This window comes from Planococcus citri, chromosome 4 (assembly GCF_950023065.1).
Source record: "Planococcus citri chromosome 4, ihPlaCitr1.1, whole genome shotgun sequence".
NCBI classification, from domain to species: domain Eukaryota; kingdom Metazoa; phylum Arthropoda; class Insecta; order Hemiptera; family Pseudococcidae; genus Planococcus; species Planococcus citri.
In genome coordinates, this window is record NC_088680.1 from 39,300,301 (window position 1) to 39,562,622 (window position 262,322).

General features: G+C 33.7%; 16 protein-coding genes across 32 annotated transcripts in view; 9 read left to right on the forward strand and 7 right to left on the reverse strand.

Annotated features, from left to right (window-relative positions):
* The window catches only part of LOC135846027 (putative sodium-dependent multivitamin transporter), a 28,594-nt gene extending 17,886 nt beyond the window's left edge, over window positions 1-10,708 (reverse strand). The window contains exons 1-4 of the mRNA XM_065364977.1: window positions 10,131-10,708; window positions 1,580-1,867; window positions 414-573; window positions 246-311 (exon numbers count right to left, since the gene is read on the reverse strand). Coding sequence (XP_065221049.1) covers window positions 246-311; window positions 414-573; window positions 1,580-1,860 — 507 coding nt within the window. The 5' untranslated portion in view covers window positions 1,861-1,867; window positions 10,131-10,708. The remainder of the gene's footprint in view (window positions 1-245; window positions 312-413; window positions 574-1,579; window positions 1,868-10,130) is intronic.
* A 10,210-nt stretch (window positions 10,709-20,918) lies between these two features.
* LOC135845174 (uncharacterized) lies at window positions 20,919-23,165 on the forward strand. The gene has a single exon (XM_065363639.1). It carries the CDS (start codon window positions 20,919-20,921, stop codon window positions 23,163-23,165), a length of 2,247 nt encoding a protein of 748 aa, XP_065219711.1.
* A 2,546-nt stretch (window positions 23,166-25,711) lies between these two features.
* On the reverse strand, window positions 25,712-35,503 carry LOC135844968 (putative sodium-dependent multivitamin transporter). Of its 5 annotated transcripts, none has more exons than XM_065363377.1 (13): window positions 35,252-35,503; window positions 35,061-35,162; window positions 34,728-34,847; window positions 30,976-31,106; window positions 30,571-30,792; window positions 29,872-30,096; window positions 29,589-29,704; window positions 29,249-29,491; window positions 28,979-29,150; window positions 27,695-27,916; window positions 27,461-27,606; window positions 27,183-27,381; window positions 25,712-25,837 (listed from the first exon to the last, which is right to left on the reverse strand). In XM_065363377.1, exons 4-13 carry the CDS (start codon window positions 31,081-31,083, stop codon window positions 25,814-25,816), a joined length of 1,677 nt encoding a protein of 558 aa, XP_065219449.1. In that variant the 5' UTR covers window positions 31,084-31,106; window positions 34,728-34,847; window positions 35,061-35,162; window positions 35,252-35,503; the 3' UTR covers window positions 25,712-25,813. The 5 variants fall into 5 exon arrangements, with proteins under 5 accessions (XP_065219449.1, XP_065219451.1, XP_065219452.1 ...); XM_065363379.1 differs by having other exon boundaries at window positions 30,972-31,106; XM_065363380.1 differs by lacking the exons at window positions 34,728-34,847; window positions 35,061-35,162; window positions 35,252-35,503 and adding an exon at window positions 31,233-31,365 and having other exon boundaries at window positions 30,972-31,106.
* A 218-nt stretch (window positions 35,504-35,721) lies between these two features.
* Window positions 35,722-60,782, forward strand: LOC135844966 (putative sodium-dependent multivitamin transporter). The gene is made up of 11 exons (XM_065363376.1): window positions 35,722-35,942; window positions 55,584-55,727; window positions 55,953-56,174; window positions 56,274-56,498; window positions 56,595-56,710; window positions 56,793-57,035; window positions 57,122-57,296; window positions 57,409-57,630; window positions 57,719-57,903; window positions 60,204-60,408; window positions 60,510-60,782. Exons 2-11 carry the CDS (start codon window positions 55,620-55,622, stop codon window positions 60,546-60,548), a joined length of 1,740 nt encoding a protein of 579 aa, XP_065219448.1. The 5' UTR covers window positions 35,722-35,942; window positions 55,584-55,619; the 3' UTR covers window positions 60,549-60,782.
* LOC135845175 (uncharacterized) lies at window positions 39,923-44,764 on the forward strand. The gene is made up of 5 exons (XM_065363640.1): window positions 39,923-41,007; window positions 41,368-41,545; window positions 41,738-43,245; window positions 43,405-43,711; window positions 44,747-44,764. The coding sequence occupies exons 1-5, from the start codon at window positions 39,923-39,925 to the stop codon at window positions 44,762-44,764; spliced, it is 3,096 nt and encodes a 1,031-aa protein (XP_065219712.1).
* Window positions 60,783-63,140: 2,358 nt separating the features above from the next.
* On the forward strand, window positions 63,141-65,423 carry LOC135843838 (uncharacterized). 2 transcript variants are annotated; one of them, XM_065361866.1, is made up of 5 exons: window positions 63,141-63,328; window positions 63,447-63,542; window positions 63,626-63,676; window positions 63,766-63,846; window positions 63,916-65,423. In XM_065361866.1, exons 2-5 carry the CDS (start codon window positions 63,497-63,499, stop codon window positions 64,968-64,970), a joined length of 1,233 nt encoding a protein of 410 aa, XP_065217938.1. In that variant the 5' UTR covers window positions 63,141-63,328; window positions 63,447-63,496; the 3' UTR covers window positions 64,971-65,423. The 2 variants fall into 2 exon arrangements, with proteins under 2 accessions (XP_065217938.1, XP_065217939.1); XM_065361867.1 differs by having other exon boundaries at window positions 63,766-63,816.
* A 3,960-nt stretch (window positions 65,424-69,383) lies between these two features.
* On the forward strand, window positions 69,384-77,112 carry LOC135845833 (sorting nexin-13-like). Its single transcript, XM_065364678.1, has 18 exons — window positions 69,384-69,640; window positions 70,068-70,186; window positions 70,342-70,438; window positions 70,556-70,683; window positions 70,928-71,011; window positions 71,128-71,336; window positions 71,420-71,592; window positions 71,687-71,800; window positions 71,892-72,183; window positions 72,267-72,517; window positions 73,053-73,251; window positions 73,356-73,448; window positions 73,585-73,727; window positions 73,827-74,045; window positions 74,856-75,035; window positions 75,166-75,377; window positions 75,456-75,568; window positions 75,661-77,112. Exons 2-18 carry the CDS (start codon window positions 70,083-70,085, stop codon window positions 75,879-75,881), a joined length of 2,832 nt encoding a protein of 943 aa, XP_065220750.1. The 5' UTR covers window positions 69,384-69,640; window positions 70,068-70,082; the 3' UTR covers window positions 75,882-77,112.
* Window positions 77,113-78,675: 1,563 nt separating this feature from the next.
* LOC135845835 (arylsulfatase B-like) lies at window positions 78,676-86,690 on the forward strand. Its single transcript, XM_065364679.1, has 9 exons — window positions 78,676-79,436; window positions 83,825-83,984; window positions 84,119-84,345; window positions 84,431-84,686; window positions 84,774-84,931; window positions 85,033-85,168; window positions 85,246-85,413; window positions 85,495-85,707; window positions 85,784-86,690. Exons 1-9 carry the CDS (start codon window positions 79,308-79,310, stop codon window positions 86,200-86,202), a joined length of 1,866 nt encoding a protein of 621 aa, XP_065220751.1. The 5' UTR covers window positions 78,676-79,307; the 3' UTR covers window positions 86,203-86,690.
* Window positions 86,691-87,211: 521 nt separating this feature from the next.
* On the reverse strand, window positions 87,212-89,824 carry LOC135845836 (cytochrome b5-related protein-like). The gene is given in 7 exon segments (XM_065364680.1): window positions 87,212-87,643; window positions 87,740-87,940; window positions 88,243-88,434; window positions 88,522-88,876; window positions 88,879-88,918; window positions 89,024-89,255; window positions 89,330-89,824. Coding segments are annotated over 6 exon segments (1,278 nt in total). The 5' UTR covers window positions 89,234-89,255; window positions 89,330-89,824; the 3' UTR covers window positions 87,212-87,363.
* Window positions 89,825-91,014: 1,190 nt separating this feature from the next.
* Window positions 91,015-95,595, reverse strand: LOC135844155 (cytochrome b5-related protein-like). Of its 4 annotated transcripts, none has more exons than XM_065362279.1 (7): window positions 95,551-95,595; window positions 95,425-95,480; window positions 93,330-93,558; window positions 92,625-93,016; window positions 91,858-92,049; window positions 91,580-91,780; window positions 91,015-91,494 (listed from the first exon to the last, which is right to left on the reverse strand). In XM_065362279.1, the coding sequence occupies exons 1-7, from the start codon at window positions 95,578-95,580 to the stop codon at window positions 91,203-91,205; spliced, it is 1,392 nt and encodes a 463-aa protein (XP_065218351.1). In that variant the 5' UTR covers window positions 95,581-95,595; the 3' UTR covers window positions 91,015-91,202. The 4 variants fall into 4 exon arrangements, with proteins under 4 accessions (XP_065218351.1, XP_065218352.1, XP_065218355.1 ...); XM_065362280.1 differs by lacking the exon at window positions 95,551-95,595 and adding an exon at window positions 94,185-94,334 and having other exon boundaries at window positions 95,425-95,542; XM_065362283.1 differs by lacking the exons at window positions 95,425-95,480; window positions 95,551-95,595 and adding an exon at window positions 94,282-94,334.
* Window positions 95,596-95,740: 145 nt separating this feature from the next.
* LOC135844153 (uncharacterized) lies at window positions 95,741-99,418 on the reverse strand. Of its 2 annotated transcripts, none has more exons than XM_065362277.1 (2): window positions 99,161-99,418; window positions 95,741-98,313 (listed from the first exon to the last, which is right to left on the reverse strand). In XM_065362277.1, exon 2 carries the CDS (start codon window positions 98,280-98,282, stop codon window positions 95,970-95,972), a length of 2,313 nt encoding a protein of 770 aa, XP_065218349.1. In that variant the 5' UTR covers window positions 98,283-98,313; window positions 99,161-99,418; the 3' UTR covers window positions 95,741-95,969. The 2 variants fall into 2 exon arrangements, with proteins under 2 accessions (XP_065218349.1, XP_065218350.1); XM_065362278.1 differs by lacking the exon at window positions 99,161-99,418 and adding an exon at window positions 98,693-99,054.
* A 1,078-nt stretch (window positions 99,419-100,496) lies between these two features.
* On the reverse strand, window positions 100,497-102,546 carry LOC135844159 (uncharacterized). 2 transcript variants are annotated; one of them, XM_065362291.1, is made up of 7 exons: window positions 102,385-102,546; window positions 102,277-102,313; window positions 102,122-102,205; window positions 101,879-102,037; window positions 101,665-101,808; window positions 101,361-101,535; window positions 100,497-100,655 (listed from the first exon to the last, which is right to left on the reverse strand). In XM_065362291.1, exons 1-5 carry the CDS (start codon window positions 102,390-102,392, stop codon window positions 101,725-101,727), a joined length of 372 nt encoding a protein of 123 aa, XP_065218363.1. In that variant the 5' UTR covers window positions 102,393-102,546; the 3' UTR covers window positions 100,497-100,655; window positions 101,361-101,535; window positions 101,665-101,724. The 2 variants fall into 2 exon arrangements, with proteins under 2 accessions (XP_065218363.1, XP_065218362.1); XM_065362290.1 differs by lacking the exon at window positions 101,361-101,535 and having other exon boundaries at window positions 102,385-102,545.
* Window positions 102,547-102,693: 147 nt separating this feature from the next.
* On the forward strand, window positions 102,694-105,402 carry LOC135844157 (transmembrane protein 120 homolog). The gene is made up of 8 exons (XM_065362287.1): window positions 102,694-103,097; window positions 103,170-103,288; window positions 103,360-103,527; window positions 103,609-103,701; window positions 103,774-103,991; window positions 104,065-104,288; window positions 104,369-104,473; window positions 104,979-105,402. The coding sequence occupies exons 1-8, from the start codon at window positions 103,026-103,028 to the stop codon at window positions 105,024-105,026; spliced, it is 1,047 nt and encodes a 348-aa protein (XP_065218359.1). The 5' UTR covers window positions 102,694-103,025; the 3' UTR covers window positions 105,027-105,402.
* Window positions 104,776-121,180, reverse strand: LOC135844156 (obg-like ATPase 1). Of its 3 annotated transcripts, none has more exons than XM_065362285.1 (11): window positions 121,004-121,180; window positions 107,072-107,293; window positions 106,941-107,001; window positions 106,743-106,870; window positions 106,501-106,673; window positions 106,354-106,431; window positions 106,185-106,282; window positions 105,969-106,109; window positions 105,789-105,885; window positions 105,588-105,710; window positions 104,776-105,518 (listed from the first exon to the last, which is right to left on the reverse strand). In XM_065362285.1, exons 1-11 carry the CDS (start codon window positions 121,035-121,037, stop codon window positions 105,405-105,407), a joined length of 1,269 nt encoding a protein of 422 aa, XP_065218357.1. In that variant the 5' UTR covers window positions 121,038-121,180; the 3' UTR covers window positions 104,776-105,404. The 3 variants fall into 3 exon arrangements, with proteins under 3 accessions (XP_065218357.1, XP_065218356.1, XP_065218358.1); XM_065362284.1 differs by having other exon boundaries at window positions 106,941-106,997; window positions 107,068-107,293; window positions 121,004-121,024; XM_065362286.1 differs by lacking the exon at window positions 121,004-121,180 and adding an exon at window positions 107,387-107,554.
* LOC135844158 (uncharacterized) lies at window positions 107,689-119,679 on the forward strand. Of its 2 annotated transcripts, XM_065362289.1 has the most exons (13): window positions 107,689-108,673; window positions 108,776-108,827; window positions 108,899-108,965; window positions 109,048-109,184; window positions 109,279-109,456; window positions 109,763-110,059; window positions 110,256-110,351; window positions 111,009-111,893; window positions 112,010-112,126; window positions 114,575-114,682; window positions 115,221-115,344; window positions 116,924-117,022; window positions 117,101-119,679. In XM_065362289.1, exons 6-8 carry the CDS (start codon window positions 109,912-109,914, stop codon window positions 111,764-111,766), a joined length of 1,002 nt encoding a protein of 333 aa, XP_065218361.1. In that variant the 5' UTR covers window positions 107,689-108,673; window positions 108,776-108,827; window positions 108,899-108,965; window positions 109,048-109,184; window positions 109,279-109,456; window positions 109,763-109,911; the 3' UTR covers window positions 111,767-111,893; window positions 112,010-112,126; window positions 114,575-114,682; window positions 115,221-115,344; window positions 116,924-117,022; window positions 117,101-119,679. The 2 variants fall into 2 exon arrangements, with proteins under 2 accessions (XP_065218361.1, XP_065218360.1); XM_065362288.1 differs by having other exon boundaries at window positions 116,924-119,679.
* A 581-nt stretch (window positions 121,181-121,761) lies between the features above and the next one.
* On the forward strand, window positions 121,762-227,269 carry Sp1. 4 transcript variants are annotated; one of them, XM_065360890.1, is made up of 3 exons: window positions 121,762-122,025; window positions 209,182-209,253; window positions 225,153-227,269. In XM_065360890.1, exons 1-3 carry the CDS (start codon window positions 121,957-121,959, stop codon window positions 226,476-226,478), a joined length of 1,467 nt encoding a protein of 488 aa, XP_065216962.1. In that variant the 5' UTR covers window positions 121,762-121,956; the 3' UTR covers window positions 226,479-227,269. The 4 variants fall into 4 exon arrangements, with proteins under 4 accessions (XP_065216962.1, XP_065216963.1, XP_065216964.1 ...); XM_065360891.1 differs by lacking the exon at window positions 121,762-122,025 and adding an exon at window positions 122,036-122,202; XM_065360892.1 differs by lacking the exon at window positions 121,762-122,025 and adding an exon at window positions 167,211-167,427.
* The last annotated feature ends 35,053 nt before the right edge of the window (window positions 227,270-262,322 follow it).

The following is a 262,322-nucleotide window of genomic DNA, read 5'->3' on the forward strand; positions in this document are numbered from 1 at the left end:
TTTGACTTCCTCAGTCCGTAATGGTTGAAGAACTGAACCCGATTTACAAATTTCACGAAAGTCCATTCAGCAGTTTTTTTAAAAGAATTTTAGAAAAATGACGACAAAATAAAGCTAAATTGTAGCTTTGCGAATTTTCATCGTAGAAATTTCGTTTTGGTCCCAAATAAGGGCGTTTAAAAAATTGAGAAAATTATCTTCTTTGAAAATTTTTGATTTAACCAACGCTTTCATAAAATACTCACCATTTGGAGGGCATACATTAGGGCAGCGAATAAACGAACTTGTCTATTGAATCGCAATTCCAAGTACTGTAAAATAAAATATAAAGAAATGATTCACATAATATCTTAATTATTTTTAAAAAATAATTTCCAAGAAAAACAAAATTCTTAAAAACCTCGGGCTCTTACCTCGAACGAGGATGTCAGCCTGAGTTTCATATAAACCGGTAAATAGAATTTGGTGGTGATGGGAACGACGAATAGAAATGCAAAACAAATTGTCCAAAATTGAGTGCCAAATTTATACATTTCAGCCGGATTACCCAGTAATTCTATAGCTGTGATGAAACTGTCAACATTGAAATAAACCCGTAGGGTACAATAGGTTTCATAATCTGTTAAAGAGCTGCTTTGAAAAGAATTTTTTGGTATACTACGATATTTTTAATAATTTTTCTTTTCAGAGACGTCATCGTCGCTTATCAGATCGTAAATAATCTGCTAATTTTATACGTTCAACTTGACCTCCTATAAATACATAAATACTTAAGTTTCTTTTTTCATTCAGAAATCTATTTAACTTTAATACCGATGTGAGAAAATAAAAATAAGTACAATAACCTGGTGGCTGGTACATACCTACATTCAACAGCCAAATATTTGATTTTTAATAATAAAAAAACCCAGCCATATTTTTTTTTTTTTTTTTTTTGAAAGAAGGGCTAAAAGTAGTAAAATTTTACTCTTTTTCGCGCCATTTTCAGCGAATTTTTGGTAAAAATGCAGATGTTTTCTTTTCAAAATTCCACAAAAAAGGGAAATAAATAGAAAATTTGAAGTGTGATTGAAAGACAAGCAGGACTTGCAGGACAGTTCGACACCCCCGTTATATTGCTTTAACGAAGGCAGTGGTAGGTGAAGGGTTAAATTTCAGTTTAACGATTCTCCAGTTTACGCAGCATTTTTGCAAATGACATGAAATCTATAGGTAAATATTTGAAAAACATCAACTTATAATACGTATATCTAATAAATTTCTCCAGTCAAATGTTTAAACCTATCACTCACAGTAGAGTTTTTTCGTCTTAATTACGCAGTAAAATTAGAAAAGTATTAAAAACTTTGACACTCATTCAGTTACAAGTAAGTAATTAAAACTTGGCGTAGGTATGAAAAAAACAAAAACAAAAGAAAAACACGTCGTCGTCGTCTTGTCGTTACACAAAAACGAGAAAACGAAAAAAACAAAAGCGAGTACAATGATCCTATCTTAATACAAAATGTTGACCTAATTTTCGACCATCTTAGGTCTTTAGATATTTCGAGATTGTTTTACGTGAATATTACGTATTTACCTGGCAGCCAATGATAACGACATTGGTAAAGTGCCCATGTTACTGCCTCCAAGCAAAAAATCACTCGACGTTTCTTGTTTTTTGGCGAAAAAACCATAAAATGTTCCAATGGCGCATGATATTATCAACATTATGGCCAACACGACGTAATCCATGATTGAAAACGAGTGTTTTGGTAGTTCATCGTGACACACGTCGAATCTATCGGTGTAATTTTGTTTGGCTGATATCGGTAATGCTAATAACGTGCTTAGATAAAGTATGCTTAAAATTTTCAACATCTTTGCTCTGTAAATGTAAAAAAATAGGTGCATGAATAAATATTTAAAACAAATATCACATTGGTAGTAGGTAACTAGACTACTACATAGATACATAAGGGCAAATAATACATTTTTTACACGACTCTTAATTCCTGAATACCCAATTGGACGATATGCATTATGTTTCCATTGACAAATTTACCCAACGTAGACGTATTATTAGTTATTACGTACCTACCTAATTCTGCCTTTAAAAATTTTACTTGTCGATTTTTAATGAAAATTTCAGATTTTATGGCAGAAGCCTAGAAAGTACTCATAAGCTGAATTTCCAGACAAAAATTTATAAATTCGAAAACAGTGAAAATTTTTTTAAAGCTCTTGAGCCTCTCTTTCTGTCACGTATAATGTTGTAGTCTTCTAGAAATTTCGGATTTTAATTAAAGTCAAAACTAAGAAAAAAGTGAGAAGTCGTAGCCTTGTGGGTAAGGGTATTATATTTTTACGAGATGACATCCTATAAACCTCTTTTAACCGTTTTTAGTTTGAGATACGCGATATCTACGCTTCAAAGGACAGTTCATGTAATAATTTTATAACAACATTAATTTGAGCATTTTCTCATTATTTTCTTTTACGTAAATTTATTGTTCGATAAAACAACATCAAAAAAGCAACTCCAACGTGCACTTTTTGAAACGTAAACAGTTCGTAAACAGTTCAATTTGGTCAAAAATCATCAGAATTGGAATAGATTTGAAAAATTGGAAGTGAATACGAAATACGCACTTTGATTTTTTTCATTTCAAAATTTACGAACAATTCCCACGGAAGGAACCAAATTTAATCAAATTAAGTTAGAAAGCTGAAATTATTATTAGTTTTCCATTTCTGACTACTCGATGGAATAGCAGATTTTTTGAATTTTAGTTTTTAAAAAAATCAGGCAAAAATGATTCTGAAGATGATTGTTCATTTTACGAATTCGAAATAAAAGAGAAATTCAAAAATCAATTGGAGATCCCATAATGGCTTGAAACCACCATTAATTAATTTGAGAGGTCGAAAATGGAATGTCGATTTTTGTTTAGCGCTACCAGATGATAATTTTCGAGCGCATGGTGTTTTCCTCTACCTACACCTTTAGAAGTGCTACCTATCTTCCAAAACACCGGGTTTGGACTGTTTTCAACTGGTTGACTTGAAACTTGCTATAATGATAATGGAGATACTGAAGGGCAATACCCCAAATTTTTTTCAATTTTTTTCAACTTCAACAGTGACCTAGAAATCGATTTTAAACAGCCTAAATCATTATACAAAGGAGATAAAATTCTAAGAAAAAGCCAAAAAACCCAGATCAACAGTTTTTGTAGTGTTTCTTGATGAATTTTGTGAAAATTAGAGAGCCTACAATGGGGAAAAACCAGAGTTTCACCCAATTCACTTAGAAAGATGAGATTTGGCATGTAACACATTTTCGACCCCTCCCCACCCCTAAAATTTAGAACAGTTTGGAACCGTTTTGAGCAATTTGGAAGCCTCCAGCAGATTTTTAAATATTGGAATTCTTACAAAATTTTACCTGACGAAGTTTAAGAGATGAAAGGGTACCCCCGGATAAGATAGGCAAAATGCCCTTAATCTCAGATCTCGATGAAACTCACGGGGTATGTTTAGTACCCCCAAAAAATAATTTTGGGCCCATAGCCCGCTCCCCACCCCACCCCCTCAGCCAGGGGGGCCAAAAAACGCGTTTTTCAGGGGAAAAATTCTGCATCAGCGAATAATTGAGATAAATTTATTCTGTAAACGAATATAGTTAGAGGATACATGGGCGTACCTCCCTGAATTTTTTCAGAATTTTTCATCGCATGGGGGGAGAAGGGCGGACAAAAGAAAACTTTAAATCGACATTACTCCGGAACGAAAAAACATACCAAAACGATTTTTTCGTCAAATATGTATTTTTAGGTCTACTTTCTATAGAAGTCATCACCCGGCCATTTGGAGTGGTGGGTCAAGCTCAAAAGCTCAAAAAACTCTCAAAAAACCATGTTTTTTGCGTTTTTCTCCAAAAATATGGACAAATAGCGGAAATCGAAGAGAACCAAGTTGTTCAGCGTGAAATTTTACCTCAAAATTGTGTAATTGAAAATTCATTTATACCGCGTGATCGTAAAACTACACGCGCGGAAGTATTTGTGCTTACATCAAGATAGCTGAAAGGGTATTCTTGGGTAAAATAGGTGAAATGACCCTGTCCTCGGATTTCTGAAATTTTGATGAAACATTGTTGGGTACCATTAAAAAAAATGTTGGAGCCGAAAAATCCTTTCCCCACCCCACCTCCCTTGCTCACAATAGCGAAAAAACGCAGTTTTTGGGGAGAAAAAAGTCATGCTTCGACGAGTTTTGAAAAAAAAAAATCGGTATTCACTCAAAATACTCGAAGAAGAGATTATTCTAGCAACTTGAATTTTTTTCAAAAATTGTTGCATTCCCCCCCCCCCCCCCCCACAGAAAGAGATATTGACAAAAGAAAAGTTGAAATCGCCGTATCTCCGAACCTAATTCAAGCACATGCAATTTTTTTCAAAAATGTATCTGCATGAGTACATGTAATTGGTATTTTTTTTTCAAATTTTCCCTCCAGGTGGGCCATCTTCAAAAACTCAAAAAACACGCAAAATTGTGTTTTTTGTGTCACGGCACCACCAAAAAAAAGAGATTCGTAATTTTGCATGCTGGCCTCCAAAACAGGGTGTCTAACAAAATTTCTCCGAAGAAATGCAGTACTTTTACAGTACCTTTTGCATTACCTTTTTTTTTTTTTTTATCTAACTTACACTGACCCCCCCCCCCCCAAGAAAAAAATATTTTTGAACCGGTTGGAATTTGTCGATAAATTAACAAGTGTTGCCATCTTTTGAGGTAAAAAATGAACATTTTTTTTTTAAATTTTCACCAATTAATTCATTTTGAGGTTTTTAAAAAATTTTAAATCAATGATTCTGAGAAAAAATACAGTACTTTTCAGACAAAAAGCAGTACTTTGCAGTACTTGCAGTACCGAGGATTTCAATGCAGTACTTTTACAGTACTTGCAGTACTTGCAGTACCTGTTAGACACCCTGCAAAACCAATAGAAAACCAACTAACTTCTTTAAACTCCAATTTTTTGGCCATAGGCACCCCCTCTCAAAATTTTAGGGAGAAAATAGACTAACAATATGGGTATCGTAATCATATTAGATTTTTTTGTAAAAAATGCTACATTATAGCGCTATTTACGCCATGCAACTTCTTAATCAAGGTTTGCTTGAATTACAAGTAGCCTACTTTTCAAGTACATGGTATCTAACTCAAAACTATCAGAAAGGTTTATTTTTGGTGTCGATGATTAAATTTGTATGTGAATTACCAAGTACATTGAAAACGTAGGTATACCTCCTGGGTAGATCAGGAAAAAAAAGAAAAAAAAACTGTGGATTTTTACCAATTTTAGCAAAAACCGTTTATTTTGAATTGAATGTTGTACAGAAAAATTCTGGCTCCAGAGGTGCTACTAAAGGGAAAGCGAAAACATGTGCCCTCAAAGTTGGTGTATTTTTGAAAAAACCGTGTTTTTTTTCACTGTAGCCCCTGTACTCAATTTGTTTTGAGAAAATGACGACCCAGTACTATGAATAAGTATATTTGAGATTCTGCGTGCATTCTATGCTATTATTTTTAGTTGTTTTTGCCAATTTCGAAAAATCACCAAAAATTTGGGAATTTGTGCCAATCTTTCTCGATTTTTTGAAACCTAAAATATTGGCATCACTGCGTTCCAAAATATTTCATCAGTTTCAGAAATATATTATCTTTCAATATTTTTTCATCAAAACACCAACATACTAATACCCCCTCTCCAAAAAAAAGATATACTTTTTAATCGCTCAGAAGAACCCTAAAAGTGGACTTGGATTTTGATGGCAATAGCATAGATCGACGTAGAATCTCAAATACCTATGTACTTTCATTATACTGTCTCTTCCATATATTTTGAGTGAATACCGATTTTTTTTTTCAAAACTCGTCGAAGCATGGCTTTTTTCTCCCCAAAAACTGCGTTTTTTCGCTATTGTGAGCAAGGGAGGTGGGGTGGGGAAAGGATTTTTCGGCTCCAACATTTTTTTTAATGGTACCCAACAATGTTTCATCAAAATTTCAGAAATCCGAGGACAGGGTCATTTCACCTATTTTACCCAAGAATACCCTTTCAGCTATCTTGATGTAAGCACAAATACTTCCGCGCGTGTAGTTTTACGATCACGCGGTATAAATGAATTTTCAATTACACAATTTTGAGGTAAAATTTCACGCTGAACAACTTGGTTCTCTTCGATTTCCGCTATTTGTCCATATTTTTGGAGAAAAACGCAAAAAACATGGTTTTTTGAGCTTTTGAGCTTGACCCACCACTCCAAATGGCCGGGTGATGACTTCTATAGAAAGTAGACCTAAAAATACATATTTGACGAAAAAATCGTTTTGGTATGTTTTTTCGTTCCGGAGTAATGTCGATTTAAAGTTTTCTTTTGTCCGCCCTTCTCCCCCCATGCGATGAAAAATTCTGAAAAAATTCAGGGAGGTACGCCCATGTATCCTCTAACTATATTCGTTTACAGAATAAATTTATCTCAATTATTCGCTGATGCAGAATTTTTCCCCTGAAAAACGCGTTTTTTGGCCCCCCTGGCTGAGGGGGGTGGGGTGGGGAGCGGGCTATGGGCCCAAAATTATTTTTTGGGGGTACTAAACATACCCTGTGAGTTTCATCGAAATCTGAGGTTAAGGGCATTTTGCCTATCTTATCCGGGGGTACCCTTTATCTCAAACTCAAATTTTAACACACTGGAATCGATTGGACAAGCCACTCTGGAGCCTTCAGCCATATTCTGGAAATTCCAGATTTACAAAAAGTACCCTAAAAGCAGTGTAAAATGTAGATTTAATCAAAAAACATTTAAATCACGTTTCCACGATTTCATCGAAGTAAATTCTCACAATTTGGCCCAAAAAAGCTCAATTTTGAAAGTTACAGGTAAAATCGAATGAAAAATTATCTAGCTCTTGCTAATGTGTTTCAAACTCAAATTCTTCAATTTATTTGAAAAAATATGCATAAACGCCTTTTTTAGGGGTGACTAAAGTGGGGGCTTCAAACAAAGGGTTCAAAATTTCGAATATACAGGGAGCTTTATTAAACTTTTTCATATAGATAATTGATTATACACCTCAAACCGTTACGTTTGGCGTAAATCACAAGTTTCTAGTTTTCTAGGGGTTCCCAAAATTGTTGAGTACCAGCGCAAAATTTGGTAGGATGATGGTTTTTTAGATACTAATACATTGTAAAAAGATTGTTAGCGGGATTCAAAGGGGTAGGTTCAAAATTGTGGTTCCAAAATTTTCCAAAAATCACCCCCCCCCCATTTTTGCTCCCGAGGGTCGAAAATAGAATAATCACCTCGCATAACGTTTATTGGGTTCAAATAGATGTTTTACGCTAAAAAAGGTTTTTGAAAATAATACTCAGTGGTTCCCAACGTTCTTTTTTTATTCGCAACTTTGGGAACCCCTGGAGCCCAAAAAATGGTCATTTTGGGTTGAATAATCACGGATTCGTATTTGGGACATTTATTAAAACATTTTAAGGGTGGTTGAGTCGTTAACTGTCGGGGCCCAAAAAACGGCCCTATCGAGACTTCTCCTTTAAAATGCCTGAGTAAAGGTGAAATTTTGATTTCTCCTCCCATTTTTGGTCCAAATTTGATCTTCAAAAATTCGCCAAAAATCAAAAAATGCACTTCAACGCCTAAAATGTGATCGATGATGTATTTTTACATGGTTTCAAAATTTAGCATCCTTATTGCGAGTATTATGGTAAACGCATGCCTACTTATTTTTTGCGATAATTCAGCTAGAGCTTTTTTCAGATTAAAATATGGAATGTTTCATGAAAAATATAATCGAAAAATCAAATTATTTTTTAAAAATTCTGCTAATTATAAAAAGATGCAAATAGCTCGATGAATACGATTCTGAGCTTTAAAAAAATTCTTATACGACTTTCGGTTCAAAAACACCTCTTTTGCATCCTTTCACTAATCACTCGATGGTAAAAATACATATTTTCGTCCCTCGATCAAAAAAAATAACTTCAAGGACTCGGAAGAAATGGCATTCAGAACCCAACAAGAAATTCAAAATTCTATTTTTTGACTTGATTTTCACGAAAAATTTCAGGAAAAGAGCTGTTATTTAAAAGTATGTGGCTAATCACTAATTTTTAAATATACCTAGACCACGATTAAAATCAATCGTTCATTTACAATGAACGTGATAACAGAAATGATGGTGCGTATTTTATTGTTTCCACTTCCACAGATAGCCCGATGTTCTTCCGCATGAATGAAAGTTGAACTCTTCAAAAGAAAGTTCAACTTTGGAGTATACATTATACAATGTAATTGAATGTTTCTAAATCTAAATCGGCATACGTTTTTTAACGATGCGATAAGATGATTACCTAAATGTCTACAACCTGATTTCCGTAAATGAGGTTAATGTTAATAATTTGATAACGTCTATAAGATGTTATGTATCATTATAGCTTTTTTACCTACTTTTAATCAGTTTATAGAATTTCATAATTTTTGGAATGTATACATTTTTATCATACAAGTAGCCTAAGGAGATATTTAAAAATGATCGTCATTTTAAATTTTACTCTACACTTTCATTTTTCTATTTACTTTTTTTTCAAATTAGATTATAATATCACAATTTTTTGAAAATAAACAGAAAAGCACGTGAAATCAAGCACCCTACCCCCCCACCACGTTAAACATTTTTCGAAATGTAAAAATGTATTGTTCCCATCTACTCCTTATCAGCTCAAGTAGATATATTGGTCACAAATAAAATCAAACTTTGGAATTTTTTCCGAACAAACGAGCTCCCTTCATTTAGGAGCCATACAAACCCCCTCTCTCCTCCCCCATCGTGCATTTTAAATTTCTAATACTCAAAATAAACCAGTTCTGATTGCTTCAAGGGTCACGACGAGTTGAAAACACATAAGTATCTGAACGATTCGAACACACGCATTGAAATCAGCCTTCACCCGATGTACATAAATTTGTACGACAAATTCGTTAACCAGGCGGATTTTCTCGTTACTCGTTAAATTGCGTTCGGATTAGTAAGTACGTAAGAAGTACACTGATAACATTTCAAAGACCGAGGTAGAGAGAGAGCGAGATGAAAAGAAAAAGACGCACAAAGACATACAGTGAGAAAAAAAAAGAAATCCTGAAATATCATTAGCTTATTTAAATTAGTCTTATTGTCAATAGCATCTCGAAATCCTCCTAATACCGAAAATTATTACCTATATATTTATCTGATTGAATGACACGGCCACCTTATCGAGCTATCGACTATACAAACGATGTGATTTTTTCGAGGTTGAGAAAAGAAGATAAGAGGAAATTTAGTTACATCTTCCAACAAGGGTTTTCCCTCCCGTCGTATTTTTTTTCCTCTCGTGTAAGTCATAGGCATGGTATTTTTAGTATTTTCGATCACCACGTAAATAGGTAGGTAATTTTTTTTCCATCAAATAATCACGCGTGAACAAATATTTTTAATTTTATCCTATATTATTACGAGCAGCCTAATTTCGTGTGTAAAAACAATTCGTACGCATTCGCGACTGCATTGTTGTTGTATTATTATCAATTGTTAAATTGTTTTACTCTGCGTGTAAACGTAATCAGTGAACATGTCTATTCGTAAACAAACGATGAAAAAGAGCGGTATTTTTGTACGAGTTAATTACTGTACGACGCGTGATGATGATCTACTATCAATGTTCTTAGCCCTATAAAGAAATCCAAGCATATGGTAGACCTGAAAAATATTCACGTTTCAAGATTATCTCGCTTGCTACTCGCAAAAAGGTCCTTTGGGGGGGGGGGGAGTGGGAGTTTTCCTCACTTGGAAAAAATAATCCCAGCGATGAAAATTATTACAATTTTTTTCAACTCGAAAACCGTATAACCATCTACAAAGAAGTCGTGTCCTCTAGAGATACACATCCCCGAACTAATCAAATGAAAAATTCCAACGCAACTTTTGGAAATGAGGCTCACATTGTGCATGGTATGCTTTGGAAAACCCATCACGATAGATATAACGTTAAAAGAAGAAAAAAAAATACAGCAGAAATAACTCACTCGATATTGGAAGTTTCTTCAGATCAGTGCACAAAGGAGCAGGAATTTTAAAGCGAAAAAATTATCACAAATTTTAACGTTTAAAATCGATAAATTTCCATTATATTATACTCGTAAGTGTAAGATCACGATAAAAAACGAAAAACGAAAAAAAAAAAAAAACAATGGAAAAAATTCCCATAAATTACAACAAAAAGGAAAAATTATTGAAATGAATTTTTTTTAAAAAAAAAGAGAATTAAAAATAACACCGCACAAGATACAAATAACGAAACAATGGACCGATATATCGACTACATTACTCAATATGAATTGTCTTCTCCAGTAGTAGTTTAACCATAAAGACTACAAGAGACAAGAGACCATGATAGTCAATTGGATTGCGAATTAAGCGAAATTATAAATCGGCCAATCGTGAAACGATCATTACTTAATTGATAAAGATGAGAGACTCGCAAAATGAGAAAAAAAATAATTACTATATTACTCCTGGCTTACACACACCGCGTGCTTTTCGTCACCATGTTTAACAGTACGGTTTGAGGCGCGACATATCCAATCTAATAATTTTCGACGTTTAATCGCTCGTTTTTAAAAACGCTTAATTACTACTGATAAAAAATACCTAATAATCATTCACACGCCGTGTATGGTACTCTATTTCTCTCTCTCTATTCGTCGACACGTTCCTATACCAACATCTATCTGAGACTACAGCTACCTATCTCGATCATGAGTTAGAGTACAGGTATTAGATCCCTGGTTTCAGAATTGCAAGAGGAGGAGAAGGAGGCACTGCCCTCTCCGCAGTGATAAAAGCGATTCGATTCAAGAGTAAAATGATACGAATTCTTTTAATCGAATTATTCTGACCGACGTTTTCTTATTAACAATTACCTAAATGTACGATGGTGTTTCAGAGAAATGATTTTCCAGGATTTTTCCCTTCGAATTTTACTACCCTCAATAGCTGAATCGTACTCAAATTATATATTTGTACATGCATATATGTATGTATATGTAGTATGAGGATATTGAGAAAGAGAGAGGGAAGGGTTAAAATGTCTCAAAAGCTTTGAAAATTAGTAATTCAGCATTAAACTGACTTCTTTCATCTTTGACCAAAAAAGCAAAAAATTTATTTAAAAAAAAGAACCTCGCAGACTAATTTTGACTCAACAAAGGCCAATTTTAGGAGGTTAAGCGCATGAAAATTTTTGAAAACTGAAACTTCCCAACTCAGCAGCTTTTTTTGATGAGGGAATTGAAGTGCATCGTAATCTGAAAACAATGTAGAGACATTTGGGTTCCTTAGTAAATTATAAGGGAGAAGAGGGAATTAGAAAACGTTCCAGAACTAAAAAATCAGTAACTCGACGTCCATTTTTGAATCATTTTTCATCTCAAAAAGGACTGTGCGATGCACCTAAAATGTTGAAAAAACTGGGAGTATTCAAATTTCTTGCCCTAGCCTATTTAATGTGGCTCAAAACTCAAATCAAAGTACTTATCAATATTTCAATTCATAAATTAATTTTAAAATTTTTAATTTGACGGATAAATTTTGGGGGTCAAAGATTCACGTTTAGTTTTAGAGGTACAGGAAACAATGCTTACAAGGGAGGTATCTTGAACCGGACGAAGCTAAATCAAACGAGCGTACAAAAGTACATCAAAAGCTAAAATTTCAAATGGGTACTAAAGTGCATTTGAAAAATTTTTGAAAATTAAATTGGAACCAAAACTGGGGGAAAATAATCAATTTTACCCAGAAATCACGTATTTAGTGTACGCTAGATGGATCAGAAACGGTTTCGAAACGTTTCCAACAGTTCTGGAACCTCCAGCGGATTTTTGAAAGTTGAAATTTCGGCCCAATGTAAAAGGGAAATCTAAAATTCACTTCTACCCTAATTCTAACCTGCTGGGTTGATTAGATCTGCGGGGCTTGAACTCGATTTTCCTAACAAAAAAAAAGTAACTTTAATAGTAACCAAAACAAAAAAAAGACAAACACGAGCAAAATATTTTAATGTAGAAAAAAATCATGAAAAAAAATAATATTTATGTAGATACCTACGAGTAAATATTACAAATTGAATGTTCTGTTTTCAATTTTAAAATGTTGAACTACATACCTATTTTGAAACTGTTGATGGCAAAAAAGTAGGTTTTTTCATGTACATAATTTCTGGCAAAAAAAAAAAACAATTTATGCATTGCAAAAATAAAACAAAACTGGCGATTTTAACAGAAGGAATGATTTTCTGACAATTTTTGTCAAAATATCAAGATTTGAATTTTTTTGCAAAAAACTACGTATTTTTTTAGAAATTTTGATAAAAAGCGAGAATTTTTTACAATTTTGAGCAAAAAGCAGGACTTTTTGAGAATTATTGTCAAAAAAGTGATACTTTTTGGCAATGTCTAGCAAATACCCAATCAAATCATCGGGCTAATTTTTGAGAAGAAAAAATATTGAACAAAAATTTTACAATTTTAGCAAAAATCAGCAATCTTTGGTACCTAATTCTTGGCAAAGAAATTGAATTTTTTCACCATTTTTTTTTTTTTCGAAAAGTAGGACTTTTTTTGTATAAATGTTTGACAATTTTATATTGTAAAAAATAGATGTAAAGTTTCCTCGTCGAGGAAAGTTTCAAACCATGGATATGTTTTTCTGCTCAAGTTAGCATAATGTTCAAGATTCCAAATTTTGAAAAAATTTGATAAAATATTAGAAACTAATTTTTGAAAGTTTGATATATGTAGGTACCTACATATAATTTTAAAAATTCGTTAATTTTCCTCCCAAGTTCGACATCAATGAGGTTTTTCTTTCAAGTTTTTAAGTCTACCTTAATGTCAGAAAGCCGACACTTTTTTTCTTCAATATTTTCAGAAGTTAACCTCACTTTAATTGAACGATTTTTTTTCCACGTCAGAAAGTCAAAATATATTTTTCCCCCTCTTTATAAAAGTCAGCGTCTCTAAAATCTCATTTTTTATAAATCAGGCATAATGTCAAAAAGTCGATTAAATTTTTTCTTAAAGCTTTCAAAAATTAACGTGCGTAAGTCAGCGTTTTTTTTTGGTGGCAAGAATATTTGTACTTTTTTGCAACCTTTGTTGAAAATGCAAAACTTTTTATGGCCAATTTGTCGGTTAAAAAATGAGATTTTTGGCAAAAGATGAATACCTACTTCTAGTTTTTTTGCGAAAAAAATGACAACTTTTAGCAAGAAAGAAGACTACATGAAAATTTTGACCATTTCAAAAATAGAAAAACTTGAGGGGGCGCTGAGGATCAGGAGATTTTTTTAAACGAAAAATTCATTACTCACGAAGGAATAATCAACATAACAATTTTTTTGGTTTGTAGTTCATGTTTGATATCTTAAGTCAATAGATGGTATCTAGTTTTTAGTCATTTTTGAGCCAACTAGCGTTTTCGAGATTTATCAGTTTTGGAAAAATCGCCATAAGAAAAAGTAGAAATTGAATTCAGGGGTCATAAAATATAATTACCCATCTTTATGAATTATGACCTCTCGATCGATATAAAAACACAAAGTTTCATCGGTTGAAATTATGTACTAGATACACATTTCACATTATCCAGTGATTAGCTTCCAAAACTGGAAAATATCGATTTGGAAGATCGAAGATGGGATTGATCAAATTTCCAGAGTTTTGCCTCTAGTTAATGAAATTTTGATTTTTTTTAAAATGGAAAATGAGCTTTTGAAGTTTCTAAAATCCACTAAAACTTAAAAAATTAAAATCAGCTCCTGAAATTTAGCTATACGATGTACTTATGGATACTCTCGCGATTTTTTACGGCCCAATCCAAAAAAATTTCTGCTCGTGTGGACTGTAGATAAGTAGGTAAGTACCTCTTTTGTTAGCTATTTCCGGAGAAAAATGAAAAATTTGAAAAATTTTCCATGATTTGCCAAAAATTAATAAATTGATTCGGACATGTGAAAATTTGATTACGAGTACCTATATTTTGGAACATGCTCGTCAAAAATTCAACTTATCTTGAAATTGAAGTTGACTGAAAACTCGAAATGATACCCTTATTGTCAGCAAAATATATCAAAACATGAAATACATAGTTTCAACTTCCATGCGCATTTCAATTTGTATGTACGTTACACCGCACATGAGTTTCTTTATTTGTAAACTCAAGACCAGTAGAATAAGAAAGTATATTTTTAAAATACAAAAAAAGCTACTGGCCTGACTTCAAGGTCGAAACTAATTAAATCCGACGTGCAAAAAAAAAAAGAAGACAAGGGTGAATTTTCGCAACGCAACATCGTAGAATCGATTACAAACCACTAACTAGATAAATATTTGCCCTTCCTCGCATATAGTATAGATGTCAATCTGAGAATGAAATATCTTTTCTCTGTTGCTTTTACCTTTCGCAGTAAGACTGGTCAACAAAAGCAATCTCAACTGATACACCAAAAGAAAAACATTACCAGAAGTACACAATGCTGCTAAGATACCTTTCAAAAATACATATAAAGACAAGACAATTTACTCGTAGCAGCGTATGACTGTGTATGTCTCAATCAATAGTCAACCAACTTCAACTCGCGTATTTGTATCCATTACCGCGTACATGTTTCATTATTATACTATCACGACGACATTGGTAGATTAGAAGTATGTACAAGTGCATCAAACCGTCAACTTGACCAAAAAATTTAATTAAAACGCAGTTCATACGACATCAGCTGTAGAGACAAAACGAACATACATCTTACGTCAAATTCAATGAGGAAACGTCATCGCAATAAGCAGAAAAAAAATTCGAGAAATTTCATTCATTTCTCACACTTGCATCTCATCAATGAATCTAACGCAATATTGTATGTACTTACTATTCGGTTGACGGAAATGAGCATTTTTTACTACACAAAACCGTGCCATTGGCTCGAGGAAAAAATTCCAAACAATCTCGCAAACGCAAATTTACCGCCCGAAATACCAAAACAAAAACAAACATAATCAGCCAACCAGTTCGAACCGGTTCGTTGATGGGGTCAAATATTTTGCAAAAACCAGCCCATGATTATCCGGCGGTACTCGCGAACCGCCCTTTAATTTTTTCCGTTTGAAAATTACACCCGGCTTGGTTGATAATTAGGCGTTTATTGGCGTCTTCCAGAGAATCATTAACAAGCCTGTTTTCTTAATTGTAGTTTAATTGAAAAAAATTCAATTGTATTAACTCGGTTCGATGAGAAATTTACAATTTTTCCATTCTCGAAGCACTCCGCAGTTCGCATATAATGACACGATGAAAAACGTTTTTCTAATATCAATGATGAGGTTATACTCGTACCCACATTTCCGATTAAGGGCATTTATGCGATAGTATGTAGCATAATACTTCGGTAATGCTGTAATTTTTCAATTTGTCAAGATGGTAAAAAATGTCTTTGTTGGCGTTGTATTTTCTTTAATTAAATTTTACAAAAATCAGGTCAAAATGATGTGCCAAATGTAGGTAATCTCGAACAAGGTGGTTTTCACGTCGTGACATACGAGTAGATAAAAAGCCAATAAAATGTATCGATTTCTATGTACGTGTCTAATAAAACGTCGTGTCGAGAGATTTGGGAATTTTTGGAAAATTGAGCAAGTCGTCGACCACTTTGTAGAATAATCTTCAAAAAACATGTCGAATTTTTGTGATCAAAAATTGATTTACAATTCGTCCCAATTCGTTGCTTACAAGTTGGATTTGAATTTTTAACAGAGGGACTCTTTGGTCACTCAATCGTTGATTTTGATTTTTTTTACGACATAAAAGGCAGGTTCTTTTAAAAAAAATCCAACCGAATGAAAAATTGAAGGTCCTGCGGAGACTTTAATTTTCTAAAATTGTTCAAATTCCAAAACGTGAACAAATTGATGAAAAAATTGAAATAGCAGTCATCGTATCCCGAAAAAATGCATTTTCGATCATAATTACCTAGAGCCTAATTATATTTTACGAGTCAATTTTGATCATAGGTAATGTGTGGATGCTGAAAGGTATTTGTTGGAACCCTCATAATCACATTCGATGAAACGATTAGAAAAAAAAATAAAACGATTTTTAATTTTTCTAATATTGCGATAAGTAGGTCCTAATATACCCTGTATTCTGAGTTTATACTTAGGTATCAGTGTAGACATGAGTTTTAGCTCAGCAGGTTCGATTCATATGGAAACGACACCAAAATTATGAAATATCTGAACTTTCAATATAGTGAAAATTGAAGTGGGGGCAGAGGCATTGGGGGATGTGGATAGAGGTAGTATAAAATTGGACTTCATATTCGTGTTCGGGGTGTTCGAGTCATACGAAAATAACACCAACATTATGAAAATAGCTCAACTTTTAATATAGTGAAAATTGAAGTGGGGGCAGAGGCATTGGAGGGGATAAGGACAAGGGTAGCATAAAACTGGACTTCATATTCGTGTTCGGGGTGTTCGAGTCGTATGAAAATGACACCAACATTATGAAGATAGCTCAACTTTTAATAAGTAGGTATAGTAAAAATTGAGGCGGGGGCAGAGGCTTTGAAGGGGTGCGGATGAAAGTAATATAAAATTGGACGTCATATTCGTATTCGGGGGGTTCGATTCACATGGAAACAACACCTCGTTTACGAAAAACAATAATTTACACCAGAATCCATTTTTACCCCCTCTGTATAAGTTTTTTCAATTTTTGACCACGACCCACCACAAATTTTTTTTTGAAAAAAATATGTTTTTTAGGGTATAAAAACACACTTAAAAATGCTATTTCGATTTTTGTGCCGAATCATACCTAGTCATCGCTAAAACAGGTAAACAAAGCTAAAAAAACTCCATTTTAAGGCGAAAATATGGGGAGGAGGGTGAAAATTTTTGTGGGGGTATCTCTTATGAATGTTAACAACATGCTAAAAAATTTGAAAAATCGGTTAACATGGGGTTGATAAAAACATTATTGTAATTTCAGAAAAAAAGGGGGGGTTCTCAAAAACGGGGGGGGGGTCTGAAAATTTCCTTACGGAAGGTGCTCGGGTACCCACCTTCCATGCAAATATCAACCCTGAAGCTCTCGGTGGCAAATACACCATACTTATCCACTATAACCTTTAGACGAATTACATAATAATATTATGTAAAAAATTACATTTTTGAAATATATAGACGCAGTCATCACTGGAGAAAGTTATCAAAAGTGCTACTGAAAAACTAAAAATGCATATTTCCACATAACTAGATTAAAAACTGCTTCTGGCTGTTGGAGAGACCTAAATTGTTTAAATAAAATAAATAAATAAATAAAATTTTACCTCTCTCGGAGGGGTTTGGAGTGATAAAAATCTGAAAATTTTGTCGTAGAGGTTTTGAACCATAACGACCAAGTTTCGCTAGTTTCGCTGGTTAATTTCGAAATCCCAGCCGGAGCCCAATTCGCTCTCTTTTTTCGAGTCATTGAAACTGATAATAATGACCGATAAATTTGGCACCACTGTAGTACAAAATATTCTCTCAGTTTCAAAAATTCTATCCTCCAGTCTTTTGGCACAGGTAGTAATTAATACCTAATAATCTACATAGAAGAAAGAAAATTTTTAAATCACGAATTTACTCAAAAGCAGGTAAGGCGATTTGCAAATTTTTAACCGCTCAATTAAACCCCAATAGAGGTCTTGAACTTTGCCTGCAATGGCCCAGGTCGATGAAGAATCTAGAATAAGTACTACATATCTTTTGAAACTGGACCATTTTTTTCTAAATCAATTTGGGTGGGGCTAGAGAAAAAAAACCACGATTTTTTTGAAAATGTCCCCTTTTTGAGAACCCGTATCTACCTTTCAAAGGCACCTACACAGCCGAAAAATCAAAATGAAGGTCTCCGCTGCAATTGGTCAGAATCCTCCGACATTTCATTTTTCGTGATTCTCCAAAAGAAAGAAAAAGAATCCTTCGAACTAACGTCCATCATCAGTTCAAAAATCGTCAACAAAAAATGTTCTTCATATTTTGGGAGTACTCTACAAACCACAAGGGAATTTATAGAATTTCTGCACCTAAAATGAATTCGTCAAATTTTCAAGGCTACCTACCTACCTATGTTACATACGATTTGTTTAAAAATTTCAAGGTGCCCAACAAAACACCTAGACAAAAAAATCATTACTTTTTATGACCTATTTTTCACATTTTTACCGCATGAAAATACCCCCCACCCCACCCAAAAAAATGAATAAATGAATAATACTCAACTTGAAACATATGAGGACATTTTTTTTAATTTGTGGGCAAGTAGGTATGTAGGTATGTATTACAGTTTTTTCATGTTTTGAGCAAAATTCTTTTTCATGATCTTTCATGACTTTCACGACCACCTACCAAAATTATGACTTTCATGACCGTTAGACAACCTGAATTTGAATCAGTATTTTTCCCTTTATTAAAAAAATAAACATTTTGACCTCCACCTCAGTAGGAAGGTACGGTAAGTATATCACTTAAATGAAATCACAGGTTAAAGCGACGGAAAATTTTTCCATTCTAAAACTCTGAGTTGAAAAAATTTTCAAGTTGAAGCTCTTGTTTTATGAGTAAATATCTCGAGTATAAGCTGAGCACTAACATAAGGATCTTATCGATTTTAATGCATTTGTAGGGAGAGGTACCTACCTACTTGAATTTATCGCAATTTTTGTTAAATATCTGCGCTTTATCTTCATCTAACATAACATATCAATTAAAAGACTGCAATCAATCTGTGTGTATGTGTGTTTTTTTTTCATTCAATAATTTCACAAATATTTGGTCCGCAGAAAGCATGATATTTCACTCACTTTCAAAGCATAGAAGTACCATCGATTTTAAAATTTTAATCAAGTCATTTTTCTCAACGCTACTAATCAACTTCAATATTCTCTATTTACAATGCAAACTAAAAAAAAAGGAAAAGAAAAAAAACTCTCATTTTAAGTGATGCAAAGATGCAATTCAACTTCTAAACATTTTTGATCTTATTTGTTTGAAACATGTTTGGAGAATTTCTTTTTGTCCAGCAAAATTATTCATCTGAATCACAGAGTGTGACCCTATTCACAGATTTCTAAACTAACTAGCGGAACTTGCTCTTTTATGTAGTTTACTCCCCCCCCCCCCATGATACAACTTTTTGTACCTTAAATTACATGAAATTGTAATTTTAAGTTGGAATTTCATAAATCTTTGGCAGTTCCTTATTTAATTTTTCAAACTTGCTGGAAGGAATTTTCCAAATGCGAGGTGGGAGGATTGGAGTATTTCCATTGTCAGTTACATCGTACATAATCAGTTTGTTCAATGACTTCCCGGACACTTTGTATACATATTTTTACTACTACTACCTACCCACTTATGTATATTATGTACAAGTAGTACATATGTATATTAACGTAGGTAACGCTCTAGTGAACATTGTAGAATCAGCGCCTGCAAAAATAGTACCTACGTACAGGTATACGCGATACAAACTAATTCAGCTGCGTTTGACAAGTTGGATACTTGTTTTTCTGAAGGCAGGAAAAACACTAGAAATATAGTTTCTATTATATTATCAAAGACGCTGATGTAATAGGTAGAAACAAACAAAATTCCAAATCGGTGAGCGTGATTAGACATATGCGTCAATATTCTCAGAAAAATGGCAAGTTTTTGAGGAATAGACACATACACGGCACGGCATACACGGTACATCATTTTACAGATGTGTGATTTCTACGCCTCGAAAGAACCATCTGAAGATGTCAAAATTTCAATATTTTGAAAACTTCGTCTCAAGTGGAGAGCATAAAAAAGGTTATTGGGAAAGTTTTTTAATTTGAAAATTTCCAGAACCAAAGATGAAAAAAAAATTGTACGAGAAAATTTCAATCAATACATGTTAATTGCCTTTAATACCAGTGTATGGATTTATGTTCCGCCAAATAAGCTCCTTTTTGGTAAATTTCTCTCTTTAATCTTTTATAAATGGCATTTTTCAGAAAGTTCTGAAGAAATGAATACAATACGAGAGAAAACTCTCACTGAAAATGAATTTATGAGGATGTAAATAAGCTTTCGTTACCTGTACCCGTATAATTTCGTTTTTTGATAATACCTACTGTCTTCAGTTTGTTAGCTGAGATAGGTAGGTTTCGTAGAAGCTGAAGCGACAATTTTTATAGATAAGCCAAAAGGCTCGACCATAGACCCCGACCCGTACCCAAACAATCGAACATCCTTATCACCAAACTTCCCAATCTGTACTTCGAATTTTTAATGAAATTAACTCGATTTATGAAAAGAAATGTGAAAAATGCCGCTTTTATGTGCGACCTGTGGAGTTGAATTTAATCAAAAATCAAGTCTGAATCGCCATACGCGAAAATTTCACGATTCGGCCCCAGCAATTGTTAAGAAAAATGTTACTATTTGGTCATGTTGTATGTGCCAATACGAAGACTCGCCTAAAAATCTTCGAAATCATTATGTAACTCAACACAATGTACAATTGGAAGAGGAAACTTTATATTTTGAAGGGGAAAATTCGTTCAATGTAAGTGTTTATTCATGGTGTTGCGATTTCCAACTTTTCAAGTTCATTTGTTGTAGATACACGTCTTGCTGTTGAGCAAAATAATAAACAAAAAAAAGTATCTACCCAATAAATTAATTCATATTTTGTGTTTTTGTTGCCTTGCTTCAATATACTTATTACAGGATTGGAAATGTAAGATGGAAAAAGCGACTGTTTGCAAGTTTCTACTGATGTGCGGAGAAAAAAATGGGATAAAACGTTATCACTGTCACAGATCCGGAAATTTCAAAAGCGAAGGCCACAATAAACGACACTTGAAAACTCAGGGCTCAAAAAAAATTGGCAGTTATTGCCCAGCACAGATTGTAAAGTATAAACATGAAGAAAATCCCAACTTACCCATAAAAGTTGAATTTCTGAGCACACACATCGGACACGAAAATGATCTTTGCCACGTTACCTTATCTCCAAATACTAAGCAAATGGTCGCAGCAAAACTACTTCAAAAAGTTCCAGCAGAGGCAATAATTGATGATGTGAGAGATTCTGTCGTTTCTGATAATTTTGAAAGAGTTCATTTACTGACAAATACGGACATCTATAATATCGCTAAAGAATTCGGTATCACTTCTGAGTACCAAAAAGATAGCAACGACGGTGTTAGCGTCGCTAAATTTGTTACCGAAATGGAAAAATCAAATGGTCGTTCCTCTATACTATATTATAAAGCCCAAGATACGATTGATGATGCATATCCGGCGTTGAAAAAAGAAGATTTTGTATTAATATTAATGAATCAGCCACAACGAGAAATGCTGTTACATTACGGAAACGATGTCGTATCAGTCGATGGAACTCACGGCATGTCGTACGATTTTCAATTGTATACCTTACTTGTGCTTGATGAATTACGAGAGGGGTTTCCATGCGCATTCATGATTAGTAATAGAGAAGATACCGCTGTGATGACTATTTACTTCTCTATAATTCAACAAAATTGTGGACAAATTACTCCAAAAGTGTTTATGTCAGATATGGCCGAACAATTTGCCAATGCCTGGAACGCTGTAATGGGAAGACCTAAATATGAACTTTATTGCACCTGGCACGTCGATAATGCTTGGCAAAAAAATTTGAGTAAGATTAAGATCGTCAACGATGAAGATGATACAAGAGACTTTGCTTATAAGTTATTACGAACATTGTTGGAAGAATTAGATCAAAATAAATTTCACTCTTTATTGGGAGAAGCAGTAAACACGTTAATCAACGATGAAAAAACAGCAGACTTCGGCCAGTATTTCAAATCAAATTATGCTGATAATTTTGAAAAATGGGCTTACTGTTATAGACGCTATGCCGGGGTAAACACCAATAATCATTTGGAACGGATGCATGGTACTGTGAAGTACATCTTTCTGAAGGGAAGAAAAGCTGGACGACTGGATAAAGCCTTATTTTATCTGATGAAATTCATCAAAACCAAGTTATTCAACCAAGTTATCGTCGAAAACAAAGGCAAAGTTTCATATAAATTACGTTGCTTACGGAAACGACATAAAACTTCTACAGAAATGCAGCAGAATCTTGTAACTGAAACGACATCCCAGGATGGAGAGAAAATCTACGTTGTTGCATCATCTTCAGGAACATCAAATTACGAAGTCACAAAGATTCCTAACCCTGTTCATAAGTCCTGTAAACTTCTTTGCAATTACTGTTTCAACACTTGCATTCATCAATACGTGTGTACGTGCATAGACAACGTTATTAAACACAATATGTGTAAACATATTCATCATGTAATTCAAAATCAGCAGCTAGACAAAAATTGCTCGGATTTGTGTGTCACCAATGATGTAAATTCTATGGAAGTTGATGATTCGCGATCTACTAATGAGCCAGCTGTCGTTGAAAGTATCCAGAACCGTATGAATGAAGCTATTCTTTCAGAAGTGAAAGTAACTGAAGATTTGTCAGCAGCTGACGAGTACTATGCCAAAGGACGGTCATTTTGTAAAGATTACAGTTCCTGTAAGTTTTTTGTTGGAGAAATGAAAAAAATTGCTTTGAAAATGGAGTGTAATTTTAAAGCGTTTTCACCTACGAAGTGCGCAAAAAGAAAGGAGGAACTGAGAGCGGCGCGTAAAGATTTGAAGCCAAGTAGAGGTTTGAAACTGACACCTCAGAAACGCCTATACTCAACTAAGAAAAAATCAAAACGTTCATCGAAAAATAAACACCAAGCACCATCCTCCGATGCAAAAGACATCATCTGTAATTCTTTAATACTACCTCCCGAACCTAAGGTGACCAATGTAGCGAACAGCAGTGAAAGCATTCCAAAGAATGTGAAATTGAAGCCAAAAAAACCGAGAAAATCGGTAAAAAATTGTGATTTTGAAACTATAACGGTGCTCTTTAGTGATAAAAATGTTCCGTAAACTTATCAAACTTATCGTTATATTGTTTTACCTTTTACATTTTGTAACTTACTTCGTCATATTTACATGTTGAATAGTCTTGTTTTATTAGTATTAGGTACCTTTTCGATTTTTCTTCGTTTTTTCTATTTTTTTAAAAGATATATTGATTGAATTTAATAAAATTACTCAAATTCATCTCATTTATTGCTAGCGATTTAATCAACTACGTAAATTTTACAAGTCCAGAAATGTGATAAGAACGGCTGATTTGTTTGGGTACGGGTCGGGGTCTATGGTCGAGCAGCCAAAAGTGCTAGAAATTTAGCGAGAGCGACGTGGAAGAATAATAATTCTAGACGTAACGTAACATGAATTTCAAAATATTGTTTTGGAATAATGTACCTACCTACTTGGAAATCTCTTGATAATAAAAGATTCGTTAAGAAAACTAAGTTTATATGTACGTAGAATGAGTCATCATCTGAAATGGGTTCTGCAAGTATTTTTTATCATCATGTTTTACTGATTTTGGTTGGTATTATACATATAATACGTATTTTTGATAGAGTTTGAATTAGGGAGAGGCTTCTTACACTTTTTCACAGAGCCGCCATCCGGTGATGTAATAATCAAGATTGGATTGGTGGTGGTGGCTATCAGCTAATCAGCTATCCAACTCTTTTATGTTTAAAAAAAAAAAAAATCGTTATTAATTTCAGTCTAAAATATACCATGGTACTTGCATCTTTTTCTTTTCGATATTTCATGACAGGTTATAGATGCCCGATGAACCGAAAATCGTATTCGACGATCTCTTTTTTCTCGAAGTATGGGATTTTGCTCTCATTTCAAAGGATGATTTCGATTCGTTCAGCCCTACTCCAAGTATGTATGTAATTTGTACCTAATTTTCATGCTACATCCCCATAAACACAAATGAACAACTTCTCAAAAACGTCTAAGAATATCACCCAAATCGTCATTAATAATAATACCTAATTAGTTCGCGTCCTATAATACGTATAAGACGCACGTACCATAATTAAACAAAATGGAATCGCGCCGTCTGTCATCGTCCATTCCTAATAACACTCATCTGGTTTCTAATACGTATGTCTTTTAAAAATAATAATATTGTTACACTACTATCGTCTTCATAGTAACCGGATACAAGCAGTTATATTCGGTTTTCTGACAATTTTGCATCGCTAGACGACCATCGTGTTTGGAAAAAGCAACTCATTCAAACGCCGAACCTATCAATGCATTGTAAATGAAGATCGATCACCGAAGAATGAAGGTATACGTCATTATGTGCCCCAGCTATCGTCATCGATTTCCAAATAAGTACCTAGGCGTACGTATACCTCTACGTTACTTAATTGCTGCTCAATTTTAGGCAATTGATTAATCAACCTCTCTCCTCTTTGTAGTATACCAACGCCGCCGACAAAAAAGTAACGAGGCTGTCAGTGAACTTGAACTTGCCCTTAGAACGTACGAGTATATTTTCCTAGATGGCCGAATTAATTTATAAAATAATGCCGTAAATAGACCCAGCCTGTTTTAAAAAACTCTTCAAACGTACCTTCGATACGTAAAACAAAACAAAACAATACAAACGTGGAAAAAATTATCCGATCAAATAACGTATGTACATGTATATCGTGACTTACGAAGAACACCTTAATTTCTTCAGAAAACAATGTGTCTAATAAATAAGACACCATAATTATGCTAAAACAGGACAGGACATAAGCAGCTGTCTTTTTGCAGAAGATTTTTTTCAAATGTTTCAATTTGGAGGGAGATGAGGGTTCAAATTTATTCAAGCTACAAATTATTTGGGGTAAAAATGTTTTCATTTTCAAACGGAACAAGAAAACATCAAAAAACAAAAGCAAAATTCTGAAAGAAAATAATATCTAGTTATTTAAGTGAAAAATTGCAAAATTTGACTGAAGAAATGAAAAAAAAGCAAAACTGGCAATTTTGGTAAAAACAAGACTTTTTAGTCAGTTAAGAAAAAGTTGATACATTACCTACTTTTGAATTTTTAATTTTGGCAAAAAATTAAAGACTCTAAAAATGTTATCAAGAAATTGGAGTTCTGACAATTTTAATAAGAAATCTGGACTTCCTTTCGCAATTTCAGCAAAACATGAACTTTTTGACAATTCTGGCGAAAAAACAAAACATTTAAAGCAATTTTGGCAAAAATCAGATTCTTCCAAAAAATATGATAAATTTCAAAATTTTTGGATCATCAAATTTTCCAAAATAAAATTAAAATGTTGACCACTTTAGACTCAGGTACATATTTAAAAAATCGTCAAACTGGCAGAAAAAATATGAAAATCAGGCCCATTGTACAAAATACCTATCTAACGATGGTTTAAAATGCGAGAAAAAAAATCTGAAAACCATACACTGGCTTCAAAAAAAATTTCTTGGGCGAGCTCACAGTTGCCCCTGTGGCTGAAAGATTATGCATGCAAGTCCAATTGCCTACACAGATTCAGTATGAGTTGCATAGTTACCCACTGGAAAAAATTGCTCTCTCATTTAAAAAATCAAAAAAATATTTATTTGAACAAAAAATGACAAGAAAATACGAAAAATACAAGATACGAGTACATATGGAATTTTTCTTTCATCTTCTTAATTTATTCTACGTCGTCAGTATTGTCCTGTAAACAAAACCCATCGCAGATATTATAGTATTGTGTCACCGTAAATATGATACAAATTCTTACGTCATAATAACAGAAAAAAAACTCGAATGTTTAAAACTGTGTGGAACAAATCACGCGGATACTTAACTTTGAGAGAGTAGAAAGTACATACTTGATGTACAACGACGTAGGTACGTAGACAGATTTTATGTTTATTTACTAAATAATGCTGTACGCGTCATTCATACTGAATCGCAAATTAATTTTTTTCTGTTTAGTCGATTTAATTAATTATATAAATAAGCAACCAGCGGCATTTCCTCGTCGCGTAGAATTGCTATTAATTAAGAAGCCAGAAAAAAATATGCCTAGTCGTAATTAATACGAAACGATAATAATGAAACCTTCACGAAGAAAAAATGTTTCTTCTGAGGTGAAATTTTACGCACTTCACTTTTCAATTTCATATCCGTCACAATTTTAAGTCCCTAGTTGTGGTTTTAAGAAGTAAAAAATTTGTCAAGTTCTTTTTGCTTGGAATTTTCTTTTTTAGGTAGGTACATAAGTATTTCTTCTTTCTGAATTGACATAAATACATATTATGGATTTTTTTTTAGAAAAAAAAAAGTAAGTATTATGATAATGAGAAATATATCGAATGATACAAAATAGGGGTTGAAATAGACAAAATTAAATTTAGAAAATTTAAATAAAGAAATGTAAAAACTGTACTTGTATACATATCTATACTATTTTCTAGCAAACCATGTGTCTCGATGAATAAAAAACGAACGTTTTTTCAAAGGTCATACACGGTTCATTCATAGCATAATATGGTTCAAAATTTTCTCAAGAACAAAACTTCAACCTCAAAAACAATTAAGTAGATTAGATACTTGAATATAATATCCTAAATTTTTCAATAGCAAATAACACGATATCTGAAAACAGTCGAACTATGATTCGTTCTCAGTCATCGATTTGAAACGAACGAATAAAAGAACCCCTTTCCTCATCTTCCAAAAAATCATCAACCACAAAATTTCAACCATTTTATCGACAAACTAAATTAAATAAAAAACCAATTCGCCATGCAGGCTTTAAAAGGAGACTGAATAATTGACACATGCCAACGTTTCCAAAATGTCAAACAGCAGTATTTCAAGCACAGCTGCTTTTCACAATTTCAATCAAATTATACAAGTACAATATAACATTTTCTCCATTAAGAGCGTATTTTAATAAAATAACGTAAGACAAAAACAGCCCTTCACCTTCCTGACATGTAATGTCAGCATATAAGACTACAATGCATATAAATAGCGCCTATAATATCCAACTAATCTGCGCAATAACTTACAGTAGTAATCAGTTCGGTTTTCTTGTTGGCCATAGAACCGGCCACGAGCTCGTGCAATAACTCTGGTTCGATTTTTTTCTCATTTTTTGATCGAAAAATCAGACTAAATAAGATGCCTAAAAAAAAGGTAACTGAGAATCCAATCACTCCATAAAACAGGTAACTAATTCGGAATAAATAAGGGTAATTTTCTCGTCCTCTGAAATCACAAAGAAAAAAATCTGACCGTAGGAAAACTCAAAATTGAAAATGAATGAATAAGTAAAATAAATCTTTACAATATTGGCGTAGTTTGATTAAGTAAAACAGTCCCTGCTGGACATCCATCTACACGAGTTGGTAATGGAACTGGTGGTGGCCGAGGCTGCCCTATTGAGATCCAAGATGTGACTATTAAGCCGCTTATAAATCCCACCAAAGTACCCTGGAAGAATAATGAAAACATTTACACAATGATAATGAAGTATTAGCTACAATGATTTTAAAAATGTTCACTGATCAGCCACACTTACCCATTGGTTAGCCAAAGGAACAAAAATGCCCAACGAAAACATGCCCAAGATAGGCCCACCGACCACGTTGAAAACAACAATCGCCGCAGTCAGCATTGATTTCATATTCAATGTTAGCAGAGCGATTATAATGCAGAGGGAACCATACGTCAGTGAAAGTATTTGAGAAATTATGCTGGTCTTCTGCTTGAATTGTTTTCCTTTCACTTTGAAGTAGATAGGCTACGAATAGAATAAAGTCAAACAATTAAAAAAATTCCAACATACAAATCTATCAGAACTAATGGAAAAAATTTTGAACCAGAAAAATCAAAATCAAAACAGCGTTCAGGCATACACCATCAGCCAAAATTGAACGTCTGAATTTAATTTTTCAATTTTGGGCTGATTTTCAAAAATACAAAGTAGGTAAGTATGCTACCATTTTCTATTTTCAGAAAAAAATCAACATTATACATCAAATTGAGGTAGAAAGTTGAAATTATCGATTGGACGCCTTTTTAAGTTACCTATTCTAGCGTCTACAGCAAATTTTTCAATTCTTCAATTTGAAAAAAAAAGACAGAATAAAATACGGATTTAATTTGAGAAAAACGAATTTATACCAAAAACAATCAAAGGGATCACAAAAATGGTAACGACAGGTTCATCATAGGTGTTGAATTTCATTTTGGCGCAGTTTAGGCTGTATTTCAAAAAACACTGAAAAATTCAAAAATTTTCTGTTGGCTACAGAATGGATTGAAACCGCCACCAGTTGATCAAGGAGGTCGAAAATAAGTTACAAATCACATTTCAGATTCATACGTAGGTACTAGGTAGGTACGTCAACATTTTATTCTACTTTTTTTTTCAAAAACAGCTCATGGAGAAAATTTTAATTTTGAATTGGTGGAATCTGAATGCAAAAATTTATGATTAAATCAATTGAAAGGATCTCACAGACTGTGATATATCCGAGTTTACTGACGCTAAATTTCATTTTATTCTCTGGAGGACCCTGACGAGGTTTAAAAATGTGGTATAATTCAAAGTTTAGAATTTTACCTCAATTTGACCACATTTTGATTTTTTTTAGAGTGAGACCATTTGGGGTCAAATTTGATTTGATTCGACCAAAACTCTGATTTGAATAGATCTGGTAAAAACCTGGATCTAGGGAGCATCTGGATCTGATCAGGTCTTATTAGAACAAATCCGATCAAATTGGATCCACGAAACGAAATGTATGGATCTGATCAGATCCAGGCATTTTTCCACGAGGTGGTCATTTTAAATGCTCACTTTGAAATAATCTTCTACGGTAACAGCTGCCAACGAATTCAACAAAGGAGAAATGGTACTTAAAGCTGCTGAAAATATGCCAGCAACAAACAATCCGCTCAGTCCAGGCAGTTCAAAGTTATCAATTACATATAATGGAAGAACTTGATCAGTCTTAAGGATTTTGCCAGATCTGAGAACAAATAAATTCGCATGTAAATATTTACCCACAATCATAATTCATTGTCATAATATGTTTTAATTTACATTCTACCCCAACGCATATTTTACCTTTGAGGATCGCAATCGTGATATCTCGCAAATACGATAAGTCCGGTCATCATTGTACACAAGGACAATGCGATCATGATGGGACCAAAATACAGAATCGATCTATTCACCGCTTTACGATTCTTCAATGTTCGATATCTTTGGATCTGCGTTTGATTGATACCATTTAACGTAATACCTTGGATGGCACCTCCAACCAAAGTTGAAAACCAGGAATGTCTCACCGTGGGATCAAAACTAAAGCTACATAAACAAAAAAAAACACATTTTCGATTATTGACTTTCCAGTAAATACTTTTCAACAGCTCAGAGATCAATTTGAAAGCCCTGGCAAACTCACTTGCCAAAATCTAGTCTACCGTGATCGCGTGCGATTTCAAAAACTTTCGAAAATCCGCCGAAGTGAAGATAAGCCGTGATAAATACGCAAAATAACGAAATAAACATGAGTGATCCCTATTCGCACCAAATAAAAAGAAAAGTACAAATCAAACAACAATAATAGAGAAAATAGGCAAAAAAACATGCAAAGGGCTACTTGGAAAGGCATGCAATACAAGCGGATACATAAATTTTGATAGCAAAAAATATCAGCGATTTTGATTTCATGTAGATATACCTACTTGAAATAAATCCGTTAAAATGACCGCTTTGATCCCTCCGATCGTCGAATAAAAAGTACACACAAATCCGACGATTAAGATACACGTCACGTAAGGCATTTGCGTAATAATCTGCAGAGCGATACTTGGAGCTACCAGCACGATGCTCATGTACAAGATCATTTGCACGATAAATGCCGAACTAGACACGATTCTCAAGGTTTTACCGAATCTCAACTCCAAATACTAAAAAAAATTACAAAAAAGGTTTAAATTATTAATCAGTCAAACAAATTTTTCATATTCTGACCGTACTTAAGGAGACCAGAGAGGAGAGTTTGAAACGAATTCTTCAAATTAGTGGATTGGATAACAAAAATTGATTACCACTTGACTTCATTTTGATCAAAATTAGGAATTTGAGCTCTGGAAATTGTTTAAAAAATGGTAAAAATGGCCTTCATCAGTCACAATGTTTCAATTTATATATTTTCGATTGGTTGCCTTAAAAAATGGTTGCATTTCTTTGTCGATTCTGAATTCTCAAAAAATCGTTCAAGTTGGCTATTCCAATTTTTAACTTTTTCTAATTTTTTAAAATTTGCGAAGACAGACCATTTGCTTCCCCACCCCTCCACTTGATTCAACTCTAACCTCAAAAATCGTCCCACACCTACATAACAAAACTTCTCCAGCAAAATTCACACAGTCAACACTCACCTGATACATAGAAACAGATTCCAATTTCAAGAACACCGGCACATAGCAAACCATAGCGATTAAAATACCGATCTGGCATCCGATATTGATAGTGTAAAAATGGGTTCCATAATTGAATACTTCAGCATCTCCTCCTAGAATCGATATAGACGACATGAAGCTAGCCATCAGCGACACAGCGACCAAAATTGGATTCTGGTTTCTGTCTCCGAGTAAGTATTCCTATAAAATTGTAAGGATGGTACCTAATTAGATGAAAAAAATTATAAAGCAAGAGAATCAAATCACTGAAAAACTTTGGCAGTAGATGTAGATGATATCTATATCCAAAGCTAAATTCATCTGAAAAGATGCAGGTACCCAATTGAAAAATAATCGAAAAGTGTATGCTTATTGCTTACTAACGTCGTCAGTCTTTTGCTTCCCTCCAGTGAATCGATAAAACGTCCCAATAGCCGCAGAAATAAACAGCATCGAGCCAAACACCACATAATCGATCAATCCAAACGCCATATTGGGTCACCTTTCAAAAAATCCTGTAAAAGGGAAATGCACAATTTAATTAAATTGCACGGTGCCAAACAAAAACAATTGAATTACAAAAAAGTCTTTTCAAACATCACCGCCGCCTCTGTTAAATTTGTCCTAACTGTCCTAATTACCTTAATTTCAATTGTAGGTGCCAATTAACATGCTCATTTCTCATTCACCATGGTTCTTGTCGGGTAATTGTAAACAAAGCCAGTCTAATAATGTAAACTCAGAACTACTTTATGTGAAATAATTTCTGAACAGGTAGAATGATAGCTTAAATTCTCGTATTTTTAGATGACATAAACACATTTGACGAAAAAGGACCATGCAAAGTCTAAAAAATGCTTAAAAGATACCTATACTAAAAACAAGAAATTTTAAAATCTGTTTACAATATACCTACCCACATCGACCTTATAAATAATTCTATAAGAATAAATTTTCGCCCACTGAAGAAAAAAAACACCACCAATTACATCGTAAAACATAAAAATACACTGAAAAATTATACCTATTTCAAAGTTTAATTGTTTTTCCAATTGAACTTAAAATTAGATGGTAATAGCTTAAATTGTTGTCGTTCATTCTTTTCCACCCACGATTTCGCATCACGAAAACTCTGCAGACATACAAAGCGCAGATGTCAATATAACTTCAAACGTTTGCAGTTAAATTGAAATCGAAAACCGAAAATTTTAATTTTCTTTTTTGAGTTCAGTGCGTAGGAAGACAGAATTGAGGGTGTAGTTCTAATGGCATATGAATAAGGAAAATGGCACTCCGTTTTATTAGACAAAAGCTTCGATAAATGACCCTCTAAAAAGGTTCAGGTATTTTTGTCATCACTAAAAAATTATTTCTTCCAGTTTTGCTCTCTGAAATTAGATTTTGATTTCGAATTTTGGCCACGAATAAAAAATAAAATTTTTACCTTGAAAAATCACGATCGATTCTAGGTAGGTGTAATTTATTTTAAAAACTGATGGCGTTGGTAGTTTAAAATTATTATTATTTTTTAAATGACGAATATAGAGTAAAGGCTAAAGGGGAAACAAGATTAGATAGCGATTTTTCAATCGAGATGAATTAAGAGTTCAGAATTGTTCTATATAAAAGTTGAATAATCCTATACGTATATTTAGTCTATACCAGTGGAAAATGTTCTATAAATTACTCAATTACACCATTTTATTCCACGATTACTCCATCAACAAACAATTTTGCAGTAGCTTGTAAAATAACATTGGAAAATAATTCTACATACCTCGTGAATTTCGAAGTAAGCAAAATTCTTAACTATAGGTAAGGTTAGGTACCTAATGATAATAATAAACTATATCGACAATAAAATTGTAACAATACGATCGCTGATCATTTTAGTCACTAACATTACCTACCCACCTAAGTAGTCTCTTACATAATTCTCGAAAAATTCCATTCCTGAGCACCAAGAAATACTCATCTGTTCGAATAGAAATTTTTTTAATTTTCGTAAATGACTGAACCCATCTCAACTAAAACCAACCCTATCTGAATTTCACAATTTCGGGTCATTCTGTATCTTCCAGCTGAATTTTCGATTCCTCCAGAATTTTTAAATTTCTCTGGAAGTCGTGAAAATTAACGAGGACAACTAAAAATCCATTTATACTGCTTATTTTCAATCTGTTTCATATCCTACAATTGGACTGATTTAACTGAGGTACACATAGAGTGTTTTTTGACTACTAAAAAAACGCACTCGGGGCGTTTGCCTGGAAATCGTCTCAAAATGTAGAAAAACTTATTACTTAAACAGGCTAAAAATGATCCATATCTCGTTTTTTAGCTGCCTGAATAAATTTCAATGCCCCCTAGAGAGATTAAAAAATTCTGGAAATATTAAAAAATGCTCTAGCTGGCTTCAGAAAGATCAGAAATGAATTTTGGTTCAGAAAGAGTTTCAATCATTTTCAGGACTAATTTTCATCATTTTTACAGCAAATAAAAAACCTAAATTTTTTCCAAAATTTGGTCAATTTTGGATTTTTAAAAGTTTGTCAAAAATTGAAAAACCAATTTATAAACAGCTGAAATTTTTGTGATGGCGGACAACACGGGTGGTTTTCTCATAAGTGTGAGAAAATTCTGTACACAATTAATGAAACTGACAATTAAAAATCAGAAAATGACTTTGGACGTAACTTGAAGAAGAAAAAACAGGAAGCTAAAACTTTCATTAGTCAGTTTCTAGATCGTAGGAGCCAACTTCGACCACTTTTTTACAAATTCGTAGTCACAGACCGACTCACTTATCTTTGCCACCAATCCTCACACTGTTGGAACATGCGATATAAAATTGAAAATTTAGCCCAAATTTGAACTTTATTTTGAAACTCACTCGACCAAATTCGAACTTTTTTTCAACTTGTCAACACCTCGCGATTCGAATCATTTTTTAAATCGATTCTTATAGGATTCAATGATTCGAATCGCTAAAAAATTATCAACGATTCGTGTTCGTGATTCGAATCATTTCATATAGCGTTTTTTCAGTTTTTGAATTTAGATTAAATAAATTCATAATTTGATAAATTTGTCCACTAACTCGAAAACAGTGACAGAAAAAAACAATTATGATTCGTAATTCTCTGTATTGGTGATTCGAATCGCCTAATCGAATGTGATTCGTGATTCGAATCAATTTTTACGCGATTTCGCTCACTCCTATGCCAAGAAAGCAGTGTCTAAATTTTACGAGTATTCTAACAAAAATCACAATTTATAGTCCTTTTAAATGTTCCTTCTTTCATCTTTCTATTATAATTAATAACTTAGGTAATAAAGATAATTACAGTGGGCCCCGCTTATGTAATTTGAAGCTACAAAGTTGAGAGTATAATACGGCTCAACTATAAAATTGATGAATCGAATAAAAATGGAGATAAGTTGGTTGATTTAAAACTCATACTCGTACTTATACGTAACTATCCACCTAATCCGTCATCGAAAAAAAAATGAGTAGATAGGTAGGTATATGGTAACACTGTCTATTTATAGGTAAATATTGTCCAATCACAAATATTAAATGTAGGTACAGGGTGCCCAGAAATATCGAGCACCCCAAAGAAAGTTTTTCATTAAAAATATAGGTTGGCAACGTGAAATAGATGCATATGATTGGTGGAATGTTATCTCTCCAGTCCAACAACCAATCATGCGCCATCATTATTATCATTCACTGTGACCAACCAAAGTATTTTAGTGGAAAACTTTTTTAGGGGTGCTCGATATTTCTGGGCACCCTGTACTTGATTGATATAGGTAACTTCGCCATGCTAGCAACAGATCATTATATAACTTGAAAGTAATAAACGTTTATTTTTAAGAATACGCGGATTAGCTTTTTAAGGTCTGTCTTTCGTAACGACTTTAAAGTAAGTGAAACACCTCAAAAGTAGGACGTGAAATTGCCTCGATTCTCCAGAGTATGCAATTTGCATGCGACAACGTTAATTTAATGAAATAATAAGTAAAAGACTTCTACTTCGTCGGCACAAACACAGCTAATTAATTCTCAATAGGTACGTATATGGATTAGCGGCGGAGTTTTACAGTTACTCTTTATCAAGTCATCAACTCACCCAGACCTTGAAGATGACCTTGATGGATTTCTAAACTATATCAGATACCGCAAGCACGTTAAATGCTTCATTTTTTTGATGAAAAGGAACTGTGCAATAACTTTTGTTTTCAATTCAATTCTGAAAAAAAAATAAAAAATAAAAAGCACCTAATCATTTAAAAACTTTAGTAACCGATTCTTTCAACGAAGACTTCCAAGCAATGTTGAATTAAATCATGGAAGTGCCTAATTAAAAATACATGTTAATTATTTCAAATTATCATCTACATCGTGCACATCATTATCAAAAGTATCTAGTCATTAATTAGCGCACTATTTAACAAAAACCTACTTAGCTTCGTATCATTGATCGTGATAGTGAATTCTTCATCTTCGACTCATCATTACAATTGTTTGGAATTGAAAATATCTCGAAATAGATACTCTTCATTTCCTTGTTTTTGAAAAAAAAACACACACATGATTATGAATAAAATAACGGTTTATTCGACACGTAATTAAAATATAAAAAATTTCACTCACTTCTTCGATCAACACCGGCCTGCTTTACGTAGGTTACTGGCTCAAGTACGAACACCACACGTTTCGGTATCGATATTCGTTCTCAACGAGGTAGCCCACAACGTGATTATAATTTTCCCTACTTTCGACTCATTTATGTACGAGTATACTCATTGACCCATATTTCACGAGTTCGTTGACCTCTGTGCAACCTCTCGAGTAAATACATTTCGGCGAATTTCATTACGCTAGTACATACGTCTGGGGAAAAACAAACGACGATGGTAGCTTTTATTCAATGTTTCGGTTTGCCATGCAGTCCAAGGGCTTTCCAATTTCGACTTTCGACCGCGTCATCTTACAACACTGTCGCGAGACGCGCGTAGTGACGCATTCGTCAGCCGGCGTCGCGTCGGTTTTGAACGATATTGGGCGAAGGCGTTTCGTTTCGGTCTCACAAAGTCGTTCGAGTACTTACCTGTGTAATTACGAGCTCACATGTGCGAGCGCGATCGTCGATATCGGAAGTGCAGGTTGAAAAAATACACTACCAATGCTGTTCTAAAAAAAAAAATAACACCATATCGAAGTAAATTCTTGACGCATGTTTGTGTACCTACAATGTAATCAAATATTCACTGTTTCGCGACGTTCAATTTTTTTTCGCGGATACTGCAAAAAACCGCCGAAAATTCGAATAAATCGACGTCAGGTAATACACGATGAGTTATTATTTTGCGCGTAATATTTTTCATCATTTTGGGTGACGACGCCTGCGTCGATCTCGTCGCCTAGATACGAGTATACGGACGCGTCTGAAGCTGTACTGGTATTTGTCTATGTACCAGTCTACTGGTGCAATTTATGCGCATAGCATTCCTATACAATGGTGTGACTGGGTATATTTGATAAAGAATCGCCTTTCTTATCAATTTTTATTTAAAAAATTACTCATTTTTTCCACATGGACGCGATAAATTGACGCAGAATGTGGTTTCGGGGAGGTAAAATTTTACAGCCTGTCATTTTATTTAGGAACGTATGCAGAGTAGAGTCGTACTGATGTAGACGTACAATAGAACGACGCTCGTTGCTACGAGTATAACCATTGATAAGAATAAGACAAGAATTTTCGACCTATTTTCGAAATTTACCGCGAGCAGGTGTCTATATGTATGGTGTCACTATAAACTAAATCATTCTCTAGGTCAGTCACGTGAACGCACTACTATCTTTTCTAGTACATACGTTAGATTAGATGCTACTGAGAAACCCCCGATTTCTTCTCGTGTTCATTGATAGTTTTCATTAGACTTTTATCTGATTGGGAATGTGATTCTGAATTTATCAATGAGTTTTCTTTTCAACTCCCTTCACCACCACCCTATCTTTGGTAGTAATTCTGTTGGCACGTGAGATAGGTATCGTAAAGAACGACGATGTGACATCAATTATGCGAAGTGAATAAGAGGGCAACTTTGATTAAATTGTTTCCAGGGACATGCTCTCAGTATCTCACCATGTTTAAACTTTTCCTAATCTGAGCATGGAAGAGTGAGGGAGCAGCTGTCCGTCTTTTCGATGTCAAGAAAACTCATTTTCAAGATAGGGTTCTGACGTATTTTTTTAATAGTTATTTTTTAGTCTCCTCGTTTCTCTACTTTTCATACTCGTAATTTTGAAGTGTCACTATAGAGGGTTTAGATTCAGTGAAAATAATGAAGACTAACTTCGAAAATTTTCATAATTTATGATTTAGACGTGATATGAGATGTTTTTTTTCCTGAAAAAAAAAGTTTCAATTCTTCCTGTAATTGTCAGACGCTTATTCCGCGGAAAAAAATTGAAAAATTGAAAAACTTACTATAATGCAAAAACACATTACCATCCTAAATTTCAGATGCTCGAGTGCATTTTTCAATTTTTGGCGAATTTTTAAAAATCAACATTCCACCAAAAATGAAAAAAACCTAAATGTTACCAAATTGGGTTTAGAGAGCTGAAATTTTATATGCACCCTATATGGGTCGCTATAACAAGCACTAATCGCTCTCATATGAGTTAAAGTTGATTTGAACTGTTTTTACAAATGCTCCAGAACGATTTCAAATCGATTCAGCATGCTGAAAGCATACATAGAAAGTAAGTTTCACCTTCTCAACTTTGTTGCACATAATATTATGGAAATTTCAACTTTTAAGACTGATAGGAGCTCCAAAACTACTCAAGACAACTTGAACCTGTGTCCAATCGATTTGGGGGTTCTGAAATGGGGCACGTACCAAATTTCAGCTTACCAAGTCAATTTGGTAAAATTTTGATTTTTCCCTAGTTTTTGGGCCAGATTCGATTAAATTTTAAAAAATTGACCAAAAATCGAAAAATACTTTTTAGCGTCTGAAATGGTGATGTATTTTTGTATTGTTTTTCGATTTAACCTTCTCCAGATTAACTATGTGTATAGATAGATGGAGACTAGAAAGAAAGTCACCGAAAGAAAATTACTTTCTAGGTCACACAAAATTTGAATAAAGGTGAGACAGGAGGAACAACAAATTCTGAGTTGTGACTAGAAAAAAAAACCTTTTCTCAAAATAAAATGTTTAGTCATTTTTCAAAACTTGTAATTTAATTCTCCTGAATTCTGTGAGGAGATTTTCTGTCAGAATTTTCAAGTTGAATAGGAAGCTTTGAATGATCTGAAGTCTTGACCCAAAACTACACTTACATATGTATAACATATCCAATTTTAAGAAACAAAAATTTTCTCACTCACTCGCAGTGCATGAAATTTTGATTTGTCATTTCTGAAAATCTAGCATCCTTCCCAAGATAGATGGGTCTAACATGAGCGATAATTGATATCTACGCTTGAAATTTTTTTTCGAAAAAAATTCGTTCTCTAAGTTACATTTTGAAAAAATATGCTAAAAATTATCAACCTTCTAACAATTTATTGCAAGTACGACTGCACAGATAATAAATCATGGGTTAAAATGAGTGACAACCAAATCAAAAAAATTCGTCATAAACATGAATAACCTTTCAAAATCTAAAAATACCTGGCTTGTTGACATCATTTTCATACGTAGGTAAACGAAAGGGAAAAAAACATAGAATGGAAATCAGGTAAATCACACAAAACCAGTTTCACTAGACCATTATTCGTGCTTAAACCGAATACACCGTAGTTATAGGCTTACTACACAGACTAGGTATATCTGGGCTTTTTAAAGCACCATGCACCATTTGGGAAGCTTTTCAAAATCTATATTTTTAGCTCTTATACGTTTTAGACAAATAGAAAAACTACATTACATGTACATACTAACGATCACAGTGTGAAAATTAATTTACTGTAGCTATCAGTCGCTTTTCGTTGATTAAAATTAATCCTATGAGTATTAAACGATGAGTACAACGTAGGTAAACGTATCTAAACATAAATTTTTAAGCTGCCGGTCTCGGTACTTAACTGTTAGTGTGTACTCATATGCACCGCTTTAATACGTACATATGAGTACATTGTCTAAAAAAATTGCTCGATTCTATTACAATAAATTCACACAAATATGATATTCGTCAATTTTTTCGTCATTCGATTCAATTATCGAGGTACCTAATACCTTTACTATTGACTTTTTAAGTACCTATCCATGCTCACGTCATGGCATGGCACCTATAAACTTTTCACACATCGTCTCAAGATATCCAAAGTGATAAAAGATAATGATGAATATTGACTGCACTCGAAATAAATTCAGTAATAACAACAGGGAATTACGCCAATAATTTTCAAATTAATTAATTACCCGTAATTTCATAATATCACGCGTTAGATAATCCATACAGAAATTTTGAGCTACCTACACAATAAATACCACGAGTCTGGCAAACAAACTCAACTACTCATATCATGTTTTCTGACTTCAAGCTTAAAACTGAACGTATTTTACAAAATTTTAGAAACTATCATATCCAAGTTCGACATCAATTATACTCAAATACCGTAGTCAATGTACTCAGCGTAGGTACCTACTTACAAGTAGATATAAAATGTATTTCCTGGCACTGGAGTAAGAATTCTTACAATACTTTTTAAATTCAAAAGTATGTGGAAACTTATGTGAAAAATTTCACATAAACCTTCACATAGTTTTTCATTCAATCAAATGCAAAAATTTCATCAAAACTTGAACATTTCAAACAAATGCAAAAATTCTTTCAAAACTTAAACATTTCAAACAAATGCAAAAATTTCATCAAAACCTAAACATTTCAAACAAATGCAAAAATTCATTCAAAACTTAAACATTTCAATGAAATGCAAAAATTTCATCAAAACTTGAACATTTCAAACAAATGCAAAAATTCTTTCAAAACTTAAACATTTCAAACAAATGCAAAAATTCATTCAAAACTTAAACATTTCAATGAAATGCAAAAATTCATTCAAAACTTAAACATTTCAAACAAATGCAAAAATTTCATCACAACATTACCATTATACCACTAGTTAAAGAAAACATTATCTCTAATAAAGCGGTAACACAAACACCAACACCTTTATCATAGAAACTGATTCTTTTAACTAATGAATTTTTTCCACTGTGAACGAATTTTTTTGCATTTGAAGTACACCATCTTTTAGAAATTGATCCATTAGTTAAAGAAATCAATTTCAATAATAAAATGAATAACTATAATAAAATGGATAACCAAGCACCTTTAAGAACATGTGAGAAGTGTATGTGTAAAATTACATACAAGAACTATGCCAGACATTTAAAAACAAAGAAACACAATGAAGTCAAGATTAATGTGAAAGAATTAAAGACGGAATTGAAGTGGTATGGAATGAAAAATGTTGATAAAATGAAAAAATCAGATTTGTTAGTGAACAAAGATAAAATCAAGGCTATTAATATTGATAGAGAAAAATTGTTGAAATTATCAAAAAAGAAATTGATTGAGTTTATTCAGGATAACAATTTCAATATTAATAAACAGTTGAGAAAAGATCAAATAGTAGAAAGGTTACTCGATTTTCACTCAAATAAAACATTACCTCTGCCCAAATGGGAATTTGTGGATGAAAATTTTAAATCAAGACATGCTCAATTTGATATGAAAAATAACTGGGATATTAAAGATATGTCAAAGTTTTTACATTTTATGAAAAAACATGTTAGTTCTTTACTTCAAGAATGGATGAAAAAGCATAGTGGTATTAAAGTGAATTTTTGTGTTTCTGCAACTTATGTAGACACTCGAGATGAAACAAAAATTGCATACAAACATTTGCAAACTAAGAATGATAGAATTACTAATAGAAGTGAATTAACAAATGGAATTTCAACTTTAATGAAGAGTGTACTTGATAGACATGAAAATATCATTGATGAATTAACAGGTAGTCCATGGCGAATAATATCAATCAATAGTTTTAGAGTAAATATAAACAAATATGACCCGCTTAGAGCAAGTTCCTATATTGATCTTCCAAAAATTTTAAAAGATAAGAAAGCAATTATAAATGTTAAAAATACTGATAATAAATGCTTTTTATGGTCACTTTTAGCATGTTTATATCCTGCAAAAGATAATCCACAAGAAATAATAAAGTACAAAGCATATGAGAAAACTTTTGATAAAGCTTTGAAAGATATTGAATTTCCGATGAAAATTAAAGACATAGAGAAATTTGAAAATAAAGTGAATGAATTGAAATTGGTAGAAGGTGGATTATCTATTAATGTTTATCATCATGATGATCGGTATAAAATTTATCCCTTACATATTACTAAAGAAGAGAAAACAAAACATGTTGATTTATTGTATTTATGTGAAGAGAGTAATGATAGAAATACTCACTACTGTTGGATTAAGGATCTAACAAAATTGATTAAAAGTCAATTAACCAAAAACACTCAAAAAATACATTTTTTGTGCAAAAGGTGCCTTTGTCATTTTTACAGTAAAGTTAAATATTTAGAACATAGAGAAAGCTGTAAAGTACATGATCCAGTTGCAGTAAAACTTCCTCTTAAAAGTGATAACATTTGTGAATTTACAAACTATAATCGATCAATGAAAATTCCTTTCACAATAATAGCTGATTTTGAGTGTATACTTAGAAAACTTGAAAAAACTAAAGTAGAGGAAGATGCTAAAACACAAAAAATTCAAGAGCACGTACCAATTAGTTGTGTTTATTACATTTTATATGAGAATGGAGAAATATCAGAGAACATGTTTGAATATTTTGGAAGTAATACCCCTCAAGTATTGTGTGAAAAATTATCAGAAGATGCAGTACGTATTGCTAATGAATACATATATAATTGTAAAAAAATGAAGAAACTGACCAATATACAAAAATGTGAATATAAAGAAGCAACAATATGTCATATTTGTGAAAGAAAATTGAGTGATTTCCCACCTATGATGGAAAAAAATATTAATAAATTGAGAAAAGAAATAGAAATTACTTCAAATATTTTAAAGTATCATGATGATCAAACACTGACTGATAGACTAGAGAAATTAGAATTAGATTTGAAAGAGAAATTAGATGATGAAGAAAAAAATAAAAAGAAAGTTCAGGATCATGACCATATAACAGGTGAATATAGAGGTGCAGCTCATAGTCTTTGCAACTTGAATTACAATGTACCTAGTTTCATACCCGTCTTGTTTCACAACTTTTCTGGTTATGATTCCCACTTATTAGTCAAAGAATTTGCTGGAACTACAGATAATTTAAAACTAATTCCAAATAATGAGGAATCTTACATCAGCTTCTCAAAAGTTGTAAAGTTTCAACACTATTCAGGAAAAGAGGGTAAAATAGAACTTAGATTTTTAGATTCATACAAATTTCTATCTGAACCACTTTCTAAATTGGCTAAAAACTTGGAAATGTGTCATTTCAAAAATTTAAAGAAATGGTTTGATAATACAGTACCACCTGGAAATGATTCATTGTTCAATTTGTTGACTGAAAAATTGGCTTACCCTTACGATTATATGGACTCATTAGAAAAATATGATGAGGAAGAGTTACCATCTAGGGGAAATTTCTACAACTCCTTGAATGATGAACATGTAGATGAACAGGAATTTTTACGTGCTCAAAAAATTTGGGAACATTTCAACATTAAAAATCTAAAAGAGTTTACAATGTTGTACAATAAAATTGATGTACTCTTGCTAGCAGATGTGATTGAAAATTTCAGAAAAACTGCACTTGAAATTTACAAGTTAGATCCACTTTGGTATTATACTACCCCCGGATTTGCTTGGGATTGCATGTTGAAAACAACAAAACAAAAATTGGAATTGATAACTGATGTAGACATGTTGTACATGTTTGAAAATGCCAAGCGTGGTGGAATTTCCCAATGTTCAAATAGATATGAAAAAGCCAATCATAAGTACATGGGTGAAAAATTTGATAAAAATAAAGAATCAACATTCATTCAGTATTTGGATGCAAATAATTTATATGGATGGGCTATGAGTAAACATTTACCATATGGAGGGTTTTGGTGGGCAAATCCAAACGATTTTACTTACAGTAGAATTTTGAAAATGAGAGATAACCAAAGCAAAGGATATCTGTTTGAAGTTGATTTAAGCTATCCAGAAACATTACATGATTATCATTCTGATCTACCTTATTGTGCAGAAAATATTATTGATGAAAATAGACTTCCTAAATTATTCACAACATTATATGATAAGAAGAAATATGTTTTACATTATTTGAATCTTAGACAGGCTCTTGAAGCAGGTTTGAAATTGGAAAAAATTCACAGAGTTATTCAATTCAACCAATCAGATTGGATGAAAGTATATATTGATAAAAATACAAAGCATAGACAAAATGCAAAAAATGAATTTGAAAAAGACTTTTTTAAATTGATGAATAACTCGGTGTTTGGTAGAACAATGATGAATGTGCGAAATCATGTGGATATAAAATTGATTAGTGAAGGTAAAAAATATACAAAGTATGTTTCAAAACCAAATTTTGTAAAATCAACATTTTTTGCAGAAGATCTTGCAGCTGTTCACATGAAAAAAACTCGCATCAATTTCAATCAACCAATTTATGTGGGTGTTTCTATTTTAGATATTTCAAAAACATTGATGTATGATTTCTATTATAGGTTGAAGAGAGAATATAAAAATGATGTTAAACTTTTGTATACTGATACAGACTCATTAATTTTGTCAATAAAAACGCCAGACTTTTACAGTGATATGAAAGGAATGATTGATGAATTTGACACATCAGACTATCCTGAGAATAATATATATGGTATTCCTCAAGTTAATAAAAAAGTTATTGGTAAATTCAAAGATGAAATGAAAGGAAAAAGTATTGAAGAATTCATAGGGTTAGCTTCTAAATTGTACTCCATCAAAGTATTTGAAGAAGATGAAAAGAAAAGAGCAAAAGGAGTGAAGAAACATGTAATCAAAAATCAAATCACCCATAATGATTATAAAGAATGCTTAGAGAAGAAAATAACAAAGAGTTTCAAGCAGAAAATTATACAAAGTAAAAATCATAATATTTACACATTTGAACAAGATAAAAGAGGTTTATCTCCATTTGATGACAAGAGATGTATATTTGACAATGAAACTTTACCTTGGGGACATTATAAACTAGAAGTAGAAAGACAGAATTTTATCACACATTTGAAAACTCTCTCTTCACTAATATAAATAACTTTGGTTAAAATTTTTTTTTCCTTATTATAAAATAATAATATGATCAATAATGAAAAGGGGCATCTTAAATTATTACTCTCTCATGTAAATTGGTATGATGTTTCAAGTAATCAGGAACTATCAGAAAATTTAATCAGAGAATTCAAAGACAAAGTATATTGGTTTGCAATTTCAGTTCATCAAAAACTGTCAGAAGATTTCATTAGGGAATTCAAAGACAAAGTATATTGGTTTGCAATTTCAGTTCATCAAAAACTGTCAGAAGATTTCATTAGGGAATTCAAAGACAAAGTAAATTGGGAAGAAATTTCACGTTATCAAAAACTATCAGAAAATTTCATAAGGGAATTCAAAGGCAAAGTAAATTGGGAAGAAATTTCACGTTATCAAAAACTATCAGAAGATTTCATCATGGAATTTAAAGATTGTGTAAATTGGCATTGGATTTCAGGTCATCAAAAACTGTCTGAACATTTCATTAGAGAATTCAAAGATCAAGTAAATTGGCATTGGATTTCATGCCATCAAAAACTGGCTGAAGATTTCATTAAAGAATTTAAAGACCAAGTATGCTGGGAATGTATTTCATGGAGTCAAAAACTGTCTGAACATTTCATTAGAGAATTCAAAGACAAAGTAGATTGGAAAGAAATCTTAGAAAATCAAGAACTATCAGAAGATTTCATATGTGAATTGAAAGATTGGGTATCTAGGAAAAAAATGCATTAGTTAAAAGAATTGTTTTCTATAATAAAATGAGTTCTATTATAGAATTGGATGAATTTATAACAAATACTTTAAGGAACAATATTCAATTATTTCAAGAATCTAAGCAAAGAGTGAAAACATACAACATTGAGGATGGAAATCTTTCTCCAGAAGTTGTGAATGATTTTAAAAACATGGACAAGTTTCAATTTTCAGAAAGCATATTGATGTTATATTTGAGAATGAGAGAAAACTTGATGAAAACAAATGTGAATACATATTTGAATGAAATGAAAAAAATCATTCCTTATGAGATTATGAAGGAAGCTTCACAGAGATTTGGTCTCATATGCAATGTATCAAAAAAAGAGTATTATCCATCCAAAAGGTGTCAAAACTGTGGAAGTACTCGAGAATTTTTCAAAGATCGAGATAATATTTTAATATGCAAAAAATGTTTTGCCGAGGTAATTCACTACAAACATAATTCTAAACCTCATTGCTTCAAGAAACAAAATTCAAACTACAATAGGTTAAGTAATTTCAAAAAGTGTTTGGAGAAATATCAAGGAAAACAAACTGATTTTATAAGTCCAGAGGTTTATATACATTTACAAGAAGCTTTATCTACATTTGGACAAGTGAAAAAATCAACTGTTTTTTATTTCTTGAAAGAACTAGGTTATCATAAACACTATGACGATTATATTCTAATTCATTCTAATTTAACAGGGCAGAAACCAAGTGATATTTCCCATTTAGAACAACAACTTCTAAATGATTTTGAAAAATTTTCCAATCAATTTGATTTGATAAATAACCATAGAAAAAACTTTATAAATATGAAATTTCTTTTACATAAATTAATGTTGAAAGATGGTCACAATTTTGATCCAGAAGATTTCATTTCACTTGGCAACAAGAGGGAATGTGATGAAATATGCAGAAAAATATTCCTTTCTTTAGGATGGAAATATTCATCTAATTAACTGCTTTGTTCTTTTAGAACAGTGTTCTAAAAGATATTACCACTTTTTATAATTTTTTGTAACCACTAAAGCTGTATAAAACTCATTGTTTGGACTCACACATCTGTACGCATTTTGATCTGTAAAAGTTAGATTTTTGATTTCAATAAACAAGTCTGTGGTACGAATTCGCTCATTAGAAATGATGGATTCATTGTTATAATTGAACCACTTATTATTTGACTGAAATTTCTCAAAATTATAAACACATTCAATTTTTGTATTGACTCCCTCTGTTTCCATAAGCAATTTTACCCAAGTTTTTGTCACCAAATGCTGTTGACTCTTTAAATTTTGCTGCGACACTACCAAATAATCATAGTAATAGTTACTTGAAGATTCACCAAATTTTTTTGTTCTAATTCGACACATGTATTGTCCTTCATTTATAACTTTCAAAAATGATACAACCTCAACCTTTTTCTTCGATGTTGAATTCAAATATTCAAATTTATTGATACTTAAACGTTCTGGAATGTCAAAAGGAACATCTTTAAGCCATTCCAGCTGATACACAAATTCTTGTTCTGAAAATGTAACGTTACAAAATAGTGTAACTCCCTCATTGTTGACTATTTTTTGAGATCTAAAGAATAAATCATGTTCTTGTAAAGTTGATACAAAAAGGGTAAACAGAATAATACCAGCACACTTCATTTTATAATAGGAAAAAAAATTTTTCTACTATAAATGAGCAATAATTACAATTTAGTAAATGAAAATGTTAATATAAGAAAGGAATTGAAGGCAATGTATCAGGCAAGTAAAGCAGGTAAAATTTATAAGCAAGAAGTATTAGAAGAACAGTTTAAACCAATCATTACACCACTAGAAAAAATTAGAAACCAAATAACTCAAAATGTTCCAGAAACCTTCCAAATACCTTCCCAAAATCTTCCAGAAACCTTCCCACAACCTACCCAAAATATGCTTGAGTGGAATAGTTCTCATGAAAATGTTCTTGGCGAAATAGCAAAACAATATTTACAATTTTATGCTGCTGATGATAAAAAAGAAATTTGTGATACTACTTTTGGGATTCGATATGATCCAGACATTAATAAATGGATGATTGGCAATGAAGAAATTAATTTTAATGGTAATAACATCAAGTTTAAAGGTGGTATTGAATTTAAAGGAACTCATGGTTTATGGCAGTTGTTGACATTAAAAAATCCAGATCCAAATGAGTATGATTCTGAAGATTTAAAGGATTTTTGGAAAATTATTGATAAAACCAGTAGTTATAAACAAAATAATAATCCATCTTCCAGAGTGAAATCAAGTTGTGGAATCAAATACATTTCTGTAATAAAACCTTTACTGGATAAATATCTGAAAAAGGGGGGAGGGTTGTATCAAAGTGATAGCATAGATAGTTATCTAGAAAAATTAATCACAATTTACTCAGAGATTCAAAAAGGATCTTTAGATGGTAAGGCAATAGTACCAATTTTAAATCATCTCAAAAAAATGAATTTGTATGCCAACACATCTGGGGATAAATATATTTATTGGGATAACTTGCCTGAATTGTTTGATAAATTAGTTGTTTTGTATGGTGAAAAGAAAGCTGGAAATTCCAACCCTCATTTAAGAAATGAAATTGTTAGGATTTTGCAAGAACTTAAAGAACTTTGAAAAAAAAAATTTCCTATTATAAAATGAATAGTGACTCTCCATGTAGTAGTGAAGGAAATAATTCTAATACACAAAGTGGGAGAACAAGCTCCCAGCATCAAAATATGAAAACATGTATTTTCTTGATGACGATTCTCTTGAAAAGTATTTGGAAATTTAGAAAAAAAGTGATTAGACGCAAAAAGAAGAAATGATATTTTTTTTTCTGTAATAAACATGAATAGTAACAACTTTAAAACTATATTGAATGACAAAATTCGACAAAGAATTCCCAAGGTGATGTTTGATGGTGAAGTGAAAGAAGGTAGTGGTATGTTGGGTACAGTTGCAAATTGGGCAATAAAGAAGCTTCCATTACCTCCCATGCATTTAGAAGATCATAATTTTACTGGACCCTGGACAAATCCAACTTTACAAATATTGAAAGGAGTTGAACCAAGAAATAAACTGGATTATGCATCTAGGAGACATGATGTTGCTTATGAATTGATGGAAGATCCTGCTGAACTTCATGAAGCTGATTATATATTACAGAGAGAAGCTTCAAATATTGCACGTGATAAAGATACAAGTAAAAAATTGGAAAAACAAGCTCAGCTTGTGGATGCTGTCATGGGTGCAAAAAGGTACTTTGGTACCGGTATGAAAAAGGAAAATTATGAAAAAATTCCTGTCAATTTAGATGAAAAAGAGCAACTGTTAATTCTAGAGGGAATAAAGTTAGGGAAACCAATTACTTTAAACTTGGGTCACAAACAATTGATTCGAACAAAAAACAGTGTGATGAAAGAGACTTATTTACCAGTGACAACATATCAAAAGAAGGAAATCAGTAAAGCGCGTACTAAAAAGAAATCAGTCAAGATAAAGTTGTCTGCAAAACAATTGGAATTTATCAACACAAATAATAAAACTGGAGGTTTCTTACCTGCTCTAGTTGCTGCATTACCAGCTATAGCTGCAGCATCATCCATAATTAAAAATGGTTTTGATGCCTATAGCAATCATAGAGCAAACAATCAGTTAGTTGAAGAAGTTAAAAAAAGATATAAAGAAGAAAAACCTCTTCACAAACAACTAACTGATATACTAGAGGAACCAGTAAAGTCTGGTACAGGTTTGGAAAACAACGAAAAGGTTTTGCAATTTATAAATAATTCTAAAGATATCAAATTAGCTATGAAGAAAGTAGGAAAAGGATTATATTTGAATCCAGCTTCTCATCGAAAACCTGTTGAAGGTGAGGGGTTATATTTAAATCCAGCTTCTCATCGAAAACCTGTTGAAGGTGCTGGGGTTAATGTGAAAGCAAAAAAAAAAAAGAGGAAGGGAGGTTAATAAAAATTCCTATTAAACCCTTATCCAATATGGAACTAGAATTATATGCAAAGGAATTGTGTATACCTTATTTTAGGGGAGTGTTTATGAAAGATCAACTACCAAAACAAATTGGAAGAAATGAAAGCATGATTATCAATTTAGATGATTCTATTGGACCGGGATCTCATTGGGTTTGTTTTTTCAAGAAAGATGATTATATAATTTATTTTGATTCTTTCGGTGAAAGACCTCCTAGTGAAGTACTAAACTATTTTCAAAAGAATGTATATTATAATGTTGACCAAAAGCAAAATTTCAATCAAGTTATTTGTGGACATCTTTGTTTGAAATTTTTAGCTGAGTTCTAAGTATTTTAAGAGAAATTCTCTTAAAATTACATTTCTCTAATATCCAATGCTACATAAATTTTTTCATCACCAAAATCCAACAGATTACCATCTTGATCTACAATCTGAACTACAATTTCCCTGAAAGAATGTGTATTTATTTCATAGTATAAGTAGTGATACGGGATTATCCAATATTTTTCACCTGTTGGAGCTGACCAGGGGTGGGAGTATATTACACCACCTCCTCCTTCTCCATTTTCATAATTTGTATTCACTAAATTACATTTTACTTGAATAGCAGTAAGAGGAAAAATGTCAATCATTCTATCTGAATGATGTGTTACATCTTTTTCTAAAACCCTTTCACTATAACCCAAAACTCTACAAATAGAGTTGGGTACACTAAAGTCAACTTTTTTACCTTCAGATATTATCTTTACTTTATGAGTATATGGTGTCAAATTCATTTTCAATTTATCTGCTGCACACCTTCTCTCTTTAATTGCTTGTAAGATATCTTCTACTTTGTACTTATCTCCAGGAATGTGAATGTAATGACGACACTCTTTATCTAATAACTTATCTAGATGTAAATCTTCCCTTTTTTGTATTATTGTACTTAGTTTATCAAATTCCTTTGCTTTGATTGTACTCTCTAGATTATCCACATCATAAATTCCTTCTGGAACTGTAATCATCTTCTTTTCATCTTCTGAAAGATCAAATCGTATATTTTTTCTCTCAACATTATATAAAGAGTTGAATTTTTTATCTCTTATAGCGTTGATAATATCCGTAACTTCGTAGGCACCTTCTGGAATATAAATTTCCTCGTGATTTCCTTGATCATCTACAAGATCAAACCTGTTGTTATGTTTTCTTACATTCATTAAAGAATTAAAGAGACTAAGAATGAGTAAACAAACTCCATAGAGTTTATTAGAACACAGATTAACTCTATTTTTAAATATTGTGTGAATGTAAGAAGATAAAGTTTCTCCTTTACGTTCGCCTATTAAATCAAATCTCATATTTATAATACAAAAAAAAATTCCTAATATAAATGAAGAAAAAACGTATTATAAAAGTAGTTAAAAGTGATATACCTATTGAAATTGAAAATTATGATTACAAGGAGGTGGGTCCACGATATAATAGAAATTTTCCAAATGTAATTCGAGCTGGTATATTTGGTCCATCAGGTTGTGGTAAAACCAATCTTTTAATTCAAATCCTAATGGAAATAAATACATATACCCATATTTATCTTTGCTCAAAAACATCTCATCAAGAAAAATATATTCGATTGAAAAACATAATAGATATTATCAACAGAACATCACCAGAACAGAACATTGGTTTTAGTACTATATTACCTCAAGATTTGAAAGAACCTGAAGAAATGAAACCAAATTCAGTTATAATTTTTGATGATGTTTTGACAGACCCTCAAGATAAAATAGCAAATTTCTATCTGAGAGGAAGACATTACAATATTTCTTGCTTTTATCTAGCTCAATCCTATTCAAAATGTCCAAAACAATGTATAAGAGATAATTTTAATTTACTGGCAATTTTTATGCAAGATCTTAGAAATTCGAGACACATCTACGATAATCATGTCTCACATTTAGTAACATTTGATGAATATTTGGAAATGTGCAATATTTGTTGGAAAACTAAGTATGGCTTTCTAGTAATTGATAAAGATTGTGATAATGTGAATGAAATTTTTAAACAAAGTTTTAAAGGATTTTTTTATATACAATAAATAAATGGAAGAAGCTAAAGAATTACATGCACCTATTAGGAAAAAATTTTGTAAAAGAAGTATTGTAACCAAAGGTATTGACGATTTATGGGCAGCTGATTTATTAATTATGGACAAATATTCCAAAGAAAATGATGGTTTTAAATATATGCTCAATGTTGAAGATACATTTTCTAAATTTGTATGGATTGAACCTTTGAAGAATAAGTCAGGCAAAGCAGCTACAGATGCTTTTGAAAATATTTTGAAAATCTCGAAAAGAAAACCCAATTTACTTCATGTGGACAAAGGTGGGGAATTTGTAAATCAAACTTTCAAGACAATGTTGAAAAAACACAACATTAAAATGTATCATACCAATAATGAGGAAAAGTCTGCAATAATTGAACGTTTCAACAGAACATTAAATCAAAAGTTGAAAATTTATTTTGAGATGAGGAAGAATTTCAGATGGATTGATATTTTACCTAAAATACTAGAAGAATATAACACAAAAGATGTTCATAGAACTATTGGTATGCCACCTATTAAAGTTGATAAGGATAATGCAGAAGAAATTTTGATGAAATTTAACAAAAATAAACCCAAATGTAAATCGAATCAGAAATTTAAGCAGGGAGATAGAGTTAGAATTTTTGCATATAAAAAAGTTTTTGATAACAAGTACAAGAATAACTGGACTAAAGAAATTTTTGTAGTTGATGAAATATTTCACACAACTCCTGTAACTTATTCTATTAAAGATACTGATGGTGAAGAAATTGAAGGGAAATTCTATAATGAAGAACTTTTAAAATCCAAGTTTTAATAAAAAAAATTTTTCCTATTATAAATATGATACAAAATTACATTGAAAGTGAAGACTTTGTAGTCTACAGACCCTCTCCACAAGATGACATAAATAAAGGAAATAGTAAAATTCGTATAAGAACATACAATGAAGATGTCATTACCCATCCACATAGAAGTGGATTACTTGTGAAAGGAATTGTTACAGTGACTAAAAATTCTGACAAGAGTGCTGTAGCAGAACTTGATTTGAAAAAAATATCATTTGTTACTAATCCACTACCACATTTATTTTCAAAAATTGAATATTTGGAATGTGATAAAATAATAGATTCAGTTGAAGAGCCAGGTGTGGTTACTACTATGAAAGGAATTGTTTCATTTGGTTCTGATTCGATTTACAATGATGGAGGCTGGAATATCTCCTCTCCAAACTCAAATGTTCTGAACAAATCTGGGTATTTTACTTTGTATGATCCTTTAGAAACACTATTTGGTTATCATGAGGATCACAAGGATTATGTATTTCACGTCCCACATGAATTAAGGTTAACAAAAACCCATCTCAATAATTATAATAATATGTTTCAAGTTGATAGTACTTTTGCAAATGAACATACTATTACTATAAAATTTACAGATGTTGCACTAATAATGTCACAGGTAAAATTGAGAAGAGAAATGGAAAACAAATGTCTAAAACAAATACTGGCTTCAAAAGATTTACCACAAATTTTTAGACATTGGGGATATGAGTTTAAAACTGGTATAACAACAAAAAAGTATACATGTGAATATACTTGTGATGGGAATCCAATATTTATTCTTATTGGGATGCAAAAAAATAGAAATGATAACATCAAAGTGGATAATAGTCAATTTGATTTATGTGGCCTTGAAAACGTTCAAGCTATTCTCAACAATAATGAACATTATCCTAAAACTGAACTAAATATAAATAGTTCAGAAAATGATTATAATAAAATTTATCAAATGTTTAAAAATTTCAAACTAGCTTATTATGGTAATGAAGGGAAACCAATTTGTTCTTTAAATGATTATGTCAACAAATATCCCATAATAGCTATTGATTGTACCTGCCAACCTGAAAGCATAAAGGAGAGTACCACAAACGTAAAATTAAAATTTAGATTCAAGGAAGCTCTTTCTGCTGATACAGTAATACACATTGTAACTATTTATAATGTTGTTTCTACTTATAACCCTTTCACAAATAGAGCTGTTGTAAATTAATCTTACATCTTTTATGAAAAAATTTTTCATAAAAAAGTTTTTTATTCACATCATTAAAGTCTGACAATATGAATATTACTTGAGTCTAAGTTACATAAAATATGTTCAATTAAGCCTTTTGAAATATTGCGATTTACTATGTCTTTAAGTTCTTTTGGTAGTTTTTCATTTTCTGAAATTGCGCACTAATTTACTTTGTCTTTGAACTCTATTATGAAATTTCCTGATAAATATTGATACCTTGAAATTCTATACCAATCTACTTTGTCTTTGAATTCTCTCATGAAATCTTCAGATAGCATCTCATGCCATGAAATTCCTCTCCAATCTACTTTGTCTTTGAATTCCCTTATGAAATCTTCTGATAGTGTTTGATGTTTTGAAATCATTCCCCAATCAACTTGATCTTTGAATTCTCTTATAAAGTTTTCTGATAGTGTTTGATGTTTTGAAATCCAATGCCAATCTACTTGATCTTTGAACTCTCTTATAAAGTTTTCTGATAGTGCTTGATTTCCTGAAATTTCACTCCAATCTACTTCATCTTTGAATTCTCTTATAAAGTTTTCTGATAGTTTTTGACGCCATGAAATCCTTTCCCAATTTACTTGATCTTTGAATTCTCTTATGAAATACTCAGATAGATCTTGATATCTTGAAATTTCTTCCCAATCTACTTTGTCTTTGAATTCCCTTATGAAATCTTCTGATAGTTTTTGATATTCTGAAATTCCCTCCCAATCAACTTTGTCTTTGAATTCCCTTATGAAATCTTCTGATAGTTTTTGATATTCTGAAATTCCCTCCCAATCAACATAATCTTTTATTAATTCAAGGTGGCTCTTTTCAATAGTGTTCATTATTTATTTTATAATAGAAAGAAAAAAAAATGTCAATTTGTTTTAATCAAATGCAAAAATTTCTCTTCAATAACAACCTCCACATCTGGTGGGTGCATTAGTTAAAAGAATCAGTTTCTATGATAAAGGTGCTGATGTTTGTGTTGTCACTTTATTAAGTGATAATGTTTTCTTTAACTAGTGGTATAATGGTAATGTTGTGATGAAATTTTTGCATTTCATTGAAATGTTCAAGTTTTGATGAAATTTTTGCATTTCATTGAAATGTTTAAGTATTGCAAAAAATTTTGCATTTCATTTCAATATCTAAGTTTTGTAAATATTTTTGCATTTGATTGAATGAAAAACTATGTGAAGGTTTATGTGAAATTTTTCACATAAGTTTCCACATACTTTTGAATTTAAAAAGTATTGTAAGAATTCTTACTCCAGTGCCAGGAAATACATTTTATATCTACTCTTACATATGTAAAAATATGACTGTAACATCAAGATAATAACTCATCCTTGACAACTGTTGAGACTTATCAAGTATCTTTGTACAAAAAAAGCATAATTAATACTTCTATACTAATTTTCATCAATTTAAAAAACATAAATTTTCAAATTATACACGATATTTGTATTCTGCGCTCCTAAAAATCTAATAAATCATAAAAATCACACGATTTTTTCCCAATTTTCGATGAATTTGGAGAACCAATTCAGTTAGTTAGAGAAGGGGGGGGGGGTCAAATGAAAAAATAAGCGTATGACACAAAATGTCACACAACATTCAATATTTTTTACATTTTGAAGTTTCGTAAACCTCATGCTTTTGCAAATCCCATCACGAAAAGTTCATGGTTGTAAATATCATGAAAATGCATGCTTCCTGGATATAGATATGTTTTAAATCTTAAAACAATCGTAACTTCGAAATTGGCAAGCTTTTGACCATTAAGTTTTCAACAAAAAAAATTCAAGTTTGAACGTTTGAAATTATTAGCAAATATTTTCGAATCTACTTTCAACCATCTTTAAAACGCCGCAAACCAATTTTCTACAAGTTGCAGCAGCTTGAAAAAATTACACTCCAAATTTGGGTAATGTGACGAGAAATTTCAAATTGCAAAAAAAAAACGCTGTGCCTGCCCTAAAGGAGGTTGAGGAATCAATGATGGCGATTTTTCATCTTTCCTCAGACCTATAAAAAAACTTACAAAAAAATTTTAATTTTTGGCCAATTCCACCAAAAATTTTAAAAAATGAAAAAACGAGCCTAAAACAGCTAAATAATGATTTCCATTTTTTTTGGTTTAGGCCCAAAAAATGTCTTTTTGAATGCTTAGTTGCTTACACACAAAATCGCACCCAAACTCTAAGAAACTTAGCCAATTCCATAATTTTTGTTATAAAATTTGAATTACCTGCTTCCACCTGAACGATGGATTTTTGAAAAAAAAAATTGGTAGTTCTGAACGATTATCAAAAAATTTGAAATCTCATTTGAAAGTTCCAATTGACAATTTAAATCGTTAAAAGAATAGGAAGTGAGAATCGGTTTTGGGAAATCAATGTAAAATCGGGGCAAATTTTAAAAACTTTCAGGAATATTATAATTTTTAAATTCTAAGAAAGTAGTAAAAGTAGGTACTTGAAAATCGAATAATACATTCAGAGAGCCCTCCAAAGTGATTTTCTGGCACATGTTTTCATCTACTCCGTTGGTATGGCACAAAAAAAAATGTAAATGATGAATTATCATCGATCAGAGAGAATTTCAAAGCAATTTCGATTTTTGACGATTAGTGAAGGGAGACGTAAAGGAACTCCTCAATCACTATCTACCATCTCTCCAGCGATCCTTCGATCTCCACGACTAATACGTAATAATTTCTGTTTCAGATGTCCAAGTAACGCACACACTCCATATCCGTCACCATGTATCTGGGCACAGCTGATTTCGTGGTATTTGGATTAACTCTACTCATATCCATCCTGATCGGCGTCTACTTCAGGTGTTCCGGTGGAAAACAACAAACAAACCAGGTAACAACATGCTTCAATTCATTCAAAAAGTTTGGTAAACATTAGCTCGTATAATCGTATATTTGTTTAATATTCACTCTAATCAACACCCACCAATAAGCTTTCGCCAGTCGCGATTCATCATTGCATAATAATGTAGCTATAGCTAAACCTAGCATACCTATACCTACTTTCGTAAATTTAAAACATAGGTACTAAATTCCCTTTTCTTCTGTCTCTGTGTAGGAATATTTATTGGGCAATAAGAATCAAGGTGTGATTCCGATAGCTTTTTCGTTAGTAGCCAGTTTCGCGTCCTCTATTTCAATTCTAGGCTATACCAGCGAAGTATACAACTATGGTACACATTTCTTCGTCATAAATGTCGCTTATCTGGTATCCACACCGACAGCAGCCATATTCTATTTACCAGTACTTTTCAAAAACAACACGATATCCGTTTACGAGGTAATCAACTCGATTTCGCGACAGAATCACACATGAGAGAATCATAAACTATATAGGTGATAAAATCGAATTGTATTTTCTGTTTGCAATTTTACACAGTACTTAGAAAAACGATTCGGACACACGACGAGACTTCTGGCATCTATGGCCTTCACCTTGCAAATGATTTTATATATGGGAGTGGTACATTATGCGCCTGCCATAGCTGTCGAGGCTGTTACAGGATTTCCTCAAACATGGTCTATTATTTGTATCGGAATCATTTGCATATTTTATGGCACAATTGGTGGTGTTCGAGCGGTCATCATTACAGATTTATTTCAAGTATCGTATACCTACCTATACTATGTGACATCTAGTGTACGCTCTTAAGAGCCTAAGACAACATAGGTAATTCGAGAACCCTTTTTGTAATGACAGACTTTACTAATGTTCGCTGCGGTATTCGCTATTATTATTGTAACTGCAATTGACGCTAATGGATTTGAACAAATATACGATGTAGCCAACGCTGGAGGTAGAATACAATTCTCAAAGTAAGCGGGGTACCTATATTATGTATCTAGTGTTTCTGCAACATGATCTGCAACGTTTTCATTGTAAACTCTTATATTTCAGTTTCAATATAGATCCAACAGAGAGGCATTCCTGGTTCACTGTACTGATCGGAGGGTTCTTCACCCATATTACATTGTATGCCATAAACCAAGCACAAGTTCAACGATACGTCTCGATGAAATCGTACAAATCAGCGGCGACAGCTTTGATGTTATCTTGCCCTATTCTTATTGCCTTCATGTCTTCCTTATGCTTAGTTGGGCTATGTTTATTTTATTACTATCGTGATTGCGACCCTATCAAGTAAGCATTTGCAGAGTTTAAGGAATTCGACAGTCCATGATGGAATCCAAATCCACTCTAATCCAATCCTCCACTTTTTGTTATAGAGAAGGTCGTATAAAATCCGCGGATCAATTAGTTCCTCGATACGTTCTGGACAGACTGAACGGAATCCCAGGTCTGACCGGACTCTTCGTAGCCGGAATATTTTCGGCATCTCTGAGCACGGTTTCGGCAGCGGTTAACTCGTTGGCAGCTGTAACGCTGGAAGACTATGTCAAGGTGAAAATTTGCACAATACAGCTGTTTAAACCAAGGCTGCTGAAACAACATTGCAAATTTTTTTCATTCGATATTGCCGAAATTAACCGCACATTTACCTCTGTTTGCGTAGCCAGCTTACAAATATTTTTACAAAACCGAAATGCAAACATTGGACGCCGGTTTGACCAAATTTCTCGCTTTAACTTATGGTTTCGTTTGTCTGGCGGTAGCATTGCTGATACGTAACTACGAATCTTTACTGACTGCTTGTTTCACTGTATTTGGAGTATGCGGAGGACCACTATTCGCATTGTTTACTGCTGGGATGATGATACCAGCTGTGAATGAATTGGTGAGTGAAAGTTTCGGTTCTATGAGAGTTCGATTATTGGCTATATTTTTGAGTTGATGATTTGATTCGCGGAGGTTTGTTTTTTCAGGGAGCCATTGTAGGATTTCTCACTGGTCTGGTGTTCTGCTTTGTGATGGGATTCGGAGGTCCGAAACCTAAATCTGTTCCGTTACCTACCTCTATTCAAGGATGTGTTAATTCAAACTTTACGGCTGTGATTTATGGGACTGTTGATGCGATTAATAATACAGCAACGGCGTCCGCTCAAACTGGGTAAATCTTCAAGTTCCACTTATACCTACTTACTATGCCTCTTAAATCCAATGGAAAAATCCGATTTCTTCATTTGACTTCGTGCATAACCCTTATTAGTTGCTAGAAAAACTTTTCTTTCGATTGGTATTGACAAAACTGGATAAAGGAGGTTTGAAAATCAATTTACCTAACAATTTTTATCATCTCCAGATGGTTTTTTATTATGGGGAGGGGGGGGGGTAAAAAATACTGATTTAGTTGAACAAAACGGAAAGTTTTAAAAGTGAAATAAAAGATAAAGTGATAATTTTTCACTTTTACGGGTAGAAATCTCAATTTTTTTTTAAAAAGTAAACCTGCCCATGTGAAACGAGGACTAATGGTTTTCGAAAATTTGTATTTTGAGAGGTTAAAAAAAATATGTTTTCTATGCGAGGATTTTTTTTAGCTTTAAAATTTTATCATTTGATTACTTAATGATTTTTCCACAAGAATAGACCGATTTTCCTCCTTTGAAATTTTCAAAAGTTCGACCAGATAGCTTCGTTCTTGATGCAAAAATTCAGAAATAGAAGTATGAAGCGAGGGTAAAAGGTTTCAAAAATGCATAGGTAATTTAAGCTAAGAAAAAAGTGGAAAGTAAGTCTGGTCTGAGACGAAATTTTCCACTCAAGGTTGAAATTTTCCTACTAATTATTTGTAGTTTACCAGCCGAGTTTGAAAATTTAAACATACCTATATTCGTATTTTTTATTCAAAAGTTTATCAAGTGAAAAGTTCCTAGTTCCGTAAATCACAATTTTTCCAATTTATTAATCAAATTTCCAGCATTGAGGAGGCGAGGCTGCCCATCCTTATACCCCTACCTATCAAAGGTACTGATTACCTCAAGTGCGATTTGAAAAAATTTTCTTTCGAAAACAGGGAACTAAGAAGAGTAGGAACCTGCATACAATCAATTTCCAAAAATTTTAATCTTTCAAAACTTTTCAAATCCAGTAAATGAAGAAGTTGGCTGTTTGAGAAATTGAAGGAGCAAACTAGGTACAGTTCAAAAAATCGAACAATTAGTAGGATCTCAAAATCAAAACTGAACAAAACTTTGAGATGATAAATTTTTGCCCAAAAAGGCTAAAACTATGTAGAAAAAATAAGGCACAAAGATCAAAAGCTATCTTTGCCCCTGATGATAAATCGGTAGGATTTTTTTTAAACAGTCATTTTTTGCCATTTCAATTTAAGGTATAAAATAGAAAACAAGCCTACCTAAGGTTTTATGGGTACCATTTGTTTCGCCGCGGACGTTTCGCCGCGGACGTTTCGCCGCGGACATTTCGCCGCGGACGTTTCGCCGCCGCCGAAAAAAGGTCATTTTTGAAAAAGCGTTCATTTCGCCGCCACGGTGATGTATTACAAAATACACAGCTGTTCATACATGAAATGAACTGAATGAGAAGTAAATAAGTACGTGCTGAATGAGAGATGTTCTGTGATGAAGGCAGTAGTCCAGGTCTTTTAGGGTCCAGGGCTTGAATGAAGTGTTCATGAGCTTTCCGGGGCTTTTCAGGGCTTGAAATTAAGGGGTTCCATGGAAAAGGGGCCTTGGTCACTTTTTTATTTTTTTCACTGATTTTCATAAGTTCAAATGGACTTGCAAAATTTTATTACAAGCTAACATTTTCCAATTCGTTTTACGTTTTTTTCTCATGGAAGAAAGTTCAATATATGTATCACTGAATATGGTGAAATTAATATAAAAAATAATTTTTCATACATTCAAAATTGTAAATAATAATAAAAAAAAAAAAGACTAAGGCCCATTTTCCAAGAAACCCCTCAATTTCTAGCCCTGAAAACCCCCGGAATAGCCCTGAACACTTCATTCAAGCCCTGGACACTGAGCCCTGAAATCCAAACCCAAAGTTTCCTGGGCCCCAATCCAAGCCCAAGACCTAATAAATTTTTGATTGAAAGCCCAAGCTCCGAAACCCAGAACCTGAAAAAAAAATCGTTTGGGGGCTCAACCCCGAATGTCATAAATGTGAATAATTTTCTAATTACATACTTATAATTTTATCTAACATGATTTCATTTTTTATCATTACGTAATGTTCCTCTGTGGCGGCGAAACGATCGCTTCTTCAAAAATGACCTTTTTTCGGCGGCGGCGAAACGTCCGCGGCGAAATGTCCGCGGCGAAACGTCCGCGGCGAAACGTCCGCGGCGAAACAAACAGTTCCCAGGTTTTATCCATAGCTGTATCCGATTTTATTCAAATCTCCTAATGGAAATCACACAATTTTTTTTTCAATTTATAGAAACTCTACCGACTATAATTACTTATTCAAGATAAGCTACATGTATTACATCGTTCTCGGTTTTGGCGTCACCTTACTTCTAAGCATATTAGTCAGCTTAGTGGCTGGTCAACCAGAAGATTCTACTCCTGATCCAGACTTATTCACTCCTCTAGTGGCGCGTCACATAAGAAACAGACTTAGACAAGAAGAAACCGTATACATGGTAAAATAATTCAAATTCCTTTCCAAAAAAAAGAGCGAATCATTCATTATTTTTAACAATTCAAGCTTGTTGTACCTAATACCTACTTCATTATTTTGTAGTACGATATGAAAAAACTTGAAGAATTGGAGAAGAGTTAACCACAAAGTCTGAATTTAATAATGGGCTGTCAATTTTCTTTTTTTTTCTATTTTCCTATTACCTACATTGTTAGATTGACAACGATTACATCCGAATGAAAAAAATTTATCTTGAGATTTTTGTTTATAGTTGGTAGGTACTTGTTATTTGGTACTTTTGGTACCTAGACTTACATGAGCTTTCATAATTAGTATTATGTATTTTTGTAATTGAATAAATTTGTTGCATTACTACTTATTTGTATATTTACTTAAATTCCATTTTTTTTTTTTTTTGATACTTCGTTTCTCACACACTGCTTCTTTTAAGTTTTACTTACATCGGAATATGTGAAATAATGAATTATTCATGACAAAAATATCAACGTGATGTAGGTACTAAGTACCAACTGTGAAACTAAAGTAAACTTATTCATGGTTGATGCAAAAATTTTTTAAATGACTATTTCACATAGGCATCAAAATCCAGTTGATATCGATACCGTACCTAATACTTAGTACCTATATATCTACAGTAGCGTGCAAATTAGTTTGGGACAGCAGCAAAATCACAACATTACACCATTTTTCAACAGCTCGCTACAACAATACCGCTAACAATTTTGAAAAAAAAATTACAGGGGGTGAAAGCCCTATCCTTTACGAAAATTTTGATGTGTTAGAACCAAAAAAAATAAGTTTCTATAAGCTCATAAAAGCTCACTGAAATAAAAATCAGAAAATTTTCAGTCTTTTAGTTTTCCGCATTTACCGGACGAATCGTACGTCCTAGCAAAAATCTGATGACATTATGCTGAAAGAGAATTAAATTCTCTACAATTTCGTTTCTGAGAAAGTTTCGTAGGACGCTCGGTTTCCAAACTGCACGCCTTCAAAGTTTGAGTAAAAAACGTTGCTGCAACTTTTTTTCAGTAAAAAAACCAACTTTTTTAAACTAAAACTTCAAAGACGTGCAGTTTTGAAACAGAGCGTCCTACAAGAATTTCAAGTAAACGAAATTGTAGAGAATTTAATTCTCTTTCAGCATACCTAATCCCATCAGATTTTTGCTAGGATGTACGGTTTGTTCGGTAAATGCGAAAAACTACAGTAGCGTCCAAACGTTGGTTTTTCTAGTAAAAAAAAGTTGCAGCAACGGTTTTTTACTCAAACTTTGAAGGCGTGCAGTTTGGAAACCGAGCGTCCTACGAAACTTTCTCAGAAACGAAATTGTAGAGAATTTAATTCTCTTTCAGCATAATGTCATCAGATTTTTGCTAGGACGTACGATTCGTCCGGTAAATGCGGAAAACTAAAAGACTGAAAATTTTCTGATTTTTATTTCAGTGAGCTTTTATGAGCTTATAGAAACTTATTTTTTTTGGTTCTAACACATCAAAATTTTCGTAAAGGATAGGGCTTTCACCCCCTGTAATTTTTTTTTTCAAAATTGTTAGCGGTATTGTTGTAGCGAGCTGTTGAAAAATGGTGTAATGTTGTGATTTTGCTGCTGTCCCAAACTAATTTGCACGCTACTGTACTTACGTAGTATTTTCTGCAGTAAAACAAAAAAATAATAATTTTTGATTTGAGATTTCATCATTTCAATATTCAATTTGACTGATTTCTGATGTTTTTTATTGCCATCTCTTGAATGTGCTCATAATTTTCAAGTTGAGAAAAACGTCTATGCAAATAACACGTAGGTAGGTAGGTGTAAGGTACATACGTCGTACACCTCAAGTTTCTAACTCGAAACTGAAATCAACTAAATCTGAAGCCAGAAACCAAACTAAACCCAATCAATAATTGAAGCACTTTCATTTTCTGTTGATCTCAAACTCCGGCAGTAGATTTTGATCCGGAAGAAGCTCCTAGTATTTTCAGCGTGAGTATCGAAAACCACCACCAACTTAACATAGCACTTACCTTACCTTTGATGCTTCTTTTGGGTGATGCCTTTATTCGAGCCATACCTGTAATAAAAAAAAAAAACACTAAATTAGAAACAGCCAATACATACCAATCTGGAAAACCTGCTTTTAGTCGCGATATGCTATTTATTATAACAAAACGGTAGCAATATTTCAATAACTAATAAAAATTTTCAATCTTGAGTGAGCCTGATCAAAAAGAGTCAACTAATTACATGTTTTAAAAAATATAACGTAAGTAAGTACAATAAAATTATAGAAAAAAATACGTTTCAGTTTTTTTCTTTTCAAATTGATTTTGTTGTAAGTATGAGTTATTTTTACTTTGTTTATAAACATGTGAAGAATTTTAAATCAAAGTGTATTCAATGACAGGCTGATATCATATCAATTTTCAAATTTTTGGATTGTATTTTTTTTTCATCATTTTTTTAAATAAAGAATCTTCCCTTCATTTTTCTCATCCACACACCTGCATGTGCCCTTTCTTTCACAATTTTTCCAACAATTTGGTTCTTAAATTTTTTTTTGCTTCGCAATGTTGTAAGTAATTTGGGCATTAAGATTTCGTGAAAAACATACCCACGAAATTTGAAAAACGAATGATGATCTGTTCAAGGTGACCTCGATCTACACCCGACGTCGGTTTATGTTTCATGAAAACAAATACCTGACGCAAAGCTATTATTGCTGTAAAATTTCATACACACGTCGCTACACCTTACATTGTGATCGTCTGTTCATTAGTCAACTGTTTCGTGAAAACTGTGATAGATATGCAGTAAAAATCCAGTTCCCACCATTCATTTAAATACAGATTTTTTATTGTGGTATTTTCTTCGTAAAATTTTTTACACATTGATAAAAGTACGTCACATTTTTATTACAATAATCTCAAATATTTAGCTATCTGTCTACTTAACAAATACTCCTGCTTACAGCTACCTATAATTATAAGCTTCTGATTTATGCATTTTCTCAATAGGCATTCATATAGCTATTCTGGGTTTATGAACCATTAGAGGCTGCTAAGAGATGAAACTGGTTATATTTTTGACTCTGTTGATGAGCACAATTTTTGGTAAAGTTGCTCTTGAAAAAATTTCAACCATAAAATGATTGTCGATTGATACAGATGTAATTACATATTTTCTTGTTTCACAGTTGCTCGAACAGCATCAGTTTCAAGTTCAGATGAAGAAAGCAACACCATTGGTATTCCTATGATTACTTGATTTTCAGTTTTGAAAAAATATAAATGGAAATAACGAATAAATATTTTCAAAATACATATTAAATTCTAGGAGGCTTACAAAATGAAGAAAGTAACGTTGAAAATAAAATCGAAAGCAGTGGTAATGAACAATTATTCACTACAAGTCTAAGTACCTACCTATCTAATACTTGAATTTCCTCTTTTATCCTTGACTAATTTTCAATTTCACTAATTTCAGATGCTCACTCAGAAATTGAAAACACTGCAGAATTTAAATTCACTGAAACTGTCTCCTTGGATGATCTATGGAGTGAAAATTTTGAGACGGAGTATATCTCATTGGAGATCAGACATGCACAGCAGCAGATTCCTAGACAAGTTTTGGAAATTTTAAGACGTCCTTCCAAGATAGCCGAAGGTATCAGAAGTGAATCACAATCTGCTTCAACTACTGACCAGTATGAAAAATTTCGTATCAAAGTTCAACCATCTGAAAAAATTACTCTTCTGGACAGCAATGACCTCGAAAACAGTAATGATACCTCACTGCAATCTGCAGCATCCACTTCAAACCAGTCACCTACAGAATTTTCCAACGATATTGGTCAAAAGGAAGGATTAACCGAATGGTCGATATACAGAGAATATAGAACAACTATGCAACCCTCAAAACATGAAATTCACAGCAGAAAAGACCCTTATTTGGTAGCAGTCTTTGATGAAATTACCCAACAAATCGATTTTGAGTCTAACGAATTAACCGATGTAATTGAGAATAATGAATTCAAACCTCAAGCAGAAATCATCACTTCACCACATCTACATCATCAAAGCACACCACTTCAAACAATTGACTATACACTTCCAAGTGTTATTAATAAAGATCTCATCGATGATCTTCAAGCCCCTGTCGACCAAACTTGGAAAGGGGCTGATTATCAAGTACGTTTCAAACGCAATTCTCCAGATGGCGATGTTGAATTGTGGTGGAAAAAGGGCGAAGATGATATTTATTTACATGCATTTCCCAATGGAGCTATTGACCAGAACTGGGGGTTTGGAACAGTACACTTGGGGTTGTTTCGGGATGAAGATGGCAATCTGTTACAAGTCTGGGATTTTGGTAATACTAAATTGGAGTATATCAAGGATATAAAATCACCCCCGCCTCGTAGAGTTTGGGAATTCGGCAATAGAGACGAGGCTTCATATTGGAAATATCGCCATTTGATCAAATTATGGTGCAATGCTAATGATTTTTTCGTTGGCGAAAAATCTTGCATCATTTATTAATTTTATATAGACTCTGGGAGAGGAGCCCCCTACCATCATTGAAAATTATAAATCTTCATTTTCAAGATTTTTGGAATGTATGGGGAAGCTAAAAATTAAAGAGTGGGTGAGAGGAAGTGAAAAATGGAATGGAATAGGTACCTTAAAGATTACTTGTTTTCATTTTTTTTCATCATTGTATTTATTAGCTATATAATTTTGTGTAGTTTGGGTGTGCCTATGCTGCACTACTATTTTAAGACTCAGCACAAAAAATGAAAACTTAAACAAAAATATGTTTTCCAATTATTCTTTATATTAATTTACGTAAGTACCAATTTTGATAAGATTATATATGTAGGTAAATGGGCAAGTACCTAATTTACATTTTCTATGATCTTTATTTCTGTTCCTATAATCTTACATTTTGAAAAGTAAATTAGAAATAGGTTAAGTAAACGCTTTGAAACATTTTCCACGTTTTTTCATTATTCGTAATTTTATTTCGATGCTACTTAATTATTTGATCTTGAAAAATTTATGTAACAGTATTGAGCTATCGAAGTCTTCCCAAAATACGTTACAGACAGTTTTATTTTTCTTAATATCAGTTTCCAACATTTTTGTTTTTTCTTTTCAAGAACCACTTGAACACTTTAAGAAGCCATACAAAAGTGGGAAAAATAAATTGAAAAAACACATCGTTTGGACGTTCAAGGAAAACAATGAATGTACAAATGAATTTTACTCTTATCTACGAGTTAGTATATGTTTATGTAGGAACTCGTAAAATAAAACCAAATGGTTCGGAAAAAAGAAGTGAAAAAACACGTAGGCTGACGACAGACGTAGATTTTATTGATTATAAATATTATACGTCGAAATCATGCTTGAGAAAGAAAAGATAATCTTGTAGGGAATGCTAAAGCTGAGAATTCAAAAATATTTTCGTCCAATTTTTACTCAAAAAACGCTGACTTGGATCATTTTTAAAGGGTTGCTTTTAGGAAGCTTTTAAAAATTTGAAAACTCAATCCAAGAAATCAATGTTTGCAGTTACTTCAGAAATAGCTTGCATACAGAAATTACATGAAAACTGGGATGATTTGGTTCACCTCAAAAATTGAATTTTGCGTAATAAATATTTGAAATTTGGTCTTTTCTTGATACCTACTTATAACCCTATTGGTCAAAAATGAATACCATGGAAGTGTCTTCACAGTGACCAACATTTCAAATTTCAGTATAGGTATCCCAATGTTGTGGGGTAGGTATTCCAATATTTTCACCGGAAGGGGGGAGTGGGCGAAAGTTCATGATATCTTTACCATCTCAATCGTTTGTTTTTCAAATTTTTCATACATACATAATACGTATTACGTATGTAATAACTATAGGTACCTACTTTTTCAACACATTTGTTCTGGAAAAAAATGCAAATCCAAGGTAGGTACCTACTAAATCGAGACCCCTTTTTAAAATCACGTAGATTTGAAATTCAACTTTGATGTGAGATTTTTTACAGAATTTTATATTACGTCAACATTTTTCACCATGTTAGAGGTGATGAAACTATCATCAGCGAAATTCTATAAATTTTTGGTAATTTTCAACTGATTTCTATGATACCTAATTATGCGGTTTTTATCATGTTTAAATGTGATTTTTTTCAAAATTTCATTTCATTTCGATATTTGATCGATTTTTATTAGTTTTTTACAATTTATTTCAATAACTAAGCACTTTTGCGACATTTTCCTCAATTTTTACAATTTTTCATCAATTTTTAAACAATTTTCTAGAAGCGAAACTCTTTCTTCTTTCAATTGAAATTGATAACTTATGACTTTGAAGCCATAATGTAGTGTAGGTAATTAAAGGTTCGCTAGGTTGCATTTATCAGAAGAAAAAAAACCGTCGGTGCTCACATCTGAACACTTCACTTATCTCATTTTTCAAGTGTATGAAAAGTGCTGAGCTTCTGAGCCAAATACAGAATTTTTTCAACATTTGATTGATTTTTAGCGACGTTTTGTCAAAATAAGAATTTTTTCATTGTTTGTAACACGAATAAAATAAAACATCCTGGGAAAAAAAAATCTCATCCTCAATGACACCAGGTGAGGACAGAACTTTCTTGAAAAATGAAGTTCGAAATGAAAAAAATTGAATAAAAACCTCAACTTTTCTATCAAGAAATTGTAATTCTGACTCTTTATTTATTTTCTCATATGCATGAATAAAATGGTTTTTTTTCGAATTTTTGAGCTTTCAAGTTTCAGCTTTTAAGAACTCAAATGTCCAGGGTTAGGATTTTTATGATACTTGATGCTTTTTTTTTTTTTTTTTTTTTTTTTTTTGTAGCAACACCCTATACGGCATAAAACATTTTCTTTGCGTTTCATTACATTAATCTGAGGCGAATGGTGAAAGTTGATAGTGCTTTTCTTTGCTTTTTTTGGGTGTAAATGCTTTAAAATGCTAATTTTGGGCCAAAAAAGCGGGAATTTCGCTTCTTAGGGGATTTTTTAAATCATTGGCGCTTTTTAGGGTAAAAAATTGGTAAAATTGAAGCAAATGAAGCAGTGTTTCCAAAACGCGCTAAGTCCATTTTCAAAGATTCTAAGGTTGCAAGGCCATCTAGCATAAAATTGCGGCCCAAAATGGCTGACTTTTTTATATGTTGTGCCCAAGGGTCTTGGCTACAACATATCAAAAAATCAGCCAATTTGGGCCATTTCTACGTTTCCAAATTGTTCTAAGTACCATGAATTTCTTATCAATATTTTTTTGGACTTAGTGAGTTTTGGAAACACATGCTTCAAATAGTTCCAAAAATACAAAAAATTATCAACTTTTTGCACATTTTTGAAAAAAAAAATTTTTAAAAAAAGATCAGTTCAAAACAAGCGAGGTCCGCGGGACCTGGCAAGAGGGTTCCCCAGATTTGGATAAAAAGATACAGTGATTACTTTTTTTCACATTCGGGCACCAAGTTTTTTTAGTTTTCTTTTCTTTAACATCGTGGAAAAGAAAAGAAAAGAAAAATAAGAAAAAAAAGGTCATTTGTTATCGTAAATATTTGAATTTATTTTTCAAATCTTTAACGTCCACAATTTGGCAGCTTTTTCATAAAATGTTTAGGCATAAAAATATTGAAACAAATATTCGCAAACCACAGTGAGTTTTTGAATTATTTGACCTCAAACAAACGTTCAAAACAATAATAAAAAAAATAAAAAAATACCATAAAAATACTCATTCTCTTAGATTTTAATTGGGGGAACCCTATAAATTGTTGGCTGATAAAACCGAAGTTGAAAATGCTTAGCAAAGAGTTTTGTTGAAGAATGCGAAAGTGACTTGGCAAGTATAAAGGTGTCTTATGTGTAGCGTAATACGCCACACTTAAGACACCTTTCTAAATAACATGGCGGGTCAAAGAATACTTCATAGCGATTTTAATAGGGTTCCCCTTGGTGGGGGAACCCTAAAAACAAAGAAGGAAAAACTGAAAAATAACAGCTTCAGTTTTCATTTTTTAATTTGAATTTAATTTCATTTCATTTCATTTTTTAAATTTTTAGTTTCAGTTTCTTATTCCTTTTTTTGATTTTCTTCTTTCAAGTTTCAATTCGTTTTGGTTCAAGTTGTACATATATTTAAGGGAGGTATCTTGCTGGGTTTAAAAAAACCTTCATTTTAATACATAACATGGTAGAATTTGATAGACCTTTTTTTTTGCTTTTTTATAGCGCTTAAAAATCCTATAGCTACCTAGCCCTATTCATCACCTCTTTTTGAAGTCGTTTCACAACAATTTCTTTTGTGGGCTTCACTAAATTTTTTCACTTTTACATACGTACATTGCTTCCCTTCGCATGGGTAAAAAATCTTCTATTTAGAATAAAAAATAGAATACCATCTAAGTAACCTACACCAAAAAAGGTATTCGAAAATCTCACGATAGATAGGTACTAGGTAGGTTAGGTATTTCTTTACACACTGCATTAAACATAGACCTATCAAGATCAAAAAGTGTTATTTTATTTCCCACAGTATATTGGCAAAATTATATACTTTGGGTACACATGCAAGCTAATGTGAATGAAAAACTCATTGAACTTGATGCACTTAAAGTTAGGTCACCAATACCTACACCAGAATAACACTACTCTCGTTCTCGTACAACTTCAACCCTGGAATTAATTTCACACTACACTTCTGCAGAATCAATACGCATTATAAATATTAAAAAACAAGAGCATGGATAGCCCAGGCTGCTGAAAAAATTATCAATTTGTAAATTTGACCAGCCAAAATTACACAGCACCATAACATCGTTTCTTGAATAAACGATAACGCTGGCTGTTAGAAACCATCTGATTGGTCCGTTTTGAAGGCCGAAGCAGTCGTCGAAAAACACACGCACTCGCATTACTTCACTTGAATCCGATTCTCTTATCATTTTCGACGGTGGAGTGTTGTCAACAGTTGATATTTTTCGAAATACGAGAACAAAAAGGGCAAATCTATTCGTGGTGTGTTCGATTTTTTGGCTACCGAATCTCTTTCGCCCAATGAACAAAAACATAACATTCAATTCGTACCATATGTTGGATTAATTAATCGTCGGAATTACTTTTATGGATCGTTCGAGTACAACTACCAACTTCGAATTATGTTGTTGAGTAAGATTTTTATTTAACTAATTTACATTTCATATATTCTTCAAAGCTAAATTTGCATATCGTACCATTCTATCTTCTATCCGTTCATTCGGTGCAATTTCAGTTTCCTTATCATATCATCGATATATCAAAACACATCTGCGAAACTCTCGCCCATCTAATCCTTCCTTATGTTGTCATTCGATAATATTTTCATCTGCATGTGTATTGCAAAATCTCGTAACTACGACGTAATAAAATCTACGTACTGAATATTTTTTCTCAAGCCTGCGAACCACTTCAATCTTCACTGATGTCATTATTCTCTCTTATCAAACTCCAAACAATTCACGTTTATATCAAACTGCACCGCACAATAAATCCTACCGATAACATACTGTATTACTCGATGCTGAACTAATTTATAAACTTTGTTTATTATTCGCAGCAGACACAAAAAACCATGAAAATTCTCTGGTTTATGTTGGTAGTCGTCCTAAGTGTGGCCACATTCGGATATACAACTTGTTTAGTCGTAGTTTCATCCTTCCTGGTGTTTATTTCCGGGTAAGTAGTCGAATATGTGTATTGATTTAGTGCTCACAACGTTAATTAACACGAACATCTGTACAAATACATTCGTAAATTAACGATATTAATGTAAAATTGTCGAACGATTAATTATTTATTTGTATTTACAATCCATATTCGTTTAATTACAGAGCCATAACGTACGTGTATATCCAGCAAAGGCACACCATCGACGAAAGTCTAAATGAAATATCAAACTTATCATACGACAGTACCGGTTTACCTCAGGTTAATAGAAATTTCCGTTAATTTGAATTATAGTCGTCTGACTTTCGCTAAGTTGACAGAATTTGGAATACATATTGAAAGAACGTTTTACTAATTCATTTCATGACCAAATTTTAGGTAATAGAGTTGATGAAAAAGAACCAGAAAAAGTATAATTTCGATAATCGATTCACCGGATCTCACGTTATAGACGAAGAATTGCAGACTATTTTATATTACGTTTTTCGAGACTTCATACATCCTTGGTAAATATAAATAAACTCGGTTATTATCGAATTGTTCGTATCAGCTATTTTAGTTTCATTGATTGTAATTGCGATGTGTTTTTTTCTCTTTCTAATGAGTGATTCATAATTTATGTATTACGATAATAACTAGGTTGTACCGTAATATGTAATGTACATTATTACATATCGAAGCTAACATTATCCTCATTTATACATTTTTTAAATTCAATTTAACGTATTATACACGTGTTCGTTGTTACAGGTACGATAAGATTAGCGATGATCAAGAATTTCCTTACCAGTTAAAAGATACTGCTCATAAGATAATTTTCACATTAGCCAATAGGTTAGTAAGTAACTTCGATGATTTCGTATTAAAACGATCGTAGTTACTCGTGTTATTACATGGAAAATCTTAACAGTATTCCTCTACATAATTGTCTCGTTTCTCTGATTTTCTAGGATAAAAGAAGTCGACTGGATTCCATATTTTACCACACAGCTAGTTGACGATCTCGCTACCCACCTGCGTCTTTTCAAGCAGGCTAGATCAAAACTCAAGTCTGCTAATCATGGTAACCTAGAAACGTATTTTTTCGATCTAGAATTCACTTTGGAGCACGGTGCTATGTGCAGGGATCATATATGTATGAATGCCAAAGAAGAAAAAGGTAGTTCGATTATTTCTACACTCTTCTCATTTCTTCCTGCTCAAGAAAAATATATTAATCTGTATTATTCGTTTCATTTTCAGTATATTTGCAAAATATAGCCGATGCTTTCCTATACCAAGTGATTCCAGAATCGGATTTTTTATGCAGACCGTTGAGGTCGTTGACCAGAGAGATTCTGGCCGAGGTTATACTTTATCCAGTTATTTCGATGGTCTCAGATCCGGATTACGTTAACCAAAGTATTATATGGATGGTGAGTTGATTCAATCCTCTATTTATATTCTTCGTTGAAATTATCTATTTTGATTATTTAAACTGATCATCCCAATTCAAAAATTTGATTACAGTGTAGCGATTTTCCAGTCTCTAGTGATATATTTTTAAACATTCTCAAGACTACGAACAACGTAGACGAATTATATTCCATAAGATCGTACGTTCAAAAAGAGATTTCATCTTTGGTAAGAAGTTGCGATATCAGTATAAGTACTAATTCATCTTGTCTATTTCAATATATCGCCTTTTTTACTAATTATTTTTCATTCCCCTCAGAGATGCAATCCCAACGCTGAATCGGATAACTCTATCAAAAACCAATTAAGCAGTTTGCTTTACGTATCAAAAATCATCGACGTACGATTAAGCAGACTGCAAGAAGGTTCAGATCGAGACTCAACCGGTGTTCCGTCGACTGTCGATTATACCAAATTACTATCTCAAGAGAAGCTTATACAATTACCATTAGATTTAATATTACGTAATAATATCGCCTTATCTTATTTCATTGATTATATGTCTTCAATCGGATACCAAATATATATCTTCGCGTATTTAAACATAGAAGGTAAAGTAACACCGTCACTATTAGCTTCGTATAGTTACCATTGAGACAAATGTATTCAATTTTGTATTCATTTTTTTTCGCAGGATGGAAAATTTCTGCCAAACAAGAACTCTCTAGGTCGTCTAGTAAACCTAAAACTGAAGAACTAAAGACCTTCGAGCAGCTCAAAAGCGCTGCTCATTTACTCTACGAACAATACCTCTCGGAGAAATCCAATCTTAAATTAATTTCGGATAGTTTAATTGTCAGATCACTGTACGTTCGAATGAATACCGAAGCTCCGAAAGAGAATTGGTTCGATGATGTTATTCAACATTTATATAGCACTTTACAAGTGAGTCTAGCTGGTCAGTTTTTTAAACGTGTATAATTGTTTTGGAACGAGGGGGATCCATTTTACCAATTTCAACATTTTTTTGAAACGGTTCTTTGAATTGAACGTGTAGATACGTCATCAAGAAAAAAATCTGATTTTAAATTGCTATTCTTTTCGCTAATTTTCAGTAGATTTTCAAATATCTCATGTTTAAATTGAATTCAAAAAAATGTTAATCCCACTTTCTCCTCCTTCAAAATACCTTTAAAATGCAAGTAGAAAACATTTCAGATTGAAAATAAAAATTAAGTATTTTTTCTCCCTAAAATGATGAGTTTTTGTGAATCTTTCAATAATAAAACGTACGTAATTTTGAATTTTATATTTTCTAAATTTTTCTACGAAGTATTTTTATTCAAATTTTGACTCAACTCTTGTCTTGCAGAAATTACGGCTTGGAACTTCAGAAGTTTCCTTCGAAAGAAAACTTGAATTATTTATTTTTTTCCGCGGTATTATCTTCTTCCAACTTCATTTTTTTTTTTTTTTACAGAACGACGACAAATTTCTGCCAGGATTTCAAAATCATGCTTCCTACATAACATTACTAGCTGAACTCGAACTAATAAAAGAACCATTGATAAAAGATAACGACGACGACGAAGTAACCTCTGCAGACGAACTACTTGCTTCGTCTACTGATTCATCTGTTGGAAACTCGCCTACTAGAATTATAAACAAAGAATCAACAGGTACCATATTGTTAACGTACACTTTGAGTAACACTTTGACCCTTTTTTTCTTTCACCCTTCATCTCGTTAATATACTTATTCTAATCACGTACACATTCGACAGGTAACATCGATAATAACGCGACCACGGTCGAAGAAATGCTACAATCGAGTCAGACGGCATGTTTTACGTTGAATGCCAAAATCATCGAGACAGGTAAATTATTAACATTTTTTATTGATAGTATTTCTCGTAGTAATACATTATCAAAAAAAATGAGATATCCAAAACAAAATGAATATTTTTGCTAGCAAGTTCCCTATTTGTTATGGTTGTGTTGTTGCTGTTGCAGGTTTGGTACAAGAGAGTGGTAAAACTTTTGGCGTTTATGCGATCGCTGCTACAAAATTCTACAACGATGGACGTTCTGATAGCTGGCACGTGTATAGAAGGTATTCAGATTTTTATGATCTACATCAAAAGCTTAGAGAAAAAGTAAGTTATACTCAATTTTGAATCATATATTGTGGCTTTTTGCCGAAGTAAATACATATCAACTGAACGTAAATTCACAAAAGTACACTTTTTTCACAGTATCCAGATTTAGCCCAAGTCCCATTTCCTGGTAAGAAGACCTTCAACAACATGGAACGTAATGTTTTGGAGAAACGTATGAAGATGCTGAACAACTACATGAAGATTCTGATGCAGCTTAACGTCATCAAGTCACATCCTTCGTTGCAAGATATGCTGCTATCGTTTCTAGATCCTGAATTCGGTAAAGCTGTCCCAGGTGGACCATTATCCAAGACGGTACGTTGATATGAAACTTCTCAAGGCGTGCCTCTGATTTGAACGGGACCGTGATGTTTCGAAAAAACTTGGTCTAAAACCACTATGACGAATACTTCAGCCGCCCAAATCGATTTCTCAATTTTTGGCGAATTTTTGAAAATGCATTGATTATTTTTGGAAAATGCTTTTTGGAGAAATCATTATGTATTTAAAAATTACGGAAGATCAATCAACTCCCTCGAACCGAATCTCGTCATTCTCGGTCATTCTGGAGCCTCAAGTGCGATTTTTGATTTCTTCAAAAGACATGGAAAAAATCAAAAAATTTCTGTTTTTGGAAATATTTTTTTAAAATTTGCACGAATGGCGTTGTCTTGTCCAAAACTAACCTCCCAAATTTTCCATCATTTGTACTAAAAAATATATCATAGGTAAGTAAATTAATAATTCAAAAAAAAAAAAAAACATAAATTATTATGCTTATCCAACAGTGAGAAAAAATTTAAAATGTTTCAAAGTTGGTATAAGTAGAATTTTTCTGCGAAGATGATTATTATATCGATTGATCAAAATGACCGTACAAAACATCAGACAAAAAAATCAAAATTTTGTTTTGAAATCTGAAAACAGCCCCCTCTCTCTGCTCGTATGATCATTATTGATTAGCTTGAAAAGGAAAAAATTCATATTTTCCAACATGCAAATTTTTTAACTCAATAAAACGATTTGAATATTCTAAAAAATTCAAAAAAATGGTTCAAATTTCACACCCATGAAAAATCACTCGAATGAATCTTATATTCGTTATTTTCGTTCATTTCTCTATAGCTCGACAACTTGCTCATAAATCCTTTGAAAATGGTCGGAAATGCAGTCAAAACCATGCCTGATAATCTCCTCAATACCGTTGATGGTGTTATGGAAGGATTTAGTCGAGTGTTTCAAAAGCCATCGCGTAACGAGGAGGAAGAAGAGACAATGAAAGTCAGTTCAGAGATTGATTTTGAGGTAAGAAACAAACCAAACTAGGTATCAAATCATTCTAAATTTATAAATTAAAACAAATATTATTTTGTCAATTTAATAAGACCAATATTAATCATAATTTGTTAACTTTTTGTCTCGGAACATTTTACAGAGCGATAATATTCCACTTCGTATTATGTTACTGCTGATGACTGAAGTATTTGATTTAAAGACCAGAAACCAATGGTTACGTAAACGAATCATTGCTCTTTTGCGTCAAGTTATGCATGCCATGTTCGGCGATATTGTTAATAAACGGATCTTAGACTATGTAGCTGTGATTACAAGCCCACCAAAGGTTGCCCTTTGTTTGGCTAATATCAAGTAAGTTATTCCCAAGTTTGAAGGACTCTTCACAAACATCCCTTATTCAATTTCTTAATCAATCATTTTCATTTACAGAAACTCGATTTGGCCAAATAGCCAACGAGCTGTACCATCACCGCCTCGAGATAATGATATACGAATGCAAACCAGAGTAGCTGCGAAATGCGCCTTATTAGCCAGTCTCTCAGGTATACATCCCCTCAGTCTTCACTCTTCTTCGTCCATCTCCCTGCTTTACAATGAATTTTATAAAAATTAATTTTTCTTCATTATTTTACAGATGAATTGAAACACATTTTAGGAAGTGAGACATCTCGAACTGGTTTAATGCTGGTGTTTTCGATGTTCCAACATCAAGTACTTAACAAACGTCTGGTTTACGTGTTCTTCGAAGGAATTCTAGTCACACTTTTCCCTAATTTAAACGGTTTGCTGCAAAAACTGCACTCTCAGTCTCCCCGTGTATTGTACAACAAACAGAAAATTAAAACTAAAAAATAATTTTTTCTGGTTCGAATTTCTCTTCGCCTATTTACCCACGCCACTGTCGCGTCGTTGCTTCCAAGGAGAGAAAAAAATTGCACAAATATTACTGTCAATTTTTTTCCTATCATTTTCTAACGCATTTATAAAACGTTTTTTTCGTTATCATTTAGTTTTCTTCTTTTTCTATTTCGTTTTTCAAACTGTGATTTTAAAGAAATGATGGAAAAAAACACAGAACTAATACGTGAAAACGAAGTCAATTCGACGGTTCTCATTTTTGCTTCCATATATCTTTCTATTCTGACTTATAATAATATGTAATATCATTATATCATCGTACGTAAGATCTACAAGACGTACGTACGCGTATTCCTTCCAGTACCAATTTTATAGTATTTTTCATTCAGCCAGTTCATTAGACATGTACACGGTTACTTCCTTCTCTTTATTTATTTATTTTCCTGTCGTAAAAATATATACCTAGGAATAATAGAAATTTTATGTTAAGCTCATAAGTCTCATTCTCCCTCTCTCTGACCACTCATATTCTGGAATCTCTAGCGTAGTTACCAAAATATTGCGAGCAAAAAAATCATAATTTCATTCCATTTTTCAGTTTTTAATATTTTATTATCGTTATGTGTAATATATTTATGAACCTATTACCTACCTTTTTTTTTTCAAAAGAAAATGTATATTTTTTATTTATTTTAAGGAGAACGTATTTCATTTCGAGAGAAGTTTTTTTGTGTGCCTGTGTTTTTATATTACCCCATCGTATTACGGAATTTTTTTGTGTTTTATTTTTTTATTTTATAATATTATTATTTTTTATAAATAGTTATACAATTTTATCCTATTTTTGTCTCATTGTCAGTCAGCATATTTCTTCTTGTACCAACAAACGATCAAGTTTTTGATTATATCGATTTTATGTTCATTTTAAATATACCTATCTAGTACCTTTACCTACCTAGTTATGAGTATGTAGTCGAATTATTTAATACCTACCTATTGATTTAAATGTGAACAATTTTTTTTTTTTATTTGCGTGGTATTTATATTGCATCGTAATACATATGTATGTACATGGTAACATTTATTATTCAAAACAGTGATTTACGATAACATAATGTAAGCAAATATTATACGTACTATGTGGATTGAGTAAATTGAAAAATGATGTGCGCCTAATGCATAAATCAACCATTTTGTTCAAAAATATACGCATTCCGTTAACGTTTTACATTCGTTTTTCGTTAATTCTTCCATTCAATTTTTTTTTTTCAGTGCCATAAAATGGGTAGATAATGATTAGAAATAACACATTTCCGAACCAGTTGGAGAAATTATTTCACAACGATTTGCGCTTTTTTAGTTCAATTTTGAACATCCTTTGCATGGTAAAATGGAATCTTCTTTTCAGTTTTCTGGACCCTCAAACTGTATTCTGAAATCTTGAAAATGACTCCTTGGCCCTCAGTTCGCCCAACTATGCGTCAACAAAAACTTAATTTTTTTGCAAATATTTCTAAACGCATTCTCCACTTCTGTACCAATATTGGTAGGGGGGAGGGGGATGAAGCAAAATTTGAATTGTACGAAAAAACTCAGATCAATGTAACATGAAAAACTAAAAAATTTCCAAAAATGCGATAAAAACTGCTCGAAGTCAAGTTCGCTATTTTTTACTTACAAAGGAATCTTTACATCTTTACAACCCATAAACTCTGGGTATGCGCTGAAATTTGGCTCACTGGAAGTGCATGTCATTGTCACCTCGGAACCAAATTTTTAGCTACTGAATTTGATTTTTCGATTTTAGGTGAATTTTTGAAAATGGCAAAAATAGACCGTTCGTAAAATTAATTTTCTACACAGTAGAATAGAGATGAAAATCGGTTTCTGTATTAAAAACCATGTTCCTGGTACCGCTTCCTTTCATTCCTATCCCCTGTTTCTCCAGGCATAATTCCAGTTTAAATTAATATGTTGTTAAGATAAAAAAAGTGACTGCGTTTTCCAATTCAATTCGAATTAATTTTGGCAATGTATCAAAAATTTAACACAGTAAATGTTGTTGTTTGCGCTGTAGCTCATTAAAATGGAAAAAAATTGCAAATAAAAATATTTTTAAGATTATTTACTATGCTAAAAAGACCACAGAAAGCTGAATTGTAATAAAAGATGCATAATATGTAGTTGGTGATCCATTCTCAGATGTTGACAATGAAAAATTTGACGAATTTTTCTGAACACTTTTTCGTTTCATTTTCAATATGAAAAATTCCTCGTATTAGGTCTGCGATGAGGTAATTTTTACATTTTTTCGCTAAAGATTATTTTCATGTAGGCTAGGCCAGCCTAAACTCTTCGTTAAAAACACAGCGATTAAATTTTCTACGTTTCTTTGTCGATTGGTTGAATTCAAATCGAATTACCATACCAATCATTTACCTAGCCAGTCTATTCAAATTAAAATATTTACAACTTGACACATGGGTATAAATTTCCATCATTTTTTCTTGCTTTCGAAAAATCCTCGCAGCTCGCACCAACTTATCTTTAACTTTTCAAGTACGTTTCAATCACGATTACAATGATTTCGAATAAATTTATAAATTTATTCATGCTGCAGTTCGAACGATGGTAGAAAAAAAAGCTATCAAAGTTGAAAAGGAAATGAAAGAGAAAAAAAAACTTCACGACGAATTGCCCATTGCTTACGTATTTTTAAAATCTAAACGCAGAAAAACCAGTTTATATGCGACTACCTGACGATTTCCATCAATTATTCGCATATTATACCATAAGCATGCTACAAAATCTCGACCATCTTATCTCTTACAATGTTACCTACCTAACTAAGTTCGATGTAATCATATCATGTGTTTTTCGTATGTACGTTGCTCACGCGTTAGAAAACCCGTGACTAACACACGGGATTCTGCAGGTAAAAAGCATGAATTGGTAAATTAAACCACTAATGATGGGGTACCCGGTGAGATAACAAAATCATCGCAATTTTAATTCAAATTTGTTCACATAACTATAAAGCTTTAACACATTCGACCGAATACCGCGGTTCATTAGCAAATTCATCGTTTGACGTAGACTCATTTTCAAATCCGATCATCGGCGAGGATACACGCGGATTTTATGTGAATTTTAATTTTTTTTTTTCATAAAACTACCTAACTATAAATCTATTCGACGTCAAAAAAACAAATCACCGTGTTAGCAACCATAATAATTCACCAGTTGGAAACAATAGTATAGTGTAATTATTTGTACGAAACACCTAGCATTCCTATTTACACGGGCATTAAGGTGAAAAAAATTGATAAAAATTACCCACACTACTTTTTTAACTAACGCATGGTTTAATATCAACTGCAAAATTTTCCAACCGTGTCCGCGTCTTTTGAAAAAATCGCGCAAATGTCTTTTCGAGTTTTAGTGTATCGGTTATTCGTATTTTTTGTCGTATATTTGTCGTCTCCGAGATGGATAGCTTCCTCCGATGTATCGAAAAAGCCACATATTATTCTTATCACCGCAGATGATATGGTAAGTCAATGTTTTTAACTACCTATACCTACGTATATTCCGAAATACTTAAGAATGTTCATAAACGTCTTCGTTTCGTGCAACATTAATTTTCGTTTGTGTTACGAAATCAACTTAGACAGAATGCGCGAAGCTTATAAGCAGTTTACGTAAATAAACGATTATAATAATCTCTGTAGTAGAATGTAGGTAGTAGGTATCTATTTTTAATTTCTCGAGTACCTACCTTAAATGAAAAGAAATAACAATTGAGCGCGTTAAAATTCAGAAAAGCGATTATTTTTTTTATCGAAAAAGGTTGGCACCGTAAACACTTTGACAACTGCAATAAAAAAATTCGACATTTATTTCAATAATATAAAAATATGTTATCATCAAAATTGAAGTTTTTGCCACCATCAGAGTTGTTGAAGACAAAAAAAATTTTTAAATCGTTTGCTTCAACACTACTTATAAAATTATCTTTATTTTAATGTAGATAATATTTGAATTTAGCCTGGTTTCGTAACTTGGAAATTACTAATGGTCGGTCGTAGGGATCAGAAAAGTCAAAATTCTCAATTAAAATTCAAAAATCTAAACACAAATTTTGGAAGTTTAAACATTAACTGACGATTTTCTTCGGCCACTTTTGAATCGTGACTGAAATGTGATCAATCAAATTACATCTATCTGTAAAACACTGCTTCATTTCCAGAAAAGTTGAATTTCTAGTGCTTTCAAAATTTAAGATTGATAGAAATTTGAGTTTCGGAGATAAGGACAGAAAGCTCAGGAAGTCATAATACATTTCTCGCAACATGCAAGGCAACTGGAATTAAAATGAGGGAGGGGGTTCAAACGAACACTGCCAGGATGAGGAAGGTACCTATTTCAACCACAGATACGTATTACCTACTGAAGTACATAGAAGAACAAAACACATCATCACGATAAGTTGCCTAGCTTGTGAACTGAAGGAGTAATATTTTTTGCAAAACTGAAAAATTCAATTTTGAAAATTCATCAAAAATAAAAAACAAAGTTCGGATTATTCAAAATGAAGCCCCAACACTACACCATAGTACTGTAATGGGCGAAAGAAAAATGCTATCATGACAAATTCAGGGTGTCCACTCATTTCTGGAAATGATTTTCCCTGACTTTTCCAGGTTTTCCAGACCAATTTTTCCATTTTTCCAGACCATTTTTCTCAATTTTCTATGCTCACCCCATACTTCAATTTAAAAAAAATTGGGGGGGGGGGTAATTTTTTTTCATAAGCTTCTCTTCGAACTGGATACTTCTTCGGATATAAAAAAACAGCTTAACTTTGATTATTAACTTTTCTAATTAAAAATAAATAAAACATGCATCAAGTTTGGCCAATTGATAAATACCTACGTATTCATATAACTTATGAAAATTTTTCTTTTCTTTTTTTGATTTTTGAAGGCCTCAAAATGTGAAATTTGTTCATTTTAAAATGAGAGACAAATTGGCCCGAGCGAAACGAGGGCGAGAACTTTCAAAAATTTTTATTTCAAGATGCCTGAAAACGAGTTTTGTTTTGAATGGATGTTTTTTTGAAGGAAGTTTACTCTTGAAAAAGAAAACAGACCAGGCTCGAGCGAAGCGAGGGCGGAAGGTTCTGAGGTTCTGAGAATTTGAGTTTCGAGAGTCATAAAAACGAGGTTTTTTTTATGTGGAACGAGTAGCTTTATTTTGGCTTTTAAAATTTTAGAATATTTGAATTATGTTTGGTTTTCTTAGTGAGGACGAGTAGCTTTTTTTTGGGCTTTTAAAATTTTAAGTTGATTTTGAAAAATAAAATAGAACAGGCCCAAGCGAGGGCGAAAGCTCTTGTAATTTGTATGTATTTCGAGATGCTTAAGAACGGTGTTTTTTTCGTGAGGAGTTCATTTTTTGGCATAAAAACGTGATTTTTATAATCTAGAAATTTTCATGGAGCCCTTAAAAAAGAAAAGAAGCCCAAGCGAAGCGAGGGCAAAAGCTTTTGAAAATTTGCGTTTCGAGAAGTGAAAAACAGTGTTTTTCTTTCATCACAGGTCCTTATTCAGAATTTTCAATTGATCGTTTTTTCAAAATTCCAGGGATTTTGCGTGAAAATTACGAAATTCCCTGACTTTTCCCTGACTTTTCCAGACCGACACAATTCCCTGACTTTTCCAGGTTTTCCAGGTTTTCCAGACCTGTGGACACCCTGCAAATTGTTTATTTTTAAAATCAAATCGAGTTTTGGTCTAACAATAAATTTATTTCGAAAATACCAGAGGCCTTCAAAAGAATAATAGGTACGTTTATCATATTCTACAGTTGAGAAACTTTACAATGTACATACCTACATTTTTTTCAAACTCTTTATTTTTTTCGCAAATGTATTTTTTGTGATTAAAACAAAAAAACAGGGAAAAAATAACAAATTTTCCATCTCAAACAATTGCCAAGTGTATAACAAAATTTCAAAATGAAAAAGTAGGACTCGAGCAGTATTTTGACAGTTTATTTTTCAAACACTTCACAACTCCTGTATGGTGGAGAAGGGAGAGAGGTTCCACATCCAACATGGGTCATTCCACGTCAATTGAACCAAGAAGTGGTAAGGGGGCCCAAAAGTTTCGAAACGTATTTTCATATCGTTCCGACTCTCAAAAATTCTGTAAAGTATGCGAAAAAATTGCGATTTTTTAATTTAAAACAAGAAAACAAGTTTTGATAGATGAAGTTGACCCATTTGACCCCTATTTTTACGTATCTGTTGAAAAAGTTGAAAAAACCCTTTCACTCGATGAAATGAACTCCTCACAAAAAAATCAAAATTCGAAAAGATTCAAAAAATGAACGAATTTCAATTTTTTTGTTGTGAGTGTAATTTTTATCAACTTTTTCATAAAATACGTCAGAAAGAGGTCAAAATAAGACAACTGAATAAATTTAAACTTTTTTTGATGTTTGAAATTGAAAATTGAATTTTTTCGAATTTGGATTTTTTGTGAGGAGTTCATTATTCATCGAGTGAAAGGGTTTTTTCAACTTTTTCAATAGATACGTAAAAATAGGGGTTAAATGGGTCAACTTCACCTATCAAAACTTGTTTTCTTGTTTTAAATCAAAAAATCGCATTTTTTCGCAAAATTTAAATTTTTTAAAATCAACTGTGCAACATGTTACCGTCCCAATTTTTTAATATGTTGTTCAGCATGAAAAGTTGTCCATAATATATTTTTTTCCGAATTTTTGAGAGTCGGAACGATATGAAAACTACGTTTCGAAACTTTTTGAGCTAATTTTTTGTACGAAAAAAAGCGGCAACACTGATTTTTATGAGATATCACCAAAAAGCCTTTCAAAACCCCTAACTAGGGGAAAATGTTCCATTTCGGTAAGTATCGCGGATATCGAGTAATCCACTGCTGAAATGGATGATATTTTAGGTTCACTGAAAACTTTGACACCCCCTGCCTGCCTTTAAAAATGGGCTAGAGGGCTGCGATTTGCGTCATTGGTCATCCCTTCAAAAGGTCTTTCCAGAGGAAAAATTTCAAAAAAATCGCCGAACCCCCCTACCACTTCTTGGTCCAATTGACGTGGAATGACCCACATGTTGATTTTTCGCTTTTTCGGTATCGTTAGTCATTTTTTTAAATTTTTTGGAGGAAGGCAGCGGGAGGTGTCAAAAATACCTTTACCATTTCAATTCCTCATGGGCGATTCTGCAAACATTTCACGACTACTTTTGGAGGAGGAAAAGAGAGATCAAAATTTCACACCTAAATTTTTCACTTTTTCAGTAGGGGAGGGGGGTCTTGATATTTTTCGAGGGGGGTGGACGAGAGTTAACGATATTTTTACTGTCTGAATTTTTTGTTTTTCAAATTTTTCAATTAGTTTTGAACGTTTTTAATAAAATTATCATCATACTTTTTCAACCTAGTTCAGAAAAAAAAAAAAAAATTTGAAAGGCTAGCGAGGCATAATATTTTTGAAAAAATTTTAGTTTGGAATATCAAAAAAGTGCTTTTATACTTGAAAAAAAAAGAAAGTATCACCTACCTACTTACTGTTCTTCAAAAATGACTTGCAACAATGGAAAAAAAGTAAATGAATTTTTTTTATGGAGGTACAAGGCGAAATAAAATTTTGAAAATATCGAAAATTTACCATAAAAAATGAAAATAATAAAGATTTTTTTGTAACTATGTACTCAACAACCAATGATTTTCAAAAATCACCCACTGGAGTCTTTCGTTTTTCTTTTAAAAAAAATATTTACCTACTTTTAACGTGAAAGTCTCATAAAGTTCATTGAACATATCAGCCACATAGTCAGATTACTTTAATTGGGTATTCTGAATTTGAATCCTAAATTTTCAATTAAACGATTATAGGGATGGAACGATGTCAGTTTCCACGGATCAAACGTAATTAAAACGCCCAACATAGATGCATTAGCCTACCATGGTGTCATCTTAAACGACTTTCACACCTCATCGCTATGTACACCTTCCAGATCAGCTCTTATGACCGGAGAATACCCAATACACACAGGTAACGCATTCCTCTCACAGGTAGAGATATGTAGTTAGGTATAGGTACCTAGGTACTTCCTCTCTTTATCGTTTGCATGAATCATAACATTTTGATACTCATTCAGAATTTCCATCTACCTATAATTCATTCAGGTACTCAACATTCAGTCATACTAGAAGCTGAACCTACTGGTTTACCATTAGATAGGAAAATACTTCCAGAATTTATGAAAGATGCCGGCTACAGCACACATTTGATTGGAAAATGGCATTTAGGATTTTATAAAGAAGTATACACGCCAACTAAAAGGGGATTCGATTCATTTTACGGTTATTGGCAAGGTCATCAAGACTATTTTTCTCATTATGCTGAAGAAACTGTACGTAAATCAATTCGGACATACTACAGCTATAAGGACTTCTAGAAACAGAAAAATAATCCTTCGATTCAATTTAAAATTACAGTTCGGTCCTTTCATTGGGTACGATATGAGAAATGATTTAAAAACAGATTGGAAAACCGAGGGTCAATACTCGACTGATGTTTTCACTGGCAAAGCAGTCGATTTGATTGAAAAACACAACGCAGAAAAACCTCTTTTCTTATATTTATCTCAAATTGCTCCCCATGCTGGAGCTAAGAATGATCCTTTACAGGCTCCAGAAGAAGAAATCAAAAAATTCAGTCATATACCAAATCTTGAAAAAAGAAAATATGCTGGTGAGGAAGTTAAAAATAATGATTTGAAAAGAAATTCTTGAGAGTTTTGATTATGTTAAATTCAATATTGTTTTCTATCAATTGAAGCGATGGTGTCCAAACTTGACGAATCAGTGGGAAAAGTTGTAAAAGCGTTGAAAAATAAAAACATGCTGGAAAATTCTGTAATACTTTTCATGTCTGATAACGGAGCTCCAACTGTTGGAATTTACGCAACAACTGGTTCAAATTATCCTTTCAGAGGGGTAAGAGTTGATTTAAAATTCCTTACTCAACTGAATCTTCGACAAATAATAACAATCAAAAGGACACAATCGTAATTGTAATATTTGATTATATTCTCCAGATCAAATCTACTGAATGGGAAGGTGGTACCAGAGTTCCAGCCATCGTTTGGAGTCCTCTTTTTACCAGACAACAGAGAGTATCCAACATGATGATGCATATGGTTGATATTTTACCTACTTTATGCAAAGCAGCAGGTAGGTAATTTATAATGAAAAATGTAGTCGTTTTTTCTGACACTCTGGTTCAATAACCATTGAAATTTGTTCATCAGGATTGAATTTAGAAGACGTTGGCGAAATCGACGGTAAAAATATGTGGGAAAATCTTGTGAACGGAAGCGAGGAGTCTCCTAGGACTGAATTTGTCTACAATATTGATCCAGCACATGAAAGTAACGCTTACGGTGCCATTCGTCTGGGTGATTGGAAATATATCCAAGGTATTCTAAAGTGATTTCTATGTAACTTAAAGTAAAATAAAATCAGTCACATTCAATTTTTCACTTACCCAATTATTTCAGGAACCAAAAATACCACCGGACCGGAAAACGACTGGTATAACATATTCAATTTAGAAGCTGTGTTCGATGATACATTCTACGATACCGCTGACATAATAAATTCATCGGTGGCTAAAGCTATATCAACACTGACACTACCACTACACAACACCGATTACGATCACAAACACATAGATATACGTCGTATAGACTTGAGTAACGAAGTAGACAAAGGTACGAAAAAACACTAGCTACACAATTAAAATTCCGAGTTTCATTTCAATAACGATGTATAATCTTTCATTCGTAGAATTAGAATCCAATATTGATGAAATTCTCACACCGGAGAAGATCCTCAGCTTACGAGAAGAAGCACGAATCGACTGCTCCAGAGCACTGCATCGACCACCTTGTATGCTAAATGAGGCACCGTGTTTGATAAATTTACTAGAAGATCCCTGCGAGAGGTACAATTTGGCCGATGAGAATCCACTACAGATGGAAATAATGCGCGAATTATTCGAGAAATATCGTCAAGAGGTGATACCTCCGATGAATAAACCCAGAGATGAAGATGCTGATCCGACAAATTATAACGGTGTCTGGGTGAATTGGGGTGATCGTCAAAGTAGTACATTCCCATTCTACAGACGTATCACTCGTCGAGCAAAACAACTCAGAAAACGGCTTTCCTCTACGATGCAATGTATGAGATCTTGTGTATCATAAAATACCAACTTCAGGGCGAAATGATGACTTAAAATAATGCATTTTGAATCAATCCGACACTTATTGGTACAGGTACACACTGCGAATCGGAGAAAGAAAAATGCACAATGCTAGAATAACTTTCAATCACCATCGCGATTCATTAATTAGCAACACACGCGAACGCAAGCGAATAGATAATTAATTAATTAATTAAATTAATCAAAAAATGTCGAATTGTCCAAGAAAAAGCGCGACACTTCAAGTTCAAAAATTTCAAATTTCTTCCATCGATTATCAAAAACAAAAACTCGAACGACATCGATCATCCAGATCGATGAATGATTCGATTAAGATTCGATGTTCAATTCACTAATTTACTTTTCTACCGCAAGGAGCGTTTTAGTGATTGAATCTTTTTTCAGAATTTTTGAAAAATTTCAAAAATTTGTAATGAATTAATTTTAAATTACCTACCTATTTGAATAAAAATTTCATCACAGACTGTACTGCGCTTTTGAATTATTGATTTATTGAATTTATGAATTTCTCATAGGTAGTTTTTCAATAATATTCCCGAAATTCGATAAATGTTGGGAAAGTATAAAAAAAATCACTATGCTTGCAACAATCAATAATGCCGAATGTATTAAATTCAATAATAAGTAGTTCTAGTTACGTACTCCATATTAAAAAATAATTAAAAGCATTAGTTATAGTAATATTAATGCATTCAATTCAATGTTTTTATAATTTTTTACTCGAAAATTTGCAATTTGAGCGAAAGTGAGTGATAATCCATCTCCATCATAAATTCATAATTCAAGTACACCTATTGCTTTCTTGAATTTCCATTTCCAAAAAAGAAGAGTAAATTCTTCCAAAAACATAGAAATTTTTGAATGCCTGCCTACTTGATTTACAGCGCCAAGAACAATTTTTGCAACATGCTCAATCAAAATTGATGGATGTACGAAAAGAATCCAAGTACCTACATTCTTTATTATTTGCCTTAATGAAAATGTACAAATCTGATTTAAAATTTAATTACATGGTCGAATAAAATTGCAACAGTAATCACGACCATTTTATTTGAAGTACCTATAGCCGTTAACATTGAATCCATAGTAAAAATCAGAGAACTGATGACGAAATCTACAAAATTAGTATTTTTCTGCTTCCTCAATTCCTCGCAGCTAAATTCGGTTTGTTTCTAGCCAATTGTAAAAATGTTCCTGCGATTACCTTTGGATACGACTTTTCATTCAACTCTACACCGAATTCTTTCAAAGTTTCTTCGTAAATTGGAATTAGTTCCGTCAAGTACACGTGATCGATAGTTGGAAATAAATGATGTAGCGTATGTTCGCCAAACACCACCAATCCCAAAAAAATATTCCCAGTTACTTCCTTCCGTTCGTAAGTTGTGTCAACTTGATGTAAGCCCCAGTCTCTGTCATTTCTGGAAATTTATACATACAAGAGTTACATGAATGTGGACGACCTTTAATAAGCACAGCAACAATTTCACAAATATCAGGGTGTAGGTAGTAGGTACCTTGCTTTATCGCCTTCGTGAAATGCTTTATGATCATGATGAGCTGCTGTGAATCCAATAAATGAACTGATCGAACCGAAAAATAATAAGAATACGATCCATAAAAATAAAGAATGAATTTGAAATTTTCCTATAATCAGCATTAACGAAGGTACTACGAATAATAAGTAGTCTGGCCAGAAGAACTTATTTGAACGGATTCTAAAAAGTAAAAAGATAAAATAGTATATTACACAACGAGGGCCGAAAAAATCACTTTTTCTCCGAGTTTAGTGAAGTAATTTTTCCTGAACGAGGGTGGAAAATACTTATTTTTACATCCGAGCGATTCTCGCGAGGTCGGAAAAGTAGTACTTTTCACCCCTAGATAGGAAAATAATATTTCGAATACATTTTTAGTAAATGCTACCTACATTCATGAATTGGCTACCTTTATATGTATTATTTATCAGTAGGTATTATTGTACCTGATTGAATACACAGGCTACTTAGGCTACACTTACCTGTTGAAAATTTGAAAAAAAGGAGACAGAGCCCAGAAAAGAGGAAAATACACCAAAGGCCCGTACCTTATCCACACGGACTTATTTCTCCGCGGCAAAAATTGAAACAATGGTTCCATAAATGTTATTTCAATATCTTTCAAAGTATTGGGATACAAATGATGACTCAAGCAATGAGAAATTCGCCATTCTCTGAAAGCAATGAAGAGTTCTTGGCATTGAGTAAGGACATCTGTTTATTTATACCTACATATTTGACCAATGACCATACCTACCAACCTAAGACTAAATCCGACAAAATAATAATAATAACTTCTCCACATATTATCCTTCATGTGAATAAAATTATGTGCACAGTTGAGTACAAACGTGAACATGATTCCTGCTAAGGCTGCAAACCCAACACTTTCATATTTGGCTGAGCAAACTGCAAAAGTCAGTGCAGAAATGAACAGCAAATCTAAAAATGTGGTCGAAATTCGAGAAATTTTCGGAGCTTTGTAATTAAAATGTTTTAAAGCTTTGCGTTTAATTGTTCTATAGAACCCATTCGGTTTAAAGGTGAAAGGAGAGTTGCGAGGGGAAATGGCATCTCGAACGTAAAATTTAGGTAGTAGTTTATCTCGGCAACTGGAGTCAAATGGTGGGATTCGAATGCTTCCGTTATATCTGTACCCTGCATAGACGAAGACATACGGATTAAAAATAGGGGGCACGATACCTACCTAAACTACCTTATATGTACTAAATATTTGATAGGTAATTATAAATTCGTGCTTACTTTGGTCACTGTAAGCCAAAAAGCTCCACCAGGATGCTGCATAATGAATGAATTCAAATCGTATAATTTATCGTGCACCCTCCACAGACCATCGGCGCCATCATCCAGTTGTTTACCTTCTAGCCACGCATCTACACTTGGAATTCCATCGTCTCTCTTACTTGGATACGTAATCTCAGGCCAGCTTTTCTCTGCAGCTTGAGGAGGCATCGTGAACAGCACTATCCACTAACTGTATTCAAAAAGGAGCAATCGAAGTAACTCAAAAAAGGAAATAAATACTATAGTACAAATTTTCAACATCACCTATCAAAGAAACACTTTTTTTACCATCAAAGTGAATGTCCTATAGTTTAAAAAAAACAGATGTGAGAAATTCGTATCTTGAGAATGTCTTTATCGATACGAAGGTCATATCAAGAAGACAGGTAAGTATGTACCTACTTCACTTTTGTACGATAATACCCACTTGTGGCCAAAAATAAACGGACACTTAAAGGTGTCATTTAGGAAATCGAGAATTTTCAGATAAACGCCTAAGATAATACTAAAGGAGAGATTGGATTTATATGAAATTGCATTTTTTTATCCTGCAAAGATGATTGCGCATATCACTTTGATCTTTGCGATTCATACGATTTGGAGTTGATTAAGCCGCATTTGTTTGTTGCATATCTTGGTCATAAATGCATAAAACGTCATATTTTCATCATTTTCAGCGCATATTTCCGCACTTTAAAACAATTTCCCTCGTTTCCAGCATTTTTTAAAATTTTGTTAATATTTTAAAATTTTGTTATCTTTTCCATCAAAAAAGCGTCACTATACCTACTTCAAAAAAAAAAAATTCTCAAAAAATGAATAAGTATTGTTTAAAAATTAAACATTATTCAGAGATAATTACAGAATACTATTTTGATATTTTCAAAATTTAGGAATGAAATGAATCACCGAGAAAAACAGGCTGTCATGTTATTCTGTTAGAAAAATGTTTTCTTCAGACATGCATGTTGATTTTGCATATTTTTGCATTTTTTAAAAATAAATGCATATACTCGTATTAATTACATCATATTTCGACCATAATAAATGCATGTTTTATGTGCATATTTTCAAGTTTTTCGAGCACAAAAATCCGTTCTCTAATGATAAGAATTCAAGAATTATATTCAGTTTATAAAAATCCAGATAAAATTGAAAGTGCACGTATATAGGTACTCGTACTCTATCTTTTAAAGTTTCAATATCCGTTTGAGAGAAAAAACTAAATTATTCAAGGAAAGCAAGAAAATAACATAGGTACAATCCACAAATAGTTCATCTATTAAATACCTAGGTGGTTAATATTTTATTACATCACTAATTATAGGTTCATTCATTTTTTTTTTCGTTTACTTTTCAAGGTAAGTACCTCTAATTTATTTTCGCCAAAAATTGCCTCGAACTCATTCACTTGGAAAATTAATATTATTGAGTTTTCATCTAGGTAATCATAAAAAGCAAAAATAGGCAGCCTTCTTCCATTAGAAAAAATATTGAAAGCTCAAAAATATACCAATAATTTTGTTTGAGGCAGTTCGACAATATCTTAAAATAGTCGCTCGCTGTTCAGCTCACGAATGAAAACATGGTGAAAAACATTAAAATTGATTTTAAAATAATTTTATAAGTTCGTTTACTTGATTCCAATCAAAAAATTGCTCAATTTATATTTTAGCACATCTGAATAAAATACCAACAAAGCAATTTAATTTGCACGTGTAGAACAATTACAACGGGTCATAAATGAATATGAAAAATTCAATTCAAAATTTCAACTTCGTAGAACTTTTTTAACGATTCTCAATTACCAACAAGAATTATTTATCTAATTATTTGAATATAGAATAATTTAAAAAACGAATGAAAACTCACACACAAGTAACACAGCAAGCAAAAATCAACGCAATTAAAACTACCAACAAAAGATAACCTATCTATCAAGAAGTAGGTATCAAACGAATTAAGTATGTATTTGAAACATTAAGAAAGTATATCGAAGACACATAAGTAGGTATATCAAATCTAAACGAAGCGTAACAATTAACTTTTCTGTCTAAGTAGGTATGTACATAATATAAAATTATCACAGAGTCGAAAATTTCGTTTAGATTTTATAAGAAGACTAGAACAATGATTTTTAAGCTTTTTTCTGTTTCCTAACAATCATATTTGGCCTATTTCTGGCCAATTGTACAAAAGTATTAGCGATGATTTCGGGATACGACTTTTCATTCATAGGTACTCCAAACTCTTCCAACGTCTCTTTGAAAATCGGGATAAGTTCCTTCAAGTGCACGTGATCGATGGTAGGAAACAGGTGGTGTAAAGTGTGCTCGCCGAATACCACCAAACCTACGTAAGTATTACCGATCAACTCTTTGCGTTCGTGAATAGCATCAACTTGATGTAATCCCCAGTCGGTATCATCTCTGTAAAATTAATAAACCTTATCGATAACTCGGCCGAGCCACTTTGGCGACTTATTATCTTTACAGATGAATTCAATATAGGTACCGTGGTTTATCGCCTTCGTGGAACGATTCGTAATCGTGATGAGCAGCTGTTAGACCGATAGACGTAAACGTTAGACCGATAAATAGCAGGATATCTATCCATAAGAGAATGGTATAGAATTGGAAATTTCCTAGGATCAGCATCAATACCGGAGGAACGAATACCAAGTAATTTGGCAAGAAAAACGTTCCCAAACGGACTCTAAAAAAAAACGAAAATGAAACAAATTTTAAAAACAGCGGAATTACGTCAATTAATTGCTGTTGTACTGAACCAACTTGTTAAAAATCTGAAAAGCAGGCGCCAAAGCCCAAACAATCGGCGAATACAATAGAGGTCCGAATCTCGCCCACGTTGGTTTATTCTTATTTGGTAAAAATTGCAACGTTGGCTCGAATAAAGATATTTCTAAATCTTGCAACGTATTCGGATACAAATGATGACTAAGGCAGTGAGAAATTCGCCAATCTCTGAAAAAATTATCAAAAAATACCGGATAGTTATTAACGTCATTGTCTGTCGAATTTCAATTATGGATCGAATGGGGGAAGAGGAGGAGGGAGGTGCTGATAGGTCGAAACCTTGAAAAGCACGTTCAGTTACCTATACCTATAAGTATGAAAAAAATTTCATATTCTGACATTCCCAATTTAATTTGAATTTAAGTATAGGGAATTCCGGAGGTAATAAAAAAACGTTACAGTGCGAAAAAAATTCATACTTTGGAAGTTTAAAATAAAGAAACAACCCGTTCGCCCTTTTCTTTCAATAAAAATCCAAAAATTACGCTCCAACTTTCTGGTTGAAATGGTGGACTTTTCGGTTGAAGTATCTCTTGTATTAGCCCTCAAAATTAATTTCTACGTCTTCGATCGTGAAATACTTGTGTTTAAATAATATAAATTGAAGGTTTCAATAGAGTGTTTTAACACCAGACCCTCTCTCCTCCTTCCAACTACATACAATTAACATCTACTCGTCAAACTCCCCCAAAAAAATCGACCAAGAATTCATTATATGTACTTATTTTTTTTTTTGGACTAACCTTACGCTGAATCCGGTAAAATAATAATAATAATTCCTCCACATGTCCTTCATATGAACGAAATTATGCCCGCAGTTTATCACAAAACCAAACATAACTCCGGCCAAGGCTGCAAATCCGATACTTTCATGTTTAGCGGCTAGAACCGAAAACGTCAGAGCCGAAAAAAAGAATAGATCCAGGAAGGTGGTCGAAATTCGAGAAATTTGCGGCGTCTTGTAATCAAAATGCTTCAAAACTTTGCGTTTAATCGTCCTAAAGAATCCGTTCGGCTTGAAGGTAAAAGGCGAGCTGCGGGGGGAGGTCGCGTCTTTGACATAGAACTTCGGTAGCAGTTTTTCCGCAGCCGGCGTCAAGTGGTGACATTCAAACGCTTCAGTTATATCAGTTCCCTAGGCAGACGACAAACACGTGTGTAAATTATATGCGGATGAGGTTGGCACAGGCAGAGGTCCGGTGCGTCGAACCGGTTTCCGATGCAATTTAAAACATGCGCAATGCGCATAGAGATATTACCTTCTCGATGAACTTAGGTATCGATTTATAAAATTTACCAAGGTTTTTATTTCAATATATCTATGTATGTAATTTATTTAAAGAGGTACATTTTTAGGTAAAAAAATATGATCTATTTTAATGACCTTTCTCTCAACGAAATTAAAAAATTCAGGAGGTTATTACACTACAGAACCTAGTTCAACTTACTTTGGTCAAACTGAGCCACATAGCTCCTCCGGGATGCTGCTCGACGAACGAATTCAGATCGTATAATTTATCGTGCACTCTCCACAAATTTTCTGCTCCATCATCGATTTTTCTACCTTCCAGCCAAGATTCAACATTGGGAATTCCCTCATCTCTTTTACTCGGATAGGGAATTTCCGGCCAGCTTTTCTCAGCGAACGGAGGCATCTTCAAAAACTTCACTACTGAGCTACGAACAACAAAGTGAGTTCAAAGAATGTAACACGGCTACAATGCAATTACACGGTAACCGAATAAACGAACTATTAAACGAATAAACACCAGTAAGTACCGTAAATATAAAGCTGTATAAATTTATATTGCCCGAAATAATACACGAGTTGTATTTTTCTTTATCGTAAAAGATTACATATCGTAAGTAATCAAAATTTGTTCAACTGGCTCAACCACTTCCACCATCATTACATTTGCACTCGAATTTTTTTTTTTCGACAGTTGATGATTCCGAATTGGTTCTCTGAACGATTCACACGTCTCTACCAACTGGAATACATAATTAGCCGTGACTCGAGTTCGGTTAATATGGTGTTTACAATGTAGGTACGAAGGTCTGAAGGTCATCTCGAGAATTAATTTTTTAATATAGTACGTAATACATACGAAAACGTAAACATTGTAATATTTTACCATCACTAGCAGTCGATTAGCTTGAACTCTCCCGATCAGAATGTAAAATAGAACAGAAGAATACAAAATTTGCCTAATAAGCGGCGGCTACGACTGTTCCGAAGCGTGAAAAATGCAACCTAGCTAACACGTGATTATTTTTTTTTTTACACGAAATTACATAATTACCTGCATATTGAAGTCAGCAGAGCCGAAGGGAACGATTTGATACAATGTAGCAGCATTGAACGAATATTTATATTTCGGTAATTAAACAGCTAGGTACCTAGACTGTAAAACGAAGGATTTCCTTTGGGTGGCACGTATGATACCGAGATTCTGTAATTAAAAATTTAGCGATCAGATACATAGGTAATCAAGTTCAAGAAGGTAATAGAATGTAAGTAGGTGCTAGGTGAATGTATGTAGGTGTAGGTTAGGGTCACGATACTTCGTTTTCGTTTTCAATTTTTGCTTTAAAAATTATTTAAAAAAAATATGCATCAGCAAACTATTACATAAGCTTATGAGAGTAACGAACGGAAAAAAAATCTAATGGAAACCGAACTAAATCATGTCATTAGGGGATGACAAGGGTTAAGAAGATTGGATTTTTCAATTCTAGCTGATAACATTTTGGCATGGAAGGGGGGGGGGGTAAGCAATGTATCGAAAAAACAGAACGTTTTAAAAATTTTCACAACCGCATTCAATTGAAAAAAAAGTGCAATCAACTCTGAATACGTATTTTCAATTTTCACATAAAACTGGAAAATGCTTCCGAAATTATTGAATACATTGTTTTGGTCATACATTCAGAAATTTCGAAAACTATGTCTGCTTGATAATATATGTACTTACAATATGTAAAAAATTGATCAAGGTTACTATTCAAATTCTAAGCCCTGGGCTTTCGAAAAAATTTCTAGTCATCGAAATATTTATTCACTTCAAGAGAGGGAAAAATTGGAGAAAGGGAATCACTTCTCACACACATCATTCACAGGTTTTTTTTTTGAAACATATCCAGAAAAATTTGATAGAGAACAATTTGAAAAATGTGTATCAAAAATGATAGGCAAAATAAAATATTTACCCAGCTCGACTCGACACTACAAATAGAAAACGTAAACGTTCGAAAAAATTCTCAACAGAGGTATAAATAATTGAAAAAAAAAATATTCTTAATTAATTTTGTAACTTGCACATGACTATTTTGAAAACTGCATCGAAAAATTCTATGAATCAACATAAAAATTGAAAAACAATGCGTACTTCTAAAAAAAAAAAAAAAAAAAAAAAAGACAAGACAGACAGACAGATTTATTACTTTACACTTGAAAAAAAAATCAATTTCAAACTTGAAAGAAACAAGTCCAATTAATAAATTAATATAATTGAAAAAGAAAAAAAACCATTGTCAACTTACGTCATAAGAATCCACAAGCAGATTGCAGAATCAAACCAAAATTCAAAAACCGATCCCTGAAAAAATGAATCGTATCAGATAACAAAACAAACACCGCATAAAATGGGAGTAATTCATCAAACTCACCGGTTGAAGTGGCCATTCCTCCTGAATCATTACCAGTTACCCCTTCTTTCCCTTAAAAACCATACTACCTTCATCGAAACATTCAACTTACATTACCAGTTCCAGTACCTATTCAGTTGTTCACTGCTTGATCTTGAAAATTTCCGTTAACCTCCGTCTTTCCTCCCACTACTACATACTATATAAAAACTTATCATCACAAAAACATTTTTTACTCTTGTTTTGGAAAAATACATACAAATAGAAAAAATTACTTAACTTTATAAATAGTTTAAACAACACAAAGTCAGACTCGAAGTAGGTAGGTACTGGGTACCGATTAAATTAGTCAACAAGATTTCAGAATAAAAATTAATTAAAACGAAACCTCAGAGGTGCACAAAACTAAAACACTTATCATTAAAAAAATGTAACACGTTTCATAGGTTTAAAATTACCGTATTCATACCTATATTTACGTTATTTTCTTCCAAGAAGGTACGAATCAAAGTACAATACTTATTGTACCTAAATTCATCTCTGAACGACATATTTCGAAATTTTTGATACGTTTCCGTCGTAGGATTGAACCAACGAATTAATCGATGACATCTCTGAATTCTGTCAGCTTCAGTAAATTCGCATTGTTCTCCTTCTCCGAGTTCCAGGATAAATCTTACTTCGGTGGTCACATAATCGAGGTTCAAATGTATCATAAGCTCGTTCTTGTAAGTTCGAATCTCCGCATCGGTTTTCAAACCACACCACTTCATAAGTCGCTCAGCTAAATCGTATTCTTCGCGCGTCAACAACGATCCCCATAATTTCTCAGCTTCTTTGTAGCTCGACAAAACCGTTCGTTTGAATACGTTGATTTTATCTTCATTCGAATTGAAACACCAACGTAAAAATTCGTCGAGCGATTTGAAGTCGTCTTTTTTCCACAATAATTCAAAGACCAAATCGGCTATCTTAACTTTCTGATCTTCGCCGTACAGATTGGCTTTATATTCGCTTACGTCTTCGGTTCTGGGCAAACACCAACAGAATAATTGCTCGATTAAACTATACTGTTCTTTTTTCACCAGCTCGTGAACGGAATTTCGGAAGCATTCGGATACAGCGAGAGAATTCTCTTTGAAATCGTTGATTTCTTCCGAGTTGGTCAAAAACCAGTAAATTTTTTCATCCAGTTCATCGAAGTTGACATCTTCGCGAATTATTTTTTTGGCCGAATCTTCGAATATGGCTCGATCCAACGTAGACTTGAATACATTCAAGTAATGGGAAGACGCGATGAAATTTTTCTTGTATTTGGCCGCTTCGATATCCGAATTGAAGAACCATCTGATCGTCGAGTCGAATTTCGTTCTATCTCCGGCACTGACTAAGGAACAAATGGCCGCCTTGCATCTTTCGTCGTTTAATAAAATTTGCTTGAAGTTGAGTTTCTCCGTATCTTCGGAGTAGGTTTTTCTGATAATCGTTTCCAAGACGTTCACGTTGTTATTCTTGATCAATTCCATACAAGCGTTCAAACAAGAATTAGAAAGTATGAAATTTTGCTTAAATCCAACACTAGCATCCGAGAATAATGTAAGCATGTACTCGGCGTTGATTTCGTTTCGGAACCAATAAAAAATATGCGCGTTTTCGTTTCTGAAAATATAGTCTTTGATACGTTTAGTAGCGTAGCGCCAAAGCTGTCTGAATATGATTTCGTTGCGACATTGATTTTTGTCGAACTGCATACAGAACGTGATTCGTTTCATGAATTCGTAATATTGTCGACTGGGTATAACGTTGCGAGCGTGGTAAGCGGTGGTTAATAGGTAGCTGCCCCAAATAAAATCCTCGAAAATGTTATTCAATATGGTACCGCCGCAATTCTTGAAAACCAATTGTTGATCGTCGCCGTTGATTTGCGATAAAAGATAACACTGGAAATCGGCTCCGCTTCTCCGCATCAATTTGATCAAAACGTTAGCTCGTTCTTCGCCGTTCGTCTTATTCCATAAGAATTTCAAAGCTTCGGTGTTGGTGGTTCCGGCCGCGTTGTAAATATCGTCGTTAACCTTGTACGCGGCGCTTCTGATGAAATCTCCGCTGCTGATGCATTGTTTCCAAAATTCGATCATTTTCAAAGTACCGGCGTAAACTTTTTTAGGATCTAATTGTACGTGAATAGTGCTGACGATTGCGAATACGTAACGTTCCAAACAATGAACGCAGATAATTTTCAACTTGTCGATAGCGTCGAATTTCGGATCAGTTAATAGATTTTCGGCTGATTTGGCGTAATTTACGGTACCTCTGCTGGTGATAACGATATGGCGAACGAAATCCAAAGCTTCGGATTGTCTGGCACAGCGAATGTTGAATACGGTACGGTCGATATGTCTGATCCAGTTGTATACATTTTTAACCACCTGAGTTACCATTGTGCTGAGTTTTACTCGAGTTCCGGAAAAATACGGGAATACGGTGTACAAATGTTTCAGCAGAATATCGTTGAAATATATTTCTCCTTCGCAATTTCGATAACACGATTTCGCTATCTCTTCGCCCATAAACTCGATACATTTCGAATACAACAAGTTGACAGCGGCGATGTGTCGCAGAGAAAAATCAAAATGGTACTCGATCGCGTCCGTTTCTTTTTCATCTCCTTCGATTGCGGGGATCTTGTGGATGAAATCTATTTCAAATTCGTCGTCTGTGACGAAGTCATTCGGTAATTTGCGTTTCGTCATTGGTAAATTTTCTGCACACACGAAATAAGATCTGCGAACAAGAAAACGTATCTGATTGTATTAATAATGTTATTGTAGATTGGTTTTCGGCGTAGTTTAGGCAACTTATATAACACATAGGTAGATTAATTTCACGTTTTTCTTCGAGTTGGGTTGATTTTTGATTTACTATATTTTGGCGGGAACAGGATAAAGATTTGCATAGAACCTTTTCGATCTCTAAATCACACATTTAGTTGTTAAAAACACTTCAGAATTGGGTGCAAAGGGTCGAACATGCTCGATGAATTCCTACAAGGATGCATCAAGCCAAAACATCGCTGACGAAATGAAATGTACTCTCGAATATGATTGTGCAGAATAATATTTCCACCTAATTATTTTCAAAATCTATGATTAAGAACACTTACAGATCACAATATTATTGAGTCATTCACTACAAAGTACGAACTCGTGAAAACTTCTATCAACAATGCATTTCGATAAATATCACGAATAAACACATTTGATGAAATACTCGATTCAAATAGTTAACTCGAGTTAAGTCAAGTTCTTCTTTTAGACTGATTATATCCAAATTTTGTACGAAAAAAGGATTATGAACCACATGGTTCAAAGATAAACAACACCGGTAACTTTCCCTCCAAAATCACCCACACTGTGAGACCATTTTCAAAATTTGAAAAATAAACATAGAAACGCTGGGATTTTTTGAAACACTTGTGAATTATTCAAAAAAAGTAACCATAATGAACTCGAACTAGACACAAATAGAGAATTTCACACAAAATCGAACTACGTAGTGTCAAAATTTTCGTCGACGAAAATTACAAAGATTCCCTCAGATTTCTGAAGTAAAAGAAGAATGAAATACTCACCAAATCACTAGATGACTCAAACTTTTCAATGACAGGACAGGATAAAGATGAATGCGAATTTATCTAACTTAATTAATCAAACTTTCTTCAATTCCGTAAGAAAAACATCAAACTTTCACTCGAAAAGTCGAAAATGTTAAATGACGTCACATAGTCAGCTGAATACCGGCAAAAAAAAACAACAAAAGAAAAGGACAGGTCATCTGTCATCGGCGGGCTGAAAAAATGATAGAAGATAGATAGACGATCAAAAATTCGCGAAATCGAATTCAAGTCGAATCACGTGCGAGGTGCGGGTGAATTTTGTGGTGTCGTTCGCAATGTTGCCAAGTACAGCTTTTTCAAAGGAAGCAAAACACCTCATTTTAGTCATTTTTTGTCATTTTTGAAACGTAAATTCAATAAATGAGCTTGAAAATTATTATTTAAACAATTTAATTCAGCAAATAAATTTGTTAAATTAAATTTAGGTCATACTGTTATTTTATTTTGAACCGAATGATGAGCATTTTATGCCTAGCAACACTGCATACCCAACGTGCTTATATTTCATTCTTCTTTCTTCAAAACGTTTTGAAATTATGATTTCTGAATAATTCGGAATAATTATTAGATTTTTAACTTTTTTTGACTGATGCTAGATGTTATTAAAAATTTGAATTTGAATTATTCTTTTCTCTATCTAAAAAACCCAATTTTCAACGAAGGGGAACAAAAATTCGAACGAAAAACGCTGGAAGTCCAGGCGATCTCGAAAGACGAAAATAAACATGATTTTTCAGTGATTTCGAACTTCGAAGATAAATAAACCGCAATATTACATTACAATTTGAATTAAATACATAATTAAAAGTACCCGTTTTGCAAAAAAGTCCCTGTTTGACATTGTATTCCAGTACCAAGTGATTATCAGCTATTTTATGCCGTCTAGTTCGATCATCTGCAGTATAACCAACGTCCGTCATCTACGCACCTCATAATTATTTTACTCTTCAAAAGTTCAAAGATGATTCTAATTAGTACTCCATTGTCCAGCAATAAATCCTTTCATTTTCTGCTTCGTCAAACTGACGTCGCCTACGCAAGATTAAAAGCTGATGAACAATTTACCAGCTTAATAAGACCTTCTTGTCCTTCGCTGACTAATTTTATTTATGTGACATTCCCACAATTGTTTTTCTCATCGATTTACAATAATATAGGCGAAACTCTGTGTCATAAGTCCTTTAATTCACGCTGGAGTATTTCTCAACCTGCACGTATTTTATTCGACTCACTTCATGCTTTTCTTTCGGTTCTTTCAGTCAATTTCTTCACAAAAATTAAACTTCCGGGATAAAACACGTCACAAAAATATTATATTACAGTAAAAAATATTTACACAAAAAGAACGATGTTATTTTACTCTTAATCCTTTGATTCATCTTTTAGAGCGACGAAACTTGGAATTAGAACATTCGGGAAACATCTGAGAATTCTTCGACTCATTCCGTACCTGAAATTATAACGTCATTATCATACTGTTATGCCATATAGTATCAACATCAGTAGTTTAGTTCTTATTCATAATTTAACACCATCTGGACAGGGCTAATTAATTATAGGAATTGATTTTTCACGAACAATTTTCTATTCGTTGTCTTCATATACCTAATAATAATTTAAGAATTGGTAATCAGTCCTCAATGTTTAGGCGACGACGTTTTATGTTCGTTAGCCGACACTAGCATATACTTAGTTTAAAATTCTTATACATCAACCGATGTGAAATTAATTTCAGCTGAATCCGGTTGACGGCCAAATCTAGGAAAACGCACCGAAAAAAATTCAAACTTACGAGTACATTTTTACAAGTCGAATCTAACAAAGATAACAGCATTTTATGGCAAAAAATGTGCTCCTGTATAGGTAATATACAATAACTTATACGTCGCTTAAGATTTGGGTGAAAGTGAAACACTTCATCGAGTTCGGTCAAAATAGCAGTTTTTCGTAATTTCAGTATCACACTACATCATTAAAATTTAAAAAAAAAAAAAAAAAAAAAACAGGTTCAAGCTAAATTATTTAACGAAATAATCGACACAAATTTGATATTCTTTGATAAAAATTGATCCAACTTGCAAACTTTAGTGAATGGTTTTTCTTTACAATTTTTTTTCTTCCAAACGTAAGAATTTTTTGCATATTTTATACCTACCCAATTTATACACTGTTAGAGAACGAATATCAACGGCAACAATTTTCGATGGCTCACGTGAGATGTCTAAAATATTCTTACGTTTGCCGTAACGTTGTTATGATGTTATAATACGCAACGACTGATCTAAGAATCTAGTCCGGAGTGAGAGAGATTACCAATGAATTAAATAAACCTGTCAATCATGCGAAAAAACAGAAGAAGAAGTGTACAGAATATTCGGAGTCGAATACGAAAATGGAAAATGTTAACGGAGAAAGAATTCAAATCAAATCAATCAACGTAGAGTTACACTTATGATTACCATTTTGCTAGTTTTAGTATTGTTTCCGTGTGAATAAACCTTTTCGGTATTAGTTTCATGTCACGATTTCATGATATTGTCTATTTTCTGCAGCCACGCTTCGATTTCCGGTTCGTCCAATTTTTCTTCGAGATCTTTGACGATCTAAAAAACACATTCAAAGATTAACCAACTACAATCATACTGACGTACCCTGAATTGAATATATATTCACCAGCGAAAATTGTAAAACGCTTTCTGGAGGGTTATTGCAAATCATTAATTTTTCTAGTTTCGTCAACGGTGGCTTGAAATCTTTCAAAAGGTTCATCATCTCGTTGATTTTAGATTCGTCTTGTTCATTGCACGGTAACTCTTGTAGATAGTGGGAAGTCTACAGATGAATTAACATACCCTTAATACTTCGAAATATTATTCACAATTTCGCGAATACAGCGATTCAATTATTATATCTTACTTCGTATAAAACTGTAGCTAACTGGGTGGATTCTTGATTACTGGGGACGTTGACTGATTTTACATCGTTGATCAGAAAAAGTACCTGAATGAAAGGAGAATATTAGGAGTTCGAAATGTAAGCGTTTGCTCAAAAAATATCTGTTTTCAACTTACTTCGTAATTGGAGAGGATTGCAGCTTGAGGATTTTTTCTGCAAATGATAACACGCAATAAAGTATACACAAACAAGCATGAAATCAGCGTCAAAATAAAGATACTCACACTTCCATGTTGTCGTTGGTCTGTCTATATCGATTATAATACTAAAATATCTTAATTAGAGCTTAATTAATAACAAATTTCATCGAATTTCATCACATTCGTGTGAATGAATGAATGTGAAAAATTATCATCAGTTCGCGCACATTCTCCCCCCCCCCACTCTAGCGAGTTATCATTTTATCAACCTTCAATATTAAACTAAATAGCGAAATTACTCGGTAATTACGGTAATTCGTCGAATGATGTCATTACTGCTGCGTAGCTGCGTAAAAAGCTTTGAAAAATAGCGGTAGCTTTCACGTTTACATCATTTCAATTTTCATTACGTTTTGAGATAAAGTTCTCGAAAGTTGATCTTTAGTTTTAGTTTAGAATTAATGGAGATGTGAATTTGATCAGGTGATAATCGTTTAAAATCCTTGAACTTTTAGAAGTTTCTTACTTCAGGTCGAATGAAAACAAAAATGATAGAGGTTGTGATAAGAATAGGGCAAATGTTACCGGAGAGGTTATTGCTGAATTTGTATTGATTCGTCGATGGACATTAACTTTTTATCAGAAAAAGTGATTAAACTTCACGTCGATCGTTTCATATGTGTTGAATATTTTACCTTTAGTCTACTTTAAGTGCGACTTGCAACATGGAATACGATAAAATTGAAGATTGTGCGAAAAATTTAGAAGATTTGGATCAAGAATTCAAACAACTAGACGTAAGTGTTTTGCTTCGTTAATGCTACTGTGTTAATTTTATCCAGTTGAAAAACACGTCAACAATTTTCCAGGAGTTACACAAAGAATACGTTACAAAGTTAGAAGCAGTTGGTGAATTACAAGAAAAATGCGTCAAACAATTAAACCATCATCGGTATCGACTTGGAATCATATCAAAATCTTTGAAAAAGTAAGTCATATTGGACATTGATTGATTTTATCATTTTCTAGAAGTGACATTAAATGACCGATATTTTACAGGATTAGAAAAAAGAACGAACCGAATGAAGTGAATAAATTATTCAGTGAGATTTCTAAACGCAAGAGACAACTTGGCGATATCGAACAAGTGCTACCGAAACCAAATGGATTGTATTTGAAAATTATCCTTGGTAGATTAAACGTATCTATTTTGAATAAAAGTGACAGGTGAAGAATTAATACTTGATACACATTTCGAAGCATATTCTTTCAATATTCTGTCATTGAAATATTTTTTCATTTCTACAGGTTTCGGTATAAAGATGAGTATGAAAAATTCAAGCTAGTTCTTAGTGTGATTGGTTTCGTATTAGCTGTAATCAACTTGTTCACCAATGTTAGGTAAATATCGCGCAGGTATCTTGATCACGAAACTTTTTCATTTTCAAAAAATTAATCTGTTCTGATTTTCAGGGTACTTGAAATTATATTGTTATTTTTACTCGTATGGTATTACTGCACATTAACAATCCGTGAAAGTATATTAAAAGTAAATGGCTCTCGTATCAAAGGCTGGTGGAGATTCCATCATTTTATGTCGACCGTTATATCAGGAGTATTATTAATTTGGCCAAACACAGCCCCATGGTATTTATTCAGACAGCAATTCATGTATTTTAATGTGTTCATTAGTAAGTTTGATCCAGTAACCTATATCCAACCATTCATCCTCTTCGTTAACTAACCATCCTATTACTTTTTCAGGTATAATTCAATACTTGCAGTTTGTTTACCAACAAGGTGTTTTGTATCGATTAAAAGCCCTAGGAGAAAGGCATAATATGGACATTACCATTGAAGGATTTCACTCGTGGATGTGGCGAGGACTTAGCTTTTTGTTACCATTTTTATACGCTGGATATGCATTCCAATTCTATAATGCTTACTCTTTATATAAACTATCATATCATCCAGAAGCCACATGGCAGGTATGGCTCTTCATCTTCAATGTCAAACTTGTACCAGTCTTGTGATGTCTATATTTATACTTATAAACCGATTGTTTCAGGTACCCGTACTCGCAGTTTTATTCTTCGTACTATTTCTCGGTAACACCATTACTACTTCTATGGTTATACCACAAAAGCTTCAAGAACGTATGTGCAATAACAAAGTACGTATAAGTAATTATTCTTCACGAGATGATAAACAAATTACGCGACTACCTAGCGCTCATAAAAAAAAACGTCAAGATATGTCCTTATAACGTAATGTTTTTTTTTTTTATTACGAGATTGTCTATTGCACATTGATCTCGAATAATGTTCGGTCGTGATATTTTTTTAGTGTCGTTGAAGAGATAAGTGTACGGTCAGATTGGTTTTATTTGCGTTTCGTAATTTTGTTTTGTCATCATTCGTTTTTGAATGTCATCTAAATCATTGAATTTGTTCATCATACAAAATGAATAGAATATTTCGATTTTAAAATAAATTTAATATTATTTTTAAAAAAAATCGTACACAAGAAAAATTATTGAAATTATTACGGATTTGTACATTTTGGATGTTCAATTAAAACGAAAACTGGCCCTTCGATCGATCATTTAAAATATTCTCTGCTCGCTCAAAGTTCATAGGTCTTCGGCTTTTTACATAATCTTTGAATATTTTTTACAGGACGATCAACGAAAGAAAGCCAGCGACAGCGATTCTAAGGAAGATTGAAGGAGGAGCTAATCCACAAAAAATTATATCAAATCTGTTCAGGTAACTGCGATAAGAATCAAGCCGTACCTTTGTGATGTGTTGAATTTTTTCTCTTAATTCGTAATGGGGATCATCGTTAATAGATATTCGTTATTTATTTGTAGTTTATTTTGTAGATTTGTTATCGGAATATGTTTTTGTGTCATTTTTTTTCATCTAACGTAGAATTATTTATTATTTTGGCGGCGTATGTTGCTGTGTAAAAAACGCGTTAATTTTATACGTTTTGGCTAATGGTCAAGATCTCTTTTCTTTTTCTAAATTGGTGAATTAAAAAAGTAGTTTGCTATTTTATAAAACGTCAATAAAATATTTTTATTAATTCAACATCAGATATTAGGGTTTTTTCTTAGCATCTTTCAGTCCAGCTCCAGCGTTAAATTTGAAAAATATTATATCTCCGTCGTCAACAACGTAACCTCGCCCTTGTTGTCTGTATTTTCCGGCAGCCTGTGAAAGTAACGTTTAATAAGAAGTCACACACCAGAAGTTGCTCATAATACCCTTTAAAATACTCACTTTGACAGCATTTTCTGAGCCTTCGGCTTTAAAATCGTCAAATTTCATTACTTCGGCCATAATGAAACCTTTCTCGAAATCTGTATGAATTCTTCCAGCAGCTTGGGGTGCTTTGGTACTTTTCTACAAGTAAATTTTAGGATTTTAAGTACGAACTGACCGGATCAGTGGAGCACAGATGAAAAATATTAATCAACGTACTTGAATCGTCCATGCTTTGACTTCATCTGGACCAGCAGTAAAGAAATATTGCAATTGGAGAGCTTTGTATCCTTGTACGATAATTTTATCTAATGCACTTGATTGGAAGAAAACAAATAGAATCAGTACAAGATCCAATCCATTAATTTTACATAGATTCGTTATAAATCGTGCAATTACCTGGTAGCGTTCACTTCTTTTAAATATGCTTGCCTTTCATCATCTGGCATATCAAAGATTTTATTTTCAAATATCGCACTGAACGGTATGATAAGAGCACCAGGATCATTAGCATCGACCCATTCTTTAATTTTAGGTAGCCTAAAATACAACGAATATTGAAAGTAATATTCACTTTTCAGGTGTTTTGAAAGTCAAGATATGCACAGTACCTACCATTTATTTTTCTTTTTAATGTAATCTTTTTCGGAGAGATTTACCAGATATATCGCTGGTTTAGCCGTTAGGAACAAAAATTTGTTAAGAACTTCGATCTGAAAACAAAAATAAAAAAATGAAAAATACCATTTTTCTGAAGTCGGAAAATTGAGAGAGAATTCCTTACATCAGCAGCACTCCAGTCGTGAAATCTAATATGTTTTTGTTCGTCTATCAAGTGTGCTTTGATTTTCATGTAAGTATCCTAAAATTACGAACAGATTGTAATAAATTCAGTGAGAAAATTGTAGCACAAGAAGAATTATAATCTTACATATTCAGCTTTCAATTTCTTATCACCACGTAAGACATTTTTTTCTATTTTTTCTATAGCGGCTTTCAAAGTTTCTTCGTCTTTTAATAAAAGTTCAAGTTGTAAAATTTCCAAATCTCGAACAGGGTTTACGTCACCTTCGACGTGGATAATCTCATCGTCGTCAAAAGCACCTGAAATCGGTGAATTATTAATGAATCGAATAATGATAACGTTCAAGATGTTATCTATGATGTACTCACGGCTGAGGTAGAAAATGGCATCACAAGCCTTAATGTGCGATAAAAAAGCGTTACCGAGCCCTTGTCCTTCTGCAGCTCCTTTTACCAATCCAGCAATATCTACCACGTTCAAATACGCTGGTACTTTACTGTAATTAGAAAATAACTAAGTGATTATCGAACTTAATCAATCAACTCGTTAATGATTAGGCGACATACCTGGCTGGTTTGTAGTGTTCTACTAAATAATCAAATCGTGGGTCGGGAACTGGTACCCTACTTGCTGAAAATAATTCGCTGTTAGATTTTCCAAACGGTATAAATTAGAAGAGACATTTTGAGGTACTTATTTTCATTCGGATCGATGGTACAAAATGGAAAGTTTTCAGCTGCAGCTTGACTTTTCGTGAGTACGTTGAAAAACGTCGATTTTCCAGCATTTGGTAATCCGACGATACCGATTTTTAAATTAGTACCGATTCTTCCAATAAGTGGTTTCTTCTCAGGTTCTTCTTGTTTTTTCGGAGCCATGGTTGCTAAGACTAATATCTGAGTGTTACAGATGAGTAAAACTGTAAAGCAGAAGCGAAACACTCGATTAGACATGTTTTTATGCCGGGGTTTGAATATTAAAATCTGTGTGAGAAAATACGATTAGACCTTACCTTCAGCTAATTATAATTATACGAAACGGTGGTAACCGAAATGAATTTCGAATTTATTTTAAAATATTATTAGAATATACAAAAATCTACTCTAACATTCAGAATTCCGGAAAAAGTTTGAACTTTGAAAAAATTCCATGTTGACAAAAAATTTCTTGATTTTTTTGGCGTTGTGATATCACGTAGGAGTCATTTACACGAATGAACATGAACAAAAATGAAAATAATTAATTTGAAAAAGATTTTTTACACAATGTTATTTTTGATAGAAAATTTTTTATTATTTTTTTTCTCTCTGTCTTGAAGTAGGAGGTAGACCTACGACATAAGAGTACCTCTAGTACGGTTATTGACCGGATGCGGACGTTAATAACCACGAGGAGGATACACTGATTTGTTCAACGGATAATACTTTTATAACAAATTAAAACCCATGTACAGAATAATACGTTTATTATAATTAATATCTGTACAATTACATAAACATACATGTATTATTCTCTTCAGCGTTACTCAATAAGACCGACACCAATTATTCTCATTACCGTTCTCGGCTCGAAGCACTGGACGGGTTTAGGAATAGTAGCATCAGATCACAAGAGCCAACACTGGGCAACTTTTGGTAGCCCAGCTTCTTCTATATATATTGATCGGATACGTAACTCATCTGCGAGAAGCGTTCCGGCGCAGTACGTAGCGGTTCCCTGCACGCCCCCTACCCACTACATTGCCCCCCGAGCCGTCCAAGGGGTCACCTTGAATCGGCGCGGAAACCACGCAGCGGGGGAAGGGGGGTGCCACCGATCCTACTTTTCAATCAGAGGCCGGATAGCCAAAGATTTACAAGTAGGGCGTACTTTCCCTAGACCAATTTTTACAACAAATATCGAAAGATGGAGAGACTCGGTTCAAAGAACCCCCTACTTTAATTCTAATTTCATTAAAACAATAAAAAATTCTTAATACTAAGTATAAAATAACAAAAAATTGGCAAAAACGCCGGTCAAAAAAATAAAAAACATTACAACATAGTTAAAAATATCGACCGTACACAGCGCTATAGTAGCGTCACGATTACAAAAAAATAGAAGTTGGCAGCAGTGGCCGAAAATCAACAACAACAGCGTCGTGTTTGTAAACACGACGATAAAAAATGGTTGACAATTCCAAAATTTACAATTTTTTATCAAATTTTGAGTTTTTTACCCTACAAATTCTCGCTTAAATGCGGTAACTGCAAAGGACGATGTTGTCGACGATGTTTTTCGACGCTGGATACGATGACCGGTAAGTCTTCTCTTCGTAGCAACTGCTACTTTATACACACTTTTTTAGATGGATTTTCAAGATCTCATCTTTCTTACTCTGGTTTGTTTTTCAATTTTTTAGGCCACTCAACCGCATATTTCAGGATGACTCATCTCACTACTCATTGCTGCTGGTAAGTACTACATCTCACACTTACTATTGTTTTACTATTTTTTACTAAGATTATTTCATTTTACTTTACAGGTATTTTATCAATGGTGATAATTTCCATAGTTCAATTTGGAACCGAAGACTTTTCTCAATTTGTTTGGTAAGTTCACTCTTTCCCTCTCATGCTACTTCTATTTCTTTCGATACCAGAGTTTTTTGAGTGTTTTTATTTTTTGTTACAGAATTGAATTTTGATTTTTGCTCGGTATCTACGGTTGCTTTGGTCGAACGTTACGATGAAATGATTTTGGATTTTGCCTTTTTCTTCTTCGAGCGTTTTTGCGAGGTGTTTTTTTTTTTTTTTACGCATAAATAACAGGTACAATACTATTTATCGTTTTTTGTCGTTTTATTTGGTACGAGTTCTTATAATTAATATCACAGTTGTTTCTTGTTTTTTAATCATCTTCCAGGAGTTTTTCTAGCACGAAATCCGCCGGAAATACTTCGACCTTGTGCCTTGCTGGAATTGTTCGCTGCGATAATACCGTGAAAGAACGGTTAATTATTGTCACCACATTCACCGTCACCGGAGGTGTAATGACGTGCACCCGTACCATTTCTTGGTCTGAAACAGAAAACACATTCATCGTGAGTTGATTTTACTTTTTAATTATTTTGCACAATTTAAAATGAACTTTGTGTATAATTTTTCTAATCAAATTAGCATTAGGCGAGATGAGTTTATTTTCTTTTTTAGTGTGTAGTGTAATTATTGGTTAATTATGAATAAATGAGATGTGATTATTACTATTGATTCGTGCATTAATTATTTGTTTGTAATATGGTAATGAGATGAGTATTTTGCAAGCAAATGAGTAGGTTACTTTTTTCGATGTTTTTCGTGCTTATTACTTTTTTCTTTCTTTTACCTATTTACTTCTTTTTGTTTAATAGGTTCTGCGAGGTCTTCTTGACCTGCGTGATACACGATTTGGGTAGCTCGACCCCCGAAGGTACTCGGCATAGTTTTGTGGCGGTTGATTGTACGATTCGCAATATTGGTCAGGTGGATACCGATTGCCTGCATTTTGCTGATAGGTTTGATGGTTGGTTTGTTGGCGATTGGGCTGTCTGAACCTGTTGCCCATGTTCGGCTTGAACTTTCGCTTCAGTGGTCGTTGACCTTGCCCCCTGGGCATTTGGTGCCTTTGTTTTGGCTTTGGGTGATCGTATTTCGGTGGCTGTCGCTAGGTAAATATAAGATTTTTAATTAGAACATTTTTCGTCGTATTTTTCGCATGTTAGTAGGTACCTATTTGTTAGATTTTTTTCTTAATTAATTTTTTACCAATTTACCCGAGATGTTAGGTTTAGGTAGGTACCTATCTTGTTTTAATGGTTACTTTTTTGATACTAATTTTGAATTTTATTTTTACCGTTTTTTCAGCCGAGTTATTTTCCGAAGATTCTGACGATGGAGCCAACTTTTTTCCGGTAGCCAATTCGAGCTCTCGAAATAAATATTCGACTAAGTCGTTGGAAGGTACGTAATAGCCACTTTTTGTACGGTGCCATCTTCCTCCTCTAAAATCCTCGGTCGCAATTTTAATTCTTTCGCAACATTCTACCCTTTCGGCGGATTTTCCCCAATCGATTAGAATTGAATTGTATTTTTTGATCTTAGCATCAATTTCAAAATCACCCACGTAGGGTACCAAAGAAATACGCGTAAGTTCGACGTTCGGTTTTAATCCGTCGACAAATTTTTTCACTTCTTCGGCTACTTCTTCGGGTAACCGGTTTCGATTTTGGAAATCTTCAAAACCACACTCAATATAATAATGTTTCTCGGTCGTAGGTGGGCAGTTATCAAGGAAACTTTCCAACGTTGCTTTTGGCGCCACATATCCGACCATATCGTGCTTCACGTAATTTGCTACTGCACCTAACACTCCGTTGCCCAGTACTAGCCTGTGTCTCCAATACAATTTGTTTTCTTCGAAATTGTAGGTCCAGTTTCGAGTTGGCAAACGAATTTTCTTATCCGTTGGAACTAGAGTTTTTTTCAGTTCCTCATTTCGGTCTTTGAGGTCGTTGTTTTTCCTCATTAGTGATTCAAATTTCTCTTTTAATGAATCATACTTCGTTTTAAATTCGAGTGCTTTTAATCTTAATGACCGTTCGTTTCTTTCTGTTTCAGATGAAGTGAAACTTGGTGGCGAATACCCTGACGACGATTTCACCGGTCGCTGTTGTATTTTATCATCGTCGGAGTCGAACAATGATTCGACATGTTTGTTCTGGTTTGCAGTTAACGACGGCGAGACATTTTTGGCAGATACCTTCGGCAGTGGTGCTGGTGACTTCGGAGGTTTAGCAGTTTTGGCGGTTGCTTTTGTCGTTGGTTCGGATTTTTTCTCGGTGGCTTTCGATTGTTTCTCGTTGCGCTTCGCTTTTTTGGTGCGCTTAGACTTCTTTTTAGTTGATTTGGGTGAGTTTGGTTTTGTTTTCTTTGAAGATTTTTTCACTTTCTTAGATATTTTACGTTTTTTCACCGGTGACGCTAATTTAGATTTGTTTTTACGTTTTTTCAGAGGAGAGGTACCGATGATTTTAGGTATTTTAAACTCAGAAATCTTACCTTCGTTCTCGACGACGGGTATCTCTTCGAAAGAAGTACCAGCGATTTGCGTCGAATGGCGGCGGATCGGCGGCGAATTTTGGGGCGAATCGTCGGTCTCGGATTTCAAAAGCTTGTCTTCGAGTTGCTTGGCTGCTATCTCGTCGGTTTCATCTGGCTCGGATAATGATGTCGAGCTTGGAGATTTCGACGGTGACGACGACGATCGGTTCGACGAAGAGGACGACGACGATGATGACGACGACGACGAACTCGACGAAGAAGAAGAAGAAGAAGAAGAAGACGACGATTCCGAGTCAGCTTTTTTAGACTCTTGATACGGTGACGGTGATTTTTCCCGTTCATTTACCGGCGATACATTTAACGATTGGTTATTGTTCGATTCGTCGTCCATACTAGCAACAGAAAATTACAAGCCACCTTTTATCGATCACGTTTTATTTGGTAAGTTTTTTATTTTTAATTGAATTATTTTTAAAATTAAATAGTTATTAGCTTTACCTTGTAGATTTATTCGACGAATTGATCAGCTTATAGAACTAATTGAGTTCTTTTTCCAGAATTAACACGTAGGATTGGAACCCAATTTGGCGAGCACGTTTTCACGATGCAGATTTCGGTGGTGAGCAATTTTTCACGCTTTTTCCGCGAGGAAGAATCACTTTTATTACTCAGAGGTAATTTTCAACAGTTTTAATCACGATGTGAACAATAATTGCGCTTTTTAACACTTTATTTGCAATAATTAATTAGTAAAAAAAAACTTTTCACTTTTCAACTTGCACGAAACGTATATGTGAGCTACTAGGTAGGTACCTATTTCACTGACACAAGGCAACTGCAACGTTGTTGCGTTCTGCGTTCGGTTCGTGGTGGTTTACGTTATCATTGGGACTTGGGAGGTGGTTTTTTCCCATTGTTTGAGTTTTTCATAGTTTATTCCCAATAACAAAAGATAGATTTAGCTTGTTCCATACTGAGTACCTTTTGGATGAGGTGGGATTTTACTGCATTGGTAGCGTCTGTAGTTTTACACGTTGATAGGCACAGAACACTAAGTTCGTGTAACCTATCTTGTGTAATCTGATCGCTTACTTTTTGCAACCAGACTAAATCTTTTTCATCTTGACTTCTCAGTATGGTATGAATTTCTTTGACTTTTTTAGCAATTTTTATTTTTTGATCTTGTTCTCTTTTTTCTCTAATTTGTTTTTGGCGTTCTTGAACCAAAAGTTTTCGAGCTTTTTTCAAATTTTTCAAATGCTCGTGCAGTACAGGGTCAAGCTCCCTATTTGGTAATTTAAATAACCATTTACCAGTTGCTTTGTAATGGTTATGCGCTATTTCTTCTTCTTTTAATTTTTGTTCAGCTCTTTCTTGTAATTCTTTCATTCTTCTTTCTTCTTTCAAAAGCATATCAAAAAATGCATGCTCATCATCAATTTTTTCCTCAATTTTTTTCTGTTCTTTTCTTTCGGTTAATCTGGTCCTGTCATAAATTCTTTCTTGGAAGGGACGTTCGTCAAAAATGGATTTATAACGAACTTCATCCTCCAACATTCTTAATTGTTTTTTATTTACAAATGGGGTCATTTGGCGTACGTTGGCGATAGGCCTATCTTCTTGTTGAGTTGATTTATAATTTTGGACTCTATAACAGTTGGTATGTATTTTATATAGGATAACGTAGGGTCCCTTTCTTTTAGGATATAGTTTACCAGACACCATTTTATTGCTATCGCTTTGGCAATGGGTGTCTAGCATCACGAGGTCACCGACCTCTACTCTTTTTGCTACGTCATCGTTTTTGTTAAATTCTTGTTCATCTTTAATAATTTTTTCGTGATTTTTGAGTCTGATGTAGGTACCTATCTTTTCCATTTTGGTATTCGGATTTTCGCGTAGAATTACTTCTAGCTCATCCTCATACACAGCAGCCTTAGCCAAACGGTCTGCAATGGCATTTCCATAGTCGTACTTATGCCCCTCTACATACTTGATCTCGATGTGCTCAAATTGTTTTTTCAATTTGTCAATTTTTTCTAAAATTTCTCTGTTTAAAATTTCTTTTCCATTGCTTTTCCAATTTTTTGCAATGTACTGCTCGGTTCTTTTTATAGTATCGATTGCATATCGAGAATCAGTATTAATTTGCAATTTTTTATGATCAGTTTTTCTCAAAATTAATTCCATGGCCAATTCAATCGCCGTCAATTCAGCTACATTGTTGGTATTTTTTTCTACATTTAATTTATGGCTTACATTCTTTTTACCATAAGGTTTGAAACAAATTCCAATGCCAGCAACCGCATCATCGTTACCATTTCGAGTACATGCCCCATCAGTATATATATGAACGACCCCTTTTTCGATTAGAAGGTCATCGTCCTCTATATATCGATCATTTTGAATGTTGTCGAACGGTATGTAATCCAGCATCTTGGTCAATTTTTCTCTTAATTTGGAATATTCGCCATCTAAATCATATTCTTGCATTTCAAATACTTGGGGGTCGGGTTGTTCATTAAATGCCCCAATAATCTCATTTGGGGTCAGACCAAACTCAGTTGGCCGAAGGTTCATGACCTTCTCTGCATCACGGATATATTTATCCCAATTTTCATGGGTGTAGTGGTGTTCCTCTTCAAATTGCTCATTTATTGCAATTCTGAGCAATGTCCCCAATTCTCTCATCGTACGCTCACAGGAATTAGCTGGAGCATTGTACGGTGCAATGTGTGTACATTTTATTTTATTCTTTTCACAGGTGTCTTTCCATTCTTGGGAGATAAATTGGGGTCCATTGTCAGTAGTAATAGTTTGCAATTTATGCCCCAATGCTGCCAATTCGTCGCGAATTCTGAGTAATAAATCAGTGCAGCGTTCAGTTGTCATGTCGGGGGCATCATAGAACCAAGTGTAATGGCTAAATATATCCTTGCCAACAATGACTGCTTTAGAGCCACCTTCTTTATTTGGCAATGGACCAAAAATGTCCATTGTTACGAGTTCGCCGACCTCTTTGGCTACAATTTTAGAATATTGAGGATATTTTTTAAATCCATAAACTTTATTTGTTTTGCAAGTTCTGCATACATTTAATAATATTTGTATGTGTTTTTTAGCATTGGGGAAATAATATGTTCGTTCGAAGATGGTGGCTAGCCTGGCACTGCCAAGATGACCATACCAGTGATGCAGATAGTTCACCACTTCAGCAAACAAATTTTCAGGTAAGACCACCATGTCCTGCCTTTTTACTTTTCGATATAAAACACCATTTTTAATTATGTATTTATCTTTCAAATTTTTAATTTTGCTGTTTACTGCCTTTTGTCCGCGTACCTCTACTTTTAACTCCACTTTCCCGCTCCTCAGGACTTCTTTAATTTTACTCAGGTTATCGTCTAGGTCCTGACGGACTTCAATCATTTCTAGAGCATTTCTAAGGTTAGGGGGAAGTTTTTGTCGCGTAAAAGAATACTGGATCAAATTGCATTTTAAGGTCACTTCAGGGGGCATAGGGTCAAAATACCTTTTATGGTCTTTTTTGATCGAAAAATCGATATTAAAACTATTCAAAATTGTTATCCAGTATGCTGCTTTGATATGCATTTGCCCCACTGAACGTATTTTGTTTACCATTGTTTGCATACTGTGAGGTACATTGACCTTTCGGCCTATTAGCCAAATTTGACATTTTTTTAATACAGTAATTAGGGCCAAAATTCTTTTTTCAATTAGAGAGTAATTTTTTTGGTGTTTTTTCAGGCATGAACTGACAAACATGACGATGTTGTCTCGGTTTTCATCGTCCTTTTGGTAGATGACCGCATTCACCGTGTCATTGTCGTGGGCCACTTCAATGAAGAATTCGCGATCTGGATCTGGAGCAGTAAGTTCAAACTGTTGGCAAAATGCCTCGTACAATTGGTCAAACGCCCGCATATGTTTTTCTCCCCATTCCCACTTGGTATCTTTTTCAAGTAGGTCAGTCATTGGTCTTAAGATTGTTTGGTAATTTTTTATAAATTTGGAGTATAGCATAGTTAAGCCAGTTAGCTGTTGGATATGTTTTTTCTCTTTTAAAACTACTCCATTTTTCCTTTTTGAAAAAAATTTATTTCTAAATTTTTCTAATTTTTCCAATTTAATCTGCTGCTTTCCAATTTTATTTTTATCAAGTACATAGCCCAAATGATCGATTTTTTCTTTAAATAATTTTGTTTTATCGGCATTGAGTGTTAAGCCAGCCGCTTGTAGACGTTTTAAAAATTCAACAATTGCTGCAATATGTTCTTCAAAATTCTTCGATTTGATTCTGGCATCGTCTACGTATAGGTCTAGGTCTTTTAAACCATACAAAATTTTTCTGAGCATTTTAATAAAATAGGCAGCAGCAATTTTAACTCCAAAAGGCATTCTCATATATTCATAGGTCTGGCCATCGACCTTAAATGCCAAAAATTTCCAAAAAGCTGGGTGTACTCTCATTTGCCAGTACCCATAGTTGAAATCAAAGGTGGACTGGTATTTTACTCCGTGTCCACTATGTACAATTTTGTCCAAATTTGATGCCTCGTTAGGGTCATCTTCGAGCAACATATTCAAAATTGGGGGGTCTATACATATGCGAACTCTACCATCAGATTTTTCTCTGACTAATGTACTGCTAACATATTTTGAATCAGAAGGTCGAGCAATTTCATTTATTAACATTCGATTTAATTCTTCATAAACTTTATGCTCGTTGTGTTTACTAGGTATAAAATTGCGGTGTTTCCAATTGACAGAATCTGGATCGAATTTCCAATTTAATTTGTACTCTTCGGTTTTATCATACCCCACCTCATCTCGCCAAACTCCAGCGTAAGGAGAAATTTGCTCGATGGCATACATTTTTCGGTCGTACGTGAGGTTTGAATTTCGAATTTGTCGAATAATTTGGTCGAATCTGTTTTTTGGAGTTTCCACCGTTTCTTCGTACCTCTCTTCAACTTCGCATACATGGACTTTTACTTTTTTAACTCCATGTATTGCGTGTAAACTGTCTGCTACGAATTTTTTGTACCTTTTTTCTGGTAATTTTTTACATTTTGCACGACCTTTTTCCGTCGACGCTCCAATTTTTTCTAATTTCATGGTATCTCTACCAATTAGGAATCCACAAGGAAGGGTTTTTACGATGTAAAATGGAATTACACATTCGATATCTTTAAAATACATTTTAATATTTACAGAAAATGGGAATGTATTTTCTTTTTCCCCATTTGCCACAGTAATTACTACCCTATGCTTTGGAATTGCATATTCGATCGATTCTTTTTGTCTTTTCTCAATAACTTGCATCATTCTTTCGCTAATTAAATTTACTTCTGCCCCTGTATCTAACAAACCGCAGAATTTTTCACTTCCAATTTTCCATTTGATTACACACGTATTAGGTGGTTCATTTTCTTCTTTATTTTTTTCAGATTCCGCAGAATTTGCTGATTTTTGGTCAGCTGGAAGATCGCTGCTGGTATTGCTGTCAACTTGGGTTTTTTCAACTTCAGCTACTAGTACTTGTTGAGGTGACTCGGATATATTATCGGTTTGTACTGCCTTATTCGATGTTTTGTTATTGGTTTGCTTCTTTTTTTCTTTTTCAGCTGCTTCGAACTCTTCCATGCATTTTGTGAATGAAAATGGTTCGTTTGTTTGCTGCCGGGTGGAATTTGCCACTCCTGAATTGGCCACTGGAATTGAAGACGTCGGCTGTTCAACTGAATCGATCGGTGGTGTTATTACTATTTTAGGTGTATTTGATACGCTCGTTTGAGTTGCAATATTATTTTGTGCATTTTTATCGACGTGTTTTTCGCTTGATTTTGCATTTTGTTGTTGTTGTCTTTCCATGTATTCCCCTCCTTGGTCCTTGTATTTTGAATTTTCGAAAATTTGCGTCTTGGAGTTTAGGGTCGTAGCATTTTTTGGAACTACTTTTTTCGAATTTTTAAATTTTTTATTTTTATTCTTTTTTCTTCGATTTTGGGAGTCTAACTTCGCGAGTAAAATTTCATAATCGATTTGTTCGATCTCTCGACCCTCGATAATTTGTTCTACTTCGCGAACCATTGCTACGTGGCATGGTTTTAACATGTATTTTTTCATAGGTGGTTTATTTGATCGATGATTTTTCTCAAATAGGTGCCTATTAATTTTTACGTTTCCAAATTCGGTTTTTTCGATCGCGTTAGCTTGATTTTTACGAAGGAAAATGTCAGCTTGAGATGTTAGGAGGTGGGTTTTTGTAATTTGAGTGATTTTTTGAAACAATCTGCGCAAAGCAAGATATCTTTTCAACGTTTTCGCGTTTTTTCTCTCTTTTACATAGGGTAACAGTATAGGAAAATTAACATAGATGTTTTCACCGCCATTTTCGCGTATATGGTCGATAATATCGACCATATATTCTTCAATGTAGGCGAAGGGGGCGAAGAGATCGTTGACTTCGTCCTCCCCAATCGATAAAATTACATTTTTGTTGAAATTTTTCATTTTCTTAATATGCAGCCAATGCTGCTCAATTGTTCGGTTGTTTGAAATTCGATTTGCCACTGCGCCTTCTCCTATTCGGTCGTATATTTCATTTTTTATTTTATACGTCCTACCCCCACCTCTCGTTGCAGTCTTTTTGACCACATACATCGTCAATTTCCGTTTTTTGAGCCCCCAGGCTTAGAATTTTGATAAAACAGTTGCTCTGGGGTTGGTTGGGGAATTGATTGGGAGTTTGGTGCTTGAGGTGGTTGATTTTGGGGGGTACCATTTTGTATATTTTGAATGCTTAAATCGCCTCTAACACCTTGACCGGTTGAATTGAATTTTGGAGGGGGTTTTCTCCATTGTGTATCCGGTACATACGATCCATAATTTCCTCTTCCTCGATAGTTAAAATTTCTAACTCGTACCTCGTGGAAATTGGGTATAAAATTTTTACCTTTGTAATTTGAAACTCTTGGTTTCTCTTGTTGAATTTCTCTGGCTTCTTCTGTTACTTGGGGGTCAGTTTTTTGATGGAAATTTGTATGTACGTACTTCGTAGAATGAACGTACATAGCTAGATATTCATCAGTCACTGATTTCTTTGCCACAGTAAGTTTCTTCACGAGGTCTTCCTTAGTATTCAACTCTTCGAGGTTCATTTTATTTTGGATTGCATGGGGGATTTTTTCGAGAATTTTATCAATGATTTGCTCGGCTGTTAGTTTGGTAGCCGCTAACGTATCATACCACATAGAAAAATATTCGATATAGTCGGCCATTGTTTTTATTTTTTCGACATTATCGGTTCTAAAGTACTCAATGGCGGATTGTTTCGCCGTTTGGTCCCAATATAGATTTAAAAATTGCGGTATTAATTTTTCTAATTCTTCCCCTTCTTGAATTTTGGTTTCCCAAGCTTGTGTTTTATACTCTACACAAGAAATAAATAACATGCGACGATTTACAGGGCTTAGGTTTTGCTCAATCTCTTTTGTTTGAAATTGTTTAACAAATCTGACCGGATGGTGTATCATTTTCTGAGTGAACATCGTAGCACTTTTTCTGAAAAGTTCAATAAAGACCAATTCAGATGAAGATTTCTCTCCTCCTGCCTGTGCCACTCTCGCTTCAGCACCTTTCAACAAGATATCTACGGTCTTTTTCATTTCTTGTTCATTGTTTTGCCACATAGTAGTACTTTCAGTTTTTAATTCGTCGATGATAGAATTTTTAAAAGATACTATTGCTTCGCCTACGTCTTTATTCGTTTCAGTACACCATTTTCCCATTAATTCGTTGACAGATTTATCAACCGAAGATTCCAACTCTTTCACTTTTTCATTGTGTTTTGCTAGATAGGTAGCTTCGATTTCTTTTACCTTCTCATCTAATTTGGTCTTATAATTAGTCTCTAGCTCAGTTGCTTTATCTTCGAATTGCTTCTTAATCTGGTCTTCGATTAATGTTTTAAAATCACTAAACTCCTGTTGAGAAACCATTTTGATTTTATTTTTTCTGGTTTTTCTATGTATAGGTAGCGATTTATCAATCAAAAGATTACTACGGTGCCTACGAATTTGTGGTGGAGTGATTCTAGCAGGACTTGAATCTTCCACTAAAAAACGACGCGGGGTATTATTTTTATCCGTTTTTGATTAATTTTTTAATTGTTCAATTTCAAGAATAAATTCTTGTTCGGATATTCTTGCGTTTTTATTGCAAAGAAATAATACTTTATCAAATATACTTTGATTTTTTAAGCCTCACGTTGTTGGATTAATTTTTTATTAATCGTGGGCGATTTTCTCAACAAATTCATTAATTTGTAAAAAATAAATCCGTGCCTTTGTCGAGCGCCAATGAAGTAGGAGGTAGACCTACGACATAGGAGTACCTCTAGTACGGTTATTGACCGGATGCGGACGTTAATAACCACGAGGAGGATACACTGATTTGTTCAACGGATAATACTTTTATAACAAATTAAAACCCATGTACAGAATAATACGTTTATTATAATTAATATCTGTACAATTACATAAACATACATGTATTATTCTCTTCAGCGTTACTCAATAAGACCGACACCAATTATTCTCATTACCGTTCTCGGCTCGAAGCACTGGACGGGTTTAGGAATAGTAGCATCAGATCACAAGAGCCAACACTGGGCAACTTTTGGTAGCCCAGCTTCTTCTATATATATTGATCGGATACGTAACTCATCTGCGAGAAGCGTTCCGGCGCAGTACGTAGCGGTTCCCTGCACGCCCCCTACCCACTACAGTCTCTTTGTCTTTGGTGCCTTTGGTGGCCTATTTTAATTATAATTTGATGGATGAAAAATAAATAATTATGATTTTTAAAAAAGAGCAAGAAGGAGAAGCAAAGCAAACGATCGATATCGAAGCTCGGAATTGAAACTGAAAAGTAAAATGAATGAAAAGTGAACATTTTTGATTTAAAAATTTTTAATTTTTAATTTTATTATGTAATTTTGAGATTACGGATTTGGAGGATTTTCGATTTGATTTTGCCCAATCAATTTACTCATCGCATCGGCCATCGCTCATCACTTTAGTCTTGGTCAGTCATCACTCATCAACTTATTCGCATGTACCATCGTGAGAGCGTGAAAAAGAAAATATGAAAATAAAAATATCATAATAATATAGGTATCTAAAAGGATGTGATCAGTGATCATCAATCAGAGCTGTGTCTTGCTTTGTATAGCTATAGATTATGATAAGTTATGCAAGAGCAGGAGCAATGAGAATGAATTGCCCAAATTATTTCATATTTTTCTGTCATTCATCACGATGGTCAAAAGAATAAGTTTATGAAAGTTTGAATTCCCAACAACATCAGCAAAATTAGGCACCTTCACGTCTAGTTTAGTGATCGAAGAACGGAAGAAGAACCTCTATTCTTGAGAATGAAACTAAGTAGCCTATGCCTATACCAAATAAAATATATTTAAATTCACTAAACAAACTGAGAAATATTTTGTGAAATGATGATCTTACTGGAGAAAATTTCTATCACATGATCGCTGTACATTGAAATAAAAATAAAATTCAATACCACTCGGCACTCGTTAAATTACTACATTAATGGTAACATGATAGCACTTTAAAATGAGATATCTAGAACTTCAAAATATTCAATAAAGTTCTACCTCTGAGCCATCTGCAATTTAAATGAAATGTACGTAGATAGTAGGTACGTAGAAGAATAAAAATTTCACGTCAATAATCATACTCCATCTCACTGAAGTAGAATTAATTTTCAGCTACCTACTTTGATTAATGATTATGCGATTAAAGAACTGTCAGAGGATAAGCTATGCCGAGTAGGTACCTATCTTGTAGATTTTTAACGATGCGAATCAACGTTCTACCAACATCCGCATTTTGGTAATCAATAAAAATGTTACCCATCGAATTTGAATCGACGTGATTTGCAAACTTATTAATAAGTAATATCTTGATTGCGGTTAAATCGACGACAGTTTTTTTTATCGGTATCAATGACCAATTTGTAAAAATAATATCGAAATTCCAGCAGCAGCTCTCTTTAATAAACTACCCGTTGATACTTATTTAAAAATTACACAAAAGATGGCGCCGTTAATCGGCCATCGAATTACAATCGCAAGCTGTCATTAAATGGGTGGTCTTATCGGTAATTTTCTCGTATTCTCCTTAATAAATAAAATATAGAGGAAAATAGAAAGAAGCGTAGGGGAAGATAATTATCATGTACACTGTGTACACGTTCGAGAGTGGAGCTGGCCCGTGCGAAGTGTAACCAAACGTGTTAACCGCCAACGAGAAATTTTAGTTGACGGATTACAAAGGATAAAAAATATAATTTATATGCACATTTTTTTTCGGTCTCTTTGCATAGTGTATGTGTGCGAATGTTAATGCGTTTTTCGAATGACGGTTTGGTTTCGATTTCGTTACTATAATAATTTATGGAAGAATCGGTCAATCGGAGCGATCACGTTCGGATCAAGCATCAGAGACACACTGACGAACTGAACGTGAGTTTTGAATTTTACGTTTCCACTATTTAAAATTCAAAATTTGTAAAAAAAAAACTGATCGACGATCGCAATTTTCTATTGGGGTTCGCCTTTCTTTCTCAATTTTCTACGTTTTTTACGTTTAAAGCGATGAGTGTGCATTCTCAATATACTTCTGGAAATGTTTTAATCCAGGTACGATTTTTTTTTGTGCTATACTTTCAGTATTTTTGTTTTGAATTAGTAATTATGTTTTAATTGATTTGTTTCAATTGTGTGGCATTTATATGATTAGGATGAAAAGAGCTTCGTCTCGATAAAATTTGATTTTAGTTTCTTACAATATATTATTCTTTATAGGCCAAGTTTACATACTTTCATCACAGCTCCTGAAAATTATGTATATAGGCAACCTTTTAAACCTAAAAAAGGGAAAATATTTTATTGTTTTCTCCTCACATTTTTTGAACTGTCAGTTGCACTTTTTAGTTTTTCCAAATCATTTTCCTAACATTTTTTTCATCACATTCTCGAATAATTTTTTAGTAAAATTTTCCACAATCCGTTGAAATTTTTACCTCTTTTGTCGCCTCAACTTGTACCTACATCGGCTTGTTTTTATCATCGTTGAAAATTACCAAAAAAAAAAAAAAAAAAAACTAGCAGATGTTTTCTCAGCGATAAGAACCTTATTCAAGGCCAGTTTTTTGAAAAAAGCCCGGATAGTCTATCGAGGAATAATTTTCGTTCCATTTCCCATCTGTTATTCGAATACACATTTGAATATTCAATCCTGATAAAGAAACAATCACACTGGAAACTTCATTCACACCAACCGCATTATTACAGGTACCTATCTACTTAGGTGCTTAAGAACACCTTATCTCATAATATTCCTCACCTGCTCGACAGAACGGCATGGCACATCATATCTATCCCTTCATTGGTAAAGTTGATACTTACGAAATTCTATCAAATTTAACTCGTAGTATTTAATGACAAAAAGCTCGAATAATTAAACCGTTCATCGGTCGTTATAATTATTCAAACCAACGAATAAATTCGTACATTCGAGTGCTTTGTACAATATGCAAGTGTTGATCGAAATGGTAGTACCCATCGTCATGCCCATGCCCATGCCCATACCCATTTCTAATTGTGAATTTAAAAACGCGTGAAAAACCTGCAGCACAAGGCAACCCGCCGAGTTTTTCGGTCGTGTGTGCGGCTCCCTTGATGATTTCGATACGCGCGAAATTAAGTTACCGATGAGTTACGACGATATTCGACCACCCAGCGACGTTCCAGATCCCCATTTACAACTGTCAATTTTTCTAAATTACTGTTTATTTTTAAACTCCGCTGTGCTTGTGCGATTTGCACGCTTGTTTTTTCTCCTTATATGCTCTAGCTCTGTATATGCCTGGCTCATTGAACAGGTATTGGGAATAGTTGAGAAGAGAGGGAGAGAAAGGGTATTTGCATTAAAGGTGTCTTCGGTAAAGGGTTATTGAAGGGTTGAAATATTATTTTTGATGATTATTATACCGCAGTTCCATCCACTTCCAGACGTGAGGTGTGTTTTATCGTTCGTACTCGTACATAGTTCAAACGCACCTTCTTGTAGGTAAATTGTTTTTTTTTTTTTTTTTTTTTTGAAATCTATGTTTATTGATTGGACGATGAATGAATCTGAAAACAAAAAACAAAAGATTAAGGGCCTGCGTTCGATTATTTATGTTGAAGTTGAAATGCAGAAAGGTGTGTTTTTTGGTGTGTTTGAAAAATTCACCATCACTAATTTGAAATAATTCGAAATTTTCAGAGTTGAAAATTTAAATTATTAATAACAAACGAAAACGTGATATAGGTACCTATTAATTTTTGTTTTTTACCAGCTTCAATTTTCAAATTTATTCCTCTATAAGTTGAATTTAAAAAGCTCTACATATTTAACACCACTTCCTTTATTTTGAAAAAATCGTGTTTTTAAAATACTTTTTCTTGATTTTCCATCTTTTCTTTTTCTAAAATTTCAATAATTGAATGCATTTAAGGCAAGCACAGAATCCAGTTGAAGTGATTTTTCCTTTTTTAAAAGTTTTATTTTAAAAATGTTCCAATTCAATTTAAAAAGCTCCAAGTAGGTACATACCTATTTCACATTACTCCTTCGCCCATTATTTAAAAAAATCATGTTTTTAAAATACTAAATACTTTTTCTTGATTTTACATCTTTTCTTTTTCCAAAATTTTAATAATTGAATATTTTAATACAAATTACATATTTAAAGTGAGTACAGAATCCAGTTGAAGTGATTTTTACTTTTTTTAAATTTTTATTTGAAAAATGTTTCAATTCAAGTTTTTTTTTCATGTTCTTGGTGAAAATTTTTAAATTACAAAATCTTTTTTTGGAGAGAGAGGAAGAGTTTGTTGAAAATAATTCGAAGACCAGCCTTTGAGGCGGTGCGTGGTTAGAAAGTCGAACTTTTTTGAAAATATTTTTCACAGCAAATTATGAATTTTTGAAAAAAATTATTCTACAAAAGATGAATTGAAATCTGAAATGTTTTCAGTCTTCTACATTTTATTTTAAATACTCGTACCTACCTACCTAATTATTTTTTCAAAATATGAAAGGCAGTAAAATTTTTAAAAAAGTTTGATAAATTTTTGCAATGAAATAAATAGCACTCCAATTAAGAAGGGATTAGCTTATTCTGAGCTTATAATAACCCACATATTTGTCTAAATGAAAGAGCATTTTAAAGAAATTTTGCAACAAATAAAAGAAACGAAATTCATAAATTTTCTCCTCTAAATAATTAATGATGCTAGGATGAAATGAGTGAGTACCTATATCACTCATACGTACCTAAATGAAGAAATTTTAATACCTAATTTACTCGTATTATTCCGATGATTCAAATGAATCATTTTTTTTTTCTATATTTTTTTTCACTCGTAACTTTTTACTTTAAAAATAGCTTCAGAATGACAAAATTAAGTACTTAACTTTAATGCTGGAAATTGTTTTTAAATTTTAAACTTAATTCAAATAAAAAATTATCTTTGATGGATCTACGATTTAGGGCTAAAGCTCTACACGAAATTTGTTTTAAAATCTCTGAATAATATTCAAAAAAAAATCCAAAAAATTGAAATTAAAGTCAAAAAAAATGAAAACTATCTATTGTAGCATTAATTTTATTTTTGTTGAGCAATAAAAAGAATTACTCTGAGTGCGATTTTCATTATTTTTGAAGGGGGACATGTGGCCATGTTGAGTAAGGAGGGCCGGTTTTACCAAATTCAGTGGATACCATCATTTTGAGTTGAAAACTACTCAAAAAATTGTTTAGCTTCGGAGGTGCCCTGGGGGGAGGAGGATTTTCGAAAAAATTATTGCCAACAAAAAAATAATGTTTTTTTTGTTGTATTTTTCTCGACTTTTTGAAACTGGAACTACTTAGGTATGGTATGTATTCCAAAATATATTTTCCCAGTTTTAGAAACCATACCTATCTCTTGATGTTTACACATTACTAGTGCAAAATATTTTAGAAAAAACACCTCTGGAAATGAAATTTTTTCCGATCCAGTGACTTTCAACTCAAAATTAATGTCTCCACCGAATTTGATCAAAATCCTCGATCATTTTTTTCACCCAAATACTACCCATAAACAGGGGAAACCTAAATGCTCGAATTCCTATCGAGTATCAAACCCTGTAAAACTTCAGTCTTTCATCACTCATGGAAATTTCCTCTATTTTCACCCTCTTCGAAGAAATTTCTCACTTCTAGTAACTAAAGCAAGCATACAGCTCCTTGTCGCAAAACATCGGTCGCGATGACGACTCGAATAGTGTGGCCATGCCTGCTATAGTAAGCTATACGTGGCTCAATCAAACGATAGCCATACTCCATTTATAAACTATTCATTTTAGGAACTCATTATTATTTTATTGGTTACGCTTGTTCAGAGTTCATAATATAACCTACTACCTACAATATCTACATATACATACGCTACAAACAGTACACGAGGTATTGTAACTCTACCTATAGAATATCTAAATTTTAGAAATATATATTATGCGAGTAGTGTTGGCGTGCATCAGCTTTTTCAATATGTACGCCATCACCAGTCACTCTGCTCTTCGAAATGTAGACTACCTATATACTCGTACCTATAGCTTATAGGTTTACGTTGTAAAATACAAAATACAATTATACTGCGAGTTGTGTTTAACGATTGCTGTCTCACACGTATACACGTACGCACGACACAATGTTCCTTTGCGGTTAAAAATCTGTCTGATACTCACATTATACTCGACTTCTGGTAAAACCAAAATTGGCCTTTTCAATTTATCTACGTTAAAAAAAAAGAGGGCATCGAAAAATCCTCGTAGAATATAATTTTCAAATCTGAAGTTTATTTTTTCCATTTTCAACACACCAGAAGTCAGAACACTCTGGTAATCATTAGCTCAAGTATAGGTACCTACCCAAGCAGCTCGATTCTGGATTTTCTAAAATAAACTGACCGAAACGTTACCTTCTTAACTAAACGGTATTAAAAATTGTGAAAAACTACAAAACTGACGGGTATAATTAACTTTAAAAACGTTGGAACTTAATATGGAACTCATGAAGGAATCTGCACCTATTACCATAATTTCGATACAGATACTTCACCGAGCGGATTCGGAAATCGAGTCTACTCAGCAACACGTTCTTCTATTTAATTAGTACACATGCAGTATAAAATTTAACCCAAATGAATTACTTTTTTTTTCGGACAACCAAACGGCAACGCTTCATTAATAGTATACGGTGGTTAATTTTAATTTACCTAACCAGACCGCAGCGAAATTCGGAACGAAGATCGCAACGTTGTTTCCGAGTGATGTTCATGCGGATCATCATAGTACCCAAAAAAAAAGTATCTACCAGTGCAAAGTATATAAGAAAAAAAAAATCTCCAACAAACTAATAATTTTCAGGTTATTAAAAAGTAGAATTCTTTTAGTTTTAAATACGTTTAAACTGTTCTTGGTTCTGTGTGCAATGGCGCCCCTATCATTAAATCTTGAATTGACAAGCGTATATTCGACCAACATTGTATATTTACGTGTATATTTGAAGTACTACATACCTTACCTAGGTAGTACACATACAACGTTTCGCGCATGCAATTTTACCGTGAGAATTACCAGTTTAAAAAAGAAAGAAAGAAAACCCTACTTAGCTAGAATTTTAACGTTGTTATAGAAAACATCTAGAGCCAGGTTTCCATTTAAATGTAACTTAATACACATAAGGCGTTTAAAAATATACGCATACCGGCACGCAACCTCCGCATATACCATACAACAAGATGCAACAGCAGCTACAACAACAGAAACAACACCTTATTATGTGAACTCGGAATACCAACAACAATTGTATTAATTAATTATATCCGAACGGATTAAAACGAGCTACATTGTTGTAAGCTCCGCATATGCAACTTGCTGCACACCTCAAAGTCAACTCTGCAACATGCAGAACATATTGGGCTACTTTTGTCTGATGCCATTACTCAAAAAATGTACCTACCTGAGACATGCAACCCCGTTACTTCTTCATTTTCCCGCCCTTTTTCTAGGATTAAAAATACCTACAAGAAATTTGAATTTTAAATAGACCATTTTAAACCCCCCCCCCACCATCCTTAATATGCAACAATTTTTCTAAACCAAGAGTACCTAGCTCTTTGTGATGAATTTGGGAAGCTGAAATTTTGGTTATGAAGGTTTTCCAAAAATCATCAAATTCTGTTGAAATCAGATCGAGGTTCTGGTGTGATTTATTTTTCAAGTTTAAGATGATTTTGGGCTTAAGTAAATCATTTTATAGGAAAAATCTCGAAAAATTGTAAACTGCAATTCTTTCTACCTCCCCTCTTTCACCCAAAGTTCCTCCTTCGGTAATATGAAATTTGGAATTCGATCATCTTAATTACCTGTAATTTAACCAAAACGCGATCTGGTGGTTAGTTGATTAAGGTGTTAGGAACGATGGCACGATAACATACACTTAGGCTACACACATGTGTGTAGTGTACACCCATTAGTCCATATTACCTATACCTACGTATGCTATTAGAATAATAAATTTAATGAGCAAATTTTCAAACATCCTTTAGACAACACTGCTTCGGGTTATTTACGATACGATAGAAAACCTGCACCGAGCTGAAACCAGACCATCGTGAAATTTTCCAATCGAAATAGTTGGCGAAAATATGCAGTTATCGAGATGGGATAATAAATTTGACGTTTGCTGGAAGACTTATATGTATAGGGTCTCGTATGTGTATAAGACTGTTTAAGATTGATAATATCTCTATCAAAAGTGGCCACATATGAATATCTACGCTAGATAATATATTATGAGCATTAGACACGTATGAATTTTTTTTTCGCCATTTAATCAAGTCAGGTGACTCGAGACGTTTGAAATTAATTTCTGGAGTAGGTAGGTGTAGGTTTTATTTCATATTCAGGTGTATACAGACTACAGAGTGTCCTATCAAGTGTCGTCAATGCCTACATATGGCACAATATTTGTTTCAAGCCAGAAACAGGACGTTTCCCTCTGCAAATTCAAAAATCTTTTTCCATGCCTTTTCTTTTAGGCCTCGTATCTCCCTTCCAGAGACACCTAGGAGGCTGAAATTTTTTCTGGGTAACTTAATTTATAACTCAATGAAGATCTTCGCTGCTGAATTCGGTCAAAATCCGCCGACTTTGTTTGGGGCGATCCATCCTAAAAACTACGTATGATATCCTTAGGATTCAAATCGGAAAGCTCAACTTGAAACTATTGTTACCGATAAAAAATTAGATCGCCTCCATCTTTTCATTCAATTTTTGAGAATAACTAATCAAGTATATATTTCACCAAAAAACGAAGAGAAAAAAATGTCATAACTCTCCATTCGATTTTTTCATAAATTCAAGCAATTTGTGAGCTATACATATTAGAGAATTTAAATCACGGTCAAATTTTTAATCATTTGTTTGAGCAGCTGATTTCATTTTGGGAGCTGCCTTTGAGTATCCACTCCACAGGGTCAAGTGGGTTATTATTTTGAATCTTCATTAGTCAAATTTTTGTAAAAAAAATGGGCTATTTGCGGTAGGCCTGCAGTAGTTTTTAATTTATCTATAAGTTTCAGCACGATGGTGATTTTTACATTTTATGACCTGGAACCGGTTCTAATCGATCAAATAAAGTCAAACTTGGGGAATGGGGTTCTTTTGGGTGCTAAAATTGACCCCTGCAGTTTGGAGGGTCAAAGTTGAAAATTACAGAAAGGTCATTTTTTCGGAGAAGGATAATTGGCTCCAAATTGATGAAAATAGTCCAAATTCATACCACTGATGAGTAACGCCATTGTAAACAACATATCCAAATTTCAGCTTCCTAGGTCATTCCCACCCCATTTAAGGTGGGAAAACCTGATAGGACTCTCCCCACGAACATGCCAAAAAAGAACATTCTGCTTGTGAATATAAAACCAAACAGTAGGAAAGTATTGCAGCGGAGCTGTAATTTCATATGTTTGAAAACACTCATCATGTCACCATTTTATTTGAATGTTTTCAACTGATAAACATCACCATTGTGTTTAAAAAGCCAACAAAGTGCCTTGTACGAAAATTTGACTCTTACGTAGGGGCAGACTGCTGCGGCTTTTTTTTATGCTTTTACTTACTAAAGTAGTCGAATTTCGTGTGAAGATGATTCTCAACGGCCTGATCAAGTCCTAAAAAATAGCGCCGGCCCCCTCAAAGTTTAAAAATCATCATCGCCTTTTCTTTCATTTTATTTTATTTATTTTTTTGATTTAGAGAGTATTTGCACAGAGAGATCAATTGTGCTTAGAGAACTGGGAGAAAATTTTCCTCGGAAAAGAGGTGGGCCTATTTTTAAAATTCTGACTCAAAAATTGATAATTTTTCAAAAATTTTCATTAACTCTCCTTCTATTTTCATTTTTCCAATTTAATTCTTTGATTTTTTTCCAAGAGAGGAGGCTCTAATACGTATGTGGAAGAGGAGCATTACATATGCAAGACGGCGAGAAGATTTTCTTTAAAATAAATGGTTATTCATGACAGTTTTATAACGGAAATTGAAAATTTCAAGTCACTTTTTTTATTGGGTACTTCTTGTGGTTTTTTTTAAAAAAAAATCAATTTCTGTGTCAGAATTCTTCTGCAGAAAGGCCAACATTGCAACATATGCAACATTGTTTGAGCCTTGAGGGATCAAAGAACTTTTTTCTTCTTGAAAAATGCTCATTTAGAACAGTTCTAGCACAAAAATTGAAAATTGTACCTAAGTACCTACAAAAATGTATCATCACAATTTTTTTGATTTTTTTTTTCAACAGTATCAGTACCAGAGGTGCTCAGTACTAAAGCGAAAACCCAATTTACAGAATTTGAAATGTCTGGGCATAGAAAAGTGGTACCTAACTAATAAAAAGAAATCTGTCGGTAAAATTTTAAATAAATTCAAAACTTTTTCAGAGGTTCAGCTTTTAAATCTTCAAAATTTTTGTGGCACTGAGGCGGACTTCGTTGCAGGAGACTGAGGCAAAAAAAAGATCCAAACTAGTAAAAAATTGAACGAAAATGTTTTTTTTTGGGGGGGGGGTCGCCCAAAATCCGATGAAATCCGTCAATTTTTGACATTTTGCTCAGAATTTGCCATCATCAACAGAATTTTATGGTGAAAATTACTCTACTCTCTACTCTCCTCATGTAATTTCACATTTTGTGACTGCGATGATGTAAAACAGCCTATAATTTTGAAATACTAAGCCCTTGAGTTTTTTCAAAATTGAAAATTGGACCACTCATGGAGCACATCTTTATATTTCCTCTCCAATTCTTCGCTCGACTTTTCAATGCTTAATTGGACAATGTTTATTTCTTATCAATAACACTTCCACACCTAATGCACAGCTACTATACCCTTGAATATCAACTTTGGAACATGCACGATTAATGCTTCTACAAGGGCCCTTTTTTAAAAAGAAAAAGTACTTCCACTCCGATCAGTATTCATTTGAGAGACCGAGGAAGGTTTTTTTATGTTGAAAAGGAGATTTTTCTAAATAAACTCTACTCTTCGCAAGAATTGAATTTTTTTCGAAAAATATTATCAGCTTCTTAAAATTTTTATTCAGAAGAATTTTTACACATAAATTTAGAAGTGTTAATAAGTAGCAATTTTTTTATATTCTACTTTTTTTGGAATTTTTTCGTCTTTGGGAAGTTAACGACGTGACTCCATTTTATTTTCAGTTCAAAAACTTGAGTTTTCTGATATTTAAAAAAAAATGAAGATTTTAAAAAATTTAGAAATTTGAGTGAAACTTTGTTTTTAGCTTTAAGGTTTCAAAAAACTGAAATGTGGAATTTGAAAGTTTTAGAAAAAATACTAAAAAGCGATTGCTTTTTTCTGAGTAGGTATTTCCTGTTTTTTGTTTCAGCTTGAAAAAAACTACCTACCTAGTTTTTAATCATTTTTGAAAAAAAAATCTGAATTACGACGAGTTTTATTGACTTTTAATCAAAGATCAGCCCGCAATAATTTCAAAAATTGAAGAAATTCCAACGATACATTTGTCAGAATACCAGAATTGTCATTTCTGACAACACAGGAACTGTACTTATCGTTCAAACTATTGGTTTATTTTGCTCACCAAACCATTTTGAAACTAAATTTTTAGATCTAGAGTAGTATATTTTGATCCCCTTTACCTCCCCCTCCCCCTTAATTCTTACACTCTATTCGTCGAATAAATTGTAAAACACATAAGCTGACCTCCCATAAGTCATACTTTACCCACCTGACATCCTTCCACCCCCATCTCACGGGTCAATTTCACCTCAAAACACACGTCCGTAACGAATGAAAAATTATGGGAACCTCTCAAACAATATAATACCCATTCGATAAAAGAACTCGACGACGAGAAAAAGGAAAAAAAAATATAAGAACTCATTGTTCTCGAACAATTACATCAATTTTATTATTGGAATTTTTTACATCAAGTACCTACCTAGGTATCATTACAGGTACCTACGTTTAAGATGTCTCATTGGTTACCATATTTTGTTGCATACAAAAGTAAAGGTATACCTATACCTATAACTAGGCTGTCTGTATCGCATTGACATTGCATTGTTTTTATTCTCAGAAGTACCTACGATGTGTTCGTTTAACAGTGAATAATATGAGACCATCGCCACCACGTCTCTCATCGTCGTCGTCGTCGTCGACTTCGAACATGTCGAATGTCGATGAATTAAAGATGGCGTCGGACACGATATGAATATTAAATTACTTGAATTTAAATCGTTGTCATGCGTTACGAATATCAAAGAATTATTCTAGTTAAACGCGATTAGACTCGCGACCATATTTTCTTATAGAGACTACACATCGACGTAATTATGTATGCCTTTTAGGCGCCGCAACAAAAATTACTCATTGTTGCGGCGCAGCAAGTCATACGAAGCGTAAATGTAGCTTGTAGCATATCCTGCTCCTTTTTGCCTTTTTTTCCCTCCATCGTCTCTTTGCTCTTACACACCGAATACCGTTATACGTATATACCGAGAAAAGAGACGAATTGGAAGTTGATTTAGCGCCGGCGTCACCTCACCTCGCACCGCGGCTAACATAAATATTAAAGCTAATTCCATGCAACCGCACAATCTTCGCCAATTGTCAGTTTAATTCCGCTCCAAATGACTCGAAATAAATCAAAATTACATCGCAGGGTGTAGAGTGCCGCGACCGCCGCCGCCGCGTCGCTACAGTACGCGCGGCGCTTACCAAAAGAAGAACGGAAAAAATACTCGAAAAAATACCTAATCGAGTAATTATGTTTTCCACACAGACCTGAAAAATCTTTATACCCTTGTCCGCGTCTTCCTCATCGTAGTAGGTACCACCTTGCCCGGCTGATTCGCCAATAAATCTAACACATCTATAGAAATGTAAAGAAATTACTCGACCGGTGAAATTTATTACACTTTTAGAGCCAGGTAGGTTAATTGAATTTTCAATTTAGGTCCCATCAGTTTCACATTCACCTTATATTAGGTATTGAAACAATACGCCGAATCCAATCAAATTTTCATCCCCGGTTTCCTGCCCTCTCTTTCCCTCCGGTAATTTACTCGCCCTCTTTTAAACGTAATCACGCCGGTAATCACCGTTCGATAATTATATCGATTATTAAATTCTCACAAAGAGCAGGTTTGCTCGGTCTGAGCCTCTTCCCCTCTTTCTCCCCCTCCTCCTTCTCCTCCTCCTTTATGCCATATTAATTAACCGTGTAAAAACGCGATTAAAATTTTAATTACTTATTTATAAATTCAAAATGGCTATAACCTTCGAGTTCCTTAATATTATTTTATATAGAAACGTTTAAGCTTCATGAGCCCATTACGACGCAGACCACCATTTTTCGTGTGACATTTTAATATCGTAGATCATTTTTTTATAATCATGATTTGCATACAGCTCATACAGGGTGTCCCATCTTGAATCTGTCATATTATTCGAATACGTGTAACCATACCTATGCTAAATTTATTATTTTAAAACTGAAAATTTTTATATCTAACTATACTTACTTACTTACTTACTTATTTAAAAACATTCTGTTAAAATGTCAAGAAAATGTTTCGGACCGAGCAAACCAACAGCGAAAGTGCACGAAAAATGCATCACTAGTTAAAATTTTCCGTACTGAAATCCTGAAGTGCATTTTTTGATTTTTGACGAATTTTTGAAAATTGAATTTATGGCCATATTATTTCGATTCAAAATGTTACCAAATTGACCCAGAAAGCTGAGATTCTTTACCTATGTACTATGTGTCCTATTTTTGACACACCAGATCGATTAAGCATGGTTTCAAATGTTTCTGAGTAATTCTAGAGCCTCTAGAAAACTTTAAGAGTTGAAATTTTTACAAAATTTTACCCAACAAATAAATTGGAAATCTAAAAAATTGACGTATCACCCTATTTTTGACACGCAGAGTCAACTGGAGATAGTTTTAGGCTATTTTGGAATCTCCAGATATTTTATTTGGAGTTCCAGTTCCTCAAAAATATCATAAAATCTGTCAATATGAACTTTAATATAGGTACCTGTACAGGTACCCCCATTCAGAGCATGTTAATGACCCTTTTGACCAATTAGTTTTACATAAATTGTTCCAAAATTGGTTTCTGCCGACTCGGAACCACATATTTTTTAAATTTTTATACGTAAATCACTGGACTGGAGAGAATAATACATATGTACCTAAGTGCATTGTCGAACTGACAGAAACCGATTTTTTGGAAATCTGGAATATCCCACATGTAGCTGGAGGCTCCAGAACAGCTTGAAACTATCCATAATCGACTCAGAATGTTTAAATTAGAGTATAAGTATTAAGTAAAGTAAATTTTTGCTTTCCACCTTCATTGTGTAAAATTTTGTAAAAATTTCAAGTTTCAAAAAATTTTCTGGAGGCTCCAGAACTGCTCTAAACGGGTTAGAACCATTTTTAGATCAATTTGGTTAAATTTTGATTTTTTTTCTCATTTTTGGCCCAAGTGTGATTTCAAAAAATGGTTCTCAGATCTTGAAATTTTGAATGGATTCCATAATTACGTATTTTTGGATGCTTTTTCGACTTGGCGTTATCCAGTTCAAAAATGTCACAGCCAGTTTTAGATCGCCTATCATAAATGTAAGTAGAAACTAACCATTGTGAAAATAATTTTTGTGTTAACTATTTCAATGTTCTTTTGCTTTTCTTATAAGACTTTGTTGACATTTATAGTGCTTTAAAATCATTTTGGAATGTAAACTCATTCTTCAAGTACTTTTATCACTGAGAACAAAATATTGGATGTAAGTCAAATGAAACTGATTGAACACATGATAAATAGGTACCTATCAATTTTTGGAAAATATTCTTCTTCCCTTCACACTTTCCCTTTCACTCTCTCTCTCTTCAGAAAAAATTTCGTATCAATTTTCTACATTATAACAACAATCAATTTAACGATCGAAAATGGAGTAGGTAAGTATTTATCAAAATTTCTCCTTTCTATTTTAATTTGACGAATTTGATTTTCAATAATCCACCCAAAAATCCAAAATGCACCAAAGCACCTCTCTCAATTTATGACCTTGTCCAATTCGAAAAAATTTCTGTTAGTTTTGGGACACTTCTCTATACTTGTACTTAGATGAAGAATTTTCAAAGAACAAGATTGAATGTTTTATTGCTCTAAATCAAAAATTCTCCAAAAATACTATGCTCTTTGCTTTCACTTTGCCTTTGTTCAAAAAATTAATATTTACATTTTTTTCCCAGAACAAATAGAAGTTGAAAATGTATCAGAAAATTTCATTTAAAACAATCAAAGGAAGTTTAAGAATTTTCAAAATGAAAAATTGAAGCGATCAAGGTATTGTTAAAGTACCTTCAAGAACTTCGCATCTCTCTTCAAAAAATGTTGAGATATTCAAGACATTGGAAAAGCGAAAAATTGACATCAATTTTCATATTTTTACTGATGCGAATTTCGAAGAATGAAAATCTCGCTATAGAAGCTTCGGGAGGTTGGTCATAAATTAGTATTAAATTCAGATTTTGGATGAAAAAATCACCCCTTCCCCCCTCCTCAATTTTTGTAAACGATCGACTAATTTGTTCATTTTACTTCAATATTTTGTCTCTTTCAAAAAGTTATTCCTAAGTACTCAATGAGGTCTTCTCTTCATCCTCTCCTCTTTTTCTCCCCATCCCTCCGTTTCTGACTCATGTCAGAAAACCACAAAATTGTTAGGTACCTATTTTGATTTTTTCCGAGACTTGATGATTATTGAATGATGAAAACATTGGATACGAAATGATAAAACTGGGTTTCATCTGATTGGAATATTATCAAGGCAATAAATAATAATTTTCAAAGAAATGGAAAAAAATCACATTTGAATATTTTCTGACCCTGTAAAATTTGTTCAATTCAAAAATGTTTTTTTTTTTTTTTTTTTACTAGAACAGCAAACTATAACAGGGGATTAAAATCTTACTCTGGAAGTGGTATAGAAGTGATACCACAATTTTGGCGTATTTAAAATCGAATTTGCATTAATTCACTCGATCTTGTTACTTGTGAAGTTGTCTTTCGTGTCGACAGAATATACGCAACTCGGGTAAGTAGGTACCAGCCCACCTATATGTCTAAAAACTGGAGCAAGTGACACGAGAAGAAGCTCGCGAATGGGTGTGGTCGAATGTCTACTCCAATTCCAAGTATCAGCTATACGAGAGAGAAAAAAAATATGAGTCTTTCTGAGATGATTTTGCGCCGCATCAAAAAAATTATACACACACACACAGACTAACACGCGCATTTATAGAAAATGTTTTAAACATATGAAAAACCGCTCTATAATATTTTTCTGTAGCGTATATAGTAGATATATTATAACGCGAAAGAAAGTATAAGTAGTATATAAAACGCGCTATGTATATTCAACGTTTTAAAGACAAAGCCTATAATTATAGCAGAGAAATATTAATCGCAATTTACTCGTCACATTAAAAAAAGTCAATCGTTCTTTTTCTTCTCTTTTTTTTTACATAACCTGTTATTATACAAAGATGAATAATGCGATTCGAAATACTTGCCCTGGTACACCTTCATCTCCCTTCTTGCCCTTACACAGACATATCCTGCCTTTATCGTATAAAACGCACCTCATACTCATAGGTAACCCTTTTTCTAGTATATTGTCATGGTCATGATCGTCTAATAGGCGAAAAAATTTCTTAAACATTTTTTGCACAGTTTGTATAGATTGGAAATTTGCGCGTGATTTAGTTGGTGGGGATTTTGGGAGCATTTTATAGCGCGTGAAACGGTTTCTTTATATGAAGTAATCACTGTAATCATGTAATCAATTACTTTACATTATGACACGATAATGGAGGCGTACAGTTTGACGAAATGATTATTATCAGCGGGTAAATATACGCGCACTAGGAAGCCTTCATTCATAAAATTGTTATGTATAAACTCGCCAGACCTAATTTATATGGTTAAAATATGTAATTCGAGACTAATCTTAATCAAAGCGAAACTAAGTATTTGTCAATGCGATACGAGAGTACCTACCTACATGTGCATTGCGGTGTGGATTTTGGAGAAGATTTCGCCCACCCCTTTATTCCTGGAGTAGGTATAAATACTCGATAAGGTAGATACTACATCAAATACATGTTTGGACAAAAATTTCTGCAACATCTTTGCTTGAAAACATTCTTCTTCGAAATTCAAAGTTTTTGGAAAATTATAAAACTACGAGTACAAAAAAAGTTTATTAGACCAAATCAAAACGAATTTCGAATCAAATCTTGACAATTTTTTTTCAAACTTTGACATAGGGTACAGTAAACTCAACCAAGGGTCATTTCCGGAGATTTTTTTTCAAATTTGCAACAAATACTATGACTTTGTAGTCTTGTGAACAATTTTTCAACCTGTGAACCAGATTGAATAATTAGCCATTTTATTTCAACTTCTGCCCTCTTTGAAAACCATTAGTTTTAAGGTAATTCTGAAGATTCTCGCAAGTGATCAATTTTCTTCAAAGATTTCAAATTGCTCTGGAAAGTCTACAAATAGACTTGAGCGACAAGTACCTTTTAGCTTTGGAATACGCTCATTGGACACCTTCGTCCTTTTCGGACATTTTAAATACTCTATCGTGATAGTTTCAAGATGGTTAATACTGAAAAATTTCAGGAGTGTAGATCAAAATTTACGAAAAAGAATTGTGATTGTCGGTGAGTTAGGTGGTCTTGTAGATAGACACGCCAGTTGACATCTCCCTCAAACACATGGGAAAAGTTCAACAGATTTTAAAGAATTTTCCTGTGAAATGTTGTACTGAACATTCAAGTTGTGATATTGAAAAAAAGCTGAATTTGAGAGGATTTTCCTCTATTTTCTCCAAAAGATTATTTGAAAATATTTCCAAAGCAAAATTTAGGTACGTCTGCAGGCCAAAACAAAGAGTCAAGTTGTTGGAAACTTGCTGTAAAATTTAATCAGCTGAAAATTTTTTCGATAGCTTATCTCAATTTTCTCATAAGACACGCAAATAAAAAATTTAATGCTTCAAAACTCAAAATTTCATTCCTTTTTTTCAACAACTTCCACAGGTACTTGGGCAAAGAACTTTTACACTTCAACAAAATTGGAATAGATGAATAGAGTAAATAACAGGGGGTTTTCAATTTAGATCCATTTTGGAATTATTCTATAAAATTCATTGAAGCATAAAAACTGATGCTGTTTCTAATTCTATGCATGCAGTATGAAAATTTATCAATAGAAAAAATTGTCATTTCAGAGGACTCTTGGTACCTGGATTTTTACAGGAAAAATATCAATTTGATTGAATTTTTGATCTTATAATTATTTCTTTTTGGGATTAGATTTTTTTCTCCAATTTAGTGATTCCTCAATCCTTAAATACATTGAAATGAGAAACTTATCTACATTTCAATTTCTCCTTCAAATTCCAAAATTAAATTTAAACTAATTTTCGACATTTTGCGATTTTTTTCCTTGCACAAGATTTCATTTTATTCGAGGCAGAATTTTTTTTAAATTCAAAAACATTAAAATTTTGTTAATTTTCAAAAACTGTCAAAAAATCTGATTATCACCATTTTTTTTTTTTTTTTGAAATTGAAATGGGGATTTTAACGCTATTTTATTCGTACTCCAATTTTGGCAATTTTATTGCGATGTAAAAATTTTTCTTCATGAGCTGTTGATTAAATTGTTTTAGAAAATGAGATGGAAATTTTGTGCTTTGTCACATTAAAATTTCTTTTGCGTGCTTTGTAAAAAATTCGAGAAAAACAATCGAAAAAATTTTCAGCTGATAATATTTTACTGCAAATTTCTATCAATTTTTGCTTTTTGTTTTCGTCTGCATCTGTAAATTTGGTTTTGAAAATCAACATAGGTAATCTTTTGGAGAAAATTGAGGAAAATCTTCAATTTCCAAAATGAGTGATCATTCAGATTCTATTTTTTTCAAATATCACAATCTGATTGTTCAATTCAATTTCTCTCATGAAAATGTTTGGAATTTATTGACCAAAGTTCTCTCAGCAGGCGTCAAAAGCTTATGATAAACAAAAAACTCACCTTCGGTGTTCTGTTTATTTTGATAAATTATTTTTTTCATTTTTTCTCAAATCTACAGTTTGCTCAAACAACTTGCAAAGACACTTCTCAAAGTGTTGAGTTGCTAAAAAACAAGTTTTGGCTTACTTATTCTAAAACCATAAATTAATGACAATTTTTCTGTCATACATATTTTCTTTTCAAAATCTGTCTTTTTTCAATATTTCAACAAAAATTTTCTCAAGCTTTCATCTCCTCTTTTCCTCACCCCTTAATTATAAACAAACCCCAGCTTCCCAAACCAATTCACGGATTTGAAAAAACATCACCACTCGAAACATTCAATATTCATCGCTTTAAAACGATATAAAACGAATCCCCACCTCACCTCCAATCGAACCACCTCGCGAAGTAATTATTTACGGGGTCCCGTATAGGCAATTTCATTAACTCGATGATAAATTTCACACCTACAGTCGCGTCGTAAGGAAGTTGTCAGTGGTATGTATTGTTGCGCTACGATATGCAAAATACATTGACCTTTTGAAAAAAATTATTGATTAATCGCGAATTTTCTCTCTTTCTCGCGACTTGATGGACCTTGATAATGAATTTATTACCTCGACCGGGTGGTTGGGGTGCGACGAGTATAGTCGGGATCTCTCATCTATGTGTGTGTTTCGCGGTATACTCGTACTCGTATATTGGGAGTCTGTTGGAAAAGGAAAAATCCATTTTGTATTCATTCCAGGTTTCAAAATATAGGAAGACTAAAAACGGAGACTGGGTACTGATTTATTAGATGGGCACGCCCACTACACGCACACATATAAACGCGCGTATACACGTGTGTGCCGGTCGTAAATGGGGTGCGTACGTGAGTGTTATATATTGCTCGATGTAACATTTATTTTATTTTTTGTTTTAAAGAAATGTTGTTCTTTAAAGTCGTGTGGAACGTTAACGTTGGTGGTACGCAGTCCTCTCTGTACACTGCATTTGTACATGGCATACAGTGAAAAAACATCGACGATAGGGGACACCAAAATATAAAAGGAAGGGTGACGGGAGTCCCACGAGAGGAGAAATTGTCGCACGAGTCTTATTAAAAGACCCAAAACGATGTTTGATGTTGATAAACGTATGAAATTTATATTTATACGAGCAATTTTATAGCATATATGAGAGTAATTTGGAATTCTCGAGAAAGAGAGCTGCAAGAAATATGTAAAACGGAAATATCCAAACGAGTAAAAAAAATATGCTCAAACACGAGCACATCAGAGTACGAAATTCTTTCGTTTGTACTTTTTTAAAAAATGTATAAATTATCGTCGAGATTTTTAAAAATGAACTTTGGGCGTAACAGACCATTTATATAATTGATGCAACTTTAAAAAGTAACACATGTTTTTTGTTTTATATACCGTACCGCGTCTTGAAATGGAAGTAAAATTCACAAATTTAAATACTATACGTCGATCGATTCGACTAATACAGCTAATCCTCGTTTATAATCGCAAAACACCAAACTATATTATAGGTAAACCATACACACGACAAATTGTTACCCTTCTTCGTTTTCAAAGTACCCCCCTTACAAAGACACACCCTAAAGGTCGAACGAGAACGGTAGCTTATATACCTAGTTGTTTTTAAAGCGAATGAAAAATGAATCGATTCTGCTAAGTCTTTCACGCGAAAAGATTTATAATAAAAATAACTCGATGGAACGGACGAGACGTAGACGAAGGCGACCGAGAAGCCGAAAATCGACCAACTCGTATACTCAAAATAAAACTATGCTCAAGTATACACATCCCCCCCTTGCCCCTGCGCCTCGACCACTTCGCCATACTGGCCCGCATCACGCGTAAGATTCATTAATAATGGAAAGACAAGCCAACGTACCAACCGTGCCCCTTTCGTTTATATACCAAAAAAAGGGGTATCGTAAGTCCACACCGTTACTATTGGAGACAATGGGCGTGGCTGGCCACCTGATGTGGTTAAAAACTATCACCGTCGTTCGCAACATCTTATCGTATTATTTCGCTGTAATGATACTGGTTTTCATTCGATTTTCACCATTAATAATTCTCTTATAAGATACAAAATAGGTACCTTCGAACGTGCCATTCGAATTGCTTATTTAATAATTAAGATCTCGAATGTGTCAAGTTTGGGCTGAGCTGAAAGACAGGGTACCTGCGAGGATATCTTATTCGCTGAACGATGTAGAAATCCACGATACGGGTATCTTATGTATCTTGGCCGTACTCAAGCTATAGGTACTTGATTTTTAGAAGAAAATGGAGACATTTCTCATCAATAAATTGAAAATGAAATACGTAGAAAATCTCACCAATCTCGTGACTGAATGTCACTCTAATCAAGGTACGATTAGAAGTAGATGCTTGAGTAGTTAATCTTGGAAATCACGTCATAAAACTGAAGCAATTCTTTTCATGAAACCCATATATATTAGTTGAACCTTTGCGAGAGCAAAATCAGAAAAAAACTCACCAATTGGTGGGTAATATATTTTTAAAATCATTCTTATACCCTACCATTTTTCTATTTATGCAAACAAAATTTCGTGACTGTATACTAAAATTCTTTCAAGACCTTTTTTCATTTCATGTTCTAGCTTTCTCAATATAAATTGACATTTGAAACGTCGAAAAAAATGTGTTTGGTGGTTTAAAGCAATTTAATCTTCTGAAAATGTGGGGGGGGGGGGCAGAAATAATAAAATACAGTCGACTTATCCAAGATTTCCCAATCCCAAGTATCAAACAATTTTATGATTCATTTTAAGAATTTTCAAGTCGAATTTACAATCATCTTCCAGCATCTACAACTTTCAAAAAACTTTTTGATTCAAATAAGCTAGGCTTTTTTGAAATTTTCCTGGTAAATTCGGTTTAGTTGAATTCTGACCAAGCAGAGTGAGAGCAAAAGCTTTGGAACATTCAAATTACAGAAGATGAGAAACATATATATAATTGTTGATTTATGTGAAATTGATTTTTGGAGTTTAATATTTTCTAGATCCAAATGAAAAACTTTTCAGAAATTTATATTTTTAAAAAGAAAAAAACTTTGAACCGGTGGAAGTAAGGGCAACAAATTTTAAAAATTTACTAGAATTGGCAATCATTCAAAAACTAGAACATTTTTTACTATGTGGGGTAATTTTTTTCTCCCCTGAATTTTTTCAAAATTCTATTTAATGTTTTCGTTTTTCTACTTATAGTTAAATAATTCATGATTCTAGAATTTGTTTTGATGCTACCAAGAATTATAAAAATGTCCGGAAATACTTCAATTTGAAAATATTTTTACTTGTAATAAGTTGGGAACTTTCAAGTATACCTATTCTGAACTTCTTTTTATTTATCAAATTTCATCAACTTTTTGGATATTTATTAAAATTTCCCAACTCCTCTGGCGGGTTGCTGGGAGGGGGCTATAGCTTGCTTCAAAGTCCCCTTGCGGCTTCGTCCCTATACTCGAAAAGTGTCTCCCCATCTAATATTTCCTGTTGCCCAAATGAAACAAAGCTCTGGTTACGGACCTGCATATTTTTATTATAGGTAGGTACATATATCATCTTGTTTCAAAGGCCACTTTTGGTATACTATTTTTTGAAAAATTGAGCCCTCAATGAAATGCTGTTTCCGTACGTATTTTACGTCATAGTTGGGCCTCTGAATGTGACTAGATCGTATAATTGAACTATGGTAGATTGATTATACAATACAAAAATAAGATTGGATGCTCTTTTGGATTATTTCAGTTGACCTCTACTTTATGGGTACTCATACTCGAGTTACCAAATCGTTCTCTTATTGAAGTAATTATTTTATTTTATTTTTTTTGAAAATTTCCCCAATTTCATTTTGTTTGAAGGAAAATTGGAATAAAGTTTTCAAAACTTTCAAAAAATAAATTCTAAAAATTTAAGTGAAGCAGAAAGAAATTACTCATGAATATTGATTGATGAAAAAGGAAGTCGAAAAAATGTGATCTGGGAATACCTCGGTCACTCTGTCCTTGATCGATTGGAAAATGAAAATTTCAAAAAGCTCAAACGTTACATTTCCGACGAAAAACACAAATATGTCTGAATGAGGATTTAAAAAAAAAAATGGATTAAAGAGAATTTTTAAAAACATTGGTCAAAAGCTGTTTTCAAAAAAAAAAAAAAAAAATGGATCTAAAAAACAATTTTCAGTTTTTTTTTCAAATTTATTTTTTATTTTATTTGTTTTGAAAAAGACTTTTTACCAATGTTTTTGACAAATCTTTTTCATCCATCAAAAAAAAAACATAAATAAGCACACCATTTTCGAAATGTTTTTAAAGGGCGGGGGGGGGGGGTGAACTGTGAGTCAAAGTGAAACTTGTGTTGATTTAATTCAAGACATCGAACAACGGGTGTCGAGTACCTAGTTACTAAAATTAATAAAAAAAATGAAATAGCGAGTTCGGCCCCCAATATTTTTCAAAAACTGTGCAACACACCGAAAAAACATGATTGGATTTGAGAATTTTCTATTCTGGTCATATTCGAACTATTATTGTGCTTTGAGGTCTGCTTCTGAAATAAGAAAAAGAGTACCTACATATAAACTTATTTTTGGAGCTCAGATTTTTCGATATAATAAGTATCTTGAAATCGCAAAAAATGCGATTGCGCAGCTAAAACCCTGATCTTTTTCCATTCAAACAATTTTCTGAGTCAAAAACATGAGGTCATAAATGCTATATGACATATGGCTCTTTTTTTGAAATTTCAGTTTTGGTCTATTTTATCAAATAAAAGGTTGGTAACTACATACATATTTTTGTAATTTTTTTTTGGAGGGAGGCAGCAAAAGAAGAGAAAAAGGAGGAGGGGGAGAGGGGTATTATAATAGGCAATCGAAGTTTAATTCGATTTTTTATTTGTAGAAATTGTCCAAATTTCTAAGGATTTTTTATAAACAAAAAAATTTCTATTTTATATTTTTTGAAAATAGTAAGATTCTGTTATAAAATCTACGCAGTTGATCTGAAGTTTAAATTTAATGAGTCTCTTTATAATATTTTTAAATTGCAAAAGCAGTGTCACATAATAGAAAATTGTCGAGTGAGTAGGTGTAAGTAAAAATGAAAAATATATTACAAGTAGGTACTTATGATGTAACATTACATACTTATGTATGTATCATTTTACACGTAGGTAGGTAGAGGCACCTAAACCTACTAACTCGCTCATACCATATGTATAGGAAAACCACAAGCGACACGATAAATCTTTTTTTCTTTTTTTTTTTAATTCGTGAAAAATACGTGTTATTTTTTTCACCGCTTGTAAGTATGGTGAAAAAACACGCGATAAAAAGGGTGCTTGTAATTCTACCAACGTTTTATGGTTCTTAAAGTTGTATTATATTCTCGTACATATATTTTTTTGGATTCTTCGTCCATTATGTATAATGTATGTATTGTAGTACAGACGAGGTAGTTTGGTCAACAACGGTTATTTTTTTTGTTCATGTGAAGCTCGCAGAGAGGAAAAAAAACGAAACGAAACGAAACGAGAAAAAAGAAAAACTTATATTTATACTGTGAAAATTGTACTAATACGACTATAATTCATTTTAATAGCTTCTCGTTGTAGTACGTATATACGACGGCGGCACGGCGGTGGCACGGGCCAAGGGCCGTGTTACGTTTACGATGCTCGCGTATAAATACCATTATAATTGTCAACGTCGTTAAATTACCATCCATCATCGGTCTATCGTTCATCGACGCGTTCATTGTGCGAAGGTGTTAATTGATTAACTATTGTAGGGTACGTTATGTATGATGCCGAAGCGAACTCTTTGATGATTAACATTGCCCGTTGCGTTTGACGTATCTGTAGGGCCTATAATAGTAACCCTTTTGCCGCTTCCATTGTGAAATTCCAAACAGTAGCGAACGGAATTATCGATGATGGAGAGAAGATTGATTGTATTTTTTTTGAAAACCTAATGAGTACACAAATGTGTTGTGTGTTGAAAAGTGCATAATTGCGAATAAGTAAGTACCTATTTGATGTATGAATTTACTTACTGTTGTGCAGTGGCGGAGCTAGAAAAAAAACTTGATGTACCTACCTAAGTTGAAGAGGTGAATAGGCTAAAAATTATCTATCGATGTAGCCCCATAAATACGCGTAGGTACCTACCATCTACCTATATTTTTCACTTACACACCTAATTGATCCTGTACTTCCATAGATCAAACAAATAAATAAAACAAACGCTATGAATGCTCATCAAATACACGCAGAAAAAATTAAAAGAGATTTCTTCTCATTTATGAATGTAAAAAAGTAATTTACCAGAAAAATTACCAGTAATTTACCAAAGAAATTACCAGTAATTTACCAAAGAAATTACCAGTAATTTACCAAAGAAATTACCAGTAGTTTACCAAAGAAATTACCAGTAGTTTACCAAAGAAATTACCAGTAATTTACCAAAGAAATTACCAGTCTTTTATCAAAAAAATTACCAGTAATTTACCTCAAAAAATAACCAGTTTTTTACTTCAAAAAATTATCAGTAATTCACCTCAAAAAATTACCAGTAAGTTACCTAAAAAAACTTACCAGTAATGTACCTAAAAAACACCAAAATGACCAGAAGGCAGAAATTTACCAAAAAAAAAAAACACCAAAAAATTACCAGTTTTTTACCAGGGATGAAAAGCTAGCCGAAAGCTTAAAGCCGAAAGCTGAAAGCCGAGCAGATTTTCGCACTTAGCCAAAAGCTAAAAGTTTGCAAGTTTCATTTTTTCCAAGCCGAAAGCTAGCCAAAAGTTTCATTCTTTTGGCTTTTTTCAAAGGCTTTTTTACAGAATTGAATTCTCTAAATTTAGAAGAAACAAAAAAATGAAAAAATTTCATTCAATTTTATTTTAATGCGATTTAGTGAAATGAAAAAAAAAAGGAAAATAATTCTAGCAATGAATATTCTCCATTATCACTAATTATGAAATCAATGTACCTGATCTAATTTTTAATTCCATTTTGTTGTAAATTGATGGCGTATCAGCTAAAAGCTTAAAGTCAAAAGCTTAAAGCCAAAAGTTAAAAGCTAAAAGCTTAATGAAATATAGCTGAAAGCTGTTAAATTGAAAATATAAGGAAAAGCCATTGAAAGCCGAAAGTCTGGCTAAAGCAAGCCTTAAAAATCGAGATAGCCGAAAGCTAAAGCCAAAAGTTTCAATTTTGAGATTTAAAGCTAAAAGCCAAAAGCTGAAGTTTCATTTTAAGGCTTTTCATCCCTGTTTTTCACTTTAAAAAATTATCAGTAATTTACCTCAAAAAATTACCAGTAAGTTACCTAAAAAACTTACCAGTAATGTACCTAAAAAACACCAAAATTACCAGAAGGCAGAAATTTACCAAAAAAAAAAAACACCAAAAAATTACCAGTTTTTTACTTCAAAAATTACCGGTAATTTACCTAAAAAAAATTACCAGTAATTAACCAAAAAAAACACCAAAATTACCAGTAATTTACCTCAAAAAATTACCAGTAAGTTACCTAAAAAACTTACCAGTAATGTACCTAAAAAACACCAAAATTACCAGAAGGCAGAAATTTACCAAAAAATTACCAGTTTTTTACTTCAAAAATTACCGGTAATTTACCTAAAAAAATTACCAGTAATTAACCAAAAAAAACACCAAAATTACCAGTAATTTACCTCAAAAAATTACCAGTAAGTTATCTCAAAAAATTACCAGTAGGTAATTTACCTCAATAATTTACCTCAAAAAATTACCAGTAATTTACCAAAAAACACCAAAATTACCAGTAATTTACCAAAAAATTACCAAAATTACCTGCAATTCTTCAAAAAAATTACCAGTAATTTAACCAAAATTTACCCATAATTTTAATTTAATTTCAAGTATTGTCGAAGACAAAGACCAATTTGAAAAAGTTGGCAGTAATTTACCAAAAATGACGAGTAAATTGGCAAAAATCACCGGTAATGCACCAAAAAGATGTTAATAGTAATTCATCAAAAATTACAAGTGGGCAGGTAATTTACCAAAATGAAAAAATTGCTGTATAGGTAAGTACGTTAATTCGCCAATCATTGCCAGATAAAAACGTGGCCATTAACTAGACTCAACCTTAAGACTGCATAAAAACGAATTTCTCATACCTACTTATCTACTTGTCTTTTAAAGATCCAAGTACCTTCTCACCCTTCTGAAAAGTTGATACATTGCATGTACTCAACATTTCTTTCAACATACAATCAGCCAAATAATGCTCCGCAGCCAAAAAAAGTTTTCAAAAAACATTTCCGCAAATATTTTTTTTAGAAAAATCCACCATACACGTAATTTTGGTCAGTATTATTACGGGTAATCGCTAATAAGATGAAATTCGGTAGCACATTTTGTCACCGGTTAACCGCCAAATTTAACAGCAATGCTTAATAAACTAATTACAAGATTGATAACGCACATTTCGCTACCGCAGTAGACTACCAAATAGTAAAATGATAATAATTAAGTTCGCAGTGGGCGAATAAAGTACTAATTCCATTAAACGATCCTTACTTGTACGTAGCAATTTAGACGCCAAAACGGCTATAATTAAAATGGACACATCACCTGTAAATTATCGTACCTACGTTTCATTATGTTGTATATACTCTACAGTACCTAGTAGATCCTACCTATAGTCTCGTATATCTACATCACACATACAATAATAACAACAGCAACAACAACATTCGTGTACCTAGGCCCGGTAACCGGTTGACCACACTTTAATTATATATTCTTCTTCAATCTTCCACATGTACCTAGCTACATGTTGTATGTACAAACGCACAAGCACAGATATGTACGTACAATTTTCATCTCCATCTATTTTTCTCTCTCTCTAGTTTTCCGTCTCCTTTCCAACTCCTCAACACGCCGAAGAAGTTTATCCCTATATCTGTAAGTGTTCATCTTCGAATACCCGCCCCTTCAATACAACACAATGTACATAATTTAATGATTTATTAAGTCATAAGGTTATGCAATTTGTAACGTGGTTTTGGTTATTTTATTATCATTTTTTTACCCCTTCCTTTCCCTCTCGTCTTGAGTCGTTTATTTTCTTCATACACGTATCGATTTTTTCCTATACTTATTACCTCTTTTTTTCTCCTCAGATTATCTTTGGCTGCTATCTAGATAAAATTTTAACTCATTCGAATACGATTAATGTATCTACTTATACTCGAACGATTTTATATTGTTACCAGACTATACGAGTATATCAAAAACTAGTTCTTATCAAGTTTATTTTCATATTGGACAAATTTTCCTCTTCATCTATGTACGATCTGAAAGCTACATACTTAGATGGTATCATATTTTGTAAGCTATCAATTGGACATTACATCTTTGTATATTAATTTCGATGTTATTTTTTCTTTTTGTTATGTTACAGGTAAGCTATTTTGTAGACACTCTATTACCTATCTAAATCATCTTTTTCGAAGGCGAAAAGCTCTGGCGAGAAAACCGGTTGATTGAAAAATTCTCAGAAAATCAGAAACATTTAAAACTGACATGAAAATATCCCACGATCGAGGCGATCTGATCTGACAATATTAAACGACTCCAGCTGGACAATACCTACCTACTTAATATCCAGCAGTTTACCAAAAAGGGTACAAAATGAACCATTTCGTAGTGAGAAATTTCTTTATTATTTAAATTTTTCCACTTTAACTGCGAGCTACTCGTACATTTTCCTACTCGTATGTGTTTCTTTTCAAGTTGCTATATTTTATAGGTAGGTAGTAGGTACCTACTTGAATGGGTACCGTTATGATAATTCTTGGAATATGCGGGCCCCGATATTATGATATTGTTTTTGTGTTATGTATACTACAAGTCAAACATGGTGGTCATATGTGTATTCATCGTCAAACTAAATGACTTACGAGAGGTGTGATTTGCCCAGGGCGTTTATCAGGAGGTGGAACGCAGTGATTGATCATTTTAGCGAATTAATCGAAGGCCAGATGGTTCGCGAGAATAATATATTACTAATATAATATCTAAGTTATCGGTAAATAGAAAGTTGATTGAAGGTGTCTCGTCGTTCGACTGGCGATCGTATGATGTATATCCTGTTGACGAATAGCCTGATTTTTTTCTGCCTTGTTTTTCGCAGTAAAATGAAATTTTTTGGACAACTTCAAAAAAAAATCGTTCAAGACAGTTTTAAAACCAATACTTAATACTTATAATTTTCCGGCTTAAGTAAAGAATAATTTTGCCTGTATTTGACGAAGGGGGAGGGGGCTGAGGAAAAAAAACGATTTCATGAGATCAAAAAGGAAAAAAATTAGATGGAGCTATCTCAATATTTGCTTGGAAGATTTTCAACTGAGAACAAAGTTAATTACTCGATAATGAAATAATGTCCAATCTAATTGCCTAAAGTCAAACTCTAGTATTAGTCATACATAATACATTTCATAGATTTTATCTATACCTAAGAGGAATCTCAGAAATAGATATGTATCATAGGCCTATGGGATTCCTTCCACTTATTTAGATAGGTATCAGTGTAGGTATCCGAATCAGTATCTACCTAACGATGAACACGTTGCATATTAAGTATACCCGAATTGAAGACCCATCTTCCTGGGAAAACAGCTTCTTGGTAAATACCTATAGATATGAGCTAGTCTTTTACTAAACATGCAGTTTGCAGAATTTATGGATCATTGAACTTCGCAGGTAAAGCGAATTGATCCGATTTTAGTTCTAGTTAGTTCATAGATGGGACAAGAATGGGTTGAAGGGAGAGAAAGGTCATACTACTATTTAACTAGTAACATTTCCGGCAATTCAGAAACCTTCCATGAGATTTCAACTCACAAGGGAGATGATATTTCTGAAGCGGACAAAGCAAAATCGAAAAAACACGTAAAAATACATCACCATCCAAAATTTCAGGCGCTAAAATACTTTTTCAAAGATCTATAGGTAAATTTAAAAAAAAAACACAAATTTCACCAAATTGACCTAGAAAGCTGTTTTCGACATCTAAAATCGATTGAAAATGGTTTCGAACCGTTTTGAGCAATTCTCTGGAGCCTCCAGCAGATTCTTGACAGATGAAATTCTCACAAAATTTCATTCAATGAATGCGGAAAGCTGATATTTACTTTATACCCCAACTTCAGCATACTGAGTCGATTGAAGTCTGGAGGAAGTTTCCAGCAGTTCTGCAGCCTCCAGCTTTATTATTTATGGAAATTCCAGATTTTCGAAAAATCTCTCGAAAGCAGTCCATAATCAAGCTTAGCACAATATGTAAACGCAATATTTTCAGGAAACTGTAATTTTCAAAAAATCATTGCAGGCTCTAAAGTGGCGTAAAATCATCTCCAGTGAATTAAACATTTCAAAAATAGGGCATAAACTGAGTTTCAGTTCAGTGTTTTTCTTTAAAATTGAATTGTTTACCTAGATTTTAGGACATTTTTTCAAAAACTGGAATTCATGTAAATTTACTGGAGGCTCTAAGACGACTTGAAACCATCTCTGGTCAACGTGGATGTCAAGAATAACCCATAAATTGAATTTTAAAGTTGATTTGTACAATTTTTACAGCACTTTTTGAAAATCTGCAATCTCCAAAATAGCTGGAGACTCCAAAATGACTTGAAATCATCTTCAGTTGACTCAAAATATAACCTCTTGAGCAGTCTTTGTGAAACAATCTAGTATGTAAGGCGTGGACAAAAGTCAGCTTGCAAATTTGCTAAAATTGAAAAATAAAATTTTCACATTTTCAAAAAGTTTTAGTTTTTTGTCAAAAAATCAAAAACTAAGCATCCTAGAAAAAAACTAATAACATTATGACGATCGGTAATTTAATTCTCTACAATTTTCTTCGATGTCATTTTTTTGTGGAACGCTTCGATCGTTTCGCCTCCAAATCGATTTTTATGATTTTTATAAAACTTGTTTGCAAATTTTTCAAAAGTTCATTTCTAAAAGTTTTAGTTTTTTGACAAAAATCAAAAACGAAGTATCCTAGATTATAATTAAAGACATATTAGGTCGACTGAAAATTTACGTAATTCTCTACAAGTTTCCTCGACATCGTTTTTTTTTTGTAGAATACTTCGTTCCGCGTCCAGAAGCTGTAAACTGACGCATTCACGATTTTCGAGGACGCAAGTGGACTTTTGCCCACCCCTGTACATGATCTAAATTCCAATTCTCTCCAAAAATTTTGAAAACCACACTGGACAGCCAAAAATTGAGATCCCATCTACTTTCTTACAAAATTTTAAAGAGTTTTTCGCCAGAGACCCTGCTATGAGAATTTTTTTACAAACCATCTCAATTCTCATTGCTGAAAATTTGTTCAACTTTACAATCAGCTGATAAAGTCATTGTTTACTTGGCTATTTACAATTAGATTCGAGAATTTCTTCCACCCTGGGTCCTCTTCAGAATTAAACAGAGTAATTTTACGATATGTCTTTGATAAAATTTTATTTACTTCGGGTAAACTTTCAATATATACTTATTCTTTTATCGATTAAATTCAAAATAAATGTTTACTTCCTATTATATTATGCGCCATAAAATGCAAACACTCAATATCTAAGTAGGTAGATAGGTAGGTAGGTAGGTACCATTAGGTATAATGTGGAAAAGCCATCAAAAAATTATTCAATATTATTACCAGGCCACGTTTGTTTATCTTAGGTTCAAGCAGGCTCCCCTCTTTTATATTAATTTTAATATAGGAACCAACATATAGGTACAATAGGAAATACCACCTTTTCCATGATTCTGTCCACAATGGTAGACATTTCGGATAAGTATACTTACGCCTGAAGAAACTATTTTTGGAACGTTTTGTTTATCTAATTCATATAAATAGATATAATTTCAAAATTATTCGTTTTTTTTTTCTAAACGCAGAATAATTTCATCGTAATGACCATTACTTATTATGGGCGTAGTTAAGCACTTGCTTATGTGCTTGGTTAACGGAGACATATGCGAAGTAAAAGGGGACCAAGCATCATTGTATATACATAAACAAATACAAACTATGGTGGCACAAGACACATGGCACATAGAATTAATGCACATAAACAGCAAGCAGCCACCCTGTGGCTTAAATACTATTTTATTAAAATGGAAGTCGCGAGTATAAGAGTAATAGGTATGCGTAGTTTCAACTCTTAACGTGATTATTCGAGTTATAGGTAAGTAACAAATATCCAGTCACGATTTAAAATTCGATTAAACGTGCGCCGAAACCGAATTGATGAAAAATGCGTGAAAATTTCTCAATACCATAGGTAATCTACATAGGTAGGTAAGCTACGTATCTATGCTTGTTCAATCTGTGAGATAAATTCTCTGTTATCTGCGCGAAAATCGACGAAAAAATCACGAATATCGAACTGTACACGTATTCGAAATAGAGCTAGGCAAGGTTATCGATATTTATTCGCGATTTGACCGATTATATTCAATTACTAGCGGTAATTTTAATATTAATAATTAAACTCGTGTTTTGTAAAAACTATTAGGAAAAAAGGTCCATTAGACGAAAAACGAGCTCGAGTTGATTAAACGATGATTTTTTTTCCTCGATGGTTTTTTTTTTCATCTTTTTTTATTTTTTAATTCTTCGACGCATTTAGCGAAAAGGATATAGGAAAAAATATCGAGTCAGTACGTGCTCATATTTTGTGGCGGCTGATTTCTCGTCTCGTCCAATTATTTATGATCTTTGTGGACGACCGCGCGCTATATATACGAAGAAGACAGACCAAGTTTTGTTGATGCGCGGATAAAATTTACAAGCCCTAATTACAGGGTGCGCCAGATCCACCATATTTAATTATAGGGCACGTCATTCTGAAGCCCCCTTTCTTTTTAGATACAATCTTTCGTTAGAGTAATCCCTCGTTGGCGAGTTGTTCGATTCATGATTTCGTATAAGTTTTTTTCTCTACTTTTTTTTTTTTTTTTGAATTACCCTTTTCTTTATAACTTATGTGCCTGGGTTTGTGTCGTCTTATAGTCGTCGTCCTACTAGTACAACGAGTAGACTTTGATTTCTCTTTGGGGCATATGTTAGTGTAGAATATGAATTTTTTAAATGTAATTTTCCATAAAGAGTTTGAAATTTCGCACCTTTGGCTATACCTTTATGTGTACGCGATGTTGGGTCGCTGGATCGGTGCGGTGGTTCCCTGGAAGCGTGCAAAAGTCACGTATTATTTACGCTATATATACTCGAATAAAAAATAAAATAAAAAAAAAACACACACACAACCGTGTAGATCTCCTCGGGGTAATTGCACGAATCTCGAATGTCAGTTTGAATATTTATCACGAGTTAAGCGTAGCAATAGGTTCATTTGTTTTTCATGCCGGTATATTTGTCTTGGAAAAAATTCATTCCTTGCTCTCTTTCCACCCTTACCCTTATCCGACTATGACTTGACTATGTAGGTATAACGTACAGAAACTTGAAACTCTCTGTTCATACAGAGTCCTTGGACTGAAATTTAATTATGCCAACATTCCGAAATTCGCGAATATCGCCGTTCATTTATCGAGTTAATTTGCTTTAATAATAGGTTATGAAAAATTCAACACAAATTGGTAGAAAATCGTTTGACGAAAAACAATTTCAAATAGAGATGTAACCTGGAATAGGTACCTATATTATGCTGGTGAACAAACCGGATTCTTGGCCAATAACACGAACCACACAGCAACCTAGCACTCGCTTCATGGTGAGGTTTCGTAAGTTGAAAATGTCGACGAGCGAAGAAACTTACCAGAGAGAAAAAACAAGTTGCGAATTTTCGATTGAAAATCCCAATTTGCGAGACGTATAAAAATTTCTGGCGATGGGACAAAATCTAATCTGTTGAGATGAAGTCGTTAAAATTTTTCAATGGTTCAACGAACGCACTTTGCGAAAACGTACCAGCTAGTTGGTTTGTGGTATCGAGAAGAATTTTTACACGTAGATTTATCGCTCTCTGCGTTGCGATTATTTGCCCAGAGTGTATTTTTAAGCTCATTTATCGAGGGCGTTCTACACACGACGACGTAATTAAATAAACATATACGCACTTTGAACACGAAATGGTTAATTAATTTTGACTGAATTTTTCAATTCGGTTGGTCTCGAGCGTATATTAATTAGATGGGATGACGATGATGATGATTGTGTGTGGTAAAGTTTAACTTTTAACGTCATCTTGATAGAAGTGGTAGCAATAATGGAATGAAAAAACGTTGGTACGTGTATAATGCAGTCTTATGAGCTACCTATACTTCGAAATTGTTCTTAAAACATCGAATACATACCTACTTACTTATCATTAACCCTTTGGAGGTTCTCTAGGTTCCCATGTTGGGAACCGTTTGTTTCGCCGCGGACGTTTCGCCGCGGACGATTCGCCGCGGACGTTTCGCCGCAGATCGTTTCGCCGCCGCCGAAAAAACAGGAAAAAGGTCATTTTTAAAAAAGCGTTTGTTTCGCCGCCACGGTGAAATATTACGTAATGATGAAAAATGAAATTATGTTTGATAAAATTATAAGTACGTCGGAGGAGCATTCAAAAACAACTGAGACCAAAGCCATAAAACATTCTAAAAAATGCATAGGTATATTTCAAAAAAATTTTAATAACTTGAATAGCACTTCCCCCTGACTCTGTGCCCAAATTTTGGTGAGTCTACAACTTTGCGAACGTGTTTGAGGAGCTTTTAAAGTTGACCTGTATGAAAATCGAGTATCACATTTTTGCAGCGGAACTCAGAATCATTACGATATTCGGATCCAAGACCATTATTTGAGACATGTTTTTGAATATTTTGGGTCAGAGTCAGATGAAATAAGCACCCATTACAGAACATCTCTCATTCACCATGTACTTATCTACTTCTCATTCAGTTCATTTCATGTACGTACATATGAACATATGTATATTACATAGGTATCTACTTCCCATTCACTTGCATTTTATGTATGAACATATGTGTATTACGTAATATATCACTGTGGCGGCGAAATGAACGCTTTTTCAAAAATTACCTTTTTTCAGCGGCGGCGAAACGATCTGCGGCGAAACGTCCGCGGCGAATCGTCCGCGGCGAAACGTCCGCGGCGAAACAATAGGTACCCTCCCATGTTGGGGAAACAAATTGCTTAATGGGTGTACTTATTGGAGTACACTGCCCAATCGACCAGATCACAAACAATTGAGCTTTCAAAGAAAAATCATGTTGTAGAATGAAAGTTTTGAAAAAGCACAAATCCTTCATTTCCAACAAAACAAATGAATATAATTCGGGAATTTTTTTCAAAAATAATTCAACCACACGAGTAAAAAACATTGAACAAAAGCACTTTTTGAAAATATTTTTAAAGAATAATGAGGGAAAAAATCATAATAACGATAATAAAACAGGTACCTAATCTGGCAGTTCACAAGTTGAACAAAAATAAAAACTATGGTGAAAGAAATGTCATGCCTTTGACCAAAAAATGAAAAAAACAAAAATTCATGTCGCTAAGAGAGAATTTTTCATCAAGTCATAAAATTTTGTTGGAAAGCAATTATTTTTTTCAAAATTATTTATTTGCAGAACTGATACAAAAAATCAACAACCTAAAATTATCAAAACTATTTACAACAATATTTAGAAATTATATTTAATTTACGGTAATTTGTGTAGTGCACTTAGAGGCTGATAAGGTCCAACGTGTGGAGTCTGCTCAGCCTTCTTGTGTCATCACTTTGGCCTAAAAGAATCACAGCCTCACAATTCGGGCGTTTATGGAGCCGGTTCTCATATGGGTCCGCTTTTCGTTGAATAATTATGTCTACTGGTTTGAGCAGGAGGTCATCTTGAAGTTGCTCAATTGAGACAAACCAAGGAGCCTTAGTTATGGCTCTCATGAACTTATTTTGAAAACGCTTGATAACAAGGCAATTTTACTTTTTTGTGATGCCCCAAATTTCACTTCCATATGACCACCCAGGAAAAAATATGGTTTTGTAAATTAGCCTCTTGTTGGCTAAGCTCAATTTTGAATGGCTTCCAATTAACCATTGAAATTTTTGAAATTGTATAAGTTCATATTCACATTTCTTTCTAACATGTTCTTGCCAATTCAGCTTACAATCTAGGTGTAAGCCCAAGTAGTGGGTGTGCTGTGCCACAGGTACTGTTTTGCTGTTGATGATAGTAGGAACATATGCTTGTGGAGTGCAAAATTTACCCGTACTGATTTATTTTCATTTAGCTGGATCTTCCATTTTCTGTCCCATTCGACAATATTGTTTACAGCTGTTTGAAGACTACTTACAGCTTTCTCATAATTATCATCACATGCAATGACACCAGAGTCATCTGCAAACAGCATGGCAATAGTATCTCCAGTAACTGGGAAGTCACTTGTGAAAAGAAGAAAGAGTATAGGTCTCAGCACTCTGCCTGGAGGAACACCAGTGGCAATTGCTGTATCTTGTGGAGCCACAGCCCCATTGTAGTTACTCTAAAGGTGTGATGCTTCAGATAAGATATTAGTAGATTGCATAGACTGCTAGAAAGATAAGCTCTTAGTTTGATGATAAGTCCCTTGTGCCAGACCCTTTCAAAGGCACAACTGACATCTACTAAGACAGCTGGCGCGAACTGCTTTTTCTTCAGCCCCTGAGTTATTGCATTAATTGCGTGATGTACTAATTGTTTAATTGTTGAATGCTTTGCTCGAAAGCCAAATTGGATTGCTGGAATGACGTTCTTCTCTATAATGACTTTCATCAGGCGCTTATGAACCACTTTTTCAAAGACTTTAGATATGATTGGTAGCAGCACGATAGGACAATAGGAGCTGGGTTCCTCAGGGATGAATCAAATATGTCATAAAATTTGGCAAAATTGCGAGCTTTGTCTTTGGGGGGAGGGGGTCACTAATTTTTGCTTACGTCATGGATTTGTGTTTTTTTCCACTATCGTCATCTGAATGTGATTTGAAATTTGCTAAAGGAAAAGTCAACTTTTGCTCAGTGTTGCCAAGTCAATTTTTTTGTGCCAGATGGAGCTGAAAAATGTGCTACATTCATTTTTTTCCGATTTTAAAGCGATCTCGGCCAGTCTTTATTCGAATGTCAGTGATTTAATTAAAAATGACTTGATTTCAGCGATTTTGTGGGCAATTCAAATAAATATATATGTTTGATGTGCCAAGTTCGAAGAAAAGTTATGTCAAGAGAAAGGCTAGCGGTTTTTAACAAGTAATTTTGAACTCTACAAGTTCTGATTCATACGAATTTTCCCCTTAAAATGCTTAGTTTTATCACAATTTTGAGTTTTATGTTGAATAAAAGAGAAAAAAATCATAGATACACAAAACTAATTAGAAACGTTTTCTTAGGAGAAGTTTTATGAAAATGTTGACCTTTCGCCACATTGCTATTTTTCAAAGCCAGTTTTCCAGTTATTTTTACAAAAGAACGATTATAAATTTTTGAAGAAATTATGCAGAAATTCCAAAATTTCTCCCAAAAATAAAAATTTTTATGCCCTCAAAAATGCCAAATGCTAGATTCATTTTCTTAATGCTAATACTTAAGCGTGTTTTTCTTGAGCTAAATCTAGCATAAAATACGTCAAATTGGCAACACTGCAGTTTTTCCGGAGGCTCCAGATTGGTTCAAAAATAGTGGCAATCAATTCATGGGGGGGCGGGGGGGGGTGGAATTTGGCGTATTGGCGAAGTGTCGAGCGATTTGTTGCAAAAATTGACGATTTTGGAATTTTTTGATAATTTGAGATTTTTTTTAAAACTTGAAGATGAAAAAAACACTTTTCAACTCGTCACCTCGGATTTTCGGGTCACTGATTCATAAATGAGTAGATTTGGGATACCGAACTTATGATAGGATTAAATCGTCAGCTGCCAAAGTTGATTAAAACGTCGTCTGGGGCGATATAAAATTGCAGAAGAAAAGTCACTTTTTTCTTGAGGCGCGCAGATCGATCTAAAGATGATGGCAATCGGTTTGGGGGGGGCGGGCAACTTTAATATACAAACCAAGTTTCATACATATTTTCATCTCCACGTTTGCTTTTTTTAAATAGAAAATTAACACACCAAGAGGCTATTTTAGCCATTTTCAAAAATTTGCCTAAAATCAAAAAATTCACTTCGACAGCTGAAAATTGGGTTCTGAGGTCTGGGTGACATGCTCTTTCAATGAAGCGAATTTCCGGTTGATCGGAGTTGACGAATTGTAAAGGTTCCCTTGAATTATGTGAAAATATATAGGTAGGTACATCTTTCAATTGACAAAACTGATACCAACGATGATGAATCTCCCTTTTATATCTCTTCCTCAATCTTCAAACAGAATTGCTTTCAAACAGAAAAAATTACAGTTTGTTTTGATTGAAAAAAATTCAAAATCCGAACAAAAAAAACCATTGACTTTTGCTCATCCTGAAATCCTCAATCTTCACCCATATCTTTCTATTTCCTGACGGAAAGGAAGAAGAAATAAAAATTGTCATATAAAATAAAGACCGAAAAAAGGGTAAAAAAAATGTATAACTTACCCTTTTTAAAAGCGCCGTCAGTGTAAACGTGCGGGTTAAACAATAAAGGTTTCTAAGGGTGGTTTTCTCGCGCGATGATATATGGGGGGATGGATTTTGACAACTATCGTGGGAAACGAATATCTTATTTTTTTGTGTATAGGGTTAGGTTTTACGAGATAATCTCGATTTTTATTTATGCTTCATTATGATAAGGGTTTGTGTTCGCGTTTATATACATATAAGTAGGTAAAACAAAACGAAAAAAATCTCACAATTTTTTTCGTATTTTAAAAACAAAGCTATAATTAAGTTTAAATGAAAGCATCGTGTATAGAAAACCGAACACCTTTCAGTTTTAATTACTTTTCCACCTCTTTCTTCGCTTCATCTTCGTATTCCTTCGTCTCTATATTCTCATCACACAAGCAGGTACCTTACACATTGAACACTCTGGTGTTCTTTTTTACTTAACTGAGTTATCTACTTATTGCCTTATTTTCTTTCTCTTTGTGGATTGGATGCATTTGCAAAAAAAAATCAGCTTTATTGTCCTACAACAGATGCAGAGGATGAGGAATCGACTGTACGAGTGAAATGAAGTCGTATTTTGCTGTAGTATTTATTTTTTTTTTTTGGTAAATAAAATAAAGCTCGAAATGGTGTTGAAATTCGCTGACATTGTGTTTGCCATGGGTCGTAAAAAATCGGCTACATGAGATTGGTAAAAAAAGGGAGAGAATTTTTATAAGAATAGATATAGCTCGTACAACACGATTGTTTTAAAAATAAAGCTACGTAGGAGTAAAAAGTAGTAACCCTGCGGAGAGAAATAGGGTATATAACATGGTCGCCAATTTCACCCCCATGGAAAGAAAATTGACCGGATATGGTTTATGTTTAGGGTTTTTTCTGCTTTTTAAAAAATAGTTTTTGCGTAATCGAACATCTATAAGTGTAGTCGCCTGTTTGATCGAGCCAACCGAACGTCTCTCCTATAATACGATATAATTAGCCGAGTATCAATTCACCTGCCAAATTACACACGGGTTGATTTCATCAAAGAACCAGATTAAAAAATTATTAATTTATCTCGTGACCTGAATATATATACACACAGTCTCCTGAATGAACACGTTTCCTTAGTAATTTACTTTTTAATACGATAGAATGTAGCAGTGGTTCCTCTGCGTCGACGACATCCACTCCACCATCGAAATGGCCCGAGTACATGTTATCGAATCCAGTATATGAGAAAAATTATAGGTACGCCTGAAGGCCGCATCATTTTCCAAGTCGAGCTGACACGTTTGGTGAAAAGTTCTCGTAATAGAAACAACTCTGGCGGTGGTGTCATTCTACATACGAGTATCTATACCTAATATATGAGATATCTATCTATACCTATCCGATGACGATGAGATGAAATTGGGAAACACTTGATGACGCGCGTACGGGGTTCGAGGGGGGAATAAAGATCATGTTAAGAGGCACCGAGAGAGGGGCAATCTATTGTACGGCGGTCCTAATAGTCCCCTCGGGCAAGACCGATAATAATATGTTGGATTTTTCTCAGTGACGAGGTATAAACACTGAAAAAAAATCCAAGAACGTGGACGACTTTTTCTCAGAAAACAGTTCGACTAATTTTGTAATTACGTTTTCGTTAATGACGATAGAAATACGGAGCCTGGCTCTCTGAGAAAGATTACGACTACGCAAAGGGGCAAAAAAAATCAACCGAAGCCCGGACATCTCGAGACACCGGATTTACAAACACGAATACCCGACAGCTAAATCGATTTGAATGACAAGACTGGTACATGAAATGAAAACATGGAGAAAAATTCTTCGAGTTTGGAATCGATGCCGAATTGATATATCTATTTAGCACGCTCGTCTCTGTATAATGATACGTGTTGAAATTCCAAAATTATTCAAATTATTTGTTCCTCGTCTCATCTTTTTTTTTTTTTTCTTCTTCTTCATCAACAAAGACAAATACGCATAAGACCACACCTAAGCTTTATGGTGGGTTGGTCTTGTACATCTACGATGCTTCGTGTTCGTCGAATGCATAATACATTTACTATACATACTCGACAACTGCGGAAAAATTACCATTCGTTTCGGAGGCATTTTAAATTTCACACCACGTTTCTCCCGCCTGCCCACTAAATCCATAACGCACACCGCATTACAAATATGCAAATCGATCACCGCGCTTTCTGATATATTTTAAGCCATTCATTAGCTAAACGAGAGAACGTGCGTAAGGGGTTAATCACGTTCGTTCGCCGCGTTCGACTTCAAAGGGATCCCTCTGCCTTGCACTACCCTTTACACAATCGTCTATTTCCAATTGGTCTTCTTCTCTAATGACAAATTACCACTTAATGTTACTTCCTATTCTTATTTCACTAACGTTTGCACTAGACGTATCCTTAATACCAACACATAAATCATAATACCCAAGTTCAAACTTCAACCCAATTCGTATATTATGTATCTAGATATGCTTCGACTATTCCAACGAAACGTTGGACGCATTTTCGATCTCGTATATTAGCTCCGGATGCTTGAACTGAGATGCTGCAGAATTGATATTTGTGACAGTCACCGAATAAGTGGAATTCTAGCTCTGTTTTTGTCTAGCTCGCTCCTTCACCCATTCAGTAGCTTCTTTTTTGGATTCATAAAACTGTCTATTTTAAACGTTAATGATATACGTACTGAGATAAACAGAAAGGAAGGGAAGGGGAGAGAACATAGAATGGCATACAAAAGGGTTGTGAAGTTTTTAAGTTTATAAGGAGGCTAGGTACTAACAACCTGCGAACCTACTAGCTGATCGAGCCGAAATTTGGCACAGAACCAAATTTTTTGATATTGACTTTTTGATTGTGATAAATTTCTGAAAATGGCGGAAGTGATGTATTGGCGAGTGGGTATTTAAACGAAAACCTGAAAATCGGTTTGTGTGGCTGAAGTCCACTACCTCCACTCCCCATGAATACATCACGAGAGATCAATGAACATAAAAGTACTTGTAGGTATTTAGTTACAATCAAACGAGGGTAGGAGGAGACTCGACAAATTTTTCGAAAATGAGCCCCACATGTATTGCTGGGAAAGTATATGCTCTGATATTTACTTTTTTCGGACCCCCCCCCCCCCTAAAAAATTCAAAGACGATCAACTTGAAATCCTGAAAGTAAGTGGTGAAGAAATCACCAGAATGTCCTCATGACCTTTAAAAATTGACTCCTTTGCGAATTCTGGCGACTTCTTGGTGACAGATTCACCAGCACTCACCAGGTGGGGGTTTTGTCTTTTTTATGGCGAATTATTGGTGAAGAAATCGCCAGAATGTGCTCATGGCCTTTGAAAATTTTTTCGAATGTTTGGTGACTTCTTGGTGGCAGATTCACCAGAAGTCATCAAGTGAGCTTTTCACTTTTCTTGGGTGAATTTATGATGAAAAAATCTCCAGAATGTCCTCATGTCCTTTGAAAATTTTTTCGAATGTCTGTTAACTCCCTTGTGAATTCTGGTGAGTTCTTGGTGACAGATTCACCAGCAGTCGCCAAGTGGGTTTTTTGTCTTTTTTTATGGCGAATTTATGATAAAAAGATCACCAGAATGTCCTCAGGGCCCTGGAAAACTTTTTCGAATGTCAGGTGACTCCCTGGTGACTTCTGGTGACTTCTTGGTGACAGACTCACTGGAAGTCACCAAGTGGGTAAAGGTACTGTCTTTGTTATGCTAGATTGTTGGAGAAAAACCCATTCTGATGTCTTCATCGCCTTTGTAAATTTTTTTGAATGTCTGGAGACTACTTGGTGAATTCTGGTGACTTCTTCGTGACAGATTCACCAGAAATCACTGAGTGAGTATTTGACTTTTTAAATGTGAATTTATGATGAAAAAATCACCAGAATGTCCTCTTGATGTCTTGATCCCAGAAATTTTTTTGGACGTCTAGAGACTCATCGGTTAATTCTGGTGACAGATTCACGAGATGTCACCAAGTGGGTTTATTGTCTTTTTATGGTGAACTGTTGGAGAAAAAACCACCGGAATGTCCTCATGGCCCTAGAAAATTTTTCTGAATGTCTGATGAGTTCTTTGGTGAATTTTGGTGGCTTCATGGTGACAGATTTACCAGAAGTTACCAAGTGAGTTTTTAACTTTTTTTTTTTGGTGAATTCACTTATGATGAAAAAATCACCAGAATGTCCTCATGGCCCTTGGAAAATTTTTTTGAACGTCTGGTGACTCCTCGGTGAATTCTTGTAGTTCTTGGTGACAGATTCGCCAGAAGTCGCCAAGTGGGGTTTTTGTCTTTTTTATGGCGAATTGTTGGTGAAAATATCACGAGAATGCCTGAATGTCCTCATGGTCTTTGAAAATGTCTTTGAATGTCTGGTGACTTCTTGTTGACTGATTCACCAGATGTCACCAAGTGAGTTTTTAACTTTTTTTGAGGCGAATTTATGCTGGATCAAGAAAAAAGAATGTTGAAGGATTTTGACCAAATTCAATGGTACCTTCATTCTGAATTGCAATTCATTCAGAAAAAGTTCTAGCAGCAGAAATGCCTCCAGAGGGGAAATGTGGACTCTTGAAGGTGAAAACTCGCTCCAATTCCTACCTAACCTGCCTTGGGAAAAATGACCAGTTTCAAAATATAGAAGGTATTTGAGATTCTGCGTCGACCTAGGCCATTTCCGTCAAAATCCAAGACCACTTTTAGGGTTCTACTGAGAAATTGAAAATTTGAAAGTCAATGATTTTTGGATAAATTCGTGTTCTGACGTTTTTTTATTCTCAAATAGGTATAGGTAAGTTCATATTACGTATTCAAGTCAATAAAATCGAAAGATACTTGTCATTCCTGAAACTGGGAAAATATACAGTGGTGTCAATTTTCGCTCACCCTATCGCCAATTTCAAAAAACAAAAAAATTTGCCAAGTTTTTGGCTATTTTCCACAATTTTGTTGAAATTGGTGACAATAAGCAAGATTTAAGCATCCAGTAAGTACATTCCAAAATATTTCTACAATTTTAGATCTCCTCGAAGGGCCGCATCTCCCATATTCCAGGGGCACTTCTGGAGCAAAAAAATTTCTGGGTGAGTTTCAACATAAAATGAAAGTCCTCACGAAATTTTATTGGAATGTAGCTACATTTTATTTATTAGCGATCCACATTCTCTGAAAAAGTGATCATTCTGGAAAAAGAACGACACACAATATTTGCTCTCTTCTCTCACAATTTTTACCTACTGATAATATTTTCTAATTTCTCCTACTTCCTCAAAATTAAACTAGGCCTACCTACCAAAATCCAAGTTCTCGAATTAATCAATTCCAGAATAAAAGTACCCCCATAAATCATACCTACCGACTTTGTTTATTAAAAACTCGATAAAGTCGCAATTTTTAACCATCAGTGCATGAGAACCCAATGAGCAGCTTCCAAATAATTTCAGCTGCCTGAACAAAAAATTTAAGGCTTTTTATAGTTTTAAATTTCTCAAAAATTATAATAGAAATTGGTGAAAAAAAATCAAATGAACAATTCTGTTATTTTGTAAAAACACATTTTTGATCCCATTTGAATCAAAAGAATCACACGTAAGCATAGAAGTCTAAATTTTGACGAAAGTCAGTGGGTAGAATGTTGGTATTCTAAGGGCTCAAGATTTTTCAAAAAATATCTACCTCGAAATACTGAAATGTGAAATTTGGAGAGCTTCAAATTTAAAAGCTTTCTTGTAGTATAAAGCCACATTCAACATTTTATAAACTTTTTTTTTTGTTGAAAATTTGAATCTCTCAAAAATTGGGCTACTATTTTGTCCACCGACGTCAAAGGTGATCCTCCAAAGGTAGTGATTGAAATAAGGGTGTTTTGTCGTGATAGATAACTGCAATTCAATGTTTTCATCCATTTATGCATATTTAGGTATACAATTTTGAAAAATTTAAAACCTCTTGGGACTCTCAATTTTTCGATCGGGCAGCTGAAATTTTGTCTGCAAGTGACACTCTGGGTCCCCATACTTTATTTGAGAAAATTTCCAGCAATTCAAAATTTCACATTCCATTTGTATACAGTCACAATTCACAAAAATATAATTGCTTTTTAAGAATTTCTAAAACTCTCAAAAAAATCACACAAATTAGATACCTACCTATTTTGTTCCATTTAGAACCCGATTTCACGACAAATAAAAACACATCGACTCTCACAGGGGAACACTAGAAGAGTTGAAATCGATGAAAAAAAAATACCCCCAAGGCCTAAAGAAAGTATACCTACCAGATCAGTCCCAATGTAGATTTTTTCAGAAAAAATGTATCTTCTAAACAGAACTTTCAAATAACCACGAAAGAATCAGAGAAAGAGAGAAATAGAGAAAGAGGGAAAACCACTTTGTAAACCACATTACATACCAAACTCTCACACCGGCCTGGGCATCATTTACCCGAACACCTAATTCTAATATAATGGTACGGATCTGTCAGCCAATAAAGGCGCACGCGGTTTTCGCACTCGAAAACCGATAATTAACGCTTCTTAGTCGCGTTCAATAACCATCATTAATCATCGACATAAATTGGAAACGTTTGCACTTGCAACAGACCATAAAGATCATCCGAATTCCGACTAAAATGGACGAAAAACACATACCATAACCTTGACTCCTCCAAATTCCCCCTTCTCTTTTTTCCAGAAGAATTGATTACTTACGCTGTATTGTTTTAATATATGACGAAAACGTGATGTAGTTTGTTATTGAGCGAAACCATTACTACAGGTTTTTCTCTTCTCTCTTTCTCTCTCTCTAAGAACGCGACTCGACTCGACTCGACTCGGATTAAACTTCATTTTCTTTTCTTTCTGTGAATTTATTCGATAGCTAGACTGTTCTGTTGAGTTTTAAAATCACGTAGCACGTTGAACGTAATCATGCTCGAACGATGAAGAAGAAGAAGAAACATCCGAGATTCGAGCAGATTGACAAGAAACTCGTTTCTTGTATTTTATACAGTTAATTACTTTTTTTTTTTTACTTTCAAGATGGGAATAATAATGAATAAAAAAAATTTGAATATAACACATTGCAAGGTCATAACGTAACGTACATCGCGACGTGCCTGAATCATAATTCTCCATTGACGAATACCTTCCTTAGACAATGAACAAGGTTCATTGCCGGATAATTTGGTCGTGATTCGATGCTTATGGAATTCTCAGTCTTATAGGTGGGAAATGCTACCCGCAGAATGGTTAACGTCAAAAAATGCATCTATACAGTGTGGTGCCAAACCTTTCAAGTATAAACACGCGATCCTATAAGAACGAAAAGTATAGGTAGGTCCCAAATCAGCGAACCAACACCTTTGGAAATTTGCGACTTCCATATAGCCATGCCCAATGAAACTATGTCCAAGCCTACAGCTTACTTATACGATTAGACACGAACAGACTCATTCTACGAACCACTTATTATACTGGTACACAAAGAACCACAATATTTCGACAATTTAATTTAACCGATGTAATTAACCACGACTTAAAAGCCAAGTTACGTGTTGTTTTTTTTCCTCATCATACCACAATGGCGCCGTAACTCGTGGATAACGGATTATTTTTCAATTATCTAATTAATTTATAATTTTTATTTTTAATTGAGACGTTCATTCTCAACTTGCGTCGTTTGTTGGTTGTTTTTCCGACCAAAATATAATTACATTCGTGCGTCAAAGTCGTCGAGAAAACTTTCTTAGAAATTGGTTGCATGTTGGAAAACCTGCAGAACAATATACCTAAGCGTACTTAATCACATTTACACACTCGGGTAGGTATATTTCATCATAGTATTACACCTGCTTTATCTTTCTACTAAAATAAAAATAAAACCACCCCGATTCTAAATGAATCTTTTCATTGGTCCAACTACTTACAGCATCTTTAATCATCGATATAAACACAGATGAATTTTCTCGCACATGAAGTAAAGCACGAGGCGTGGGCGTTTTTGATTTAAACGACCACAGAACCCAACCAGTCTTCGAGTAGTGGGGGGTGAATTAATGACCAGCCCATGAAAACGACCAAAGTTTTTTCCCTTTTCTTCTTCTATGTTTTTTTTTCTTCTTTACTTTTAAATTAGTCAATCTAAACAACTCTGAAGAAATTTTAATAACCAGTTTGACTGTAAACGTTGTAGTGGAATTTTTTACTCTTTTGTTTGCTTATAGTTCTATATCGATGGAGAAGTGATTTTTTTCCTTTCGAGCTTGGTTTCGTGTTCCTAGCCTATATCATAAACTGGTTCATATGTGCGCGAATTTTTATTAATTTTTAAATATTAGTATTATGTCGTGTTCGTCGTATTGCGATTCTGGTTATTATTTTCAAGTAAGTCGTACTTACCTATCTCAGTATCACAAGTGTTTCCGTGATGTAATTAAGTGGTCCCACATGGTGAATGGTGGTCCAGCATGTGACGTAATTATAGAGGGGGAAAGGTGATGAAAGTTTGTTACAGAAGTTTGATTATATGGGTGAGCTTCGGGCTACAACGTGTAGGTATCTACATTTTGGGTTCTAAAAATAAAATACGTTCGAATAAGTGCATATTTCGAAATTGCCAAATTGATAATAAATTTTTTTTAATAAAATACTTAAGAAGGTGCTTACCTATATTACATATAGAAATGACTTGAGTGAAATCTTCTTAGTTATCAAATATTTTTTCATGTATTTTATTCATTTTTCTGAACAGAAAATTCATCAACCGTTCAATTTTTCGATCAGCACAATTAGGTGTTTTTTTTTAATATTTTGAGAATTCACGATCAATGTTGCATTACCTTTTTTGAAATCAGTCGTCAAAAAATTGTAGAGCGGAAGGATTTACGTGAGAAGAAACGAGTTGGAAGGAATTCTAAGCAGCTAGGGGTTGATGGTCGAAAACGGAGGAAATCAACTCTCCAGAAAGTTTTGGTGTCATGAAAATAGAGACTTGAGCAGTAAAAACAATAGTGTCAATAGTAACAAAATTTCCTCAAAAAAAAAAAAAAAAAATTGAAAATGTTTTTAAACTCAGTTTTTGATTGTAAAATGTCATTCTATCTTTAATTTCCCTCTTTACTCCTCTTCACTTGAATCGTCAGTCAATAAAAGTGATTAAAGTTCCTAACTAAAATATGAGTTCACAGATTTTGAATTTGTAAGGCATTGGCACGATATTGAATTGAAAAAAAATAATAATAAATACATAAATAAAAGTAGGTAGTGTAAAAACGAGTTATGAAGGACAGGGGGAGGAAATCAGACCTTTTACAAACCATTTCACGTCTCACAAAAATATAGCAACTTGATCCAAGATTTTTTTAACACAGAAAAATCAACCATTTTTTCCAGAAGTGAACATGAAATACCTAATAGAATTAAGAGCAGATTCAATGAATTATCTACTTATATGTACATACCTATTCATTTTCAATCTTTGAATTCTCTATCAAGGAAAAAATTATTGAAATTTGAAGGGACATGTAACTAAATTCCTATTCTCAAACTATGAAATGAAATTTTTCGAATTTCGTTACGTCGAAATTATTCAAATTATTTCAAGTAGGTAGGTAGGTAGCTAACTTAAAATAAGCGTTTCCTCCAATTTTCAAAAAAGTGATCATTTTTGAAAATCTTTCAATGAAGCTCAATTATTTCAAATTTGAATATCTAATCTCACATATTTCCCAGTCCAAAGTAGGTATGCATTATTTTTTTCATTTTTTGAAAAAAGATATCTCCGAAAATCCTCTAATTTAGACTCGTTTTGAAATTAGAGATTTATTTCAGTCCCACTAATTTTGGTCCGAAATTTTGAAGTTCTAAAATGAGTAATTTTTACAAATTTTCGAAATTAATTAAAAACATTTCTGAATCTAAATCTTTCAATAAAAACATGAACTTTTCCAAAATGCAGGTAAGTATGTAAATCTTCATTCAAGTTTTTCAATTCAAAATGCATACCTAATTTTTAAAAAAAAATCAGAAGTTAAAGGTATTTGAAACTCACTCAATTTTCAGAATTAAACGTTTTCAAATTTGGATATAAAAAGGTAACTTAATTTTAATTCAAAATTTTTAGCTCTGAATGTGCAATTATTTTTGTCTTTCCAAAAATAACCCTGATCGGTCAATAATTTTTAAAAATTAGAGATTTTTTAGTCCCAGATTTTTGTCTCTCAAACCTTAAAAGAGAAACCCATTTTCCCATTACAAATTTTTAAATTAAATAGGTACCTACCTACCTAGTTTAGATTACATTGCAGCTCAACTTTTTCGAACTAGAAATTAACTGTTCCATTGATTCAAAAAAATATTACTACCTACCTTTACACACTCATTTTATAAAGTCCTTATTCTTTTGAAATGAAGGCTAATTCCACTCAGTTTCAGCAGTTCGAAGTACATATGTAATTAGTTGGTCGACCACCCCCCCCCCACCATGCAAAAAAAGAAAAAATCATTATTTCAGAAAATCGTTCAAATTGAGTACCTAAGACTAAAATTTTTGAGCGTAACTTTTATAGCCTACCAATTTTTCAGAGAAAAAATATCAACAGCTTTAAAAATGTTCACAATCGGTAAAATTCAATTTTTCTGAATTGAAAAATGAATTTACAAACATTACTAAATTAGAAAATGGTAGCATCCTCTTTTTTTTCTTCCTTTCCCCCCCTCCCTCCCTTGCTTCTAAATTTAAAATTCAATTTGATTTTGACCAGAAAAAAAAATTCTGTCTTTATAATCCAGATTTCTGCATTTTTTCCATCCTAAGTAATCATTTTCCACTTCATTCGTACACTCAAGGGTGAAAATTGTTGCCCCCACCCTTCCTTTTCCTCCAAAAAACATTTTTCTTGGTTGATGGTATGAACTTTAAGAATTGTAAAAAAAATTGATTATTGACTTTTTTTTCGAAATTTCTTTAGGTGGGTAGATACTATATTTCTAAAAAAAAAAAATACGAAATACAAAAAACCATTTCAGAATAAATTTTGGAAGAGGCGGGGAATATTAAGCCCATCCAAACTTTATACAAGATCATCAAGCAAGAGTGATTTTTCACCATTGCTTTCTCATTTTCGAATTAAAGAAAGTGTTTGAGCACCCGAATAGGTAAGCACATATTTAATTTTTTCAATTTTGGTGAATTTTGAAAATTGTAATTTGGGTGTTGAATGATGTCAAAGTTTGATCCAATGGAGGCCAGAAGTAAAAGCTGTTCATATAACTTAATTTTTTGAGGGGGGAAGGAAGAGAAAGCATTTGGAATCAAAATGATAAATGGCAAAAGCTTTTGAAAATTTATCGGAAATGAAGTACTTAGATACACTTGGTCACAAATACACTTAGGGCATCTGAACTCAAAATCCCATCTTCATTCACCCTCTCGTCCCTTTCGCAAATAATTCCCTCTATACCTCTTCGCAAATCAAACAGATCTCAAACCACCAAAACCACAACCACATTTTGGCCACTCTTACGACGACGACGCTTTTCGCCAATTATTCAACCCCCTTTTTTCACCAGACTCGGTTATCGAAACAATCATCCTTTCAACAAAGCCCAGCAAATTCCATCACTCTCGCAGGCCTATTACCATTATTAGGCATTGCAAAATATTCGAATCGAAACGATAAGTACCCACCATGAAGCATTAACCTGCCAATGGGGGTAACCAGTAACCACGGTGCGAATCCGGTTAATGCGGTATTTACTTAGCAGCATCCTACTGTGCAATTTATACTTCGACATGCGAAGGTAATTGATTTTTTAGAGCGAAACAATGAGAACCCCTTGACAAGTCGTTCCGCACAGGGGGATAAAAACATCGCGTGTCTCGAGTTGCGGTAAGCCACATATACCTATGAAGAAAATTTCAGGGTGCGTATTCGCATTTTACACGATACATGCCGGCGATTGCACGCGGTATCACACCTTGAATATTCTATTTATGTAGGTACCTACGTCATATCTTGAGCGAAATAATGAAAAAAAGACACCAAATAATCAAAAAATAAACCTAACATGACGCTTTGTCACCTTTTATACTTACTTGTACAAATCTTACGTACCTATAACTGTAATATGCCCAAAAAAACGCAGGTACTTTTCGGTCTTTTTTTCGGGATAAATTAATTTCGATGATTCTAAAAGTCATTTTTGTTGGACCGACAAAAGACGACTTAACCCCACCTTATCCCCTGTTAAAATGACGTTTGAATGGGACGAGCGCGAATAGTAAAGAAGAAGAAAAAAAGGTTTGACAGACAAGTTGATGGATGCTTGGCGCCTATACCTTCATCATAATTTTTGATAGCGGCGCTCGTATAAACCGTACCTATTTCCCCCCGCCATCCATTCCCAACTTGACCTCTAATAACCAAAAACTATCCAATTATTTTCACCCATCGCGGATATAATTGTCGAATAAAGAAACGGCCGTGTCTTTATAAGAAAACCAAAACACCTAACTTAGGCCCTTGTAGCTCTCTTTGTTGGTATTTTCGGGCTTATTTTTCACTTGTTGTAGTAAGATAGTATAACCATATACGAGAAAAGAAACCGCCGCTTGATTGTCTTTATAGCGCCATAACGCATTTAATGGGCATTTTAACGCAACAAAATCAGCATCATGGGATGCTTTTGAAAAAAAAAGGTCACAAATTATACGCGTGTTTGGCAGCAGCATAATACGCGGCGTGCGCGGATCCGAGTGAAATTTCTTTTGTATTTCTGTTAGGAAGGGTGGATGGAGGGGGGTGATCTTTTTTTTGAAGTGAGTAAGTCAAGCTATCAGTCATGAATACTTTGAAGGTAGCATTATAGAAGATATTTGGAACGTGTTTTTGAAAAATTGTTCGCTATATAACCAGGCCTACCTACAGCTCAGCATAGCTAGATATAAAAGCCTGGCTGACCTATAGAACTTTGCTTTAGGGGTCCAAGTTTCCAACTTGAATTTTCCATTTCCCCAGAGAATTTATATACTCATATTTTCCTTGGTTCATAAGAAAAAAAACGGAAAATCTTACTTCAAAAATGGTCAAAAACGTTGAAATTTTTAATTTTCAATCTTACCTACGTAAAAACAGACCCATTATAGCCACTAGCCAGTTACTTTTTGTAGGGAGTGCTTTGCTTACAGTCTGTCTAGAAAAGGGGGCTTGCGTATACTTACAAGCCTGCAGGATATTTTTGAAAAACCATTTTTTGGGGAAAGGGGGGGGTGATCTCAAACTTTCCATTTCTGAGTTAAAATTGTGATCAACCTTTGGCACTCACAACTTGTAGAAAATACGAGCGTTTTTAAAATTTTTCCAGTAGGTAAATTTTTTGCATCAATGATAAAATTGATCTGAGTGAAGCCGGAGCAAAAGCTTTGTTGGATTTATTCTCTATAGAGGAAGGAAAACATGTTTTTGATGTGTGAAATTGTTGTTGTTTTTTTTTACTTAATCCCCTAGGTTTTATTTTTTAGATTTGAATAAAAACTTTTCCAAAATTTGAATTTTGAAGAATAGAAGTAGATAGACTGACCCGATCAAAGCAAAGGTCAAAGCTTTCGAAAATACTCAATCATTATTCATTTATTTTTGATGTGAATCAATTTTTCACTCTATAGAAACTTTTAAAAATTCGATTACCTACCTATCTAAATATGTATTTGCTCGTTGTCAGTAATAATTTGTAAAACAAAAAAAAATCCCTGAACGACAAGAGAGTGAAAGCTTTTGAAAATTTATGTTGAAGGAATGGAAAATACTTTCATCTGCAATACTTAACATGGCAATTTTCAAGTCTGGAGCTCTGAATTTCTTTAAAAAATTTCCAGAAGCCCTGGACTCTGGTATAGGCTCCTCTAGCCCCCTTCAGATTTTTTTATTTTTCGAATTGATGGAGGGAGGCACGGGTATTTGACATCACTGAAGTCAAGGAGAAGCAAGGGTGAAGAGAGGGGTGTTGAGCGTAGAACGATATCTCAAACAGCTGAGACGAATTTTTGAATCAGCCCGAGCTAAATCAGAAGAGTAAAAATTTTGAATTTTGGTGAAGTTTTGATAATCGAAATGACCAAAAATGTCAAAATTTCATTGATGCATGAACCTACAGAATCCATTGGAAATGGTTTCAAACTGTTTTGGACTGTTCTGGAGCCTCCAGTCAATGTTTAAAACTTGAAATTTCTACAAAAAAAATTAAATTCATTATTTATACCCTAATTTTAACATGCTGCGAGTCGATTAAAGTAGTTTAAGGCCGTTCTGGAGTCTCCAGAAATTTTTTGTAAATTCAAGTTTCCTAAAAAATTCCATAAGGTTTATCGAAATTTTAGCTCTAGAAAACGCGATTATTGCAAATTAGTGACCCACTAAACCGATTATACAAAATTTTTTCAGATCGGTTCTCCACATCTTGTTGCGTTTGTAGATGCTCAAGTTCATTTCGACAGATTGAGATTGTAGGTATGGCATAATTTTGGAAAACTGGAATCTCCAAAAAATTGCAAAAGGTTTCGACATGGTTTGAAACCATCTCCAATCGACTTAGGAGCTTTTATGTTGAACTTGGGGTATAAAGTAAATTTCAGCTTTCCAACTTCATTGAGTAAATTTTTGTGGAAATTTCAACTTTTTCAAAAATTTTTTGGAGGATCCAAAATTTCTCAAAATTAATTGAAAACTTTTTCAATAGATTTTGGAGATTGAGTAAGGCATGCCAAATTTCAGTATTCTAGCTTGATTAATTTTGAAAAAATTCTGATTTCTTTCCATTTGTGACTTTATTGATTTTTATAACCAAACAGAAATCGAAAACATACGTTTTATCATTTTTTTCCTGGTTTGGATATCTGACTTGCATGTGAGCTATTTGGGCAGTAAAATCAAACTCTGGCAAAGAAAGTAGGAAACCCCCAGAGCTCAAGTGTAGCTACTCTTATGGGTTCTTCAGGATACTTCTCTCAAAAATTTTTCGCAATAAAATTTTATCTGGCTAGAAATGTTTCTATTTTCCTAAAAAAACAGCCCAATTCGAATTAAACCATCAGATTAATTTAGTAGAACTTTCACATTTTTCCATGTCGAAAAAGAAGGTGTGTATTTTTGAACTCGAGAAGTCAGAAATCAAAAAATATATTCAAAACATACTCATACCTATACATAAGGTAAACCCGGGTGAGATGCCGCACCGGGAGAGATGCCGCACCTTCAATTTTAGTATGTTGGCAACACTGATTCGAAAATCCAACCGTGTAGAAACATACCTTATACCCAACTACCTTACATGCAACAAAAATATTTCGCCGACCTAACATATTTTGGTCTGTGGAAATCCTTGAAGTTGAAAAGTGATGAAATTTTTTGAAGAATCAATTTTCATGATTTTTAAAACAACAATTTTTGTTCAAAATACATTCTGAAATTGGTTTTCAAACAGTCCAATGGAAAGTACATTTAATATAGATTAATTTGAGCTATACAACTTTTTCAATATCAAATGATTTGTGAGATCAATTTACGAAAAAAGAAAAAGTCTCAAAATGGGAGAGATGCCGCACATGTGTGCAGGGAGAGATGGCCTATGAAAATTTCATAGTTATAATAATGCTTTTCATTTTTTTAATGGAATTTTTTAAATTTAAGCTCACAAGACACATCCAACACAGAAGACTACTTCTGTGACTTCTGCTCATCTCAAATTTCAAAAAAAAAAATTTTCAAAAAATTTTCAATTATTTACATGCAAAATCCCATAAGCCATCTCACCCATACACATGGGAGAGATGGCCAAAAAAAATTTTTTTTTATTTTTCAAAAAAATCGAAAAATTATTGACCAAAAAAAAAATTGTTCAGGGCCACAGGTACAGAACCTGTACGTAGTACTTTTCACGAAGTATCAAATTTTTTGAGTCATTTTTGCCGAATTTATGACGATTCTAAGAATGGTGCGTCATCTCACCCGGGTTTACCTTATTGCTAATGTAAAAAAATCCTGCAAGAAAACTACGTCGTTGGCCAAGACGAAAATTCCTTTACTTACCCTTTCTCTTTCTCTATAAAATAACCTACGAAGGATTATTCACCTCCTATCTCATTTTGGAAAATTAAGAAGAGATCTTTCGTTTTAAAATGCCACAAGAACAGTGGATCAATAAGAAGTTTGAAGTCATCTTCACTCGTACATTGTTTTTACTTGATGGATAATGCACCTAAATTGAATTTTTTCCTTGATGAGTTGACCCCACAACACGTTCTAAATTATTTTCTCACTATTAAGCATGTTGTCTTTGTTGTTTTTTTCGAAGAACTCATTAAGTACCTATAGCATATACGATGTTTCTTCTGATCTTCAGCATCTTTATTCCATTCATGCATAGGTTTAGGCATTAGGCCTATCTCATTCACATGATAGCTGAAGAAACTTGTCACCTTTTTGACGCACATTATCTTTTCAAAATTGGTGAAATTAATAGCTAATCAAAGAGGTATGTTCCTCGAAAAATATGGATGTTATATGTATCGGATACATTACAGTAATGGCAGGATGGCGGGGGGTCCTTATAAGCCCATTAATGAAGGTTTAAAGTTCATTTCACTTTATAACAATATCTCTCTCCAGTCTCCCTGTCATCAACTTTCTGGGCACAACTTGCTAAAAATATTCTAATGCTTTGATATATAAGGAAAAAGACGCGAGACGTAAGTATGGATTTAAGAGACAGACGTATGCCTGAAAGACGAAGTGAGAAATTAATATGTAGAGGAGTCAAGAATCTCGTATACGATCATTGATGACTCACAGAGAAATCTTCGTTATCATCAATCCGTATAGAATATCCCAACCTCAGGGAGAAAATATAAAATCAGTCCTTAAATACCCTCACAGCATCTATACCTACCTACCTATAATAATTGCACCTAATAAACGAATTTTCCTAATCTTCTTCCCATTCCACAACTTCGATCAATCCACCTTTCGAACACCTTGCGTGCCTTCACCTCTAATTGAAATTCATATTACGAAAAAAGTAGGTATACCTAAAGGAGAAAAAAATCCACGACGACCGAATCCGCATTCGATGGCGCCATCACAATCGCCATTGACAACTGCCTCTAGCATTTGTCCAAACAACCAAGATATCGCCAATTCTGCTACTTATTTAGCCAATTCCTCAAATACCTCGGCGGTCGCTCATCTGTATAACCGCAATAATTACACGCAAACCCGCATCTCGCATCGCGCCTTCAATAAACGTCGAACGAGTCAATTAGATTTTCCATGGTATCTACGCGAAAAGAAAAAAAAATGATAATAACCATCGTACTGTATACAATGAAAGATAAATTGTGAAGAACCGGCGCGATTAATTACTTTATTCATAAATAAGCCTCATTAAAGTTAAATTAATTAGCTCGAGTTAATGGCGTTGAAAGACTTCATAGTTTTTTCTTCTCCTCCCTCTATACGTATATTTCTCCTGCTGATATGGTTATTTTAATGAGGAAAAACGATTACACGTATAGGCTGCGTATAATTTTCAAAACCGTAATTATCGTGACGCCCTTTTCCCCCTTCTCTCTGGGGTTCTCTTTCAGTATTTCTATATATGGGCCATAGAGCAGCATTTATGAAAAGTCATTAGGATAAAGTACAACTGTACCAACTTATGTATGGCTGTATAGTCTACGTATAATATCCGAAAGACTAATAATTCAAGATTAAGTAAATACAATTAAGGTAAATATTTCAAATGTAGCATCATGAACTAGGTATATACAGATTTAGGTACATGTATCAGTGTAGCCATGTAAACAGCTAGAAATAAATTACAGACGATTAATTTGACGGCTATATGGTTTTAAGTATAAGGAAAATATTTAATCTAATACTTAGTCATTGTACCTATGTACTTTTATATGGTACCTATATTAGCCCATTCAATGTATCTCAACATACCTTATACACCTGATATCACATCGAAGGTAAAAGTTATACGTAAACGTGGCCTTTGGGGACGCTTTTTCACATCACTCTCTCATATTATAACGATTCAACTCGACTCATCAGGCCATTAAAATGCAATATCGCGTGATCCACTGCACAGAAATCCCTATTCTATACATTGTATAGAGTCAATCAAACATACTTTAAAGTTACTATTATATCGTCAATAAAATATCAAGAAACCACATGTGCATACGTATGATTTTCTCAATTCTTTCCATGTACCTCCTCATCCCCCTCTCTATTTCACTCCTCTACTTATATTCGTTTATCGTCGCTCAACAACCACAACAACAACCTTGAACGTATCCGCCAAATTGGATGAATGGAAAATAAAATTGAAATAAATCAATGAAAGCAGGAAAATCTTTATACTATTATACCAACAAGGGTCGGTCGCGAGAAAATGTATATACCCATTAACAGTAAATAACCGAGTACCTCTTAATGCGTTGGTCAGAATTTCAGAGTCAGACCAGCCGAAGGAAACATTTACACAATGACTGAGCGTATTTTCAGCACCGACTTCGGGCGCCGACGCTATTAAACGCCATCCTATAACCAACATAGGCTACACACTACTCGATAGTCGACGTTAATAAAATACATAATAACAAACATGCCACAGTGCTCACTGCCCCGTAACTTTCGAATCTACAAGAGTGTATTTTGAAAAAGTTCACGACCGTCTTATATTTTTCATTTTTTTCCCTGCTTTGACCAAGAGCAAAAAGCCTTCCTCCGTTGCACTCCGCCAGGTCTGGGATCTTTCAAGGGTATAGGGGTGGTTTTATACATATAAGCAACAATGAAGGAGATTTCGGCCAAAAATTAGAGGGAAAAAGTTTTTGCTTTGGCGAAACCTCGAAGGCATATATAGTTTGTATGACGACCTGGTTTCATCTTGTGTGTGTTTTACCTGAGGCAGTCATCTATACCAAAACCTTGATTTCATTACGTTTTCATAATTATAACGGATTTACATAAAAAAATAATCGAACTGATTTTCCTTACAACGTTTTTAAAATGCTAAAGGGATTGTAAGTGGAGGATAAGTATTCAGTATGGATAAGATTTTTGATAATTTACCTCCTCCCCACTTTGCCTCGCATTTATGTAGCATTTCCTGTTTCAATGAATACCGTTATGAAGGCCATTGCACAATTCTTTTCACGTTTTTATAAGGTCTGTTTTTTCGAATTTCATGATTGGATACCTATTTCCATATTCAAAGCTAAGAAGAGCAAGTTTTAGCTTCAAAAATAATGGTCTACTTCTGCGCTGAAAATGATCTGGCAACATTTCAAAAGTGATGCATTTCAATCTTCAAAAATTCGAAAACACAATCATCATCAATATAATCAATAAACGATATTTTCATCAAATAATTCCAAGTTCTACACTTGTGGTGGAAATAACAAATTATATACACAAATGCACTATACATCAACGCATTTTTCCCATACAAACATCATAGTCCCCTATTTGACCCACACGACCTAAGTATTCGATCCGCCTCCAAGTAACAAGCAGCGAAAACAAACGAAATGATGAAGTGTGAAATAAATTCAGAATAATTCGACATTATGTGTTCCCTCGTAAATATAATATAGCCTACATATTAAAGGCTTTGTTAATACCCGCCTGTGATAAAGAGGAAGTCGCAGCTCGCGGGGAGCAAATTATAATCGTATCTATCAATTCAATTGAGGCACGAGTGGGACAGAGTGAGAGCAAGGCAGGGATAGTCCATAGTATGGAAAAGAAGTTATCGTTATTGTAGGATATCAATTTTCCTAATTGTATCATGTGTAAAAGGTTATATAAGCTCAAGCATGCCCACTTCTTCTAAGGTTCATATGAGTTGACTTGAAAAAAAAATACATTGAAAAAGTCGTATTATTTCATCTTTAATGACTTTAATTGGTAGGTAAGTACTTATTCTAGTTGCAAGAAGTTAAAGTTGCAAAAAACTCGCGATTTTTACCAAAAATCACCAAAAAGTCATCAAAAATTGTCCCAACTCTAAATTTCAAAAACTTCTCTTAATTAGATACCTATTCAATGGCAACACTGTAGGTAGGTAGATATGTGAATGTTTTGATGATTTTTTTTAGCCAAATTTTTGTTTATTTTTGTATTTTTATTTACTTACCTACCAATTTTGTTGATTACTTTCAATTTGCCTACTGAAGTAGGTACTTCCTGTTAATGCCTATACTTAATGTACTCGTAAGTAGGCACTTACCTAATGTTTATTTCATTGAATTAAAGATGAAGTTTTCAATTTTTTCATATTTAGGTATTTAGTACAGGGTATGTATTTTGTACATTTTTTTGTCCCATGGGAACTAACTATTGAAAATTGGCCAAAAACTCACTAAAAAAATGTGAACTTTATATTGGAAAAGAAGTTGCAAAAGCTTGAAAAATATGGAGAGAGTTTTTTGTTTCCAATATTATTGGACTCCTTAGTTTTGGTTCATCCTTTATCTGTAAACTTTATAGGCAACCCGTTTTGTTTTTGTTTTTTTCATTAAAAAATGGGGGAAGGGTACTGAGAAAGCAGTCACAAAAAATAGGTCGCGAAAAGTCGCGATTTTTGAATATCAAAGTTTGGTGGACATCCTGTTTTTGTTTTAAGCATTAGGGTGGCGCATATTTCGAATGCTAACTGCAAAATTTGTATCAAGTTTAGAATCTCGACTGCAAAATCAATTATTGAAAATTTGTTCGAATTTTAATCCTTAAAAGCCCAGGCGAATCCTGAGATGTTATGTAAAAATGCTTTCAACTTCTTGAATTAAGATCATGACAAGTTTCACATGAATATTGTGAGATAATCCATTAATCCATAAACTAAGTAGGTATCTAATCAGCAATAATTCAGCATATTTATTTAATTTTTATTTATTTTCTGTTTCAGGTGAGTACAAATTTTTGTCATAAGAATAAGAGAAAACCATGTTGAGTAAGTCAATTTTGCTTATGAATAATTATCAAGTATAGATACTGTATATACTTATACCGACCTACTTATGCAAGAATCTCTGATTTTCCGATCTATGTCTTGATTTTTATCAATTTGATTAGGTACCTTCCACCATCGTTGGATGTCGTTGCTCTTACAAAACCAAGTGTCCTGTTTCGATTTCCTCAATTTTCACAAAGCTCGAGACTTGAGTTCTCTTGATCATTGAAAACTCTGTAGATAAAAAAACGAGCTCTAAAATTTATGAGATACTTAATATGTACTTAGGTACCACTTACCTGTGTGATACCTAGTACCATACAGAAGGCTCGCTTCGTTTGGGCAAAATCAAAAATTTTCCAAAAATTTTGTTCTGTCCTCTTTCAATTTTATTTTCAAAGACCAATAGCCTAAAAGAACACAAGAAATAGGTATATAAGTAAGTTTTTAAACAAGAAAAAATGCGCAAATTGTTCATTTTTGATTTCAGCACCACGGGACGAGAGCTGTGGGTTTGGGTTAGAAACGATTTTGGGATTGAATTTGTTTAGTTTTGTTCTTCTATAATTATTTTTATGTTGGTTTTGAAAAAATTGTATTTTAAGCCCAAATTGACTAATAGACCCTGCAAGGGCTGCAGGGGTCTAAAAAATGGGAGGTCTTGACATGGGGAATCCGACAGTGGAATTATGTTTTATGTTATGAATGCATATTCTTTTGCCTAATTTGTCGAGTAATTTCTATGTATAATCTGAAGGAATGATGATAAAAAAATGTACCTTACCTAAAAAGATACTTGATTAATCAAAAATTCAAAATATAATCAGGAGAAAAAAATCAAAAATTGAAATCTCGAAACCAAAACGAGTTTGTTTCAGTTGCGAGAATTTTGTTTTGAGTTTAAATCAGTTCCGGGATTTTTTCAGTTTTGGGATCAAGAAAAATAACAATTTTGATTTCGGGATGGGATTTGAATCAAGATGTAATTCGGTTCCAGTTTCCGACCCACAGCTCCGTTCAGTACAACCATGCAATAGAACAATTCAAATTTTTTATAATACCTACTTAATAGAAGCATTGTCCTCAGAAATTTTAAATTATGCAACATTTTCGTCTCCAAACCCCCCCCCCCCATTGTTTGAATCACACCTGGCTAATTAGGTACCGATTACCGAGTTGAAAAAATCCGAGTTTGAGAATCTGGGGTGAAAAGTTGGAAAAATTTCAGTTCACCTTCCCCCCTCTCACAAAACATTACTTCGTGGCGCCAAAGACAACCCTGCAAGGCTGCAACTAGAATCATTGAATCAACTCCCCAATTGGCACACTTCTGGTTAGTGGTTATACCTGACCAGTCATTTATGCATTATGCAGTCATGAAATTGCTGTTTAGGCAGTCATATACTTGCAATCTGACTACAATCAACCAATCACAATTAACAAGTATTTTTATGATATTCCAAGATGGCGCTGACTCGTCAGAAGACTGAAGTAAGTGTAGATCTGAGTCAGAGTGTAGAACCATAATCAGATATTGCCGTTTTGGCATAGTCAGAAAACACATTCTGACTGGTGGTCATATCTGCAGTCATTATAATATTATGCACTATCTGAAAAATGCCGTTTTGCCAACTGGGGATCCCATGAGCCGATTTTCATCATTTCTAGCCATTCTTGAGCTTCCAGCGTGATTTCTGCTCTCTCCTCTCTCTGAAATTTGTCTAGAACTTGAAATATGTAGTGGACCTACTTTCTCCACATTTTCTTCAAAAATGCCTCAAAAGAGTTTTTTCTGCAGAAATAGCTGAAATAGCTCATTCAGGGATTTTTTTTGGCTATCTGGCGATTAGCTGGCTTTTGGCTTACAAAAACAAAAGTACATGTGACCCCTCAAAATACTCGTTCTGATGCGTAAATGATTGTTAAAAAAGAAACAATTTCAGTTCTGTGGTATCAGTGAGTGTAAGATGTGAGTAGTGAGTAAAAAAACGTGAAAAAACAATTTTTTTGTTGAAAAATTTCAAAAATTTGAAAATTACTTCAAGTTTATTAGCTTTTGGCTGGCAATTTTTCATTAAACTGGCTTTTGGTTATTGGCTTAAATACCATTGGCTTGCATCAGCTATTGGCTTTTACATAGCTATTGGCTGACTGGAAATCCCTGAGCTCATTAATCATCAACAGTAGGTACTTACCTATACTAAGAGTCTAACAAAATTTTCTTTGGATTGTTTTTTTTTTCTTAAAGAAGTGAACAACTGGCTGGCCCATAAAACAATTTCATAGCACCCATGGCAATCATTAGGCTTTTTCTGAAAAATAAGGGGCTTTCCTGAAAATTTTTTTTGGAGCCCTCATCAAAGTTCTGCAATAGCACTTTCCACCCTCGGAGTGCCACTGAATGAAATTTTGCATGTATCGGCATAAGTAGGTATCCATATCCGATCAACAATTACAGTTTGACAGTTGACATTTCGCAGTTCTGCAGAACTCATGTACGTACCTATATGTCTGCAACATGCATAAATATGAATACCTTGTAAGTACAGGTACGAATCACACTAACATATGATAGGAAATGGAATAAAATTCATCGTTTCATTATTATACCATTAATCTTGCACACGATTGCTGGTAATAAACGGTAAAAACGATATAATTAAACGGTTCGCGTTTAAAAACCACACATTACGTTGTAATTACGCCAAACAAGACGCACGTCAAGTTGGAATGCGAGACTGCCGAAGCAGAGGGGCAGCGGGGGGACGCTTTGACGATATTTTGGCAACCACTGTCGGCGTCGTCGTCCACGCCGACAAAATTTTCTGTTACATAAGTATAGTAAGGTACGAGTACATCGATCGATGCGCGTCGCGATGTTTGGTGGCGCTGCCAAGGTGGGGCACTATACGACAACGATTCCCCTATTTAATTATACGCTAACGTATTGATGGGCGTAACGTTATCCGCGATTGGTTCCGGCTTCTGACCACGCCTCGCTGCCCGTACAGTACTCAACCCCCGGAACGTGTATCTGCGGATACCTAGGCCAAGAAACCAACACAGCGTAAGACTTCCAATTCCAGATAAACCAGTTCCTATCGCCGGTCCTTCAGATGGTTCGTTCGACAATGCGCGTCGCTATTATACTCATTTTTCTACTATTTTCATGTGTACCGTATCATTAAACGTTGAGGACAGTTTGAAAAGTGCACATTTGCGGTTATCGTCGCTTTTTATTATTGTTATTATCTTCGCGCAGAAGGTTTTTGTTTAGTTTCGATAAAACCGCGTATAATTATCGTCCGTTATTTTTATTATCCATTATTTTGTCATTGTTTACTATCACGGTCGTTCGTTTCTATGCTATTTAATTATCATGTTAACTACCGACTTGAATCCGAGCCGTGTCACCGGTCATTTTTACGGTTCTCATCAGTTGAATTTAGCCAAATCGGTAATTATACAGTTTCTTCTTCTTTTTCTTCTTCTTCGACTCTTCTTTCTTTCATATAGATAGATACCTGTGTCATAAAGATATTATATGGATAGTATATGATAATCTTTCAATTTTTTTTACTCAGCTTGATGTTTGCTCTTTTCGCCTTTTTACACTCGAATGACAATAGGTACTTACACTTAACCAGGTACTTGCCATTTTAGGTACTTACAATAATTGCATTATTTTTTTTATCATTCGTTAAATTTTCCTGAATCGCATCGATGACTTAATTTCACTTTTAAAATGGATTATTCCATTCGTGTCGCGTGTGTTTACGGTGGCCGATCGCGACATCAATCATCATCTTGATTATACTTACTTATAGGTACCTACCAACCCATTTAATTGATCAATCATCGTTATATATTGACTTTGGATTAATTCACCCAAAGCAACTTTTCAACTTCGTGTCGTGTGTGTATTGTAATTTTCATTAAGTTCAGTGTGGTCATCCTATTAACATTAGACGCGAGTTAATTTACCTATCTACATGATTGGTAGGTGTCAACGAACCCAAAAATTCAGTGTAGATATTCGTTGCTTTCTAATTTGCAAGCAATGCATATTTTAAAGAATTCAATTGGCAACGTTTCTGATGAGAAAATTACTTCGTGTAAGAGAGAATCAACCTGTGATGAATAATGGTTCTCGATTGTACGAGTATCTCCAAAAAAATTCCATTCACTTCCTGGATGTTTGCTCGATGAAAATTTGGTGAAAAAAATTCTTTCACAATAGCTCATCTGTTTCAATTTCAATTGAAGTTGGCGGAAATACATTTGGTGAAAGAAAGACTCTGAGAGGTTGGGTGAATGAACTTTATACAAGTCTCAGATTGAGAGCAGATGTATTCCAAGAATTTCTCCTGTAGTCAGCTACAGCCAATAGATGATGGATTTAATAGAAGATGCTGATAAACAGGTGTGCTTCAGGAGGGAGAGGGGGGGTCTGGAATGGACAGTGCCAAAATTTTGCATCAGTGTAAAAAATTGATGTCCAAATTATGGAGAAAGAGAGCCCTTCCGCAAAAAATTGTCAAGTTTTTTTTGTGTAAGAACCCAAAAAGTTATCTCAAAAAATGCCATGAATCGTGATCTTTCAATTTTGTTTGATTTTTTTCAAATTCTGCTCAAAAATCAAGGTGGGCTAGAATAGGACAGGAGAGGGGGAATTTTTTTTGATAAGATTCCTAAAACAGAAAAAAAGTAATTAAGCTGTCTATTTTGAAAAAAAAAACTGATAAAAAAAGATGTACCTACCCTAGTGGGAGAGAAAAGAAAGAGCAGCGATACCTACTTGATCATTTTTTTTTTCAAAAATGAAAAATTATGTTGGGGTGTTCTTCATTGAAGAAAATGTGCAGTAAGGGTAAAAATTAGTTCCATATCAAATAAAAATTTCCCCAAATGATGTTTTTTTTTTTTATTTTACAAAAACAATGTGCTCAAAATATAGATAGGAGGAGACAAAAGGGGGCAAATTGCCTTGGACCATGATTTTCTAGACGTCCTCAGGTGAATGAGTTTTTTCAAGATTCATTTTTCTTTTTGATAGAAAAAATCCAAGTTTTCCTTAAGCTAATTTTTATGAGTACCTATGAAGGATGTATAATTGAGTCAATTTCAACCACACTTGTCCTATTTTTCTCTTTTTCTCATTCAATTCTATACCATTGTATCATTTCAACATAAATTTATGGAACGTCTATTAGCCCAATTTTTTTCCCTCTTCCCAATCATGAAGTTATGCATGCCCAATGAAATGATTACCTAGATATTTCAATCGTTTTTGAATTTTTTTCTGTCTTGCAGTTATGCCTTTTAGAACATCCTGCAAGCCCTCCAAATTGATGTAGGGGTTTCAAATTTGGAACGTACCATGGGGAAATTTTACTGAAGTGCCTTGTGCAGGTTTCAAGCATCTAAACCTATTAGACCTCTTCTCCAGGGTGAAAAAAGTTTATTTTTGGGAAGTAAATGAATATTATGAGAGGAATAGCTCAGTTCATTGACATCTCTGTCGTATTTTCTACAAATCTACCTTTTCTTATTCTTGAGAATAAAACCACCTATACGTTCACGAAAATCTTTAATTAGACAAATAAATGACTGAAGCTCATTGTAAGGGATAGAGAGTCTAATTTCTGTAGGTACTTCTTCAACACTTAATCTGATCATTTTCATCACCTAAAGATCCTCTCTTAAATTACTTCCCAATCTGGCTTATTTTCGAATCATAATAGCACAACTTCTTTTGTACATCAAACACCTTATACAAGGCTCGTATTTTTAGGGTAGTCAATAAGGGTGCTTAATCTGAATTACACGTGAATCTACAATAATACGCTCATATTACGCAAATAATTAGTCGATATACCTATTTAGGAAATAAAAAAATACGAAGAAAAAAACCGCGCCGAAATCAGATCCGATACCTACCCTGTGAGGGGCGTTCTTATACACTGGTTTATTACCTTCGAGTAGGTATATGGTAGCTCGACGTCGAACCATTTAACTCCGTCAAAAGATTACTTTAATGGTTAAAGAATACACGGATTTGCCACCTGCTGACCATTTCTTTGAGTTAGGCTATTGAATTTGTACTATCTATTGTATTTGGATTAGCCAGGTACCCGTGAAGAGTTCTCTTTTCCACTTGAACGTATACTATACTATACGCACTCGCGCGCCTTTCAAGTGCCTGGAGAAGCGCCAAAACGTAAAAATCATCTTGATATGACATTCTTGAAAGATGCTACTGTGTAAACGTAAACGTAGTTCTAACTTATTTTCTTATATTTACGTGCCTGGGTACCTAGAATTATGAGCAGACGAGATTATAATCCAGTTAACGTATATACTTAGGTAGGTATTCAGATTCGCATCTCTATGTGTGATTTGCAAGGGTCAGTGAGCAAGAGGATAGAATTAATTTTCATCTTGGTTAAATTCGTTTTGACTCTGCTGTAGATTCTTCGTATATTAAAGGGTGAATACGTCTGAGAAAATGTCAAAATGACACGTGACAAGCGTGATCTAATTGTGTCACTGTCTCGGTGGGTGGTTCGTTTGACGTATTAACGAATTTTCTCTTAACCCTATTAAAAGTGATTATTTTATGGTTATAGAAGGGGTCGATTGAAATTAGCATTGGTTTTTGGGGAGATCGTTTAAATTGTACGAAATTGAATTATTCTATAATGTAATGATTTATGCGCGTATTATAAAAATACTTAATCCTTACTTACACAGTTTATATGTATAGTCATTTTTAAAAACATGAAGTGTAATTAGCTATGCATTTTTATTCTAATAACTTGCCTATTGTTTTATGGAAATGATCTTGAAACATTGTTTCACCCAGCGAAGGCTATATACGAGTCGACTTTCATCATATTATAGGTAGAATATATACCTAGGCACTCGTATTTGCCAGTCGTGTGATATTAATTCACTGAAACGAAGGTTTTTTTTTTTACAAATTATCCATGCCGAAACAAAATATGTATACACTATACAGCAATCTGACCATGACGTGTCGATATTTGGGTAATTTTTACGCATTTTGCACGAATTAGTTATTCGCAGAAATAAATACTTTAATGCTTTTACCCACCTCTACCTCATACCCCTACGTGGTACTCGAGAGAATACGCGAATCGCATGCTTTTACTAAATTTACCAGACCTTAAAAGTTGAAACACACAGAAAAAACCTTTTCATGCTACCCAAGGACCGAACCTCTTGTTCGTTTTAATTTTGTTAATTAACTAAGTATAAAAAAATTATTACAGCGAGCACGAAATTTCAGCCGTTTTTTTCAGTACCTACGTAGGTACCTAGATATGAGTTGTCCACGCATATGAATTTAATAATTGCTCGAATTTTTTAAATTTTGCCCTGTTGGTGTTGCGGTAAATTAATTTAATGACGAGAAATTTTTTTTTACCGAGCACGAAAGTATTAGGTAGGTGCCTGAGTAAGGAGTAATTTAAAACTTTTCGCATTTTCCTTCCTTTTTTCGAGCTTTATTTAAATTTTTAATTCGTTTAGTTTTCTTTTATGCAATTACCTATAGGTGGGTAGGTAGGTACTCGTAGTTTTTATGAATTTAAACTTTGAAGAGATTAGGCTTTTGCTCGGATAGCTCAAAGGTATAATAAAGGTAAAAATAGGATAATAAGGGAATGCGATAGGTAGTGAGAAAATATTCTAGTAGGCACTGTACGAATGTTTCGTTTTTTAAATTCAATTCATTTTTTGCAGGTGCTCAAGTTTATTTTATTTTTTCAAAATTAATTTTTGCTATTTGTGATAGAATCTTGGATATTTTAAAAAAATGATTAGATTCTCGGATGTTTTTTATTCGAATTGTGAAGTGAGTGAAGAGTTTCTCCTCCTCCCCCCTTTTGCAGACAGGTTATATAGTGCAATCTTTGTGTTCAGTTGTATTCTGAGTTCTTCAGTTTTATGTAGTTAAATCATTCTTCTTATCAGTTATTACGTTATCAATCAGTGTCTCTATAATTGAGCCTAAATTACGATTTGAAATTTTAAGGATGTTTGAATGAGGTTCAAATCTTTTTCAATTTTTTCACCTCAGGATGGCTGGTAAAATGAGACAAATACTTATCTCAATTCAAATATAAATTGAAAAAAATAATCGAATTCTCACATTTTTAAACCTATTACTTACTCGTCGTATTATATTTTTAAGGAAAAATTGAAATTCATGAGATTGAGATGTTTCAACTTATATAATTAATTAGGTAGGTAGGTACCTATAGGTGGTTATTTATGAAAATCTCTTTTCGGAAGAGTCTGACCTCAATCCCCATCTATAATTGGAGAACTGAACAGTACCTCCTGATTGCAAAATTCTTCTTCACGTAGGAAAAATTGGGTTCATTGTTAAAACAATACTTTCAAAATTAATGTTGGTTTTTTTTTTGGCAAATTGCAGGAAACTGTTAACTTATTGACCAAATTGAAAAAATATTTTATTTGAAGCTTGGAATTTTTTAAAAACACAGTTTATTAGAAAATTACGATTTACTGCTGCTTATTATTTGTGCTGTAGTTGATCAAGTACATATTTCAAAAGTGTTTGCTTTTTTCCCATCCACATGAATGAAAAAATTTGTAACAAATAAATGCTGAAGTGTGTAATACCAAATTTTTGATTGCTTTAAATTGTATTTCGAATTATTATTCCAGAAATTTTGCCCTAGCTGGCTAAAGGAATTTGCATGATTGTCCTTTTCTTCCATAAAATAACAATTTTTTTTCAAATCAGGTACTTACCTAATACCATACTCGATTGTTAGTAGATCTACATACTTTGAAATTATTTTCAAAATTTCAATTCTACCTTAATTAAGTAGTTTTTATGAGCATTCTACTCATGTTATAGAGAGAATTTCCCTGATAGTTGAAAAGCTAATTTTTTGACCAATTTGTAAATTCCATGAAAAATTTGAAAGCTCATTGGAGGATTCGAAAAGGTCAAACAGCGATTGTCTTCGAGACGGGAGACTGCGTCTGACAGTAGACACACCAGACGATATCTTGCCAAAAAAATCTATCGTTATAAAGTGTACTTTCTATGAAAATTCTATTTTTTTACATTTTCCAAAATTTATCTACAAATTGGTCAAAAATGAATTTTTGAACTGGCACTTCTGGAATTTCACAGTAACCATTTGAAATGGTCGAGAAAAAGGCAAATAAGCACTGACCAATGTTATCGGACCTAAAATTCATTTTCACCTCCTGCAAGTGATTTGAAATTTCTGGAGAAAATTCGAAAATTCGTTGGAGGCTCCAGAATGATCCAAAAGTAGGTTAGTAGTTTTTGATGTGATATTTAAAGGAATTATTCAGATTTGTTCACTTTGCTCGAAAAAGTGTTCATGAAAAATTATAAAAATCACCCTTGAAACAGCTTTCTAAAATTTTAAAAATTGGTCAAAAATTAAAAAATGAGTTTATGAAGGTATGAAATTTGATTACCGGGGGTCTTATCTACGATCTTACATACAATCCAGCTACTGGTTCAAAATACCTATCCTATATGAAAGTTGTTGATAAGGGCAATTCATAAAAAAATATTTAAAAAAAATCAAAGCAGGTAGGATTAGAATTTTTATTTGATTTAAAGGATACTTACTTTCAAAATCACATAAATTCTCAAAAAAAACTTCGACATTTTTTTCTGAAATCAAATCTAAGACTCGTGAAAAACGTAATTTTGATCATCGATACACTTTTTTGACCCTTACCCTTATTGTCCTTCTCCTAGATGTAAATAGGTAATTGCGAATATCTTTTCACTCAATACATTTCAGTTCACAAAATCACTCGCCATACGAAATTCACCATCCCAAAATCTGCTCTCAATACACACTTTAAGAACCACTAACCGTCGCATCATTCAAAGAGCAAAATCTTTCACAGTCTGTCGTACATTCCCCACGTGATGAGTTGATCCCAGCAGTTTTCAACAATTACCACTTTTATACGTGCACTTGATTCTAAGATAGATTAGCTCTGCATGTGATCGATTGCTTATTCCGTCCTGCTCCTTTGTATAGTCCTATATGTTGAATACGACCTGTGCGAATTTATGTACCGGTACACGAATCGAATCCTCTCTTCTTGTACGCTCGAGAGCTCGACCTCGATCGTAGACATCCTTTGAAGCGAAATTTTTACCTATTTTTAATCCCAGTGTACAGTTTCAGAGACGTGATGACTGCTGCTGACGAGACATGTCTAGAATCAGGTGCGAAGTGTAAAATGTTAAGAGTATAGGTTTATGGATTTTGGGATTTGTAAAAAGAGATGCTGATGAAGTTGTCACGAAAATTTCGTGTACCTACTAAATAGTACATGAAATAATTATACTAATAATCGCGATTAAATTATATGCTAGTAGGTGTGAATCTAGCCTATATGTGTCTGTAAATATGTACCTACAGTTCTTTAAAAAAAAGAGGCCGTTCATATCGATTAACCATTCTTCATTCGAATTAATAAATCTTTCAGAGTGGTGATAGATGTGTCTGAGAAATGGACAGATTTATTAAGACAAGACTGACTGTAGTGACTTATCGATATGTGTCTATAAATGTACGATCATAACGTTTCTACAGTAATGCATCAAATACTCGCGTCTGTTTATGTAGGTATTACGCGATGTAATTGGCTACACACACTGGCATATATATCTATGATGTAAATTACACTATAATTTCGAGCTTAAAATGCCCCGCGTAAATTTATATATTAAGCAATAATCATATCGTGATTTAACACCGAACGTCCTCTACATCTCGCCATGTCCGCGTTCTTCCACCAGCATTGATTTATTCGAGGTAATAAAACCAGTCACTGATAAAAAAATCTAGGGTCGGAGGTTGCATGCGTTTTTTTGGGATATTTTTTTCATTCCAAAAAATCGCCTCAAGTTGAGTTGAAAAAAAAAACTGTACATATTTAGCTGTTTTCCTCTATACGTGTACATATAACCAATGCACTCGACACGCAGTCTAACTATTGAATATGCCTATAGATATGAGGTATATGCAACAATGTCACCTCAACTCGTATCACCGCCAAACATAATTTCTGCATCATTCACCTCGTCTCTTACGTCTGTCTGCTGGAAGGATAACAATTTATACACATAGTGGCCGGTATCTTTTGCAAGTGTCAAAGATCGTTTCACGTACGTAGTATCTTTTGAAAAATACCAAACGATTCGCAGCAGGGGATCCGATCCCGGGGAGGTGCGGACACATGGCTCACCGCAGGGTATCACGACCTAGAAAGAAAATACCGCTAGCACCCTCATAATCGCACCGAACGCCGAAAATTTGTTACAGAAATGCAAGAAAACGGAACTATTCGTCATTCTCTTATTTCAACCGGTTCTGGAATTTTTATAGTGTATTCTTTTTGCCTTTTTTTTTTTATTTTTACTGCCGACATTTTAACGCGTTTCTTAATAGCATAAATGTCTCATAAAAAGCGCCATTATATGGTGGAAAAATAGTCGTTTATAATGTTTGCCTTTTGCTCTTCTCCGCCGCTCTGCCCTTCTTGTTGTATGCATAACGCCGGCCAATGCATATGGCTAGATTTGTTCGTGTCGGCTATAACTGTTCTCTGAAACTGCTGCAGTTTCTGTTCCTCTTTGATATGGATCGACTTATAAATGTCTCAATGGTATGTTATTTTGTGTAGACATCGATGTCCTCAGAAATTAACACATTAATGTCCATCTGGAGGATTGGTTAAATTCTACGACCACATGTGAAGTGTTTATGGTACCTATCTAACTTTATAGCAACTTAATGTTGATTCGTGGGCATTCTATGAAGTTATCACAGACAGAAAATGAACTCTTCGGGTAATTTTATTGGCTGATGAAGTGATTCGTGCCCAGAAAATATTTTAAGGAATGGAACTGGAAAAATTTTATTGCATCTTGTAAGTTCAATCAAAATTATCTACCTACCTGCTCAATGAAATTGAAATTTCAACTCAAGTTCATCTACTTTCACTCTGCTTTAATGTGTGCGAAATTTTTTGCAAATTGAAAAATAACTCCTTGAAATCAGGGACTACTCATTCTTGATGAGGAAATGAACAGCTTGAAAATACCTCAAATACCCCTCGCTCACATAATTATTTTATGAAAGTTCTCATCTGCATGAAAACTCCTTGATGCAATTTTCCATTTTCAAGACTTTTTTTTTTTGGAAAAATGTTACAAGAGAGTTGTACACCAAAAATTTTGATATACCTAGTTTTTGAACTTTTTGGTGAAATGAAATTGGCTGGAAGGAGGAAATGATGGTTTTTGAATTTCTCATTTTGAGGTAATCCTCTTGAAAACTGTTCAACGGTCAAGAGCTAGGAATTTTATTTTATTATTGTTTTTCTGAGGGGGGGGGTAATGTTGTGACTTTGTAGACAGTCAAAAAATTCAAGTCATGTGACATATTTTGGAATTTTATCCAAAGGTAAATAAATTTTCTCCATTATCACATTTCAAAAAAAATCATAAAATTTGAATATTCCAGAATCGTAATTTTCTCCACCACATTCTGTGGATTTTTTTTTGAGATGTCCAATAAAATCATAAATATAGGTAAGATCTTCTTTTCCCCTCTAAAATACAGCAGCTGACCCTTGATCAGGAATATTGAAAATTTACCATTTTTGGGAAAGAGGAAGGGAGAAAAAAGCTGAACAAAAAGGATCTCTGAAAATTTTTCAAAACCATTGTGAGTAGAGGTCCACCTTACATGATTTCAAAATCTTCGTACCTAATATTTTTGAAGGAATTTTGACAAAAAAAGTTATTGTTTTTGAAAATTACCTACTAAACATTGTATCAAAATTTAAGACAGATGCTTTTCAAATTAGTTTTCAAAGTTGCATTTTACTGTTTTTTTTTGATAAAGGGTACCTACACGTAAACAAGTGGAAATGCCGAAAATGATGAAAATTGCAATCGTGTTGAACACGATTTGAGTGTCTTTTTCATTCTTGATTTTGTTCATCAAAATTTGAAAAATAAACAAAATTATTTTTTGAAAAAATTCTAGTTCCTGGAACATATGTTAGAACTGCCAATTAATTTTTTCATCTAACAAGAGAGGAATCCCAATCCACAGAGAAAATTTTAAATCAAACAAAAGATACATCAGAAGTCCAAATTTCAGGTGCTAAAGTACGTTTTTCGAATTTTGGTGAATTAAAAAAAAAATAAAATTTGGGCCAGAAATGAAAAAAGTTTAAAATTTTACTAAATTGAACTGTAAAGCCAAAATTTAGTATGAATCCTATTTTTGAATCTTTCTCTGGAATCGATTAAAGACAGTTCAGAACAGTTTTGAGCTGTTCTGGAGCCTCCAGCAGATTTTTTAAAAATTGAATTCTCTATACAAAATTTCATTCTCGTATGTAGTTGGAAAGCTAAAATTTTCTTCACACCCTTAATTTCAACATCGAGAGTCGATTGGAGATAGTTTCAAACCGTTCTTGAGTCTCCAGTCATATTTTGAGAATTCCAGATTTTCAAAAAGTGCCATAAAAACCGTCCAAAATGCGATTGGTGCTTGCTCAAATCGGTTTCTGCCTGTTCAAAACCATATACGTATTTCTCCAGCGCATGAAAAGCTGGAGCTTACTACATTTCGCTGGAGGCTCCAGAACGGCTTGGAACCACCTTCAACCGACTCAACATGTTGAAATTAGGGTACCTACCTATATTGAAAATTTTAACTTTCCAATTTTAATGAATGATAATTTTGTAGAAAATTCAAGTTTCAAAAATCTGCTGGAGGCTCCAGAACTGCTGTAAACTGTTCCGAACCACTTTCAACCAATTCGAAGAGTCGAAAATAGGGTATTATGTCAATTTTCAGCTTTTTTGGTCAGTTTGGTACAATTTTGATTTTTTCAAATTTTTTACACAAATTCTATTTTTTTTAAAAATTGAAAACCCCACTTTAACAGTTGAAATTTTGGCTCGTGGTGTATTTTTACATTTTCTTTCGATTTATAGCTTTGTTTGGTTCGAAAATTTTTCTTCCGGTTAGGATATCTCATCTCCCTGGGGTACTTAGATACACTATTCCATTTCCTTCAACATTTACTAAGAAAATGGCTTCGAGGGACCATGGAGGGAAGATACAGATTCATAATTTTGAATAAGAAAAAATTCGAATTGAAACAAATTTCAAAGTGCTTGTCCACCTTCTTTCTTATAGATGTGTAGAAAAATTCCCCTCTCCACTGGCAAAAAATCTGTAAATTTTTCTCTGAAAATTAAATGAGAAAAATACTCAGGTAAACACCAAAAATAACACTACATTTCCGGCCGCGTTTCATATCATGAACTGATGAACATTCCTTCCACAAATGCATGGTAGGTAGGGTACCAAGATTTGCTGTACACGCAAGTGTAAATTTCATAAATAAAATTTTCCAAAGCGCGAAAAAAATAAACGGTAGCATTCTATACAATGAATAGCGTTCAACCTACTTGTAAATAATTTCGAAAAAGAACTAATATTAATTTATTTCTTTACCTCGGAGAGGTTTTTAAAAGCCGAAAACTTAACAGCGTAGACATGAATTATGGCCAAACCGTGGCGGCACTTAACTTGAAACGTTTTAACGGTCAGTTAATTAAAACGATCGGCTATTTGTTGGCTTCTGAGTCTGATATATACGATGTTGGTGAAACAAAACGTCGCAGGCAGAAGTAGAGTAGAATATAGAAAAGAACACTGTTTAAAGTCAGAACTAGCCTCAGGTTAATGTTCAAAAATTTAACATGCTTCTTATATTCGGCCGGGCTCGTTTGTTTGTTAGAAAACTACCTATAGCTCAGCTTACCTTAGCATCTGTGAAGATGATTCGAGCTGCTTGAAAATTTATATAAAAATTTCTCCTACCTGATGCAAACTTGTTTTTGTTTTTTCGGGGGTTATCAGTATAATCACACGTGTATGTATATGGAAATTATTATTTTTTATTTCCATATTAGATCTTTAAGGACTTGAGGTTATATTGCTTGTACCTATCTTTTCATATGCAGAGAAATAAAAGTATATCGCCTTGACCGTGATCGCGTATAGAGCACCTATCGGTCTTCGATAGGTTTTTTTTTTCAACCGCGAACAATAAATAGTCGAAGAATGAAAACAAAACAAAAAAAAGAACTTGTAACATTCGAAATATGTTATCTGATTTATGTATGACATAATAACGCTGAAACATTAATTATAAGCGAAAAAGCCTGTCATCTTGAACTTTGTTATTATATTGTATAATTATACGCTATTATTATCGCGTCGGAACTGTTATAAATAATAACACAATTTCGTTTCATGCTTCAACACCCGAAAGAATTTATTCTACATGTACAACGGTGTAAAATTTTACTATATAGGTACCTACGTGAAATTTCGAATTCGATCGATTGGCTAAAAATACGTATAGTATTCGTGGTTATTTATATTTTGAAATGCATAATGCAATTGCACGTTGAAGTTCTGAGGCCTATCTACATGAGTCGTAAGATTCATTCAGTTTTATTATTACTATAGATACAGACGTATGTATTCATAATACAAATGAAGGGTACCTACCTGCAATTTTATATCCGCCATTATATCTATCTAACGAGTCAATTAAACAGATTATTAATGTTCCTTGACGAGTTGAAAAAAAAATACTGTATGATAATGACGTATTTTTATTATAGTCATTTGAGGGGTTTAATTGATAATTTTTTTTTTTTTTTGTAAGTTGGATTTTATTATATGTACGCGATAGGTGTACTTGCGCTTTGAATTCGAATACGTACCTACCTATGCATGCCCTGAAGCAATTCTGTGAGAGCTTAGAGGTGTATTCAGTGTTTCGTTAAACTTCTGCTGTCCATTGCCGGTATCCACAAGTAGCTGATTGCATCGTTTTCTTCAATTCAAGGTTCAATGATCGGTTTTTGTGAGTGATAAGATCTATTTTCACAGTCAACATTCGTTGCTGTGTTGAAATTATGTACTCATTTTAAAAGATGGAGTTTGAGCCAAAGTTGTTCCTAGGTAGTTCAGTTCTAAAAACGTAGGTACTTGTTTTCTGGGGGGGGGGGGATGAAAAAATGTCAAGAACCAAATACTTACACCAGAACATTAAAATTTGAGAATCACTACTCGAGAGTGAAAACAAATTTCGATGTACATGCAGAGGAGTTCCTTGGAAAAAATTGAGACTAACCCCAGCTCATGCATAAAAACTATAACTATACATACCAATTTTCCTTGAGAGAGTCGTATGAATTTTTTGGCAAACCTTTGGGGAATATGTAAGTATATTGTATATTTTAAAATTCAAATATGTAGTTCGACCTCACAAGACCGCTTCAGAAAAGTTAATTTTTGCAGGAGGCTTCGAATTGCTTGAAAATGGCGTTTTCCATCTACCTACCTACCTACATTTAAAATTTTTTAAATTTGGAACTTTTGAATTTTTTAAGATTGAGAATTTTTCCAAAGTTTGAGATTTTTAATTTGTAAAAAAAACAATCTTTTCAAACCGTCACTTTATAGATTTATGATTCTCTCCCTCTAATCGATTCGGAATGGTCGAACTCATGACAGAATTAAATTTTCAGCTATACCCAAGTTTATTACAAAGCATTCCGAAGTGACTTTAAATTGCTGGAGAAAAGCCACATTTTGCTATAGAGGCTCCAGTTTGGCTCAAAAATGGTAGCAATCGATTTTGGGGATCGATTTCTTTATATACAAACTCAATTTTCATATTTTTATCTACATTATCTCTATATTTCGGGAGTGGCGCGATTCCAATCACATTTGATTCGAATTGTGCGTTCTCATTCGCGATTTGTGATTCTAATCATTTTTAAAGCGATTCTTAAGACCCAAGTATTCGAACCGATTCGAATTGCCAAAATGAAGTGATGATTCGTGATTCGAGAATTCAAAGATTCGTGTTCGTAATTTGAACCATTCCCCCTCCCCTTTTAATTCAATTTTTGAACGTTTTTTACTCGATTATAAAAATAGCATTTTTTGATCAATTTTTACGCGATTCTGCCCACTCCTGCTACATTTGTTCTTTTTGAAAAAATAATATCAGTACCTAAATCATTTTCAAAAATTCAATAAAATTTGAAAAATCAACTTCGACAGCTCAAAATTTAGTTCAGAGGTCCAGATGACGTGCCCTTTCAGTGGGCCAAATTTTAGATCAATCAAGGTTGACATAATAAGGTTGCCTTGTACCTAAACTGTAGAAAAAATCGAGAAATTATGAAAGGAGAGTGAAGGGATGAAGAAGGACGAAGTGAATTTTGAATTTTTTTTATGGAATGTTTTGGAAAAAAGCGAAAATTGTTCAGTAAATGTCCTGAAAATAATATTTACCTAATCAGTAGGTACATATTATAGTTTCAAAATTTTATCTCGTGATGTTTTGAGGCATTGAGGCTTTTTGTGAAGTCACATTTCCTCACTCAAAGATCAGAAGTAGGGCAGCAGCACAAATTGTTTCTTCTGTAGGGACTTCCAAATTGTCAAATTTCTCCTTACAAATTCATATGTACCAACGTATTTTTGGGTAAATACAAATAGGAAAGAAGTTCTATCAATATTAGGTATGGTAGCTATATCGTCATTCCTGCAGGGCCTACAAAATTTTCAAAATCTTTCCTTCTTAAAATTATGAACTATTGGCGAGAATCTTGAGACGATAGACGAAGATGATTTTAATTACACTGAAATCAAATAGGTAGTCACGAGCTGGTCCATAGATAATATTCAATCTACATATAAGAGCAAACAGAACTCTATTTTGGTGAATAAGGTACACTATAGAATTTGCTTAAAAAAATTAACGTCCCTCCCCTCCCCTCCAGGGACCCATAAGACAAAAATCTTGGAAACAGCAAAACTGAAAATTTGAGAATTTTGGGTATTTTGAAAACGTAGGTACTCCCAATTTTTAATTTGTGCCCAATTTTTTGAAAAACATACGATTCAAATGAGAAACGATTTATTAATGAACGAAACATTGCAACAAGTTATTCGAATCGAACTAAAAACACCAATATTTTTCATTTTGTGACCTTGACCCAAAATCCACAATATTCCGTTCAAGATGCATCGAAAATTATCGATCTGATCTCTCCAACTTGCATTCGACATCTTGCAAGAACACAATAGAATTACGACACTGCACCAGCAATCATATCCACATTCGATCATAGACAAAAATTGAATTTAAATGGCATCTTGAAAATTACACCATAAGGTCGACCAGTGTTGGCAGATTCTACAGGAGGATATGTCGTCTTATAGTCTTAGCCGGTGAAATTTCTCAGCATCGGATCGCCTTCAGGTACAACCCACACGAATGCATACGAACGAATTGAAAATCACGATGGTTTGGTATCCGTAGGTTGGTAGGTTACGAGCTGAATAAACAAACGAAATGAATTAAGACTTAAAAGACAGATCATTAAGATTACCGGTACCAGCCTCCTTTCCAGCCTCCAACGTTGTTCGGTTAAATTAATCAATATATCGTTTAAAAATTAATATCGCGTTTCAAATTAACGCCACTGCTTATGTACTAGTAGAAGAATTGTTATTATTAAGTTGCTGTTCATCTTATACTACAATGCATAGGTAGGTAGAGGTACTAGGTAGCTTCCAATTTACTCGATTATAAATGAAAATAATAAACCTCGGTGTATCGTCGATATATGTATAGGCAAAACTTATTACTATTACTAGCAACCCATCTCTTAAAGTGTAAATCTAAGTAACCTAATATTTTACATCCCGAGGGCTTTGCAGGCAACAACGAGAGAAGAAGAAATTCGATTTCATCGTTAATTAACTTTAATACTAAAAAGTTCTCACAATTATTTACATTTCATACGTCACCGGTGGCTGGTAGCTTCCTCATCCTCATCGTGTAGCCTATTCCTTATTTCCGCGGCTAGTTTTTTAATTGGTTATGTCATATTTTTAATATCACTGCTTCTGCGTGCTTGTCCAAGTCTTAAATCGTGTACTATAGAATTTACTATGCTCTATGCTGCTTCCATCCCATGCCTGATGGTCGATTTGTTATAAATTTACCTAAGGCGGATACAAGCAGCATTTACATTTTACAGTAGCCGCGGCCAAACCCTAACTTATACAGCTTGGCTTAATTGACCGCACATATGTTGACCACATCCAGTTACTGGAGGTTTTTTTTTCTTTTCCTTCTCTTTTGGTTCGCGTTTGAAACTGGGAAAACTCGTCGCTTCGATGTGATTTTAACCATTATAGTAAATGGTGTTTTTATTCTGCCATTCGGAAGTCGACTTTGGTAATTTAAAATCGCCGCCGAGAGTTCGAGCTGGGCTACTTCAACAGATGCATGTTCGTTATTATGCTGCTGGTGTTATGACTAATCGTTTATAAAATGGCGTCTGGGTACCTTTGAGCCTTCTACATCTATACCTACAGTTACAGTGTGATCCAAAAGTATTGGCAGGTTTACACTTTCATGAATGGGTGGTAAGTTGGTTGTGGAATTACTCATTTTTAAGTTGTATTAGCAGTTTTTTTAATTTAAAAAAAAAGTTAAATTTCATTTTGGCCATTTAGACGTTTTAAGGAAAGTCATTTTTCATTTTTGAAAATTCTCTCAATAGTTTGCAAGAATTTTCATCAAGTCATATGAAACACAACCAAGTGGAAATAGGAAATTGGTCACTTTTAACCCCTGGCCCCTCCCCCCCAAAAACCAGCATGAAACCGTATTAATTTTTGGAATACAGCTATACGTACCTCTACATCCCCTTACCTATCTTCTTCATGTCCGAGCCAGAAGTGAAAATGACTGTGCCAGATAGACGAATGACAATAAAAATGAGAAACTTTTCACAGAGAGTTTTAAAAGCTGATGATGCTTTAATTAATGCTAAATTTTGAGTTTTTTTGCTTATTGTTAGAAATTAGGTATAGCCAGCCACTGGAGAAAAATTCAAATGAAAGTAGAGAAGTAGGACTTCATTTTTTAATGACAGAACTATGAAAGCCTGGACATATCTGTCAGTTTATTCGCACCCCCATGTTCGTTTGTTCGTTTCAAGTGGATAGGTAAAAATTTGATTTGCTTGAAACATTCAAAAATAAAAGATTTTGTTTCTTGAATCAATTTTTTTGAAAAAGTTGCCATTTTGCTTTGCTGAGTCAGTAGGCTAATAAGTATGAAAAAAAATTCCTAATAAGTAGGTATAGGTAATGAAGGATTTTTGAAAAATCACTTCAAATTCCAACTTTCTCACACTTAAGAAGATTTCGTTCTATGCCTTCCCCCTCCCCCTCACTATAGGAAACATCCCAACTATACGATTCTGTGTCTCTACAACTTGAATTTTAGACTTTTAGAGCACTGAAAAAAAATTGATTGGGCTGCTGCTTTTTTGCAGATGTTTTTTTTAAATATTCAATATTTTTATTTATCCAAAATTTGCCCTGACCAGATACTTTTTATTCAGTCTAGGCAAACGTAATCCTTGCTGCCGGACTAATCGTCTATTCCTTACCCCTATACCCTGTCCAAGAAATCCAAAAAATAGTGCGACGTTCCCAGAGACTCTCCTCCTTCCCCCTGGTGACTCGTTTTTTAACAAACATCACAAGAATTTGAAAGATCGTGTGATAGTGGGCACTTGATATTACCTATACCTACTTATTTACAAATGAAACTCTATAATGTTAAACAAGTTTGGATAGGATCAGGGTCTTTTCGGATTTCAAATCTAAGAACAGCTGATTTTGATTTTGGGATCTCAAAATCAGGATCAAAGAAGAAAACTTTTTACAAAATGAATTTATTACTCGCTTATGTAAAGAAATTTATTTTCGCAAGTGAAAATTGAATCATACATTTTTTTGGAAATATTAAAATTTCATGTATTTACCCAGGTAGGGTGTTTTTAAAAATGTTTTTGGTGATTATTTGTGTATAATCTGGCTCAAGTATAAGAGAATCTTCTGAAAAGGAAGGAACATTCTGATTTGAAGGAAACCCAGCTAGGTAATTCAAACAGTCGTGTCGTTCACCAGCCTTGGGTATAAAACTCATTTTTGGATTTTAGTAAATTTTTGAAAATTTGCAAAATTCAAAAGCTGTTTTAAGGACGATTTTTTAAGCTTTTTCGTGAAATATAAATGTTTCTGAGCATAGCGAATTATTGTGAATACTTATCTAATCCCTTCTATTCAGTTCCCACACATAACCATTTTGAAGCCTCCTGCAGTGATCTTTCAATTTTCTCCAGAAATTTGAAGAAAGGTCTGTAATAAATGCGAAATTCCAGAAGTGTAAGTACAAAAGTAAATTTTTGACCAATTTGCGAATTCCACAGGAATTTGAAAAATCAGTGGAGACTCCAAAGAGGCCAAATAGTGATTGTTTTCGAGTCGGACAATCATGTTGACTAAGTATACTTTGCCAAAAAACCGTTCGTTTTACACTTTTTTTGAAAAATTGTTTTTTTTTTCTTTTTTTTTTTCACTCTTCTGGAAATTTACAAAGTGGTCAAAAATTCACTTTTGAACTCAAACATAAAATTTCACGATAGCTACTTAAGACGGTTGAGAGGGTGCCCAATAAGCACCGATCAAAGTTAGGGTGTGATTTAATACCACGACAAAAAAGGGCGTCAGCACGACAAGCATAGGCACTTTCACGCCAGAAAAATCATTACCACGACTAAATGGGAAATTCCCGACAATAAAGAGCTTACCCCGACATAAAAGGCACTCCAACGACAAAATAATGCATCAAACGACGAATTAAAAAATTCACGGCATTTTATTACTTTCAACTGCTATATAAGACAATGCACGACAAAATTTTTCCATCAAAAACAGACATTTCACCAACAGAAATAATCTTTAAAAAAATATTAAAATGATGCCAAAAAAACGAAGTAGGTATGTAAAAAATTGCTGTTCATAGAAGTAAATGTTTTGTGGACTTTGATGGACGACCCCTCTTCCTCTTTTGACCTCAGGGACGAAGCGAAAAGGGACCAATGGGTGACAGTTTGCCCCCCACCGGGCTTGCGAAAGTAGGAAAAACTTGAGAAATTGTGAGAAATTCAAGAAAGTTAAGAAAATACAAAAATTCCAACAATACTTTAGTTTCAGTTTTCAAAAATTCAAATTTTTTACAATCATGTATTATTAATAATTATTGTTCATTTGCCGACAAAATCGCCGATCTATCCTCAAAATTGTCACTTTTTTCCTAAGCTTTTGCCCTCGCTTCGCTTAGGCCAATTTGGTTCTCATATACTGAGTTACAATTTCACTCAAATTTTTTTGAAAGAAACCCTCAGTTGATTATTTGTCAAAATTTGTACAAAATATAATTGTAATTGAATTGATAATGTTCTGTCGTGTATGAAATTATTTTGTCGTGAATACTGCTTATCTCGTTATTAAATCGTAGTCGTTCATAAATACTTTATTGTCTGGCGTCATCTGGCGTGGAACTTCATCATTTTTCGTCGTTCATTCATCTTTTATGAACAAAAAAATGCTTGTCGTGATGACGCCCTTTTTCGTCGTGCAAAAAATATTTCCCCTCAAAGTTATAGGTGTCGAAGTTCATTTTTGTCCCTTGTGCAATTTTAATGGAACAAATTGAGAAATCGCTGGAAACTTCATTGCTCTGGAATGTTCCAAAGCTACTAGTTGTTGATGAATAGGTAGATATTAGAGTTGAATTGAAAAAAATTTCACATTGGTTCACTTTGCTCAAAAAATATAAGTATATTTCACAAAAAAGTTCAAAAACTGTCCTCAAAACTGATTTTTTTTGAATTTTTGAATTTTAAAAAATTTGCTAAAAACCAAAAAATGAACTTTACGACCTGAATTTTTGGTTACAAGGGTTTTAAGATATGCTCTTTCGATCTTGCTTGGTTTCATTTGAATCGGATAATGTGTGTTCAAAAAGTTCCCATATGTGAGTTGAAACTCAAAATATCAAGGGATCTAGGATTTCAAAGCTTCGAATATCAAACCTGCTCCTTCGTTTGAATTTTCGTCAGAAATCATGATCAATTAAGTTTCGGAACACCCTGTACAAACACTTGAAAAAAAATTTGTGCCAAACGTTACTCTAAATTGAATTTCTTATCCATTTTAATTCAAGAATCATTAAAATGTTTGGAATTTTAGGTTCACACTATACGGGAACAGAAGCCATCCAAAAGTCGCTGAACCGAGCTTCGAAATGAGTACCTACCTAATCGTCCCGAGCTTATATCGAGATTCACGTCTAAGTTGACGTGTAACCATATCATGTGTGATTTACTTACACTCTTGGTGCTCATTGGAGGTATAGGTATAATTAGAAGGCTCGATACGATACTCGTGTATTTGGTAACCTTGGAAAAAGCTATGCTGGCGGAAATCGGCACGATTTTCAAAATACCTCGCCGCGTTTCGAGCCACTTATCGTTAGTGTGTACTGTGTAGATATCTTTTTTCACATTGGTTGCAAAATTCAGCCTACAACTCTTAATGTTTTCTTATAATAATTGTGGATAAAGTCAACTAGGCCTGGGTAGGTACTATAGGTACATTGATGTGGTGTTTCTTTTAGTACATACACGAACGATCGCGTTTACACGTAGGTACGCACAATTAGACGCCATATAAGGTTAATTTACAAATTACAAACGAGCCTTGTTACTCTGTAGACCTATAATACGTATAGTCAGTACCCACATCGTATAGGCTACAGTACATTATGTATATACAAACCAACATTTATGTGATAAAAATGGCGAGTAGATACGTGTATTTACTTTAACACGAACGTGTTTAATAAACTCGAAGCGTACAGTCGACTTGATTAATATCGCGTCTTCGTCGCCCATTAAAGTTGAAAGCAGCCATCAAATTATTGTTTACACGCCGAACCTACCTATATGAACTACCTATACATATACCATAACACAGATAGGCTACACAAGGTGTAATAGTGATCTCTTCGATTCAAAGGTATTTTACCGCCATCTCTGTTACATTTTAGCCATTTCTTCAAAGCTGTATAGTATGCTCTTTGGTTCGATGCCATTTAGTCGACTTGACGGTGTTTAACGAACCGAAACTTTTTTTTTCTGCTAGCTGCTGCATCGTAGTCGTCGTCGTCGTTGTCGACGAAACACAGCATACATACTTACTTATACTCGAAGAAACCGCACCCGAAAAATTTATTATATATCATAACAGACACACGCACTCACTGAGCAGTGTATCTTCAACTTGAGTAAACCGACGACGACGACGATGAGAGCTAATGCTGTTTCCAGCGTCGTCATTTCTACCACAAAATATTACTTTAGCTGCGCTGTTAACCGGGTTAAACGAGCAGAATTCCGATTAAATGGCAAAATTACGCAATTTCAGCGTGACGAGCATTTTGAAAATGAAGAAATCATCGTGGTAGGCCCATCTATGTAGTTCTTTTCCCTCCTCTTCATACCCGTACCCGAGTACCTTTTTTTCTCTCAACTCTTCTCGTTCCAAGTCGACGACGTTAATTGAAATGTCGCATTTTGCCAACGATGAGCTGAAGCTACCGTCCAATGACGTCACGGTTTCATGGTTTATCTATTCTATACGACTATGTGACTTCCCATCGTATGGTTTTGGTTTGCCTTTAACCCGTTCGTGCCCTGTGTCTGTGTCCCTGAATCCCCTTCACTCAATTCGAATACATATCTACAAGCGGGTTGATGTGTACGTGGGGGTCATTATAGTTCACCATGTGCGTTATCTTGGCCGCAGAGTAGCAGCTTCGCTGTGCCATGCCCCAATATGCCCATCAAGTATTCTCACGCGCTATTAATTTTTGACCTTTTATCGAATTGCGTGCTGTAGAGTCAATTAGAGTAGACCAAAGTACCAATAACACGTGCCCGTACAGCCATCAAGATATGTGGTAGGTGTTTGCTGCGGCGATCATGTTGATATATGCTATCATATTATTGAACAATTGGATTTTTATTAAATCATCATTTTCATTTCGTGTTTCTGGTGCTTACGATCGGTACCTATTCTTTTAGGTACCTAAGTACCTAAATGGATCTTCACGACAGACGAAATCCTGTCTACAAATGAAAGCAACTCAGTAGAGTTGTGTTGTCATTCAAGTCTTATTTATTGTGGTACTTTCGATCGTTTTCGTGACTTATTGTATTGTAGACTTGTATCTTAATTTTGGAAGTGAGTGGCTGGGAAGGAGCAGGCGGAATAGATTAATGCTGTCGATATTATTTGAGCATTTGAGAAGAATATAGCTCTTGAAATTGAAAACCTTAATTGAAAATTCTCTTTTTGAGGCAGGTACCTGAAATGTGAAAGACTTTCTAGAGAAAAATGTTGTACCTATCCAAGTTTAGGATCGTTACTCGAGCCTTGCTTGTTCAAAACATCAAAATAGAGAGAGACATTTTGTTCAACATGAATGGATACAAAGTCAATACTTTTCAAAAAAAAAAAGTTTTAAATCGAATACATACCTACTTAATCAGAATCAGATTTTCAAACATTGACTCCATTTTACGCTAGAATTCGTTTCTGAACGATATGGAGATGGTTGGTGAGGAAGTGATAATGATATTGTCATTTTATGGTACCTAAAAACCTATTTCATAGGAAATCACCACAGTGCAGCGATTGTGAATGAAATCTTAGAAATGAAACACCTGGATTATTTTTTCAGGAAAGTTGTAAATAAATAAAATGATTAGGGAGATTTTTATTGGATGTTTTTGTGGGGGGGGGGGGATGAATAGTTGAAAAATTTTGTTTCAATTTTGACCCTTTTTTTTGGAAAAATCTAGATAAAATTTTTGACAAAGTTGTCAAAATTTTTAGTAAAATTACTTCAAAGTTTTCACCTTGGTTAAGTATTTAGAAAAAATTTTCTTTGAAATTATTTTCAAAATTTGTTTGTTTTTCATCAATTTTTAAAACTACTTGTGAAGTTAACTTAATAAAAAAAATGTTCAGACTTTTCAAATATCTTTTTTTTTTTTTTTGGGGGGGGGGGTATTTATAATAACTAGATTATTACACCCTACGTCAGATTATATTGAATTTGTCAAATTTTAGGTACTTCATTTTTTACACTAGAAATAATTGAAGCCATTTTTCTTTGGAAATGATAGATATTTAAATTTTAATAATTTTTCATTAGTAAGTAGGTACATGCTATGCTGCCTACGAAAATTTATGAAAAAAAACTTTTGAAAAAACAATCAAATCGGTGATCTGAAATTTTTTTGTTTTTCTCTTTTTTTATTTTATACAACTTTTGGACAGTTTTTCTCAAAAATAAAATTTATTTTTGGCAATTGATTTTTTTTTAAATTTTCACCCAAACAGAACAATTCCATTCAAGTTGAACTCATCAACTTCAGCTCAAAATATCTCCAAAAATAATTTCATAATCTCATAAAAAAAATAATACATTACTTTCTTTTGATGAGAAATTTCATGCTCTACAGGAAAAACCAGTTTTTTATTGTTATAAAAAATTGAAAAAAACCTGCATTTTTCTCAAGTACAGAAAATTTGATCCTTTTCCTCGAAAAAACAAATTAAAAAACGTTAGCGAAAAATTCAAATGCTATTACATACCTATTTCAAGTTTTTTTTTTTTTTTTTAATTACAAAACTTTTAGTTTGTTTTACCTCAATATTTCATTGAGTTTCTTGAATCAAAATAATTTCAAGTTAAACTTATTTTCAATATCAATTCAAAGTATGTACGAGTACCTACCTCAAAAACATAGCTCATAAAAAAATTACCTACAACAATCTGTTACTTAATGAGAAATTTATGCCCCTATAATTTCAGTTCTTGAAAAACTGAATTCTACAAGAAAATATATAAGGAAACAAAACTTCGTCAAAGCCCAAAATTTTTTCACTAGTACAGCGTGATTAAACTTTATTCTTCTCCTCGAGATTTTTGTTTTTAGATTATTTTTTGCAAAAATTATCACGTTTAATGTTTAATTAAAATATACTCGTACAAAATTTTTTATTTCAACTGTCTGAACAACGATCTTTGAGAAAGACGTGCTGAAGGGAGAAGAGTGATGCACATTTCTGGCTTTCCAGGCACACAATTTCTTTTTGAGACACTGACTGATCAGTGATTATTAGCTCTCAATTCTCATGATCTTTATACATATGATTTTTACAAGCATTACTTTCAGCAAAGGTCTATACCTATTTAGCTTGGGGGGGGGGGGAATAGGTAAATACGTATCATAAAGTGGAAACCACGAGTACCTAATTGTAGCCCAGCCGTTTTTTTCACCAACTACATATAATTGATTCGAGTTCTTCAAAATTGAATATTTTGATGTTACATTTTTTTTAGCAGGTACCTACAATTTTCATACTTAATTGGTAGGTAGTGAAGAATAATTGGACCAATTTTTCGAAAAATTAAAATACTTATTTATTTTTGACTCTTAGGTATAATTTATGTAGAAAAAAATTTTTTTTTGATCTATTTCAACGACATCCTTGTATTTTTAAATGTCAGAATCGAGAGAAAATAGACTTTATGCAGGTGCATTAGTTCAATTTTGTTTCAGTTTTCCAATGTGGGTATAGGTAGGTATTTATGAAAAATAGTTTTAAGTACAAGCAAAGCAACTTGTTGCCCATTTTTGGATCTAACCAACCTTCTCATCTCATTTTGTGAACAATAAAAATTCAAAATGAAAATTACAAATTATAAATTTTGAATACATAATTAATTAGGTACTTTATGCTGTATTTAGCATGTATGTACTTTTTCTTGTCGTAGGTACCCAACTGATCTGAAAAATTAGACTTGTAGTTCATAAATATATGCAGGAAACCAGTTTATAAATTTTTCCAAGACCATCGAACTGAAGGTCCTTTTGAAATTCAGACAGCACGTGTCTGTTCCAAAGACAAAAAAAACTCGTGAAATAAACTTTTAGGTCTTTTTTTACTCCTCAATTGTTAGTTGTTACTCAAGAAGAGCAATCCGCACAGACAACCTTCGCTCCTAAGTGTATCTCAGAATTTAGAAAAAATTCATCACCATTTTGAATAGTTAATCTGATTTTCTGATGAGACAATCATTGAAAAGTAGCTCTATATAGAACAACAAAACCCCACATTGAGAAAACCCTTTTTAAAAAAAAAATGAAATTTATAAAGGACGCCATTTTCTCTATCCGGTTTGCGCATCACGAAAAAAGGGGTACCACACATCACAATAAATAGGCTTACGATAGTCTATAATAAAATGTAAAATATACATGCAAACCTCCACCATATTTTTATCGAACGAACGGTACCTTGCCTATACAAAATAAAGCTAGATATGTAACAGGGCAGCGATAAAAAGGGCACAATGTACAAGACGCGGTCGCGTTTTGAATAACGGCATCAAACATAATACCTCGCGATGTCGATAGGAAGAGGAAGTTTCCCACATGACGAGATTATCAACGATATAACCATATAACCAGCTGAAGGGAATAAATAGCAGACGATGATTCGCGAATAAAAGGCACCTAATATTTCGTTGTAGGTTGTATACATATTATGTTTTGATAAATGGAACTTAATAGTCGTTGTCGTCGTAGTCATCGTTATCGTCATCGTCCAGCATATTATTATTAATAAAACTATACAGGGCATACATTGTATAGAACCATTTACCATTTGTAATCGCGTAGATAGATATCTTGTATATTATTAGGTATGGATACAGTCGCCATTGATGCGACTATGTTCACTGTTTATAGTATGTGTTCGCCTTCCAAAGTATACTTAGGTATTCTTCGACCAATTAAACCATATACATTTAAGGCAGAATGAAAATTATTAGTTCAACACACCTTAACGGTGAAACAGTAGCATGTAGTCATTCAAACAGAAACACCTCCATCGAACCGTTCATTAATTTATGGTAATTTTACAGGTTCCAGATTTACAAAACTCGCTAAGCGGTAAATCTTGCAATGATGGATGGCCCGCCGAACAGGAAATCATGGTAAGAAATTTTCTTTCATTTCGTACCAAACTTTCCAATTTCTTTAAATGGTCTCACAGTCACTGCAGAATAGCTTTGGGCTATTTCGATGATTCATTTTTAAAAATTCGTCTCAGAGAATGGGAAAGGGAAATATTAAAAAATTACATCAGGATGGATACGTTCGTTCGATGTTTGTAGCTTTGGGTTTGCTCGGGTTGAATTATTTTTTTAATTAATATTCATCTCTCGGATAGATACATTGATGAATCATTTTCTCAGTATTACCTTCCTCGGTGATTTTATTCATCTGGTAGGTATATATTTTATCAATTATGTTCTAAGAAGTCATCTCAATACTACGAATGTACCTAACCCATTCATCGAAAAATCAAATTACATCGTGTATTCTCGAGCATAGAGGTATCTTATCTACAGAGAAACACAAACGTTAATGAGCCATTTAAAACATTAATTTGTGCTGGAGTAAATTAGGCGCGAAATTCTCTCGCACATCCGTCGTCGTCGTGGTCGTATCCTTCGTCAAATTAATATCACGAACCCCTTCATTCTGGTGCGAACACGAGGTGTCTATGTTTATGGTTAAAGGGTTGCTTCATCGCGATTAATAAGTTAAAGTTTTAGGAATAGATTTCATTTTTTGACTCTCGTCATATTTGTACCCGACGATGACAGAAATATCGTTTGATGTAGCCGGCTGTTACGAGTATTTGAAAAAACCGCCAATTGCAATTGGTACCAATGACACGGTTATTTATTACGTCATTAAATCATCAACTACTTACTATATTAATTTTTAGCGTTCTCGTTTTCTCACTGTAGCTCGGTGCAGCTACCCATTTACCAAACTTCGAACCTTTTTCTTTAAAACCATTGCAACCGGTTCAATCAGCTTTGAGGTACCGTTATTTTATGAATTTGGTAATCAGCTCCGTATCTTAGAAGTAGGTATATATTCTACGTGCACTAGTTATACCTATAAAAATTCCAATACGTATTCTACGGTAATTATCGAACTGTAGATAATGAAAATTCGAGCAATTTTACAAACCGGTTTGAAATATTAATTTTGCCATTTGTTCGATCTCCATTAATTCACATCATTGGTAGATATTATTTTGATATTGATAAAAAACATCGATTAAATTTTTACTGTCACGTATGCATTTTGGTATCTGCAGTCGATAGATAGATTTTGCAAAATTGCCATCAAACTACCCCTTAGATAATTTAAAACGTCGATGTAATATACATATATTTTTTTTTAAAGTTAATTTATCCACTCGTATTGAATCGTATAGGTAATGAGTAATAACCTATAATCAGTGGTATTAAAAAACGTAGGTACCCAACTTGTATATACCTATAATATATCGTATATAAGATGATGTAAAATTACACGTAGTAGATAACAGTAGGTAACCTGCTTTAGGTAATGTCGCCATTCCAAAAATAATACTCCTACATGATCAATTTTTTTTTATTCACCGGAATAAATATGTCCCCACACAAAATACTAGTTTTCCCCGACCTAATAAATAATCCACCTTTACCAACATTATGTTGTTATAAACCGAAAAAAAACTGAATAATTTTTTGAGATAGTTTAGACGCATTTTTTGATGTGCCTGAGGTGCTCGTGATACAAATACAGACAGGAACTCGTTTTTTTTTTTTTTCTGTACGTAGAAGTAACATATTCATGGTCATTCTTGTGGTTACGCGAGATGTACCATAAATGTTATCCAATTGAGGTAATTTTCAACGTCGGCTCAGTTACAGGGATGTAAAATAAAGCCTTCGAGAAATGATCACTGATTCAGTGACGTAGGTGAAGTGAAATAGGTACCTACCTACATGGTACTTGATACACAAGTACTGCAGGCTTACGGGTTGAATTTGTTATTTTTGAATTAATTAGGTTTTTTATATCGTAGAAGATGTTAAGCTTGATAAATTTGGTTCCAGGGGGCAAATTTCGAGTAGGAAAAGTCTTAAATTTATTGGAGGGAGAGGATCAGGATCATTAGTTTTTATCAAATTACATGAAATCAGTGGAAAATGACGAAAAGTTCTATGAAATGTCGATAATAAGACAATACAATTATGGATTATTAGCATAGCTATTTTAAGATCAGAACCCAGATTAATTTTAATTCAAAAACATACAGAAGATTAAATATTGGAGTAATTTTATTTACCTATCATTCGAATCATTTTTTTTTTTTTTTTAGTGTGAGTCTGGTAAAAGTATCTAATAATTTTTTATTAATATTTTTTCTGGCGGAATTGACAATTACATAAAAAATTGCAAATAGATTCAAGGAATTTTTGATAACATTTTTTAATGTCGTAGTTACATTTTTACCAATATTAATTCATCTTGTAAGTAATGACATGAAGAATAATGAAAAAAAAATTGTTCATTTATGAAAAAATTCAACTGAAAAGGGCTCAAGATGTATCTATAAATAATCTAGATAGTTATGTAGTTACCTTAATTTAACAAGACCATCAAGTGATATTTTGAACCTTGCTTTTTTTTTTTGAAGGTCGGAAAATGCATTTAAAATGGTTTTCTAATTTTTGGAACCCCTGAATTGAAGAAGCACTGAAGCAGCTTTGAGAAAAATATATTTTTGATGATCTTGTTAGGTTACAATTGGCTATCATACGTCTCTTCAATCAGATTTTTTTCACAAATACTTTTTTGGTACCTAATGAAAAACATTTTTTTTTGTTTTTTTTTTGCATAGGTACAATTTTTTTTGACATCAAAACCTAAAATTTGATTCCAGCTCTGATTATACCCAAACAACTTTTGGTGTGTTGCGATGAGGTGATCCACTGACCCTGAAAAATTGAGGAAACGAAGAAAAGAAAATTTTTGAAAATTTCAAACTCAAAGAATGTAAAGAGCAAAACTGTCTTCATTTTTATTATTTTTTAAATTTAAAAATTATTTTTGCATTTGAAGAATAATGTTACGGAACGGTTTATATTGTTAAGATCTTAATATTTCAAAATTTCGTTAAAATATTCAAAAATTGAGGTCCTATGTTATTTGGTTTTACAAAAAAAAAGAGGCATCAAGTATTTAGCTTTTAATCGATACCTAGACCTACTTATGTAACTCCCCCCTCTCCCACCCAAAAAATGGGCACCTGATATTTTATTGGAAAAAATTTTAAAAATTAGAGATCATCTATTTAATGAAATGAAAATCTGCCAATAATTTGTCAAAGTTTTAAATAATTCAGGAAAACTTTCAAAATTAAAAAAAAAACAACAGAAAAACGTTAAAAAACTAAAAAAGTGAAGACTAAAAGAAATATAAAATTACAAAAAATATTCTCCAACTCAATTTGATATTGTGACATTTTGCCAAAATTAAGAAAAAATGAAGAAAAAAAACTTGAAAAAAGGAACCAGAACATACTTGAAATTCTTATTGTATTTTCCTCATTATTTTCAATTTATACTGAACGAAAAATCGCCGTAATCATTTCTTGTTGCTGAAATTATTGTTGGTATCCCTGAATAAAAACATGAAAAATTACCACAACTAGCAACACTAAAAAAAAATTTCAATTTGACTCTGTCATTCAAGTTGCTTTTGTCAATTTTTGACTAAGATGAGGAGCTCAATTTGGGTGTCAAAATGAGCAAATTTAGGCATAAATCGAAAAGTTGGGAGGGCAAAAGGGCTAATGGCCCTAGTTCGAATTTCTCAGAGGGTTTGAAATGAACTGTGGAATGTTGATTACGAGCAATTGAGGCCACTAGATGTTTGTTCAAACATTTTTAAATTTTAAATTAATTTTAAAAAAATAAATAAAATAGGTATTATGAATATAGGTAAATCTATTATGTAATTCTGAACTTCGAGCTAGCCTACTTCAATATGGATGTATTTTTTAGGCAGCAGTTTCCCAAGATGAGCCATTTATCGCGAGGAATTCAACAAAGACTTGAAAACCTCGCAGCAATTTACATTTGAGAGTTCATTTTCAAGTTTCAGAGTTAAAAATTACCCTAGTTTTTTTAAAAAAATACTGCAGGACTTTGAAAGTTGGACTTTTTTTCCTATGGACAGTTTGCAACTTGAGCTGTCCAGCTTCAAAATTACTTTCAGTAGATAATTCTGCCTCAAATTTTCTCATTCAAGTGATACAAATCTTAACTCCTTATCCTTTCATTGGAAGATCTGATCTCTCATTATTTCCACTTTTCACCTAAAAATTTCCCAATCTCTTTACATAAACTCATCCATATCGATACACCAATAAATATCAGGACCAGAATAAATCACAAATACCGAGGTGTAAATAATGTACCCATATTCGACCATACGTGCACATATACAAAGACACATAAGGTCGTTTCATTAATTACTGCAACCAACGAACAAACTCTGGCATATCGTCACGATATAATTACACCAACGTCCGACAGTTTTTTTCACCATTTACCGCGTGAATTACACCAAGTCCAATTTTTCTTCTCAACACAACGTCAATTATCAATTCGTCAAAATCATGCCACAAAACCCCTCCATTGCAGATTCTACATACGTTGGTAGGTAATTCAATACACCCGAAGAGGTCATGCATCGTGTAGCTTTGCCAACATCAACATAGGCTAATCTCAAAAGCTCCCAATGCAGGTGTTGACCCGTAAAAAAAATACTTTAATGCTGTTGCACTTACTACATAGTTACTTTAACTCTGAGACTTTTTCTTCTCTGCATTGCGAATTCCTCGCGGGAATTTGGTGGTCGTTTGGTCACCGGTTCATCTAACACAAACGACCATTAAATTTGATAAAAGCTAATTCATTAAAAAAATTTTCCGCCAGTGAAGTAATCGGAATCACTGCGTATTATTTTAAAATATGCTAATTAAATTCTTTTTCTGACACTTAATAATTAATAAAACAGCCATAAAATGTTAATTACATAACGTTGCACGGTTCGTAATAAGCGGTACTTTACGAACCAACTACATAATGAGACATTTGCATGCTTCGTATGTAAAAAGAATAAAATAAACCTATGAAAAATCCTCGCATGTCATGTAGCTATAATTCAAAAAAAAAAAAAAAAAATGCACTCCATTCCACGTACATATATACTTTCATTCTTCCGTGACTTTTAGAATGGCGTTTTCCTCCCATAGAATTAATTATTTTAATAGTGAATCAACCTACTTAAAATATTATTTTACCTTATACGCGGAGCCATTTTTTGGACGCTAAGGCGATTTTCATTCGCATATTTGAACAGGAAATATTTTTCCTAAATTTGTAATTCAAGATGTTTAATTTTTCGTGTTCTTTTTCACCTTTTTATTTCACTCTTTGAGATATTTATTCTCGTTTTAAAAGTGATTAATTGCGTTTTTCTTCAGAAAAGCGTAACGAGTCGAAAGAATTGCCTATGTTTTCGCCTTGAAAAAACGACAGCTCGAGCTGGATGTAGGTAAATGATGCAGTTTAGGGCTACGTGAATTCAACGCATCTACCCTACAATAAGTCACACTTTCACCTCAAAGGTTCACTCTCCTTCTCCTACCGTATGCTCATAAAAATCCACATCGGTCATCCGAACCCATACTATAGACGAATATGCGACTAACGCAGCCACATCTATTCGTACGACAACCGCGTGGTGTGTAATTTTTATTTTATTACGGGCGCTAGTCGAGGGGTCATATTTCAACTGCACATGGCCGAAACAAGAGCACCACATCAGCGTTGAAAAATTACGAAGCAAAAACATGAATAATAAATTACTTTTTTCTTCAAATTTATTAGTTCGTTTTAAGTAACGTTGCTGCGGATTAAATGAATCATTTTAAAACGTGTTAAAATAAACCAAGGGGTGAGTAAAGGCAGGGTGAAAAAATACACAAGATGACACGTTTGTAGGTCATATAACGACGTGTATTTTTTTCTTCGCTCGAAATTGTTGGAATTCCTAGAATGATTAACCTAACCATGCGTGGTTCGAATTACATACTCTCGAGTGAGATATTTTTTCGACATTTTGAATAGGAATTTGTATAGCATAATTTTTACGTCGAATTAAAAAAAATAAATCATTAACAGTGTACGATTGGTCGTTCGTGTAATTATTAACAATAATATGCGAATTAACCTTGAACAAGTGTTTTATAACATAGAAAATTTTTAATGAATCATAAACATCTATGTGCCGGCCTGATTAATGACTGTCGGCGCGCATATTAACCACTTTAAACGGCTCAATTAATCGTAGGAGTTTTGCTACGATGATTCTACATTATATTATAAAGTAGAGGAAAAAAATTACTATATAAAAAATGGCTAAATGGTGAAAGAATTGAGCCACTTGTGCGATAATGAAAATTGATTGGTTTGATCTTGATTTTTTGGCGGCTCGTTTGATTAATTTAGGTGATAAATGGGATCAACGTTTTGGGATGAAAAATTCATTTTTTTGAAAAATCTTCGATTTTAGTATCGTAGTATTCGAAATTTTGTTTTACTGATTGATTGAATTCTGGATTAATATTTTTGTAGAAAGTGTTTGAAAATATCAGTCGAGTGTCTTTCTCTTTAAATTTTAATTCGACCTTTCAATTCATATTTTGGTTAGAGTGGATTGCCAAAAAAAAGTCGACAGATTCGACCATATTCACCCGAGACCTTTATTTTGAGATGAAAATTACCAACAAAAATTTTTAGCTGCTGAAGTACCCCATTTTCGTCAAAATCCAAGACAACTTTCAGGGCCTCCCCTGAGAGGTTGAAATTTGCAAATCACTTATTTTTGGATAAATTCGCGTTTTGAAAATTTTATCTGGGCAAATATTTTGCATCAATGATATCAAAATGTCGAAAGATATGATTCCTGAAACTTATAAAAAAATATGTTGGAAGGCAGTGGTGCCAATTTTTTCATAATTTTTGCCAACTTTCGAAAAAATAGCCAAAAACTTCTGAATTTTTTTTGGCAAAAATGATCAAAAAATTGGCATCACTCCTTAATGTCGAAAGATATCATTCCTGAAACTGAGAAAATATTTTGGAAGGCAGTGGTGCCAATTTTTTCATCATTTTTGCCAACTTCGAAAAAATAGCCAAAAACTACTGCATTTTTTTTTGGCAAAAATGACCAAAAAATTGGCACCACTGCGTGTTCCAAAATATTTCCTCAGTTTCAGGAATGATATCTTTTAATGTTTTGACATGAATATATTTTAATTCGAAATATTTATCAGAAAAAATTTTCAAAACACGAATTCATCCAAAAATAAGCAATTTGCAAATTCTCAACCCCCCTCAGTGGAACAGATTGTGTAGCGATAGGAGCGGAAAAAACCACAATTTTTTCGAAAATGCATACTCTTTGGAGGTCCAAATCTGCCCTCCAGGGGCACCTCCGGAGCTAAAATTTTCATGAGTAACTTTCAACTCAAAATAAAGGTCTCTGCTGAATTTGGTCAAAATCCGCAGACTTTTTTTTTTTGGTGATCCACACTAACGCAGGTATCTAGTTGGTAGGGTAGGGTTAACTTATCTTGGAGCGATAATAATTTTACATGAAGACATTAACTCGTTTACCACTTCCTTCTTTCATAGAACAGCTTCATTCAGCAATTATTGCATTCCCTATGTATTCGAATAGGTATACCTACCATACATTACATCTGTTCTTCGACAACAAAGGAATATCAGGTTAACATATGTCATATCTGATGCGTGTAAATTTCGCTAAAATTATTAGCCAAATGTCTAACAATAAACCTTCAAAAACACCATTTCGTTCTTGTTATAAAAATAGACAACTATATTAACTAAAAGAAGTGTGTAGTAAACACCTACGTCTCGATAATCGTACTTTGTGGTCAGTATAAGTAGCTATTTATATTTTCAATTGCTATTGACGATTTTTTGAAGCGTCTCTCTATTCTCATTGGACATGGAAAAACCGCATATAGTGAAAAAATTTCTCAGAAAATAAAAAACCCGAAGAGACGAGTGTACGAGTATTTTTGGGTTTTACGTGGCCTATAGAGGTAATTGGGCAAGTTCGTGGAATTTGAATGAACGTGTGACGTATTAACTGATGAAATTTCATAAAAATGAAAAAGGTGTATTGCATCAATCATCCCCTTCCTCAGGGCCTTAACTAAGGGACCTAACAAAATTTAAAAATAAAAAAGCATGATTTTTGGCGGTTTTCCCAAACACTTAACGGTTTTTTGGAGGGGGAGGGGTTCAAAATTTCATATACAAATTTTCTACCTTTTTAATGTGATTGAACTTCTCAAGATTTTTTCGGGATAGAGGTGAGGTATCAAGAAGCCATTTATATACCATTTAAATTTTTTTGTTTTTCCGAATTGTTCAATTTTTCCAACATATTTATTTGTGAAAAATGCAATTTAATTCTTTCAAAATCATGCAACTCTAAAAAGCGAGGAGAATACCTAGATACGATTATTCTTCCCAATGGAACTAAAGGCGTAACATTTTTGAGATATTTTTGTGATTTTTCATTTTTTTAAAAAATGAATTTTTGAAAAGTTAAAAAATTGGGAAGCCAGAGGGGATACATCTACGAGTAAAATAAAAAAATCAACGTCTGATTTTGGAAAATAAGCTACATTGAAAACAGCAAGACTTTTTTTTATGAAAATCAGGACAAGATCACGACATCAGGACGCTTGGACAAAAATCAGAACAAGAGCAGTAGTTACTTCCAGAATTAGCAAAACTGTTAGACATCTTTAATTTTCTTCAAAAAGAAAAAAAAAAAAAAAAACTCAATTAGATCAGTAGCAAAGGTTTTCATGCGTTCTAAAATGGCCCAAAATCACTGCCAATTGATCTGCGAGTAAAACGTTTGAAATGGGATTTCCATGAACCAAATATTTTTCTTTAAATTGGGCATACATACCTACTCAATTTTATCATGTTCTTTTTGATGTTTTCGTAAAAAATTAACAACAATCTGAATTTTTAGAAAATTCTCTAAAAATCGAATAAATCGAATACCTGATACGTACCTACCTAATGGAATTCGTTTCTTGAAATATATTTCTTGGTGTATTTCTAGATGCTGGGTCAAATTTTCTCTATTTTGTGGGAAAATTTTTCGCCTTTTGGGATGCTTCCTAAATCTACTTTAATTTTACACATTCATTTTCCCACAATTTTTTTTTTCAAAGGGAACAGAACTCCACATTTATTTAGCCGAGCTTATCACAAAACTAAAGTTGGATGGAAAAACGCCATCTTATGAACCTAAATTGTTGAGAGAGTCCAAAAGCAGTTTTCTCTCATTTCAAATTAATATTTTTTCCTAAAACGTGGAATTAAAAAAATGTGAGATACTTATGTAATGAGAACCAAGAAAAAATAATGTCTTGGATGTTTACTTTGAGTTGAAAACCTCCCAGAAAAATTTTGAGCTCCCTAGTCATTAAGAGAGCTGAGCGAGGGGGTCCTCAAAGTAGATTTATTTGCGAGAAAAACGCATTTTTTGCGTTTTTTGGGTAGAAACCCCTCGGCCACCCCCTCAAAAGTTGTGATTTGAGTTTCTAAACATTCCAGACACATTGCATTCAAAATTCAATACCATTTTTAGCCCTCTACCAAGCACTTGAAGATTGGTGGATCGTGGAAATTACAATTTTTTTATCAACAATTTTCTACAATTCACACATGAAATTCTTTTTGCAAAAAACTAGCGCCGGATTCGTGTTATTCAGCAGATTAAAACAACCCTGGTGACCACAATTTTCAATTTTTTTACTTGATTTTTCCAACACCTTCTAAAATGAATAGAAAAATATAAATTTTGAAAATTTGATCGAAATGATCGTGAACATCTCATATTAAAAAAATTCAACCAAATGACATTCTCTTTCAAACTATCCTAAACACCTAAATTTTTCTCACCTTGACCTCGTTGCACGTACCACTATATCGTATGCGAATGTCACTATCGACACGTTTAAAAATAATTTTCCGAATTCGCCAGCAGCCTGAATTGGCGAATCATGTTTTTTGGTGCACATTGTACGGAAATGCTGGGACCTTGCATGTAATCAAATGCAAGATTGAAACTTACGATAACGCGTTTCTAGCCGGAAATTAATATTAGATTACATCGCTCTGGCTGTGTTGGAAAAGCAACGATTCTCTTAATTTTTGGCCCAGCTGTTATACTTAGGTACAGCATATACCAGTGTAGTATGTACTATATGTAGGTACCTACTTAAAATATATGTACCTACAGGTACTTATGTAGGTAATACATATCTTGCAATAAAAATTTAACGTGTTGAAAAACTTTCAATTCGATTGTGTTCGCGTTTTTTTTTTACGAGGGCGTTGAGAAAAACCTTGTCGTGGAAATTGGATTGAAGAAATCTGGATGAGAAATTCAGATATTATCTAAAATATACTTACCTATTTATGATTTATGAAATTGTACCGCAATTTTTTCTTTTGCCTATCTAGCTATCTCATTCAGAATCTGGAATTTGCTCCCAAAATTAAAGAGTCATGGTACTTGAACAGGGTCAAATCGAAAGAAAAGTCATTGGGAGGCGAAAAAACTTCTAATTAAAATGAAATCTCCCATTTCCCCCCATTTAATGAACATTTTTTTCCAATTATCTAGACCAAAAGTACACCACATTAAAAAAATTTAAACAGCCATAGAGGGGTAAGAGGGTAGGTGGAGGTATTCATCTTACATCCATTTACTCTTTTTACAAATTATCTTACCTCAAAATAACATCTCAAATCAGCCAAATTTTCAGAAGAAAAAAGAACTAAAAAATCCATACCTTGCCGATTTTTTTACAGTTTAAGGCACTTTGATTCCTAAACTCCCAACAGTCTGTCTGCGTAGGTTTGCACTAGATATTTTCTCTGTATGTCTCTTCATCTTTCATCACATCCGCCTCAAAGTCTGGTGGAAATTACTGCTCTCGAGACGATTAACGACATAGGTACGTCTAAATCTATAGGTACCTACGTAAAGGTATAGTTTTTACCAGCAGACGCAGCCGTCCACGCGGATAACTAGTTTTCGTCGAAATGCATCGTTGTTTGGTAATTTAGAGCCCACCAATAATGAAATTACATGGCGCCTGGACTTTTTACGATTTTAAAGTTCGGTCCAAAGGTAATTTAAAGTAGTCGCTTAAAAAAACTACGCTAAGCGCCGTTAAAGGAGCCCGCCGACTTTACGCTTTTCTTTGTCATGTTACCTACATAATATGAATGATGTGTCGGCAACTGGTTCTTAATGCGGATGATTTTTTTCTTTTTTTTACTTTTCATCTCTCTATGAATAGGTATAGATATTTGCGGAGAATTTTTACTACTCGAGGTATGGAGGATGGCGGTGTGTTCGAAAGATGTGCGAACTTTATGAATCTATTAGGTAGGTTTGAAGTTTCGTATATTATGTCTGTGCAATGTGCATATCTACGTAATATAGAGACAGCGAGATAGACCAAGATGGTACAAATTATGTTTTGTTGACGTTTTTTACGACATATGCGGGGCTCGATGAGTTGGCAAAGGTGGTAAACCTCTTTAACCATCAAAATAGGTGTACCATAGACTCTTCAAGTATCTATTCAAACTCAACCTACAGACTTAGAGATCATAGTAGATAGCTGAGTTACCTAATTTCATTTAGGTACTTTCTTCCATACAAATTCTCAATTCAAAACCCCTATCACGTCTGCCAATTTGCTTTCTAATTATACCTACCTACCCTCAAATCTAGCCTAAATGTCCAAACTGAATACAGAGTGCTCTAAATAGTATAAGACCCCGATGGAAGAAAAAAAATTAAATCCCGACGATTTTGTGTTTCGGGAAAGAGCAACCGATTTTAAACGTTATTGTAAATTAGTTCCCATGTCACGACCGTATGAAGAGCGATTTCGACCAATCATCTTGTCGGTTAATCGCCTTCGGCAAGGTCTTTGGTTTTTTCTCTCCGACGGGGCTACCTCTTCTCTTCTTCTCTTTTAACGTCCGTTCGAATTGCTTTCCATTTATTCTTGGTAAAAGGTTCATTTCGGTGCGGGATGAAAAAAAGAAAAAAACAAAAGATTCAACCCGCCTTGTTGGTAATAACTTGAAAGACGACTGTCAGTTTTTATTGGTTAAAATATTAATTAGTAATTAAAAATTGATCGGTGTGTTAACGCGGTGAAGTTGCATGGTTTATGTAAGGGTCATTTCCTTTTCGTCATCATCGTAAAACATTGATGCTCTTGCTTGATGTTACGAGTGATTTTCAGTAGTTGCTAAACTAACAATGATTACTGAATTTTTTTTTCAAGTTTCAATGCGTAGACGAAAATTAATTGTGATTTTTTTTTCAATTTGATTTTTGGAACTTTAAATTTTTTCCTAGAAGATGGATGAGAAATAGAGAAGCTCCAACATATGGCTAAAAAAATCTAAAAATGTTGCCATTTGATTCGAGATTATTTTTCGATAAGTAATTTCTTGTGGAGCTCCATCAAATCAAGAAAAAAAATGGATGAAATCTCGACTCACCTCAACTACATTCTCGGAAATACTTCAATACCCCCCCCCCATAACAAAACTCATACATTCTTAGTTATATGTGAAACTATTGGGGTGAATATCGTCAATTATATCCCACAATGTGCTTTAATTTCCCAATAATGAAACCAATAAACCAAAAACATGAAAAAGAAACATTTACCTAAACTCTTGTTACTCTTTTAAACGTCGACTCGTTTGAAAAAAAACCACACGAATCGCACAAAATAAACTCGTACTTTTGTATACTATAGATCTACACACCGACGTCCCCACAAAAATAGTGCACTTTTCCGGTATACTTATCCGCACACTGTACGGTTATAGTGTATTTTCAAAGTCATTTTGTACACCCATTAAAAAAGATAGATTTGTCTACAAAGGAGTAAGAGTTAAAATCCACGCCTTTTTCCACTTTGAAAAAGCTGATCAAACCGAAGTGAAACTGTTGATTTATGACTCGAGAGGCTCCCATATGCCTTCGATAGAACGATACGCGCGATTAAGAGGTGAGGCGGTAGAGAGACGTACGATGCTTGGTAGACGTCGTAATGTGTACGTTTTCGCTACTAGAAAATCGACCTAAGATTTTCGAGAGCTTTTTAGGCTATGTTGTAGCTGAGATAGAGTCGAGAATATTGTCGAAAGTTGTGTGTTTGATTGGCAAGGCGTTGAATTCGGTGAACTGACTTGAAAACATTTTCGCTAAAAAAAAAGTTGAGGCTTTTGAAAAATAAGAATATTTTTTGGAAAAATTGAGGTACCAAAAAAATTGTTGAAAATAAAATTGGAATGAAAAAAATACGCTCATTCAATCGATGAAATTATACCTACATAATTTTATGTATAAGGAACGAAAGTCGGATTTTTTCCTGGAAAGATCAGAAGGGGCGTGGAAAGGTCCAAACTCTTGAAAAAAGTACTTCGAGGGCTCCCTAGAAGTCGCTGGAGGCTCCAAAACAACTTGAAATCCACCTGCAATCGACTTCGTAGCGTATTGAAATTAGTTTGCAGAATGAATTTCGGCTTTCCAACTCCATTTGATAAAATTTTGGGGGAATTTCGAGTTTCAAAAATCTGCTGGAGGCTCCAGAACTGCTCAAAACGGGTTGAAACAGTTTCCAATCAATTTGGCAGGTCGAAAATAGGGTATATTCCAAATTTCAGCTTTCTAGGTCACTTTGGTAAAATTTTGATTTTTCCCTTCATTTTTGGTCAAAATTTGATTTTCAAAAATTCACGTAAAATCGAAAAAGTCTCTTTAGCACTTGAAATTTTCACAGTTGATAAATTTTTACCTGCTCTTTCGATCTACCTTTGTACGGTTTAATAAATTTCGTGCAAGTCCTATAGTCCGGCATATGACAATAGGAGTATATGCATCCCCCCTCCCCACTGATCCTTCGGGACAACTTTTTTCTTAAAGGGGACATCCTAAGGAACATTTTAAAGCAAACTTGCCCAAAGAAAAGTTGGCCTTACTTACAAAATGGCGGCCATTTTGATTGACAGGTCAGCCGAAATCGCAGATTTTGCGTTTCAACATAGGACTTGCACGAAATTTTTCAAACCTTACAAAAGTAGATCGAAAGATCATGCAAAAATTTATCATTTGTCAAAATTTCAAGTGCTAAAGTGCTTTTTTCGATTTTTGGTGAATTTTTGAAAATCCAATTTAGGCCAAAAATGAGGGAAAAAATCAAAATTTTACAAAATTGACCAAGAAAGCTGAAATTTGGGATATACCCTATTTTCGACATGCCAAATTGATTGGAAACGTTTCAACCCGTTTTGAGCAGTTCTGGAGCCTCCAGAAGATTTTTGAAACTCGAAATTCCCACAAAATTCCATGAAATTAGAGTTGTAAAGCTGAAATTTATTCTAAAAACTAAATTCAATACGTTACGAAGTACTGCAGGTAAATTTAAATTCGTTTTGGAGCCTCCAGTGACTTTTTGAAAATTCCTGAAGCCTCCAGAAGATTTTTGAAACTTTAAATTTTCACAAAATTTCATCAAATGGAGATGGAAAGCTGAAATTTACTCTACACTCCAATTTTAACCCCTCTAAAGACGACTTCAGGTGGGTTCAAGTCATTTTAGAGCCTCCAGCAACTTTTTTGAAAATTACTGGAGCCTCCAGTAGATTTTTGAAACTTGGAAATTCCCGCAACATTAATTTATCAAATGGACTTGGCAAGCTGAAATTTATTTCGTAGACTACATGGTGGTTTCAAATGGTTTTGAAGCTTCCAGCTACTTGTAGAAAATTTCAATTTTCCAAAAAAACGCCATACAATCTTTCAAAAAGTCGCTGGAGGCTCTAAACCGACTTGAAATTCACTAGTAATCAACTTCGTAGCGTATTGAAATTAGTTTGCTGAAGGAATTTCGACTCTCCATCTCAGTTTGATGAAATTTTGGGGAAATTTCAAGTTTCAAAATTGGAACTTAGAACGCAAAATCTGCGATTTCGGCTGATCTGCTAATCACAATGGCCGCCATTTTGCAAGTAGAGTCATTTTTTTAGGAAAAGAGCTATAAATGTTCCTTAGGGCTCTCCCTTTAAGAAAAAAGTTGTCCCGAAGGATCAACGGATGGAGGGGGGGATTGCAAGGCCCCCGACTATTCCTATTGAAAAAATATAAAAATTTGATGAAGTTGAGGTGGAAAGCTGCAATTTTTTTACGTCCAATTTTTTGATCCCTTAAATGAATTGGTGATGATTTCGCGCCTTTTCGGAGCTTCCAGCTAATTTTTAGATTTTGAAGTTCAGACAAAAATTGTCCTAAAAATGGCCAAAATAGAATTCAGCATCTTTTCAACTGAGAATAACCCAAAACTGTGTTGGAGGCTCCAACAATACTTGAAAGCATCACCAAGTGATTTGAGAGGTCAAAAATGAGGTACAAATCAAACAAAAACTCTTTAAATTTTTTTCATGGAAATTGGAGCTTTTGAATAACATTTTCAAAAACTCCAAAATTTTTTTAATGCAATTACGTTCTGCAGGTTAGAGGTCTCTTTTGTGTGTGGGAGGGGGTGGGGGGATAAGGAAGAGTGGTGGCAAGAAATTTGCCCCAAGTGTCAATTTTTTTACCTACTGTTTTTACCTTTTTCATTCGCCCCTTGAACTATTAGTTTAATTTAAAACTTTAGCGATAGTCTATATTGTCATGGATACATGTATAGACCTACCTACTTATTCAGCAAAAAACATTATTACTATGGATTAATTGACTTTATTAAAATTGAAAAATTTTCTTCATCTAATTCTGAAATTTTGTTTCTTTATGTTTGCTTGTATAGGAACATCCCGGCTTACGAGGCACACCACTGGCAATGTTGGCTGCTCAATGTAACAAGCTATCAAACAAATCGCCTCCACCATTGGCCGATGCAGCAGTCGGTAAAGGATTTCACCCTTGGAAGAAAAGTCCTCAAGGCAACAACGGTGGCATGATGGATGACGCCAACACCTCTCCGCTGTCCAGCAGTAGCCAGCGAGTATCATCGGCCAACGCAACCAGCATGTCAAACGTGAGCTACTCCAGTCGTCCTGTGATGAACGCAACCTGCGCCACGACACCAGTCTACAGCTCCGCTAGCGATTTTTATTTTTCCGGCGCTGCAACGCCGACAACGGCAGATAACAACAGCGTCCATGGCCAGTCCGGCTTCCTAGGTAAAATGGAAAGCACCGGTACCCACCATTCTCTGACTCCAGTCTATGGCAGGCATCCTTACGAGTCATGGCCTTTCAACACGATGACTGGTGCTACTCATCATACCACAATCAAGAGTGATCCGGTTAACCCAACTGGTTGGTGGGATGTTCACAGTGCCGCAGCTACCGGAAGCTGGTTAGATATGAGTGGGGGTATGCATGCTCAAATGGCAGCAGCCAATTACGCCGCTTCTTCCGATTACTCGCTGAGTCACACTTTGGCCGCCACCAATCCGGCCCATCATCTTCTATCATCCGGCCAGCACCTGCTGCAGGATACGTATAAGACGATGATCCCAGGCGCTCAGAGCTCATTCAGTTTGAGTCATCATCCGGTCGCATCTACCCCTCCAGTATCGACGCCTTCGGCTACACAAGTGCCATCACCTCGTTCTCAACGACGTTACACAGGTCGCGCCACCTGCGATTGCCCCAATTGCCAAGAAGCCGAACGATTAGGTCCGGCTGGCGTGCATTTACGTAAGAAAAACATACACAGTTGTCACATACCTGGTTGTGGTAAAGTGTATGGCAAAACTTCGCATTTGAAAGCCCACCTCAGATGGCATACAGGCGAAAGACCATTCGTCTGCAATTGGCTATTCTGTGGTAAACGTTTCACCCGATCCGATGAGCTGCAAAGACACCTACGAACGCATACTGGCGAGAAGAGATTCGCGTGCCCGATTTGCAACAAGCGATTCATGAGATCTGACCATCTGGCCAAGCACGTGAAAACGCACAACGGAAACAGCAGCAAGAAAGGAAGCTCGGAGTCATGTTCCGATTCTGAAGAAAATAGTCAGTCCGAGTTAGGTGGCAATGTCAATTCGCCCGCTTCGATGGATCCGACGCCGCCACCACATCTTGAGATCGACGTTAAACCGCAACCTCCGGGCATCGTTTGAGCCAGGTGGGGTCCGACGCTGTTGTATCCAAATCACTAATGATATCGCCAGCCGCGTCTGACCCCCGAATTCCTGTGCCATTGCTCTGCGGGGATTACTGTTTATCTGTGATCTTATATAATCATTTTATTATTATTTTTTCTTTTTCTTTTTTTTTGTAATAATGTAAAAAAAAAGTATTTTCTTCTTTGTTGTTTTTAAACTAATCGTTAATTTTTCTCTTTTTTCCCCCTCCTTGTGTACCTCCTTCTATACCTATTGATTGATTGATTCGATTGTTCAAATATGTATTTTTTTTGTTGTTCTTCAATGTGCTTTGCTTTTTTAAATTATACCTAATTCCCCCCCTCCCCCCAATTTTTTCTTCATTTTATACAAACTTTTGAAAATAGTTCTTCCATCGATTAAGGTGTACTTTTCGAATGAACTATTTTTTTTTCGCACCTTGAAATTTTTTTCTTTGTTTTTTTTTCTCGCCCCAATATTTTAAAGCTCGATATTATGGTCTTTTTTTAAAATGTACTTATGTATGTATGTACCTACGATTGTTGTTCAACAAATTTAACGAAGTTTTTAATCCATTCGTGTAGTACCATTCGTGTTTATGTTTAGTTACGTTGTATCAAAATCATTGTAAATAATGTAAATTCATGGAAAAAATTAATTTAAATTTTTAAATTATTATTTTTTTTTTAATAATTTATAAATTACCAAATTATTTTGTTTATTATTAGCAAATTACGTGTAAAATACTCGTATTTAACGTACAAAATACAATTATAAAAAAATTATCCGTATTTCTTTCATTTTCATATTTTTATTAAAATTATTAAAGTGAAAAAATGAGTCATTTTTGGAAACTTGAGAGACAAGAAATAATGTTTTGACGATTATTTTAAAATCTTGAACTAAAATAACACCAACTCCTTCAAATTAATATTCAACTCTGATAAATGATATGTAGATACCTACCTGATCGAATCAATCGAATTCCAGAGTAGGTAATATAATTATGTATCTACTTAATCCAAAAAATGGGAGAAATTTGTATTTGAGAATTAGAATTTTGGACTTTGGCTATCAATAATTATGTTCGAATGTTCGTAGGATGTTTTCATAACATGAGATTGTTTCTGGTGAAAATTTAACCAGTTTTTAAGATTTTGAGGCCTAAACACTCGAAATATGGAAAGATATTACTTCCTTTTTGTTTCCTGAGAAGCTAAGGAAGTGAAAAATCTCATCAGTTTGATATGGAGAGGAACAAGTGGTTTTAAAAATGTATTTACATATAGACTTCGAAACAATTGAATACTTATACGCATTATATCTAGGAAAAATCGCAGGAGAAAATGTTGGATGATTTGAGCTAAATTTAGTGGACTTTCATTTTGAGTTTAGCCACCCAAAAAAAAAGTTTCATCTCTGGAGGTGTCCCTGGAGAGTAGATATGGGTCCTTAAAGACAGGAAATTTTCTAAAGAAATCGTGTTTTTTTATTTTAGCCCCTACCCATTTACTCAACCTGTTTTAGGAAAAATTTAATAGTCCAGTTTCAAACTATGATAGGTATTTAAGATTTTGCATCGACCGTGGCAATTACCATTAAAATCCAAGCTCAATTAGGTATAGTGTTCTATTGAGAGGTTGAAAATTTGCCAATCACTTATTTTGGGGTAACTAAATTCGTGTTTTGATTTTTTCTCTCAAATATCTCTCAAACTGGGGAAATAAGTACCTACTTATTTTGAAATAATGTGCCAATTTCAAAAAATTTAAAATTACAAGAAAAATATTGCCAACAACCCAACAAATTTTTTGGTTTTTTTGAAATTAGCAATACCTAATGACCAATAAAAAATTAGAAGCATTGTATTCCAAAGTATTCTACGAGTTTCAGAGATAATATCTTTCGATGCTTAATTGGAACAATTAATGCGAAATAATTGAAAAGAAAATATTTTCAAGACACAAATTTACCCCTTAAAATAAGCTATTGGCAAATTTTCAACCACTTGGAAGAACCTTAAATGAGGTCTTTGATTTTCATGGCAATGGCTAATCGACGCAGAATCTCCAACACTACTTGATATACAAGATTTTGAAACCGGGCCCTTTTTCCAAAATGGATTTGATAGACAAGAAAAGAAAAAACTACGATTTTTTAGCGAACGCCTCCTCTTTGAGAATCCATAAATATCTTACCGCCGAGAGTATCTCGAAGCTAAACAATTTTCGGAGTGACTTTCAACTTGAAATAAAGATCTCCACTAGATCAAACTCCTCGGACAATTTTTTTTCGTGATCCATCCTATTATCAGCATACTTAGAAATTAATCTTTGGGGCTTAAAAAAACAAAAAATTCACGAACTGCATCCACGTATTTTAAATGACGAGGAGACCTTTTGACTATGAAATCTTCAATTGGAACGAAACTTGCATTGGTTTAAAGAGGACCTTGATGAACTTATCTCCTGATTTTAAGCACTTAAAGTTGATCTTTTGATTGGTGGAAAGTTTTTGAAGGGCATCTGCTCGACTGATAAGATTATTGGATGGATTCGGGATTCCAGATGTGAATTCAACGGTTCAAATTTTGGCTTATGTAGGAGGTTTAATACCTAAGTACCTGATTTACTGATGTAATTTTTTTACATACCTACACTCAGTGCTGTTTTCAAGGGGAGGGGATGGGGTGAAAATCCACCAGGATCCCACTTTTTTTGAAAAAAATTGTTGATGGTAAAAAGTGGTAATTTTCCAAGCATTTTTGAACTCTTGTTTCACTGGAACAGATGCCGATTACATAACTTAAGTACCTACCTATACGTATATCTATGTAGCTTGTTCTAAAATTTCAAAAAGAAAAAACTTCAAAATCCTTCAGAATATAGCGTCCTTCCTTCACTTGGGCACTTATCACTTCATTTTTTTAATCTTTTATGAGAGGACTAAGGGCTTTTTTCTTCTTCTCAAGTCTACTTCTCAACCAAATTTCAGTCTCTGAAGTCCCTACATAGTTACTTGCATTCTGATTCTGCCCCCCCCCCGACACTTAATTTTACCCCCTCCCATTGCCCGAAAAAATTAGATGAAAATTTGTTCTATTTGGATCTAATTATCCCCCTCCCCTTCAAAATAAAATCCTGGCACCGGCACGATACCTACCTATTACATACCTACTTTTAGAAAAATTTTAAAAAATCACCACCACGCCTTTTGGAGGGAATTTTAAATTCAGGAGGAATCAAAAATCGCGCTGGAGGCTCCAGAAGAACTGTAAATGCTGAACTCTAGTTTGAGAGTGTTGATATTAGTTTCAGGACTACCTACGTTTCATTTTTCCCACTAAATAAATAGGTAAGTAGGTAGGTATTTGAACTTATATCATTTTCTAAACAAAGTCCTGAATCTTCAAAAATTTTGCAAAAATCGAAAAATCCGTTTTGGCAGCTGAAATATTAGTTATGAGGATTGGGAATTCTAGACCATGTCTTACCAAAAATTATGGTCCAGTTCAGATTGGAGGCAAACATCTCGAGTTTTCCCTTGCAAAAAAACTTTCTCGACTTTTTTGTTTACATCTAGGTACCTACCTAATTGTGTGAAGTTTTCATAGAATCAGCTCATACAATAGGCTATAATGTTTTTTCTATGGCGGAAAAAAATGATGAAAATCTTTTTAAAAAATTCGATATTTAAGTAGGTACCTATTTTGATTAAGTAGCTGCTGTCTGCTACACTATTATTTCCTGTCCCTACCAAGTTGCATCTTTTTATTGTCGTCTAATGGAATTTTCATCTTTTTATCTGTTACTTTTCTCGAATAGTAAAAGTAAGTATATATATAGCATGTCGATAGAGTATCTCTATACGAGAAAGCATTTAACACGATCTTAAATCTTCTACGAATATTGACTGAAACCGTACGAGTAAAAGTTTGATAAAACGACGAAAAATAGTGGAAAAAAGCTCGTAAACAGCGATCCGGATTTCCCGTTCGCTACCGTTAGTAATTCTATTTCCGTCGTTCTTAAAATCCGGAAACTTTTAAGCTAGACATTACTTTGCGAAGCTGTCGTAATTCCGACCCTACGCGGATTGTAAAAACCACCCTTATTGCCGAAAACGTACGTATATGAGATCGAGAGTATACATGAGCCGACGACTCTACGTCCCCGGCTTCTATTTAATTATAAAGTCGTCGTGAGTTCTTGGCCGACGAGACGATGCTGCAAGATTTTCGGTAAATTTGCTATTCTGTTTCAAACGCACCCTTCTCACGTCCTCCCTTCTGTTAGTGGTATACTTTTGTCGGGGGTTAAATCACTCTTGAAATATCATTATGTAGATTAGTGTTTATAGTATCAACGATCGCGTCTCGTAATGTGACGGAGTTAAAGGAGTGGTTTGAAAACGATGAAGAAAAATAGCATACGAGGGCAACGAATTCGCCAAATTTGCCCGTTTATTCGCTGCCATCTCGCATCGTTGCCTTTTATTTAGGCTGCGGAATTCGCGGGTTAAGTTGATTACGATGTTTTGGTTTCGCTGTGGGTGGTAACGATGCATTACGCTCTTTGATTAAAAATACTCTTGATTAATTTTACCGAGGGGGTTATTGCGGCGCACGCGGGTGTATTTTGTACCCGCAAATGTTACCGAATTTATTGACCGATGGTTTTTTCTGCGCCATGGTTAAAGGTCTCGATGGGGATGCTGCCGAGTGCCGAGGGTGAATTTTTACTACGTTTAATTATCAACGTGCTGTACTATATTGTGTAGATGAACGAGTAGATAAGGTATTTTATTTTCTACTTGTTTGTTTTTGTGAAGTATTAAAGTGAGGTGAGATTATTTTGATTTTGGCGGGCTGAGGTTAAGGACATTTTTTCGCATTGGATTTCGGAAAAATACAAGAAGGTAGTCATTTGTGCTTTAAGAGGAGAAGGGGAGTCAATTGATGTTTGAGGATAAGGACAGGTCATAATAGATGAAAAATTTCCAGATAAAAAGTTGTCTTGTAGAAAAAAGTCTTTCAAAAATTTAGAAATTGTCTTCAAGTGCTTCCATTTGTACAGTTTGAAGTAAAAAACGATAATTAAAAAAAAAAATAAAAGTTTTAAAACACAATCGATCCCTTGCAATCAAATTTTTTCGTCTTCAGCTGATCTGAAGCTCTATAATATGTTTATGATCTTCTCTGTTATTTTCATGTTCTTTTTTCAGGCACTGTAAGATAGATTCATAGGTAATAAAAAATTCGATTTTCTCCTTCTTTCATCTGAAATTCAAGTTTCAAATTTTGAAAAAGCCAAATTAATTAAAAATCGTCAAAATTTACCCCCCCCCCCCAATATCGTCCATGAATCTACATATTCCATATGCATACCTACTCTATAAATGGTGCACTTTCAAATTTCAAACTCCCAAACTGTTCATCTATTTACTCTGCTGAACTCACTGCTATCTATCATTGCCTCTGTGATATACTCACCTCCAAAGTAGATAACAAACATTGTTTGATCCAGAGTGATTCCTTAAGTTCATTGATTTCTATACAAAACCTATTTTTTGATCACTCTATAGTTCAAAATATTCTTAAAAAACTATTTGAGCTTAAAAATTCCCACTTTATTATTCAGTTTATGTATGTTCCCAGCCACATTGGAATAACTGGAAACGAAACTGTTGATACTTATGCAAAATCTGCAACTACTCTTTCCCCCCTTGCCATCATCACAGCTGACGACATCAAATCTTTTCTCAATACCTACATGAATTGGTAAAATTTCTGGTCCCAACAAACAGCCAACAAGCTCTTTCAACATAAAAAATCAGTTCATCCTTGGAAAAATCTTTTCCACTTGAATAGACTTGAAGAAGTTATCTTGACAAGACTGAGAATTGGACACACCAAAATCACACATAACCATCTTTACCTAAAAGCCCCTAAGCCCTCATGTCAATTTTGCTCATATGAACCCATATCTGTTCAACACCTATGTGTACTATTCTATTGTCCCCAATTACACCAAGATCGATTATCTCTCCAAATACACCCTATTGACAAAAATTGTGCATACAACATGCTGAAATGCATGCTTTTTTGCATATCACACACATGCGTGAATTTGGACTTTTTCAAAAAAATCACATGCTATTTAGCCAGTGAATAGCATGCTTAAAAGTAAACCAAAAGTACGTATGCAGAAATTTTAGCAGAAAAGTAGCTCAAACTCACAGGCAATACTACCTACCAATTAATTGTGAATTTTAAGACATTTTGATAGATAATTTTTTCAAAAAAATTGGAAAAAAATTTTAAACATTCCAGCGCGTGCGGGGAATGATCCCTGCTAACTGCGATGTGCGGCCACTTCACTCACTCAGCCACCTCGCAGCTTATTAGATTAGAGGTTATTTTCCATAAATGTTATCAATTTTTGGACTTGGAAAAATTTTTACTCACTGGTGCATTTTAGAAAATACTTGGTTGCTAATAGACTGCTTCTGTTTAGCATGCGAAAATGTACATTTTTAACGCGATAATGCACGCTTCTACACCAGTCCAAAATCACGCACTGTTATGCATGCTTTTCAGCATAATTTTGTCAATAGGGTAGTGGGACCGTGATAACTCAAAACTCTTCAACTCAAAAACCTCTATTAGCCGAACCAACCTCCATTTACCTACTTGGAATCTCTGTAACACTCAATGCTAACTTTACTCGGATAAGTCGAAATCGACTACACAAACCAGCCGTAACCCGACGCCAAAATTTTGCCGAAATAGCGAGAAAGCCTCTATAAGTCAAACGTTGTCAGACGTTTACCTCTATAACTCGAATATTTCAATTCATACTTCTATGCACTTACCTATCTCAGTTGTAACTCGAAGCTAAACTTTTTCCAAAAATAGTGAGAAAGCCTCTATAAGTCGTACATTGTCTGGTGTTTACCTCTATAACTCGAATATTTCAATTCATACTTCTATCTTTTATGCACTTACATATCTCTCAATTCATTCATTTCATAAGACCTCTATAACTCAAACACTCCCAAAATCTTACCTGCATAACTCAAAACTGATTATCTCAAAAACCTCTATAAGCTGAATGAATGACCATTCCCCTTGGATTTTGAGTTATCGAGGTTCCACTGTAGATGAAAACTCTTTCTCCATTCCTGACAGCCCCTCCGAAATATAAAAATTCATTACTCTTGTTAAAAAACACAACCTGACAAATTCAATATAATCTGACGTAGGGTGTAATAATCTAGTACCTATCTAATTATAAACACCCCAAAAAAAAATTTGAGGTGGTTGATAGGAATTTTCTGGGCGATGGATTCTCGGATTGAGCTAAAGAGGTAGATAGGTACCTACCAAATTTTCAGGTGTTTCAATGAAATTTTCACCCTTTGGGTAAGAAAAAATCTGAAAATATCCAATGAACATTTTCGAGACTTTTTGGCAGCTCCAGAGATTTTATTTGATTTGTCTGGCTGGAATTTTACTGGAATGACGGATGTTAGAAAATCAAATTTTCAGCATCTTTAAAATTTTTCGTGCCTTTGCAGAGATTTGAAAATTATTGAGGATGTTGAAATCTCCTTCACGCTCTCAATTTGACTAGAAGTAATGAAATTTTGTTTCAGAAGGTTAAGGTCATAACAAATTTTTACAAATTCAACAGTAAAAAATATTTAATGATTTTTAAATCTTTAGAAATTTTTCAAAAATCGAAAAATAAACAGCTTTTGGAATGGATTTTTGTTCTCAAAATTTAAGTTATCATTGAAATTGGAGCTGAAAATCTCAGCTGGTTTTCTGGCAATCATTTTGGAAAATTTGCTGGTATATATGACGAGTATTTTTGTAATGTGTTAAAATCACTAAAAAACTATGTAGATGCATGAATACCTAATGTCGTTAAATGAACTTGAAAAGAATTGGATATTTTTGTCGAAGATAAAAAAAAGTAAGTAGGTAGGTAAGTATTTAGGTACCGAGTACAAAAAAAAAAAAACTGAAAAAATCATTGATTTTTCTATTTCGGCAGCTTAAAAAAATGATTTGGTAGGTATCTATTCAAACTTTTCCTCCAAAATGATGACCAAAACTTGAAAAAAAAAAAAAATTATGGTAGAACCGTTCTTATCGTTTTTTTCAAGTTTTCGAAACTTGCACAAAATATTTTAAAGTGAGATTATCTTAGTAATTATTTGTCTATTACTTATTTTTTCAAAGTTCTTAAAAGTCAAATTTACCTAATACCTGAATGTCTGCTCTGAATGTAACTTAAAATGTCAGTTTTTCAAAAAGTTTTGCAAAATGGCAAACATATAGGTATGAAATTATTGATTTTTGACTATTCAATCTACACCATTATATTTTGAGATTCACTTTGAACGTGAGTAAGAAAAATTGTACTTTCTATGGGCCCCATTTTTCCAAAATATGGCTCGTGATATGCTCAGAAATGTGCCGTTAGGCAGCTGCAACTCTAAGAATTCCTTATTCATGTTACTGGGTTTTTGGCTTTTGGAAGTCATTTTTGGCAAGCATGAGAAAAGGTGTATTTTTTGAGACTCAGAAATTTGAAAAAAAATCTTTAAAATCTCCGAATGTTGAAAATGGGCAGCTTAACTCTGAGAATGTTCTATTTTGATGATATCTCAAGGATCTGTTTTGAGAGGTACTTTGACTTGAGAAATAAAGTTACACTTGTAGTGCTCAAATTTTATTTTTTCCTTAATAGGTACCTGGCATACTTACCCACTTACTTACCTACCTTTTGTAGTAAATACTTGTTGGTCATTTGTTTCTTACATACGTAGACATGAAAAAATAAAAAATCTCAAAAACCATCAGAAAATCAACCCGCGTCTAATTCTATGTAATCAAAAATGTCTCATAAATTCGAACAATTGAGCCCATTTCTCAATAAACGAAAACAGTTCAAAGAAAAAATTCGTCAAAAAACGATAAAAAAAGGTCAAACAAATAATATTTGAAATCTATATAATCTACATCTACGTTTATTCGCTTAAAACTGTTGTCGAAAGTTATGTACTTGTAAGTATTTAAATCGAATGATTCAATTAAAATTAGCTTACCCTAAAAATCGTATCAACACCGAGGGTGAAATGAAGAGCTAGGGTAAAGCCGTCAATGCTTGTAGTCTATTACGAGTCTTTAGTTAACCTCCTGCTGATTTAGTAATCATATCAATCTCCGACCAGGCGCTCTGTATGAGATTTGATCCACATTGCTTGTAACAAAAGACCCTTTTTACTATAACAACGCCGTCGCTGGTTTTTCTAATCGAGCGTAATATCAACTTCAGTTTGTTTTCATCGCGATGCGTACAATAATCCTTATCCATATTGAATGTTACCACTTTAACAGCTACACGATATACTCGTATACTCGAATTTAGATACCCATAGAATGACACGTTAAATAACCTTACCTCATCTCATCTCCTCAATGAAATTCTTTTCCAAACAGTCAACTTTGTAGATAAAACAAACCGCATAGTTTACCAGAGTAAAAAGTTCTCTTAGCATAGGTAATTAATTACTTGATGCAGGAAACATTAATTTTCAAACAGAAAAAAGGGTAACGCCTACCGCAATTCTTTGACGATTTATATTTATCTCTCTTTCTCGGTAGCGAAAAAAATTTCATATTAAAATTTTTTCTAAACACGTTAAACTTAGACCTGGCAAATGGTTAAAGAATTTTAATGTTGAGTAGGTATGTACCATACTTTCTAAAATAACATCGTAGGTATACGTATGTAAACAATATTAACATACTCACTTTTTTCACTATAGGCCAAGTATAAATGTCACACAAACATAAAGGTGCAGTTTGCAAATAAAATGAAACTGTTCAACTCAAATCATAAGCAGCATCCTTGTGCGTTGTTCGTAAGGCTCTTTGGTGAATAAAATAACTTAAGGGGGTGGAAATTCACGCAAAAGTAGAAAAATAACGACAGAATTAATGTTGTGTATTTTTTTTTAAATACCCAATGTAAAATTTAAGTACATACTTATGCTCGTGGAGAACTCAGCTGGTATTATGGTACATACAATATTGTTAACATGTATCTAAAATTGATTTAATGCATGTTTTAATGATCGTTGAATAAATTTTATCATCTGACTTTACAACGTAGGTAGGTACCTACAAATAATTGTTATGGCCATAAATCGCAGTTTTTATTTCGAATATTATTGTATAATAGTTGTCGTACCATTAATCTTACTCGTCTCGACCGTTGCAACTTTATAAAAATAAAACTTTTTTTTTTTAATTTACAAAATTGCAACATTGAATTGGGTACGTATTAAAACCTGAAAAAATTGATTGAATAAACTAACCCGGATTTTTTCCAAACACGTTGGCGTAAATTTGGAAACCTATAAACAATGGTGTAATGAGAACTGCAGCTAGACAAGTTGTAGGCGCATAACAAAACCATTATTATTACGAGGTTATTCAACGAATACGTTTTAGAGTAACTCTTCCAACATGTACTTCCAGGTACCTATTACTTATGTACATATAATCTTATTCTACGAATTAAATATACGCAAATAATTTTTACCAAGTTGGCTGAACAAATTATTATACTTATGCGAAAGATCACAAAATCATTACACATTTGAATATAAAAATGTCTATAATATGTATATTTTTTCTTTATTGTAGATAATATAAAGACATTAGGAAGTTTAGGTAGTTCATAACTGATCTATGACTGTTTTACCTACCAACTATTAGGTAAATTATTAGTTATCAACACGTGCCATATTGATTAGTGGAAAACAAATACTTATTACGAAATTATACTTTTTATGATACGATTAGTTCCGTTTGCGTTAAAACCCATGGATTACATCCGAGTTTAGATGCATTATTCCGAATGGAAATAAGTAGGTAGATATCATATTCACATTAGTCAGTATACTGTGACAATGACAAGCCAATAATTCAAAATAAAACGGGGAGAATTTGGCGTGATGTTTAAATAGAATAGTACCTATATACGAAAGAAAGAACACGAGATCTTTTTCAAACTATTTTTCATGAACATACAGCACATACAGCAGCATAACGTGTGGTGGATGTTATTTTATTTTTGAGTAAAAAAAAGAAAAAAAAATAGAATTAGTTTTGGTATAGGATTAATAATGGTTATAAATTGATATTAAAATGTACCAATTCGCTACTTTGAAAAAATTACCTAAAAATTTATAAAATTAATAAAATAATTTGAAGTTATAACCTAACTCTTAAAAAAAAGTTGAATCGTGTTAAAAATTGCTTACAGTTGGGTAATATTTTTCTCATTTTTTTAAGTATATCTATTAAAAAAAAAAACTTTTTAAAAATTGTAAGTAGGTATTACTATGTATTGCTTTCTCATTTCCTAATTTTGATTAGTATGTAAAATCATTAAAAAAATTACCTACTGGACTAAATTTCATTTTTTTTTCAGTTTGACGAGTAACTTAAAAAAAAAATTAATTTGTTTTATAAATAGGAATTTAGTACATGGGTATGAGTAGAATCAGGTACTATCAAAGTACTCGTAGAAAAACCGATGTTGGAATTTGTATTCTCCACCTTCCAAACAGATTTGGAGCAACGTTACAGCCATCCTGGAGCCTTCATCGAAATTCTGAATTTGCAGTTTTAGAAAAACTTACAAACTCAGATCAATTTTGACATCGATATGTATGTTTTTTACATCGAGAGTCTTTCTGAAATTTACGTGATGCTTGAAAACTTGGAAAAAATGTAAGTCATTTCCATATTTACAGTAAGTAAGTAAGTAGGTAAGTACATCTGAATTTAGATTTTTCCCCTGATTTTTATAAAACACTTGAAAAAAATTAAATGAATTCTTGACGCTATGTCAGACTTCCAAAATTGTCAAGAAGAAGGATTACCAATCTGAGTTTTAAGAATTTGAAAAATATGCAATTATTTTCTTTTTGTTGAGTGATTTTTCACCGATATCTCACAAGGGAACCGCTTGAGGTGTTAGCCTCCGATTTGAACGGGACTGCGATTTTTGGAAAGAGCATGTTCTAAAACCCCCAAATCCAAATTTTCAGCTGCCCAAGTTCATTTTTCGATTTTTGGCGAATTTTTGAAACTATTTTGGTGATTTATTATGCTTTTTTTAAAATTTCGCCATTTCCAGCCATTCTGGAGCCTCCAGCGCTATTTTACAATTTCTCCAGAATTTTGAATTTGCTCCAGAAGGCGTGAATATGAAGTTGGGCAGCTAAAAATCGAGTTGTGTGTTATACTCGATCTGTTTAACAAGTTTATTCACATTTGAGTTGGTTTCGGAAAGAACACCTCAAGAGTGGTTTTTTGACCAGTTTTTTTCAAATAAAAAATCCAAAAAAATCAAAAGTTTTCCGTTTATGAGGAAATTTTTGAAACTTGCGCGAATCGCTGTATTTCGTCCATTGGGTCATTCCATGTCAATTCGACCAACGTTTTTGGGTCATGTCTTTCGATTTCGCTCAAATTTTTTTTACAATATCTACCCACCCAGTAAGTAAGAAACCCGCAATCAGTTTGGTCCCAGCCCACTAAGGGGGTGGGTGGGGGGCTTCCATCATTTTCACATTGTCTCGAGATACTCAACTTCAGCAGCGTGTTCCTCCAAAACTATGATACTTTGATCAAAACTGATTTCACAGTTCGAAGGGGTATTGAATTTTGAACTTTTAAAGCATTTTGAAATTTTCAAAAGTTGAAAGTTGAACTTTCAAATTGGAAGTTCAAATTTCGAAATGGCGCTGTAACTGGGAGCTACCATTTAAAATTCTGAAAAAATGTCCATAGATGTACCTTTTGATGCTTTTTTGAAATATTCAATTTCGAGATTGGATCTCTCAATGGAAGGGAGCACCCCCTCCCTCAATTTTGGACAAAACTATCGAAAAAAAATCTGGGGCATGTGATATATCGAATGGCATGTTTTTGGTGACGCTAAACACGAATATGACGTCAGAATTTTGATTGGACCCATCCACGGTCCCCAGCACCTCCCCAAGGGGGGTAACCTAAAAAAATGGTTTCAATCGTGTGACATATGAAATAATATGTTTTCGATATCGGTGAACACGAATATAGCCTTGGTTTTTCAAATTGACCTCACCCATGGCTCCCAGAACCTACCCCAGTTGGTAAAAGTAAAAAAAAATTGCTAGAGGCCGTGAATGGGGTCCAACCAAAAATTTGACGTCATATTCGTGTTCAGCGTCACCAAAAACATACTATTTGATGTGTCGCACGAAAAAACTCCATTTTGAACTTTTACCCCATTTGGGGAGGTTTTGGGGGCCGTGGATGGGGTCCAATCAAAAATCTAACGTCATATTCGTGTTCAGCATTACCAAAAACATGCAATTCGATATATCATATGCCCTAGATTTTTTTTCGAAAGTTTTGCCCAAAATTGGGGGTGGGGGTGCTCCCTCTCCATCAAGAGATACCATCTCGAAACTGGAATATTTCAAAAAAACATCAAAAGGTACATCTATGAAAATTTTTTCAGAATTTTAAATGGTAGCTCCCACTTACAGCGCTATTTTGAAATTTAAACTTTGAATTTGAAAGTTCAACTCTCAACTTTCGAAAATTCCAAAATGCTTAAGAAGTTCAAAATTCACACTTTTTCGAACTGTGAAATTAGTTTTGATCAAAGTACAATAGTTTTGAAGGAATGCGCTGCTGAAGTTGAGTACCTCGAGACAATGTGAAAGTGATGGAAGCCCCCCCCCCACCCGCCCCCTTAGGGGGCTGGGACCAAACTGAATACGGGTTTCTTACTTACTGTGTGGGTAGATATTGTAAAAAAATTGAGCGAAATCGAAAGACATGACTTCCAAAATCGCATTTTTTTGGTCGAATTGAAATGGAATGACCCTATTACTAACCTCCCGAAACCAAATTCCGCCATTTCCCACCGATCTGGAGCGTTCAGCGCTTCTTATCAATTTCTCCAGAATTTTCGATTTCTCCAAAATTTTGAATTTGCTCCAGAAGGCATGAATATGAAATTGGGCAGCTAAAAATCGAGTTGTGTGTTATACTCGATCTGTTTATAACAAGTTTATCCACATTTGAATCGGTTTTGGGTGTGACACCTTAACGGTGGTTTTTTGACCATTTCCCCCAATTTTCTTGCAATTATTTCTTTCATCAATTTTCTTGTTACCTATTCATCAGTAATTTTCAAACACATTCTTTATCTCCAGTCATTTTTTACCAACTTCTTTCCAGCGATTTTGTGAAACTGATTTTCTATCCATTTTTCAATCCAATTTCCTCTTTGCTACATCTGGTGATTTCTTAAAACCAATTTTCCAATGACTACTTTATCGCGCGGTTTCCCCGTATTTGTTCAGAATACCGATTTCGAACTACCAATGTAGTATGTATACTTATACCTGTTATTTTTCAATTTTTTTTCATGTTTTTTTTTTTTTAACTAAATTTATAGTCATTTTTTGAACTATTTTTTTAGAAAATTTTAAAACAATTTTTTAGGGATCACTCTCCTCAGATTTTGTTGTATTTTCTTTCATCAATTTTTTAGCAATTTCTTCTCAATTTCCCAGTGATTTCATCAATAAACTTTCAAGAGAGGTGAGCATATCCACGATCTACGTAGAAATAAATTTCTTCAAAGACATCAGAGGGACATTTTCATCTATAAATGTTAGGTATGTATTCTTCATAATATGCTTTGTTTAATTACCGAGGAACATAATATCTACAAATACATTTTATTTCATCACTTTCAATAAACTTGATCTAGATGTTTATTCTTGGGTACATAAATATTTTATATTGGAAAAATACTTACTTATATCGTGCCTAAAACGAATAAAATTTCAATGCTATCTAACAATGTGATTAGGCAGGTAATTAATTGTAACTAATAAGTAATAAGTATTTATACTTAGTTACGCATTGTTCGTGAGTGTGGATGTGTAAGTCTAGGTACGAGTAGGTATAGGTAATGAGTAATATGTACTAGGTACGTGAAGTGTAAATTATGGAAGTTTTCCCACAATGGAATTTTTGAGCTTACACTCTTCGATTTGAACGCTACAAAGCTAGATTTTAATAGCTAGAGCATATCTTAAAACCTTCGATCGTAGGTAAGATGGTACCCAGCTTTATTTTGTGAGTTTTTGACAAAATCGAACAAAATTTAAGAAAGCTGTGGCGAGAGGGATTTTTACACCTTGTTTGTGAAGTATTTTGAACAAAGTTAATCAATGTTCATAATTTCTTCAATTTGACTCCTATACATCAACTTCTACTAGTGTAAGCCATTCTGGAGCCTCCAGCGTTTTTGTAAATAATTTTCTCCAAAAAATTTAAATCGCTCTAGAAGGGCCAAAAATGAACTCGTTTTAGGTATGTTTATCACGACATTGTAGGAGTGTGTGTTCAAAAGTGAATTTTTGATCTTCCTTGCAACAGCTTTTCTCAATTTTTTTGGTACCTACTTTTAAAAAGGGTGGCATTTATCGGCACGACAGATTAAATGATTTGAACGACCAAAAAAAAGTGTTTTGCACGACAGATGCTAACGACCAAAACCACTTTTTTAACGACGGAAACCGTTTTCAACCATTGCACGACAACAAAAATTCAAGTGCATGCCAAAAAAATCAAGTGAACGCCAGCGTATGCCCGACAAATTGAATGAAATGCATCGACGACTTTAGAAAATGAACGACGACATAATGATAAAAGCGACGAATTTATTCACAAAACTAAAATTTCCAAAAACGGTTGGTGTTGGTTTCGAACCGATCTGAAGCCTCCCCCTCCAGTGGATTTTCCAATAAAAACTTCCTAAAGCTAAAAAAAGGTAAAAATGAAATTCAGCATTTATAAAGGCACATTAGGTATCTACATATCTTTAAATTCTTTTTGAGCCGGTTCAAATCCAAAATTTTCTCCAACGATCATTTTTTTTTTAAATTGGAAAATTAAAAACCAAGATGAGAGGCACTAGGAGTCCTTAAAGTAGCTTTTATTCACACTTGAGAATTTTTTTGCAATTTTTGTTGGCTTCCACTCCATTTATAGTTGTTACCTACTGTTCTTTTTTTTTGGAAAAAAAACGCTGAAACGTGTAAGCATCTATTTTCCGACAAAATTGAACATATTGGGGGGCGGAGGGGGTGGTATCGCAAAATTCTAAACTTCAAAATAAGTTCAGCCACATTGTGCTACTTTGATATGAAATTGTTTTGAATTTCGATTAAAATTCCTATTTGATAATTAGGTACCTTGTAAGTAAAAAATGACATTAAAAACTGTTTTCGCTGCAATTTTTTTCAAATTTTTAAATCGTAGCTTTCGATTTTATTTTCATTGCAAAAAGTCAAACTTTATTCACAAATACTGCCCCATTCATGTTCATTAATTAAACGACAGGTGAAAAATTTGCGTTGTCGGGCAATTTAAATAATTTCGTCGGGCTTTTCCATGTTCGTCGTGCATTCCCTTTTTCGCGGCGTGAATTTCCTATGCTTGTCGTTCGAGGTCTGTCGTTCAATGCTGTCGTTTTAATGACCAAAACTGTCGTTAAATCGCTGTCGTTCAAAAACACGATTTCGTCGTGGGATTTTTCTGTCGTGCAATTCACTTATTCTGTCGTTCAATTAAAGTTCTCCCTTTTAAAAATTCTCAGAAATCCAAAAATGAACTTGAAATTTTGGGTACCTTGTGTAGGTACGAAGATCTTAGGACATATTCGCTTTTGATCGAGCTTGGTTTCGTTCAAATCGGGGACGGTGAGATCAAAAGGCTCCCTTGTCAGATAGATACGTAAGTATAAGTATCTATGTAATTCAGTAAGTATCCTATCAGATGATGGAGCTGTACCAATTATGAGTCTGACCTTGCTTACCATATTAAACGCACAATTGAGTTATTAGGTACTTACCTACTTAATAGTCGAAGCTGATCTCCAATTGCAATGGATTGAACTTGAATATAGGCAAACGATGTGTCTCCAAAAATTAACAAATTTTCTTTGAATAATTTAATACATATATATCATATCTACATGATGACACAATAATACCAACTCCATATAGCCACCAAAGTGCGCTTACCTCTGTCGATGAGATAAAATACCAAGCAAATACCTACCCGAAAGGTCAAACGATCACTTAAGATTTACCCCTAATTAGGAAGTACATAACACTAGGATGAATAATTCAATAGAATGGTCTATTGTTCGTTTGGTGATCGGCTATTCGAATGATTGCGGCAGAAATTAATTTCGACAAAATATCGCATCGTCGTCGTCGTGTGCACGAAGACCAAGAGTACAGACTAAAGTGGCTTCTAATATGCTTCGTCATATTATATCGTTCTCTCAACAGAGATCCTGCCGAGTACGAGAAAAAACACAATGTTTTATGCTCCGTCATTTAGATCTAACACCTTATGCCCCCTGAGGCTTAAACACGTGCTTTAAGTAAATAACTGTCAAGACTCGATCATATTATACAAGGTACCTATAAGCTAGAGAGGTACTAAAAAGCCAATACCGATGTAAAAAGTCTTCTCGTTGCGCGCAGGTTTATAATTAAAAAAAAGGCAAAAAAAAAAAAAGTAAAACCGCCTTCTTTGATGTCGAATAAAAAAATATCCACGTTAAGGGGTTTTTCTTCCATTTCGAAAATTTGCCAATCGAAACACGTGACTTGTGACGTCATTGCTTAACGAGCGCGTTTCAAAATGAAAACTTGAATTAAAATTAGTCTCTCTATTGTGCTGAAACTTCAAAAGATACTTTTTACACGGTTAATCTTCAAAAGATATGTAAATAAGGTAGCTGCGTTATTCGTGATAAATGGAGCGTAATTCGTTATGAACCAGTTTTTTTCCTTTCTATACTCTTTAGATTATTTGGAAAACTTTTCGTCTTTTTTTCTCTCTTTTTCGGATAAAAAGACAAAACTAAATTGCGAAAAATTTTAAAATTCGCGTCATTTTTCGAGCGTAACTTTAACATACCAGTACCTAACCGAACAGTGAGTTTCCTTCACAGTATATAAATGCTCGTTAATTTTCACGCATCATAAACGTTTCCTTTCTTGAGATTGAACGTGACGGATTTCACACGTTGCCGCCTTTCCATCCTATAAATGTCAGAATGTACTTATATTTTACGGGTAATGAATATTTATGCCATTTTTTATCCCTATATTAATCCCTGTGTTCCTTGCGATGAAAAACAAAGCCCACCATAGTATATTACTTAACTGTTAGGTAAAGTGCGTGAATACCGACGAGTGTACAGATTGCAGAGCGAGCCGAAGGCGAGCGCTGTAATGTACACGAGTCGGTGTTCTTGCACTTTGCCGAACAGTTAAGTAAGATACTTTACTTAATAGATGCTGGTAAAAGTATCAGTGCTACACTGATTCAACATTTTCTCAACATAATCGAAATTTTGAACGCGCTAAATGCAAAACAGTAAGATGTTCGGTATTTAGCAGATTGGCACATGATTTACTTCTGTTCTGTGGTACAGAGTGAAACTGTGAGGTAAAGTGTCAAAACTGTGGGGTAAAGTCTTAAAACTGTGTGGTAAAGAACTAAAATACTGTATGGTAAAACTCGCCGGTATTGAGCTACTTTTCCCACTGCAAACAGTGTAGTACTGATACATTTTACCAGCACCTATTAAGTAAATGTTGGTACCAAGTATTCTTCCTTAACGAATAAGTATAGGTAAATATAGATACTTTTAAGCGGAGATTTTTGACTGCAAAATAATAAGTAAGTAGGTACTTATACTCGTATATTACAGATGCGAAGAAGTTTGCAAAATGTAAGCAAAAATACCGAAATGGAGCTCATCCAAATCGACAACTTCCGAATGTCGTTTATCAATAAGAATACAATTAACCATCGATGAGGAACGTGACAAGACACGTGACGATAATTAGGTAACTCAGCAACCATTTGTGTCCAAACACACCAACTAGGTATCTACTTTTGTACAGAGCAGCATCAAGAGCTCGGGATATATTTATCAATGCTTAATGGTCATACGACCGCTTGGTCTTTAATTTCCAAACACATTTATCATACCGATGTGTCGATCCGACACACCTTTTTCACTCCAAATTGGCTCATCATTATTGTGAAATTATGCAAAATTCTATATCATTCGAACATGTTTGGAAAATCTCAAGTCAAGTGTGAGTAGCTAATACGTAAGTGATACTTGAGGTAACCGGATTTGGTATAGGTAATAGGTATCAAGTATCACTATATTGGTTGTTTTGTACCTTGATAATTACATGTAGGTTAATTTATGTTCTGTAGAGATAATTAATACGCGGTTTAATTAAAAATACGAGATTGGTTGCTCATAACTCAAGCATACAACTAGGTACTTTAAGGTTTGCATTGCCAGAGCACATATCTGTGTGGAATATTCTCAGATCATTTGAAAATTGTTTAAAATATATATAGGTAACAGTAATTTATATTGACTGGTTTCACGTAAGTATTACGGGCTCTTAATAGTGCTCTAAATGTGTTTTCTCTCTCCTTTTCAGGTGTTAATTAATATATGTAGGTAGGTATGTACAGCTTACATGGTTTTAATTCAATTTTTCAAATCTCATAACTAGACACGATGATTTGATTCCTTCAGGCTGCCATAATGACTAACGAAAAAACCACTTCAACTCTTCGATTCGGATTCAATGCATATTTTGGAAAGAGCATGTCTTCAAAACCCATCCAGCTTCTCCAAATTGAGTCACCCGAGTCGTTAAAACGAGTTGTCTTTGGCTTTTTTTTTGGTAAGTTGAAAAAGAAGGACCCATTAAGAAATTGGTGCGATGTCAGAAGACTGTAAAAAAAATTTTGGGCCTATGAATTACACCTTAATTTTTTAAGTTACCTACAGAAAATATTTTCGAACGAATTTTTTTAATAATTATTGACCTGCTGTTGTTTAAGTATATTGTTTCAGAATTTAAAAAAAAACTACTTTCGCAATTTATTCACTTTTCCAGAGAATTTGTATTGCTCGATCACGAGTTTCCATAATCATCGAATTTTTGTAAATTGTGAGTAAGGGCGGAAGAATTAAACAAAAATATCAGAAAAACAATCGATCGAAATTTTTTTTATTTTTATAGTAAATTTCGAAAATTATTTGTTCCCAACTCCGGGTCGAAATTGCTACTTTTTCACCCTCGATGAGTTATTATTCGTTTTTCCACCTTTGTTGTGAAATTCATATTCAAAACTTTGTTAAAATCCCTCTTTAATTTTCAAAAAAAATCGCACTTTGGCCTCATGTTTTGGCAAAAAAATGTAATCGATGACACGAGTAACCTAAGGGTTCCCTTCTGACAAGGGAGGTATCACAACTAACAGAAAATTTTTTGAAATGAACAAAGCTAGATCGATAGATCATACTGAAATATACTACCAGCAAAAATTTCAGGTGCTAAAGTGCATTTTTTGAGGTTTTGTGTGAATTTTTAATAGTTAAATTTGGACCCAAAATGAGAAAAAAAATAAAAATTTCTCCAAATTAATCTAGAAAACAGAAATTTGGTATGTTCCCTATTCAAGACCTGCCTAATTGACGGAAGGTCATGCAAATTCCAAAAATCAAATTGAAATTTCCATGTCTACCCATCAAGGCTGTCTGTCTGCTTGTCTGGAAGATCATTAGCCCGTTTGTCTGGCCCTCTCAAGGTCGTCTGTATACTTGTCTGGTCTCTTGGAGATCGTCTGCGCACCTATATCTGTCTTCTAAAAGTCATTGACCCGTCTGTATGACTTCTCAAGGTCATCTGTTTTTCTATATGATCTTTTTGGGTCACTATGGCTAATCTGCCTAGCCTCTCGTGGTCGTCTGTTCACCTCTCTTGACTGTCAAGGTTGTCTTGGTGCTTATCTGGCTCCTCAAGGTCGTGTGCCCGCCCACTTGGTCTCCAAAAGTTATCGACCTGTCTGTCTGACCTCTAAAGGTTGTCAGTCTGTCTGTCTCTGTCCTTTGAAAAGCCATTGACCTATCTGTCTGGTTTCTCAAAATCGTCTGTCATCCTGTCTGACCTCTCATAAGGTTATTGGACCGTCTCTTTAGATTCCCAAGGTCGTCTTCTCGCCTGATGGTTCTCTCAAGGTCATTGACCCATCTGTCTGGACTCTAAAGGTTATTGACTTGTCTGCCTGCCCTCTCAAGGTCGCCTGATGGCGCCTGTTTATCTGACTTCTAGAGGTCGTTGACTAGCTGTTTGTCTTCTTAAGGTCAGTAAGCCGTCTTTCTGGTCTCTCAAGGTTGTCTGTTCGCCTGTCCTTCATCTACAGGTCATTGACCCACCAGTCTGGTTTTTCAAGGTCATCTGTCTTCTGTGCGCTCCAAAATCAATTTTAAATTTTCTAATTGTAAGACCCTACAAATACAAAAACTTATTTGAAATTTTGTGATTTTTGTGCCATGCAAATGCAAATGTTGATTCGATTGTTCCTAGTTTGGAGGCTATGTAAGCTCCAAAAATTGATTTGAAATATTGTAATTTGAAGTTTATTTAAGCGCCAAAAATCCATGTGAAATTATTCGTAATAAAGTTAGGTAGGTAGGTAATATTTGTCATATTTTATTCGCCTAATTTATCTCCAAAAATTCATGAATCTATTTTCATAGTAAAAAAAACATAGATGCAGATGGTTAACAACTTCATTTTATTACAAATATTTATTTTTTGTAAATTTTTCCCTTTTAGGACAATGAAATTGAAAAAAAAGAATGTGCTGAGAGATCTTGTATTGTAAACGAATTTTTTGATGATTTTTAAAAAGTGGCAGGTAGGAATAATTTTTGCTTTGCTTTGATTTTATGCGTTTAAAAACTTCAAATGGTGAAAAAAAATACGAATATGTAGAGATACTAAAAATTAAGGAAAAAAATATCGTAATCAAGATTGTACGCAAGAACGACAATTTTTCTTCATTTTAAAACGCAATGAAATGTCCAAAAATACAGGAAGGAGTGTGAGAGGTAGGGGTCAAAAATTTATAAGAAATTGTCCTTATCTTCTGAAGCAATTAGGATGAAAATCGGAGTAGGGAACCAATTTCATCTACGACACCTAGGTATATTTGCCTAATGCCTATTAAGCTAGATCCTTTCCTGATATGGACTGTCTTTTTAAACGTGACTTTTCCATTTTATCACATTAAATTATGTAAATGCTCAAAAAATAATTTTTTTTTTGGTTAGCAAAAGTTCAATCCCAGCTCTTATATTCTCTCATCAAAAATGACCTGCAAAATTAGAGATAGGCTGGCTGTTGAAAATTACTGCGACAGCCATGATATCCCTTTGACCATCCACCATATCCTATGCACCTTCTTCTGCCACCAGCCCCACCACACTTTACCAGTTTCCTGCTTTATTGTAGACCTAATACGAATGTGGACAATATAGATAGGCAGTTTATGTAGTAGCCGTTGAAAAAATAAATTTAATTTTCATACTCGTATGAGCCCGACCATCGTCTCATTACCCATCGCCAGTACTTAACAATAATAAAAACGTGGTATATTACCAATATGCCATTTGGTTGACTGAGAAGCACGCATATTCTGAAACCGCATCTATTACAATAAGAATAATAACATAGCATCGTTAGTTAAGTTCGTTTTAAATATTATAATTTAGCTGTTTAGTAATAATAGATTTTCAACGTGGTAGGCTATGTTTAACCGGTAGCTGATTCTGAAATGCTTGCGTTTCAGGATTGGTTTATGCATGCGATTCTACATGTATAGGTAGAGGTACCTATGTGTAGTACGAGTATATTTTCCCTAAAAGACATCTATTATTTTCTCATCATATTGTATAGCTACATACGTGTATACGTAATATCGTAGTTATCTACGTGCGTAGGTATATACGTACATATAACATGCAAGATCGGTTAATTAATTTCGTTAATTAACCGTAAACTTGTAACGCATTTCGGTTGCGACAATATCGAACAATTCGACCCTTTTAAAACTACACCACAAAGATAACCATTTTGTATTTGTACCGAGAGGAACGAATTGACCCACGAAACGGTATGAAAATTTTGCGAAAAGCGAACCTATTCTGTTTAATACCTACAATAAGGATCTCTTTTTACAATAGTTTTTTCCGACTGGAAATTTCCATCGTTATAAAATTCCAGTCTATTGTCTTCTTATAATTGATTTAATTTTTCGTTATTAATCGAATACACCTCGGGGGGTTTATTTTTCTTTTATTCCGTATAATGGTACCTTTTGTAATGGTATTCGCTAATTCTGCGATTTTCTGTTTTTAATGTGCTGAAAACTTTTTTGCTCGCGAGATATCGAAACGTTCTTCAAAGAAAGGTGCTGATGTTGAATAGCCTTTTCAATAGTTTTTATTCGAGTGAAAAGGTCACGTGGCTGGGTTATTCTTTCATTTACTTACCTATATCGGGTTTCTCTTCGCGAATTTTTCATTTATATAAAGAAATCGAGTTTAAAACTGGGTAGGTACCTACAAAATTTTACGCTTATTTTTTGCTGAATTGCAAGGGTTAGATTATAAGTAAGTAGGTACCTACTTTCTAAATGCTGACAAGTTTTTGATAAGAATTTTATGCAAATTCTTCTCAATTATAACTTTTTAATAGCTAATGATGGGCATGTAAGGTGTTTATTTTGGCTCTTTTTAAAAAAAAATTGCAATGTAAGAAGTCTCGGTTGTGCAATAGACTTTGAAATTATCAGGTAAAAATAAGTTCCAGTTGTGTGGGTTATTGGGATACATCACGAAAAATAAATGTGGGAGGATTTTGATAGAATTCAGTGAAGACCTTCATGTTGAGTTGAAAGTTACTCAGAATTTTTTTTAGCTCCGGAGGTGCTCCTGGAGGAGAGATATGGATGTTTAAAGAAAGAGCATTTTGTATTTTCGAAAACTAGGATTTTGAAAATTTTTTCCTCGTAAGTATTACGCATTAATTTTGCCAAAATATCGAAAGATATCTTTCCTGAATAATGGGAAAATATTTTGGAAGGCAGTGGTGCAATTTTAAAAAATCGAGGAAAATTGAGGATCCATATCTTCTCTTTAAGGACACTTCCGAAGCAAAAATTTTTTCTGAGAGACTTTTGAATCAAACTGAAGGTCTACATACTGAATTTGATTGAAATCCTTTGGCCTTTTTCTTATTGTGATCCATTCTAATGGTTATGTTATCGAGAAAATTTTTAAACGAAATATTAATTGATCTCGTTCCCCATCAACTCAACTCAAAATCGATCAAATTGAATCTGGGGATTGTCCGTATTCATCTGATTTGATCTGATAAAATTTGATCGTTTTCTGTTCTGATTTGAAACTTCCCTCCAGAACTTTCTTACCTGTGTTTTTTTGCTTGTGATATAGGTGCCTGCTTATTCATTTATTTTTCTAATTTTTAAACCAAAATTTGATCAAGTTGAGTTAGAAAGCTAATTCAATCAGCCCAACTAAATTCTGGAGATTTTAATTAATTCTGCAGATTTTATTGGGGTTTTGAATGCTTCAATTTTCAAAAAATCCCCATCAAAAATTCAAATGAAATTCAACGTCTGCAGGCTTGAATTAATCGTTCTGATAGCCTCTTTGATCGATTTGAAAACAAATTTTTAATAATTTGTATCTCTTTTTGCCTACTCAAATTCATATTGTTTAATTAGGTTTTTTTTATGTATTAGATAGGTAAGTACCCAGTTTGGAAATGATTGCATCTGATCAATACCTAGGTTGGATCGCGAAAAAAAATGTCAGCGGATTTTGATCAAATTCAATGAAGATCTTTATTTTGAATTGAATGTGACTGCGAAAAATTTTTAGCTCCGGAGGTGTCCGTGGGGATTCTTAAAAAGAGGATATTTTCGAAAAGATCGTGGTTTTTTCGCTCTAGCGTCTGCCCAACCTCTTTTGGGAGCAATGACCCAGTTCAAAAAAATAGAATTTGATATTTTGAGTCGACCTTAGTCATAGCTATCAAAATCCAAGACCGTTTTTAGGATTCTACCAAAGGGTTCAAAATAGCTTATTTTTATGACCAAAAAATTGTGACTGCTGCATTTCAAATTTTTCTCCACTTTCAGAAACAATAACTTTCGATAAGTACATATTTTGGTCTGATTAATGCAAAAGTTTTGAGGAGAAAAAATTTTCAAAACACGAATTTTCCCAGAAATAAGCGATTTGAAAATGATCAACCAGTCAGTGGAACCCTAAAAGTGGTCTTGGATTTATTGGCTATAGCTTGGGTTGACGCAAAATCTCAAATAAGCAGGTACTGTCTTTTGGAAAAGGCCAAAACAGGTTAGGTAGACGCTAGAGCAAAAAAACCAAAACTTTTTCAAAAATAACCTCTTCTTGAGAGCCCATGGATATCTAAGTACGCTTCAAGGGCACTTCCAGGGTTAAAAATTTATCTAACTGACCTTTTAACTTAAAATAAAGGTATCCACTGAATGTGGTCAAAATCTTTTCACTTTTTTTTACAATCGACTTTACTGATTAAGTACTTAATCTGGATCTGAACATTTGTTGGAACTGGCTAAGTTTGGCCATTCTGCCAATCTCTGGACAGATCTGATGTGATCAGAATTTTGATCGAATTTTTCTCTAATTATTTGTAGTTGAAGTAGGGAGTGAAGATCAGAAATACGATAGACACCCCGTTTCAGTTTTTTACTTGAATATTTTTCAAACCTCTGAAGACCCCTGAATTTATTGAATTTTACTATAAATTCATTTGAGAGGTTGATAATGAAGTAAAAATGGCATTTCAGTTTTGTGCCGAGTAAAATCTGAGCAACATTCTTCAAATGAAAATGCAAAATATACATTAAAAAGTCTAACCACTCATTCTATCATTTTTTTAAAACTTTCGCAGCAGATTTTTTCAGAAACATTTGATCAATACACTTTAAAAAAAAAAATTGATCCTCATCGTATCATTTTCAATAACATATTTAGGAACTCATTTCGATCATCAAGCTTCAAATGGCAAAGGGTTGATGAAACTCCAACCGTCAATGAACTGCGTTACTCATACTACTTTACCTTTTCCCCTTCTCCTCTCTCTCGGTCTATTTAAATGCACGCTACCTCAATTGCACTGCACATAAATAATAACAGGTTGGCTTTTTTATGCCATTTCGTGGCATAAAATTAACGTAATTAAGTATATGTTAATGTGGGTTCAGAAGAATGGGTTCTTTTCATTGATATTGGGAAGCCCGGATGAGGGAATCTTTTGTTGTGTGAGTTTTGAACTCGCTCGAACATACTGATCGTACTATGTGTCGAAGTCAACATGTTGTACACATTTCATTATTAGAGAATATCCGTTCATTTTTCTGTCCCCGGTCATATCTACCTGGAAATGGAAGCGATAGGTAGGTAATTGAGATAGAAAAAAATAGTTAAATGAGCCATCGTCTCTCTGTGTCTGTTGTGCCTATATGCATGCCCATACCTACCAAAAACACAGTTGGATAATACGCTGAGATCGACTATACCGATGGACAATTGCAAAGAGACTCCAACGTACGAACGTATACTCGTCGATTTCATTCCGGGCATGGGCATCTGTTTTAAGGGCGAAATAACATCGTGAAAGGCATTTTGAATAAAAATCTCTCTTAATTGGGGGTGTAATTGGAGATTTGCCACGTGTTTTGGTGTTGTTTTCGTATGCCAAAGAGAGTTCGCCTTTTGAAATATGAATCTACGCCTTCTTACGTTCAAAAATAGACTCGGCGATAATTTTTTCGTACCCTTTAGAGTTGAAAAAAAAGAAAAAGAAATGATAATAATACAAAAGGGTCATAGTACGTTCACAAAAATTTCTAAAATAACGACGATTCGATATTTAAAAAAAAAACTCTCGGCAGTCGGCACATTTTTTAAAGCTCGACGAAGCCTTGATTCGAATCGACCACTGTGAAGATGAAATTAGCAGATATTCATCGTCACATAACAGGTGTTTCGTATACGTATCATGAATTATTAGACTTGGTCACGTTTATAACATTGCGAAATTTATAATAATAGAAAAAAAAAGAGAACCCATTCTCAGACCGGATACGCTACGACAACTCGAACCAATAACCTTTTTATTAATTAGGTATTATCGTATCTACCTGCATGTTTTAATTACTAGCCTAACACGTGTAATTATTTTATAGTGCCGTTAATATCATCCTCTTGTCGCATTGTTGTAAGTATCTTTTTGCCGAGCTTTGCTAAAATTACCCCATTCGTTTTTTTTGTTCACTTTCGCTGTACCTACGTTTGAGAATAATTTTATTCTATCTATCGCCTTTATACTCGGTTGATTATTTTACGCATCTTTGTTTCTTCTTTTTTTTTTTTTTTTACAAGTTGTGCACTCTGGTCACACATTGCATATCTACTAACTAACTACCCATGAAAGAGTTCTTTTGGATAATTTTGCAGCGTTTCAACGTCAAACATTCGAAAAGCTAAAGCCCAGAGTTTTATACTATAGCCTCACACGTACACACATCTTATCGATTCACGCTCAATTGGCGATGACATATAAAAAGCAAAACATTACAAATTAAAGGTCTCTCTACCTTTTTCGTATTGTCAAAACGACTCACCAAAGTCCACGCCCAGTTTTTAGCTATTAATTTACATTCGTTCATTGTGTACAATTTTTCGACAAAATCGTTTACTAGCTGTAAGAATTTTTGCAGCATACAAAAAAAAAGAAAAAAGCAGCACAACCGTTGATAAAAGTCATAAATCATTGTTTTCTGCGAATTTACCAAAAGGGCACACCGTTACATCACAACTGATACCATATGAGCTCTGTTTGTATACGTCGTACTCGCCACCTAAGCCCCTGGCTACTGGTATACAATATACAGTGCATTATCACCTACTCTTACCCTTCTCTATTGCTTTATTGTTAAAGATTTCACACCTATTGTGTACCCGTGTCCCCCAAACATACATTTTTTTATTATACTTCAGTCGGTACCCCACAAGTTAATGTAGGGGTGATGAGTTCACAAAACAAATGGCATAGCAGAAAATTACGCTTAATATGCAGAATAAAAGAATTGTTGGGGTAGGTATTTTTTCTTTGGTAATTATCGTAAAGGAGAGGAGTGAGGAGGGGGGGTGGATTAATTATTTCTAAGCGTTAAAAAATTTCACGTTTTTTTTTTTTTTTTTTAAATATCTACCTAAAAATGTTGAAGTTGGTTTTTCATTTACAAAAATGGAGGGGGGTTCTTGAAGATTGTTACTTTATATTATGTACTTACTTATTTGGTTGTTCTCAGCCAATTGACTGGGAACTTGGTATGAAGGCAACGTTAGAGATAATTTTGAATTTTTCCCAATTTTTTTTTATCTCCACGATGACTTGATACTTTAAAAATGTATTTTTTTTTCATTGAACCTTTTTAAAATGTATTTTCCGCCATTCAAAAGCAAATGTCTTGATAAGGGAATCACTGGACCACACACACTCATACTGTAGAATCAAGTCTGTGAAACTTCACGAATAAGGTGAACAATTTGCAAAAAATGTCTCCACAAATTACAGATTTGTTTTTTTGGAAATGATGAAAAATTGATGAAATTATTATCAACATCAAAAAATGGAATCTCCCAAAAATAAGTGCACGATGATAACTGATGAAAAATAGAATAACTCATGGTATTGCTTGTATTACATTTTTTCAGCATCGCGATTGTGATGAATTTTTTATCATTTTGAACTGTTTTTGAGGCATTTGAAGCATTTTTTTAAAATAGAATTTTAAATAATTTTTACAATGTTTCATTTCAAGCGTTTTCATAATATTTTGACAAATTTTTGAGCCATTTTACGGAAAATTTCGGTGATTTTTATGCCAATTCCACATTAATACGCAATTTCTGCAATATTACATTTTTTCACTTCAATTGGATATAATTTGTTTCATTTTTTGTAATACTCACTTTAAGAAATGTTTCATGGCTTTAGACATCAGTAGGTAGGTAAAGGTATTTTTGGTCCGTTTTGCTCAAATTTCGCAGTGGTTTGTCAATTTTCAAGCACTTTTTTGACATTTTGCTGAATTTTTATTAAAAAGTTTCTATTACACAGTAATTTTTTTTCATTTTTTCGGTCAATTTTGGTGGAAATTTTCAGAAACTATTTCTGTAGGTTTCCAAATTAAAAATTTTCTCCATAAATCATTTTTTTGGTGAATTTTAAAATTGAATTAAGTAAAAACTTTACCTAACTAAAAAAAACAGTAAAATTCACCAAATTAGTGCAGAAGGCTAAAATTTTATATTTGTCGTATTTTCTACTACCCCCTCCTACTCTTCGGAATTGATTGGAAACAGTTTAACATTTTTTTCAGCAGTTCTGGAGGCTTCAACAAATTTTTTAATTTAAATTTCTGTAGTAAAATTTACCCAATTTAATGTCCTATTTTCAACACGGAGAGTTGCTCGCTCAGTTTAAAGCCACCAGTCACGTTCTAAAAATTCTAAATTTTCAAAAAAAAAATCCCATCAAAAATAGAGAATTTAGGTATATTTGTTTTCGAAAAGGGTGTGTAATTGGTCAAGCGAGTCGGTATCAGCATCAGTCGCATTTGTATAGGTCGTGTAAGCTGTATGTAAAGTTAATTTGAACAGTTTTCATGGCACTTTTTGAAAATTCATAATCTGTCGAATATTGCTAGAGGCTCCAGAACGACTTGAAACTACCTCCAATAAACTCAGCAGGTGAAAATTTGGGTGTAAAATAAAGTTTAGCTGTCTAACTTTACTGATGATTGGGGGGGGGGGGGATTTTGTGAACATTTCAACGTGTTTCGAAAATCCGCTGGAGGCTCCAGAACTGTTCAAAATGGCTCGAAATTGTTTTTCTAATCGATTCAGTGGGTCAAAAATAGGATACACAACAAATTTAAAATTTCTAGGTCAACTTGAAGAAATTTTGATTTTGACCCAAAGATTTTCAAAAAAAATCACCAAAAATCGAAAAACGCTCTTTAAATTAGCATCTGAAATTTTTACTGATGATGTATTTTTGGATGCTCTTCCCATTCAGCATTTTTTGGTTCAAACATTTTTCTGTCAATTGGGATACTTCTCTTATCAAGTAATTTAAAAATTAATAAGTATTTACTTACCTACTTTTGTCTACGCCAAAAAAATTATGGATTTTTTAAAAAAGTGATCTTCATCAGAAATTAAAAAATTAATAACTTCTCGACTTTGAAACACCTTCCTAGCAAAAATTCAACTTCTATTGAAGCAAACTACCTATCGCAGTAGGTACAGTAAATTTTGTTTCTGTATATTCGCCTCTTCAACTTCGCAGATAAAATGTCACCTATTTACTATGTAAATACGAAGTACATACCTAAGTGAATTCATTATAAAATTGTACCATCTTCCAAACCAAACTTATTCATTTCCTCGAGTATTTTTTCTGAGTCAATTGCCGATTGCTGTCTTTTTATTCAAAGCTCATTGGCAAATGAGCCCCTTCAATTTCCAAGTTTATGCAAACACTCATACAGAGACATTTTGTTTATTTTTCATACATAATCGTATGTGCATCCAACTCTCCATGGAAAAGTTGGCACAATAATTCATTTATTTTGATCATTTGATGTGTTGAAATCTCAAGTATTGACCACAGCTCTTCGGACACCCTGTATGTATTTTTCCACTTGTATGTATCAATATCAATAGGTAAGTTATAATTTCACCTCATTCCCCTTCACAGGTATGCAGCTACCTATACTTACTCGGTTGCCTAGTAAGAAACTCGAAGCTACAGTAGTTTTGGAATATAAGAAAAATTCAGCTAACTCGCCTGACCCCTCTCCACCATTTTCTCTCAATTTTCTCCGTAATTTTGATATTTTAACACGCTCTCATAATACACTCGATATTGAACTTTCAACTTTTCTACTAAATAGGTAGGTTATACGCTTATGAAATATTCAACACCACTTATCTATCCTCAGCGCAAAGCAACAATATAATCTAAAAACCAAACAAATAAACAAACAAACAAACAGACACCTCGAACACTCGACGCATATCTGTGTAATTTGCTCTCATCGCTAAATAAACAACAACCAACCATATATAAATAAACCCAGCACCTAACACCCTGTACATTTACACCTCATCGTACTTCTCTAGCTGCGTCTGTCTACCTCGTGTTTTTCCCCTCACACCCCCGCTCGCCGCGTGTACATTTTTTTTCTTTATAGAATGAAAGGCCTTCGGTCCGAATGCGAATCTATCGTTCGGACAATACATGAGAGAGATGAGGTAGCGTGGCGTGGTGGTAAAATAACAAAACAAACATAACCAGATTTAAAAGGCTTTCACCCTTATCAAAAGTTGAATATAGCAGATATCGCGTCATGCGAAAAGTCTTGCGTGGTGTATCGAAAATGCCTTATTGTTGAAAGAGAACATCGCATCCTATTGTGTTTAGCTGACTAATTCATAACTTTTTGATAAATGTTCTGTTATGTCCACTCGTGTATATATCGTTTACACAAGCCTATAAAAGCCGAACTCGCAGAATGTAGTATAACTTCAAAATAGGGGGTACAAATGGAACTATAGCTATACCCGATTAGTATGGCAGAGAATCCTTTTTGGTAAAAGTTGATCTGACAAGGGGTGCTAAAAATATTTCCTCGGTTGTCGTATTATCGAGTAATGAGACGTCGGTACATAAGATAAATTTGGGGGAATTTTGTAAAGGCTTATAGCTGTGGTGGGGTATTTGTGGTCGGGGTTGAGGTGGAAGGAGGCACCTATATAAATATTTTTGGAAACCTACGATTATGATACCCACTGATAAATGTCTACTATCTTTTGTCAACGTTTACTATTATAATAGCACGATATGGTAGACCAGATCGTAAAATACATAATTTATCTTCGATTTTATCTATTGGCAAATTTAATAAAAAGAATAATGACTCGGATAAATAACGATAATATACTGACTTATTTGCTACGTATCTCTTTAATACACTCTACCAACAAAATAATATCAAAAATATTTGACTTCTTCGTCTTTAAGAAGAGCCTAAGTTATGTAGCTGGATTTTTTTCCTCCCTTCGCAGTTCTATTGTCATCAAATAACACATTTTATACACGAGTAGATACATATGTTAGACTATACTCAGCATGTATGATTTTTTGAAAAATAGCACAGCATAATTTGTATCTGTTGTGACTCGTCGACTAATATTTGTGGTTTTTTTTGAATGACCCGAGTAGGTAAGTATAATAGGATGACTCGAACGAATTGATTTTTCGCCACAAAACCGTGAGAAATTCGCATTTTGTATAGCGAAAAACGGTTCCTTTTTTTTAGTCTGCGATGTTTATTCAAGGATACGAACATGTATGATAATAATACACGCACATGCGAATGCGATAAATAGGTATAAGAAAACAGAATTCAACCCACACGTTTGAACTATAATGGTTGATTAGATGGTACCTAGACCTACCCAGGTTATTGGTATTTCGGTCACGTAGTTTGTCTGGATCATCGAAATCCACATGAATTTCGATCGAGGTGTTTTCCTTTTCCTTTTACTACATTTTAATTTTTATCAATTTTCGATCCAAAAGGAAAACAGAATGAGAAAAAATTACACATTTGATTTCGGGGGCGAATTATTACGCCAAGGTGAATTTCACGGTTACAATTGGCCTTTGAGACGATATATAACGATAGCAGGGTCGTTGGAAATACGATGTGATCGGCTTCATTATTATGGTCGAGTTACATATGGAGGTTTTTTTCCATCCAACCCCACCGTTACTAATGTGTATTATCAAGCCAATTCGGTTACCTCCTAATATCATTGTTGTACTCGTATACTCGCGTAAGTCCGCAATGATACGATACGTCTTATTTGATAACCAGCTTGCTCTTTTTACTCTCTCTCTCTCATTCTTTTTCCAATGAAGCGGTTGCGATTCGTATTGTTTGGCTGAGTTGAGCAGATCTGATTGTGAGATGGATTTAGTGGAGTGTGCGATTGTTCGGAGGCGTTTAGAGAGGTTTAATGGGGATTCAATGAGGCGATGATAATCTTTAGATCGAAATACACGTTGCCTTTTTATAGATCATTGTATTGGATAATGTTTACTTTGGGCTTTTTGAGGAGGCGAGGGAGGAAGGCGAAGGTTACTAAATTTTTGTTCTTTTTGAAAACAGGTTGAGGAGATGATGCATGAGGTAAGTACGAGTACCTATTTAGGGTTTTACTCGTGAGATCTCCTCATAAAGCTAGAAATGAAACTGACATCGGATGAAAAAATTAGGAGAAGATCAAATGGAAGGAGAGAGGGAGTACTGTAGAGAAAGGGCAACTTTCTAGAAGATGCAAGAAATGAAGGCTCTGTGATATCCTTATTCATGAAATTTTGTATCTTACTATTTTTGGTTTTTACTATTGAGGTAGGTATTTTAAAGGTATATTTATTAGGATAAAAAAAAACATGAAATTTTAAAAGAAAGGGGATGGGAGGGACTGTACGAGTATGAAAAGGAGCAAAAAAGAGAAGCCCTATCTCGAACTGGTACCTAATCGTACCTAATAGTGCTGGACTTATTTATAAAATATCGAAAAATTTCAATTTCTAATTTCTTTCCAATTGATGATGAATTAATCGAAAAATCTGTTCTTAAAATTGATTTGAAAACTTATGAATGGCGAACTTTTTGCTTCCAAATTCATGGCCTAATTTTTCAAAATTCTTCTCAAGAATTATTACCAAATTTTTATTGAGGAGCCAAAGTAGCAATTGATACTGGTCCATTTTGGATATGACTCCAGATAGTTCTAAGCAAAACAGAGGGAGGGAGGTGTATCATTTTCAAGGTACCTAGGTGATATACATAATAAAGAAAAACAACTACTACAGAAAGAATTCTTTAAAAAAAGAGAGATCTAAAGAAAAGTTTTTATATGTTATTTTTTTTAAACATGTAAGACCCATTCTTGAAGTCTGATTCATAAAAAGAACGTTAATAATTTATGTTGCAGGGTTTCAAAATTCTGAATTTTTAAAAATACCTACGTACTTATAGAAGAGCTATAGGCATTTTGAAAAACTGTTTGCTTTATAAGACCATAGGTAGGTAAGTGTAAGTGCCAAGTGAGCATTCCTAAAAGTAGGTAATCAAATTAATCAGAGTCAAAAATCGTTGCACGTAAAATAACTGAAGTATGATGAAAAAAGGTTGGAGAAAAAGAAGGAAAAACCAAATATCTACTCATTATTAATTTTTGTTAGATTAAAAGAACCAAAGGAAAAGAATTTTGACAAGAAAATTCAAAAATATAGTTTTTGGGAAATTTCTAAGAAATTTGAACCAATTAGAGATTGATTTTTTGATTCAATGTTCGAATCGAATTCTCCTAAAGGAACAAAATGAAGATAAAGAGAAACAGGGATGGTTTTATAGAAAGAAAATGTGCATGATCTTTAAAACACGTGGGTGGAGTTCTTGCACCATTGGAGTATCATTCGGTGCAATTTTTTTCGAGAAGCTTGTTTTTTAGACATTTCGAACTGAAGTTTATAGAAGTTAAATTCACCTAAATCGATTATTTGCGATAGAAAATTTGAATTTTCCCCCAATTTTTCCATCACAGAATCGGTCTTTATTTTGTTTTTGAAAAAACTGAAGGTTCTACTGAAAAAATATGGAGTAGCAAAATGGTAGAATATGAAATTCTTCATATACAAAATCATGATCATTTTTTCCCAGCAAGTTTGATTTTAGGGATATCTTGAGCGAAAATTGAAAAGCTCAACTTTGATAAACAGAGTTATTTGTAGAGCTCAGATACGTGTGCGCCAGTCCATTTGTACATATTTCATTTGCATCACAAAATCGGTGTGCTTGGGAAAACAGCCCATATACTTAATGATTCAGATGAAAAATTTCACCGGAAATGAAAAAAAACTTCTCCAGCATGATCCAAAAAAACCCCACGTCGTGTTCTAAATTTTCTCTAATCTCTGCCTGTTTTCGAAAAAAATGAGGGAGTTGCTCGAAAAATAATCAAAGAATGTAAAATGCTGAATAATTCAATAAAATGAAGGTAGAGGGAGGTTTTCAAAAAAAAAAAATTGAAGAATGAAATATGGGTATCGAATTTTTTTATGAGAAATAAGGTAGATACATAGTTTTGAGGATGCCAAATTCAATTTATGGTCAAATGGTCTTCAAAAATGAATTCTGCACCCACAAAAACAAAGATTTTGATCTCGACATTATATTTTTGGAAATTTTCAGTTTTGAATATTCATCTGTGGGGTAAAATGGTGCCCAAGAAATAATTTCTGCGTCAGTAAAAACCGTCTTTCGACTCTCAGCACTATTGTATTATAGCTATTTGAAAATTTTCAATTTTGAATCTCTTCTAGAGCCAGTTTTGAGTTTTAGGATGGTCATTGCAGATAAGTTGGCTCTAAAAAAAGAAAATAATTCAATTTATTGATTACCAGTTGCATTGCTGGATTTAAATGATCGCCTAAAAAAATAATTTTTCTAGCCAGAAATCAAAATTGTGCCTAAATTAAATTGATTCAATGCCTTATTATTAAGCCTCTAAAAACTCATCAAATATCATACTTTTGATTTTTTTTACCAAA

Bases quoted from the DNA above. Each gene is read 5' to 3' on its own strand.
- LOC135845174 (XM_065363639.1), top strand. From the start codon at position 20,919: ATGGAAAAAGCGACTGTTTGCAAGTTTCTACTGATGTGCGGAGAAAAA.
- LOC135844968 (XM_065363377.1), bottom strand. From the start codon at position 31,083: ATGGCGTTTGGATTGATCGATTATGTGGTGTTTGGCTCGATGCTGTTT. The intron at 30,097-30,570 runs GTGAGTGTTGAC...AATTTTTTTTAG, and splicing joins AATCTGTTTCTATGTATCAG to TATTTGGAGTTGAGATTCGG. The intron at 27,607-27,694 runs GTAAGTGTGGCT...TTATTCTTCCAG, and splicing joins TTCCTTTGGCTAACCAATGG to GGTACTTTGGTGGGATTTAT.
- LOC135845175 (XM_065363640.1), top strand. From the start codon at position 39,923: ATGAATAACTATAATAAAATGGATAACCAAGCACCTTTAAGAACATGT. The intron at 41,008-41,367 runs GTATAAAATTTA...GTGTATACTTAG, and splicing joins GTTTATCATCATGATGATCG to AAAACTTGAAAAAACTAAAG. The intron at 43,246-43,404 runs GTATGTTTCAAA...TTTCTATTATAG, and splicing joins GAAGGTAAAAAATATACAAA to GTTGAAGAGAGAATATAAAA.
- LOC135844966 (XM_065363376.1), top strand. From the start codon at position 55,620: ATGTATCTGGGCACAGCTGATTTCGTGGTATTTGGATTAACTCTACTC. The intron at 57,297-57,408 runs GTGAAAATTTGC...CTGTTTGCGTAG, and splicing joins CGCTGGAAGACTATGTCAAG to CCAGCTTACAAATATTTTTA. The intron at 57,904-60,203 runs GTAAATCTTCAA...TTCAATTTATAG, and splicing joins ACGGCGTCCGCTCAAACTGG to AAACTCTACCGACTATAATT.
- LOC135843838 (XM_065361866.1), top strand. From the start codon at position 63,497: ATGAAACTGGTTATATTTTTGACTCTGTTGATGAGCACAATTTTTG. The intron at 63,543-63,625 runs GTAAAGTTGCTC...CTTGTTTCACAG, and splicing joins GTTGATGAGCACAATTTTTG to TTGCTCGAACAGCATCAGTT. The intron at 63,847-63,915 runs GTACCTACCTAT...CACTAATTTCAG, and splicing joins ATTATTCACTACAAGTCTAA to ATGCTCACTCAGAAATTGAA.
- LOC135845833 (XM_065364678.1), top strand. From the start codon at position 70,083: ATGAAAATTCTCTGGTTTATGTTGGTAGTCGTCCTAAGTGTGGCCACA. The intron at 70,187-70,341 runs GTAAGTAGTCGA...GTTTAATTACAG, and splicing joins TTCCTGGTGTTTATTTCCGG to AGCCATAACGTACGTGTATA. The intron at 74,046-74,855 runs GTACGTTGATAT...ATTTCTCTATAG, and splicing joins GTGGACCATTATCCAAGACG to CTCGACAACTTGCTCATAAA.
- LOC135845835 (XM_065364679.1), top strand. From the start codon at position 79,308: ATGTCTTTTCGAGTTTTAGTGTATCGGTTATTCGTATTTTTTGTCGTA. The intron at 84,687-84,773 runs GTGAGGAAGTTA...TATCAATTGAAG, and splicing joins TGAAAAAAGAAAATATGCTG to CGATGGTGTCCAAACTTGAC. The intron at 85,414-85,494 runs GTATTCTAAAGT...CAATTATTTCAG, and splicing joins TGATTGGAAATATATCCAAG to GAACCAAAAATACCACCGGA.
- LOC135844155 (XM_065362279.1), bottom strand. From the start codon at position 95,580: ATGATTCAGGAGGAATGGCCACTTCAACCG. The intron at 95,481-95,550 runs GTGAGTTTGATG...TCATTTTTTCAG, and splicing joins AGGAATGGCCACTTCAACCG to GGATCGGTTTTTGAATTTTG. The intron at 93,017-93,329 runs GTAAGTTGAACT...TCGTCTGCCTAG, and splicing joins TGTGGCTCAGTTTGACCAAA to GGAACTGATATAACTGAAGC.
- LOC135844153 (XM_065362277.1), bottom strand. From the start codon at position 98,282: ATGACGAAACGCAAATTACCGAATGACTTCGTCACAGACGACGAATTT.
- LOC135844159 (XM_065362291.1), bottom strand. The intron at 102,206-102,276 runs GTAAGTTGAAAA...CCTTTCATTCAG, and splicing joins CAATCCTCTCCAATTACGAA to GTACTTTTTCTGATCAACGA. The intron at 102,038-102,121 runs GTAAGATATAAT...ATTCATCTGTAG, and splicing joins TAGCTACAGTTTTATACGAA to ACTTCCCACTATCTACAAGA.
- LOC135844157 (XM_065362287.1), top strand. From the start codon at position 103,026: ATGGAATACGATAAAATTGAAGATTGTGCGAAAAATTTAGAAGATTTG. The intron at 103,098-103,169 runs GTAAGTGTTTTG...ACAATTTTCCAG, and splicing joins AAGAATTCAAACAACTAGAC to GAGTTACACAAAGAATACGT. The intron at 103,702-103,773 runs GTAAATATCGCG...TCTGATTTTCAG, and splicing joins AACTTGTTCACCAATGTTAG to GGTACTTGAAATTATATTGT.
- LOC135844158 (XM_065362288.1), top strand. From the start codon at position 109,912: ATGGTTGGTTTGTTGGCGATTGGGCTGTCTGAACCTGTTGCCCATGTT. The intron at 110,060-110,255 runs GTAAATATAAGA...CCGTTTTTTCAG, and splicing joins ATTTCGGTGGCTGTCGCTAG to CCGAGTTATTTTCCGAAGAT. The intron at 110,352-111,008 runs GTACGTAATAGC...TTTCTGTTTCAG, and splicing joins TTCGACTAAGTCGTTGGAAG to ATGAAGTGAAACTTGGTGGC.
- LOC135844156 (XM_065362285.1), bottom strand. From the start codon at position 121,037: ATGTACAGCGATCATGTGATAGAAATTTTCTCCA. The intron at 106,871-106,940 runs GTATGTCGCCTA...TTCTAATTACAG, and splicing joins GAACACTACAAACCAGCCAG to TAAAGTACCAGCGTATTTGA. The intron at 105,519-105,587 runs GTGAGTATTTTA...TTACTTTCACAG, and splicing joins GCTCAGAAAATGCTGTCAAA to GCTGCCGGAAAATACAGACA.
- Sp1 (XM_065360889.1), top strand. From the start codon at position 183,443: ATGTTAACTACCGACTTGAATCCGAGCCGTGTCACCGGTCATTTTTAC. The intron at 183,521-209,181 runs GTAATTATACAG...GTAATTTTACAG, and splicing joins AGTTGAATTTAGCCAAATCG to GTTCCAGATTTACAAAACTC. The intron at 209,254-225,152 runs GTAAGAAATTTT...TTGCTTGTATAG, and splicing joins CCGCCGAACAGGAAATCATG to GAACATCCCGGCTTACGAGG.